At 46.4% G+C, this 239,423-nt stretch overlaps 1 protein-coding gene across 1 annotated transcript; it reads left to right on the plus strand.

Moving 5' to 3' along the window:
- Window positions 1-9,891: 9,891 nt before the first annotated feature.
- On the plus strand, window positions 9,892-223,078 carry NOP14 (NOP14 nucleolar protein). Its single transcript, XM_085642502.1, has 18 exons — window positions 9,892-10,242; window positions 62,149-62,283; window positions 62,955-63,096; window positions 84,622-84,764; window positions 97,790-97,927; window positions 101,105-101,227; window positions 103,103-103,234; window positions 104,194-104,521; window positions 136,755-136,885; window positions 142,779-142,864; window positions 154,216-154,351; window positions 181,454-181,555; window positions 189,353-189,506; window positions 192,166-192,325; window positions 195,292-195,439; window positions 202,253-202,371; window positions 207,670-207,825; window positions 220,097-223,078. The coding sequence occupies exons 1-18, from the start codon at window positions 10,045-10,047 to the stop codon at window positions 220,203-220,205; spliced, it is 2,640 nt and encodes an 879-aa protein (XP_085498628.1). The 5' UTR covers window positions 9,892-10,044; the 3' UTR covers window positions 220,206-223,078.
- The last annotated feature ends 16,345 nt before the right edge of the window (window positions 223,079-239,423 follow it).

Raw genomic sequence — 239,423 nt, forward strand, 5'->3', positions numbered from 1 at the left:
TCATAACATCAGTGGCATGCACGGGGGTATGGGTGCCCAAGCGGTGTGAGAGGGGAGGGGAGGGAAAGTGGGGAAAAGAGGAGGAATATATTACAACACATCTCCTTCCTAAAGGCGAGGAAGAAAAGGGGGGTAAAACCAACACAGATGCAAAGCGGTTTAGCAAAAACACAACAGTAGTGCAAAGAAACATGTTCTATTAAATTTGGTAACCAAGCACGGAGTGGTACCTAGTGACAATTTGTTAATAACACTCGAAGTCCTTAAACCAACATGGTTTGGCTATTGCACATCCAGTCCTGGTCGTGCTGATTTCTCTATTGGTCTAGTTTACCCCAGAAGTGTCACGAGCACCGGGAGGACTCGCTGTGGTATGACTCTGGGCCTCCTTCACAACTGCAACACTGTTCGCATCACTCTCGACTGGGGTTGGTAGAGCAGGTGCCACATCCACACCTTGGGTCTGGTCATCCCCACCGTGGGTGTCTACATCCGAATCATAATCATACACATTACCCATACTCATTTTTCTGTGCACACCATCCTCCTCATGTCTTGGGTCAGCGTCTGCATAGCTTTGGTCCAATCGTACACTCTCCCTCTTACTCCTAGAGAGTGCCAAAAAAGTGCCAGACTTTACCGTCACTCAGCAAGGCTGAATTGCACAATATTTTCTTTACCTCTAAGGGGTGGGTGTAGCGACTCTACCCTTTCTCTATGAACCCTGTGCGTCTTACTCTGACCATGTCACCTACCTCCAGGGACACTGGTTTGCATTTGTGTTTAGAATCATGATGTTCCTTGCAACTTTATTGTGAACGTAACAAGTTCTCTTTCACAGTGTCCGGGTACCATTCAGCACTCTTGGCCATTTCCAGCCTTCCAACATTGTCTTTGCACATGGGTGTTCTACCTCTTAAGAAGAAGGGACTCAAGCCTGTGCATTCATTTGGAGTCACTCTGTACACCCACACCATTTTGAACAATTCATTTTTCCAGGTCATTATTGTTTGCCAGCTGCACTATGCCCTTGATGACACGGTTGAACGTTCCACTGCACCACTACCGGCAGGGTGGTACACCGAGGTGGTTTTGTGAGTTATGCCATTCCTAGCCATATACCTTTTGAAGTTGTCAGCCATGAACTGGGGCCCGTTGTCACTCCTCACCCACATCTTCAACACATTCATTCATGGTGAGGGGCAGGCGGCTGAGGAAATCCGCAACCACGTTCTTGGTGCCTGGGACATACTGCACATCGTAATTGAAATCCAACAATCTCACCGACATGCGAGCCAATCCGGGCGAGGCTGCATACAACCCTTTGGTGGTTAACACTTTGGTAAGCAGCTTGTGGTCACTTCTCAACAACACTTTCTTGCCCCAGATGAATTGGGGGAAGTGCTCCAGACCCCACAGCCATGTGAGAGCCTCACGCTCGATCACCGAGCATCTCTCCTCCGTGGGTGTCAACGAGCGTGAAACAAATGCAATTGTGTCCTCATTGCCATGCATGTTGCTCTGGGTGAGTTCCGCCCCAATGCCCCTCCCGCTAGCATCTGTGGTGACTATGCTTGGCAGGTTGGGATCGATGCTTCTCTCCACCTATTCTCGCCACTGTTGCAGGTTCCTCTTGCTTGGATTTGCTCTTGGACATTACGGCTTTGGCACACCTGTTAATTCAGCTCTCTTAACTATATCAATGACTTCCTGTAGGGGTTTTTCTCCGTTAGCCCACAATGAGTCTTGGATGGCAGGATTTGTTGGAAAACCACTCCCACACTAGAAGGGGTGGTGGTGGACTCCCCGAACACACTGTGGTAGCTTGGCTCGAGTGGTCAGGAATCAGGCTCCGTGCTAAGCATACAACATACCCAAACAATAACCATGCGTGCATCCGTTCCAAAAACGACTCTACACCGTAAAAATTATGAAAATATCTTTCTTTATCTTTTTCTCTTAGTTGCTGATTGGGAAAATAAATAAGTCAATCACAATATACAAATTTTAAATAGTGCAGGTCAAATAAATACTGTCTGGAGATTCAATAAATAGGGGTGATCATAAATATAAAGGACGTAAATAACAGTGCAGGTAATACAGGCAATTAAATATTCTGAGGCAATAAATACTGTCACCAATAAATATTGTACACCAACAAGTCCTGTGGACCAATAAATATAGTGAAGCAATAAATAGGTTAACCACAATAAATACAGGGCCCCCCAATAAATAATTAAGAGTATACAGCAACACTCATGTAATCAGATCACTTTTCAATTCCTAAGGGCTGATTTGGCCCAGGCACAGCTTGTAGGGTTGTGGAAGGCTTGAGGGGTTCTACTCCCTGGCTGGGACAAGGCTGAGGCCTAAACTGAGGTAGATCAAGGGGGGAATACCAGTGCCCTGGCTTTCTCTCTCCACACAACCTCTCTAGGTTAGTCCCAATTCACCCCTGGCACAGTCAGGTTGGTTCCAGCACCTCCCTAGCCCCTTAGAGCAGTCTCTCAGGTCTCCACAGGGCCTTAGGCGCCCTCTACTCCACTTACTGCCCTTTTTCTGATGTTCCGACGCCGCTGGAGTCGTGTCGATGCCGTGAGGCGGTTCCGGTTCGGTCTCGGCGGCCTCGGCACAATGTCAGTTCTAGACGACGCCGGTAGGCGGTTCCGGTCCGATGTCGGCGGCCTCGGTTCGATCTCGACCTCCGATTCGACGGCGTCGGGCAGTCTCTACTCGATGTCGACTTCGGGCGGCTCCGGTCCGATGGCGCTCTCGGCTCCGATGACGTCGGCCGGCCTGGCCTCGATGTCGACTTCCGGCGACTCCGGGGTGCGATCCTCACCCCCGACCTCCGGTGCTCCTCCTCTCAGGTTCCGGGCGACTCCGGAGTGCGATCCTCACTCCCGACCTCCGGTTCACTTCACCTCGGTCTCCGACGACTCCGGAGGGCGGACTTCACTCCTCCGATGACGCCGCTCACTCGACCTCGGTTAACTTCCTCCTCGACCTTTGGTATTCCTCACGACCTCCGTCGGCGCCCTCTCACGACCTCAGGCGGCTCCGGGTACGACGTCTGCTTCTTCAGTCAGCGCCGCTTCTCCACCTCGGGCTCCAGGTCTTAGGCTACTCGACGCCGGACTCCAGGGAAACCAATTTCCAGGTCAGGATCTTGCTGCTTTCTGCTTCCAAGGCCTGTTCCTGCTGTCCAGGTCCTTAGGATGAGTTCTTCTGGCTTCTTCCCACACAGGGCTACAGGCTGGGATCCATCAGTAGGGACTAGTATCAAGGGTGGGTTTATGGACCCCACTCCAGGCACAAGTTTCCACCCCTGCTGCTTCACTCCTTCCTCCTTCACTGTTGTGCTGCTCTCTCTTCACCAGTCAGGTGCCAACTGCCAGCTCCAACTGCCAACTCTCTCTCTTAGCTTCCCAACATTCTAAACCGCCTCCAACTGTCACAGGGTTCTGGAATGTTCTGGAAGGTGCTAGCAGGTTCCAGTGGATGCTGGTGATGTCACAGGTGGCCACCATTTTGTGCTCCAGGCCCTCAGACAGAAGTTTCAGGGGTAGCTAAAATGGCTCCCTGAATCTGCAGCAACACGAAAAAGTCTGGTGGTTCCCAAAAAGGAAAAATTCAAATAGGGTTTGAGGCAAAAGTGGGACAAAATAAATAATGATGAGGAGGGACCACCCAAAGGGCTGACAGGTCTAACAGACTTCCTGTAGGGGTTTTTCTCCGTTAGCCCACAATGAGTCTTGGATGGCAGGATTTGCCGAGCACATGGCAATCTGATCCCTTATGAGATCGTCATGCAGTTCTCTCCAATGACAAGTTAGAGCCAGATTCTTGAGAACAGCAACGTAATCCTCTATAGACTCATCCTTGCCTTGTTTCCTGTGGTAGAACCTGTGCCAATCTACGGCAACACAAACAGTTGGCTTGTAGTAATTGTCTAAATCTGCCAATGCGTTCAAATATACAACCCTCTGATCACCTGAGCGTGGTTTCTTATTTATGTGATTATAAACTTTGAGCCCCCCAGCTCCCAAACAGTGCAACAATATTTTCATTTTCTTCTCAGGAGTTGCATCGTCTTCCTCGTCATCAAATGTAGATAAATAATTGGTGAAATATTCTCGCCACACCACCCATTTCAATGCAGGTTTCCCAGCAGCGGGTACAAACGCTTGCGGTGGAGACAAATTAAACACACTGCCTGAAGACTGTAAAGATCGTCAGTTATGTTCCACAGGAGCGTCAGGAACCTGGAGAAAATCCTCAGTCGTCCTCTACGGTCTTCCGACTCTATCAGACTCTAGAGTAACGGAAGACACGATAGGGGAAAACAGGGAGACAAAACAAGGATAGGCGGGGGAAGAAGGCTGGCTGTGCAAGTAGACCACCTCAGGTTAATGGCAGGAAATCTCGGCTGTAAAACAAATTATATATTAATGGTCTCACAATCAAGTGACATTAGGGTATTAACACTATGTTATGAAAGCCTACCAAAGTTATTTGTCACCACTTGATATACGTGGACTCCCAACTGGTTGTAGTTATTCAAAACGCTAGAAATCCCTATGACAGGAAATGGTGTTAATAACTCGTAATATGCTGTGAAATGATGCTTACTAATCAAACGGTTAGGCTCACCCCTTGGCTCTCCAAAGAAATGAGGGAGATATCAATAAACGTCTTCTTCAAATACTCCACTAAGGTTAGAGATCTACTAAGGGGCCGATGAGAAATGACATGGATCAGTGACTCATGGAGGACTTTCATATGTAACCCCACCTAGATAAGTAATAAGCGTATTTACCAGGACTCTTTATCTGCAGCCTCCTAACTGTAGCGCAATGGTCCACGCTAGTCAACCCCACCTTAGACGTTAAAGGGAAATAAAACGCTGGAACAAGAACACCTCACTCCTTTCAATAGGAGGGATCCTGGCTACGGAGCGAGGATTGTACAATGGTCACAGGGCGTGCTAACACACCGGCATATAAACAACACAGGAATGCTTTAAACATCAGCTGGAACTAAAGAACCTAAATACCGGTCTCTACAATAGTCTTAAAACAAAGAAATAGCTCGCATAGAGAGGAACGCCCACAACTCTATCGAGCTCGAGCAAGAATTCGAAGCCTTACTTGGTAACAGGCGCTCACACGGGCAAAATAACACCAACCACCTGGAGTGCGCATACAATGTTACCGCAACACAGAAACCCGGCAGCTTCACGCCATACAATACAGCAGGATTCCGACGGCTCTCGAACTACGAAACGCCGTCAGGACCGCAAACAGGAAGTACGAAGGAACGGAAGTCAGGCAAATCACTGAGGGGACGGAAATGAGCTAAGGGCTAGAATGCTAAGCAGCGTTTACACGCGCCTACGCTCCTTATATACTACCCGTCTCTCTGGATCAGGACCGCGGGGCATGACAAAGACATGGTGGGTGGGACGGTGTACTGGAGGTTAATGCCCCGGGTGAGGAATCTAGTGCCACCAGGAGACAGGTAACCCCGGGGGAAACGCTGGCAAACTCTGTCCAAAATACCCTGGTGCACAGGGAGTTAATGCCCCGTGTGAAGAATCTAGTGCAACTGGGAGACAGGTAACACCGGGGGAGATGCTGGCAAAGTATGCTGGCAGAAGGGAGGCAGAGGCCGTAAGTGGACGAGCAAAATGGGGTGCAAACTGTAGGTGTGAAGCCAATAATATGAGGCGAAGACGTTGTGTCAGCACGGCAATGATTCTCTGGGCCACTAGATGTCGTCTGGATTCTGAGGTTGCTGAGTATGACACAGCAGACGCGGAGAAGTGAACGCGCCTGAAACAGCTGAGGCAAATTCCTGTCAGGCGCGCCGCTGAATTCTTGTGAGGCGCGCAGCCGCCCCAGGAAGTCCGCAGGCCCAGCAGTGTTCAAATGCGCTTTAGTCAGCTGAGGCGAAATTGTGTCAAGCAGGTGCTGAATTTCTTGCCAGATGCGCAGCTGCCCCAGGAATCCACAGGTCAAGCAGCGTTGGGCACTCCAGACAGCATAGGTGGAATTCCTGTCAGGCGCGCCGAGGCGTGTGGCGGCGTCAGATGGGAGGCAATGATGGTACAACTGACACAGCAGTAGGGAGGTGGCAGCCTGAGTAGACGGGCGTTAAACGGTGCTCTCAACGGGGTGTGAGCCACCCAAGCAGGCAGCCGGGAGCACGCAGGATGTGCCAATGCCATACTTACCCCCCAGAGGTGGAAGAAGAGTGGCGAAGTGCCGGCGTGGACACTTTATTCTTCAGGTAGTAACAGCATATCAGGTACGAGGCGAACAACGTAATAACCACAGCGTGTCGAGGCCCACTCAATTCTCAACTGACAGGCTTTCAGCTGGCGTTCTAGAACGCCAGCTGATACGTCATAACATCAGTGGCACACACGGGGTACGGGTGCCCAAGTGGTCGCAGCGGGGAGGGAAAGGGGGGGGGGGGAGAGGAGGAATACATTACAACAGTCGTTAGGGCAAGTTTTGTCAAAAGATGAATAGTTATTGGCTAGTTCCACTGATGATACGCTGAAAGAGCTTAAGGAGTATGTTGTTAAGGCATGGCCTTTGTAAAAACACTTATCCAAAGAACTTCAAGTGTTTTGGAAGGTCAGAGAGGACTTATTCTTGGAAAACAATGCCATTGTTAAAGGGTAATTTTTTGCTCCACCTGCAGGAATTAGAAACAAATTGATTCCCATTGCTCATTTAGGTCATATGGGTCAAACTAGTACCACTAAAAAAGTTAGGGATTTGTTCTAGTGGTCTTACATGGATGGTGATATCATTACATTTGTGGAAACGTGTCCTTAATGCTTAAAATCTGACAAGGTTGTGAAGACACAACAATCTTCTCAGGTACAAACGGCGTTCCCGGAGATACCTTGGTCTGAACTGGCTTTGATTTGCTGGGACCTTATGAAGGGATTGAACCAGGGAAAACTTATATTTTAGTATTAATTGACAATTTATTAAAGTGGGTGGAATGGAAACGGATTTCACAACCCAATACTGAAACAGTTATTGCTTTTCTTCAAGACACCTTCAGGAGAGGGGGTTTACCGGATACTATTGTTTCACATAATGGAACACAATTTTCATCTAGCAAAATGAATGATTATTTTAAAAGTGCAGGAATTTGACATATTAAAACTGGAAAAGGATAGTTAAGAGTGTCCGAATGGAGATTCCTCTCAAGGCAATATATGCCTCTTTATGGGATGTCTTCTCAGTTGTTGAGGGAAGTTGAGAGTTGGGGAAGCAATCAGTTCATGACGTTAAAGTTGTTTTCTTGGAAATTGCCATTTTTCTTTGCCTGGTGTCTTTTATGCGAGTTACTGATATTAGAGTTTTGGAGGTGACCGTTAGGAGTTTCCAGCCTGAGGGTGTGTGTTTTGAATTATGGAAGTGGACAAAGACAATGTGTAGGATAATTTTTTTATCCTAAAATGGAGGGGCATGACAATTTGTGTGTAGTGTGTTGTCTGAAAGAGTATGAGAGAAGAACAGCGGGATTGAGAGAGCAGGGATGTTCTCAATTGCTGATTTCTTTTAGGCAGCCTTTTAAATCTGTACCGGCACCTACTCTATCAAGGTGGGTAAAGGAAGTGATGAAAATAGCAGGTATTGATGTAAGTGTTTTTGGGACACACTCGACCAGAGGGGTGATGGCTAGTAAGACTCTTTTGGCAGGTACCAGTCTAAGTAGGATCATGAAGGCCGCAGACTGGTCTAGTGATTCAAAGTTTTTATTTTAAACCTGTGGAAAATGCTGTTCAAAGGGTAGAGGATGAGCTTTGAACATGTATAATATTGGCCTCCTGACCGTGACATTAAATGCAGATTTTCCACAGTTTTGATGGGAAGACAATCATGATCTCCTTATACTGTGCCCGACCCTGCTGATGTATTTGTTTGTATTCCAGGACAAAGTTAAGAAGACGTTCTTGGAGAAGATTTTGGAAATTTTCAAGGAAATGTGCAATTTTACTTCTGATGGGCTTTCAATTTCATTTGAGGCTGGACATTCGGTTACTTCACAGCAAAAAAGAAGGAAGATTGATGCGCGTTCAGTGATTGATTATGTGCATGTTGTAAGAGTTCTGGAGTGTTCTAATTCTACGTTCTTGTTTCTGCTGGGTATGAGGGAATAAAATAGATGATGCATAATATTAGCCTCCATGCCTTTACTAAAATCATGCTTTTCATCCTATTAAAACTGTGAAAAATCTGCATTTTACTAGTGAATCTATTAAAATTAAATATAATAACCATTATATAAATGTAAGAATTTCACCAGAAAGTATTGATGCATCAGATATGGACAAGGGGAAAAGAAACACTATGTTGCCAAACAGATTTAGGGATCTTGTTATGTACTGATTCTTTGTAGTTTTTGCTTTAATTTTCTATTTTTTAATTTTAAAAGGAAGGGAGGTATGTGGCTAGCTATAGCATGGGCTGTTTGTACATTCTGTATTTGGTAACATCCATGCTTACCTGTATGAACCTATCTAACAGTAATGTAATTATCATGTGTCCTATTACTTGAGCTTTGTTGTTTTTCATAGAACATTTCAAGTTCTGGAGTCTAGAGTTGTCAGATGGATCTTGCCGTTAAGGCACTTGGATGCTCCAATAAACAGCTTTTTCTTATTTATACAATTTACCAATGTATATGATACCTTGTCCCTATTGTAAATCAGCACATTTCAAATGAGTTTCTTTTTCTGCATTATGTTTTATATTTATCATTGCACATTAAACTACTAGATTATTTTCCTTGTTAATTAATGAACTCTTTCAAAGCAAATACACAAAGAAATAACATGAAGTATTTTACAACTGTCTAATAATGCTCAAATGGTCATTAAAGCAAAGGCAGACAATTGTTTCGGTTTAAATGAAAATTAATGATTTTAACAATGTCTTAATTGGGTTCTAGTGCCTTCCATTTCCAGAACAGGAAAAATTGCCTTTATTTTTTCATAAAAGGGACACATTTACGGAGTTGCCAGGTTAAATGCCCTGAAACGGATCTATTTAGTAATAGTGCTCTGTTGTTTTCGACTTCCAAGAGCAGAAATCTCAGAGCAATATATAGTGTAAAGAACGATTTCCCCTGTCAGTAAACACAAAAGAAAGACTATGGACATCTTCCTAAAAGTGACCAAAGTGGTCGCCATCTTTGTGAAGTGTTTCTACTGTTGGTATAATCGCTAAATACGAAGGAATGCAATATATTGTTTTAATATGAATAAACTTAAATAAAACAAAAAACTATGAACATTTGTAATCAAATCGCTCGTTTTGGAACACTGCTTCAAACGTAAAGACTGGAGAACGAATGATACGTTTTATTTCACGATAAAACAGAAGAGGACGTAATACGACGGTCAGAGCTGCCGACTTTAGAACTGCGAAAGCGGGTGGAATCACGGCGTCGTAAATCACTCTAATCTCCTTGTGCTTACAAATAAAATGAATATGTTCTTGTGTAATATACCTTCGGGTAGAGTTCGCGCTATATAAAACGGCAAACAAAATGATATGATGCTCTATACTATTGTTTTATTGCAATGAACAAAAGCTGTCTATCGTAAACACTATTACTCTACCCTTCTTTGTCAGCAACCCCACAGTAACAACACCTGGAAGACGTTAAACCGCTTTTGCAAACGATGTTTCACTTTCATGCTCTTTTCGTTTGCAGAATCCATGATATTTGCTTCACTTCGAATGTTTTACTGACTGCTGCTCATCTAACGACTAAACGGAAGCGCCGTTCTATTATGTCCGACGTGTCTGCAGGAGACACTCGAGTCTTTCTTATATGTCTAGTCAAATTGCCCCACGTGTGTAGAAGCATGCACTGTTCAGCTGGACATAGACGAAGGACTGGGTCAAGTCTGAAACATCTTTGCAGTGAAGCTGAGCACATAGTTTTCACCCACAGGTTGATATTTCCTTCTGCCCAGGTGCCCGTCCGGTAGAAATCTCTGTCACGACCATGGGAAAGGCTCCCAAGAAAAGAAAGCCGCTCCCGGCAGGCAGTAAAATGCCCAAAGGAATTAGTCAACAGCAGCCGGGCATAAGAAACAACCCTTTCGAGGTTAAAATCAACAAGCAAAAGTTCAACATCCTGGGCAGAAAGACCAAGCACGACGTAGGGCTACCAGGAGTGTCCAGATCCAAAGCCATCAAAAAGGTGAGAATATTTGGCAATGCGAGCTACTGATTGATTAAAGAAGTCCCATGGAATTCTCATTTCCGCTTATGATGTAAAATAACTTGTCAGTGGGGCTTCTGGTGGGAGGGTCGTAATGGAGACTAGAGCTACCTACTTGTTAACATTTGGGAACAGGGAAGAGGGAGATTTACAAAAAAAAATGGTGGGAATTATTTTCTACATTGACTTGAATTGACCTGGAAGAATTCCTAAGATGGGGAATAAATAGAGATCTCACCTTTTTGGGTCTCGCCTGACCCAGCGCACGCGCTGGTCTGGCGAGACTTTTTGTAAGGGCTACAGCTTGCAGTGCATGAACGCGCTTGAGTAGAGGCGCCATATGGCATTCCTCATGCTCATTAAGCGCATCGCTCGCCGCGCTTACTTTATCGCGATCACGTTCGCCGCGCGACGGCTGCGCGCGCGCACCACTCCCTTTATACCCTCCTTTGTTTTTTAGGTATCGCTGAGTCAGCACGCATGCGCTGCTCGGAGAGACTTTAGTAGGCGAGTTTTCAAAGTGCTGCTGGCTGGCGACAAGCTTGCGTTCACGCGAGCGTGAACCGCCAGCCTTCAGCAGCACTTTGAAAACTCACCTACTAAAGTCTCTCCGAGCAGCGCATGTGCGCTGACTCAGCGGGACCTAAAAATAGCAGGTCTTGTTTTTAGAACGGACACTCGTTTTTTGTACCCTGGGTTTTGTTTATTATGGCTTGAAAAGGTAATGTTTCAGGTTTTTTTTTTTTAAGGTGGCGTTTCAATAAATATGGGGCTGGATTTCGTTCTGAATGAAATTTCATACATACTTCAAAAGGCATTCCCGCTCCGATGGAGCACGCACACTGCAGTCACCCCTCCGTGTTTCCTGATCAATGCGTACTTAATAGTTCCCCCGGGGCCCAAGCAGGCATTCACTTCTGTGTTGCCTTTGTGAGAAACTCTCTCTCAAGCTGCACACCACCTTCACAACCAAAACAGAGAAACTATCTATCGTTGGGGTTACAGAGACCAACAACAGTTCACGCAGCTGAGCGATCTCTCGAGCTGCACAGCACCTTCACAGCTTTCCTACAGTCCCACAGCTCAGCCATGTCAAATGCAGCAGAGCTATTCCTCAGGTCACATATATATTTCTTTCAGAGTCAGCAATCCTACCCATATCTTTTAGAATCCATCCAAGATGTATTATCTTTGTCAACCTGTATGCTAATCTGGGAAACAGATACTAAATGCGGCAGTAATGTTTCACTATCACAACCTTATTGATTCGTCCTTTCTTTGCCCACTGGTGTTGCAGGATTAAAACACCCACAATAATAAATATCTCATCAGAGTAGTATTTGTCAGACATCAGCATGTTGCACCAAAACCACTATTACCAAGACATCCATTTACCAGAAGCACATGGGGTGCTAGCTAAACTTTCAATCTAGGTGCACAAGAATTTAAAAGGCATTAAAATGACTACTTTTAAACAATGTTGCAGTATAACACAAGGCATAAAAAAATAAGTGGTCGGTTCAAAATCAGTGCTATTTTAATGTCATTTACACCAACGACCTTTGTAAATCTACATAGCCAAGAGAAAATATAAACAAACAAAAAAAAATACTCCATACAAAAGAAAAATTTCAAACTGCCCCAATAGTAGCACTTCATACTGTCCCAAAGGACCAGACTGGACCGTGTGTGTCACAAATATTGGACCCCAGAACCCCATGGCTATTATCTAGGCTAGCTCAGTGGGCGTATGTGCCTACTGCCAAAATACTGTGTGCTGCTTGTGGGCCATAGGCCCGAACCCTTGTGAGGCAAATCAGCCTTTCATTATTCCGAAATTGATAACTTGACCGCACTATTTAGTTTGGAAATGGCGACATGTGTTGCAAGTACCTAGAAGTCTTACTGCATTATCAGTATACAGCATATCTAATTATAGGTGGGTAACAGTGAGGAACGGGGGAGTTTCTCACCGAAGATTTTAAGTGTCACTCACAACCTTGCGGTAAAAAGCATTCACTCATTTACAGTTCTCCATCTACAATTGTACGTTGTATATGGGTCCAAAGAGTACCACTGTTCAATAGTGGTATTTCAAGCAACAAGATAAACGTTTAGTACAGGGAGCAGGCACCATCTCTGGGGTTGAGAAGTGCTACTGGAGAGCAGTGGAAAGCAAGCGTTGTTTCTCATTCTTGTAACATAATTGCAGCAGTTTGCAAGCCTGTTCGAACAGCTAAGGGACCCAAACATGAGACATCAGTTTATTATAAGCAATTGTTATTTTAAGCTCTGGAATTGATATCAAAGACAATTGATGTAAAGTGTAAGTGAACTTCACAGGAAATGTAAACAGACATATCTCCCTACAGTTAAATATTGCAGCCGTCCCCACCCTGTGGTGTTTCCTTTTTTCCTATAAAATGTTAGCACTTTTTTTTTTTTTTACGTGCCAGCACTACAAACATCCCGCCCTTATAATTGCACTACACTCTGAGCTTGGAAGGGTTCTATTGATGTCATTCTTTCAATACTCTCATGCTCTTTCTAGGCACAGGCATTGTTTCTAAAGTGACTCTATTTAGGGTAGTTTTCTTATATAACCACGATTTCTCGTGTAAAAAGTCTTCCTTTCTATTGGCTAATATGTCTTTCAGTCCCTCCCTTTTCTTATTTCTTACCGCCCACAGAGCAGCGCCTAACTTCTGTTAACTTTCGCCCAGTGCGTTGAAGTGTTTGGTCTTAGAACCATTTTCTTCTATATTGCTTTTGTTTGTTGAACAGTCGATTTGTGGCAGCGCCTTTGGGACCTTATAAGTGTTTAGTTATCCAGGACAATATCCTTGGTGCAACATCATCAACTGTTGCATGGCTAAACCCTTATAAGTTCCCAAAGGCGAGACCTATTGACTATGCCAATGCTTGTTTTTCTTTTTCAACCAGCACTTGTACAAGTGCCAGCATGCTCGGTGTTGATGTTAGAAAAGCCAAGAGCTTGTGCTTGGGGTGACCCTGTTGCTTAACGCGCATTTGTGCAGTTTTTATCAATTTTTTTCCAGACATTTCCCTCAATAAGGCGTTTTCTGTTTTTAATATGCACGTTGTATTCCCGCATATGCACGTTGTATTCCCGCATTACTGCTAGGTTTCTGTTTGCTACGGGTGTGTTTGGGCATTTGCAATGCAAACACAAACTTGTTCTGAAGGTTCTTCCCCAGAATATTAATTTCAGACGACATTGAAGAGCCGCACATAAACACCGTCTCTCTCCTACTGTCTCTCGACTGGTCCATGCCGGGCTACGAACGGTCTATTTTAAGGCCCAACGCCGCAAACAACCTTAACTCTAGCCTCGTCCATCATGAATTAGTAATGGGGCTATTAAACTCCTCTCGCGCCTTCCCGTGGCCGACGTGTGTGCCCGGCGGCTTCCCTCGTCCCCCTGCAGTCACCTGTCTTCAATGCTCTGAAGACCTCCGATTTAAAACACTTCTATTGTTGATTTCTTTCCCAGTGACAGACTAGTCTTCCAATCTAGCATTTACCTCGTTGACTAACACATTCCTGAGTTATCAGTGCTTTGCACAAGGAAGTGCTTCTCTAAAATAGATTATTGTGGCCCTGTGGCACTTGTCTTTACCAATTTTATTGCACCTATTTATTTCTCTGAGGCACTTTGACCCTTCTTGCACATTCAGCTGCTGTGATCTCAAAGTCCTTCTGACAAACCTATATCAAGCAGCTGGTGACAAAACCCGTGCCATCACCTCAGCTTGTAAAATATGGTGACGTGCCCTTTTACATGAAGATGTATTTGGAATCAAACTGCAGCTGGTGGGAGTTTCATGCCACGTTCACCTGCTGTGCTTAGTGGGTAGATTATTTTTGGTTGGAGGGAGTTTTTCTAGAGATCAGATAGTTGGCACTTCAGCACAACACAGGGAACACAAGCATTGGCATAGCCAATAGGTCTCGCCTTTGGGGCCTTATAAGTGTTTAGCCATGCAACAGTTGTTGTTGCACCAAGGCTATTGTGCTGCATAACTAAATACTTAAAAACTCTCAAAAGCGAGACCTATTGGCTATGCCAATGCTTGTTTGTTTTGGTCTCACCTATTAGACCGCCCATACGCTATCTGTTGTGAGAGGTTTATTTAGCTTTCAGCGGTCTTAGAGCCCGCTACATATTCACTCTCATTTTGCTTGTTTCTTATTCTTTATTTATCGTGTGTAGACCTTCCCACCTCTTCTTGTACTTGTCCTTCCCTTGGAGCATAGACACATTGGAGTGTCCTTACAATGCTTGCTGTTTTAGGTGCTATTTTTCCTTTTTAGGTCTTGCCTGACCCAGCGCAAGCGCTCGCTTGGTGAGACTTTTAGTCTGTCTTTGATCGCGATCACTTTCGTGGGCCGCGCGGCCGTGTCACTTTCGCGGCTGCGCGGCCAATGCTTGTTGGTTCTAGAAATCTGGTCACCCTAGACTTGAGAATTCGCACAACTTCGGTTCTCTGGTTTTACGATGTTGCAGAGCATTGCATCGGCATTACAAATGTGGGACACTCCCAATTGCTCCGGCTGCCCTCCAGGTGCCGCCATTTCAGGCTCATGTAGCAAAAAAACATATTTATTAGGCTAACGTGTCACATTAACCTGAAAAGAGGCAATTCGTGAAAAAAAGAATGCAGCATGGCCCGTTGCTGCAGAGGGTCACATACAGCACGTATGCTTGCGGAAACATGGTGGCTTGCCTGCTTATCTTCTCTACTGTCAGGAGGAGAGGCAGAAAGCGGTGGCTCTCAGTCTGTGTGAGCTGAGGCAGAGGTGACTCACGCGAGCTGCCTTTTATCTCAGCCGCATAGTCCCAACAATCTGCTGTTCAGTCAGCGTCTGAATAAAATTATTACTGCTGCCTGAAAGCCACCGGAAAAAAATACCTCTTTACTACCCAGGCACACGGCAATGCTATTTAGGTGGGTATGGAGAACAATAAACTAATTATGTGGGGATCAATTTATTTTTTAGGGGTCTTCAATTTTACAGCATGTTGGCCAGTGTTTGAAATAAAAATATAGAAGTGCAGGCACTCAATATCCTTGAGTACCTGTTTGCCACTGAGAACTGCAGGTACTCTCCATTATGCGGCAGAATGCTGCACATTTTGTGTTAGTATGGCCTCATAACTTTGGCATTTTCACGCAGGTTAACACTTTCTGGGCAGCGCCGGACTGGCCTATAGGGCAATCAGGTGGTACCCCACGGGTTTGTCTGATAGGTCAGTGTGTCGGCCGATTTTCCGGCTGTTTGTGGGCTTATTTTATGGTCTTTTGGGACGGTTTTTATTGTTAATTTCCCTGATATAAACATTGCCTGCCCACGCTCAAATTGATGCTGACTTCCATACCCCAAACAACAATTATAAAGCTTGTCTTTACAAGTTCAAACTTGCCACAAAGTTGGAATTTTTTTTTTTTATAACTATCTGATTCACTACTGAGGGACACTTTTATTTTATTACACGTCCTAGTCCGATACTGTTTCTGTACAAAGGTTTCTCCTCATTAGTACCACTTTGAGACCAAATAGAGAAATAAGCAACAGAAATGTGACAAATCAAACTTTGCAAAGGGCCCTCTCCTGCGTGGCAACACGTGTTACCACGTTTTTAGTAACTTTTGACCTATTTGAGCTAGAAACAGGTTTTTTTTGCTGAAATTCGAAGATTATGCATCAGATTATGAATTATCTGGCAAATGTGGCAGACCTATAATTGTGTGGAAAAATGATGCAGCCAGAAATCACATAATTCTAGTCCCCTGATTATGAGCCTTGCCTCCTGAAGTAATTTGTATGTTTTCTGGATGTAAATAGTGATGCATTCACACGGGCGGGCGCACACCCAGGCGAGGGGTGAGGCGCGCATTGTGGGAGTGACTCAGTCACTCATTCACTGCGCTCATCGTTTCCAAGCTGTGCTGACCCTCAACCTGAGCCTAGATTTGTTAACCAGGGGTGTATGGGACGGATCGGCCCCGTTTCCAGACTCTGACAGGCCCCTTGTCAGCGTAGGGCTGCGGCACCCTTGGAAGGCACATTTACTATTCGAACTACAGTCCTTGAATATTAAGGGAAGTGCAACTTTGCACAAAATAGTTTAGGAGGCTTCTTTACTATTCTAACTCCTGTCCTAGAATATCTCGAGGTGAAGTTAGAAGTACTCAGAGTCTCTTAGAGAAAAGGTTGAAAACGAGTTATTTACATCAGCAAAGCAGGGCCCTACGTTCTGGTAGCATGTGTGCCGGAACCTCAATTCCTGTACAGCACCCCTCTGTATTTAGAAAGTTTATTGTTTGATAAAATATGTTTATTATACCAATGTTACTTAAAGGATTTTAGGTGCCCGGGCCTTACATACTAATCGGAGCCCCTCTTTGAACTACCTTTCAATTTTAATATCAATTTTCTGATAATTAAACTCTCATGATGCCAAGCAGTATTAAATATGGTGATGGCTGGAATAGTGAAATAGACATAGTTGAGGCAGAGAGAAAGTTCAATTTCCCAGGATCCTTTGGAAGGTGGGGGCCCTGGCAATTGCCCACTTTGCCCAGGCCTTAAAACGCCTCTTTCATATACAATAAAATCATATACAATTGAATATAAAAAACAATAATAAAATACCATTCAGAGCCTTTTCTGATCGTTCAGTAGTTGAAACTAAGCCTAAACATCATGGTGAATAATTAATAATGCAACTGCCACTCACCATCACTTAACATTTTTCAGACACATACTCTTATTAAAACAAGCATTGGCATAGCCAATAGGTCTCGCCTTTGGGACCTTATAAGTATTTAGTTATGCAGCACAATATCCTTCCTGCAACAACATTAACTGTTGCATGGCTAAACACTTATAAGGTACCAAAGGCGAGACCTATTGGCTATGCCAATGCTTGTTGTTTAAGTATCCTAGAGAGTGCTTGTGTTTCCCTGTGTGCGTCTCTTCCCCCTTACTGTTCTGCTCTCTCACCCATGTACTTCTCCCCGCCCCCGTGATGCGCTTGCCCTTGTGTGCGTCCACCTCCTGTATTGCTTTCTCACCAGTGTGCATACTATTTCCCCCAAGCGTCAAATGGTCTCTCATCCGTTTGCTTTTCTTCTGCTTTTCTCCCGTACCCTTCGTACTCCTTTGCTTGCCATTTTTAGGTCTCGCCTGATCCAGCGCATGCGCTGGTCTGGCGAGACATTTAGTGAGTTTAGTGAGTGTGGGCTTTAGAAATGCGACCACAAGCTTTTGCTTGTGGCCTAAAGCTTGCTGTTACGCGTGTGTGCATGCGCACAGCCGCCATCTGGCATCCTACCTCTTCCTCATTAAGCGCATTGCGGGCACCCTTAAATGCGTGTTTTTATTGCCTTTGTTTATGTGACGGAGATGCATCCTCTTGCACACTGCCCCAAACGGCCCCTTTATGCAATCCTGCTTCAGAGACAGGGAGACACCACAAATACTCAATACTGTTTCGGATGCACTGCCCTGTACAGGTTTTTTTTTCCTCATTCTCTCTCGTGACACTTATCACATTATACCAATATATTTTAATGTAGCATTGAGGCTGCATTAATGCACAAGCAGGTAATACCACTCTAGATGCACGGTATCGGCTCTGCACAGTCGTTTACAAAACCATAATCCAAGTGTAGAGACAGACTACTACTCCGGAGACTTCCTCTAAACGCAAAAATGCAGATTATCATTTCTGGGACACTGAACCCCGCTGCTCATTCACTTCAGTTCTGCTGCACCTCTCTCCACATGTCCCTGCTTTGCGTATCTGTGTCCCTCTGCACGGTTTCAGAATCTTGCACATTGATACAGTGTGCCAGCTGATATTTCAGATTAACGCACTAAGACCCAGAGGCGCCTTCATGACCGGGTGAGACATTTGTACGTTGGTGGTAAAGAGAGTTTTCCCGCCTTTGGTAGCGCGACCCTAGGGTGGTTTAAAATGTATAGCTTTAGGCTCTGAAAACTTTATACCGACTGAGCACCTCCAACACACATTCACACGCATCCAAGCATGCACACACGCATTCTAATGAGTCTGTGTGGACTGCATACGTGGGACCTCGGCGCCGCCGTCCCCATAATGATGTCTGCTTGGCTCAGTCAATAAATAGTTACTTACTCTATTAGTACCGGTTAGGCACCGTCAAACTTTATTATTGCTTGATGTGATACACACATCAAGCAATAGTAAAGTTTGAAGTTCGTACAAACTTATATTCTGTGAAATTAATGGTGCAATCGCGTATAACCCCGACTTTTGTGGAAAATATATTTAATGTGTGTTCGCCCACACACCTCACTCACTTTATGTGGTTTCCGGTTTCCTCTTTCAGGTTGCTTTTTTCTTTTTCGCCTCTTCCTTTCACTCCCACATTATTTTTCATTCTCAATTTTCTTTCTATTTCTCCCCGTTTCTTTTTGTCGGAACCCTGCTTGAAGAATTCACAGTTCACAAAATCTTTCAATCTAGCGCTCCGAAACCGCAGCTGGGTGCCTCTTCGGGTCAGAATGCCCTACGTAACGCCAGGCAAGTGTGCAGACCTCTCCCCTCAAGAATCCACTTCAGCTTGCATACTATCCCCCCAGTTCAAAATGACCCTGCTCACTCATCCCCCCTCTCCCTCTCTCCAGTTCACAGAGTGGGAGATTTTGGAAAAATAAGCATTGGCATAGCCAATAGGTCTCGCCTTTGGGAGCTTATATGTGTTTAGCCATGCAACAGTTGGTGTTACACCAAGGATATTGTGCTGCATAGCTAAATACTTATAAGGTCCCAAAAGCGAGACCTATTGGCTATGCCAATGCTTGTTCCTGTTTACTTCCCGTGCCCTCCGTTTTACCTCCAGACCCCTGTCTTTCTTCAGCCCCACCTGCCCCCACACCTCCTGGGTTGCTTCCAAACCCTCTGCCTATGTTGCTTCCCCCCTCCCCCCAAATTTCATGTATAGTTTTCCTTTTATTTGCCAATCCGAGTTAGTTCAGCAAATAAGAAGTGAAAGAAAAAAGCACCTGTCATTTGGCTGGGTTGCACTCGCCTATAAAATGAAGCAGTAGACTTTATTTTTTTTATTTTGTTTACTTAGCCATGCTGCACAGTATTGGAGATGCTGTAGAGCAGAGCTAAAATACATTGTAAAAGCCAATATGGCCCAAAGGGAAGATTTATTGGCTTTGTCAATGCTTATTTTAATCGAGGCCCTCACATCTTATTCAGGAATGTTGCTGGTGCGGGAAGGGATCCATTGCGAGCAGAATTGTGGCTGGTACTTACGGAAAAGGGTCCACAATTGGGGTTGGTACTTTGAGAAGCAATCCCTAGTTTGAGTGAGTATCAAGAGAGCTGTTGCTGGGTGGAAACTGCACCAAGGAGGTAGTGATCAAAGCTGGCGTTAATTTGAAGCTTGCAGGGCAAGAAATCTAAAAGGTGATCAGCTTTTGCTGGATAATAGAGGCATGAGGGAACAGTGCATTCCCTTGGCCTTTAGTGTTGCTCCAGGGTGCACTTTATTGAACAATTCTATTAGGTCTCTCATTAGCTATCTGTGGTTGAAGGCATATTGTCCACTGTACATATACAATGAGCTTTGGTGCTGTCCCTTGCTCATTAGTGGATGTCTTTGTTTTCTGTTTCAGTTCGATTCTTCTGATTTGATGGCTTTCCCCCATTATTGTGTTGGTCCACCTCTGGGGCATAGGGTATTTTCCATAATTTTAATTGGATGACTTGCACCCTTCCACTGCTGACATTGTGGGATTGGTTTTTCATTTGTTTTTTAACACTCCATTAGACGCAATTTGATTAAAATAGCTTCAGAGAGGCATGGCAAGCTGCTGGGAATATTTATCGCTAATGGCTTTGTCCATAGTTTACGATTATTTGCTTAGTCAAAGTGGCTTGATAGAAAGGGGGATGCTGTTTTTTCTTGACATACTTGTCAGCTAGGTTTTTGAAGGGTCAGGTAGTTGAGGAGGCTGTCAAAATCTGGCCTGCTGAACCAGAATTTAGTTCTTGCCAATTAACCAAGTTGGTAGATGTTCCAAGAGAGGCTTTACGATGAGCTTCCCTGTACAAACAGGTGATGCAATCGTATAGTACCTCCAAGGATCAATCAATCAATTTTGTTTTGTTTATTGGATTTTCAATACAAAAAATTAATATCCATTACATCCAGCTGAAAAAGCAACAATACATAGAGAAAACAAACAACAAAACATCTAACAAACCGGGCAGGTGGGTGCTAGTATGACAACAGTAGAATATATATATGCACCCTATCATAGCGGGTATCCGAGAGCAGGCAACATCAATCAAATCAAATCAGCTTTATTCGATTAAAAGTAATTAATCATAAAAGCAAGAGTGCACAATACATAAAACAATACACAAATTACATTAAAATTGATTCCTAAGTTTGTAAATAGACTTTAAAAATGCACTAACAGAGGCCATGATGTGGACTGACTCTAACATTTGCAGGGCTATAAACGCCCTATCAATCTATCAAAACAATTGTAATGTAGGGTTGAATCGTTAAGTGGGTGAGTATCAGCTGATGTGCCTGTACAGAGGTCTTCTTCAATTCTGTTACCAATCTACGGTCATTTAAATGGCCCATGCACAATTTTTTCAAGTCCCTTCTTGCAATTAAACATAAAGTGGTAGGATCATTAAAAAACTCCTGATGGTCTAGGTTCTGAAAAAAGGATTTAATGTATACTAGCCATCTGATCCTCAACAACCCTTCTAGCTTCATGAGGTCTAAAATAATAGAACGATTCAGAGACAAAATTTCCGAAGTCCAGATCCTATGCCATTCTAGTATCGGTTGTATTTTTATAGTATCCTCCAAGTAAACGATACCCAATTCTGCGTGGCATATATATGTTGATGTGGAGTCTGGTACGGCCAATAAAACTTTAGGAATTTGTTTTCCATGACCTGTAAAGAAGTAACATCAACAATCCCCCAGACACCAGCTCCATAAGTGGCAACAGACACATTTGGCATTGTAAAATTTTAGCAACTCAAACGGGGGCCTCCTACCCAGTTTCTTGCTAAAATTAGAAAGGGCAATCACAGTTCTAGCAAACAGGATCCTCCTAGCTTTCACTGCTTGTTGCCAACTAGAATTGTGTTCAAATAGTATGCCCAGATAAGAGAACGTTTTAGTGTATTCAATGGACTTATTGTATACAAACATATTCTTTGGCCTCTTGTTCTTACTATTACCACTAATCATAGCAAAAGTTTTGGAAACATTTATAGACAGACCTAGGTTTGACATGAAATTCGCAAAAGAAGACATTAGTCTTTGTAAAGCCAGAGGCGTGCGAGCCATTAACACGGCGTCATCGGCATATAACAATGCCGGAATAGATCTCGTTTCTATCTGAGGTAGGTCTCTACAATTTTGTACTAAATGTTTTTCCAGGCCATTAATGTATAAGGTAAAAAGGAAAGGAGCGAGAACACAGCCCTGTCTCACTCCTTTTCCTAACTTAAAATCAGTAGTACATTGGCCCCCTACCCCATAGCGTACCCTTGCCTTGGCCCCTGCATAAAGCTGTTTAAGGAAAGAAACTATTAAAGTGTCCACACCTAAATCTTCTAAACTTTTCCACAACTTAGTGTGGACAACACAGTCGAACGCTGATGATAAATCAACAAAAATTAAATATAAATTACCCCTTTTTGCCTCCGTGTACTTGTTGATTAAAAGATTTAAATTAAGACCCTGATCCACTGTCCCCATACACTTGCGAAATCCATATTGTGTATCACAAATTATTCCCAAATACTCTGCCCATTCTTGTAGCCTATTAAGTATGACTCTTCCAACAATTTTCACGGATGAGTCTAACAGGGAAATAGGGCGGTAACGGGCCGGGTTAGCTCTATCTCCTTTTTTAAAAATGGGGACTAAAATAGAAATTAACCAAGTTGGTGGGAAACCATACAAACTACATGCGTTAAAAAATAATGTTAAAAGCGGTCCCCACAACTCCATGTTATATTTAAAAAGATCTGCTGGAATACCGTCCGGCCCTGGCGCCTTACCCCCTTGACTAACTAATATAGCATCAGTTACTTCCTGAACTTCAAAAACTAAATACTCCTTTGATTCTAACCCCTGAAATGGCGGCTCGATTGCAGGTAGCCCTAATACTTCCGAGGCGACAGTTGGACAGTTATAGAGATTTGTATAAAGACTGATCCAGTCTTGTTCAGGGATTGCTATCTCTATACTGGCCCTGTCTATATCGACCAAGTACGGAGCGTTCACAGCCTTCCAAAAAGCTGAGGAGTCACGCAACACGGATGCATCATGCAATGCTGACCACATCTCCCTTTTTAACTCATTTTTCAGCACCAATTTGTACTCCCTCCTTGCTTTACTAATATCAATTTGATTTTTGTTTATGGCATGGAGCGCATATTTCAACTTTGAATATGCTTGGGTGCCCTGGTGATCGAACCATCCTGACTTCGTAGGTTTGCTTCTGTTAGTTTCAACAAAAAGGGCCTTCTTAATAGATGCTGCGATTACTACAAAGTTCTCCACGATATCTCTTTGATCGCCCTGGTCGTTTAGGCAATATACAATGTTAGCATAGCAATCTCTGACGATTTTACCCATAACTTCTTCTTGGTTCACACTCACCCAACTTAGTGCATATCCATTCTGCCTACTGAGTTTAATATTATCAACATTATTAATATTTCTATCCTTCTTTCTAATGCGTTGGCGTTGCACCATCAAACTTATGCTTAATGGGAAATGGTCACTTAAGACTAAATTGTGTGTGTGAAAATTCATCACCCTATAAGAATGTCTATTAGACAGCAAAATAAAATCTATTGTGGAGAAGACACCACGACCGTTAAAAGTTGGGCAGAAGGGTCTCATAGGAGTAGTTAGCATGTTACCGAAGCCCATGTCCTGTGTTAGTAGCATATCGTTAAAGAGATCCCCTTGTATTGTGTGAGCAAAATGCGGAAAGCCTTCTTCATCATTAACGTCCTGCATTAGGCCACAAATCCCTTTTCCTGTATATTGACATAGTGAACAATTAAAATCTCGTCCTCTCCCCCCCCCCCCCCCCCCCCAAATAACTACATCCTTGTCCATTGAGTCCTGAAGCCATACTAGTCTACCCATCAAAGACTTCAGGATACTTGCAAACTGTGACTGTGGGACATTATTATAAAAATTAACTATAATCAACATTAAAAGTGAATCACGGGTTAAGCACATAACTTGATAATAAGGACCATCAAAGAAATTACATTTATCATAATTCAACAAGTTTGAAATGTATATACAAAGACCCCCCTTCGCTCTACAACAGGGAGATGGAACTGCTGGGGTGTGAAAAGTTCTATATCCTTCCAGGTGAATAGCCTCTACTGCCCATGTTTCCTGAAAGCAAAGGATTTCGAAATTCCTTACGAAATCCAGCCATATATCATTTAACAACTTCGATTTCAAACCCACAATGTTCCAGTAAACAATTTGAAGTCCCTCAGACCTAGTTCTGGAATTATCACCCCCGCATATGGCTTCTAAAGTTATTGAGGGTATCAGTGGAGAAAAATTATTATGTGGGATGAGTATAGACCCCGAACTAGAAATCGGCGCAATATTAACACTGGCAGGTAAAAACTTCTGTAACTCATGAGGATTGTTGTTATTCGTAATTATCTCAGGAGGCATTATAGGGGTCGTGAATTCAAAACCCAAACTGCCAGTTGTGTTAGACGAACAAGGCATGATAACAGCCTTACTGGTTCTTTTACCCCCGGCCTCATTATGGGTACGATTTAGGGTAGAATTTTTCGTAGGGTCCGCCAAGTGGGTTACTTTATTGTTATCATGTGACATCACCCCAGTGTGTCTTGGATCAAGTTACCCCCTATTCTATCCATTCTACTAAGTCAATCTACTTCCTCTAGAGAAGGTAGGAGCTCATAGCGGTTGTGTGTTTGTACAGAATACCTACAACCATGTTCCTTAATTAGGGCCCTTGTTTCCAACACACTAGGTTTCTAAAAGAAGCCCAAAGGAACCACACTGATGTTACCCGAAGCCATGGGGTGATGTTCCATTTAACTCAATATCCAGTGTACTAATTGCGGGATTTTAAAGTTCAAGATCACGCAATCACCTGGTATTTCTTTTATGTCTCTCCCCACCCAGCTTACCCTTCTTGCCATTTTAAACTCCGCAAACAGTCTGTCCGTTTCACCTACCCTAGTCCCCAGCCAGGCTAATGACTTATTTCTCAGCACATACCACAGTTCATAAACATCATTTCTCAGTCTTGGAACATTAGTTAAAATCACTGTGTATGGGGTAGCGGCAGGTGGTAAGTCCAATGGAGGGGCGGTTAGTTCATACTCTGAGTTTACGGCCGGATCTACACTACATCGATTAATACCTTCTATATGGTTACTCGTCACGGTTTGCCTACAGTGTAATCGATTTATGTTACTATCCTGAGGGGCTGGAGCGTGACCACCGGTATGCCCAAGGTTCACCTGTGTACTCCCTAGGTTTGATATGGGCTTTGACTGGTCCTTATTAGTCCTGGGTTTAATGGCACCGGGATTTAATGTTGGTGCTTCAATGATTTTTAAAGATTTGGAATGGTTAGATAGTGACTCTTCAATCGCTCCAAGTCTGGTTATAATATTACTTAAAGAGTCTCTGAAAAATGTATCCATAGCCTCGATTTTACATTTTATTGCCGCACGTTGTTCTGTGTAAGTACTTGTAGGGGAGTTGACTCAGTTCCCCGAGTTGCTTTTTTAGATTTTGGGGGAGGCTTATTAGTGCCCTTTTTTACTACCTTCTGCGGGGCCACCTTAGTCCTTACAGTGGTTTCTGCTGCTATATCTAGGTCAGAAGTCGGATTTTTCGTGCGTTTAGTAGGTGGTTGAAACTCTACATCCTGATCGGTAAAGGAGACATGATCTGAAATATTCAAAACACACCCATTACTTTCTACATTTAAATCATATAATATTTGTTTATTCGTATTCGGGAGTAAGTCCCCAGAACCGGCTGTACCAGCCGTGTTATCACGGGAGATGGCTTCTTCCACTGACACAATTTGCTCCTCCAAGGCTCCAATTGCTCCCGTTAAATAATTTAAAATAGAGGCACATGGTCCCTCCCCCGATTTGGGCTGCTTCTTAGGCTGTGAGCTTGAGGCTTTTCTTTTCACCCTTTTTCATATAACAGCACGATGACCTAGAGGCAGCAGATCTGCAATGCAAAACAATACCACTTGGGGGGGACTCAGTGCCTAGATGTTAACTTTTCGTTTTAAAAATAAGGTAGTAAAACCAGTGTCACAGACAGTAGGCAATAGTCATTAGACGGACCAGTATAAATACAGAAACTATTCACGTCCGATATAATGTCTGATACGTTGGCGTGATAAATGACACTACTTTGTCTAGCGAAGTCCGAACATGTGGAACCAAAGTGCCAAAGTCTGTGGCCCAGCCCAGTCTACTCCTGGCTATGACAGGTTAAGACGGGCCCGTCTTGGCCCGGGCCGAGCCCGCGCGCGTCCCGCACTGCGGGACCTCCTCTCTGCTGGTAAGGGCTACGCCAGGGGCCGTAGTAAGAGTGCAAGGTGCAATTCAAAGTGCCCAGGGGCTGTGCAAATGACGCTGTATTCCTCGGACTCACCAGAGGGCAACATCAATCAGTTGTCCAGCGCCAAAAATGATCCACCAATATCATCTGGGGACAGGGATCCGTAGCCACCCCCCATATGCCATAGGCATGTGGCCACCATCACCCCTCCACCAATTATCTCATTCAAAAGCAAGACTCGTACATTTCACTCGTAGACTGACCCTACGCCCCATAACGATGTTACTTGAGGGCTGGTGATCTGATCTCAGCATAAACAGAAGGGTGTCGTGCTGGAGAGGAAGGGAAAGCAGATGTTGACAGCACCGCGTCTTTCATCCTCCTGTCACTGTCCAAACCGGGGCAAGCAGCTAGTATTGCATCCCACGCAGATAGTTAGGGAACTATCCGCAGCCCGCTAGCCCCCACCCTTCTCAATGCCTTTCTCTTGTATGCCGCTCACCTACTCAGTTCTCTACCCCAGCAACCCAGCTCGGGGCCAGAGCTCGACTTCCAACTCAACGTCAGTTGCCTCCTGGCCACTAGGAACCACCATAGGTATGTACCCAGGAACCCCACACAGGTGTGTGCAGAGTGGAAACACAGTCCACATGCTCAATAGAAGTCAACGGGAAAGTTGCAGTTTTGGAGAAGAAGGACCCTTCCCAGTGGACCCAGAAGAAACCCAGTGGAAGACAGAAGGTTGGAGAGTCAGCCCACCCATGGATACCCCAGGAACCAGGATACCTACACCAGGGAAGCTGGATGCATAGGTGCAAAGTGACATCAGAAACCACCGTAGACCACAATGAAGGACTTCAGGAAAGATGCAGCTGGAGAAGACTGTACGAGAGTCTAGTGGAATCCAAGGGTGGATTATTGAAGTGAAGAACCTGTAAGCAGAGGGGACAGAGTCTGTGCCACTCCAAGGTGACCAGAAGGCACGGAAGAGCAATGCCCACCAATGTCGGATGGTTCAGAAGTGTTAACAGTGACCTTGTTGATGCACCTGTGAGGACCAGGTGATGCTGAGGAAGACCACGAGCTGTGCACAAGCTATCACAAGTCAGAAGTCAAGAACCAGGGGTCGGTGTTCCGCGAGAGCACCAACAAGCCATGGCAGCTGCAACAGGCGTGGAAAGAAAAGACGGAGCAACATTTGCAAGGGACAAGGGACTCGTCACAAGCAGGGGAGTCAGTGCAGGCCCGAGCAAGCAGGGGAGCCCACTGGAGCAGAAGAAGACCCTCGAGGACCTACAGACCAAAGCCACAGGAATCTCAAGAGATCCATGAGCAGCTCATCAAGAAGGAAGGCCCATGGTGCAGAGAACGCTGTACTTGGCAGCAAGAGATGCTTGGAGGCTGGAGCTTCTTGTAGCCTGAAGATCTCTTGAGTACAGAGCTAACAAGCCTTCACAACGACAAGTCAACGCGATGCACAGGGATTCGGTCCCAGTGGTTCCAATGTGGGATACTGGCCTCAAAATTGCAGAGAGGACAGGACAGATCTCAAGGGAGTTGCAAAACTACCACCTGTGTTGCTGAGTCTTTCAAAGTCCATGGAACGTCAGGAGCAGCAGACTGGTCAGCTTTGTTGCAGTGCTTGCAGATGCAGGGTAGTGACTCCTTCACTCCAAGGGAGATTACTTTGGGTGTTCTTGATACCCACAGGTCTGTTGAAGATCTTAGAAGAAGCACAGAAACAGACGATGAAGAAGACTTGCAGAGCAGCGAGACCAGGAGCAGCAGGAGTCTTCCTTGATGCAGTCTTGGTTGCTGGCCGAAGAGTGACGTGGTTTCAGGCTTGAGTCGTATCCTCGATGAATCTGAGGACCCACACACAGGTACGCCCTTTTATACCCTAAGAGATGGGTTAGGACGACTCAGGTCCCTCCCAGAGGAGGGCTGGACAGAGGGGAGGATACTCCCATGTCCTTTGTCCAGTTTCGCGCCAGAGCGGGAGGCAAGGGATCCCTGAACTGATTCTAACTAGAGTATGCAAGAAGGGCACCAAATGTGCCCTTCAAAACAGTCAGGTGGCGCGAGCATGCACCCCAACCCCATACACTAAGTCCTGTCTGGGAGGTGGTCACACCTCCCTGTGACAGGAAACCTATTGTTCTATCTTCCCCTGCTCAAGATCAGCTCAGCAGCAGGAGGGCAGAATTGTGTCTAGTGTCTGCAGCAGCACTAATTTGCTGTCAGACCCTGGAAGGCTGTTGCCGGGAGTACTGGGGACGTCCTGGTGGAGCCCTCCAGTGCATGGAAGCATACCTCCAACACTGGTAACGGTGTTGGGATATGATTCCAATATGTTTGATACCAAGGTTCGGCACAGTCACTATATAGTACATCTCTTATTGACTGATGTCCACTACATGCATTAAAATGGATTATGGCACTTAGAAAGCCTGGAGAATCGACTGCGGGGTTTGGAGGGGTGGCCTGCTCATGCAGGGCCACCCTCACACTTATAACCCACCACCCTGCCTTCAGGATTGAAATGCCTTCATTAGGGGAGACTGATTTTAAGTGTAGTGACCTCCGATATAAGGAAACCTTTATCTGTTTTAAGTGGTGCAAGCACCAGCATACACAGGCTGCAACGGGATGCCCATAGGCACAGTTTGAGTGCTCTCTCATGGGTGACATAATACATGCTGCAGCCCATGGGAGACCACTGGTGTACCTATGCCTTGGGTACCTTAGTACCATATACTATTGACTTACAAGGGTATGCCAGTAGCCAATCGTGGAGGTACCAAAGTACTCACAGTGTCAAATTTAGAAAGGAAATAATAATAAAAAAGGAAGAGGTGTGGCGCCGTGGCCAGGGCGACTGACTCCGGAATCTGGGGATAACGGTTCGATCCCCGGCGCCGGCGGCAGATTAGCCCAGCACCATGTGACTCTGGGCAATACCTTGTTTAATCTCCCGGACGGCCCCCAGCGCCTAGAGACCCTTACGGGTGATTGTTCGCGCTTTACAAATGTGGATTATTATTATTATTATTATTATTCCCCCTCCCCTTTGACTCTTCCCCCTCCCCTTTGACTCTTCCCCCTCCCCTTTACTCATCCTAATCCCCCTCCTACTGCTATGAACTAAAAAAACACTTTTTAAAGCCTTCCCTCTTCTATACCTTCACTATTCCATTCACTCCAAATAACAGACGACCATGTCCACCACTCAAATTAATTTCATATTTCCCTAGACTAATTTACCAATAATCCTCTTTTGGGTCCAGAGTAGGGTGATATTCTCTGAAAAGCGCTTCAAACACCTCATCAGGGGTAGCAAGCGCTCTTTGAAAGCAAACCTTTCCCTCTTCTATCCCTCCACTATCCTTTTCAATCCAAATAACAGACTAACATATCGACCTCTCAAATTAATTTCACTTTACTAATTCACCACTAATCCTTTTGGGATCCAGAGTAGCATGCCACTCGCCGAAAAGCACTTTGATGCCTTGTCAGGAGTTGTAAGTGCTATGGTGCATATAAATGCAATTACAATAAAATACAATATATTCATAATATTTTAGCTCCTATTTTTATTAAATCGAAATCAGCGTAATCAAAAGCAACCTGGAGTTTTGAGAATGGTAAAATTGTGTAATTGGCCATTGCCACCTGTTTTAAGTTTAAATTTAATGAATGACCTATCCGAGCCTATTGCATTTGCCAACTAAATAGAAGCATCTCTAGATACGTTTGGTGTGGAGAAGTATTGTGTTGCTTTATATCGATTACTCAGATTAATCAAATGGTACTCAATATGTAGTTTTCTTTGGCAATTCAGAGGAATTAAGAGGCTTGACCTATTTTATTGGTTGGACAGGAGGATCGCTAGCTGCCTAAAGGCGGTAGGGCTGGATCTACACTTCGGAGTGCACTTCCCACTCTGACAGCAGTTTCCCTCCGCTCGTTGAAAGTGAAGTGTGTTGTGTATAGAAGCATGTTAACGGGGGACAGCAGACACAAAACGCAACATTTCACAGTATCGCATATACCAGTACATTTGTGCAGGTGAGTTTGTGAAAGTTGGGAGTAAAACAGGCGACTCTCTGCAGTGGCACTACATTTGTTCGTCAGATTGCACTTTCCACTGGAGCAGCCTTTTCCCCTAACTCGGTCAAGGTTCAATGTCTAGTATACAGAAGCAGGAGGCAACAGCAGCATAAAACTGTCTTATAAATTAAGTGGGATCCCACTAGGAGGTGCTTTTTTGGGAGAAAATGTCAATTGCCAGGCCTTAACGGCAGAAAAGAAAGCGTGTAATATTCAGTAACTTGGTAAGTGTTCACTGCTTGCAATAAAACCACTTTTCAGTAGTGGTGGCACGCAAAGGTATACAATTGTCATGAACCTGGAAGATGTTTAAGAAATCTAAGGTAAAGCCTAGAATATATGGTTCTGATGGCAACTTGCTGCTGGCACATTTTTTTAAAACTTCTTTTCATTTTCTGTCAGCCAGGTTTCGCTCACACTGCCTCACTTTTTTGTCTTTCGAGTATTGTTTCAACATTAGCCTGTAGTATCTTTACTGTGTAGTTTGTTTACTTCAGAAAATGTTATTATACCTAGTATTAAACTTTTAGTTCCCCATGCCACTTCCAGTGGTTGTGACGAGCACCATAATGATATATTTTTGTTTTTTAATCTCATACCTCTGTTTGCTAACATTACCTTGATTGGTACACCTCGTACAGTATTTTAGTGTGTTTTTAATCGATGTTCGCAAAACTTTATACCTGGTGTCGAGGTTCCATATATTGGGCTTGCATATGTGGTAGGTTGTTACCCTAATAATTTGTGGTTTAGGGCAGTCTGCTGGGGCTGAGAGGGCATGTGATTTGCCTATAGCAGCTTTATTGAGGCGCCACCCTAAATTTTGCAGGTTGTTTCCCTCAAGTTTATTTTAAATTGGTCATTGCAGGTCAATGCAATTAAGAGTGCAACAATTGAATTCTTTATGGATTGAGGTGTCAACCATAACTTCTGGTCCTTGTTAATATGAATGTGTATTATATATTAAGAGATCAATTGTGACGCCATCTGTCATATTTTTAAAATGACAAACCATTTAAATAGCATTTCCACATCAAATCAATTTTGTCCCTCCTCCACCACCAATATCCATACCCAAGATGTGAATTTTTACACATTACTGCAGAATCCATGACTGGAGCCCACTGTTTTACCAGAGATTAAATAGCAGTGTATCCTTTTGAAGTAAAGAACTATCATCCTTACTGCAGTCTTTCAGGGGTGACTGCATTAAAAGCGGCGCGAAAAATGTTTTAATGAAGGCCCAAATTGCACTGAGCGGGGGAGCTTGGCCCTGTGCAGGGTCTTTGGGGGAATTTCACCTCTCCATAGTGAGAATCGAACTATACACTTTATTTATCACCCCCCGCCCCCATCTCTTCACCAGAGACCAGCCATATTGGTTTCTTGTGATGCACGCCACTGAAAGAAAACAAACGCTGACAAAGCCAATTGCTTCATAACTCACAGAACAGGTGAACATGTGCAGCAGCAGTAGTGCAAGCTACTCACACACTCAAACACGTTCACCTTGCCTCCCCTTTACCTCCCAAACAGCAATGCAAGCTTCCCTAAAAATGCATAAGGTACTGCAGGAGCAATGCAAGCGTCTCTTGCAAAAATTGAAACGGGTAGGCAAAGTCAATGCAGATTCAATCAGACCAACAAGACTAATAGCTAAATAGCAATAGAGATATAAGGCAATAAGATGAGCAGGCCCTGCGCTAGCTGCCACAACAAATGCCATTTGCCCTATCTGGTTTATAAATGTAGACAATAGTAACAATATTTGTTGGGTGCATAGAATAATCCAAAGTACATCAGTAAGGTTCACTCCTTTTATTTGAAATATAGACCTCGTATGTAGAAACTATATATTCTTGTCATTAAATTATACCTCTACATCATTTATTCATGTTAACAGTGAAAAACATTTTTTGAAGGCAATGAAATATATTACAGCCACTTTGCCCAAAACACTTTCAGACAAAATATAAATCACAGTTATCTTGGCCATTTCTTGAGGTTAATTAAAGTCCTAATAAAAATGAACATTGGAATGGTGGAAACGCAATAGGCATGCCTCTCTTCTGGAAATCACTGAATATAATCTATTGGTGGTTCAACTCACCTAGTTACGTTTGTCTAATCAGTATAGAGGCGGAACTAGGTACTGTCTTCTCAAATAATATCAGATATTGTCACACGAGCAGGCATCAGTCAAATAGCTAAATAGGGTGCTGGAGAAAGATTAAAACTAACATTGGTTTAGAAATAGCGCGCTTAAAACAGTGGGTATGGGCCGAAGTCTGGGATTGAGGACCTATGGCATGTTTTGCTGATTGGTATATTTGAGGCCAGTGGTGCTACAAGAGCGAGCCATTATCTTTTATTTTTTACTTATTCTTTGTAATGAAACTTTTTAAATGTATTTTTTGCACATAACCAAAAGGGAACGGAAATGAATTACCATACCCCTCAGGACTGGTGTATGGCTTACATATGTGTAGGTAAAGTACAAACTATATTACTTCAGTATCCTGTCCATCAATTAATGGGGAGCCATTTGATATCTAGGTAGCACCAGCACTGGTGGCAATGTGTTAACAATTCTCTGCCAGTAGGTTACTATTATGGGGCATAACTATATCACATTGAACAAATCCCCTCTTTCTTTGCAACATCTTGTACAGGTTGGAGACTGTGCTGTTCCCATTTTCCAGAGTCGACTGGGGGTTAAGTACACCTTGTGTATGTCCTTAAGTTGAACAATTCTATGCTTTGCTGATCTTGCCAGTTCATGTGCAAGCAACACACATACAGTCTGCCTCCCACTGGGCTTTCATGGTTGACAAGTTGATTGGTGAATTGGAAATAAGAGACAGTATGTTTTGCAGCCAACAGCCATATTGATTATTTCCATGGTCATATATGCCTCCTGGGGGCTGTCCTGCAACAGTGGGAATTGCTGCGAATGATGTGCTTCAAGGGCATGCCATAGTAGGAGGTGGGTATAAAACTGACTTATGAATCTCCAGTTCCATTTGTAGAGTGGTAAAGTGCTTTATACCACATTTCTCTCGCACATTGCCCAATTGGTTGATTCCATTGAGGTCCCAAGATCAAAAACCCCCTCAAGTCGCATAGTGTGAGTCAGGCAAGTCCAGTGCCAAAGTAGTGTTTGTTATGTAGGTTTATCCTCCCATCTTATTTATCGCAGGGCCTTCTGTTAGTACTCCAACACTATTTTAATATTTTGGAGGAGTGTCTTTGTTTCTTCTTTATGGTTCCTGGATCCCAGTGTGCTCGTCCAAGAAAGGTTGCTTTGCATTGAATGCTGTTTCTCCCCTAACTCCCTAAAGTCTCTTGTGTAGCACAACTAGTTTGGGTGCTCAATAATACAGCCCACCTCTAAAATACAGAATAAGTACAATTGTCAGCCTAAGGGGTGTGTTTGCCTACAGAAAGCTGATCACGTTGGGTCTCCGTTGATTAAAAAATCGTGTGTATAATTAGGAACGCCATGATTGCATGTCCTCAGCATAGGCCTGCTGCATTTTTTCCTGTCAAATGCAAATCCCCTTTAATATTCCTGGACTGAGAAACTTGGATTTGGAGATGGGTTTGAATGTCAGTTTGTTTATTAATATAACTGATGTGTAGGTCGCAGTGGAGCGACAATTCTATCAATTCGATGCAAGAAATTCTTCAAGTAAACCTCTGTGAAACACTGGTTTCCTTCACAAATCTTTTGAAATGTCGGCCATTGGAGAATATAACAAAGACACTTGTTTTTATTACAGGTTTGTAAAGAATTGTTGACTGTAGTGGCACTGTTCAGAGTAGTCGGCACAGGTGGTGGTGTAGGATATACGTGATCTAGGTGATATAGAGTTTAGGTTGTAGTTGGTGCAAGTGTAGATTCTAGATGTTGTAGCTAGTGGCTTGAGGGGATTTACAGAACATCAGGGAAGACCCACTGCTACCTAAGTCTTACTGGGGACACAAGCAATCTACATCTGTCTGGGTGTCAATGGTGGTGGTGGTGGTAATGTACTGTAGGGTATAAGCTCTAGGGTCTAATGCAGGGTGTTGGAGTTGTATAAAGTTTCAGTGTTGGTTTAGGTGGTAGTTTGAGATGTTGACCTAGGTGTCGGCTCTAGTTGGGTGTATAGTTGAAGTTGATAGTGTGAATTTTAAAGGTGGATGTGGCTACGTGGCAGAGTCGTGGCTGTTCATTGTACATGATATATGGTATATAATGTGGTATGTTTAGGTAAAAGCGAGGAAGTGTAGGTACTGTGAGCGGAGTGCTGTTGGTAGTGTGTGGAATGTAGCAGGTGGTGGTATAGGAAATAGACCGTGCTGTGGTTTAGTGACCTCTAGTTCAGGATGCAGTAGCATACTGTAAAAGGGCAAATTATTATTTGGGTACGGATGGTGGTGAGTTTTAGGCAGTATGGTGTAGATAGTGGTGTGTTTGGCATTGGCAATGTTGCCACCTGGTCCAATAAGGTGGTGATGAAGGACTTGGTGTAAAAATGAGGCAGCGGGGTAGTGTGCGCGATCACTCAGCCTTGCCCTAAGACTTCCCAAACATCAGGTAATCGCATGTGGCCAGCTTCTTTTTTCCTAAAGAAGCATCAGTGTGCCATCCTTAAGCCCGTATTTGCTGATCATGATGCAGAGGAAAGTCGGGCTTTTTTTTTTAATAGAAAATGTCTGACTGTCTTCAGTTATGGAAAAAGGAAAACAGATTGCTAATGATTAGTAAAACGTTGTGTTGTCCATCCTATGTTTTACCTATGTATAGGTATGGACGATAACTCAATGAAAAAATATCAGCTAAATGTTCTATTCCTCAAGCCACTCTGGCAAAGATGAACCCACGTTGAAAGACGGGTCAGTTCTTCTGCTGAAGAAAACAAAAAAGTGAATGATGGGATGCTTGAATTAATGGTACTTTTCTCGGGCCGCCTTCCATTCCATTGTGTTATTATTTTTCTTTTTTGCCCAACAGGCCATCACAGATTGGAGGCAGCTACATGCAACCGCCATAACAGATAGGAGGCAGCTATATGCAACCGTCCAAACCGTCAGGCCTTTTCCCCTTCGAACTTCAACATAAGCAACCCCAACCTGGTTTGGGTACAGTTAATCCTTGCCAGTGAGGAACAGCTTGATCCCTGTGGCACAGTGAGCATGGGACACCTTCTGGGCACACCCTTCCAATTTAGGACATCACAATGATGAAAACAAAAAAGTGATTGATGGAATTCTTGATTTAATCTCAGCCTCTGTTAATTAATCGGGCCAGTGTTTACCTTATTTTTTTCTTAAACATTGTCCTACAGGTCAATTCCTCGTAAAAGCTCGTCAAGAAACTAATTTAATCTAGATCATGTCACTCCAGTGTACAGACAGTGATAAGTGGGTTAGACGTCACTGTTAGCTGCTATTTATGCTAAGAGTCACATAACATTAAATCTGAATGGAACCCCTCTTTGAGCCCACTGCCCTATTTATTTGCATTATCTCAAATTCTCCGAAATACAAATTGGTTGCTGACTGGCTTTATTATTTATCACTTGTTCTGTACATCTTTTTCTTTCACATAAGGCAGAATGGTAGAAAAGGGTATGGATTCCATGAACATTGCAGGAACAGTGGAAGCCTGAATGTAATTGTTTTGCCTCAAAAGTGATGCATTCTTTTCCACTTGTAATTTGGTTTTCCACCAGGCTTTCAAAATCTTTCTGATTCATTCACATACATCACTCTGACTTCTCAGTACTGACTGTTGTTTTTCTGGAGGAGATGGAGTTTGCGTTTTTTGTGTGTTACAGTTGGAATATACATTTTTGCCCAAAAGGTAGGCAGCTAACTGTGGCATTGCTGCTGTCCTCTTGGTCCTTTGGATACCGCACCTTCATTCTTACCAGTGTAGTTATTCAGTCTTTGAGCTCCTCCAACCTTGCCTTCTTTGCTATGAAGCTGTGTTGCAACCACTTGTTACCTTGTGTTCTTACCCTTTGCACCAATTGTGGAAATTCCCACCCCCTGCAATCTTTCTTCCATTCCTGTGTTATATTCAGAAGGGCAAGTCTTTTCTGCTCAGTCTATAAGGCACCTAAATATGTCCTTAGAAATACCTATTGGCCTGTAGCAGCGCCCAGTCTTTTATATAGTTACATGTAGCCGCTAAGAACAGAAGCGCCCTGGAGGTAATTTGACTGTGACTGTTAGGTACTGCATAGAAGGTTGTTTAACATAGAACACAAAATAGTGTGTCTGCCAGTGGAAAACAGTGCAATATAGTCGCAACACCGACTCCTCAACCTATGTCCGAGCCCAGCTTAATGCCTATACCCATATTCTGCAAGCCCTGCTATCAACTTCGAGACAAATTAAAGCAGTCCTCCCATCATAGGCATCAGATACTGAATTAGGCTCCCCTGTAGACTCCAAATAAGTAACTAGACCTCATGCTGAAGGTAACTGCATTTGGGTGTCTAACTAGGAGAACCAAGGTGGCCCGTCTGCCACTGGACGTTTCCTGCATTGCAAACCTTTATTACCTGAAATGGCATGTATGTTTATTGAATGTTTACTGGTAGCAATGTGTCATTTTGAGAGTCTACATGGAACTCACAAAATCTAGTTTGGAGATTTGCAAATGCAAAGCAGCTTAGAAGTTTGATCCTATAGTATCTTATCGAACTCTGAAATAACTCTTTAATAAAGATGTTGTTTAGATTAATAATTTTCCTGCAAAGTATCTGACCACCTAATGCCTGACCGTTGGCCACCAGGCGTTTCCTATGTCCATCGTGTTGGGTCTTTTGAAATGAAAATATCAGCTGAAAGTATCTTGAAGAACATAATTGTAGTTCTGTGTTCGAGGCTCGTGTGCTGTAGATACACATGCTTTGCATACTCAGAAATGGCAAGGGAGAAAGAAGAGGCCTTCTCCCTCGAGGACTCCGATTCTGAATTGGAGATCGAACTCTAGTCCCAAGACGTTTTTGCTGGACAGGGTACCATGAGTACCAAAGCCCCTTTGCCCACCAAACCCACTTCAACAAAACAAAAGGCTTTTGGGTCACCACTGCCAACAGGCCATGGTCAGCACCAAGACTCTGATTCAAACGCCCCGCCTTCCGGCTCGGCACCGAAACAGCAAGTCAAGCCTTCTGGCTCGGGCCCAAGCAGAGATGATACTCCTCTGGTTCCGAAACATCTTGGATCGAAAGAGAATAAGCGAACAATTTGGCACCAAAACAAAAAGACACTCCCTTACAGTCACCGGAGCAGATTTTGGAGAAAATGAAGGAAAAGCTGGATCCTAAACAAAAGAAGATTCACATAATTCCTGATACTGGACACATAACAGCTAAACTAGTGATACCTTTAAAAAGAAAGGCAGACACTGAATACAGAATCCCTCTCAAAATGAACAAGCATTGGCAAAGCCAATAGGTCTCTCCTTTGTGAGTTATTGGCTTTGCCAAAGGTTTTTAGCCCAGGTGCACAACATCCGCAATGCTGTGCAGTGTGTTTAAAGTTTTTTTAAAAACACATTTTGTTGCTGTGTCAACAACGCATGCCCTTTCCTACAAAATGAGACTGGATTTTTTTTAATTTAGTTACAGAACCAAATTGGATCAGTAACTAAGATGAAAATAAAATGTGCAAACACAATTTTTTATATAAACCGGGCGAGGGCTGAAGCAACACAGATGAAGGTATGGGGCGACCGGTGGTTCAACAAATTACTGCCAAAGCAATACGGGGTCCTGAAAACAACAGGGGGCAGGGCTGGAAGGGACACAACAGCAACACAGGTAGTCTAATCAAGAAGGTACGAGTGCTTTCAGATTTTACAGGGGTATCCTAAACAGCTGGTTTTTTTTTTTTATATATAAATCTTTTTATTAAACAGACTCGACAACATGGCATAGCATCCGACAGTCAAAATAGGGGGCATCGCAAGGTTCCATACACATAGTAATACAGTAATCATACATTATGGAAATCACGGGGATAGGGAGACATCATCTTCATGTGTGTGAGGAGGGGTGCAGATGTTTCTACGATATATGTTCCAAGGGGACCATATCTTAGACCATTTACAGGGACAGCCTCGAGCCACGTACACAAACTTTTCTCTTTGCATGCACCAATCAAGATCCTTTTTCCAGTTCGTAATGGTAGGTGTGCGTGAGGCCCCCCAGAGCTGCGCAATGTTTCTTTTGGCTATCATACAGCCGAGTGTGACCCATTGTGTGGCATAGGGAGAGAGGTCTGTAGGTTCCCATATGTTTAGGAGGCATCTGGGTGCCTCTTGCTGGATCTCCGCCCCCAGCACCTCGCTCATAACTACGTGTGTTTCACGCCAGAATTCTTGGATTGGCCCGCAGTGCCATATAGTGTGCATGAAGGTGCTCTGGTGGGTACACCCCCTTTTACAGGATCCGTCCGTCTGACCCCCCATGTGTACCATTTGGGGACCCGTTATGTATGCTCTATGGAGGATTTTCAGCTGCACCAACCGGAGTCGCGCCGATATAGCGACCTCCCTGGGGGAGGAGACTGCAGTCCGCCAGCTTTCGTCATCTAGTTCAATACCATCTCCCATCCATTTCTCCCGGAGCAGCACTGAGGGGTCGCTCATGTTGTTGATAAGTTTTCTATAGGTTAAAGAGATAGCCCTGTCAGGGAGATACCCATCCAGCAGTCTATCCGCCAATGGCGAGCTAGCCGGTGGGGAGCCATCTCGAGGCAACACAGAGTGCAATGCATGGCGGACCTGGAAATATCTAAAAAGCTCAGAATCCGCCAATGCGTATTGTTTTTGGAGAGTGCTGAAAGGTTTACCTCGCCCCCCCGCCTCCCATAGGTCCCCAATAGTAGAGAGCCCGATCAGGTCCCATTTGTCGAAACCCTTGGAAGCACCCAGGTCCCCCAGTCGCTGGGAGTCCCACAGTGGGGTGGCAAGAGTTAATCTGTTATTCCAGCCCAGGGATTGGTTTGCGACATGCCATAGCTTTACTGTGTGGTTTGTGGGCCCAGTCAATGGATGCCTGCCAGGTTTGGAATAGAGCGCTCGGGTGTAGGCCCTGCCAGGCAGGATCCAACGGTCCATACGGAATCCTGGATCGTCAGGGCGACCGTAGGTGCTGTGATTTATAGCCGTGAGATGTGCAGCCCAATAGTATTTTTGTATGTCTGGCAGTCCAATGCCACCATCATACCAGCTGAGTGTAAGTTTTGGTAAGGCTATGCGTGGTCTCCCACCCCAAAGCAGGTCCCTCTGGAGCCCTTCTATCTCCCTAAAGTAGGAGCTGGGAACGGGATCGGCCGAGTTTTGCAATGCATAAAGGAAACTGGGTAGGGACATCATTTTAAAAAGGGCTGCCTTGCCCAGCAGGGAGATCGGGAGCAGTTTCCAGGTTGCGATATCGCTTCTGAGCCTCTGCAGGGGAGGAACCAGGTTGCGTGCATATCTGGTCGCAGGGTCAAGGGAAACAGCTGTATTTTTTTATTGGCCTAACAAGCTGGGCTAGAATTGTTGGGGATGACTCCCCGCCATCCTGAAGACTAAAATCTACACGACGGTAAGGTAAAACTATTTTAATCTTTTTTTCAAGTAGCAGAGTCCCAATTGTTTAGTGCAGGATTTTTTTTTATCACCACCACCACACTGAAAAAGTCAAAAGCATATATGTTTTTAGCATGTGTTTTTGATGAGGCACGCACAGCTCATTGCAAGGATTTTTTTTAAACAATGGACTGAAAGTGACAGCTTAATTTTACTGTGCGTCCTGCATTCATTTATGTTATATCTGACTCTGGGGCTGATCCTATCTTCTTACCTCTTGCCAGCGACTAGCCATATTTTTTGTAATTTAAGGCCCCTGAAACCATCCTCGTAGTGCTCCACATTACATGTTGAGGCCCTGGAGCGGTAACCTCTTGACCTCGGGAGGTTATGGGTCTAGTGTTTTTTTTATTCCTCTGATTCTGTAGTATCTGCCTACTTTTTTTGCAAAATTGGGTGGGCGGGGGGTGGGGAGGGAGAAGGCACGGACAACGGAAGGGGGTAAACAAGGCACGACAATGGGAGGGAGGGGTAAGCAAGGCACCAAAGCACGTCCTTCCTGCAGTAAGAGAAACTGAAGAAAGAAAATAGTGCTTACAGTCTAAATAACACGTACCGTGTAACAACCGAAGTAAAGAGGCCAGTCGCCATGGGAGGTGACAAATGAAGAGGAGGCGATACTATGGAGGGACTAACAAGCCTATTTACGAATCAGAAGCCAGCCTTTAGGACAGACAATGACACAAGCCGATGGCAAATATGGACGGAGAGTCGGCGGGGCTTCTATTCGCTGCTCCACCACAACAAATCTCGCAGCGCATGCTCGCTGGCTGTAGACTCGCCCTAAAAAGGACATAGCTACTAGCCCTATTCATATTCCCCAGACCCCACCCCCTTCTTCACGAAGACCCATTATATCAGATACAGATCCTTTACACATTGCATCATCCGGTTCTCCTAACACAAATCCCGATATAGAGGAGGATGATGACAATTATAATCAGCTACCACCAGATCCATGGGATGACTATAATATAGATCCACCGCAAGATACAGACGCTGATCTATATCCTGCAAAACCTTCCCCTCCTGATGATAATACATATCAGGAATTAATTGCTAGAGCAGCTAATTACAATGGAGTGCCTTTACATAAGGAGGCACTGGAAGGCGAGTTCCTATTTGAAACAAGACCCAGTTAGAGCACGTATACTAACACCTACAGTGGACAGAAAATATAAACCCCTCCCTCTAACCCAGTTTTCGTTAGAGGTCAGTTGCCTTTGGATTCCTCAGTGGTGTCGAATGCACATTCACAAACATCAGGGGAGGCTCCACCTCCGGATAAAGAATCCAAACTCATAGATGCACCAGGGAAAAGAGTAACTGCCCAGTCAGCCACCCATTGGTGTATAGCTAATACACAAGGAATAGAGATATGATGGGGCTCACTGGGATGAAATGGAAGAATTATTAAAATATCTCCCAGAAGAACACAAAAAGAGGGGGCAGGAAATAGTACAAGAAGGGAAAATTACTTCTAATTCCTCAATCAGGTTTGCATTAGATGTCGCAGATACTTCAGCTAGAGGAATGAACACTAGCATTATGCTTAGGAGACATGCATGGCTCAGAATTTCTAGTTTCAAACCTGAGGTGCAACAAAACAATTTTATTTTTTTTATATATCTTTTTATTAATTTTGCTCAAGTGACCATACAGTAATCACATGCGTTTGTACATGGGTAAAATTCTTAGCATTACAACAACTATTTGTAAGAGAGGTATGAGATTGTGTACCATCCATGTCTCCGAAGGCTTAAACTTGCAACAGGACATACATACAAAAAGCAACAGGACATATAGACAAAAAGTCCCAATTTATCGTTCACTCTCAAACAACCCGCACCCCCCACCCCCTCCCCCCAACATGGCTTAACTGATGCTTATCACTCCTCACCCAACATCACTCTATGCTGACACCATGGCGACCATATTTTCTCCCACATTTTGACACATCCCCTACTTTTATAGACTGTTTCTTCAGCATGTTGCAGCAAAACAATCCTAATGCGCCCTTTGATAAGGAACACCTCTGCGCCTTTTGATAAGGAACACCTCTTTGGGCCTTAAATAGACCCAGATAGATACAGAAGTAGCAAAGTCCATGGGAGCACTTCAATCTCCTTCTAACAGAGGTTCCTTTCATCGCTCCTTTTACAGAGGAGGGTCCAAAACTAACTTAACACCCCAGATGCAGCCGCATCTTTATACAAGACACAAACACTATCATCCCCCTCTAGAGGGTTATACAAGGGTGGATATAGAGGAAACAATTTTAAAGGCATAGCCAGAGGTACACCAACACGTACCTCTCAGTCTTCTAACAAACAGTGACTTGCTACCACTTCCCCCCGACAACTTGTCACTTGTCAGGGGAAGATTACAACAGTTTCTTCCCATTTGGCAATCGATAACAGACAGATGGGATTTGGATATTATCCAACATGGTTATTGCCTGGAGCTTACCAGCAATCCTCCCAATATTCCACCTCTTGTTCACAAACTCTCGCTACAACACCATCAGCTTCTCAAACAAGAAGTACAAGCTCTTTTAACAGAAGGGGCTATAGAACCATTTCCATTACAACATCAAGATTCAGGAGTTTACTCACTTTACTTCCTAATCCCCAAAAAGGAAGGGTCTCTACGACCAATATTAGATCTCAGACCGTTAAACCTATACATACTATCAGAACACTTCCATATGGTCACTCTTCAACAAGTGCTTCCACTTCTACAAAAAGGAGACTTTATGTCCACACTAGACCTAAAGGGGCGCATTCTTCCATAGTCCTATCCACTCAACACATGGCAAATATCTCAGATTTGTGATAGCGGGAAAGCACAATCAATTCAAAGTACTTCCATTCAGAGTAACCACTGCACCCGGAGTATTTACAAAATGTCTAGCAGTAGTAGCAGCTCGTCTCAGAAGACAACAAATTCATGTCTTCCCATATTTGGATGAATGGCTTATCGAAGCCAACACACAGAGAAAGTGTCTACAACACACTCAAGATACCTTAAACCTTCTCCATCAATTGGGATTTACAGTCAATGCACAAAAATCCCATCTTCAACCCTCACAAGAGCAAACATATCTGGGAGCAATGCGGAACACTCCCACAGCTCTAGCCTCGCCCAATCCAACTCGAATTCACAACTTTCAAACTTTGTTGCTACATTTTCAAAACAACCAATACCTAACAGTGAGGACTTTCATGCAACTATTGGGAATGATAGCATCATGCATTGCAATAGTGCATCACGCAAGATTACGTATGCATCCTCTACAGGAATGCATAGCCCGCCAGCGGAATCAATCACAGGGTCAATTAACAGATCTAGTGTTGGTAGTCAGCCGCACTCATCGCTTTCTGCAGTGGTGGAACACACAAAAGGGCGGCCTTTCATGACCTCATTCCACAAGTCATACTAACAGCAGACGCCTCGCTCACAGTTTGGGGTGCCCATCTCCATCATCTAATAATCTAAGGTTTATGGCACACCAAAATCAGAAGCCTCCACGTCAGATACTTGTAGCTTCTAGTAGGTCAGCTAGCTGTAAAAGCTTTTCAGCCTCATCTAGTAGCAAAAGTTGTCCTTGTCCGGATGGACAATATGACATCCATGTACTATATACAAAGACAGGGGGGGGGGGGACACTCTACAGTTGTCACGCCTCTCTCAGAACATTTGGCTTTGGGCAATACATCACAAAATTCATATTCTAGCAGAACACCTTCCAGGCATGCTCAACCAATTTGCCAACCTCCTCAGCAGGATGCAGCAACAAGTACACAAATAGGAAATTCATCCCCAGGTTCTCCTTCCATATTTCCAACAAGCATTTACAATGCAACGGTCTCGGCATTGTTAAAGTTAGAGCTATTGTCATTGCTCATGACATTATTTTTGTTAATGTTTTTGTTTTTAAAACATTTAAATAAACGGCATTGTTATGTACAATGTCAATAGCTTAATCTCTCTCAAATGCGAGACCTATTGCATTTGCACCCACATACAGAGCCACCTACACACACACTGATTAAGCTATTGACATTGTAAATAACAATGCCGTTTCTCTACATGTTTTAAAAACAAATACATAAACAAAAATAATGTCATGAGCAATGCCAACAGCTCTAACTTTAACAATACCGAGACCGTTGCATTGTAAATGCTTGTTTCTTAAAGCAGTAACTGTCCCTGAAATGGATATGGATTTCTTTAAAAAAATGTTTACCATCTGCAATGCAAATGCAAAGAGGGAGGTCTGCTGTCCCTTGCAGGCCACTATGCCCACATTTGCAGCCAATCACCGAGAGTCACGCATTACGACCTGTCTAATTAATAATATTCATTAGGCAAGTCCTTTTGAGTCTCTCTGCAAATATATAATTTGCAGTGCAGTCTATTAGTACATGGGTCAGATTGCAAATTACATTCCCATTTGGAAGGCAGTCCCATTGCAAACCGCACATCCCTCATTTGTGGCCGAGAACTGTGCATCAGGCCCAATAATGTTGCTACATTTATAACAAGCCATACATAGAGAGCACAAATAGGCCATATACAAAGGGCACGTGACAACTGACTCATGCATGGATGTGCCATATTTATAAAAATACACAGCACCCCTATGTTTTCCCCTAGCGCTAAAAAAGTTGCCTAGCACCAGCGCAGGCCCCATTGTACCATGGTGCAAGGGTGCTTTGTTTATGTGCAGGAAGGAACATCTTCCTGCACATAAACAATCTGTAACTGTGCTTTGCTTCTGTGGGTGCTGCATAATGCAGCATACGTAGAAAGATCAACAAAAAAAACGAGTTTCTCCTTGTTGCGCCATTCTAATGCCACCCTGTCTCTGATTTACCATTCGTTGTAAATCTGGGGCAGCGTCCAATAGCAATGGATGTAATCCATGCAGAAGCAACCCCCATTGCACGACCCTTTGGTTTAGAAAACTGCATGAAAGGCTACGATATTGACAAGGTATGGTTTAGCCACGTAAAGTGGCTAGCACCTTGCAAATATGGAGAAGGGCATTGCGCCATCGGAGCGCCCGAATAAGTTACTGTGGCGCCGTGGCGCAACCGCTTGTGAATATGCCACTTAATGCAGCTCTAGAAAAGGGAGTTAGTGGCATGCTTTCCAACCAGTCTGTAGTAACTTTAGTCCTAATACTGCTTGCCTTGAGCCCCATTGAGGAAACGCTCGTATTTCTTGCTATCATGCGCTGCAGTGTCAGTGGTGAAACGTGAGCGCCAGGCGGCAGCGTGCAGGAGCGCGCCCTAGGGGGATGGCATTCACTCGTGGGCTGGGGGGGGTGTGCCGGCTGGCACAAGGCCAGCCTCCCACGGCGTGCTGTGCAGGGAGGGCACTCTGCGCGTGAGGCTGAAGCACCGCTCCAGCCCCACCTCTGCCCGCCTGAGGTGGAAACGTCCGCTCCCTTCCCTCACTGCCGGGACTGCAGCAGAGCAGTGGGCACGAACGCGGGGCAGCCGGGAAGATGAGCCGTGCGCAGGTACGAGGGTTCCCTTCTAGCACCCCCGAAATCTTCTTACGTTACCGGCTTTAGTTCATAGTGTGGCTGCTGAAATTATCTGCCCCGTCAAAATGTTTGATTCTTAATTAGCCACGCACTCATCTACATGGGTTTTGTGCTAGTCGGCTTCTAGGTGCATTTCCATGTCCATTCCGAGGGGGTGTCAGGTTTCCATGTCACCTTTGTGAGGCTTAACAGTGACGTCATTCAGAATGAAAAGCGCAATTATTCCAGACGGTAGACGGGAGGGATATGTCGATTAGATGGGCACATGCCAAAGGCATTTCTTTAGAGGCCAAAATATGGTTGTTAAGAATAAAATAAAATAGAAAATTGACCCGGTGGGGAAGGAGGACACGGAGAGTTGCATTAAAAAGCTAACAACATAAAAAAAAGAATGTTATTTTCTCTTCCTGCAGAATATATGGTCGGAATTATTTTTCTTTTCCATACACAGAGCAGACATAAGTTTTGCACACAGACGAGCTGATCCTGTGCCCTGCTGTGTTGAAGCCTGGCACTTTGCACTCTAACAGCGTTTTGTATTTACATTTCCCGAATTCGTAAGAGTGTCAGGATGGCATGGCTGACACCGACCCCAGGACCCCGCTGACTTTGTAACCATGTTTCTCCGAGGTGAGGCAGAAATGCCTCGGAGAAACGGAGCGGCGGCTTCGGATTCGGGGGCGTGTTTTTCTTTTCTCTTCTCTTGCCATTGGCTGGAGGAGATAATCAGTAAAGTAGCAAAAAACACGCCCCCGAATCCAAAATGGACGGGACCTGTTCGGAGAGACAATCCTCTTCTCCAATGGCTGGCCAGCATTCAAGAGGCCAGCCAATGGAGAAGAGGAGAGAAGAGGGGCGGGTTCAAGCCCCTCTTCTCCAAAACATTAAATCTCCGGACTTCCGGTTCTGCCTTCGGCAGACTGGATGGTCCCGAGACCTAAAAATGGGGATTCCCACAAATAGACCTCTTTGCCACAGCAGAGAAATGGAAATGCCCACACTTATCCTCCAGATTCCCATACCATCTACCCAAATGCAATGCCCTATGGATGAACTGGTCATGAATATTTGCTCACGTTTTTCTGCTTCTCCCTCTCCTTCCGTTTCTAGTTCAGAAACTCGGACAGACCTCACTCACACTAATTCTAGTGGCTCCCACATTGGCTTGTCCACCATGGTTATCCACACTACTAGAACTGTTGGTAGTTCCACACCAAAAATTGCACCTAACTTCCAACCTTCTCACACAGAACCATGGAGAAATCCGACATCCAAACCCCAAGGAGCTCAACCTAGCGATCTAACTCCTGAAGTCAAAGCGGTTGGATACCTAAATCTACCACCAGATTGTATGACAATTCTTAAGGAAGCAAGAAAACCTACCACTAGAGCATGCTATGCAGAAAGTAGAAAAGATGTGTTATATATTGTAATAACAACATTGATCCACTAGATGCATTTATACAAAATATTATTTGTTACCTTCTGCATCTACAGCGAGTTGGATTAGCCTACACATCCATTTGACTACACCTTGCAGCAGTAGCTGCATAGCTACAAAACAGACAACATTTATCCTTATTTAAAGTCCCCGTAATTTAGGCTTTTATGGAAGGCCTTAAAAGAATAATACCACCCAGGGTACCACCTGCACCTGTCTGGAACCTGAACATTGTTCTCACAAGGCTTATGGGCCCTTCTTTTGAGCCATTACACAATTGTGCACTACAATTTCTTTCATGGGTTGCATTTCTAATTGCTATTAGTTCATTAAGACAGGTTGGTGAGCTACAGGCATTAACCATAGAAGAACCCTTCTTTCAACTGCATAAAGATAGAGTAGTTCTTCGTACAAATCCAAAATTCCTTCCAAAAGTAGTTTCTGCATTTCAGATTACCAATCACTTGAGTTACCTGTGTTTTTTCCTCAACCTGATTCAGTAGAAGAAAGGGCTCTACAACCACTTGATGTCGAAAGAGCTCTATTAGACTATATTAATCTAACAAAAGACTTTCGTAAAACAAAACAACTTTTTGTTGCATTTACTTCACCTCATCAAGGTAATCCTAGCTCTTAATCCGGTATTTCTAGATGGATTATTTAATGTATCCAAACGTGCTATATTAAAGCTAAAAAACTTTAACTATACATCCTAGAGCACATTCTACATGCAAAATAAGAGCATCTATAGTCCTTTCTAGGTAACATTCCTATAGCTGATATATGTAAAGCAGCTACATGGTCTACACCACGCTAATTTACAAAACATTATGGTGTGGATGTATTAGCACGTCAACAAGCTAATGTAGCACAAGCAGTGTTAAAAACACTTTTTCAAACAGCTGCAACACCCACTGGTTAGCCACTGCTTTTGGAGGGTACTGCTATACAGTCTATGCAAAGCATGTGTATCTACAGCACACATGCCTCGAATGGATTAGGTTACTTACCCTGTAAGCATCTGTTCTTGGCATGTAGACTTGTAGATTCACATACGCCCTCCCTATTCCCCGGACACCTATGGTTGTTGCAATTCTTATTATTCACATTACATACGCATGGACATCTTTATAACTTCACTTACTTACTCCAGTCTCACCCTCTTGTGGGAAAAAAATCTAACAATGGAGCTGATCCACTATCACCGAACGGAGGAGTCACCTTACCTTGTAACTGGAAAAGTCTTCTTCGAAAATAAACAACTTGCAAACATCTGGACCCAACACTAGATGGCAGGAGTATGCAAAGCATGTGAATCTACAGCTCTACATGCCAAGAACAGATGCTTAAAGAGTAAGTAACATAATCCTTTCTTCAACATAAATGGGTATTGTACTTTTATTTAGTCCCGTTTAAAACTAAGGTAAAATCCTTTAGTTCACAGTGAATACATGCAAGAACGGAAAGTAGATGTCCACAGATGATGCATTATGTCTACGTTTCAGGCCCGGACAAGACTTCCTCACCACTGACCATGCAGAAAGGAATTTCCAGCATGGGTTAACCACAGAATGTCCACCGATGTCAGCCATAGAATTAGCAGGGTTGGGAACAAACCGCTGCAAATGACGAAATGCCATTTACAGGCGTAAACTAGTGGCTGCTGAAAAGATAATTATACACTGCGGAACAAGGTCAAAACAATAGATTTGACAGTTAAAGGAAATACACACACCAGTGCTTGGTATTATATTTATATATATATATATATATATATATATATATATATATATATATATATATATATATATATATATGCTTAATATATATATATATATATATATATATATATATATATATATATATGCTTAATATATATATATATATATATATATTTTTTTTTTTATTTGCATTTTCAAAAGTAAACAACCTCCGCAACAAACAGCCAGTAGTTACGCATTGTAAAATCATCAAAGCTAAATCTGCATCTCCAATACCGTACAAGTTACATTTTGCCCACACCGCCCCCCAAAATGTTATAGAAATCACTTAGTTTGAATGCAGCTCACTGATGAAATCATAGTTAAAAGTTTGAGCTCCCATTGGCGAATCCAAACAGGAGTGGGACATATGATGTCCAACTAATGAAGTCCAGGACAATAACTAATGCAGTAGGCCCAACAAGCAAATTGTTAGAGAAAGGACAACCCTGTCCCACCCCTCAATCCACCCCGCCACCCCCTAAGCAACCGGTGTGTCCTCCTCTGTCGCCTGTCTCTTTCGGGCCCAGGTGAGAAATGGTTCCCATATGTCTCGAGGTCTTTATGTGGGAGGCATTAGTTCCCAAAAGGTGGTTAACTGGGAGTGTCCATACGTAATGTCCCTGATCCATTCCTTATTGGAAGGCAACCTCTTCCTACCCCAGTGTACAGCAACTAGGCGTTTAGCAAAAAGGAGTAAAGCATGTAGTTTACGAACTTTAACGGGGGTATCTTTTACATAGCTCAACAGACCCAGTAGGGGAGTTGCATTCGCAGGTGCATCAGTCATCTGTTGTATCAATGTGAACACCGTGGACCAGAATGCCGACAGATTCGTACAGTCCTATGCCATATGGAGGAAGTTGGCCGGACTAAATCCGCAATGCCAGCAGCCCTCATCATCCGGTAGTCCCATGCGGTGCAGACCTATGGGGGTTATGTAATAGCGATGGAGGAACTTCAAGTGTATGAGGCGGAGTTTGTAGTTCGGGGACAACTCGGTGAGCTGGCGACAACAGTACGACCACTGGTCTTCGGTGAGCGTGCCCTGGAGTTCGTTATTCCACGCCTGAAGTGCCCTTGGCTGTGTTAGAGGCGCGTGTTTTACATATGTGTGTATAAGCGTGTGACATGTTTACGGGGCGAAGGCGACTTCAACAAGTTTTCCAAAGCTGCCATGGGCGTCGGGGAGCACGAGAAGCTTTCATGTAAAGACCGGCAGGCAGTCCTGAGCTTATAATATAAAAATAATTCAGCAAAGGGTACTGATTGTCCCTCGTCTGCAGCTGGTGGAGGGCGGAAAGAACCGCTGGGGTAGAGGTCGGCGAAGGTACGGATATGTACTTTTTGTGCCACAGTCCCACCAATGCTATCCCCGATATGGGGCAGTAAAAGGTTATGTGCTAGTGGTATAGATGGGGCATATAAAACGGGAACACCCGCCCTCTTCCGCAATTCATTCCATGCCCAACTTAGAGCTTCCACGGTGTCTATGCCGTCCCTAGAGCGATGGTAGAGTTGGTACAGGGCCACCCGCAGTGGGACAGTTGCTGCGGCGTTGGTCTCAACGTCCACATGGGGCTGTAAAGGGGTCAGATGTACCCAATAGTGAAGGAATTGGGCCTGTGCACACCAGGCATATAGTTGCATATCCGGGGCACCCAGTCCGCCCTGACACAGCGGGAGCGTCAGGAGATCCCAGGACACTCGAGCCTGCCCACCTGTCCATACCAGCGAGATCAGTAGCGTCTTGAGAGTATGGAAGAAGGCATTCGTGTGGGGAATCGGGATATTGGCAAATAAATAAAGAAATTTAGGCAAGACTATCATTTTAGCGAGGGCTATTTTTTCCGCCAGCGAGACGGGGAGTCTGGCCCATAGTGCGACCTTCTCCTCTAGCCAAGTGATGGCACGCCCATAGTTTAAGTTTCACACATCCTGTAGATTTCTACTAAGCCAAATGCTTAAGAGGGAATACGGAAACGACTGGGACAGTGTTATCCGTCAATGGAAAAATTACTGACTTAGCTCAATTGATAGAGATACCAGAAAGGCCGCCACACCTGATAAGTTCCCGGAGGAGGGGGGTCGAGGTTGACCGCGGGGTCAGGCACGTACAATGTGACATCATCTGCATATAGCGTTATAATGAGACTTCTGGTACTGAACCCAATCCCCCTGGCCGTGTGGTGTTGTCTTATGCCCCACCGCCAGCGGCTGCATCGCAATCGTGAAAAGCAGGAGGGACAGAGGGCCACCCTGCCGGGTGCCACGCGATATAGGGAAAGGCGCAGACTCAAGGCTATTCATACGGATCCGAGCTGTCAGTTGGGTGTAAAGTAGGCAGATTATATTGATAAATTGCGGGCTGAGACCCATGCGGCCAAGGATGGCATAGAGGTATGTCCATTCGAGCGTGTCTAACGCTTTAATAGCGTCGAGGAAAAACCGCAGCCGCCTGCACATCCGGGTTTAAGTAGGGCTTTTCATCATTAACCTGTATGCTGTCCAAGGCGGGATTAAGGTGTTATATAGGGTGCTTATAATATATTCAACCTAGGCATCTTGAAACTGACTCTGTAGATTTAATTCTAGAAACTTTTCACAACAATTAAAAACAAACATAGAAATTAACCTGAATGTAGAGTGTTTGTATCTGCAGGTAACTACTTTGATAACAAACCAACAATCATGCTTTGCTTTGATGTGCGTTATCAACACAGTTTAATTTCAAAGCAAGAGAGACTGCTGATAGAAAACATGTAAGCTCTGTAGCACTGTCGATCATTTTTTCCATGTAAACACTTGATTTTTTTAGAAGAAACATTTTGTTTTCTTTTGATCAAACTTTATAATTTTTTCCTTCATGATCCCTTTAGAGATCACACAAATACAGAATAAGTATTGGCAAAGCAATAAATCTCGCCTTGTAGTGTAAATGCTAAGCAATTGGCTTTGCCACTGCTTGTTTGGAAAGTATTGTTTTAAACAGTAAAAGAAAACAATGAAAATACTAGAGGAAAATAAAACCCATATGTTAAGCAATCTCAAAACTGAACATTAAATTGAATATTTTCAATCTTTATAAATGGTACAGTTTTTTTCTAATTTCATGCAGGAAATTCTGATCAGAATTTAACCAGCAATGGCAAAGCCAGCAGATCTGGCTTTGGCCTGCAGCCTTTTGCATTTGTCAACAATTGTTTTGTCATGATTTCTGTAAAATGTAATTGTTGAGGGAAGCTGCTGGCCCCTCACCAATATAAGAAAAAAACATTGTATATATATATAGGTTTGGTCTCAAAAGGCACAAGTTGCCATAGTAGTTCTTGGCACTGAAGGGGATTGCTTTGGGTGTTGAAGAGCTTCTAGTAAAAAAGCAGAATCCCGCCATTCACTGCGGTTAACTAATGATTGAGGTAAGTTGGCTCGTGCTTTATTTTGTAGTGTGCTTACGAAAAATGTGACTCTTATAACAACAATCCCGTGGCTGAAGAGGGCTCGCTGAAGCGCAGAGCAAATGTAATGTTCTCGATATGGAAAATGAAAACACTACTTTAATTCTCAGCAAAGTACAGAGTTCATTAACTCATGCACAAGTGGAAGTACAGACCGCTCTGCCGAACTGAAAACTGAACTTAAAATTGTACAGAAACGGACAGTAGTTTATACACCTTTTCAAAGATGAATACGTCACATGCATAATTACTGACAAAGTTGTAGCGTCGCAACAAAAGGCAATACTATTCTCCAAAAATAACTGTTCCCATGATTATGGAATTCTACACCTGTGGTTTAATACATTTCTACGCTAGCTTGGTGTCCTTGGCATGTCTGGCTGAAGCCTAAAGCTCTACTGCCACAAGTCTGCTGTTCTGTGAAGCCTTTATCCTGTCTGCCCTGCACGTCTATTCTACTTATCAACATATTTTCTTAAACACGTGTTTCCCTTGAAAGCGGGTCTGTGGCCTTCACTGCTACAGTGGCTGTCTAACTATATTTCCCTACTTTACAAAAAGATGAATCTGCTTTCTTCCCTCCGAGTCTTAACCCTATATGTGCTGCTTTTTTATTCTGCTATAGTTGTAAGGCTGGGCCGGTATCTCTTCTTTACTATGAACATCTTTACACGTTTTCCTGCTGATGTTTTCGTTGACATGTACACGCGTTCTTCATTTTCTACAGTAATATATTTATACTTTTAGTAAAATGAATAGGTTTTGACTAACCAGACTTAAAAAAGGCACATTGTCCAGGATACAGCTTAAACGTAACACATTACTTAAAAGAGTATATCGGCTGCTTGAGAAATGTTGGAATGTAAAGATACATGCTTGCTATGTCCTTTCCACAAGACTCTGAACTTAAAAAATGCTCCGACCATTTGATCTCTGCAGCAGTTATGGACCTCCAGGAGACAAAACCACTCCTATCCATTCTCTCTAAACTTTCTGCCTCGGATGCAGGCAAAGTGAGTGCAACGGTGGTCCTCCCCCTCACCATAAATGCTGCATTTGTGTGCCAAAGCCTGGGCTTTCGTGCAACATGCAGAAGGCATGAGCTAAAAGAAAACCATTCTGATAAAGTCTGCTCTTTATTCAAACCTGTGCAAGTATACATGTTGCTGTGATTTTGCGGATGTCATGGTAGGGATGGTAAGCAACACTAAGAGCACTGGCAGTGGGGATATGAGGGAGGAACACAGCTCCTGGGGGAAAGAGCAAGAAAACACATTCACTCTCTTGGAATGCTTAAAGAAAAAGAAAAAAGTAGATCCGTGTTGTGAGCTTTGGAAGGATACAAGTCATTCAGTCAAAAGGACGATTAAGGAGCTTAGCTGCCTGAATTTTATAAGCTGTGTCTTCTATTATCCCACATGCTTGTCCACGTACCTGACTTTTGTAGCATGTTCATATTATTGGGAGCAGAACACCCATCTAATGAACATTTGACACAATTTATCTATTTATGTAGGAGTCTGGAATTAGCAAGTACAATTATCTAGAGTATGGACTAAAAAGAAGCCCTTGCTAATGTATTGCTACTTTTAGCATCCGATTCAACAAAAGAATCTTATTGTTCATGAATAGAGGGTATTTTGTGGCATGAAGAGGAACCTTCTAGAGAATATTAAAAGCAATGTTCCTGCTTACTTTGGGGTGGTGGAGGAGGGTTCATGGTACACCCTTTGTCGTTAAAGTGTTTGCTAATTCCAGTTTAAAACTGGTAGCGATATCTCAGCTTTCGAGTTACAATGCCACCTTTCACGGCTTACATCTGAAACTGCTTTCCAAATTACTTTTGGGTAGCCAACTTGTATTGGAGTGGAGGGGGGATCTATTCACCACATGGATGCTGCAATGCAGCCCATGTAGTACTTATGGATTTGTACGGTTTAATCAGTTGACTATCCAGTTCACTTTAGCACGGTTTAGGATTGATTTTCATGCTTGTCAGTGGTTCCTTTTTGAATCCTTGAGCCTGACCATGTTGCCACACAGGAAAATACTTCTATAACATCATGAAAATATCCACATTTTGTATGCCGTTTTCTAGAAAAATGTCAGTGGCTACTTTATCACCCTTTTTTACGTCGGCTTTATGTGGTAGTTCTGATAAAAGAGAAGGATTATGTTGGGTTCTGCTTGAAGCATATGTCTCGAGCTCGTGTTGCTAGTGGGGTTCCACTCGAGAATGGAGGGTTCTACGGCAGTTGAGTTGCTGCTGGGACCTGGAGGATGTTAGACGGAATAAACCAGATTCTTACCGTCAACGTTCCTGGAGTTTGCTGAAATTCTGGCAAGTTTTGGCAGATCTTCTGCCCGGCGCCCGGGCGCCCGCTCATATGCCAGTTGGTACAGACTGCAGGAGTTTCGCTATCGGCTTGAGTATGTAGCTGGAGCCAAAAACCATGTGGCTGATTGCTTATCCAGGTTACCTCTCTCATGTGAAAATGATGTTTTGGGGTGTGATGATTTAGAGATGGTTTGTGCTGTGTGTTCATTAGACGATACTACTGAGGGTGCTCTTTTGGAACATGAATGGTTGGAGAGTACTACTGAAGATGCTGATGTTATGAAGGTCATTGATCTCTTAGCTGGTGTATGGCCTAGCGACAAGGATTGCCCTTCCAAGTTAGTGCCGTACAAAAGGGTTAAGGATGAGTTATCTGTGGTTGATGGGGTATTAAGTCGAGGTGGTTTGTTGGTAGTTCCTGTGTCCATATGCAAGAGGATTTTGAATTTGGCTCATGACGCCATCCAGGGATTCGAACCATGAAACGTAGGGTAAGACAGGATTTTTGATGGCCTACCCTGGATAAGGATGTTGAGCATTTTGTTCGCGACTGCTGTGTATGTGTTACGGGTGACAAATTCCAGGTGACCCATCCTTCGCCGGTTGAACCTGTTGTGGTGAAGAACATCCCTGGACCAAATTGGCCTTCGACATTGCGGGTTCATTGTCTTTTTGATAGCAATGTCACCTCATGAACGAAATAACAAATAACATTTGCACAATGTGTGTCATGGCCTTGTACGCAATGTTCAAGGTGTCAAAATAGTGTTCTTGTGAAGTTGTTTTGTAAGCAAAGTGGTTATGGAGAAACTAACCCTGCACTGCCATGCAAGCAAATGTGTGTCAAAAGTCAATGTGTGAAAGAGAAGGCAACTTAAACGTGTGCATGTTAAAATGGCAGTGTTTGTTACAGGGCCTAATTGAGCTGCTAACGAAAGAACCAGAAGATCTGTTTTCAGTTTTTTATTATCTGACTTCCAGACCAGGATGTTGGATTGAATATGGGATTGATTGACACGTGATCTGTGTGTTTGACATGTTAGAATATCTCAAAACCTGACTGAATTGTAGCTGTGATAGTTGGGATTGAATCCATAATAGATTGAATCGAGTGAGTGTCGAAGTATACTAGTTGTGACAATTGGCGGGCTGAGTAATTGTATTTACTGTGCTCTAGTCTAAGGCTGTCCGGATGAGCCACAATGTATAATTTCCTAGCCTTAATACATGGTTTTGTTGATCCCCAGAAACAAGAAATGTCTCTGCTAATGTTAGGATAAAACTTTTTGGAATCCGAAGTGGGAGCATACCAAAAAGTAACTGAACCGAGAAGTCATTTTGAAGTTGAAGGCAGAACTATCATATAAAATCGATAATAGTCTTAGAAATCAGGGGGTTTAGGTTATCTTTCACCATATTTTTCCAAGATCTATTTATGAGATACCCAAGTAGTTAGGTTTTTCACATTTCTCCCATTTTATCTTAGAAACAGAGAAGGTTGTTATCAGTGATAGTAAATTCTGGATGTAGATCCTGTGATCTGTGAACCGTGTGCCTTAGATTCTCCTGCTCAAGTGGCTATTTTAAAAACATTTTTGTTCTGATATATGGCTAATGGGAAATTACTCAAAGTAAGAAACTGCCAGTGCTCACCTCTGCTCTTGTATTTATATAAAGCCACCTAACCTTTAATATGAAGTGCAGACACAGACAGTCCTCCTTCAGAGTTCTTAATAGGTAATCCTACTCTATGGGGTTAAAAGTCTTTTTTGTGTTGAAAGAGTTTGATTACTTCTTCTGTAGAGGCTAGCCAGAAGTGATATGAGAGAAATGTGATGATTCATCTGGGATCTCCCTTGTACCAAACCCACTTGTGACTCTTACATAGGACTAGGCATCATTTGGCACCATCTACTTGCTAGTAGTATCTTGGCTAATGGCCATATTCATCAGAGAGATTTGTCGATAACTGGCATAATTCAGCAGATCCTACCCAGACCAGCATATGAGCGAAATCCGTGCATTATTAGAAATTGATGTCAGTCCCTCAGCAAGCACAGTTGATTCTAGAGTGGATTTGCCTGGGAAAATCCAGGGAATTCATCTTCTATAAAAGATGTGTTATAGGGTAAGTCACATATCACCACAGATGTTTCATCAATAGTGATTTTCCCCTCTAAAGACTCCTGTCCTCGTCGGATAATCATAGGAGGTTGAAGAAGGCCATGAAAAAGTCCTCCGCCTCCATGTTGTCGGTGGTCTTTGTGAATATTTATAGAATCAATTGTAGAAGGGGGTGATACCACATACTTTGTCCAGGGGAGGCATGCAGAGTTCACCTTGATTATTGTAGACAGCCGAAATGGCGGTCTGTGATTCCTTTTGAGGTAATTGTACCCAGATAAGGAGTTGTCAAGCTTTTCTTCCTAACCATGGATCCACCACGTTAGTCTGCTTAATGCATATACAGCCATGGAGGGTAAGAGAGAAATGAGTGCATATTTCTCCTGTTTAAGAGAGGAAACGGACGGAACAACGCGGGATCAGCAACGCGTGTCCGATCAACTCAAGCGTAACCACACTTGCCTTAACCACACATATGCGTGATTAAGGCAATGTGCAGTCTAGTTGCCGAGCAGATGGGCATGGTAGAGGAAGAAGGGACGAGGAAGGACGATTAGGAATCGGGAGAGGAGGTGGTGAGGTAAGTGGGGTTAGAGCTGGGTCTTGGAGGGGACTAGTTTTTCAGGATATGGGTAGGTTTATTACCCAGGAGGGGGTTGGGTTGTTTGTAGTGTAGGGAGCAGTTTTAGGGCTCAGGGCCGGGGGGGAGGAGTCTGGGTAGTTGGCAGCTGTAGGGGACAGTTTTTAGGACTCAGGGCGGGAGGCTGGAGTTGGGGTAGTTTTTAGGATGGGGCAGTTATTAGGGATAAGCAGGGCGGGGGAAAAGGGACAGTTTACAGGGCAGGGGGCAGTTTTAGTCCTCAGGGCGGGAGGGGCTGGGTTGGGGTAGTTCAGGGATGTTGGGGAAGTATTTGGGGCGGAGGGCTGGGGTCAGGGTCATTTTTTGGGTGGGTGGGCAGTTTGTAGGGCAACGGTTGGGGGAAAGGGACAGTTTAGAGGGCAGGGGGCATTTTTAGACCTCAGAGTGGGGAGGGAAGAGTCTGGGTACTCTAGGCATGTAGGGGACAATTTTAGGGCTCAGGTCAGGGCGCCTGGTTCGGGGTCGTTTTTGGGGCATGAGTTTAATTTTTAGGGCTCAGGCCACAGGGAAAATAGACACTTTACAGGGCAGGGTTATGTTCTTTAGCATGCATGTCCCTTTATCCATCATGTCTTTACCATGAAGTTGCATGGGAAAGGCATGCGTGGTAAAGACGTGGTCGTGGTAGAGACCGCATGGTACAGGCATGCGTTATTCAGGCATGAGTTGTACCATCATACAACCGTTCAAGATGTAGTAGTGTTTGCACTGTGTGCGTTTGTCACATGCTTTGTCAGGTTTCTGATTGACTTCTCTAATTGCTTGTTACCCTTTGTGTTTGTTGTAGCAAGAGTTGAATTCATCATCATGTCTCTCCAAGAGGCCTTTCAGATTTATCTTTTGTATTAATGAGTGTGCTCTGGGTAGTCCTTTCCTCAAAGTATTTTTTTTTAAATACATTTATAATATTTCAAGAAAATACGTAAATATTGCAGTCAGTTACTGAGGCATCTCTTGGGAATCCCACTTACTGCAGCAATCCAAACGGCAGCATCTATTAATTAATCCTATTCCATGACGTCCTCGAACTCCTACATATAGATCCAATCTTGTGTGTAACGTGGTTAACTAAAGGTAATACGCAGATAATAAGGAGGGGTACATCATCTGGGTTAAGCATCATAGAGTGGATCAAATCTCTCTATTGGGAATGTCCCTCTCAGCTTTTAGCTCAGTCTTTGCTCTAAGCAAGTGTAGCGCTTTTACAACAGCCCATTTAAGGACGTTTTTTTGTGCCATCTCTCTGTGGGTGGTTTTAAATCCTTTAACCAAAGTATAGCAGTTGTATACATTGCTAACATAGTGACAAAAATATGTGTTCTCATTTTTCTCTTTGTTTTTTTACACAATGCCAGCAGACAATGATCAGTTTGTTACTCTACCAACTACTCCTTCTTTCCAGTTATTCTTAATTATTTGTTGCAACCGTAATATATTTGTGAAATCTGCATCCTTCTTGTGACAACTGAGACAGGCTGCTTTCAGCAATCATTTAGTGGCCTCTGTTTACTCTATGCAGGGTATTAAATTGTATCAGGCTTAATCTAACATTGCTTGATGCTTTGTTGACTTGCTCCAATGCTTCCACAGTTGTGCTCCCACTTGCCCTGACCCCACACTGATTTACAGCATCCTCTCCTAGTGAAGTGATACTACCATCAGACCTCTTAAAACCAGAATCCTTGAACACTACCAGAACATCAACAAACCGGAAGTAGGACCGCCACTAACAGAACACTTTCAGGAATACCATCCCCATCACAAAACATTCAAGTTCTTTGGACTGGAACATGTCGAACCGCAATCCAGAGGGGGCAATCGCGAACTACGCTTCAGACAGAAAGAGAGTGAATTCATCCTACGCATAGATACTGTAAACAAGGGACTCAATAAAGATGCAGAGTTGCACTATTGGTTGTACGAATGATCTGACTTACACCTTTGCACTGCCACAGCGTACATGAGATTAACCTGCCTGCAACCCCATTATTTCATATCTGCAGTATCTCCCGTACTCGCTTTCTGGATTTCTTTGCATAACAAAATAGTTTACCTCCCAAAACACACTTCTCTCTCACCATCTTCCCTCCAACTATCTCACTTTACCGGACGGGTTTCTGGCTCTTTGGTACACCCCACACAACTCCTTTTTATCTTTTCGTTACAGACTAGGTTCCATCGTCCCATGTGAAAGCTTTGGATATTCTTCCATCATTAGCTAGTTAAGAATGCGCACTGCGACCTACACTACGTGTCACCCGACGTCATCCCGTTTCACTTTGCTCCTACACATTCAGCTTTCCTAGGCTATACATATTAGATATCATCCTATATCCACTTGCAATCCCTACTTGATTTTAGATTTTGTACGACTATTCCAGACCTGAGGAACCCCTCGACCCTACCCCCCCCCCCCTCAGGCCCTAGTTCCTTTCTTCGATCCTTGATGGAATAACCTGTTTTTTTACATCCGTTTTCAATAGCTTTCCATCAATATTCTATTCCCTCTATCATCTTGTCACTTTAGCTCACCCTAATTCTATCTCCTTTTTACCACCTTGATTTTTGTCCACACCCCGGTTTACTTTTCCTTTGTCCTCTCCACTTAAAGATGGTCCTTTCCTTTGTTTTGGCCACAATCATTACATGACATTACGCCAAAGAATGCAGGCTATACGCTGCTCCCGGTCACATTTAGCATTAAGCTATGAGGCTTTCTGCCTTGAGAAAGCCCTTGGCCTGCCAGCCATATGGGCGAAACACGTATCGGATGTTTGTTTGGTCTATCTCTGGCAACTAACAAATACAGAATACTATATCTAAAACAACGTCAGATTTTTGGGTTTCTTACCCCAGGAACTGACGTATATGCATTAGGCACCAACCTATCATGTTTAAAATGATATTGCATTTCAGATTCACAAATGCAAAGGAAGTTTTTACCATGTATATCTGGCTGCACTAGCCTTACATGTATACCCCAGGATTAGTTCCTGCGGTATTGGTAGCAGTATTCATCTCTCAGCCAGCATGAACTGACTCCCTCAAACTAATGACTCATGTCATTGCACCCTTGCTGTTTCCAACTAGAGAGCACAACTTCTGATCAGAAGGCTTCCAAATAGAGTAGACACCGCATGTGGGCTTCTGGTGGTATGGTATGTGCTCCCACCAACTTATGGGTACACCTGTTCCACATGGGAACCATCAAAGAAATCTGGTGCAGATTTACTGGGTGCATTGTCCCCTTTTCAAGGTAGACATCTATTGATCCATAGATACTTGTCAGTAAAGACTTCTTCCCAGTGGGGCCATTTTCCCACCATGATGCTAACTATTGTTAACGTCACGCAAAATATTTCCATGTCTAGGAGTGCAAGTCCCTCTTGTTTATATTTCTGTTTTACAGTATCTAGTTTAATCCTATGGTCCGTTATGGCTCATACTATTATAGTGATACTGCTGTTTTGTTCGTGAAAAATGTGCTGTGCCACCAAATACCTGTGTAGCATCACCATCTTAAATAGGGCCACCCTTCCCATCTGCGAAAGTGGTAATTTGACCAACAGTTTCTCAGACCCGCTTAGGACGTCACTGTTCCTATATGTTACTTTTGAGGATGCCTTGGCCATTGTGCATCAGCCTCATGTCCACTTGTTCTGCCAGTTCTATGTTGGGCCATACTCCCCTCCCGTGCCAGCTCACCCATTGAAATAAACCTGTAATTTCACCAGTTTGTTATAAGCCTTGACACCAAAGCAGATTTTTGCAGTAGTCGTTATAGCAACAGAGGCGACCACTGTGGGTCCCTGAAGTAAATCATTGTTTGGTTCGCATACATAGATATCCCATAGGTGTGGTGTCAGGTGCCGTAAGCAACTCTATTGCAATGGCAAAAAGCAGTGGCGACAACGGACTCTTGTGGCGAGTGCAACTTCTGTCTTTCCCATATTCGAGACCTTGTGTTTACTCTGGCCCTCGGTAGAGTTTATATCTTCTAGTATTTTAAGTGGTTCTTCAGAGCCAAGAAACATTTGTGGTTTCAATAGCACCCTCAAAGAATCTAAATAAGAATGAATCTCCTTACATCCATCAAAGTGTTTCCCCAGTTGGAGTTGAATCCTTTTCTGTTGTCTGTCAGACATTGTGTGTAAGCGGAGACAAAAGACCTGTGACTTTATTAACACAGAGGATCAGTTAATGTCACTCTTAACGTTTGGGAATCCCTCAATTTGGTTTGCTTTTATATTCTTGGCAGTCTGTTTAGAAATGGGTTTCACACTCACCATAACACATATCTTTGGAGTCCTAACTTTCTCACGTTAGCTTAAATATTTGTTTACTTTGCAAAGTGGCTTTTAGTTTTGGATCCTGAACGGTTCACTAGAAGCACCTGGCCATCGAGTAGAACTATTACTAGTTTTTTGAAGCTTGAAAATCACCTGTTGATTGGAATTGCCAGAGAGCCCGAAGGGCTGAACTCCACTTGCAACCCCATAGTTCTGCAAAATACCCTCTTGGGGGGGGTAGTTAAATCTGTTCCAGAAAGTTCTTTATTTGGGGAATTGCAACCGCATTCAGCTTTGCACATAGCTCTGTGATATTGGGTCCTGACATGGCTGTGGTATTTGACTCATGCCCGTGACTAAGATCTCAATAATAATGCACCCCAAATAGTTCACATAGGATACTTAGCTAAGTAAAGATATGGAAACAGGTCTCTGGGGTGGTGAAACTCTAGATGTCCGCTTTCTACAGTCCCTTTTTCATTATTTACATTCTTTTCTTGTGTATGTGTCTATCTTTTACTCTGACTGTTGATAATTTTCTAGGGTGTCTGGTGAGTGGTGATAGTGTTGAGTTCTAGGCATATACAGCATTCCGCAATTGCCCCTACATTAGTGATTGAGGGGTTTCTCATTGACCATATTGTTTTTGGAAATCCTTATGCTTGTCAAAGAAGATGAGTTCATTCTGTTTGTAGTACTGTATAGTGAAGGAGAGTACAAGAGTAATAGGAGTGTGCTGTTTGACTCATACCATGAAGTTGAACGGTTGCCTTTTACCTGGCCTGATATTTACTACTGAATAAATCATGTGCTTTGGTTATTGATTGTGATGTATTTTCCAACTTATTTTCCAGCGCACTGCCACCCTTCTTAAAGAACACAAGCAAAGAGGGCGATCTAGTGTATTCCGTGATAAACGTTTTGGCGAGTATGATACCAAATTAACACCGGAGGAGAAGATGATGAAGAGGTTTGCCTTAGAAAGACAGGTAACTTGATGAATGTGATAGTGGATGTGTACAATAGTGTTTTTCTTATCCTGACTGGTTTGTGTATGTTTAGAGTTATGAAATATGAAGAACTGCCTGGGCGGAGGCAGTGAAATTGTGTTCTAAATGTGAATACTTGGTTTCAGACAAACGGGCAAGGTCTGTCACAAAGTAATGTGCCTTTTTTTTTACCACCGACTCTTTAATATTCTTTTCGGTCCAAAATTAATTGGGTGCCACATTTGATGTGTAGTCACCTGAAAGTCAGGCAGAAACATGGGGATTTCTGATATTTGCACCAGTCTCTGTACAACTGATGTTCTACCGTACTTATCATCCTGTGACCTTTTTCATAAACTAGGTGACCAAAGTAACTAAAGTTTTACATGAGCTGCACTCTTCATTATATGTAGAGTAATCAAATGTCAATTAAGAAAAATGGCATTCAGTTATTTTGTGATGCACATTTCCCAAAGGGCAAAAAATTACCTTAATTAGTATTAACATAAATGAGATAGAATTATTTTTCCAGAGCTTAATAGAATCTGTAAAAGGACGTAACCTTTGAAGTGCTAAGCGATTTAGATAAAACCTTTTAAGTGATCTACATACACTGTTTTTTTACATATAAAATTTTGTTTAAACTGTACCAAAATAATTTGTTTTCTTAGCGTAACCATGAAAAGAAGAACCTGTTTAATCTCAACGAAGATGAAGAATTGACTCATTTTGGGCAATCGCTGGCAGACATTGAAAAGCTTAATGACATAGTTGATAGCGATAGTGAAAATGAAGAGCAAGGAGCATTGTCAGGTAAGGTTTGAGTGTCATTGTTTGTAGTGCATGTTCTTCATGACATACTTAAGTTCTATGTGGATAGCATATTTGTTAAGCTCTTTTTTTTCTTTTTTTAATAACACTTTATTTTCCAAATAAAGGAGACAATTCACATTGCATTGCATATGGTTTTTGCACAACCAAAAACAAATCGTACCTGACAGTTTGTGATGTAATTGTGGACAAAATATTGACCCATTGTAACGCTGACCAGTCCTCCGGATCGGTTTGATGAATGAGAGGTCCACCTCTTGATCTAACCAATCCTTCAAGCCGTGATGGCACAGGTCATCGGAAGGATCAAGTGGGGGAAGGAAAGGAAGGGAACAGCGGGGAAGGAGATCTGAAATGAGAAGAAATAGAACAGACAATGGTAAACATCACCTTCATAAACACATGTTATACGAAAGCCAGGTCTCTAAGCCAAGCCAGGTACGGAACCCCTGTACCTGCAAAGAACATCCATGTAGTGCTTGCGATAGAAACAAAAGTAGAGGGGGTGGCTTCTGTGAGGGCGACTTGTTTTGGGTATTTCTGCAGGAACGAGAGAAAGAACAATCAACATTCACGCACAATCCCACTCTTTATTTTCGTATCTCCCTTTATACTCAGGCATGGAGTTCTGGCCAAGCACCTACCCTTCTCTAGACTCCACCGTTCCTCACAGGGATAGAGCGTAGACCTCTACCACTCATGCCAACCCCTGTTAAAGATAGAGCCAGAGATAATACCATTAACAATACTGTGGATATGTTACGTCACATAACACAGCAAGCCACATGCATTCAGTCACTTAGCTCATCCCCTCAATCACTACTTTGCTTTGTAGCGTAACCGTCTATGATCCAGACAACCTTGGCAGTGTTTGTATCCAGTGTAATGACTCTTACACGGACTTCGGCTGGACCATAGTACCTAGAAAAACTCTTTGTAGGGAAGACGCCCCCAGGACTTATAGTGGCAGCGCACCTCCACCGGCCGACAATGCAGGCCGATCACATCCGGAGCGCCAGTAGCGCTGACCCCCAGTGAAGGTCTCTCACCCCCGAAAATGCAGGCCGATCAAATCCAGAATGCAAGTAGAGCGGTAAACCAAGGAACGCCAGCCTCCGCACGAGCAGCCGCTCACCAACGGAGGTTGGCACAAGGACAAGAACAAGCAGTGGTGCAAGCACCCTTACCGGACCAGGATTTCTAGAACTGGAACTGTAGCGGACGAAAGTACCTCGAAGCTGAGAATTTCCGACAGCGTTCCGGGACTCAACTTCCTGCTTTATGCGTCTTCTCGCGACGTCGAGCGTGACGCGCTGGGCATCCTGGGTAGTGTAGTTCGTGGCAGCGCGGTGGACAGCCGGTGACGTTTCTTTGTTTCTCCTGACGTGCGCTCGCCGGGATGTAGTCATGACACCCATACAGTGACAACACCCAATGGACACCGGATCCTGACCCCACCCACTCACCGCCCCATTCCGAACTATAAAACTTTAAGCAGTCGATTTCCTGTGAACACTCTGAGCCGCAGCCTCACAACGAGTTTCTGCCACGTCGTGCCGTGCGACAGTGTGCAGTACCCGCCTCTCAGCCCACACCCTCCGGCACTATGCCATTGTCTGCCTGTGAGGTGGAAGCTTGCTTGACCGTGGCCAGGTGTGCTCTCAGCGGTCCCCATGTGTCTTTAGGATGGGATGTCGGTGGCATCAAACTGGCATATAACTCTGCATTAGTGTTGCAGTACACTAAGCTACGCAGCCAGTCTTGTAGCTTGGGGGTCGTTTTCTTGCCCCAGTGGATGGCCACATCCCTCTTCATCAGCGACAGCCCCAGGGACGCCAACCTCCTAACTTTCTTGGGAATATGAACTGTATAACCCAGGAGGGCAATTTCAGGAAGGGGGACAAGTGGGATCCCAATGATTTTCCCCAGTGTCTCATGTACCTCTGCCCAGTAGGTCTGTAAACGAGGACAGGACCAAGCCAGATGAAGAAAGCCAGCATGTGGGAGGTGCATTTCAAGCAATTGTGAGGTTTAGTAGCATCAATCTTGTGGGCCACGGCTGGTGTGAAATAAGCACGGCGGAGAAATGTAAAATGTCGTAACTTATGGTGGCTGTTAAGCGAGATGTCCCTGGTGACCATACAACACTTCTTCCATTGGTCGTCTGTGATCGCCCCACCCACATCCACCTCCCATTCCTGTCCGATCTTGGTGTCCTCTACAGGAAGGAGCTGGGCGCAGGACTTGTACATTTTAGAAATTAGGTGTGCACCATTTATGCTCTCCAGGACCAAGCTAAGCTGGGGGAATGAGTCCGGCTCAACCGGGAATGAGGGTAACTCCGCTCGCAAAGCAGCTTTCATTCTGCACATTATGAAGCGGGTCATAAAACTGCAATCCAGGAATCTGTCGTCTTCGTCTATTGTGAAAACATGCCCCCCGGGGAACATAGATCACCTAGCTTAGCTATGTCTGCTGTTGCTAATGTGCGCTGTACTATTCGCTCTCCAGTGATTGGGAACCATCCGGTATTGGGCAAAGGCAGGGCGGAGGAGTATAAAGATGTGGCACCCGCGCGCCTTTGCAGTTTATCCCAGGCCCAAGCAGTCGTTGACACTGTCTGGATATCCCGCTTGTCCCGTGGGAAACCACTCTGCAGCACCTTGCTCAGTTTGTCCGGAAGAACTAGGTCCGCCTCTGGTCTCAGAAACGGGATACGTGCGTCGAGGTGAATCCAGGCGTGCGCGTGCAGTTGGAAGTCTGGGACATTAAAACCTCCTCTGTCATAAGGCAGGGTCAGTATGGACCAGCGAACTCGAGGACGTCTGCCACCCCATACCAGTCGGATCGTAAGCGACTTTAGAGTGCGAAAGAAATCGTCCGACAGGGGCACAGGGATATTATTAAATAGATGTAACAATTTGGGGAGAACCACCATTTTTAATATGGCTACCCTACCAGCTAGTGACAAGGGTAGTCTCAGCCATCTTTCCACCTGCTCTTCTATCTTTTGGAAGGTCTGCCCATAGTTCAAGCGTATGATCAGAGTGGTTTCCAGGTGAATGTGGATGCCAAGATATTTCACCGAGTCTTGGCACCATTCAAGGGGGAATTCGCAGTGCCATCTGACTGTGCTCTCTGTTAGCGGGAATATAATAGATTGGTACCAATTGATGTCCAGCCCCGAGAATCTGCCAAATCGGATAATTTCACGAATTAGAGGAGCCAGGTTTAGGTGGGGCTCCCGGACATACAGGATGGTATCATCTGCATATAGGGAAGCTATGAGCGGGCCCGTTTTGAATTGTAGCCCTCTATGCAGATGGCGTTCTTGGAAATGTCTGACTAGTGGGTCCATTGCTAAAATGATTAGTAGGGAGCAACCCGTTCTAGTCCCGCGGTATAAACGAAACGACTTGGACAGTGTGCCATTCAAGCGGAGTTGTGCCAAGGGGCTGCTGTATAGTAAGGAAACAATTGTGATGAAACTGTAGGGTAGGCCCATGCGCTGCATTACTTCCACTAGGAATGGCCATTCCAAAGAGTCAAACGCTTTCTCAGCATCAAGCAACACCGCTGCGCTGCTGCAGGAACCTCCGGTTGGATTCTGTGCAGCACAGTGAACAGTGTTCGGAGGTTCAAGGATGTGGAGCGTTTGGGTACAAAGCCAGACTGCATTGGGGAGATGATGTACTCCATCAGCTTGTTGGCGAGTACTTTCGCCAGTATTTTGTTGTCCCAGTTCAGTAGGGACAGCGGTCGGTAAGAACCGCACTGTTTAGGACCTTTACCCGGCTTCGGAAGAAGAATAATCACAGCTTCACGCATCGTGAGGGGGAGGCTTTGTTTTTCCAAGGCCTCTGCATACACCTCAATTAACTGGGGGGCTAAAATATCCTTGAACTCTTTCTAGAAGTCCCCGGTGAATCCATCTAATCCCGGGGCAGTAGAGCCCCGCATGGAGTTTATGGCAAGTAGAACATCAGCAACGGAGATTGGCGCTGCCATGAAGTCAAGCATGTGTTTCTCCAAAAACACCAGTGCGATTTCTTCTAGATACTTGGTCTGTGCCGTACCGTCAGGGTTGGCTCTAGACGTGTATAGCGTAGTATAGTAATCTAGGAACTCATCCCGGATAGTCACTGTGGAAGTGAGAGTGGTGCCATTTGCAGAGTGTAATTCAGTAATATAGTTTTTGCTGTAAGGTGGTCTCAGCATTTGCGCAAGGACTCTGCCGGGCCGCTCACCCTCCCCATATCTTCTGGCCGTGTGATATTTCCCCATGTATAAAATCTCGCGATCCGCTGTTTCCCTGTATTCAGCAAATAGGGCAAGTCTCGCAGCCTGAGCAGCTGTGTCCGGGAGTGTCGCAAGTTGGGAGTCTATTGCAGCTATTTCTTGCTCGATGCGAGTCATCGTCTGTCGAAGATCTCTAAGTACCCCCGCCTGCTTGGAAATGCGCACTCCCCTGATAACTGCTTTAAAACCTTCCCACAGAACCGCCGCGGTGTCCACCGAGCCGGTGTTAAGCTCAAAATAGTCCTCTATCGCTTCCCTGACCACAGCCTTGAACAGGTAGTCTTGGATGGCTCTACCAGGGAAGCGCCACTGTTTCTCGTACCCCTCTGGACATGGGAGCCTTAAATGTAAAACTATCGGGGAGTGGTCAGAGTACGTGCAAGGAAGCGTAGTATGGGAGTCAAACCAGTCTGCAACCGCGGGATAGATCAGCCAGTAATCTATCCTTGACCAGGTGCCGTGTGGGCCAGAGTAATGGGTGGAGGCGGTAAGGGCGGGGTTACGCTGCCACCAAATGTCAATTAAAGTGTGTTGTTCACAGAGGTCCCTCAATGCTCGCCGTGCGCGTGGCTGGCGTCCGGCACCTTGGAGGTGCTGTCCAGGACGGGGTGCATTAATAAGTTGAGCTCTTCTCCCAGGAGTAGTGCATGGGGGCCTAGTTTTGTGACCCGTGTGTTCAGATCATGGAAAAAATCAGGGGCATCTACATTGGGAGCATAAACATTAACCAAGGTGTCTGTGTGGCCATGTAGGATACCCGTGACTATCACGTATCTGCCCCCTGGTTCTCGGGTCACATCTGTAAGTGTAAAAGGTACTCTACGGTAGACCAATATAGCTGTGCCCCTAGCGTAGTTGCTGTAATTGGAAAAAAACCTGTACGGGCCCCAGCTAGTGCCAAAATGGGCTGAATTAGTAATGGGGAGAAGTGTCTCTTGTAAGTATGCTATGTCGACCTTGTGTCGCATGAGATAGTGGATCACCTGCCGCCTATTGCAGGTATTATTGAGCCCCCTGACATTCCAGGACATGAAGGTGACGGCCGAGGGCCCCTGTATGTTACCTAACCGTGGCATTTGACCAGTGTGTGAACTCTTGTCTGTCAGGACGTGTACTCAACGTCAATGTGACAAGCAATGCTACTATAAAGTGTGCACAATAACCAAAACAATGTGCGCATCTGACCCCTACCCCCATCCCCCCCACCCAGCCGCCCTCCATCCCGAAGGTGGCCATCCCTTTCAAAATACACCCGCCCGTCGGTCATAGGGACCGTAAGGCTAACAACCAAGGACCAATAGGTGGACCCCATGAATGCACTAAGCCAGACACACAGGATACACCCGGGGGGGTGGCAGCCCGCAATCAGACCAGCCAAGTGAAATGTCTGATAGTAACGTTAAACAATATGAAATCCCCATAGCAGAGTAATAAAGCAAGTAGATACAATCAAACCATCATCCAGTTCCAGAGTTTGAAAAAAGTTCAGCGCTAGCATCCGATCCACTGTGTGGCAGTGAGGCATGCACGCCCTCCGTCGAATTCCGTGTGCTCCGCACCCTATATGTGCGACAAAATTTCTGGGCCTCCGTAGGAGTGTCAAATATTTTGGACCTGCCGTCAAAATCTACTTTCAGCCTCGCTGGATATAGCATTCCATATTTAAGCTCAAGGTTACGAAGCGTGGCCTTCACGAGTGACACATCTATATAAATATATCAAAATAAACAAAGCAATATCCCTCGTGAACAATGTGATTCACATAAGATAGTACAATGCGCCCTCATTCAGCACCAGTGTTCCATAACAATTCTGCACTTGCGTTGGAGCCGCTGTGATGTGGGGAAGCAAGTGCACCTTCCACCGAGTTCTGTGAGTTCCGAGTCTTGTACGTGAAGCAGAATTCCTGGGCCGCTGTAGGGGAGTAAAATTTCCGCGATCTGCCACCCATGTTCACCTTCAGCCTCGCAGGGTATAGCATGCCATATTTGAGTTCGAGATTGCGCAACGTAGCCTTAACACCCAGAAATCTGCGCCGTGCCTCCTGAACCATTGGAGTGAAGTCAGGATAGAATGATAATTTGGACCTCTGCCATTCAACAGTGCCGCGTTCTCTTACTTGTCGGAGCGTGGTGTCCCGGTCCCTAAAATTCAGAAGGCGCACTATGATGGATCTAGGGGGGAGGCCTGGATTCGGCCTGGATTCAGCCTAGGTCCGAGTGACCTATGTTCCACGACATAACCAGGAGTAAAGGCCTCACTCCCAAACAGATCAGTCAGTAACTTCTCAACAAAAAGGTCCATTCGGCCCATGGGTGTCGTCTCCGGAACCCCCATTATACGGACGTTGTTGCAGCGTTCGCGCGCCTCCATGTCCTAGTTTTTTTATGACCACTTCTTTAAGTAGTCGTTCCGCCCTCTCCAGCCGCTTCAGAGATTGTGCTGTCCCGTCCTCCAGGTCTGAGACCCGAGCCTTGGCGATGTCAAGGCGTCCGTCGTGACCCTGCACCTTGGCGCCCAATGATGCGATCGTCTGGTCCAGGGAATCAAAGCGTGAGTCCAGCGCCTTGAATCCCGCCTTCATTTCCAGCAGCAATGAGGCGACGGAGGCATCTGAAGTCTCAGGAGGTGCTACGGCAGGGCTTTTTTCAGCCATAGTCGTGCTGTGCGAAGTTGTGCACTCGTTCACTTTCCCAAAAGGCAAGGTTCTCTGCCTGGGATCCCTGCGTCCCATTCCGCGACTGCAGAGCGGTAGGAGGGAACCGGGGGGACAGAATAGAGTCAGTGCGGGTGGCTGGCGGGAGCCTTGACTTGCTGGTGAAGACTGGACAAGATGGCGGCACCTTCCCCCAGGAGATGTGAAAGCAATGATGCCAAGCGTAGGTGTCACAGAGCAGGCAGGGCGCAAATGGTCAGTGTGCAGAGGGTACTGGTGGTGCCCATTAGTGTGCCTTAGGCCGGATGCAGTGATCTGGAGGTGCAGACTAATTTGTGGCATATGTGGCCTAGCGCTGTCTTGTCGTACTTCGTGGCACCTCAGCCCCGCACCCGCCGTCTTCCACACGACAATGCAGGCGCTCGGCACTCAGCTGATCCTGTGCCGCATTGCTTCCGCCGCTTTATGTGCCGGATTTAGGATCTCGACGTGGGCTATGTTCGAGAGGAAATCGCTCATGAGGCTGGCTGAAAGCTGGAGCTTCACTAGCTGGCGGCCATCTTCGCCGCCGGCTCGGCCACGCCCCCATTTGTTAAGCTCTTAGCTGGATTACAGCTACAGCAAGCTTATTGTGATCTTTCATCAAGTTCATGCATCAAGTTCACGTATAACTTTTCTAAAAATAATTTACAGCTGAAGCCTTCCGATTCCCTGATCAAACCTCCAGAATTTCCATTCTTTTGTTTTAAATCTGTTTTTCTTATATCATAATCAAACCATCACATTACATCAACAACATTTGACAGTAAAGCAATAAGACGCTATGAGGAGGGTTGCAACTGAACCTTTCCCTTGCAGAGCTCCAGGGATGCTATGGAATAGCCAGCAAATTTGAATGTTGCGTATTAAATAAAAAATGGGGGGGGGGGGTGAGAGAAAGATTGGCTTTTACAGTAAACAGCTGGTGTAGATTACAAATCAACCATCTCCAATCAAGAATAACTATTCTGTCAATTTATAGAAACGGAAGAGAAAGCGAAAAAGGTAGAAAGAGGGAAAGCAGAAGATAAGAGAGAAGGGGGGTGAGAAGTGTCACATATGGTGGGGTGGATTAGGGCAGAGGGGGCCTCGCACAAGATGCGTCCGGTGTGTGTGTCCCTGTCATGCCCTCCCCGCTGATGGCCTCTGAATGAGGGAGGGGCGGGGAGAAGGGAGGGCATCCGGCATCTCCCACCAAATCCTAATAAGTCTCCCCTCGAGGGAGTATAGCATCCTCGAATAGCTGGAGAGCCCTCACGTGGGGGGGTACAGATAAGAATCGCGCATGCTCCAGTTTAGAGAGGTGCAGCACTAATGGTTGCCAGACCCATGTGAATTTAGTGTTAGTGTGTGCTTGAAGGCTGGAGTGAAGCTCCATTGCCATTACATGCCAGAGACGGGTGAACTACACCGAGGACGGGGGAGTCGGGGCATTTATCCAGTGCAATGCAATGACCTGTTTTGCTGCGCCTAGCATATGAAGAGTCAAGCACCAGGCTGAGTGTATCAGTGCTGTAAGAGATCGGGGTCGAAGTCCAAGAACCGCTGTCCCTGGTGTATTTAGAATAGGGAATCCCAATACCTCCCTGATGTCCCTCAGTACTTCTTTCCAGAAAAATGTCAGGAGTCGGCATGACCACCAGATATGAATGAACGAGCCTATGTCTGCCTTACAGCGCCAACATATAGCCGTGGAGGTGGGAAACATATTCTGGAGTTTAAGGGGGGTCATAACCTTGTAAGCTGTTTCCTGTTGCGCAACACTTTTGAAAGTGCTGGGGATGTCTTTCCATAATTGTTCCTAGTGTTCAGGGGGGTTTCCTTCTGAGATATCTGCGTGCCATCTCCGTTGGTATGTGTAGAGGGGTAGCACTTTCGAGTGTTGGAGGACCTTGCAGGTCCGAGAGATCAGGACCCTGGAGCCATCAAAGGAGAGAACTAGGGTCTCTAATGGGGTGAGCTGACGTGTAGCTCCATCCTTGTGCGAGGGGTTATGCAGCCAATGCCGGACCTGAAAGTATTGCATGCGTGCCGTTAATTGGAGTTGAAATTCCTGCCTACAGAGATCAAAAGATTTGAAAGTGCCTCCCTCAAAACAATAGGCGATCGTGCGACACTCTCCGGCTGCCCAAGCCTGAAAGGAGGTGGCTGCAAGGCTGGGGGGTTTGGATTGCGGGGGGAGGTGTGTTAGGGGAGGAGAAAGAGGTGAGGCCGCGGGCAATCTCGTCCCATATCTTCATAACAGTCCGAGTTGGAGTAGCGATGTAGGCGCTGTGCGTTCCTCTGCAGCCAGGCAAGTTCCCAGAGTGAGCGGCAGGCCACTGCCCTGCCCATATGAAACCAGTGCTTCTCGCTTTCGCGAGCCACCCACTCTGAGACGAATTGCAGGTGTGACGCCCAATAATAGACTAAAAAAATCGGGACACGCCAAGCCCCCGGTCATTCTGCAATATTAAGAGTTTAGTGGAGGATCTCTGCTTCCCCTTGCCACAGATAAAAGCAGTAACCTCCCTCTGGAGGCTTAAGATGTCTCGCTGGGGGATAGGGGTTGGAAGGGCTTGAAAAAGGTATAATAGTTTAGGGAGGATCGACATCTTAACCGCATTGAGGCGGCCTAGCCATGATATGGGACGTTACCTCCATTTCCTGAGGTCCTAACTAACCTGAATTCCTGCAATTAGGTCAATTCGCCTGAGTCCAAGATTCTAATGTGGCTGTGATGTTGAGGCCCAGGTAGCGAATCGTTCGGGAGGCCCATTGAAAGGGGGTGCAATCACTAAGTTCAGTGATCATCTGATGGGGGAGCGAGAGGTTCAACGCCTGAGATTTGGTGAAATCCATTTTAAGCCCGGAGAGCTGCTCAAATTGAGACAGTAGGGGAAGCAGTGCTGGGAGGGAGCTCTCTGGATCGGTAAGAGTCAGAAGTAGATCATCTGCGAAAACCGCGATCTTGTGCTCGTCCCTCCTGAAAGGTATGCCCTTGATTGCTACTGATTGGCGCACTGCTATCGCTAAGGGCTCTATTGCCAGAGCGAAAACCAGAGGTGACTGGGCATCCCTGGCGCGTTGCCCTGCGAATCAAGAAAGGGGGTTAGGAGGCCATTAACTGATCTGCGCAGACGAGGCTGCATAGGGAGCCATAATGCGGGCTATCATGACCGGGCCTAAACTGATCTTCCGCAATACCGCTTTGAGAAAGGTCTAATCAACCCATGCAAAAGCCTTCTCGGCTTCTAATGAGATTAAAAATGCAGGAATGTTGCGACACTGGGCTTTTTCCACCAGGTGGGACACTTGCCTAATGTTATCCGCCCCCTGCCGTTGAGGTATGAAGCCTGCCTGTTCAGGTTCAGTCAGACCAGGCAGAAACGGCGCTAACCATTGAGCTAGTATTTTGGTGTAAAGTTTAACATCAACATTTAGTAAAGAAATGGGGCGGTAAGAAGCACACAAGGTCGGGTCCTTACCCGGCTTGGGGATAAGAACAATTTCTGCCTCCGCCATGCTAGGAGTCACACTAAAAGTGTCAGCAAAAGAGTTGAAAAGCTGAAGTAATGGGGCCTGAAGTTCAGAGAGGAAGAGACGGTAGAACGGAATAGTTAGGCCATCGGGGTCAGGAGACTTGCCTAAGGGGAGGCTTTTCAAAGCTTGATGGGGTCTTCTAGTTGCCGGACATGAGAGGAATCTGGCAGCGTCCAGGTACAGGAGGCTAGAAACGGGTCTATTTTATCTTGGTGAATTGTGCCCTAATCATAGAGAGCGGAGAAAAAAGCGCGAAACGCATGCTGCTTGCCCGTCAGGTTGCCCATTCCACCCCTCAGTCCCTGCCCTGGAGATATGGTTACAAGAGATGCGCACACGGAGTCGCCGTGCCAATAAAGAGCCCACCTTATTGTCCCCTTCATAGAATTTCTGCTTCCGGGCGAGAAGAGAGTCTTCCGCCTTATTTACCTGAATCACCCGTAGCTGACCCCGGAGTGAAGCTAGCCTCCTCTGACCCTGCCTATAGAGTGTTGCATGTTCCTGTTTCTCGAACGCCTTGATATCTCGGGTAAGGCCCGTCTCAACCGGGCAGGATTCTCGCTTTCGGGTAATAGATATTGAGGTGATGACACCCCGGATAGTGAATGGAGGGAAAAGGCCCCCCTACAATACTTTTAGGTCGGGGGGGGGGTGAACAATCCAAAAAGGAGAAAGAACTGCTATGCCGACCTATTTAATTTAACAGACCTGTAAGGTTCTAAAATGCCACAACACCCACGCTGTGTTTAGCCACCTTGACACATTTCATAACATTTTATTGTATACATCAGACTTTTTGTAAATGTAAAAACTTTTTATTATGCATTTGATTTTTATATATATTTTTGTATGAACACATCTCTAAAAGTTATTACAAAGATACATACGTTTGTAACAAGTGTTATTACTAAGTTTTCATAAATTATTCCTTTTAAGTATCACACAATAATATGTAAAGTTAGACATCCCAAAACAGAAAAATAAAACAAAATCTCGTCATTCATTACCAGTATTCACGCTCATTCAGACCTCATTCTTACAGTTCCACACTACACATACAGCATACAAGGGAAGAGAGTTTCGACCCTGTGGAGGGTCCCAAGATAGTTGTGGGAGAACAGGTTGAGTTGTTTCCAAAACACCCAGCTCGATGGATTAGGCTCCCAGGGACCACTTCTCAAAAACAGTTATGGTCTACGCATGGTTCATTGGTAAGTCCACCTTCCTCAGGACCATGAATATTGGTAATGAATACCGAGATTGTTTTATTTTTCTGTTTTGGGAGGGTGGGGAGGCGCAGCAGGGGCCCAGAGGGGCAAGTCTAGCCTCTTTGCCCCACCCCCCCCACCCCCCACCCGTCAGGCGGGTCAGTTTCTATCAGGAATCAGATGCAGGGGGTAGGCGATCAGAGGCAAGTACCGCCAGCGATGTGCTTCTCCAGGCGTAGCTGCTCAGGCCCGTGGCCGGGGCCAGTAACCGCCTTCCTCACCGCGGCGTCAGACATGACCCTCCGGGGAAGGGATGCAGAAGGAGGGGGCCACCGATATGTCTTCCCTCCTCAGGTTGCTGCCCTCACTGTAGGAATAGGGGGCTAGAGAATGGTGGCCAAATTGGTGTGTTTCAGGCTCCAGGTGGTCGTGGTTCCCACAAGCAGCATCGAAAATACTATGGGTCTTACCCCAGCTAGGGCCCCCGCCGCTCCCAACGATCTCTGAGGGTCTCTCTCGCCGGTTCAATGGCACACAGGAGGTCTTGTAGGGTCCCGCAAATATGCGCCCCAGGGCAACTGAAGTAGACTTACCGCAGGGCCGGGGCCGCTGCAAGGGCCACTCCTGCTCAGTTGCTCAGGCACGCCTCCCCGGCAGTTGTTTCTATGTGTCCTGGGGTCGCTATGGCCAGTGGAGCTCCTCTCCTCCGGTCGGCCCCCTCGCCTCAGGCCCAGTCCGGGACCGGAGGCAGAGCAGGCCGCAGACAGTCGGCGGGGGAACAAGCGAACACAGGGAGTGCCCTGATGCTGCTCTCCAGAGTCCAATGTCCCACAATTGTTTTGGTCCGTAGATGGCGGCCTCGTGACTGCGACATAGGCCGCAGTCTGGCACAAGTTCACCAGGTGAGGTCCAGGCCATGTGAGGGCTTACCCCTGTCTGAACCCCAGCCGCACCGCCAGCTGCTGCGGGGATCTCGCCGGGCCCGCTGTCTGGGGACACCAGAGTCGGAATCAGGGTCCCGCTGTGGGGCCAGCTCCGTCGTGCCACCTCCCGGCTGTCTCTGCCTCTCGATGTTGACACTCGCTGCGGGGCTCGGAAGCGCCCCAGAGACCAGAGCCTCCACGTTGTCTAGAGGCAAGATGGCGGGCGACTGCTCTCTCCTCAGTCGCTCGCCACATGCCCAGCCCAAAACCAGGAAGCGGAGGGGGCTGCCAGCGGCTGGTGGGGGTGGGGGGGATCAGCTAGGTGCAGGGAGGGGGCCCCGGTCACGCCCCCCACGCTCCGTCACTGCTAGATAGGCTTGGCCGTCCCCTGAAGGGCAGAGAAAGCACAACACGCTAGGGTAGATCAAGCAATAGGGTACCACTGAGAATGCTATACACATTCTTGGCCTTTGCATGCATAAGGTTCACCTGGCTACAAAAACATACTGTCATTCAGCTATTTCATATAATTTGTTAATGCCTTTGCCTTGAATGAGGTACAAGGTATACTGCAAGCTAAACGCCTAATAGTGGCAACTGATTTTTTTTATGTTTAGATCCTAAACATAGTTGTTTTACTTGAAATCCACAAATTTTTCATTGTCTTCATTTTAGATATAACACATTTCCAGTTAACTATGTTTACAGTTAGAACTAAATTTAATAAAATATGTACTTGAATACATTTGGGTGGAAGCTCATTTGCTTATACCAGCGTACCTGGGAGAAACCTGCCAGCGGTGGCAGATCAGAATAGAAGAGGGGGACGAAGGGTTATTGAGGCAAATACTGCTGTGGAAGAGTCTTTAAAGTCAAGTGAGGGTCCATCCAAAAACCTGGGCCTCTTGGAAAAGGCCTGAAGGCTTGACACACACACATGAAATACCTTTTCTAGTTTTGGAAGGCATGCTGTAGCTACATTACATTTTTATGTTTTATGTGGGTGAGAGGCCTTTTCAATTTAGAAAGCATCTAGCCATAACCAGTTCCATAATTCTCCAGCACATATGGAGTGCAGGTGACCAATTCCCACACAACTTTACTAGTGTAGTAAAAGAGGCATGCTCTTGATGGGGAATTATTTTACCAATAACTACCTTTTAAGAGATTTGATGTTGTACACATTAAATACTCTTCAAGCCTTGATACATAAAATGCACTTGATTACCCTTTTTGTGAGGCATGAAACATCAGAATCTTCTGCAAACTGCACCTTTATTCTTCTGTTAGAGAAGACTAGTATGATGATTCTAGTCTGTCAATCTCCGTAATTGATCTCCATGGATATTGATAATTTAAGGTACTCTCCCACTTACACATTTTAAGGTTGGTGCTGTTGCGAAGAGAAACAGTAAGTGTTCTGAAAATGGTTTTGGAAGTGCATCACCTGTACATTACACATAATCTCAGGTGATCTTAGTATGCAGCATGTTCTTGAAGGTGCCTCATGGACTGTTGTATGAAAGGTATATTCCCTCAGCTCAATAAAGTTGATACAGGCATCTCTTAAGTTAAACAGATTTTGAAAATGCAATAATATTAGAGTGGCTTATAATAATTACCTCACTCTTCTCCTTGACGGACCTCTCTAGATCTCCAATGGTGTTGAGTTGCCTTTGCAGATAAACACACACAGCCTAATTATGATGCGGTTCGGACCACAACCGATGGTTTGTCGATGGCGTTCCGAAATGCATCTACTGCTGAGGTCCGACCGATGCATTACGATGTGTGCGGTCGGAGGCAGCAGTCGAAGGGACCTACCAATGCTTCTGACATGGAGTCCATTGGTCGGTCGTAAAACCAGCATAATGCCTTGAGGGATGGCGTTTCAGCCGTCCGGATTATGTCGGTTTCCGACAGCCTTTCCAAGTCGGCCTTTCCGACATGCGAAGGCTGTCAATAAGCGACATTGGGGGCCCCTAGCAGGTCCCCCTTCCCCTCTGGCCCTCTGCATCTGGGCTTGTGCCCCCTGAACATCCTGCACCATGTGCCACATAGTTCAGGGATATTCACAAACTCCCACTTCTCAATGGGAGATTATGCTGCGGGCGGTTTCTGCCCCCGCACAAGCTCCCATTGAGAATTGGGAGTTTCCAACCGCACTTTGTGCGGTCGGATCGTAATTCGGTGTGCAGAACCGCCAACCTATGGTCGGGTGGTTCTTCCACCGAAACGGTGTTGGTCATAGGCAACTCTGACATCGTAATCAAGCCCATGACATTTCCTGGGTGTTTCTTTATAGGTATTGGCTCATCAGCATTTGGGCTATATAAATGGATTAGTATTAACAAGCAACCTGTCATACTAGCATGTATTTTATTTTGGTCCACAATGTTTGCACCAATTTTAAATCCTAGAAAGTGCTTTATTAATGTTGTGGCTTCTCTTGCGTGAGTAATGTAAGACCAGGTCATGCGATCAAAAGTTGGTATGACCTTGATGTAAATAATGCCTCTCTTGTAGCATGGTGCTTCTCGTATCGTTAATCTACGTCACTGTTTCCATTACTATGTCACCGCTAGACTTTTCACCTTCTGTGGATTTTTTTCCTATATTCTCCCTGTCCTTTGGTTAAAGCTTTGGTAATCAAGTTTTACTTTATTAACTCTCTGGCCTTATGTGAAGCAGAAAAAAAGTATGCCATTTCCCAATTTAAATGTGCAACTTTACTGAGAAAATCAAGTTTTTCGATCTCCTGAAAACATTTACTCAATGATTATATGTATATGAAGAAAACTGGGAATATCAACATGGTGCCTTCATATCTCATGCTTCCCTTGCATACGCCGTGGATGCAAACCTGTTTTGGTTGTGGTTGCTTCCCTGGCAGTGGGACTGGTGCCAGAGTTTTCAATGCTTTGGGTTATTGCAACATAAGGATATTGCCGTCCTAGCCTTTTGAAAATTGTCAGTTAACAATATGTGCGCTGAGATTATCCTTGTAGTAAATGTCTGATTAGGATGCTTATGTTATTGTAATGAATTATTAGCTCAGTGACCGCTTCGGAGGGGTGGAAGAGGGAATGGATCTATAAATAAATAAAAACTAAAATTGATGATTTGCAGATAGCTTGAATTAGGCCTTTCTCATTCTGGGACTCTTGGTCCTCCAGGGCTGATGGAGCTTCTGGTTTCCTTGGTCCTCCAGGGCTGATGGAGCTTCTGGTTTCCCTGGTTGATTGACCTTACTTGCGTATGCTATTAGACCTCCTGAGTCACTGCAATTAAGATGAGAGTGGAAACTTCCTGACTTCTTGAGTTTCAGTATTATTGTAAGTCCTCCTGTTGTCGTCTCTCGTTGTGATCACTCTACTAAAGTAGTACAATTCTACTTTTCATGAATGGATCCAGATAGTCCCTTCTTCTTGGTGAAGCATTTGGCTCATTTTAAGTCTGTGGTTTCCTCCTGATCTTTATATAACTTTCTTTTGAATTCTAGATTTTCTACATCATACCTGTCCTTTTTACGATATATCACCTATTAGGCCAAGCTCTCCTTGTGGTGGATGCGCTTATGGTAACAGGCCTGTGTATATAGTCTTCCTCTTTGTGACTCTTCTGCTACTGTGCTTCAGCTTCTTTTCCCCTTATTGATTATTTGTTTGTGGACAAGCCTATTTTTCTTCTCCTTTTTTATTTTTTATAGATCACACTACTTTACATTTCCAGAACCCATCCCTCAATACGTTTTAGGAGCAGGACCTAGCAGTGTGTATTTTTTCTTTTCTTCTTGTTCCATGACCTTGGCTCCCTATGTTTGGGTTACCTGATCATTCAGAACCATGTATACATCTCCTCTGAGTACACTTTAGTCTGTTTTTTGCATTGGGTCTTTTGTTGGGTTTGGAATGTCCCCTGCATGGTCTACAGCCATGTTCCCCAGCACTGACTGCCTGTATCTAAAATCCTGTTTTTTTATTGTAGCCATGTGTCATTCTAATCTAACATGTGTGCAGAGGCCTGAGCCTATCCGTTGACATCATGGAGGTTCTTGGCCTATCTTTTGATATGGAGTGGTGCACCTAGCGCACCTTCATTGAATAACAGTGAGTTACTGTCCCCGTCATGGGTTAAGCACATTGAGCAGTGGTGGTGGCATACTGTTTTGTGAACTTATAATTGTGGCCAGGCATTTTTATTAGTACACAAGTGGGCAAGTTGGTCTCCATTTTGTACTGACAAAGTTACATTTCCATGCACTTAAATAACTCTTGACACTAACATCCGAAGTGCTTGTTTTGCGTGTTTGTGTGTGTAGCCTTCATTGTATGTTCCAAGTGTGTGTAAGTGAACCAGAGTAATGGGGGCCAGTGGAATTCCCTTTGGATGCCCCAACCTCGGTTTTGCACAGTGGAAATGTATTGTGGAAATGTATTGCTGACATTTCTAAAGCTGCAAGTGAGGGAATAGGAGATAAGGCCCTTGTAGAAATTCAGTAAGGCCTTTTGCTAAGCCAGATTTGTTGATTAGTCTTTCTGAAGCGCTGCTATTTGGTGGATTATAGGAGCAAAAGGGTACGACTACAGATTCTATTGTGCAAGGTGAGAGGGTCCAGTTAAGTGAGGCCAAGCCTTTTGTTTTTCTTGTTTACTCTTTGGCTGATTAGTCAGTTGCATGTTAACTGTGATGTGAACAGCATCGCTATTTGCTAAGGCTTTGTCTGAAGAGCAGCCTGGAGAGGAATTTTGAAAGGAGCACCACTCCTAACTGGTTTAGAAAGTACAGACAGCGGATACAAATCTCCTATTTGTTTCTGCTATAAAAGTGGGGCCCCACTACCCCACTTATTGTTACATTTACATGTTCTCTAAGCCCAAGGTAGGGAGTCCTCCACAGAGTACTCGATGGGCTGGTGTGCAATCAGTGCTGGTGTCTGCCTGACAGTTTCCCTCTGTTATGGGGACATCACTCTTTGCTGGATGAGATATATAACTGGTTTGTAGTGCAGAACGCCAGTCTCCCTGCTGAGAGAGGGAAGGAGCGTGCCAGTGTACCAGGAACAGTGACACTGCCCAGGAGGATTGAAGTGCAACGCGACCCCGGAGCTGGTGAAACTTTCAGAAGACGAGCATTGCGAAGAGCGAGCTGTGTACCCCTGTGTCTGCAGGTTACAGTTTCTCCAGCAGCTATTCATGGCCGGAACCATGACGACTCAACCCAAAGGTCTCCGAAGCCCAGTTGGGGCTGTGGTCAGAGTCCATTGTGGACTGTATTAAGCTATAGTGCCCAAAAGAAGTGCAGCCTGAACTAAGCTGCATTCCAAGGGGTGTGGCCTTTTATAAAATATCTAATTGTTATTGGGACAATTTACTTCATAAATCTACTTGTCCTGTAAAAAGAATCTTCCTGTCCCTTTGGTGCCATGTAGAGCGGTGGCAAATTATGGCAGCAATCTCATATCAGAGCTCTGATAATAGCCTCTGATTAGTTGGGTTTGAATGCTAGCAATTTTATTTTGCCACCTTTCTGCAGATCTACATAATGGTGCTGGAGAAAGAAGCAATCAAGAGTTTCAGTGTTGGGATGTCCTTGCGAGTTTGTGCAAACCTACTAACTTGCATGTTTTAAAGGTTTTCAAAAGCACGTCTGTAATCTTTTCTCATACTGAGAAAGGTTGGAAATTTGCTCCTGACAAGGACATAAATAAAACTTCTTCCAGGGTTGGGGAAAAAGATGTTGGAGGGAAAGTGGACTTGTAAATGCTTAAAAGATTTTTACATGAGTAGATCTACATATGCATATTTTCTCGTGCTAAAATACAGTTCACAAATATTTTCTCGGAGTATGATTTCATGGTCCTTCTGTAAATTCTCATCAATTCATGAAATACATACATCTGCACTAATGCAAGGACATTTGCCATGGGTGCACTTTTGTGAGTTTCTTTAAGAATTGGGTCTCTGGTGTTAACCTTTTGTTTTCAATACAGTTCTATCACTCGATCAGCTGGCTTCCATGTGAGTGACAGCATTCTGCTCTTTCATGAGGAGCATATTGGTTCTCATTGCCAGGGACTACTGTGGCAATGTGTACTTTGAGACAGAAAAATATTTTAGCTTTTTACCAATGTTTGTTATAATGGTGAAACACCGAAAGCTCCCACAACCGTAAAGTTTTACAAAAGCCATGTCAAAACAAGACATGCTTGGACAAAACCATAAGACTGACCACCAATGTCAAACAATCATAGGCAAAGCCAATAAATAGGTCTGTTTTCATGTTTCTCATAATCTTGTTGAAACTGCTTAGATTGGTTTTCCATTTTGAATATGTTTGGTAATACTAACTTGCATCATCACATTTTTCTACATGACGCTTCAAAGAAATGGTACCTAAAATTCCGAAGTAATTTAGCAAAACGTTTTTTCCTAGTTAATTGTTTTGTGAACATTTTATTTTGAAAGCGAAGATTCATCAATCTTGCTTGTAATCTTCTGCAAATATTTGCATCTAATCGGAGAGCCTTCTGGTTGCATTATATGTAGCCTTGTGTAGTTAAACTTTGTAAACGTGTAAAATAAAATTTAATGGAACCACTGTCAGTTGAGCAGTCCGAGTTTACACCATTTATTTAGAGCACAAACCCTAATAATAAAGGCTGTGCATTAATGAACCATAAATAAGTTCGAACCCAAATATTACCATAACTGCAGACAATGCCCTTCCCTGATCCATAATGTGGTACTGTAAACTGACAAACAAAGGGTTTGTGCTGACGGTGGTTGGGCTTACTTGTCCCAAGGACGAAATAAATATGAAAATAAGTTGTCCTTGACCCCAAACAATATGTTCTGGGCATCGGGCTACATGAATTCCACACCCCTGAAATTCCATAGAAGTTAGGCCTTCATGCAGACTTGCTTCCCTGAGGAGATCATTGGTCAGTGATCACTCAGCAGTCAGAGATTGCCCTCTGCACGGCCGAACTGCTAGATAGAAATTGGCCTTTATGTGGCTGCACTGATCCCGGAGCACATTTCCCACGTGTTCCCTGTGAGAATCAACGTGGACTGCCATCCCTGCGAGTGACTTTGCCACCTACGGTCATTGAGATGTGCATCTGCAGGTTTGCCATGGACATGTCTACACCTGCAGTGAATGAGTAGACCTCAGTAAATCAAGACAGAGCTTCTGGTTTGCATGCTTTCCCTCCCAGAAGTGGGAAGGGTTGGGTGTGTAGATACTAACCCGGACAGTTACCCAAATGGACTTATCAGCAAGAGTGGTAAGAACTGAATAACTGAACTAAAAAAAAAAATGGACTGAGCAACAGACCTGTCAGAGACTGAGCGTATCATACAATAGAGGGGGGCTCTGCAACTGGACCTTAATCATGATAGCCCATGGAAAAACCGACTAGACCAGAGAAAGGGTGGAGCTGGGAAGAGATAGTGGATAGAGGTGCAGCATGTACTCAGCGCCCAGGACACTAATTTGTAGATTGCATACATGGTGTCTAGTCTTCATGTCTAGTTACTGCGCTTAGAGATTGTGCCATTGTGTGATTTTTGAGTCCTTAGTTTGAGCATCTATACACTACCTCCCTGAGAAGTCTGTGCTGGGCTTGTACTTGGCCCAGTTTAAAGAGACTTAGTAGGCGGAACTTGTCATTAGAGGCAAACAACCTCTACCATTGGGAGTTTATTCTGTGTGTAACCAGGGGGTTTTTACCAACAGCTTTGAAGACACTTTTTTATATATGCATTTTTCCAGTTATTTGTTTTCCAGCTAGTGCCATTTGGGACTCAAGATTTTAATACCTTGGCCAGCTTTTAATAATGTCTTTTACGAAATAGCCTCTGGAGGCTTGTTTTATATGTTCACCTCCTTTACAGGTGGGGATCAGATAATGCTTCCTTTTTTGACTCTGAACCATCATTACTTTAAGTTGTGCATTAAAGACCCATCATCTAGTAATGTTTTACAAAAGTTTATATATAAAGCTATCTCCTCTCCAATTTCAGCTCAGGTTTTGAGATAAAGCTGTAGATAACGGACAGCCTAACGATCGGTCCAATTCTGTAGTTTTAGTTAAGCCCAGTGCCTAAAAAGAAGTCACAAAATGAGACTTCAAACAGATTCCGTGACATAGTATAAACATACAACACTAAATCAATAGGGAAAAACTGAACAAAAAAAGTTTCAGGTTTTTAAAAATGTGAGTTTAATTTTTATTTTCCTAGATAAGAACATCACCAGTTTTGTAATTTTCAGGTAAAATTTAAGGTGGTTTGCAAGGGAATATGGTTAATAATTTAGAAGTAGACTACAGCAAGATATTCGCTAGGTATCACTAGATTCATTGGACATGAATCGTTTTTTTGTCAACAACTTTATTTAGCACTTTGGTAAACGAAAGAGAACTTGATGCACGTTTCAGCATCCTCCTTAGCGTCAAAGGAGACAAGAAGATAGGATGACCCAGCCCCCACCACCTCCCTGGATTACTTATGTTTGGCGAACAGTAAAAGTCTGACAGTGCTCCAACATACTCAACTGCCCCCCCCCTGCCAGATTGTTCAGTCAAATCAAGAAAACCTAATTATACACTTATATTAATGAGAAACGTTTCACAATAAATTAGGGTTGATCTGTATTGAAGATAGGTCAGAGGACCGGAGTGAACAAGATGGGTTGTCCTCTGAGCCTGAGGGGAGAAGACCCATATGTCGTTTTGGACATAGTGAGATGCATCTCCCCCAAGTCAGTTTTGTCGTCTAGACCAGAATGGGAACTCTGTTATACTGATCAGGCATGTTTTATATCAAATTCACTAGTGCCATACTTTTGTTCTTAGCTGAGCTGACTGCTGCACATTTTGGTGGAGGCGGATTGTTACGTAAAAAAGACCCCTCGGGCGAGAAAGAGGATATATATGGAAAACCAAAGTCACGAAAAGAGCTCATTGAAGAGTTGATTGCAAAATCCAAGCAAGATAAGGTGAGTATGCATATTTGGGCAAATCAACACCAATGTTAAAGCAAATAAGTATCACACTGTACTGCAAATTAAATCTTCTGCTCTCATTTTCTGAACCATAGACCTAATTAAAGATCAGAGATTTGCGTATCTAGACTTTCCTGAATCCAGCCTACGGTTTTGTCCTAGCTCGTTTGTTGGAGAAACGTTCAGCGGAAGTGCAAGCTTTCCTTTCATCCAAATAAAAGGATAGGTGTATCTCTCTGTCTCGGGCTATACCTCAGTCTCTTTATCTCTCACATACACACTCTTGTACATTTAGAACAAGCGACCGCATAGGTTTTATTTGCATATACAGAGAATAGGTGGTTCAGTGCTTCAACTGATTCATTCGAGAATTGTGCAGCTGTACACTATTCCCATAACAGGACAGATGCAGTTGATGCATCTATTGTTCTCAAGACTCCCCTTCAAACACTCAGTTGCCTTATAAGACTGTTTAATGAAAACAACCGATATTTGGCATGTTGATTTTATAAAAAGAAGCTTCAAAACCTAGAACACTTTACCTGAAGACCAAGTCATACTTCCTAAACTTACTGTGGTAATATCAATTTTATTCAAGACCGGGGTCTCCAGCCTTTTCGGGAGTGGGATACTTCTGATCAGTGAAAATCATTGTGAGCTACTGAAGGCCAAACCACGCCCGCATCGTTACCAGAGCCTCCCTGTTAGAAATTTACTCCACTCCCACGCCTGAAGAGGTTGGGGGTAACGGAGTAATTTCCAGACATACTGTGGTAGCTTGGCTCGAGTGGTCAGGAATCAGGCACCGTGCTAAGCATACGACATACCCATACAATAACCATGCGTGCATCCGTTCCAAAAACGACTCTACACCGTAAAAATTATGAAAATATCTCTGTTTATCTTCTTTTTCTCTTAGTTGCTGATTAGATAAATAATAACACAATCACAATATACAAGGCTTTTTAAATAGTGCAGGTCAAATAAATACTGTCTTAATGATTCAATAAATAGGGGTGATCATAAATAAGGAAGGCATAAATATAAGTGCAATACATACAGGCAATTAAATATTCTGAGGCAATAAATACTGCAAACCAATAAATATTGTGCGACGATAAATACTGTGGAACAATAAATACAGTGAAGCAATAAATAGGTTAAATACAATAAATACAGTGCCCTCAGTAAATAATTAAAAGCTGACAGTGACACTCATAGAATCAGATCACATTTGAGATTACTATGGGCTAATTTGGCCCAGGCACAGCTTGTGGGGATGTGGAAGGCTTGAGGGTGTCTACTCCCTGGCTTGGACAAGGCTGAGGCCTAAACTGAGGTAGATCAAGGGGGGAATACCAGAGACCTGGCTCTCTCACTCCACACAACCTCTCTAGATTAGTCCCAGCTCACCCCTGGCACAGTCCAGCTGGTTCCAGCACCTCTCTAACCCCTAGAGTAGTCTCTTAGGATTCCACAGGGCCTTTGGCGCCCTCTATTCCACTTACTGCCCTTTTTCTGATGTTCCGACGCCGCTGGAGTCGTGTCGACGCCGTGAGGCGGATCCGGTTCTACGTCGGCGGCCTCGGCACAATGTCAGTTCCTGACGACGCCGGTAGGCGGCTCCGGTTCGATGTCGGCGGCCTCGGCTCGATCTCGACCTCCGATTCGATGGCGTCGGGCAGTCTTTACTCGATGTCTACTTCGGGCGGCTCCGGTCCGATGGCGACCTCAACTTCGATGACGTCGGCCGGCCTTGACTCGATGTCGACTTCCGGCGGCTCCGGAGTGCGATCCTCACTCCCGACCTCCGGTGCTCCTCTCCTTAGGTTTCCGGCGACTCCGGAGTGCGACCTCCACTCCCGACCTCCGGTACACTTCTCTCAGGTTCCGGCGACTCCGGAGTGCGATCTCCACTCCCGACCTCCGGCACACTTCACCTCGGTCTCCGGCGACTCCGGAGGGCGGACTTCACTCCCCCGTTGACACCGCTCACTCGACCTTGGTTAACTTCCTCCTCGACCTCTGGTACACCTCACGTCCTCCGTCGGCGCCCTCTCACGATCTCTGGCGGCTCTGGGCACGACGTCTGCTTTTCCAGTCAGCGCCGCTTCTCCACCTCAGGCTCCAGGTCTCCAGGCTACTCAACGTCCGGCTCCAGGGAAACCAGTATCCAGGTCAGGATCTTACTGTTCTTGGTTTCTAAGGCCTGTTCCTGCTGTCCAGGTCCTTAAGATGGTTTTTCTTCCTTCTTCCCACACAGGGCTCCAGGCTGGGCTCAGTCAGTAGGGACTAGTATCACGGGTGGGTTTATGGACCCCACTCCAGGCACAAGTTTCCACCCCTGCTGCCTCACTCCTTCCTCCTTCAGGTTTCTGCTGCTCACTCTTCACCAGTCAGGTGCCAACTGCCAGCTCCAACTGCCAACTCTCTGTCTTAGCTTCCCAACATTCTAAACCGCCTCCAACTGTCACAGGGTTCTGGAATGTTCTGGAAGGTGCTAGCAGGTTCCAGTGGATGCTGGTGATGTCACAGGTGGCCACCATTTTGTGCTCCAAGCCCTCAGACAGAAGTTTCAGGGGTAGATAAAATGGCTCCCTGAATCTGCAGCAACACGAAAAAGTCTGGTGGTTCCCAAAAAGGAAAAATTCAAACAGGGTTTGAGGCAAAAGTGGGACAAAATAAATAATGATGAGGAGGGACCACCCAAAGGGCTGACAGGTCTAACACGCGTCCCCCCCAGCTGAAAGTGGGGAGAGCTACCCAACCCCTTGGGAGTTCTCATCACTAAGGCGGAAATACCTTGAGAGACCGTCTGCATTGGCGTGGTCCACTCCAGGCCGATGTTCCACCTGAAAGTCCATTCCCTGTAGGGAAATAGACCACCTCAACAACTTGGGATTCTCCCCCTTCATTTGCATCAGCCAACGAAGGGGTCTGTGGTCGGTCTGAACCAGGAAGTGCGAGCCAAACAGGTATGGCCGCAACTTCTTCAGAGCCCATACCACTGCAAAGGCTTCACGCTCTATTGCACTCCACTTCTGTTCCCTGGGAAGTAGTCTCCGGGATAGGAAGACTACGGGTTGATCCAGACCCTCTTCATTGAGTTGCGATAACACTGCCCCAATGCCATGTTCTGATGCATCTGTCTGGACAATGAACTCCTTGGAAAAGTCTGGGGCCCTTAAGACCGGGGCCTCGCACATGGCTTTCTTCAATCTCACAAAGGCTTGCTGACAAGCCTCCGTCCAGACTACCCATCGAGGTTGTTTCTTGGACGTGAGCTCCGTGAGGGGGGCTACGATGGTACCGTACCCCTTCACGAAGCGGCGGTAGTATCCCGTGAGGCCCAAAAATGCTCGGACCTCAGTCTGAGTCTTGGGGGGTTCCCAGGCCATGATGGCCTCGATCTTCGCCTGGAGGGGTTGCACCGCTCCCCTACCCACCAAGTGTCCAAGGTACACTACCGACCCCTGCCCGATCTGGCACTTGCTGGCCTTGATCGTCAATCCAGCTTGTCTCAGGGCCTGGAGAACAGCTTGCAGGTGACGCAAGTGATCCTCCCAGCTGTTACTGAAGACGGCTATGTCATCCAGATAAGCAGCAGAGAAACTCTCCATTCCGGTGAGGATCTGGTTTACCAGGCGCTGAAACGTGGCAGGTGCGTTCTTGAGCCCAAAGGGCATCACACAGAACTGGTAGTGGCCATTGGGCGTGGAGAAGGCTGACCTTTCCCTTGCTCCATCAGTCAAAGAGATCTGCCAGTACCCAGAAGTAAGGTCAAAGGTACTTAGATATTGGGCAGCTCCCAGCCGGTCAATCAATTCATCCGCCCTAGGGATCGGATGAGCATCAGTTTTGGTCACTGAATTCAGTCCCCGGTAGTCCACACAGAACCTCAGTTCCGGTTGGGCACCCGGTGGTGCAGCTTTTGGTACTAACACCACCGGACTGGACCAGGGGCTGCTAGAAGGTTCGATCACTCCTAGCTCCAGCATCTTAGTGACTTCACTGTTAATGCTGGCCTTCACCTTGTCTGACATCCGGTAGATCTTGGACTTCACAGGTGGGCTGTCTCCTGTGTCCACGTCATGGACGCACAGGTGAGTCCTACCCGGAACAAGGGAGAACAACGAAGAGTACTGCCCCAGGACCTGGCGACAGTCCTCCTGCTGTTCAGGAGTTAGAGATGGGGAGAGAATCACTCCCTCCACCGACCCATCCTTCTCTTGAGACGCAAACAAATCTGGGAGAGGCTCGCTTTCCGCGTCCTCTGCTCCGTCAGTCACCATCATCAAGATGACTTCGGGCCTCTCGTGGTGGGGTTTGAGGCGGTTGGCGTGCAGCACCCGTAGGGGCTGACGCGGGGTTTTCAGGTCCACCAAGTAGGTAGCCTTACCCTTCTTCTCCAACACCTCAAAGGGTCCTGACCAGCGATCCTGGAGGGCGCTAAGCTCTCCTGGTTCGATCACCCACACCTTCTGGCCAGGCTCCAACTCCACCGGGTGAGCATTGTGGTCATACCACGCCTTCATCACTGCTTGGCTGGCTTCCAAGTTGTCAGAAGCTTGCTTCCACAACTTAGCCATTTGGCTCCGGAAGGCCAGCATGTAGCTCACCACGTCCTGGGGAAGCTTTCTGGGAGTTCTTTCCCATCCGTCTCTCACCAGGTTGAGAGGTCCACGTACAGGGTGCCCATACAGAAGCTCGAAGGGGCTGAAGCCCACTCCCTTCTGTGGCACTTCCCTGTAAGAAAAGAGTAGACAGGGTAGGAGGACGTCCCATTTCCTCCGCAGGCTTTCAGGCAGACTTCTGATCATGCCCTTCAAGGTTTTGTTAAACCTCTCCACCAGACCATTGGTCTGGGGGTGGTAAGGAGTCGTGAACCGGTAGGTCACTCCACACTCCTTCCACATCGCCCGCATGTACGCTGACATGAAGTTGGTCCCCCTGTCGGACACAACTTCCTTGGGAAAACCCACTCGGGTAAAGATTCCCATCAGGGCCCTAGCCACAACAGGTGCTGTTATGGTCCTCAGAGGTATTGCCTCTGGGTACCGTGTGGCATGATCCACCAGGACCAGGATAAACCTGTGACCAGCTGACGTTGGCGGATCTAACGGACCCACAATGTCGATGCCCACCCTTTCAAAGGGGGTGCTAACGACAGGAAGTGGTTCCAGGGGAGCTTTCAGCTTCACCCCTGTTTTCCCACTGGCTTGGCAAGACACACATGTCCGGCAGTAGGTATCGGACGACACTTTCATCTGAGGCCAATAAAAGTGTGGGACAAGACGGGCGAAGGTCTTGTCTTGCCCCAGGTGTCCTGCCAATGGGATCTCGTGAGCCAACTCCAGAAGGAAGGCTCGACAACGTTGAGGGACTACCAAGGCTCGTGACGATCCATGTAGGGGTGCCTTGGGTTCACTGTAGAGGAGGCCATCCTCCCAGTAAACACTGTAGTTCCCTTCAACGTTCCCTGCTGCCTGGGCTTCGGCCTGTCGCCTCAGCCCCTCAAGGGTAGGGCACTCCCTCTGGCCCTGGCAGAATTCCTCCCTGGACGGGCCTCCCTCCACGTGCCACTCGGCCGGGATGGGTAGGTCCTCCAGTTTGGTAACGTCCCCCACCGCAGACTCCTGGTCCACCACCTCCGGTGGCCTATCCATCCTACGGGGTGTGGACGCCGAGGCAGGCTCCTCCTGTCCTCGGTTCTTCCCTTGACTGGCAGCTGGCTGGGCCTTTTTCCAGGCTCCAGCCGAAACGAACTCCCTCTCCGGGTAGTCGCGGACCTTGTGCTAACACAGGCCCAGTCAGGTGTTCCCAGCATCTCAGTGTGAGTCCGGTATTCCACCTCCTTCCAAGCGTTGTGCTCCATGTCATTCCCCAGCAGACAATCGACTGGCACGGCAGGGCTTACGGCAACTCGAAGTGAACCTGCAACCCCCCCCCCTTCAAAGGGAACCTCGGCCACTGGATAGTGGCCTGTTCTGCCGTCAGCCATCGCGGCTGGGTGGAGTACATCGGGAATTGCCTGCTCTGGCGACACCAGTTGGCTACGTACCATAGTCATACTGGCTCCTGTGTCTCTCAGAGCCTCCCCTCTTTGGCCGTTGATGGTGACCCACTGCCCATACTTTACGGTATTTGCGGGCACCTGGATCTTAGGAACCATCTCCCGTTCTCCCAGGGACACTAAAGTGACACCCGCCCACTCCCTTCCCTTAGTTAAGGGCATCTCCTCCCCGAGCACTACACTAGCTACTCCGGGGGTCTTTCCTCCAATGGGAGGGGGTGGTCGTTTCAGGCACTTCGGATCTCCTTTATAGTGTCCAACGCCACCGCACTCGTAGCAATGGACAACCCTTGGCTGCTGACTCTGGCCAGGATTAGGGTTTCTGGGTGGGTTAGCCCTAGGGGTGAATCCTGTTCCCTTCCCTTGGAAGTTATTTTGGGGGCCTTTGGAGAACTCCTTTTTCTTTTCCCCTCCCTCTTTCTTCTGGGGGGCGCCCTGTCCGGCCTTTTGAGTATCCCCTCCAGTCCCCCTTGTGGACACCCGGGTACTAGCCCAAATGTCCGCCTCCTCAGCAAGCTTCCGGGGACTGGTCAGCTTGCTATCCACCAGGTGTTGACGCAGTTCAGGGAAACATTTCTCGAGCAGGTGTTCCTTCAGTACTAGATCAAACAACCCCTCGTAGTTCCTCACTTCACTGCCCTGAATCCAACCCTCTAGTGCCTTCTTTGCATAGTCCAGGAAGTCCACCCAATTCTGTGTGCCCAGTTTGTGACTACCCCTGAACTTCTGTCTGTACTTTTCGGGTGTTAGTCCAAACTTCCTTATGAGCGCCAGTTTCATGGTGGGGTAGTGGGTCTGCTCATCCTCCTCGAGGGCCAATAAAGCATCCCTACCAGCTGGAGGCATGTACTTGTACAATCCCCCTCCCCAGTACTTCTCTGGAACCCCATGGGCCCTTAACGAGACCTCATAGGCCGCTAGCCACTTGGCGATATCGTCACCCACCCCATAGCTAGCTACTATGTCCTTTGGCAGGTAGGGTTTGGGTTCCCTGGTGAACTCTCTTTCTTGGTCTTTGCTGCCACCGTTAGGTACAGGGTGTGCCCCGATTCTCAGGATCTGAAGATCTATCTCTTTCAGCCTTATCTCATGAGCCATCCTCTGTTCCTCCTTCTCCTTCTCCAGCCTTGCTAAGTCCCATGTGAGCTGTCTTTTCTCCCTCCGGTCTGTTAACTCCACTTCAGACAAGCCACCGCTAGAGGCACTGCTGCCCTTCCTGGAAAGTGTCCTGGGCCCCGCTGACAGGTTCCCCACCTCAGGTTGGTACAAACCAGCTCCCTCACTGTCGGGCTCTCTATCCCTGTCCTCCTCCTCAGCCTTGCTTTCTCGGCGTGCCTCCCCCCAAGCCCTTAAGCTGGTTTGGAGTGCACCCTTCTTTGCTCCTGGGGGACAATACACCCCCTCCCGCTGGCAAAACTCCCTGAGTTGGGCCACAGTGTACGTTTCTAAATTCTCCAGTACAAACTCCATCTTGCCCACTCAGGTCAGAGGACAGTTATTTGCAGTAACAATGCAGGGGGGTACCTTTAATAATACCTCCTCCCACCACCAGAGTAAATTTGGAAAAAACAAAAACCCACAATTAGGAAGGCCGCTTTGAGAAAATTCCCGGTGTAGGCCTATGGACTACCCACAGTTATTGTTGAGTATACGTAGGCACAGCTCTATCCCACCACTGAACACCAATTATGTTAGAAATTTACTCCACTCCCACGCCTGAAGAGGTTGGGGGTAACGGAGTAATTTCCAGACATACTGTGGTAGCTTGGCTCGAGTGGTCAGGAATCAGGCACCGTGCTAAGCATACGACATACCCATACAATAACCATGCGTGCATCCGTTCCAAAAACGACTCTACACCGTAAAAATTATGAAAATATCTCTGTTTATCTTCTTTTTCTCTTAGTTGCTGATTAGATAAATAATAACACAATCACAATATACAAGGCTTTTTAAATAGTGCAGGTCAAATAAATACTGTCTTAATGATTCAATAAATAGGGGTGATCATAAATAAGGAAGGCATAAATATAAGTGCAATACATACAGGCAATTAAATATTCTGAGGCAATAAATACTGCAAACCAATAAATATTGTGCGACGATAAATACTGTGGAACAATAAATACAGTGAAGCAATAAATAGGTTAAATACAATAAATACAGTGCCCTCAGTAAATAATTAAAAGCTGACAGTGACACTCATAGAATCAGATCACATTTGAGATTACTATGGGCTAATTTGGCCCAGGCACAGCTTGTGGGGATGTGGAAGGCTTGAGGGGGTCTACTCCCTGGCTTGGACAAGGCTGAGGCCTAAACTGAGGTAGATCAAGGGGGGAATACCAGAGACCTGGCTCTCTCACTCCACACAACCTCTCTAGATTAGTCCCAGCTCACCCCTGGCACAGTCCAGCTGGTTCCAGCACCTCTCTAACCCCTAGAGTAGTCTCTTAGGATTCCACAGGGCCTTTGGCGCCCTCTATTCCACTTACTGCCCTTTTTCTGATGTTCCGACGCCGCTGGAGTCGTGTCGACGCCGTGAGGCGGATCCGGTTCTACGTCGGCGGCCTCGGCACAATGTCAGTTCCTGACGACGCCGGTAGGCGGCTCCGGTTCGATGTCGGCGGCGTCGGCTCGATCTCGACCTCCGATTCGATGGCGTCGGGCAGTCTTTACTCGATGTCGACTTCGGGCGGCTCCGGTCCGATGGCGACCTCAACTTCGATGACGTCGGCCGGCCTTGACTCGATGTCGACTTCCGGCGGCTCCGGAGTGCGATCCTCACTCCCGACCTCCAGTGCTCCTCTCCTTAGGTTTCCGGCGACTCCGGAGTGCGACCTCCACTCCCGACCTCCGGTACACTTCTCTCAGGTTCCGGCGACTCCGGAGTGCGATCTCCACTCCCGACCTCCGGCACACTTCACCTCGGTCTCCGGCGACTCCGGAGGGCGGACTTCACTCCCCCGTTGACACCGCTCACTCGACCTTGGTTATCTTCCTCCTCGACCTCTGGTACACCTCACGTCCTCCGTCGGCGCCCTCTCACGATCTCTGGCGGCTCTGGGCACGACGTCTGCTTTTCCAGTCAGCGCCGCTTCTCCACCTCAGGCTCCAGGTCTCCAGGCTACTCAACGTCCGGCTCCAGGGAAACCAGTATCCAGGTCAGGATCTTACTGTTCTTGGTTTCTAAGGCCTGTTCCTGCTGTCCAGGTCCTTAAGATGGTTTTTCTTCCTTCTTCCCACACAGGGCTCCAGGCTGGGCTCAGTCAGTAGGGACTAGTATCACGGGTGGGTTTATGGACCCCACTCCAGGCACAAGTTTCCACCCCTGCTGCCTCACTCCTTCCTCCTTCAGGTTTCTGCTGCTCACTCTTCACCAGTCAGGTGCCAACTGCCAGCTCCAACTGCCAACTCTCTGTCTTAGCTTCCCAACATTCTAAACCGCCTCCAACTGTCACAGGGTTCTGGAATGTTCTGGAAGGTGCTAGCAGGTTCCAGTGGATGCTGGTGATGTCACAGGTGGCCACCATTTTGTGCTCCAAGCACTCAGACAGAAGTTTCAGGGGTAGATAAAATGGCTCCCTGAATCTGCAGCAACACGAAAAAGTCTGGTGGTTCCCAAAAAGGAAAAATTCAAACAGGGTTTGAGGCAAAAGTGGGACAAAATAAATAATGATGAGGAGGGACCACCCAAAGGGCTGACAGGTCTAACACTCCCCATGCCCAGCTTCATTGACTTTAAGCCTAATGTCCATAGAGCCAGATACTATGGTTTCAACAAAATACTTTGACTAGGGGGACTATGACAGGGCTGATATGTGTGCCATTGAGAATTTGGTCCCATATGTTTGTATGGGACATGTTACAAGTGAGATACCTTTTGCCATATGTGGCACCATTCTAGAGAAGGCTCTTGTTCTCCCTAGTCTCTCTCCTTTGTGATATTACCATTCTATATATAACACAAACACACAACCCTTTTTTTTATGTGAGCGGTTTAAAGTGCAGAATTTTTTTCTGTAAACATTATCATAATATGGAACATTTTGCTGCACTTTAAATTTCGCCCGGTAAAAAAAGAAAAAATGGCTGTATTTTTCAGTAATAAATATGACACTGTGTCTAGACACCAGCCACTGCGAACAACGACACTTTGAAATGGGAGAACATTCAAATGAAGAGTCAACTTTGTTTAAATGGATTCAATAAAACTTTTTTTTTTTTTTTTTAATATCTTTCTTTGCATTTTGTCAAACAGAGTACAGTGGACATACATGGGAGGGGAGAGGAAAAGGAAGGGGGAAAGAGGGAGACAGGTAATTGATTTTGTGCAGATAAGAGAATAGGCAGTTGACTAGTACAGGCACAGGAGAGGGCCAGCAGTCATTACTGGTGCAGATGCTAACTGCAATATACATTAAGTCCACGTGGTCAACTACTGATCACAGAGTGCATTTTTGACGTAGCAGCTAACGGGGGGGGGGGGGGGGGACTACTTTTTAGTGCCCATGCAGATCAGAGAAAACTAACCATCCTATTTCAGCTTTACCCATCCATAACTGTACCTGACTTCATAACTCCATGTTAAATTGTGGCAAGATCAGATACAGTTTGTTATTCATATAATTCTTGCAATTCAACATTTAAACAAACAAAACATCGTCACACCCTGATTAGTGTGCATAGAGTAAATATGTCTTCTAAGTAGCCATACTGAAGGATATGGGTCTCCCCATCCTCCTGATGACTAAAAGAATTAGCAATTTTATCATCGCTAACTTGGCTCATGGAGAGTTCAGACGTGCCTGTGTCTACCTCACCATCCTCATCGTTTCTCACAACCTCCTGGGAGGAGCCACACCCCTCCTCCCCGCCGGTACGCATCAGGTCCATAAGTATAGCGTCCCATAGATAGGCAATAGGGTATTTACGCAGTCCCGCCATCTCCTCCCTGTGTAATGACGTGCTTTCCGCCTGCGCCCATACTAAAAGACTAAAAGAGAATTCCTCCATCCGACCATTGCAGGGGAGTCTGCATGTTTCGGACGTTTAGTGATTAAGCTCTTAGCTACAAGGATAAGGAGGTGGGTCAATGAACCTGGGTGTAACTCTGTGCTTCTTGGGTATGGATTCCATAAAACTCATCATTTCAATTTTTTTCCCCAATTTCAAATCATCGCATTTACAAACAGTAGACATCTTGCACCAAGTGGCTTAGAGACACTTTGCCATATTTATAACACACAAATACAGCCATTTATTTAAATAGGAGAATTTAAAGTAAAGAAAAATGCTTCATAAAATATTAAGACTCAATTGTCTCAATTGTCTTAATTGAAAGTGGAGAAAAACCGTGACATAATGTTTCATAGAAATATTTTTCTTCACTTAAAATTTCTCTCATTTGAAAAAAATAGAAAATATTTTTGAGTTAGAAATATGGCTCAGAGTCAATAGACCGGTTGGAAACACCTGGCTAAGAGATAGAAATAGGTTTTTCTAGACTCTGTCCATAATATCCTAACAAAATCATGCCTAAATATTGCAGTAAAGCACATACACACAAAAAAGAAAACAAGCAATTTGTAAAATCGTTGGATATTTTGTGTGTTTCTAGGATGCTTTTATGAACATCATTGAAGACTTTCCTTCACTAGCGCATCGTTGGAATAATTCAGTTTTTCTTTCAGCCATTGTCATTTGTGACTCCAGATATTAACATCTTCACCAGTTTTAACAGTGTCTGTTTTTTAAATAGCCTTCACGAAATAGCTTTTGGAGGCTGGTCTTATATTTTTGCCTCATTTTAGGTTGGGTCCAGATGCGGTTTCCCTTTTGACTCTAAATCATGGTTACCCTAGCTTCTACTGCCGGATCTGCTGGCAATTCGTCCACTATAGGGGCCTGTGTTTGACCTCATGGTCACAGGTTCAAATCCCAGCGGGTCCACTCATCCTTTCATACTTCTGAGGATGATAAAATGAGTACCATTGAGTTGGGTAGCAATAAACATCTGTTGTTCAACGCCAATAGGCCTTTCATGGTGAACCTCCGCTTTTCAAATACACGTTATGTTATGTTTGTTAGTGCTGCACACAAATAACAGGGCATGTGGCAGCAACCCAAGTTCCTCCCCCTTTTTCTTTCTTTCTCTGTCAGTCTTTCTTGTTCACAAGCACACACACTCACATATGTACAAATACAGGCAGTAGGACGGACTTTCTTTGCGCATATGTAGAAGAGGAACAACTTGAACAACAGCAGTGCAACATCTCTTTCTCTACCTCTCTCACCCTCTCTCTCTGTCCCCCTACCCTCCTCCTTATCCTTGTAGAATGGCCTCCTATTGAGCAAGCAATATGACAAGGCCACAAGAAGGAGGAACATTGGAAGTGCAACGAGAGAGATTATTACGTTAAAGGAGTCCATAACTCACATCAGATTTTTGCTTGGACAGGGATAGGAGCTTAATATATGGATTTAAATTCATTCATGTATTAGCTTGCTAAGTATTATACTATTACTTCTGCAACTGTGAAGAATAAATTGAAATGACATTGTGAATGAAGCCTATGTTCACAAGACATGCTATATATTTGAAAAAGACACTAATAAAAAAGTGTTTGCAAAAGATATGGCCTAACGGCTAGAGCCGTTGACCTTGAAGCTGGGGAACCGGGTTCGAGGCTCGGCAGAGACACTCAATATCCTGTGATTCTGGGCGAATCACTTGATTTCCCCCCCCCCCCCCCCGTGCCTAACAAAAATGAATGTGTCCGACTTTAACCCCTGTGGTGCTCATGTAAAGCGCTCTGATACTTTCGGGTCAAGTTTGCGATATATAAAACTACAATAAAAAAAATCCTTGCCCACGGTGTACACTAATTGGCTACCTGATTTTCCGCATTCATCAGTGCTGTTTTTATTTACTTCCGTTTCATAGAGAGAAAGACAAAACCAAAAAGAAAACACCTTGGAGATGACCGAGAAGCTCGATAAAGACTGGAAAGCCATTCAGGGTCTCCTAGGGCATAAAGTTCCAAAATCGGAGCGAAAGTGTGAAGCAGAAGAAAAGCCAAAGGTAAGCATCTTATTGTTTTAAACTTGTATTGTTATATCCCTTCATATTTCACAGTGGTGTTAAAAGCCCTCTGCTCATGACTGGTCAGTTCAGTGGTCTCAATGCTGCTTCAGCAGAGCAGCTATAAGACCGGGTTCATGGTGGCGGGACCAGCTGGGCTTTGAAGTTCCCACCTTCTTGACAAATGTAGTACAAGGCCCGCAGCTGGACCTGTGCCATGATATGCAGCCTAGTCTTGTTGGATGCTGCAAAGATGTGATGGCCCATAAAAGGTGTCAAAACTCTGGTCAGAAAGTTCCACATGAATAAGATGGTAGCCAAGGCTGACTTTATTGTGTGTGTGTTGAGAAGGGAGTGATCACTGAAGGGAAGGGACACAGAAACGTGAGCAGAAGTGTCCTGCCCCCGCAGAGCACTGAAGGGTTGGCAGTGGTTTGACACTCCGGGGCTTCTTGAGAGGGCTGTGGTAGAGGGTACAGCGGCCATCGTGCCAGAGAATGGAGGCTTGACAAGGAGAAACACACTAGGATGCCGCAAAGGTTTGTTTGAGGAAGCGAAGGTTCATTTCTAGGGGCAAAGGTCCTTCCCCTTCAGTGGAAGCTTGCTGCATTATAAACTCTAAGCATAACCTCAATTGAATGGGAGCGCTGACAGTTCGGATGGTGTGAAGGAAAGGCTACAAAAAGAGTGACAATCAAGACGAATAAAGGAGCTCTGTTTCCCTGTTAGTCATGCAGTTTTGGCAAGAGGTCATGCTGTGAAATTAGTGAAGATGCCGGTTTGCAGCATGTGCTGATTAGGGATGGCAGGGAGTGAACAGACAAATGTCATCTGTTCTGAGACACTGCTTTAGTCTTGATGAATTTTGTTTTAGCCGGTCAGGGGAATTTAGGAATCAGCGGCCCTAAGGCAAAAGACCGACTGGACTGTCGGAGTTTCTAGCCTCTCAAAAGTGTGACTGACCGGCAAGAGCATTTCAAAATTGGTTGCTGAAAAATGAGAGCATTTTCACTGTTCTGCTTACGTCTCACCATTTCACAGTAGCACATGTTCACTGTTTGAATATTCAATTACAGGGGTATTGCAAAATCTCTAGCAGAGGTAGGAGCTGATGGTCATTGCTGTGTTTCTAAGCAGATCTTTACCAGCTGCAAACTTTGCTTCATTAAAAGCCTGAGCCCTTCTCAACAAGTGCACAGCTCAGTGTTTGTATTCCATTCTGATGACTATAGCCCTTGATGCCACAGTCCCCTGCCTCTGCAGTGCTCAACAACTGTCAAGCTAAATGCATCACCAAACGTATGTTATTTTGATTGACAGGTTTTAGAACTTTAATCGTCACACAGAATGTTGGCTCTGTCCAGCTGTTGCAGTTTTCTGCTGCCTTTTTTACTTCAACCCAAGATATTCTTTTATGGCTAAATATGGTCGGTAATTACAATGGAACACTTCAAGTGTCCTGAAGAAGAACCCCACCAAAGTCATTCCATATAGCTATCCAGTTCAGCATTTTTTTAGTCTGTATTTTACTTGATTAATTTATTCTAACAATATTCACAAGCGACCTAACACCAAAATGAATCCATAGAGTCAGGCAATTATTATGTAAAGTAAATAGACAGAGATGCATCTAAATGTTAACTACTATGGCAATATCAGAAAATGTCATGAAACATAAGCCGATTAAAGAAGACATTTCTCAACATACCAAGATAAGCACCCAAAGGTGATTGTTGACTAAGCAGTGATCGGTCCTTATGCTGCTAGATGCGGTGTTGTAAATGGTTAGCCTACAAATGCTGGATGTAATCTGGAGATTGTTTTCTAGTTCATTTGTGTTATTTTTGTTATTCTTTTAGTTACTCTGGCATTATGCCATTTATGGATTGCTCCTTGAGCATGCGAAAAGACGTTCAGAAATTAAGAAGTTTGTCGCATGCATGGCGAATGGAATGAATGTCACCAAGGGAAAGGCATTATTCTTTTCTGGGTTTGTTTCCAAGGAGTATATTGAACTCAAATAAATGGTGTTATAACCACATCAATGTATTAATATTTGGCTAGTTTTAGAGCTGGTTCATCTTGTGTTGTCCTCCAAGAGCCTCCGTTTATGAGCTTTGGGGAACCATGCTTGCCTCAAGCTTTGAGGTTTCCTCTGATTCTCTTACTGGGTGTAGGGACTAGGAGAATCAACTGTCTGCAATTCAAACCGCCAGCAAAGAAAGAAAATACACTTTTATTAGGCCCTGCCGCTTAACCTTTTGCCATAATATTGTTTTGACACTGTTCCCCCAAGCCGCCATGATTCGTCATCCAGTGACCATTGCGTGGCTGATTTATTGCTTGTTCTTCATGTCCCAGCTGCTGTAAAACACATTCCAGCTTAACAAGCTGAAAGGAAATTTACCGCATTCGAAAAAGGCTTCATTTGCTGTCTACTTGCCTCTCTTGTTGATATCTGCCAGAATGCCATTTGGTTAACCTGTTTAGGAGAAGACACCACCTCCATGATGCCTATTGCAGATTAAGCACCCAGTAAGCTTCGGGTGCTACAAATGTTGCCCAATCTAGAGCCCGGGTATACTTGTTGAGTTCTCACAATTTTCCTCTGCTCGACTATCCTAATTTAAAACTCTCCATCGAAAGAGACGAGCACTAAGCAGAAATGCTAGCTCTTCGTCCCTCCCGACTCGTATTCCGACTTGCTGTGTTGTGTGATTTTGATTTCATTACTCGCTCATTCAACATTTCCAGGATGTTCATAATTTTGGGTGAGAACAATCATGTCTGCATACTTTGGTGTTTATAACATAAACTGTCTATAAATGGATTTAATTCTCTTTTTGGGCAGTATACTATTGAAAATTGTATAGAAGTGTTAATCACTTGTGTGAATTTTAAATGAAAGGTGATCGTGTCCCATGACCATATTCTCATTTGAAGTTTGATCATACTGTGCACATTTGTACACTCCAGGGTCGGGGCTTGTGTAAATAAAAGAAACAGATATGCATCTGGGGAATGTATGAACTATTCGGTAAACTATTTCTGTTGGAATCTACTTTTGTTTATAAACTAGTAATGTATACTTTTACTTAGACAATGTGTCCTGTTGTGGTCATCCCTTTGTGGGGCACCTGTGTATTAATTTTCAGATGCCTTTTCCCACTCTGATAGGTTGATGAATATGACATCCTTGTGCGAGAGCTTGGATTCGAGATGAAAGCTCAGCCGTCTGATAGGTTGAAGACACAAGAGGAGCTGGCGAAGGAGGAGGAGGAACGACTTAAGCAGCTAGAGGTACAGCACTGGCTCTGCAGTTGGTACTAATGGAACCTCTTTGCACGGCTCTCAGAGCTGGCCGAAAATAAGGAAACAATGTTTTTTAAAATTTTATTTCTAGTGTTCTGCATATCATTGGAGTGCTTCTCGTTATGCAGCACAATAAACACATTCTTATGATCCAGAGGAGAACTTGAAAATCAGTTCCATATTTGCCTTACAGATAAGCAGTTAATAATAAACATTTTATGGCCGTGCTGATCAGCAGGATGAGAGATGGCCTCCTAATAGTGCCCAGCTAAGCTTCCCAGAACTCCTCTTTTGGGCTCTGCTTGTGAGCATTGACCCCAACCCTTGGGTTTTGATCTATAATGGATGTATAGATGTACATGCACTCTTTTATTGAGTAAATGTTTGCAATTCAGGAAACTAGAATGGGGGCATACTAGAATGATTTGTAGGAGCTATCGCCTTACAGCAGGGCATCATGACTTGTACTTGTTGGGCCTATCATTTGCAAAATCAATTATCGAAGAGAAAATGACTGTGTCTGGGTCTCAGCTGGCAGCAGAACACACAGGGATACAAACACCGAAGTATTTCATATAGCGTGTCTCTCTCATTATAAAAGTGATCAGTGAAGAGAAACTGAAAAAAAAAGAAATTTACACTTACATTTTGGTGAAAGGATACAAAAGATCCTCGACCCTCTCCCAATAGGCGGGGTTATCACCGAAAACAGTAATTTACACTTACATTGGTGTAATGATGGTTGTCTGGATCCATTTGCTTACCATTTATTAAGTAGAAATGTAAATGGCAAATGCTACTTTATGTACTCCACCTTTTAGCAGTTAATAAAATCCATATTATACACAAACATTTTGTCACTTTTTTTATATATATATATATATATATATATATATATATATATATATATATAGTCTACATTTTGACATGAATTTAACTACAAACATCCACTTTAATGCTAATGCTATCCTGCTTTCTGCACCCTGTGTTTTTGACAGTTCTTGTGTAAAGAGCTTTAAGCTTCACTACAGCAATTTTCGTTCTTCTGTTATTATTTATCATTTACATGTGAATTGTCAAATAGCTGCTGTAACAATATAATAAACAGATATCAGACTCTGTAAACGTGAAAGACCGGGTATAAGACACCAGTGCTGTCCTAGGTTTCTGGTGCAACCTATTAAGTTTTCTTTGGGAATTCATTAATACAAAAAGACTACTTTGGAAACGTAAGTTTTGCGCTAGATTGTTTGTAACAGTGTTTAAATTGCAGCACGAAAGGCTACGTCAAATGCATGGGGAAGATGAAGACTTGACTCTCAAAAAGCCAAAGCATGTTTCTGCTGATCAATCAATCAATAAATCAATCATTTGTAAAGCGCACTACATACCCGTGAGGGTCTCAAGGCGCTGTTGAGAGGTGGGGCCGTTACTGATCGAACAGCCAGGTCTTGAGTATCCTCCTGAAAGTCAGCAGGTCTTGGGTCTGTCGTAGGCTCAGTGGGAGGGTGTTCCATGTCTTGGCGGCGAGGTGGGAGAAGGATCCTGTAACAGTGTTTAAATTGCAGGAAGAAAGGCTACGTCGAATGCATGGGGAAGATGAAGACTTGACTCTCAAAAAGCCAAAGCATGTTTCTGCTGATCAATCAATCAATAAATCAATCATTTGTAAAGCGCACTACATACCCGTGAGGGTCTCAAGGCGCTGTTGAGAGGTGGGGCCGTTACTGATCGAACAGCCAGGTCTTGAGTATCCTCCTGAAAGTCAGCAGGTCTTGGGTCTGTCGTAGGCTCAGTGGGAGGGTGTTCCATGTCTTGGCGGCGAGGTGGGAGAAGGATCCTGTAACAGTGTTTAAATTGCAGGAAGAAAGGCTACGTCGAATGCATGGGGAAGATGAAGACTTGACTCTCAAAAAGCCAAAGCATGTTTCTGCTGATGATCTCATGGACGGATTCATACTGGATAAGGACGACCGGCGCTTATTGTCATACAAGGTGAGGTTTCCTTAGGCTTTTCCAGTTGTTCCAGCATTTACAAACGAGTTGACAGTTGTCTTCTGTACAGGTTGTGTGTGAAACATCGAGCCCCCTCTGGGAACCAATTTTGTTTTCGCAATCATTTTTCTGCTTTATCACTTTGGACTTTAATTGGTGGGTTTTATTGCTAGAATACTAACTCCTGTGAGGCTACGCTAACTCTTCCATGGTGTATTTTAATAATATGCAGTGAAGAGAATAAGTAGCTCTTTCTAGAGTCCTGCATGGAGACTAAGGACTAAGGCCAACAGCCCATATCCACAAATTTCCCAAAGGGAAGATGTGATTTTCCCCTGGACTGGCTCTATCATAACATCCGGAAACATCCTAGTATCCCTAAGGAACTTGCTTCATGCATCCCAAAATGTTAGTATGGTGCAAGTTATTTAGGGAATCCCCATTCTCCAACTCTGCGTTAGTAAATTTTTGGAAGAATCGAGCTGAGCCACAGATGGGTGGAAAGTTAAAATACATAAGGTGGTGTATTGGCATGCTAAGCTCTCTGATGTAGGACCGTTGTATTTAAAATTGGCAGAAGTTCATGATTTAAAAAAATATGGGGAAATAACTCTTACAAAATATGATGAAATTATTGTTTTTGACCACATAAATCTTGCACAGATTGAACAAAACACCTGCTTTTTGACTTTGCTCAGTTTGTCATATTTAGTGAATTATTCTCTTTTATAGGAACTGCTTTGTTAGAGCCGGTTAGTTTACGGTTAAGAAATGCGTGTCACTGTAAGCTGTTTGTTCAGTCCCAGCAGTAATCTGGGGGATGGAGGCTATCCAGAATACCTTGGTGGTTTAGCTTTGATGCTAATGATACAACTACTGCCTCATGGGATTCTACCATAAACACATTATCACAGTACCAGTTGTTCTTGTCTTATACCTACTTTTAAATATGTTTGCAGGATGGCAAGTTGGAGAATGAACTCCAGGAGCAAGATGAGAATACTATAGAGCAGGGCAGTGACAATGATGATGAGAAGGAAACAAAAACCGAGGAAGAAAAATCTGATGATGATGATGATGATGATGATGATGGCGACGATGATGATGATAGCAATGCTTCAGACCAACACTCGGACATTGAATCAGATATGTATAGTGATGAAGACGCTGAAGTGACAAAGCCAAACAAGGATGCTCCCAGAGCAAAACCAAAGAAAGTACTGAGTGATGCAGAAAAAAAGGCAGAGATGGAAGCTGCAAAGGCCGAGCTTCCTTACACCTTTGCAGGTAAGTGAATCATTGAGTGTCCTCTCTCTCCTCTTCATATAAAGAAAAAGACAGAACCTTTCTAACCATACGTGTTAGATGAGCAGTAATTATGAAAATTAGACAAGGAGTGTGTTAGATAATACATCAGTAGTTTTAGAGAGAACACTAGACTTCTTCTCTCAGTAGTTATTTTCTCAGTTTGTACATTGTACTCCTATGTCAAATATTTTGGATGGTTAATTATATAGTCATCATAATGTGTGCTTGTGTGTAACTGAAAAATGCACTACTTGTTTTATGCAAAGCGACCAGATAAAAGTTGCCACTCGCAAGAAACAGACCTGAAAGTTATGACTAAAACACCTCAATAGAAATCTTGATTTAGAACCTCTTTATTTCTAATGTGTTCAGCTAAAGTCAACGAAATACTGTGGTTGGCTGTGATGAAGGGGTGTGGTTAACAAATCATGTTCCTCCTGTCTCTGATCAATATTTTTAAATAAATACACACGCGCACTAGTAGCACTGGAAAGGGGCAATGGAAGCTGTCACATTCTAAGAAAGTTGCTTGACCAAATGTATTGTTGCCTTTCCTCTTTTCAAATGATATTAATTAATGCTTTCAACTTTGTCACGTGCTTTCATCTTCAAATTCATGGCAGGTTTATCATGTTGCCTTTGCATAAAGAGGAAAGGCATGCATGCATGCAGGCATTGTACTGATCACTGCAGTTTACATTTATTTCTATAGTTAATTTTCCACATTTAGTCTATGCAACCGTCTCTTTCTGTGCCACTCTCCATTATTAGTAAGCATTCATTTTATAATTTGTGAAATATTAGTTTCCAGCACGATTGTTAAGGCATCTTGGATATGCTTGACATTTGATACTTCGTATGATACAATTTGGGGACAGGGCCGATGGATTTCTCCTATGGTATTGAGTAATTACCAATGTCCAAGCATTCCAAGAGGTTATGTTAACCGCATTTATTAAAGTGTGAAATGAATCATCCCCAAAGGGTTATCTCCGCACTCTGCTAATACAGGCAAACAACACCCAAAGGAACTAGACCAGTCAGCTAAAATAGCCATGTTCTTATACGTTTTTTGAACTTTCCAAATTCCGAGCATAGTCGAATATGCAAAGGTAGTTTGTTCCTGTAGAAGGGAGCGAGATAGGATAAAGATCCCCCGCCAAATCTGAGAATGCAAATTTGTGGAATTTGCAATTAGGCTTTATCCTTAACAGTTGGTCGGGTTATGTTGTCTGAGCTTATTTTGCAGGTAAGATGGAGCATTCCCATTTAGTGACATATGAGTAAGATATATTGAAGATGAGGCTTTCCCTAATGGGTAGCCAGTGCAAAAAGTTCAGAATCAGGGCAGAGGAGGATCTAGGGAGAAGACTGAAACAAATCTGGCTGCTGTGTTTTGTTCCACTTAAAGCATTGTCATAGGCCCAACGCCTTGTGATTAAGGCTTGCACAAGAGTTTTTCTGGAAGATGGAGGGAGCAAAGGAAAATTGTTTTTCAGTAGTTGCATGGTGGCAAAGCAAGTTCTATAAATAGCAGAAACGTGCTCTTGCATAGAGAGAGTGAGATCCAATTTTACCCCCAAGTTTTTTACTACTTGCTTTGGGGACGGGCTGGCCCCAACTCAGGAGGCCACCAATCTGACTTCCATAAATCCTGAGCTTTACCAAATAGGAGTAACCTCGTTTTTTTCTCCACTCAATTGAAGACAGTTACTAGACATCCAGAGAGCTGTCTTCCTCATACAGTCAGAAAAGCGTGTTTTGACCCCTTATAAGTCCTGACTAAAGAAGATGACCACTTGTGTGTCATCGGCATATGAGATTGCCAGAGGGGCAACGTAAACGTTAAATAATGTAAGGCTAAGTGTGGATTCCTGTGGTACCCCTTTATCAACCTGCATAGTGTGAGATTTAAAGGGGTTCAGAGAAATGGATTGGGAGCAATCTTTCAGAAAGTCGATGAACCATTTGAGCACCTTGCCATAAACCCCAATATCGTGCAGCCTGCGAATGAGAATCCCATGGGAGATCGTATCGAAAGCCGCTGTGAGGTCTAAAAGTACAGTCATCGCCGGGGTGCCCGTATACAGGGACAGTCTAATGGTGTCAGTGACAGTGACCAGTACTGTCTCTGTGCTGTGGCACGCTTAAAGCTGAACTCAGAGACATCGATGAGCCTGTGTTTTTTTCCAGAAAGGCAGAGAGTTGTCCAATGGGAATCCTGATTTGGCTGAGTCAAGCAGCCCCAGGGTCTGCTCTAGGGTGCATGGTAAGAAGCTCTCCAGGTGGAAAGTAGCCTTGGAAGAGGGAAGGTTGAAATCAAGAGTGCTTTCAGACTGGCTTCAGGTAGCAGGAAAGTTTGCTTGGATTTGATAAAAAAATGTCTTCAAAGAAATCACCTAATGTGCTGCACATTTCTCAAAATAGAGATGTCACGCGCATCAGCATGCGGTTTAATAAAATTGATAAGTGTTTCACAGAGCGCTTTTGTAGAGTTTCCTTCTTACTTGATTTTTCATTGTATTGACATCTCTCCGGGCAGTTTTAATATTATTATGATGGATCTAAGTGGCGGTTTTTGTGTTTCTTTATCTGAGAGGGATTTCGTTTTACGTCGTAACGTTTCAAGATTTTTTACCCCTAGTTTTTTCTAGTTTCAAAACAGTCGAGAACCAAGGTGCATTGTTTCTTCTGGGGGTAGCTGATGACTTTTTAAGAGGAGCGACAAAGTCAAAGCCCTGAGTGAAAGAGTCATGAAAAATGTCCATGTTTGAAACGCGAAAAGGCACAAGGAGAATAAATGCCGTAGCTAAAGAGGCTAGTGAGGCAGGTTTCCATTGCCTCTTAGCCTGCCTGGTCTCTTTCTTCACACCTACACTCCAGAATTGGTAAAGATGAGGTTTAGGGTATGACCTTCCCAATGGGTGGGACCCACCACGATCTGAGTTAAGTCTTACGTCTCCATGTCAGCTAGAATCTGTGCTGCCTCACCATTTTCAGTGTTTTCAACATAGTAATTAAAATCTACCAAGAGTAGAAAGTGCTTGGAAGCCAGAATATGAGGAAGTATTTGTTAGAATCTGCTAGGAGATGACTGCAGTCTCTCTTTGCTCCCGCCAGACAGTAAATTAAAGCACCCTTCCAGAAATAATCCGAGAGTTCAATTCTAAAGACAGTCCTTTTTTTTAATGTTTTTTATTAGTTTTGTTATAAAACATAAAGACAATCCTTTCTATCCTCTCACTTAGCAGGGTCTCAATTACTACTATATTGACTGCAATCTATAGATTCAGATTACAACGTTATAGCACACATTGTTTAATCAGAAACATTAAAACGAATGCAAAAGCAGTCCCTTTAAGGTGAAACTTCACTTACTTTGAAATGTATTACAATTTTTAAACTTGAGATGCACAATTGGATAGATGACTCAAGTAAAACTTCAGCTGTATGTGAAATCAACAACTTAGAAAATCTGTTGACTTCTTCAGCATTTGCCTTGCATGTATACTTATGGTATTTCTATAGCACAAACCTAATCAAGAGGCAGTTGAGCGCTATAGATGGTCAAAGGCAAGCTTAAAGTCATAGAGTAATAGGAGAGGAAGCTAGGTTGTGGTTACTGCATTGATACTGTGTTCTTTAAAGAGAACAGTCTTCAACTTTTCTCTAAATTGGTGCAGCGTTGAGGCAGTCCTGGTTGATATGGCGGTGTTGTTCCAGATCCTGAGTGCATAGATGGAAAAGGTCTCTTGCCTTGTTTTTCCTATCTTACACTGTCTGCATTCTCGTGGCATCCTGGGAGTGGGTGTGCCGAGTACCCACAGAGATAGTGAACCTCTCTGCAAGATAATCGGGGTGCTGGTTGAGATGGCCTAGCAAATGAGGCAACTGGTTTTGAAGATGGTGTGGCAGTGGCGGCTGGTAACATTTGAAAGTGGTGAGGTGTAAACGTTGGGCATAACTTTTATGTAGCGAGTGATGTGAAAAAGTTCAATGGACAAACCTGGGGTCCAGGGTGAGTCTCTCTCCCAAGACATAAATAAAAATAAGATTGGCAAATGGTGCATTTTAAAGCAAATGAATGTAGCAATAAGGCAACACTTATAAAGCAGTGGTAACGTATAGTCTTGAAATATTAAACACATTAAAAACTGCCCCATATCTTCCCGCATTAATGTTCAACAGTTACTGTAATGTGTCAATTGTACAGCATGACAACTTTAGCCCTTTAAAATGTATGCTTGCCCAGTGGCCTGCACTGCATGCAGCAGTAACTTTGGAAAAATATACTTAACCAGACTTCGAGAAGCACCCACAGATGCTGGCTGCAACCAGTCATATAGAAATATGTGCAGACGGGTCTTTAAGGGGGATGAAAAAAGTGGGGCTCTCTAAAATAGAACATGTCAAATACATTTCTGTGATTCCCTTAGTGTGCCACCTGACTGGTATTTTGGTTTGTCTCTGAGTAGTAATTGGATCCAGATAACAACTGACATACACCTAAAGCCGTCAGTATGATTGGCTTTGTCAATGGGTGAACGCTGTTTAAGATAAATGAGTAACAATAATGATTTGTTATAAATAATTAACATAAGAAATCTTTCAGTTCTGAAACTGTGAGTCTGTGAATTAAATTGCATTGATGCCTGTGGAAGGAGGTATGGCCTTCAGTTATGAGCTCTTTATGTTAGATATGTATCCTCTTTTTTTCTGCATATGTTGTCCATCTGCACATCTTCAATCACTTCTCTTTCCTCTTCAGCATCCTATTTTCAGTCTTCCCCGAATGCACTTCCTCGCCTCTGTAACTTCACCGCCCCCAAACATGCACTGCACTCCCTCAAATGTAAGCACTTCAATTTCTCTTCTGCCTTGCAAATATTTTGACATCTGTGTACCCCCTTCACATACATATCCACAAAATTTCTGTTGCAAATGGAATAAATAAACATTGTTCGTGTGCTCTGCAGAGAGGCCAACCCACTGACACACACGTTGTTTGGCTTCAGCCTTTGCGCCTGCCCACTCAATCAAATCCCCTCATAAACACCTGGCATGGCTCAAGCCTTAAAGTATGCACAGAAAAAAATACAGATAAAAAACAAAATTATAAAATAGCCAGCTCTTGGGGAATGCAAGGTTAAAAGTAAACTATATATGAAATAAGAGAGAAACTAAATCCCTGAAATGCTTTTCCTTAACCTTTTTAACATTCATTGTTTGCAGGTCAATCTATGTTTTTGGCATCAGTGTTAACTTGGGGGCATGAAGACACTGCCAGTTTTAGTGTCATACATTAGAGAACTGTCCACTGTAAGCACATATTTCTCACATTGCTTGACTGATATTTGGATCAACTTTGCAAGGTAACAATAACCCTGCTTGTTATTTGGATCCATTTCGTGGGTGAACAGATACAGCAGCTCCACTTCTTTTTTTTTTCTAAATTTCTTTTTATTTGCATTTCAGCAACAGTACAAACATAATACACTGCAGAATGTATAGGATCCAGTATAGACGAAACAGTTACCTCCATATACAATGATGTCCATATTGCCGATAGGTATCCACACAATGGTGCCAGAGCAAGAATCAAGAGCAGAGTCTCCCCTCGTCCCAGCCCCCAATACACCCCCAACATCGCCCACATCTTCAGTGTCAGCCACTGCAACCCACCATCAATCTCGACATCTGTCTCCCCCCAGCCATCCGGCATGAGGGTCAGTGCACTACAACGGATTGAGCGGTGTGTGAGTTAACCACTGTGAGAAAGGGGCCCATATGTCCCGCGGGCGCGTGCGTGGTGGCAGGAGCTCCCAGAATAGGGTGAGCTGCGTCTGACAGTATACTACACTCTTAAGCCACTCCCTAATAGTAGGCGTTGTGGTAGCCCCCCAGTGTATCGCAACCTGGCGCTTAGCAAGTAGGAGGAGCATGGCCGGCAGTCGGCGATGTTTAGGCTTGACCATATGCAGGATCCCCAGCAGCGCAGCCTGAGGGGTACATGGGATCGGAAGCTCCGTAATGATGCACACTAGACGCAGCACCTCTGCCCAAAAGGAGGCGATCATGGGACACTCCCACGCCATATGCAAGAAGTCAGCGCCACGCGCAGTGCATTTCCAACAATTGTCCGTGTCTCTTAAGCCTATACGATGAAGTCTGCGTGGGGTGCGATATATCATATGTATATACTTGAAATGGATCAGCCGGAGTCTGTAGTTAGGGGATAGTGTCTCAAGCATTCTGCAGCATAGGTCCCAGTGGGCGTCGATAATGTCAATTCCCAATGCAGCGCTCCACAAATCGCGCGCCACCGGGGTCACCACTGGATGATCGCTTTGCATGCGCCCATATAGACGGGAAATTAGCTTGCGCCCCGATTCCACCTTCAGGACATTCTCCAGAGCCATCAGACTCGGCGGCGGCTCCGGGAACGTAGGAAACAGCGCCCGACTCGTGTGGCGAAGCTGGAGATGAAGCAGGGTGTCAAGCGCCGACGGGGTCTCCGCAGCGCACATCTGTTGCAACGTGATGAAGACACCATCAGGAAAGACGTCTCCCGCCGTATGGAGACCCCGTGACGCTGCACGTTCTCCCGTTTTCATGCTCTGTATCTGGGGCCACATTGGGTTCCCGCGCAGAGGGATTGCCGACGTATAAAGGAGATCCAGCTTGGCCCGGCGGCGCAGTCCGTCCCAGGCCCACTGAAGCGCACGCACCGTATCGATTTCATTCCGCCTGCTCTTATGTGGCGCATATAGGGCAGTGTGGAGCGGTAGCGGGCTGACCATGTCCGCCTCTATCGCCACATGCGGCTGATAAGGCGTGGGGTGTACCCAGTAGTGCAGGAACTGCGCCTGCGCACAATACGCATATAGCGCAAAGTCTGGTGCCGCCATACCTCCCTGTCTCTGTGGGAGCGTGAGCGTCTCCCAGGCTACCCTCGGCTGTCTACCCCCCCACGCCAGTTCGATCATGAGCGAGCGTATCTTATTCAAGAAGTGTTTAGTCAAGGGGAGAGGGATATTAACAAAGAGGTAGAGGAGCTTGGGCAGTATGATCATTTTGATCACAGCTATCCTGCCCGCCAGGGACAGGGGCAGGTGTTTCCACCGGCCTACCCTTTCCTCTATCCACTGCACGGCCCTCCCGTAATTCTCCGTCCACAATGCCTGCATGTCTGTGCTAACCCAGACCCCCAGGTATCGCACCGGCCCGGTCGCCCACTTCAGCGGGCAATCAGGCGTGAAGCGGGGTGTCGCCTCCGTTAAAGGCAGGAGGACCGACTTCTCCCAATTAATAGTCACTCCTGAAAGCAGACCATACCGTATCAGTTCACCCGTCATAGGGGAGAGGTTATCTTGTGGGTCAGTCACATAGAGGGTAATATCATCCGCGTACAGTGAGATGGTCAACGCACGGGATGAAAATCCAATGCCCCTGTTCGCATGATGTTGCCTGATCTGGGCTGCCAAGGGTTCGGTGGCAATCGCGAATAGTAGGGGTGACAGGGGGCAACCTTGTCTCGTGCCTCTTCCGATATCAAAGGGCTCGGAGACAAGCCCGTTCACCCTCACCCGGGCAGTTATGTTGGTATAGAGCAGGCGAATATATCGGATAAACGCTTCGCTTACTCCCATTCGCTGCAGCAGTGGGAACAGAAAAGTCCATTCCAGGGAATCGAACGCTTTCGTGGCGTCCAATAGCACCACTGCGGCCTTGATGTGAGGGGCCAAGTAGTGTAGCACTCCAAACAGGGTCCGTAAGTTGTGGGTCGTGGAGCGGCCCGGCACGAACCCCGATTGATCTGGGCGCATCATTAGTGGCAACACCGGTTGTAACCGCAAAGCGAGCATTTTCGCGAATATCTTTGCGTCTGTATTTATTAGGGATAGCGGTCGATACGAGTCACAGCTCTGGGCAGCCTTCTCAGGTTTTAAGAGAGCAATAATGAGGGCCTCTCTCATCGACGCGGGGAGTACCCCAGATTCAACCGCCTCAGCGTATACAGTCAGCAGCTGGGGGGCGAGGATATCAGCGTATTCCTTGTAGAACTGCGCCGGGAGACCGTCCGGCCCAGGCGCCTTGCCAGGGGCCAAGGACCCCAACGCCTCCTTCACATCGTCAATTTCAAAGGGGCGATCGAAATAACCTTTTTGGTGCGCATTAAACCAGATTAACTGAACCGTGTCTAGGTAACCAGAAACGTCTGCCACGGCAGGCCCACCCCGGGAGCGGTACAGCTCTTTATAGAAGGACCTAAACGTATCCAGTATCTCTGGAGGGGAGTACACGGTGTCGCCCTGCGCCGTTTCTATAGAAGGAATGTAAGAGGAGCCCCTCTGTGAGCGCAGCAGCCGGGCCAGTGTTCTGCCCGGGCGATCCCCCTCGCCGTATCTGCGCGCCGTTGCGTGTTTATGTAAAAATTTAAGCTCCCTGTCTGCCTCAGCTTGGTATTCCGTTAGGGTGGCGCGTGCTTCCGCTAGAGTGGTCGTTGAGGGGTCTGAGCTATATTGTACCTCTAGATTATGTAAGCGGTCCTCCAGTCTCTGGAGTGTAGTTCTAATGGCCTTCAGCACTCTAGCCTGTCCCGCAATGCAATGGCCCCGGATGACCACCTTGAATGCATCCCAGAGGGTGCCCACCGACGCCACTGAGTTTGTGTTGAGTTCAAAGTAATCGAGTATATGTTGGTGTACCTCCTCACGGAACACCGGATCCAGCAGGGCCTGCGCAGGCAGCTGCCACGTGAATGGGGCGATGTATGGTTTGGGGACCCTTAGCACCAGTTCAACCGGACAGTGGTCCGATAGAGTGCGCGCTCTGTGCTGCACTTCAGACGTCCAGGCTTGGATATGTGGGGTTATGAGCCAAAAATCTAATCTAGACCACGCCTTTCTGTGTGGGGTGAAGCATGTGCCCTCTCGCTCGCCGGGGTGCAGGATGCTCCACGAGTCCAACAGGTTATATTCTTCCATTAGACCTCGAAGAAGGTCCGCTGTGTGCGGATGATGCATGCGCGCTGCTCCCTCCCTGTCGTTTTCCAGCGAGAGTACAGCATTGAAATCCCCTCCCCATATGTACTCCCCCGCGCCAAGGGATTGCGCCTTTAGCCAGACTGTCCGGAAGAAACCCGGGTCATCTGTGTTGGGACCGTAAGTGTTAATTAGGATTATCTGTTTATGGAAAAGTTTCCCCAGTATTATTAAATATCTGCCCTCCGAGTCGGCATTTACTTTAATCGTTTGCCAGGGTAATCCTTTGCGTATTAAGATGGCCACCCCCCGAGAATAGCTGGAGCATCCAGACGTGTGTACCTCACCCCACCTAGCATTTCGCAATCGTTCTCCCGCTTTCTGTAACAGGTGGGTCTCCTGTAGAAGACATATGTCGATGTGGTGTCTGGCCAAGTGCGCGTGCGTCAACCTAATCTTGCGATGGTCATTAAGACCTCGTATGTTCCAAGTCAGACAGCGTAACTCGGTCAATGAAGCAGTGGGTGATATGCCCTACGCAGCAGTGTGCCAATCCGCGGGGTTAGGGGCAGGGCGAGCAGCAAGATATCCAGTGTAATAGCCCCAGCACCTAGCAGGAAAGTGTGGATGTGTAGAGGCAATACCGTGTCGTCTTTCAAAAGTGTATGACATTTCTGCAGGTCAATAACATCAAACAAAACAGTCCCCCCCTCCCAACCTCCCACTCCAACCCCCCAATTAGGTTGAGATGCTGTACCCCTCCCAGTTTTAACCCAAAAATAAATCGGTTGCACGGGAATCATCCCTTCGAGGGCGTGGGGTTACCTGCACACTCCCCCATCAGTGAACAATAGGGTGGCCGAACATTCTGCCTACCAAAGCCCCCGGCAGACCATACACAACAGGCAACGACTTATGCATCACCCTCAGCATTAACGGTGTCACCCGTAGAGACCATGTACAATAGGAGTCTGTGGGATCCCAGATGCAGTGAGCTTGTGCTACATCTCCCACCCACCACAGGTATCAAGACATAGCCATTCAAGAAAGTTATGGGTACTCATCCGCAGAGTGACAGGACGCCATGCTGCACAAAAGTATAACAGGGGTCACAGAAACGTCCGTCAGATCATTCCACATCGCTCAGCTTGTCCACCGGGGAGGCCGCACGGCTTGCGCGCTGCTCCCCAGTCGTGCGCTCTGCTTTCCTGGCAAATTTCAGCGCCTCCTTCGCCTCCGTGAATATCAGCGGCTTCCCTTTGTGGTGAATTTTTAACTTTGCGGGGTACAACATGGCATATCTGGTCCCCACTTTTTGAAAGATTTTTTTGGCAGGTATGAATTCGCGCCGCGCCGATTGCACAGCCTGTGTGAAGTCTGGATATAGGGAAATGGCCATGTTCTGAAAAGTGAGGTCACCCTTTTCCCGGGATAACCGTAGTATGGTGTCCCGGTCACGGTAATTGAGAACGCGAGCCAGGATCGGTCTCGGTCTCGGTGGTGCCCCTGGCACCGGGCGAGGTCCAAGCGTTCGATGTGCACGCTCTATCAAGAACATTGCCGACAGTTCTGTCCCAAATAAATCGCGGAACATGCCTTCCACAAATTGCTCCATGTTGCCGATATTTGTGGACTCCGCAATTCCGATGATGCGCACGTTGTTTCTGCGAGAGCGGGCTTCCAAATCCTCATTGCGCCCTCGTATTACATCCAAGACTTTGTCCATGCGCAGCAATCGTTCCCGGGTGTCCCCTAGGCCTTCCTCGCAGTCCGCAATTCGCGCCTCAGCCGCCGCAAGCCTTTTCCCATGTTGATCTACTGTGCGCGACAGGCCCTCCATGCGCTGTGCCATTGAGTCAAGTTTGGAGTCAATCTCCTTCAGGCAACCCTTTAGTTCACGAAACATACCCTTTATGTCTTCGTCTTGTGAGGGTTCCATCTGCGTCTCAGGGACCACCGTCTGCGAAGCCGGCCCCACTTCCACATTACGGGCGGATTTCCGTTCGAACTGGAGCCGCGGCTGTTTATTGTCCGGCTTGCCCATGATCATGCAGGGGAGGCCTGCCAGTGGGATCGAGGTGGGGGGCGATCACCGCAAAGCACTCCTCGCAATCAGGCACCGCTCCCTCGGGAGGTCCCACGGGCGCCCTAGGCACTTCGCCACCAGTCTCTCCACGCAGTTCCAGCACAGCTGCCGCGTCGACCAGCCCACCGCGCTGACAGAGAAGAGCTATGTCAGCCTCTCCACTCGGATACCGCGGCTCCAGGCCGCTACGTGGACATGCAGATGCGGCGACTCAAGGCATGAGATGGAGGGTCGGCCCATCACCCTCGCCCAACGTCTTCGGCCGAATATACAAGGTTCCCTGCCCAGTAGTGTCAGCAAGTTCCAATCGGGCGTGAGGTGCAAGGAATCGCTGCCCTCGGTGTTGCACTGATCTCCGACTGCGGCGCCACCAGGCCCGTCCCGGTAGTCTCTCCGGCAGCAGCAGCCAACAGCCTCAATCTCACTCAGGGCCGGTAGAGCGAAGGGCAGGTACCATCTCCCAGCAGCCAGGCCAGCGCTGACCTCTCAGGCACCCTCTATCGCGGTCCACACCGCGGCCGCAGCACCAGCCGCGGCAGCACTATCAGGCAGCTCCGCAGCGCTCAGGCCTCACCGGAGTCTCCGTAGTATCATCGAGCCGCGAAATTCTCCCAGGAGTAGTCCGCACGTTATCGCCACAGGTCCACGATGCATCGTTCCGGCCCCACGGGCCCCGGTCCCAGTAGCGCCGCAGGTCCTCTCCGCCGGGCCGCCCCACGTGTCTGAGCAAGGGCCCCAGCCGGGGACTCGCGTTGCGGCGACAGCCGACTCGCGGCTCGCGGGTTATCCGGCAGCACAGCGCAGGGCCAGCGCGCCTGCAATACTCCACCGATTTTCTCCGCGAAAAACTGCCCCCAGGTCACCGGGTCTTCGACACCACTTTCCACCTCTCTGTCTGCCCGGACAATGAGGCAAACTCGGATGGGCCGACGGATAGTGTGTTCGGCCGGCAGAGCCCCGTTAAACGGCGGCCATCTTGCGGCTCGGCTCGGCCACGCCCCCCCCAGCAGCTCCACTTCTAACAGAGCTAGCAATCTGCAGCCAGGGCCTGGGATGTCAAAGTGGGGGAGATTAGTGTAATGAGGGGTCTCGGCGCAATATACATAACACAACATTAGCTTGCAAACACTTACCATTACCCAGAACAAGGCACCATATTAGATGTGCTTGCATCCACTCTCACATATGACGAAAGGGTGGGATCTATGCCTTTGAATGATGGACGTCTGAAGTCACGCAGGGATGAAGTCTCCGATGCCCGAAACTGTGACAGTGATTGCGTCACTGGCCCACAGAGTGCATGCTACCATAGTCCCTGTGAGAAGTTGGCCTGATGTATGATGTCACTAGTTCTAGTGTACACCTTGTATCAGTCCGAATACCCTTATGGTGATTGGTTGTAAAGTCAACCTTATAGACCAGCTATCCTAGTGGTAGCATGGACAAGAGCAGTCTTAGGCTAAACTCTGAATGGCATGTGAAGCCAGCTGTGATACCATATATAATCCCTTGAATACCAAATGAAAGGACACCACAACAGATATATATATATAAAATAAAGTGTATTTATTCTAGTCAAACCCTCAGCACTCTTTATGAGATTAGAGGTAAGTACAAGACAGTCTTATTTAAGCATACATTAAGTCACACAGGTAAGTAATACAGTTAGGCCCTAGGGGCCACGCAAACCATATACTAAGTAAGTGGTATAAGGACCACTGTCACGGAAATAGGTTAGGCCTAGGCCTAGGGAATCGCTGGGGCTACACTACACTAGCAACAGTTAGGAAGTGGGAGGCCCACGGGATTCAGGTGCAGAGTGGAAACACTCACGCGTAATGCGTATAGTCGATAGAAATAGTACAGTTTGGATATAAACAGTTTAAGGACACTTCTGAAGCAGCTAGAGAGTCGAGACTCGGAAACTAGACCTTAGGATAGTCACTACCCTTGTGAGCACCGAAGTACCCAAGTTACCTAGCCCACAGGCTGCGGGTGCATAGGTGTGAACTTGCGTCGGGTTTCGTCGTGGACTTCTATGGATGCCTGAAGGAAAGTTGCTGACAGGCAGTCAGTGAAGAGTGTCCGGTGGATCCCAAGGCTGGGATCAAGAAGAGTGGAGACCTGCAAGCAGAAGGGACAGAGTCAAGGTCACTAGCCAGTGACCACGTGGAACCAGGAAGGAACCAGGCGATGTCGTGAAGATTGCAGGTGAAGGTGAAGCTTGTCGCTGCAGCCACGAGGACCAGGGAACGTCGAGGACGACCAGGACCAGGAGGCGAGCTGTCCCACGAAGGCTCTTGCTGTCGGCGGCGTCGAAGTTGGACTAGGACTCACCAAGCCTTGGCAAGCGGAACCCACGAAGAACGGAGGACTTGCTTCTGGTGCAGACCAGGAAGGTCTGGGGTGCTTCTCTTTTTCAAAGAAGCAGGAGCCAGTCTGGAGGAGCCAAACCAGCGGTGAAGATTTCAGGATGCGTCGTCACAAAGGCCACTAGCCAGCGGGCAAGCAACCGGACATGCGCGGCAAGCAGGAAAATGCAGAAGGGCCCCACGCAGGACTCGTGGAGTGTGGGGGGCTGATCTTCGGTGCAGATGGTGCTTGGGGTTGCGGCTTCTCAATCCCCGGTGCACAACTTCGAGGGTGCCTCAGAAGCTGCGCTTGAAGATACTAGCCACTTTTCCCAGGTAGCCGGTCCCACGTCTCTCGTCGCCTCCACGGATCTCAGCTCGGCTGTGGATGTGGATCAGGGTCGGAGAAGTCTGGAAGTCAAGGCTCTGGTCAGGCTCTGCAGTCGGTCCCTCGTAGAACGTAGCAAAGCAAAGGGTAGTCTCTTGATGGTGCCTGTTTGCACAGGGTAGCCACTCCTTGGCCACAAGGGAGATTCTTCAGTCTTCTTCTTTCGTCGAATGTCGAAGGTCCAGAGTTTCTGTTCAAGTTGCAGGTTCAGGATAATCTAATCTCCTGGGGCCCAGCTACCACTCTTATCCAAATCTGGGGGGCTGGGTTACCTGCTAGGTCACGCCTTATGGGTGGGTCCTGGGAGGGGGTGGTTAGACCCCCTTCCCTTTGTCCAGTTTCGCGCCAGGACTGGGGCTGGAGTGCCCCAGCACCGGTTTGAACTGGACTATGCTTGGGACACCTTGTGTGCCCCAGGCATGTCTCATTCCTTTCAGCCCTCCCTGCCCCAATACACTAAAGTCTGTCTGTCTGCTAGCACCTCCCCAAGCAGGAAACCTATTGTCCAAGCCTCCCTTGCCGGGATCACTCCCAGCAGCAGGAGGTCAGACTTGTGTCCGTGGCAGCAGCATCCATTTTGTGATGCTGAGGCTTTGGTTAGAGTTAAACAGCAAAGTAGGATTTTAACATGTCTCTCCCTCTAGAAGGGAGGAATAATATCCTCATCACCAGAAATGGTATGGGGGTATTATTCCAAAGTGTTAGACACCTTACACGACATGTTTTGATAAAGCCAAACCATAGTTACCATAACCGTTTAAGATTATAAGGCACTTTAAAAGTATATGGTAGGCTATATCATAGAACAGCTATAAGGACATGATTCCGAAAGCTGCAGACAGGCTCAGCTCATGCTAGAGCACCATCTCACATGTTACCAAGCACTCTGCCTCCAGGATTGTGAAGGCCTGCCATAGGAGTGGCTGATAGGTACACATGTGTCTATATTAAGGGTAGATATAGGTATACTATATCTAAGCAAGGGGTGATTACACGACCTTGCCCCAGCTGAGTGATCAGCCAGTTGTGTCTGATTGGAAGGCCAGACCAGGGGTGGCATAATACATGCTGCAGCCCCTGGGAGGCCTAGGGTACACCTATGCCCTGGGTACCTAGGGTACAATAAGGTGATCCTTACCAATTGGTTATGTACCTAGGGTACATGGAGTCCATTTTAAAGAGAGAGCAGACAGCCTGAGACCCTGAATGGCAGGATCTCAGGCCAACTAAGTCGAAAAACCAGCTAGACCCTAGGCAAAGAGTTGGGGGTAACCATAGTCAGATATCCACCTTCCTACAGTCCCAATGGCAATGAAGGGCTTTAAAACAGAAAGCCCTGCATCGTGCATCACAATTCGGAAAGTTGATTTACTGCTTGGCTTCCGTCTTCTGCTTCAGAGCGAGGCAGAGCAGGCAGCCTGAAACAGACAGCCCAGACTTAAATACATTGATATAGTTAGAGATACAATCGTATCTCTAAATAAATCTATCTCTTTAATCTTTTTTTTTCTTTTTAATTTGTTTATTAAGTTTTCATAATAGCAAGCAGAATAATCACAATTATTGTTAACAAAAGTGCATATACCAGCATGTTATCGATATTACAAAGCTCTGTACAGGCGCATCTATGAGTATAGAATTTAGTTCTTTTTTTCTTCTTCTCTCTTGTCTTATGGCCACTGACAGTTTCAAAGACATAACACAATTGCTTCATTTGTGTATTACAACCATACCCCAAAAGCACAAACACAGTGTAGATCAACTCCTCTGAGTGGGATAAAAGACCAGATATAACATTTTTGGGTGGGAGAGCACAATTGGGGCACATGATCAAACTGTGCAGAGTGTTCAAGGAGATACGATTTAAGTGGATCCCAGATATCCCGGGGACGGGACGATAGTGGGAGCAGTTCAGCATATGTGCAAGTTTGGTCCTGCCAGAGCGTCATATCCCCAATCCAGTCCTTGAAATTGGGTGCCCGCCCGCGGCCCCACCTGCAGGCCCCATGGCGCCTGTCTAATAGGAGAGTGAATGAAACAAATTTGCGGTGCGTTGCAGGTATCTCTGCCATGTATCCAAGTTGTGCGGTTAGGGGGATAAGTGATTCGTAGGGATGTCATTGTTTCCAGTGTAGTGAATACCTGCTGCCAGTAAGCAAAGACTGAGTTACAGCCCCCAGCGAGGTGAAGAAACTCGGCAGCTTCCTCCCTACATCTGTCGCAATGGTTTGTTTTGCGTAGTTTGTATGTGTGTAGTGTAACAGGAGTATAGTATAGGCGGTGTAGGAACTTGTAGTGAGTAATACACAAGCGACTACTGGGAGAGACTTGTTCAGTTTGCTGGCAGCAATACACCCAGTGTTTGTCTGTTACCTCGTGTCTGATGTCCACCGCCCATTTTTCCCGGGAAGCGCAGGGGGGTTAAACCATCTCTGTGTGTACGCTATGAGAGTGTCGATAGCAGATGGGACGCGTTGGTGATGCGTAGTACCTGATGTAATGGGGCAACATTCTGGTATGAGGGAGTGTATTTCCTAATCCCCTGTCATAGGCCGACGTACAGGAAATTGTCCATGGGCGGTGTATCCTTAAATAGTTGTGGGATTGTGCGGAACGTGCCATTAAGAAAGAGGATGCCCCAGCACTGAAGGTTATGTTTAGTTTTGGTTTTGTGGAAAACTCCTTCTTGCAGGACTGTCATCCCTGGGAGATATGTGAGCGGGAGCAGCGGGGAGTATAAGATGGGGCCTTGAAGGCTAGGGGCTATGCGGCGCCATGCTGCAACCGTGCAATCTACAGAAGTCGGACAAGACGTGCGGGGTATGGGTGTAGTCCATATAACCCCATCCAACGAGATGGGGTCCGACAGCCAATGTTCGGTTGCAACGTGTGGTGTATAACGAGGAAGTTGGAACCAATACTGAGCATAATGTGCTTGGGCACATTTGTAGTACAGCTCTAAATCAGGGACATTGAATCCCCCCTGGGAGAATGGTCGTGTAAGTATATCCCATTGCAAGCGTGGGTGTTTACCACCCCAAACTAAGCGGACGAGTTCTGAGCAGAGTTGAGAGAAGAAATGTCTGCCCGGGTCATAAGGGATGTTTAAAAACAAATATAGTAGCTTGGGGAGGATGACCATTTTAATAAGCGAGACACGACCCGCCATGGTGAGGGGTAGAGCATTCCAGCAAGTGACCTTGCTAGTTATACGTGCCAGTGTGCGACCATAATTGAGCCTCATTAATTCCTCGCAATCAGTGGTGATGCATATCCCCAAGTACTTCACCTCGGCATCACACCACTGTATGGGACAGTCAGTGGGGAAACGCCTCACAGATGTGAGTGGAAAAAGTTGAGATTTGGCCTCCGAATCGAACGACTTCGTGGAGGAGCGGGTTGAGGTTTTGTTGTGGGTCTTTGACATAGAGGGTGACATCGTCCGCATACAGGGATATGAGGATCGGACAAAGGAAGCATCGAAGGGCCTTATCTTGATGATGCTGCCAGATTTGGCTGCCAACGGCTCTATAGCAAGGGCAAAGAGGAGGGGAGATAGCGGACAGCCCTGCCGGGTGCGTGGGATGGGAGGTGTGGCCATTAATCAGAACTCGTGCAGTGGGAGAGGCATAAAGCAGATGTATCCATGCTAGGAAACCTACAGGTAGCCCCATGCACTGAAGAATGGGGAAAAGGTAATCCCATTCTACAGAATCAAAGTCCTTTGTGCCAGTTGGGGATCAACCATCTGCAGAATGGAGAATAGAGCGTGAAGATTGTGAAAGGTCGCTCTACCTGGGATAAAGCCTGCCTGATCAGGCAGCACAAGTTTCTCCATCAACAAGTTGAGGCGATTACCTAAAAGTTTTGCAAGGATTTTGGTGTCAGTATCAATGAGGGAAAGGGGCCAGTAAGAGTCGCAGTGATCTGCAGACTTCCCAGGCTTCAGGAGAGAGATAATTAATGCCTCACGCATTGTGTCAGAAAGGACCAGTGCCTCTAGGGCTTCAAGATGTACCTCTCGCAACACAGGAAGTAATTGATTCAGGTACATTTTGTAAAAGTCTATGGGAAGGCTGTCAGATCCAGGGGCTTTGCCCGATTTCATCTGCATAATAGCCGCTCGAAACTCGTCATCCTCAAAGGGGGCCGCCAAGAATTGCCACTGGTTATCACCCAACCATCCCAACGTGATCTCTTATGTAGGGAGCGAAATCCAGGTGTACGGACCGGCGAGATCGATAGAGGGTTTTATAAAAATCTGTGAATGTGTGTAAGATGTCGATGCTATCCCGGTGGCGTGTTCCCGCACCATCAATTATGTCCACAATGTAATTGGAGAAACTGGGTAGACAGATTTCCGTCGCCAGTACCCTACCAGGTCGCTCGCCCTCCCCAAACCAGCGTGCAGTGAAGTATTTGCCGCAAAATTGAATTTCCCGGTCAGCTATGGCGGTGTAGTCTGAAAGATTGTCCCTGAGTATAGCCCTCTGAGCCCCAGCTACATCTTGCCCCATGTCTTTTTCTATTTGTTTTAGCTCTCCTTCAAGGCGACGCAAGCTGCGGCGAATATCCCTTAAGAACCCGAAGCTTTTGGATATGCAGATCCCACGTATCGTAACTTTAAAAGCCTCCCAGAGTGTGCCCATGTGAGTGACTGTGCCTCTATTCCTCTCGAAGAAATCGGAAATCTCCTCCCCAAGTTCCGCTTCGAAGACAGTATCCAATAAAGCTTCCGGTATTAGTCGCCAAGTGCGTGGGGAGGCAATTGAGTTATGGGGCGCGACTGTCATGCACACCGGGACGTAATCGGAGAGGGTCCTGGCCATGTGTTCCACCGAGAGTATCCAAGGGGCCACTCCTCGGGAGACCATCCAATAGTCAAGCCGTGACCATGAAGCATGTTCCATAGTGTAATAGGTGCCTTCCTTGCAAGTGGGGTGAATGTGACGCCAGGTGTCAATAAGGCCATGATCAGGAAGCAGGCGTGTCAATGGGCCAGTGTATCGGGCCTATTGAAAATTCTGCATTGGCTCCCGATCCGGAAACGGATCGTGTTCAAGGCTCTGACTCTAGCCTACAAAGCTCTCCACGCGGTGGGAGCAAAGTATCTGCAAAAGAGACTGGTCTTCTATCAGCCGACCAGGTCTTTGAGGTCGGAATCCCTGTTTCTGGCGGTTGTTCCGCGTGTAAAGAGAGCTCGCCTGGGAGGCCGCTCTTTTGGACTTCTGGCGCCTCAGTTGTGGAACTCTCTACCACTCACTCTGCGGGGAGCTACCAGCCTACTGGCCTTCAGAAAAGGCCTTAAAACCTGGCTGTTTACCCAGTAGCCTGTTTTTTCTTGGATGTATTTGTCTGGCTTTTGGTCCTTTTGTCTTTTTAACGTCGTTATGTTATTGTGTTGCAGTCCTCCTTCTCCAAAAGCGCCGGGACACTCTTTTTGAGTAGCCGTGCGCTATACAAAAGAATAAATAACATAACATAACATAACAATGTGTCATAAGGTTTGGTGTAGTGATGTGGAAGTGGATTGGACCTGTCCAGTGAAGGGCATAGGGCAGTGTTAACCTGCCCCCTCCCCACCAATGATATGAGTGGAACTCACCTGAAGGATGCATCCCCATAATGTAGTAAAGTAATCTGGATCGTCAATGTTTGGCCCATAGCAACAAATAAGTGTAACGGACTGTGTACCTAGAGTGCCCCAGAGCATGCAGCTTCTGCCAGAAGGGTCATTAAAAGTGCTGCCTAGGATGAAGGGCGTATTCTTTTTAACTAAAATCCGGGTGCCACGGGAGTACGTAGAGTAAGAGGAGAACACTTGCTCAGCTGCCCATATTCTCCCGAAATGTGGCGGGCGGCGTGGCTCTTCGTGGGTCTCCTGTAACATGGCAATTTGTATCTGGTGTCTATCGAGATAGGCAAGAATTTGCCAGCATTTACGAGGGTCGCAGAGGCCTCTGACGTTCCACGTTGGCAATTTTATAGTGAGAGTGTTGGAAGATGGAGACATTACTCGGGGAGGGGTAAATGGCAAATGCAAATATCAAGATGGCCTGTATCATACTTGGCTAAAGCAATGCATACTGGTATGATTATCTGCTGCTTCATAACCGAAAAAACATTCAATAACATCAATTCCCTACCTACCCCCACCCACAGCGGCACCTCAAACGTGCCAGAATGACAAAGCCCACCCATTGCCCAAGAAGAACACAACATTGTAGTCTAGTTCTAGAGAGTCCAACAAATAGAAAGGCAATTAACCAAGGGGGATCGCCCTTGTGGGGGGATTGCTGGTGGAGCACGAGTCCCTCCCTGGTACTACAAGCAGTCGTCCAATGGAATGGGGATATAATGAGAGAGATAGAGGGTGGGAGACTTGGCATAGTTCAGTTCTGCTTATCAAATCATGTATTTGAACAACTGTCCCAGCATGCAAAGTACTTGTGTTAGAGCGTAACACTTATCTGAGCAACATGCGCTGGAAACCATCAGGAGATCTGGAGACCGGGAATGTTCTTTACTGCAGCCCCAGACATCAGGAGTCTGCCTGGGTTAAATTTCTTGGACTTCGCAGACGAAGGAGTATGCAAAAGATGTTAAGGTATCACCCAGTCGTGGAGCCGGTACAGGGGTCAGTTTGCAGCGGGGGATAGAGACCTGAATTCATGGAGGTTGGAGGCCCCCCTCAGGGAGCGCCGGGAGATGGATTTGAGGAAATCATCCACTTGCTGCTGGTTGGTGACGATGGAGGTCTTCCCTTGGTAGAAGACCCGTAGACGTGCTGGATATAGGAGGGCATATTCAATCTGTGCTTTCCGTAGCTTCTATTTGACCACCAGGAATTTACGCCTCGCCTCCTGCACTGCCACGGTGAAATTGGGGAAAATTGGAAATTCCAAGCCCTCATAGTGTAGTGGTTTATTCTCACGAACCAATTTGAGCGCCGTGTCCCGATCTCTGTAATTTAGGAGGCGGGCCACAATGGGGCAAGGCGCACTGCCCGGTGGAGGAAGGGGGCCCAAGGATCGATGCACCCTCTCCACGGTGAGCTGCGAGTAGAGAGCGTCAGCACCACATGCACCTTTCAGTAAGCGTTCAACAAAGTTCTCCATATGGCCTGTGTTGGAACTTTCCGGAATGCCAATTATGCGGGTATTGTTCCAGCGACTGCGGGCTTCCAGGTCCTCGTTTTTGGCAGCAATGACTTTTAGTAGTTAATCCATCTGCGATACCTGGTGCTGTAACTGTGCTGTGGTGCGTCCAGTGTCCGAAATGCAGCACTCCGCCTCCTTGATCTGCCCATCATAGTTGTCCACCTTTTGAACTAAAAAATGTAGGCGGGTGTTTATGGTGTCCATTTTGCCGGAGAGGTCTGTGAGGCTGTGTTGCATTGCCAGAAGTAGCGTTTTTACCTCATCAGCAGGGGTGGAAGATTGCAGTTGTGGCTGCTCCTGGCTTGGGTCGATGGAGTCTACTGAATTGGAGCGTGTGGCCGTCTTCCTAGCGTCGAAGACAAACTTAGCTTGTCGCCCATCTGGTTTCCCCATCGGGGCCTCAAGAAAGGGCGTTTAACGAGAAGGTGACCGCCGGAGTAACGCACTGTACGGGTCTCTACAGAGCAACGTTATCCGCACAGAGTTGATGAAAGAGCACCTAAGCGCAGTATCCCGTCTTCGCAGCTGATCAGCACACCCGACGACCACCACCACAGCAACAAAGGTGAGCGACCAAGGCCTGTCCGCGTAGCAGTCAGCAGGAGTAAGTGAGTGGTATTTGAGCTGCCGGCGGTAAAGTCTAGTGTGAAGCAAAAAGGCAGTCAATTTAAATGTATGTACCACGCATATGGCAGACCCATAGCATCCACAGAGGTTTCCCTTGTGGATTGGGCAAGAGGGCGCAGAGGAGCAGGTCTGTCCAAAGCAGGTTTCGAGCAGAAGGCAGGTCTCAGTGAACCCCCAGCACAATGAGAGCACGGCAGTCTGGGGAGATGTAGAAGAGGGCGCCCACTGTGGCCAGGAAAGATGGGGGCCCAAGCCAAGGATCCAGCAAGCGCCGCACCGTGAGGCACATATGAGGGCTCCAATGATCGTCGGGGCCGTGCGGCATCTCTGGTTCAGGGCAGCAGACACAATGAGGATAGCACCTATCCATGAGCAGCGGTATTTAGGCTGAAGTGTAGCGTGAGCACAGTCATAGCTCAGCTGAGTCCTATCGCAATTACAGGCGTGCGATCCTCTGAGGGAGCGGATGATTGGAGAGCAGTGTGTAAATGGATGAGGCCAACCTCGGATATCAGCTGGCGGTATCCATTGGCGGGAGCCTGCAGCCGAGTGCGGAGTGCGGGCGGCAGAGCTCACGTCTCATAATGTATGCCCTCGTAGTACACGGCTGGTCAGTGATGGAGCTTAAGGGCCCAGGCGAGCTGATGGGGCAGCAGGCGGCACAGGAGCGCAGCGCAGCCGGGCGGCCCAATGCTGCGTGGAGTCCCCGGGGCTCGCGTAGCCGCGGCGGCCGCAAAGGGCTTTAGGCACGGCACCTCTCTCACCTTGCGGTCCGCAGCGTCTGGAGAGAAACACCACCTGGCAAGGGTCAAGGACACTGATTCTTTCACCGGTGCTCTTGGGTAACTGGAAGAGCAAGCGGCTTGGTGCAGATGAAGGATTAGCAGAGTTTGAAGGTGGATAATTGAAGGATGAGGCCGCCAAGCAGCCAGAGCCTCACGGGTGTGCGGCCATCTTGGTTGCGCGCCCCCTATTTAATATGTTTTTATGTAACTGTGTAGGAATTTCAGAGGGCGCAGCCCCTGAGCCCTAATGGAGAAACCGCCCCTGTGGTGCGGACTGGCAAGGGGAGCCAATAGAGTTCGATTAGGATGTTGGTAATGTGATCATATTTCTTCAGACCCTAATTGAGATGTGTTGCAATGTGCAGCATGCCCCTAGCGGTGCTATTGTGGAGTCTGGGAAGGGCTATAACCACCATCCAAGGACTTTGTGGAAGCTTTGGTTTCCAGTAAAACCATGTCTAGTGCTATGCATAGTTTCCGATTCTGTCACTATGTGTCCGATTTGACTTGGTTCCAAAAGAAACCAGTAATACTGGATTTTGGCATTCTATCCAAATAAACATACACAAACTGCTGCTAAAACCTCTTTTGTTACTCCCCAAAAATACTGGCATTTTCTTTCTTTGTTCCTTATTTATGAAGACTATTAGCAATTTGTTTCTACTGAAAACATCATAACCTTTCAACTTTAATTTAAAAACAAGCATTTGCAATGCAATAGGTCTCGCAGTTAAGAGAGATTCAGCTATTGGCATTGTAAATAACAATGCCTTTTATTTATGTTTTTAAAAAAAACATAAATAAAAGGCAATATTTGCAATTTCAATAGCTCAAACTCGCGTAAATGCGATACCTATTGCATTACAAATGCTTGTTCCAGTTCTTGTGCTGCTTTTTTCATTCATTCTGCTTTGAAACTCATATTTTCACCAGTTGTCATGTAATGCTGTGCCCTACGGTTTCATCAGTGGTCAGGTAATGCTGTGCCCCATGGTTTTGGCAGGGGTCAAGCAATGCTGTGTCCTGCAGTTTCGCCAGGGGTCAAGTAAAGCTGTGTCCAGCGGTTTCGCTAGGGGTCATGTGATGTTGCGTCCAGAGGTTTTGCCAGGGGTCATGTGATGCCGTGTCCAGCGGTTTTGCCAGGGGTCATGTAATGCTGTGTCCAGCGGTTTCGCCAGGGGTCAAGTAATGCGGTGTCCCCAGGTGCCTTGACAAGTGTACTCTTCTGTGGCTCTAGACGTTAGGACTGCTTTCCATACAGTTGCATATGAATATAAAATTGCGTGTGTCTTAGTTATTGTTTATATTGATATTATTGTGTTTCCTGAATACATCACATACCAAACTCTCTGCTTTCGTAGGATCAGGTGCGTGGCTTCGATTGGTGCAGCAGGTGCAGTGACACCGGACCCCAGAGGTCCGAGCGGCCCACTCAACCCGGATTATTGCTGTAGTTTGCAATTCAAGTAGCAGTTATGAGACCCATTGCACACGCGCCCATATTGCACTAACTACGCAAGTGCTCTGGCTACTTCATAGTCAATTTTGCGTTGCTCTACTGTGCAACGGGACATAAAACGTGCTTGTTACAACTGAAGTAAATTCAACAAAATATTTCAAATAATCCCATTCAGGCAGCAACCGCCCTCCTGGTTGGAGAGCGAACAACTGCGCAGGAGAGATGCGTGTGTCGTACAATTACAGAACCGTTTAGTCCTTCGGAGTCAGGGAGACGTGAGCGACCGAACCTTTGACCCGGAACAACTTGAGGTGCCTATATTTTGGAGCAGAAGTCTTTATAGCTCATCTGAAGCAGTACAGAGAGTCTTCAGAGCGCATGCCTGGAATAAGCATGTGATTTGTGCAGTCATTTTTTCTGCCCTGCGAGGGCGCGCTTATGGCCAGAGGCCAAAGCAAATTACAGGGGAAACTTTTTAAATTGTACGTGGAGCACGTTTCTCCTTTGTTGACTCCTCTGCCCTTTTTAGCGGTCAATCAATGTCACCGCGCACGATATCTACCGCCATGTCAACAAGTGCCGACTGTGCAATTGACTTCACACATGTTTACAGCGCCTGTTGGCAAGTGCCGCCCTTAAGGCGCCGTGAAGAACAACAACAAGCCAGACTTTATCAAAGGAACATACTGGAACACAAAAATAAATCATATGTCATCAAGTAAACAAACGCTCTGTCACCCCATACACATAGAGATGATACCTATGAAAAGGACAGCGGTAAAGAAAATCTGAGATTAAGCACTACTAAACACATAAACACATGAGAACTCAAGAGCACAAACTTACTGCAAGTAATCCACAAGCAAAACAGAAAGCAGCTCCACATCCGGGCCGGGAAGGAGACCTGGAAGGGCGAGGGCTGCCCGCGCATGCGCGGTACCTGGAACTTTCGCGTGTTGTGCGGCTCATGCCCAGTGGCGGCGCGTGCAGACTTCAAAAGCCGCCGTACTTTAATGAGTGCTGCGCGGCTCGTGCCGCCTAGGGAGGGGGCCGCCAAAGCGCCCAAGAGAAAAAAAAACAGTAGAGGAAGTCCGGCGGGAGCCCACCCCGCCTTTGTGAATGCCGCATGGTGCGGCCAAAGCAGGATTTCAGGCGGGGCTACTGTGAGCAAGATGGAGCCCCGCATGTTGCTGCAGTGACCAGCTGAAGACGTGAGACCAGCCGAGGAGAAGCGCAGAGTCCCCACAAGAGCCGGTAAGTGGGGCATGCTGTACGTGTAAAGTGCGCAGCGCTTGAAGCGCGCGTGCGCATGAAAAACAAAGAAATTGCATGAGACTGCTGAGGACGAAAGGGGAACAGGAGATGTGCACATCACATGTACGTGCGTGTTCACGGGCGCGTTCACAACCTCCAGTCGCCCCTGCACATGTCCTGTCTCCCTTCCGAAGCAAGTCAGTAACAATAGATCTCGCTGGCGAGACCTCTTTGCCACAAATGATATTAGGAGGAATTGATGATCAAATGATTGGTTTTATTTTCTCTATAATGTATGTACCCTCATGAAGAACCTATTTAGTGTAGGCTTGCCAATTCTATACTTATTTTCCTCTTAAGTCTGAATTAGAGATAGGTATGGCATATATGATCATGATGATGTTTTGGGGTTATCTGAAATCTTTGTCTGAAATAATTCTCAAGCTTATGCATTACAGATTTTCAATTTGTAATACATTTAGCAAGTAAATGTAGTTTAAAGGTAAGTTAATTAGCTCGCCTACTTAAAAAGCTGCACGCTATGTCACATGTGGCTGAGTTACTGGATGTGGAAGGTCATAGTGCACTTCCCCCACTGACCTCCTGCAAACAATTCCGGCATTCTTTGCTCACCTTTACTCCACCACCCCCGTAGCGGGCACTGTGGCCCTACAAACATACTTTGATGACGTACAGCTTGTGTGGAACGAATGCCCAGCGGGAATTCTTAAATTCCCCCATTGCAATTGAAGAGGTGCACCAGGCAATCTCCAGCCTCCCTCCTGAAAAAGCCCTGGGAGTGGATGGACTACCTGCTGCCTTCTTCAAAGAATACTCCCAGATCCTTGCTCCCAAACTCCTAGAGATGCATGAGGATGCTCTGGAGAGGGGGCGCCTTCCCCAGTCTCTGCGGGAAGCTGTGATAGTCATTATCCTGAAGCCTGATAACCCGCCGAATCAATGTGACTCTTACCGTCCCCTATCTTTGATAAATACAGACAGTCAAACATATGCCAAAATATTACCCAACCAACTACAACTGCTCTTACCTGTCATGTTGCGGCCCGATCAATCTGGCTTTATACAGGGCAGATCGACATCCCAAAATCTGCGAACCCTCTATGCGCTATTGCATTACCTGCACTCACAGTTCCTGGGTGCAACAGAAGCATTTGATATGCTTGAATGGGAATATCTCTTTCCTCTGTTGGGGAGGATGGGTTTGGGTGACTGATTTCTCGCACAAATTAGTCTTTTGTACACTCTGCCTACTGCGCGCGTACGCCTCAATTTGCACATTTCCAGTCCATTCCCAGTTATGTGGGGTATGAGGCAGGGCTGCCCACTGCCACCCTTATTATTTGCCATCTAGTCTAGTCAAATTAATTCAAAAAATGGGCTAACCTAGAACTAATTGCAATACAATTTCTGTGAGTGGATTGTTATTGAAATTTTTCCGTAGAAAATGATGGTGAAAGTCTACCACTCTATCATGACGTGTTAATCCAATATGGTGGATTTTTCAAAATGGCTGCCCATTATTTGAGATATAGGGTATAACTGTTTATATGCCCATGTGTGGTATCATTTTATATGTTTTTATGGACGGGAAAGTAAAAAATAACATCAAAAATTGTTTCTGATGACCATAATATCAAATTGGGATTAATACAATAAACAACGATAATTATATGTTAATATGCCAAACATAGTTTTGACATTATTTAATTTTTTTTAACATCATTTGAAAAGGATAAACAAATTTCAACTAGATAATATAGCACTTCTCAATATGACACTGACAAATGAAAATTGTTAAAGAGATTAATTCAAACAGCACTCCTCAGTATAAGAATAGTATGATTTCAATCATCGTCCATGGAATTGCAACAGCTTATTCCTCGACAATCCGTGCACGCATCTGTGCACACTATTCCCTGTCTTTTGCATATACATTGCAGAGTCGCACATTGACTCTTGCTACAGCCACATTTCACAAATTTGAATAAATTATCTGGTGCTGGTGCTTGACTCATTCTAATGGGAGCCAATCTTCCATCTTTCACTTCAAATCCCCACTGTAATGGATCCATATGAATACCCATCCACTGCTGCACCTGATGATATACTCTGAGTGAATGAAATTTGCAGGCATCCTCTGTAGGAGGCAAGACTTCCGGTTTCACATGTATTGTTGATTTTGTTGCCTTTGAAGTGAAAGTTTGAAGTCTCATATCATGTAGTGTGCTGTCTCCTGTTATTCCTCCATACAACTCTACAATAGCATTAAGATCAGCATTTTCAATTTCTTCTGTTGATTTTTGTGAAGTTTGGAATACGGCAGCACTTTATTTGAAGCTGCCTGATTTTCTTAGCAACTTTATGGAGTCACGTTTTCCTAATCCAAATGGTTTGGAGGTGGTATCACATCCTAATACGGCGTGAGCAAATAAGATGTGAGAGCAGACGTCATTACCTAAAGCTTTTGCTAATTTCCTAATATCATACAGTTACGTCTTTGGAAGATTTCTTAGGTTCTGGGCAAAGGAAAATATCAAATTGGTTTTCTTGAAAATGATGGAGTAGTATGAGAAGATCGGTGTCCTCGCCAACAATGGCTGTAGGATGAGTTTTGGCCGACTCAATAGCCTCCAAAACGACCATGAAGTCTGCATCACTATGAGCTTGCTTTGTTTTACACCCAGCTTCTTGTAACTTTTGCGATAATTGATCAATGAAGGCTTGTTTATTTTCATTATTACTCAGAAATAATTGTTTCTGGATGGCGATGGAGGTAGAAGTTATGAAATTTACTTTAGGTCCTACAATACCTGTGTTTCTTTTTAGATGGGCTTCTGATTTTGTAGAAAGCGTATCTCCAAATCCGTCGAATACTATTATTGCCTGGCCATACTTTGTTAGCACATATTCCTCATAGGCACAAAGCAGCTCATGGAATGTCTGATTCGGACTCCAAGGAAGGCGATGTAGTAACCACCCTCCATCAATGACGAACTGCATATTTTCGGGCATGTTAGCAACGGCTGGGACTTGCTTTTTAATATAATTGGCAAGCTACGACTTCCCAGATTCCCTCATAAGTCCATGCTTATTGAATAAACTAGCTGGGTATGAGCAAAGCTCATAACGAAATACCTCCTGCAAATCCACGCCACTAGTCTGAGCACAAAGCAACAAGCGCTGAAACAATAGTTCAGGATCCATAACAAAGGTTTCTTCTTTCAATTTAACAGATTGAACTGATTTCATTACCTTCACCTGGTTCCTTTTTGAAAGAACTCAGAGACTCTTTTGTCCGTCATCTCATTAAGAATTATATTTCCAATTTTCTTCTGCAATTTCAGGATTAACATCACTGCCATAAGTAACACCCTTGACAATGTTACGAGGTTGCTGTCTCGCTCAAAAACACTGAGCTGTTCTACATATACCAGTACTTTCTGTGTATCTACTTTATCGCGTTCAATTCTTGAACTGGTCATAGTAACATGTTGCTCACTTGCTGCATGCTTCACTGAAGCAAAGTCCTGCATGCATTCATTGAAATGGGCGCAAATAGGGCATGACATAACCCAGACAAGCTGCTGCTGTTCTGTCATACCTTTTCCAATGGAACCACTCTCCACACACCTGCGACAACACCACGGGAAGAGGGGCTTGGGGTTTACGTCTCGGGCTTAGTAGTATCCTTATATGCAGATGATATCACTCTCTACATGAGGGACCCAGAGATTAACCTGTCTCCTCTAATCCGCGAAGTGGTAAGATTCGGCGCTCACTCCGGGGTTCAGATAAATTGGAGTAAGTCCGTTTCCTTCGCCCTGACTGAGACTACTCTGAGTATTCATTGCTGTGGGCGAGTAGTCCAATAAAATATTTGGGTGTGTGGATTTGCAAAGACCTCCAGGAACTTTGGCGTGCCAACTATGGCAGGGCTATAGAGTGGCTAGAAAATAATATCCCACTGAGGTCCAAACTAACCCAGTCACTGGCGGGACGCATCGCAATTGCGAAAATAATCATCCTGCCCAAATTCCTTTATTTATTTGTGAACATCTCAATTCCACTCACGGTCAGCTTCTTCAGGCGCCTATGATCCTGTGTGGGCGGGTTGGCAGACCCGAGTTACATATGAGTTGCTCACGCTACCTCAATCACAAGGTGGAATGGGCGCTCCAGATTTTCATCTATATGCACTCTGCGCTCAGGCCCAGTTCCTCCTTTATTGGATACACCCTATGCCTTCTCAACCCCATGTTGCTATTGAATTAGATAGGGTCACTCTCTGACCACTAACTACGGCCTTGTCCCTCCCTTACAAGCCACCTCAGGTGGAAATTGATACAACGCCGTGTTTGCGGTAAGCGTGGACCGGACTCCTGAGACATTCTGGATGCACACTCAATCCGTTCCTGTGGCCTATCACCCCCTTCTGTCACCACTCCAGGACAGAGGCACAGCTGGTCGAGCTGAGAGGTTAGGCATTCGGACCTTCGCTGATCTCTATCCTTAGGATCACTTTCTCGAGCCTCCGAGCTCTACTGACACCATTGCTGTCACACTACTGGATACCTTCTTGTACTTTCAGGTGCGGGCTGTGTGCCGCGTGCTTCACGACCCCTTTCCGGCTCCCCCACAGTCACACTCTGCACTAAAGCACATACAGGCAACTCCTTCACAGCAGAAGCTGATCATGCGCCTCTACTGCGTCATGCAGCACTCTGCCCCAGTGCTCGCCCCAAGGGTGCAACTGTATTAGAACACAGATCTCTCTAGTCCTCTGACAGATGCGCAGTGGACCTACTGCTGTGCTCAGCTCGAAATGTTGTCCCCTAACTATAGGCTTCGTCTTATACATTTCAAATTCTTGCACCGACTCTATCGTACGTCAACACAACTATTTTGGATGGGGCTTTCCCCTGACTCTCACTGCCACCGTTGTCATGTGCCCCGCTTGGATTTCCTGCACATAGCTTGGCATTGCCCAGCGGTTGCCACTTGAGGTCTTCAGTACGACTGCGGAGATTATTAACGTCAATCCCTCTCTCCCTACTCATTGGCCTGCTTGGATATGTTAAAGATGTGCCCCGAAAATACCTTAAATTGATGGCCTTGATGCTCCTACTTGCGGAGCGCAGAATTGCACTCCACTCAAGCGGAATGAGGGCTCCTAAGCCGTGAGGTTGGATTATAGATGTCGCCCACTGTCATGAACAGCTGTCTGTATACTGGGACTTGTCGTCCCCAAGAGCCGGTCCCTGAGACACATGGGGACCCTTTACCTCCTTTCTCTTTAGCAGAGATGCGATCCCAGATGTGGAGCCTAAACATACACTGCACACGCAAGGTGACGCTTGAAATATATCTTCCATTGCTGCTCGCCATCTAGTTTGCTCTGTTAAGGGTGCCCACTTACTTGTATGTGAGTTGGGCTACTAGTCTGATGTAGAGTTGTTATCGGCTGAGTGCCCTATGCACTGTGGGTGGAACTGTAGCCTGGGGAGTTTTATTGTTTGCGGTGTACCTCTCTGTCAACACTGTCATTCTGTATACCATGCAATGCCAGATATTGTCTTATGTCATTTGACTGTGTACTGTATAGCCAGCTGGTTATAAATAAAATATTAATAATAAAAAAGTTAAGTTAATTATTTTTCACTTACATTTCCACATCTGAATGAAATCTATTGCATACGGTAGCTTCCTTGTCCGTTGTTGAGATCGATGATAACAATTTTCTACCGTTCAGTTATTTAATTCATAATTGTACATGGATTTGTAATTCTGTGTTCACTTATAGGGTGGTGTTAAATAGAATTAGTTTCCCTTTTCAAGTTAAATAGTCGTATCCATGAGAGATCATTACTATGTTGTGTTGTACAATATAGCTGTCTCCATATTGATAGTACCCTAATATGAATTAATTGGTATGTGTAGTCATGGTTGATTGTACTGTGTCCGCTTGCACTCTGGATACAAGTATTAACTTGTGCCTATTCCATGTCATCACACTTCTTGGCATCTTAGTCTTGGTATCTAACGTTTTTTGCAGAATTTATCTTGCGTGTAAACAGACTGAGCATAACTGAAGAAGCTGATCGTCACCTGCACCGTTAAGGGTCTCGTTTTGACAGGGCTAGAAACAGGAGTAAAAGTCACACAGTGCCTATAGAATCTGTGAGTGGAGGAGCTAGTACTAAAAGAAAAAAAGAGGCGGGAACGTAGAAAGGTGTTGCACTTGCGTGAGACTGACTCAAGTTGCAGAGTATCTGAGCTTTGAGGAATTCAGCTAATTCTTTCTACCAAGTCAGCTTTGTGACCAGAATAAGAGTATAAAGAAGTCTATGCTAGAATTGCTGTACTGTTAATGTAATACTAAGTAAAGTTATTCGTCAAAATGAGCCTCCTATAAAACTTGATAGCTTTGTGTTTCAGTTGTTTTTATGTGTCCTTTCAGAAATAGGTAGTCTATCAAAACAAATCAAGCCAGTTGGAATGAAATGATTTCTGTGGATAAAAGGATTTTGTCACCCATTATATCCTGCTGCACTTGGTAAATGTCTAGGTGTGGTAGGTTATTCTTACTGTTAAAGCTTCCATTTGACCGTTTTACAGTTTTATATCGCACAGACATAGCCCAGGGCACCAAATCACTTTTCATTGCAACCAGATGCTACACATTGTTTTTTGGGCACAGGAAAGTTGAGTGATTTATCCATAATTACATGACGTGGAGTTGAGGCCGGGATACAAACCTACTTTCCCAGTTCCAAAGTCGGCAGCTCTTCCTGTTAGGTCCCTTAGGGCATTGAAACACCACCAAATATTCGAGGAAAAGATGACTTACTATTTTAAGTCCTCGAGTATGTTGAAGTGTATTTTCTCATGCCTTTGCATGGTCTTGGGGCACGTGCTTGCCATGCCTTTGCATGCGCAGAAGAAGAGAGAATGTAGGAGATTGATCAATTGAGAACTCCAACAGATGCTACATCAGCCTGGTCTCTCCTGTTAGTGCAAGTTGCTAAGATAGTCGCTGCATATATTTTTTTTATCTTGGATTCAATTTTCTTTGGTTTTTGTGCTTTGTTTCACTTCAGCTCCTGAGTCTTCTGAAGATTTAAAAGGTTTACTGGCAGGAAAATCAGTGCAGCAGCAAATGGTTGTTCTTGAGCGGATCAAGAAGTGCAACCACCCAAGCCTGGCAGTAGGAAACAAAGCCAAGCTGCAAGTATGGCCTTTTTACTTCTCTTTATATTTCTATAAGTGAGAAAACATTTAGTTGTACCCGCTTACTCTCATTTGTGTTGATAATATTTTGAGCCTGTAATTGTCCTCAACACCATGCAGGGTAGCCAGCCCTGTCTGTTCCGAATATGGGAGCGTAGGCCCGTCGAGTGGAGGAGCTGATACTTGAACCATACTCACTCCTGTAAGGACACGCTGTTTATGGCCTTCCTCAGTTGCAGGTTTTACTTCACTTGGATCAGCTCAAATAGTTACTTTGTACTATTCTTCTTGCCAGGACTGTATAGAGCATCCTTTTTATAACAGTTTTACCTGATGGGTTCTACATGTTACATTTTTGCAATTACTTCTGCACCTGGTTGAGAAAAGTGTGTAAGAAAAAATAACAAATGTGTATCTTGGAGTCTGTTCTTGGTGTCTGGTCCTCAGTGCCAGTGTTCATTGACTTGTATATTCATACACACCACAGTTAAAAGTGCAGTTATCGTTGCAAGTTAAAACTGGAAAACCACTGAAATGTGCAAGTTATGGTTAGGACCACAACCCATAACTGGCACAACAGCCATGCAAACTATGTAATCTTACAGGTGAAAAAGCCTATCACATCACCCCTACTATTTCGAAATGAACACCTATGATCGAAGGATTATTTATTAGTTTGAATATGTGGTGTTAGGTAAGAACATTTTCTTTTACTTGTTTATTGCTGTAAATATTATGGGGTCTCTGTTGTAACACAGATGAAGAATTTGAAAAAATTCAATTAAGATTAAACAAAAGATTCTGGGGTCCTATGCATTGGATTTGTGTGCGAGTTATGCTTTATGGCCGAGATTTGTGGATTGTGATCCTAACCATCCCTCCAGTGTTTTTGTTTTGTGCCCATAACTTCAAATTTGTTAGCTTGGGTCATATCTTATTATCAGTTTAAAACAATCTATTTAACCTTAGGATTGTTCAGGGAAGTTCTGGTTTGTGTTTTTCGATATACCACATCATGCTGTTTCCTGTGCCCACCACACCACAAATGGCCAAACCTAGCTGTGCAGGAAAAGGCCAAGCGCAGCGGAGGTTGGTCAAGTGCAGCTGTAGTGCACCAAATTATTATTATAATTATTTTTCTCAAAGTCCCAAATCCTGTGCCATGATCTGCAAATCCAGCACAAGATTTGTGGATTATGCAATAAAACATTTTTTTTATATTAACTCCAGGGACATTTTTTGATCGACCTCTCCCCAACAATTACCGTATCTAGGCTCATTCTGCCTCCCATGTGCCCCTTTTGTTTAGATCTCGCCGGAGCCAGCGCGCATGCGCTGCGAGGCTTTTAGTAAGGACTTTAAACTCTAAATTCACGCTCGTGCGTGTGCTTTTTTTTTTCATGACCCGCTATTGGCCTTTTCATGCTTCTTTCTAAGAAAGACAGTACCCAATTGGCCAAAGACGGGTGCATGTCCCGCCTTCTCTTCCCCTGGCCTAGGGAGCTCGGGAGCGAGCTGCAGCGCCATCTGTTTCCAATTATCGCGCCCGTTAATTGGAAACAGATGGCGGTCGCGCTGGCCCTGGTGCACTTTAAACGTGGCGCTTTCACTTTCGCCGCCGACCTGGTTCCATTTGTGTTCGTGCAGCCCACCATGACGCCTACCACGGCGTCCTGTTTCATGTTTATGCTTATGGGCTACATTGCCTTTCCCTGGCTGCAGCCTCCAGAGTCCTTGAATTCTCAGCACACACGCTGCTGCAGGTTATGCACGGGCACCCCACCTTGTGACCACAGCTCCTCGCAGCCTCCCTCAGTTACCTCAGCAGTCACACAGCACCTCTGAATAACCACACATAGCACAGCCAAGGACTGACGCATGACCCCATGAGCCCAGCACATCACGAGAACACCCCACCCCCTTGGGGAGCCCAGAGCAGTTTCACAGTCACACCTTGTGACCTCAGCGCCTAGCAGCCTCCCTCAGTGAGCTCAGCAGTCACACAACACTTTTCTGTAAGCCCATGTGCCCAGCCCATTATGAGAACACCCCAGAGAAGCTCCACACCTTGTGACCCCAACAACGCCTAGCAGCCACACAGTCTCCCCACCCAGGGCAGGAGAATGCCCGCAGCCAGCCCAGAGATGCTTAACACCTATTGATGTATTGTATTAAATTGCAACATTTGTATAGTGCTCAGCCTGCCACCTCCCCCCAATACACACACAGGCTCCCTCAGCCAGCTCTCCACAGCTCTCCTTACTGTGGAGAGCACAGATTCTCTCAGTCAGATCACAGGTAATTCGTGGAACCCCCCTCCCCCCAGACACACACATACTACCTCAGCCGGCTCACCACAGCTCCCCACAGTCCGGTGAGCACAGCGCCCCCTCCCCAGCTCACCACACCTCTCCTCCCTGTGGAGAGCACAGCCTCCCCTCGGTGAGATCACAGCGGCCCCTCCCCTCAGACACACTCAGGTTCTCCTCTGCCTCCTCACCACTCAATGCAGTGAGCACAGCTCCACAGCGCCCCCTCCATTCTCAGACACACAGGCTCCTTCAGCCGGCTCACCACAGCTCACCTCAGTCCAATGAGCACAGCCCAATAGCTCCCCTCAGTGAGATCACAGCGCACCCTCCCCTCTCAGGCTCACCACAGCTCTCCTCCCTGTGGAGAGCACAGCCCAACAGCCTTCCCTCGGTGAGATCACGGCGCCCCCTCGCCTTGGAGGTAACAAAAATGCTTAACACTTTTTATTATAACTTTTCAACATGATACACAGCAGCCACAATGCTCTACAACATAGCCAAAAGTTCTGGATAAACACATAAGGTCCCAAAGGCGAGACCTATTGGCTATGCCAGTGCTTGTTTTATTTTTCTTAACATGTTGCTCACAGCACCTGGTTGGAGAATGGTGGCCACAATAGGAATTTTATATATTGACCACCCAGTTTCAGTACAACAGATTTGCAAATCCAAAGCCAGATTCTCAAATCAGCAAAGCATGATGGGAGAAAAAGATCCCTAGTCTATTGAGGACGGAAATGCCCCATGCATGTGTACCATTTTGTCTCCTACCCCCAGTAGCCCAACTGCTACTCTGTTATCTTTAGCAACAGCCACATGCTAATGTAGCTTGTGCTTGAAGTCCTAAGTTTGTCCATTGAAGTGGGCACATCCCTGGATCTGTCATTGACTGGGAGGGGTGCACCAAGTGCACTTTTCATAGTGGCAGTGGATTATTGTACCAGTCATTGGTTCTAATGTAAAGAGCAGTGGTGGCAGTATAGCGTACTTTAGCAACCCTGCATTGTGACCAGACCGTTTTACCTGGGTCTTAGAAGTTGTGGTCTGCTGGCCCAGTAGAGTGAAGTTCTGCTGCCATAAGCTAACTTGGATCCCTGAAAATGACATAGCAGCACGTATGTGGTTGATGTGCTGCGTGTAACATACATGGTGATTGCCTAAGGGAGCAAGAGTAATGTAGGAAGCCCCTGGCCAGTTAATGTGCACAAGCTGGTGAGGTTATTTTCTCATACATTGGAAGTGTTATGCTGACATTCCTGAGACTGGAGGGAGTGGCGCTAGACACTGAAGTGGGGAAAGAAGAGACAGTCTTTCTCTTTGTAAATTCAATAAGATGTTTTTGCTACAAACTGCTGCTGATCAGTATTCATGCATGCTACAATTCAATGGGTGTTGGGGATAGAGGGAGGGCATGCATCCCTGTTGTTGAGCATCTGAAGGGTCCTTTAGAGAGGCATAACTCTTCCTGATCACTGTCCATGTGGCTCTTTATGCCTCTAGTGCCTCTGTTGTGGGTGCTCCAAACTGGAGAAGACCCTGCTTTATGGAGCATCACTCTAGATAAAGGCTTGGACTGGAAGACATCCTGAGAAGAACATATGGAAGGGCAACCATTCCAAACCAATTCTGAATGTGCAGAAAGAAAATAAATTTCCCCTGTCCCCTTTATGCTTATAAGAGTGTGAGCTGTTGGGCCATGTGCTATTCCAGTTCCAAGTTCTCTCTGTCCAAGCAGGGGGTGCTCCACAGAGTAGCAAAAGGACTGCTTCACAATCGAATTGAGCCAAACCTTCACGAGGAGGTGACTTCCAGTGTAGGAAAGCGCATTTGACCCTGGTGCTGTCTCTCTCTCTAACAAATGCTCAAGAGCGCATCACGGGCGTGCTCCTGGCTCGAAACCAGTACCCTTCCTGAAGGAGAGGATCTGTGGCACTGCCAGAGTGTTCCTGAGAGGGTAGCCCTGTCGAAATCTGCCTCCGCAGTCCTGGCACTTGGCCCTAGAGTGCACAAGCAATTAGACGAGAAACATAATTTATCTTGTTTGCCCTATCACATGCTTCCGTTACAAAAGTAGGGAGGTAGTGACTCTGGGCCTCTTTCCTTCTCCCTCCAACCCTCCCAACTTATGGAGTCATGTATTCATGCATTGTAAACCCATGGAATGAAGACACAGGGTGGGAATCAAGTATATATTTAGAAAAGCAAATACATTTCCTGCAAAAACGTTGTTTCAAAGGCATATGGGCACCATTTGAGAGTGTAAGCTAATATTCTCACCAAATTATATGCAGAGAGATTCTGCTGCTACACTGGTGATTAATATAGGTCCTCACAGTTTGTCCCTGCACAGGGAACGTCTTCTGTAGTAAGGCATACAATACAGACTGACTACCTCCGCCTGATTATATATCACGGCCCTTTGTGTATCCCATACTGTTCAGTTGCTATTGAGCGTCATGGTCCAACCTGTTATCTGTCGTCCTACATTCACTATTTCCAACTAAGAGACAACTGTCTACGCTAGGAGACATAACCTTAAAAGTGTTCTAAAGAAAGAACATTATCACTTTAAGGGAAGTTTGGAATCCTCTAAAAAGGGCATCCATCAGTAACTAAACCGCTCAAATGTTCCTATTGACTTCTTGTGTCTCGTGGCAGAATTCATCCATCTACTGTCGCTGTACGAGAAGGAACCGGTACTGCAGGAGTTGGTTGCCGTAGATGTGGTCACATAGGCAACATCAGCTACTGTGACTGATAAAAGATTTGCCGCATCTGGGCCCTTAAGTGCCTGCTGTGGAGTGGAAACCTCCCATCACACAAACTTGATAGAACGTCATGGAGGGGGTAAATGGTAAAAAAGTATAAGGCATGGGATTCACGTGATTTCAAATTATGCTTTTTAAAAACTTTACACCAAGAAAAACAAAATAGTACTCTTGCCTCAAAACTTCACTGAACATACTTGGAGCATCCTGGGGTTGATCAGGCTCCCAAAATCTCTCATGTCGAGCTCTAAGCTAGACTCCTGCGGGGATCTTGAAGTTAGTAGATTTATAACTAGGACCAGTGCTTTGCTATCTGTAATCCTGAAAACATTTTGGCATTCTCATGAATTGCTAAAAGAGATTTTTAAAGGGATAGAAAATAATACTTCCTTAACTAAATCTTTGTAGCTGCTGCTTACTCAGCCGTTTTCATGAGGACTGCGGCAGTCAATAGTCAATGTGTCTTCATGTAACTGGTGCTATGTAAAGCGCTCTGATACCCGATTCGGGTCAAGTTAGCGCTATATAAAACTCTGGGGGGAAAAAAAATAGTATCTGTGGGCGCCGTCATTTACCACTGCTGTCCCATGATCTGAAATCGATGACCAAGTGTGTCACTTCCAGAACTCAACTACAGCATATCAAAGTTGAGTGATCAAAGCTTACTCTACGTGTCCAGTCAATGCTATAGCTTCAAAAAAATGATACCTCCATTGTTTACAGTTAAGTTAAAAGTGCAATTAAAATTGTGATATTCAACCAGAAGATAACAAGTAACCTACACAACATCTTGCATTTTTTTTTGTTCTTGCAGAAATTGTTTGGATTTCTCCTGGAGTACGTTGGAGAACTCGCAGTCAGTGACTCGCAACAGCTAGGAGCAATTGATAAGATGACTGCGTAAGTAGAAACATATTTAGAATTAAGTCTGAATAAAGTTCACCTTTCTTACTAAGACTGAATCATTTAGGTTTCAGATTGTGTTGATCAGCCTCCGTGCTGGATGTAAGGATATACATTAAGTAAACATTTCAGACCTTGCTAGATATCCCCATTGTAAATTGTTAACTGTCTGTTTATGGATGAGTCTAGTTGTAGAGCGTAATTGTGGAGCCAAATGTTAGATGTCGTGGCGTATTCAGTTTATGTTGGTAGTACTGCCCTGTTCATGACAGATCTAGTTGTCAGGCTGGGGCGTTGTTGTACACAGTGTGGCAATATCCAGAGACACTACATGGCGAATATGTGTAGAATGAATGACGTTTGTAAAGCACATATAACCTCATGGGGTCTCTTCCTGTGCCAGTTGCCACTCATTCCTGCTGGATCTACAGTCCTTTTCTGGACAACATAACATGCAGTTGTGTTTCTGTGGACTTCTAAAATTGAGACCATTCACAGATCCTCTCAGACTGGGTGCCATAGTTTTCTGCAGGTGTCTGTAGACCCCAGGAAAGACATTATTCTACAGTCGAGCTAAAGTGCACTGCTTACCAGTTCCTCAACTTCTATATTAATTTTTCTCAAGTAGTATTTCTGAGCCTCATTTGTCAATCTTTGTTTTTTTTTTTTTAGCCTAGCTGTGAGAACCCACAATTGGGGGCATTTGCTCTATTTTAAAATTTGGCATATAACAGACTGGCGGAGGATGTCTCCGCCCGGCTACCATTAGAGTTCAACTGTTTTCTACAATTCAGGTTCACTGGTGATAATGTTGCTGTAAAAGAGTATCTTTTAAAATGAGTATCCGATTGTACTTTTTTTTCTTGCATAAATGAACAAAAGTCACTATTGCTCATATTTGTTTCAGAATTTTTTATTGGTTTTATCTAAATACACATGCCTACCCCTACATCTAATGGCAGGCGAAGTGCGTTGTCATCTTTTTTTTCTAATAAACTGTAATGCTTCCTTCACAGTGGCGTGATTTTATGGGTGCAGGCAAGAGGCCACAGATAAAATTGGTGGGGCCGCCTACAATTGACTACCATGAAGATTGTGCACGTGTGCATTAATACAAAATCAATTTATATATGTATACACACACACATGCAAAGTCATGTAAAGATTTTGAGCATACTATTACAAAAGTCTGAGCAAAGAGTAGGGGTCTTTGGAGTGTCCTAATCATTCACATTCTTTTTCACACCACTTTCTTCTGAAGTCTCACGGTTAAACACTCATGTCCTTTAGTACCTGATCTCTTTATGAAACCCTCCAGCTGCATATCTCACACCTCATCTCTTTCCTCTTCAGTGCCCTCATTTCACTCTCTTTTGCACCTACTTTCTTGCATCTCCTTCACTTCACTCCTCCACACACATTCTGCTAACCCACTCACCTGTGTGCACTTTCGCATTGTCAGTGCTTTATCAGGTGTGTACCTCCTTCGCAGACTTATACATAAAATCTTTGACTTTTGGCACACCTAACCATTGCTCTGTGCACTCTGCAGAGAGACCTAGGATTGGATGAGTATGCATTCTCAACCTCGTTATGATCCCACCGACGGCCACTGTCAGAAATTTGCACTGCTTGAACTTCAAATTTCTCAATTGTGGCTGGTTATGAACACCCATTCACATCTTGAACGCGCACAAATTCATTGAGATGACTCTTTTAATTGTAGGCACTATTAATCATGACAAAAAGAAGGTTATGAGGATACATCCAAAGAAGGAAACCTCTAAATACTCTTGGTATATGGCAGATTCACTAATCGAAGTAGTTGACCGATAGAAGTATCTAGGTGTGATCATGGATAACAAGGGGTCTTTCAATTTACAAAAAGAAGCAATTAAAAGAAGAGGCATTACGATAGCAGTAGCCATAAAATTAATCAAACAGAAAACGGCCGGCCCTAGCCTTATTCCACTGCTACAAGTCTGGCAAGCAAAACTCATCCCGGCAATCGCGTATGGGAATGAGTTTCGGAGGGGAAGAGATGCACTCACTTTGGAAAGAACTGTCTCAAGAGCTGCCAGGATAATATTTAATTTACCAAAATACGTCTCGCCAGCCCAAATAAGGCTAGAATTCGGCATGCAAAGTCAAGAAATAGCTCGCAAAGGAGCATACGTTAAGACCTGGTATAGGATAAAAAAATCTGAAAAAGGGACACCAAACTCATATCTATGGAATGAAATACATCTAAAGAAGGAGTGTGCAGTAAGGATCTATTTGATAGCATCAATAGAACGTCTGGGTCTCAAGGAACTTTGGGCCGCCTCAGGGTCTTATCATTGTTTTTAACAAATTGTTAACAAGACAGCGAAAAAGCAATCATTAGTAGAAGACAAGGCAGCATTTACAGAAAGAGCCCACGGATGGTTTGTGGTTCACAGCTATGACAAACTCTCTCCACAACTATACTTAAGCACCAGATTCAATAGATAGAAGAAAGAAAAATCTCTCTATCTCCGATTGGGTATTTTGCCATCTTTACCGCATCTTCCCCCGTGGATGCGTCTCCAGGGTCAGTCAATATGCCGCCTATGTGAGGATGCTAATGAAATTATATTACACCTACTATGTGTATGCAGAAAACTACAGGCCGAACGGCGACCGCTATTAAAGCCGCTCTTTGTTAGAAAGCGGATAAGATCCTGCAGACAGGAGGTGGTTCACAAAGGGGGGGGGGTAGGACAGTTACAGTTGGGGAACTGCCACTCCCACCCACCAATTTCTCTATCACCTAAACTTCCCACTCTCGTGCCCTGCCTACTCCCCAGACAACTCTTGCTATCATTTTTCATGATCTAAGCTACTAAGCATTATTGGTTGCCGGTGAGAGAACAATCTAATTTGGTTTGCTTATTAACTCTGTCACTTTCTTTTTTTTTTTTTTTTTTGAAAACCTTTATTGACAGTCCAATAAGAACAAGTATGGGCCTACAACCCCCCAGGGCCGGCCGCTAAGCAATCAGCACAATAACGACAAGTACAAACACAGGCAGCACTTTGGGGAGCAAAATCGAACTCTGTCACTTTCTTAAGTTGATAGTTAGGACCCACTTTCATGTATAAGATGGAGGGATGCAAGATATTTTGGCTGATGGAACTGTTAGAAGTGGTGGGATAGCATTGATTTTAACCTCTTCAGTGCCCCGCCCTGTGCCGGGCGTTGCATTAGCGGGCGGGGTTCATGACGAGATAGTCCCGTCATGGGCACAGCGCAACCGCGCTCCATGACGAGACTTTCTGATGGATACATCTGCCAGTGGATTCCTCACCTTGTGAATATCCCCTGCGCCAGCAACATTCGGAAACTTTTGTAGCAGTCCACGCCGATGTGGTCGAAAGCGACGTCACAGAGACACGGCTCCGCTCGCGACTCCGCTGACGTCACCGGCTCCATAAGAAGACCCCATCGGCGTGATGACGTCTGTTCCCTTTTTTCCGCGCCGACGACGCCAACGGATTTCGGGAATCGTTACTGGTAGCTGTTCTGGTTACTTTGTATGTTTTCTGGATTTCTCTGTCTATCTTCTAAAAATGTCGACAAGGAAGTCTGGGTTTAAGCCTTGCCGAGAATGTGGCAAGCACATGTCCATCACCGACCCACACGACGATTGCGTTTGGTGTTTGTCCTCGGACCATGATGTGGGAGGTTGTTCGAGTTGCAGGAAAATGAGCTCGAAGGCTCTTAAGGAGAGAGAAGCAAAGCTCTTTATCGCCCGGATGAAGAAAAAGGAGAAAAGAAGAAGATCCAGGTCGAGGTCGGCTTCCAAGTCGACTTCGGGACATGATTCAAAGAGCAAGAAGCATAAGAAAAAGAGGAGGCATTCATCGCATCATAAGGCTTCGAAGTCGAAATCGCCTGCTCGACGTCGGAGAGAGTCAGTGTCTCCTTCTCCTGTTCCGACTTAGCCTCCGGTTCCATCTTCTCCGGTGCATTCGCCGGCTCCGGCTGAATCCCCGGTGCCGGTGTCATCTCCGACGCCGGTTCCATCTCCAGATCCTGCAAGTCCTCCGGCTCCGTCTCCGACTCCAGCCCAGGATGAGGATCGTCAGGCTCCGACTGAGTCTGTGACGCCGCTTGCTCCACTGTCGGCGCCGCCAGGCCCGAGTCCGGTGCTGCCTGACCAGTATCCTGCTTTCCCTACTCCAGGTCAGGACCCCTCGCATTATCTCAATGCGATGTATGGGGTGTTCTCACGGGCCATGTATACCTCTGGTGCACCTATGGGTCCGATGGCTTTCAATCTGGGAGTGCCGCAGGTTTACCCTCAGGCACCGTTTATGCCGTTCTTCCCGGCGACGCCGTCTTGGCAGCTGCCGGCGCCGAGAACTTCGACGCCGCTTCCCTCTTCGCCGGCGCCGACTCGACTTCGTTCGACGCCGGCTGCTCCAGCTGATCCGCGTTCGACGCCGCTGCCGGCGCCGTCGGATTCGAACACGGCGCCGCCGACGCCGCAGGTGCGGATCCGTTCAAGAAGGGAGGCGCAGAGAGTGCTAGAGGAGAGACGCTTTCTGATGGAAGATGCTGAAGAGGGGGAATTGGTCGAATCCGATGAGGTGTTCGACGAATTGAAGGAGGCGAGTGGTCTGGATTTGTCTCCGGAGTGGGAGATCTCTCCGCCATCAGACGAACCCTCTAAAGACGCGGCACCCTATCATTCAGTAATTAGAAAGGCTGCGGAGTTGTTGGACCTTCAATTGCCATCCACCGAATTTAAGTCCAATATTTTAACTGAGGTGTTGCATTCTCCAACTGCGGTCTCAGAGCCTCTGTTGCCTTTTAACGAAGCAATTTTGGAACCTGTGCTGGATGTATGGCGCAAGCCTTTCTCAGCTCCTGCAGTCTCCAAGGTAGTCGCAAGAAGGTATAGGGTGGCGCCAGGGGATCCTGAATTTTTATCATCGCACCCTTCACCTGAAAGCCTAGTAGTTCAGGCGGCTTGTTCTGGACTGTCTAAAGGGGCTTTTCCTCAAGTCCCAGGGGACAGGGAGGCAAAAAAGGTGGACCAATCAGCTAAGAAAGTCTTTTCATCAGCCAGTATGGCTTTAAAATCTTCAAATGCGACTTGTCTGTTGGGGCGCTATATCCATGCGCTTATGGATTCGGCTAAAAAGTTGGCGCCAAAACTGTCAGAGGAGGATAGAGGAGGCTTCAATGAAGTTCTATCGGATGCCCAGGCGGCTGCTCGCCAGGTTATTCAGAGTGGCCTGGATACAGCGGACTCAGTTGCCAGGGTCATGGGGTCTTCAGTTGCCACCAGGAGGGGTGCATGGCTTAAGTCCTCCGAATTCTCATCTGATGTCCAGTCAACTTTATTGGACTTACCTTTTGATGGGTCTGGTCTGTTCGGGAAGAAGGCTGATGCTGCTCTCGAGCGCTTCAAAGAAAGTAAGGCTATGGCTAGGTCGTTGGGCCTTCAATCCCAGCCGAGAGATACTTTCAAGAGGTACAGAGGATTTGGAAGGGCGAGTTTTCGTTCATATAGACCAACCCAGCAGCAGCAGCAGCAGCAGCAACAGCAGCAAGGCTCCAAGGGATATAGAGGAAGACTTAGGGGTCGCTCACGTGGCCGGCAACTCTCCTCCTCCTCTTCCTCTTCCTCAGCCCCTCCCACCACCGCAAAGCAGCCCTAGATTCGACATTCCGGATCATGTTGGTCCTGTGGGGGGCCGGCTTACCCATTTTCTACAAGATTGGGAATCTGTAACTACAGATCTCTGGGTTCTGGATCTTGTAGAAAATGGGTACGCCCTTCCCTTTCGGGAATTCCCTCCAAATTACCCTCCTTGCCAAGGGGCTTGCTCGGAGGACCACCGTCTCCTCTTGCAGGAGGAAGTCTTGAAGTTGTTTCAGAAAGGTGCAATAGAGGTGGTTCCAGAGCAGGAGAGGGGTCGGGGATGCTACTCCCGGTATTTTCTGATTCCGAAAAAGGACGGCAGACTGCGTCCGATATTGGACTTCAGAATCCTGAACTTCTACCTGAAACAGGAGAAGTTCAAGATGCTCACCCCTGCGCAGGTTCTTCAGGCGCTGAATCAGGAGGACTGGATGGTGTCGCTCGACTTGCAGGATGCGTATTTTCACATCCCCATTCTGAGGTCGCACAGGAAGTATCTCCGGTTTACGGTAGGGTCGCAACATTATCAGTTTGCGGTCCTCCCGTTTGGTCTTACTTCGGCACCTCGAGTCTTCACAAAGGTGATGGCGGTGGTGGCAGCCCATCTCAGAAGGTCAGGGATTTCAGTTTTCCCTTATTTAGACGACTGGCTGATCAAGGCGGAGTCGGCGGAGAAGGACCTGGAGGTCAAGGTTCTTTGGTCTCCAGAGGAAAGTTTGCTTCACATCAACCTTTTGGAATTGCGGGCGATACGTTTGGCACTTAAGGCCTTCCTCCCTTCCCTTCACGGTCAGTCAGTTCAAGTCCTGACGGACAACATTACCGCGATGTGGTAGGTCAACAAGCAGGGAGGAGTGGGGTCGCATTGCCTCTGCATTGCCTCTGCAGAGTGGCTCTGCGTCTCTGGTCCTGGGTTCAGGATCATCAGATTTGTCTGATGGTAAATCATCTGGTCGGAGTTCTGAACGTGCGTACAGACAGTCTGTCGGCAGTTCTCGGCTGACCGCGAGTGGAGGCTCCATCCGGAGGTGGTTCGTCACGTCTTTCGAACGTGGGGTTCTCCTCGGGTGGACCTGTTTGCCACTCATGAGAACGCTCACTGCCCGTCCTTCTGCAGTCTCCAGTATCCGATACAGGGATCTTTGAGGGACGCGTTTCAGTTGAGTTGAGACTCTCGTCTCCTTTACGCGTTTCCTCCCATACCCTTGATTCCTCGGGTTCTGAGGAAGATTCGCCAAGACCGGGCCCAAGTCATATTGATCGCCCCGGATTGGCCAAGAAGGGTGTGGTACACAGATCTTCTCCACCTCTCCTCGTGCCCTCCGCTCCGTCTCCCTCTGAGGGCAGACCTCCTCTCACAGTCAGAGGGGCAGGTTCTACACCCCCACCTCCAGAGCTTACACCTTCATGCCTGGAGATTGAACGGGGCAACCTGAATTCTTTCTCTCTCCCTCCAGATGTGGTGGACGTTATTTTATCGGCCAGGCGACACTCCACCAAATCCATATACTCCTATAGATGGTCTAAATTCGTTCTCTGGTGCAGAGAGAGGTCAATTGATCCCTTGAAGGCTCGTTTGTCTAATATTTTACAGTTTGCCCTTTCTCTTGCTCAGCAAGGCTTTGCTGTGGCTACTGTGAAAGGATATTTATCGGCTTTGTCGGCTTTCCTATGCCTGCCGGATCAGCCGTCCTTATTTAAATCACCTATTGTGCTTAGGTTTCTCAAGGGCCTTACGAATAAATTTCCTCCTACTCCCTTTATTGTACCTCAGTGGGACTTAAACCTTGTACTGACTTATCTTATGGGTTCTCCCTTCGAGCCCTTGCATAAGTGTCCCTTGAGACTGTTGTCTTTTAAGACAGTATTCCTCATTGCAATCACCTCGGCAAGGAGGGTAAGTGAGCTTCAAGCTCTTAGTTCAAAACCCCCATTCTTGACTGTGCATGCTGAACGAATGGTGCTCCGGACCAGGGCTGCGTTTTTGCCTAAAGTGGTAACTCCCTTCCATCTGGGGCAATCCATTACCCTTCCTTCCTTTTATCCTCCCCCACACCCTTCCAAGGAGGAGGAGAGACTTCACCGTTTGGACCCTAAGAGGGCGGTGAGCTTTTACCTGGACAGGACAAAAGACTGCAGGGTTGATGACCAGCTCTTTGTGGGCTTTGCTGGCTGCAGAAAGGGTCGTGCGGTGCACAAGCGCACCCTGTCCAGTTGGATTGTTCTATGCATCAAGATCTGCTACTCCCTAGCTGGTAAGGAGCCTCCGGAGGGTTTGAGGGCTCATTCTACCAGGGCAAAGTCTTCTACGTCTGCTTTATCTAGGGGTGTTCCTGTGGAGGACATTTGTAGGGCGGCAACTTGGGCCTCCCTTCACACCTTTGCAAAACATTTTTGCTTAGATACTGAGGTGAGGAGGGACGGGCATTTTGCTCGTTCTGTTCTTCAGGATTTTCTGGTGTAGAAGGTTGGACACCCTCCTCCGGGAGTGGGGACTGCTGTGGAATCTATTCACAAGGTGAGGAATCCACTGGCAGATGTATCCATCAGAAGAACAAGTTACTTACCTTCGGTAACGCTTTTTCTGGTGGATACAGTATCTGCCTGTGGATTCCTCACTGACCCACCCGCCTCCCCGTTGTCCATCCTTCTATACCAGTTATTCTATGGCTGTAATTCTATTGATGGTTTCAAATGTGTTTCTTACTGTCAAGGGCATTATGTTATTCTAGTGCTTTGATGTTTATTCTCCACACTGTGTGTGTTGATAGGCATATTGTGTACTGTGTATACTGTTTATGTACATATTGCTGTCAGTCCGTCCGTGTGCCTCGAAGGCACGGAAAAAAGGGGCGGAACTGACGTCATCACGCCGATGGGGTCTTCTTATGGAGCCGGTGACGTCAGCGGAGTCGCTAGCGGAGCCGTGTCTCTGTGACGTCGCTTTCGACCACATCGGCGTGGACTGCTACAAAAGTTTCCGAATGTTGCTGGCGCAGGGGATATTCACAAGGTGAGGAATCCACAGGCAGATACTGTATCCACCAGAAAAAGCGTTACCGAAGGTAAGTAACTTGTTCATCTCGTCATGGGCACTGAAGGGGTTAATAGGGACTGATCAGACTAATATTTTATGACGTTGCTCAATATATTGCATTTTGCTTTCCATAGCAAGGTTCTCTCGCATCCTGCTAATCAAGTTAGAGCGGGTTGGTGATGTTTGTTTGTCCCATATTGTTACTATGGCCTAGATGGCTACTATCAATGCTTCTGCTTGCTATTCATATCCTATTTACTCTTTGTGATCATTACTGATAATTTTACCCTAGAAGAAAACACACAGTATGCCAAAAGAATGTGGCATTCAAGGATAGCACAGCTGAGAGATGTCGGCCGTATTCTTCTAATGCCTGAGGGGCACAGCGGGTATATAGCAGAGTTAGCTTTTCTTCCTCTGTTATGAAAAACCTGCCTGGGCAACTGTAGGGTCTGCCAGGTGTTTAACCAGTGGTTTACCTTTTGCAACTGCCAACTTTGTCACACACTTTTCCCTGGGATCTAAGTGCTGTCTTTGTATATTTTTGCACTATGGTTTGTTTATAAAACCTATAAGCAGATGTACTGCTTCCGCTCGTGCTCATGCTCTTCCCCTGGACTTGATATTGCCTGAGTTAGTAAAGGCCCCTCAAGTCTTGTCAAACTGGTGATGCTTGGCAGAATCTGTCATCAGTCACCCTGTCAACTGAGCTCTTGCTCTGTTCGACACGGATATCGTTCTTAATATAGCACAGACCAAGGGCCTGATTATAGTTTGGTGGAGGCGGGACGTCGTCCCCAAAAAAGCAGCTGATATCTCTGTCCGTCCATTTGAAGTGCATAGATGTTAATAGTTTTTAGCAGATTTACTGCATCTACCAAATTTTAGTTCAGGACCTCATTTTTTATTGTGCTGTAGTGCTTGTTCAGAATGGTAGTATAACAGTTTATGCAAGCAATTGTTCATATGTTCACATTCTCCCTGGCATCTCATATTCAGTAGAATGCCACATCTATTGGAATTGAGACTTTTTGTCTATGAATCAGTAGCTGTAAACCCTGTGTGACTGCTCTGAAGCCTAGGTCATAGGAAGAAAACTTTGCAGGTCGCATGTAACATAAGTGAAATCAACAGTATTTAATACTGGTGCAATAAAAATATGGGTCTAAAAGAAACTCCCCTAATTGATGAAGAACATGCTGACCACACTCGACCGAGACCTCAAGCAATCTGCTCACTTTCTGAAAAGAGCATATTTTTAGTGCCCTTGTCGTAAGCTTGGAGGTCAAAGAAGAAAGAAGTATGGAGATGACAGCTCAGAATGATTGGTATTGATTGGCTTCTATAATGAAATGATGATGCACAAGAGAATGCCTGATATAGGATCTACTATACTTAAATAATGGACACTAATGTTTTCCAATATCATTGGGTGCTGGCTGAATTGTTTAAGAAACATTCAAAATTTATGGCATACTGTGGTAGTAAAAGTACTGATGAGAGCCCTATTTGCCGATAAAACCCCTGCTTGGCCCGTTAAACTATTTCAAGCCATGGCAAAAGATATGTCCTTTTGCTGTTTGCGTGAAGAAGGATGTGAACAAGCTGCAGATGTGTATTTTAGTAATTGATTTCTCACATTCACACAGGCACAAGAACAATTTTGGATGGGATCAAGGCAGTTTCTGCACTGCCCCAAGATTGTCTACACAGTGCAGACCATTTAGAACTGTTTTCCAGAGACCCCCACAGAACTTGTAGTTAATCAAAGGATTCTGGATTTTGCTGGAAGTAGAAGATTGATAACAATACTGCATGCAGCGCTGGTGTAGAACTGAGGGGAGCTATACAGAGAGGAAGCCCAGGAGAGATGGCCATTTGACTATCCAGAGAACCTGTCAGCCTTGGATTGAAAGAGTTTGTCGGCAAATTACAACATCATCTCCCAATGCCCGGTTCACACTAAATCATTTATATTATGTACACATAACAGATCTTACACCAAGCGGGTTGTCCTTGGTATATCCAGGCATGTAGTCATCTCGTGGCAGGTGTGGTGTTCAGGAAGCTGATTTACTCCATATGACATGGGGTGCCTGGAAACATAAGGCTTTTGGAATGAAGTAATACAAGTAGTAAGTGAAATATCTGCAGCGACTGTTACGAAATCTATAAAAATATGTCTGCTTGGTGTATTGCCAAAATGTAAATAATATCCAATAAACTGCTGATGTGGGCATTGGGCACAGTTTTGGCAAAGAGACGACTAGTCAGACTTTAGTTCTTCCTGGATCTTCTAGGAGTGGCGCAATTGAAGAAGGACTTACCCGAGTGGGCTCTGGCAGACTAGCATCATATGAATAAATCCTAGAGGGATGAGAAACTTGTGGACGACTTAGCTGAATGGGAAGAAATGCTAACTGAGCTAACATGTTTTCCAGATAACAAAACAATAATTAAAAAGAGAAACATTCAGAAATACTGAAAGGTCAGGCAACAGCATCTTAACGGTTCATCTATAGACTATTCTAATTCTAGGAGCAAATGCTAACATGCACTCGTGTAAAAGTCAAAGTGGAAAATATTGCTATTCTGTCAAAAACATTTTGCTGTGAATTCTGTTTGTTCATCCATAGGCATTTGTATGATCTCTGCCAGCTGTTTCCTGAAGCTGCTAGTGAAAGTCTCCGTTCTGTCTTCCGCGATGCAGCACATGAGATGGAAGAAATCTTAGAGGTCCGAGGTCATGCAAAATTTCCTACATTGGATATGGTGAGTGGGGTGACACTGTAGTCTGAAATATGCATCCAGTGTTTTTAGTTTGTTTTGTTAATTACATACACTTCCAAGACAATCATGGTAAATAACTGAGGCAATAGGGATTGTTAGCTGTTTGTCGAGCTTCAGAGACCTGATGTGTACATACTTTGTGGGCTTTGTTAGAAAACATGTTATAGGCCGCATTTAGTTGAGCATTTGCTTCTTCATTTTGTATGCCATTTCTGTGCTGCATATCTGTTTCTTCAGTTTCGTTAGTCACTGAGCTGCTGTTCTTGGTTAAACAAAAGTCATGTCTTAACCTTTCTTGTAAATCATGTGAGGCAACCCAGCTGCGCCTTAGTTAGAGAGCGCTCTGGCCTTTTTTTAAGGCTGCAGTGCCTGATACTGATAAGAACATGTTTTGCCGCATCTGCAGATTTCTGTAATACAAGTCTTAGCTTGAGCTAACTGGAGCAAACTGGTTCTAACCGGTTTGTTATAACCTTCTTGTTTGTTCACTACTGTAAATGTAGCCCTCACATACCTTACGCCAGCTCACTCCTGTACACCCTCCCTGGAGGCTGAACAGACCTGTGCCCGCCCAAGTGTATAATAAACATTGCTTCTTATACTTCCCCTCCGCCTACCTGGTTATTTGTCAACGAGGGGACAGAGTGGTTTTGGAACCAGACGAGAGAGTTGGTCTGTTACTAATAATTTCTCGCCTCTACAGCTTCAAGTCTGCCCATTCCTGTCAGACATCGACGCTGAATCCCGCACTCACCGCGACTCTGCCGCCCAACGCGTCGCTCGGGAGGTGGTGGGTATGAAACTACAATACCCATCACCCCTAGCGAACGCGCGGAGGCACTTCCTGCGGCGGGTTCAAAAACCTCATTCGCGGACGGCCAGGGGCTTGTCAATCAAGTCCTGCCTGGCGTTCGGCGAGGTAACTGACCTCGCGCGTTCCTTACCCGGCAAATCTTTTTTTATGAGCCGCCTTCAGGCTCAGTGACGCGCACTACCGTAGCGACGGAACTTGCGCCCGTAGGCGCCCCTGTAAGGACCCTAGAACCCGAGGGCATTTTCCCCTGGACCGAGATTCGCCTGGAAACATTGCCAACGCCCCAGCCCTACCCCGTGGAGAGAAGCACCTCTTCTCCCCGTTCCTCCTCCTTCGAGCTTGGAGCCGACTGAAAGGCTCGGAGAGCGTCCGGAGGAAGAAGGAGGCTGCCAGCTTCTTCTGGTTTCCTGTCCCGGCGCTTGGAGCGGCTTGAAAGGCTCGGAGAGCGACTCCGCCTACGAAGTACTGACCTCAGCTAAGGAAGAACACCCAACGCCTCCTCTCCTGCGACGGCTGGTTCGTGAGTACTTACCTGCGTGCACAACAGTATTGAGTGAGGCTACTTTGAGAGAGACAGATGCAGCATTAGAGTGAGTGTACTGGAGATACCCCCTATGTTCCTGTATCTTCCCCCTATGTATGGTTAAAGGGCTCCTAAGGCTCAGAGTGTTTTTTCTCTCTCTACAGGAATAGGCGCCCTGAGTGAAGGTGTCGTGCAGTCGTCCCTCCCATCCCCCCTCCTTGTTTCCTTTCTTCCCTCGTTTTCCCCAGGGGTGGTGTTGCTTAAGAAAGGGTACTAAAATCCTCTTGAGTAATACCGTTTTTGGGGAGAGGGTAACTAGCGTTGAGGATCGCTCCTGCTGTATCCGGCTTTGAAGGTTAGTGAGCTACCTGTCTGCATTCTGACAGATTGACAAGCCCACGGAAAAGTACAGCCTGAGCGATGGATACCGCTTCAGTCCTTGCCACTATGTTGGATACCCTGAATGCACTTAGAGCTGAGGTAGATGCCTTTCGGGTGGAGAATATGGAGCTTAAGAATGAAATGGGCACCATGAGAAGAGAGGTAGCCTTTCAAAACCCGGCAGGGACAAAGGGGGGCTCCTATATTAAGGACTGGACCCTGCCTCCTCCCGCGAAATCCCAAACGCTCTTAGCAGAAGGGGGATCCCAGGCTTCTGGAGGGGGTCCACCAAGCACCGGGGTCTTCCCGCATCATTCATCATCGGTGCCCCATCACTCCAGTTCTCCCCCGGTCCAGATCATTCAGCCCATGCAGTTACCCCTTGCCCCTCCTGAACGTTTCTTTGGGGACCCAAAGAAGTATGGCATCTTTATGGGCCAATGTAGACTCCATTTCTTATGCAAACCGACTGTCTTCCCGAACGACCAGGCCAAAACGGCCTTTGTGATGTCATATTTGGGAGGTAATGCTGCCAGCTGGTCCTTCCCTCTGATCGAACGGGACGACCCTGTTCTGTATAACTTCCCAGCCTTCTGTGTGGAGATGCTCCGGCTGTTCGATCGCAAGGCGCATCAAATGTCGCTGGATAAAGAACTCCTGACTCTGAAACAAGGGTCACAAGACCTACTTACCTACATCACCTCCTTTAACAGACTCCTGGTAGAAACGGACTGGCCAATGGAAAAGAGAACATCTTTGTTCTATCAGGGGTTACGAAGCGAACTTAAGGATTTTTTTTTTTTTAAACTTTTTTTATTGTTTTCATAGCATCAACTCAATACAAGCCCCGCTACCCCCCCCTTCAAAAGGAATACTTTACATACATCGTTGCCATCCAATATCCAGGAGAATAGTCATCCATCACATGCGGCCCCCCCCCCTCCCTCCCCACCCCATGTCAGTGTGCCCCCCTCTGCCTTCCACCCTCCTGATGTGCCCCTCCCCTACAATAAATCATGCACGGGTGCTCAACCTCCTCTAGGGAACCAAGGCTTTCCCTCATGCCTAGCCACGTTCTTGCTTCCAGTGCTCGCCACTGCTCCCCTCCTACTCCCCGTTCAACGCCTCCTCCTGCCTGTCAGAGGTGTCCCCCTCTCTCCCGGTGTCAGACATCAGCCCCTGAAGTTCCACCACCAGCGCCTCCCACGCTCGGGCCGTCGCCAGCGCCTTCTCGTCATCCCTCCGAAGGGCTAATTGCAACCGGAGCGTACCCTCTGCCCCCGCCCATCGCGCAAACGCCGCCCTCCACCGCAAGAAGCTAGGCCCCGCTCGGGACTTCCAGTGCATAGTCGGTTCCCTCTTGGCCATAATCAACCCTAAGTCGTAAAACTTGCTAGTAACCTTCGTCCGGCGGGTGTGGGGAAACCAAAGTAGCAAGCAGGCCCCCAGTTCCGGGGCAATAATGCGGTCCGTCACCTGATTCAGGCAATCCATAACCTCTGCCCAATAGTCGAAGCGAACTTAAGGATGTCCTAGCCCAGGTGGTGCAAATGCCGGCCACCTGTGAGGAATTAATTGATTTAACAGTGCAATTGGACCATCGGCTTCAAGAGCGAAGAGGGGACAAGAATCGAAGCGATCCCAGGTTCCTTCCTATATGGCCCCGACCGGTTCAAGAGGAAAGGCCTTCCCCCTTGGATGGGACCGAGCCCATTCAAATCGGTGGCATCAGAGGGGTCCTCTGCCAAGCAGAGAGAGAAAAACGGAGAACTCAGAAACTCTGCATGTATTGCGGGAAACCGGGCCATTTCATCAAAGACTGCCGAAGCAGACCGAAGAACGCAAATCCTGGAAGCCCTGGGCTCAAGACCTTGTCCGTAGTGGACCATGCGACCGAGGACCAGGGAAACTGACGTGCCCAAATAAGAAGAGGACCGCTTGTTTGAGGCCTAGAAGTAATGAGGTCTTCCCAGATGCAGCCAACACTATCCAGCCCTCAGTAGCCCATATAAACGTGTGCGTCTTATTGAACTTGCCTCATGATATATCTGTGGTGGTCCACGCACTACTGGATTCCGGAGCCACAGGTAATTTTATAGATCAGCAATATGCCAAGGAGCTTGGCATTCCTTGTGATCAAAAGGATACCCCCGAGGAGGTGAAGGCAGTGGACGGCTCAGCTCTGACCTCGGGCCCGGTATGTTACCACACTAGACCCATATTGATGCAAGTGGGGATTAACCACTTCGAACAGATACGGTTTGATCTGATTGATGCCCCCCATTTCAAGCTCATACTAGGAATGCCTTGGCTAACTCTCCACGATCCCTTGGTGAGGTGGGCAGCACGCACAGTGTCTATGAATTCGTCCTTTTGCCAAGAGCACTGTACCGCTGAGAAAGTCAGGACTTCATCGCCTAGGGAGAGTTCGGCCTGACTCCTCGCTAGTACTTGCAGCCCACAGTTTGTATGTTCTGTTGCCGAGTTACCGATCATGTATGAACAATTCAGAGCTGTCTTCGACACTCGAGGCAAAAAGATTACCCCCACACAGGAACTATGACTGCGTAATCGATCTAGAAGCAGGAGCCAGCATACCCTGCAGTAGGATTTACGCCCTTACAGAAGCCGAAACCACATACTTCCAGAGTTACCTAGAAGACATGCTTTCCTCCGGGTTCATACGTCCCTCCTCTTCACCTGCCTCCTCTCCGATCTTCTTCATTCCGAAGAAAGAGGGCGGATTGAGAGCCTGCATTGACTACAGAGCGATCAATAAAGTTACAATAAAGAACAGATACCCCCTGCCTTTGATCCCTGTTCTTTTAGACCAACTGAAAACCGCGAAAGTATTCACCAAACTGGACCTCAGGGGAGCCTATCACCTGGTGCGGGTACGACGCGGAGACGAGTGGAAGACTGCTTTCCGAACCAAATTCGGATTGTTCGAATATAGGGTCATGCCCTTTGGCCTATGCAACGCCCCGGCCGCATTCCAGTACTTCATGGATGAAGTACTGAGGGGTCTCTTGGACGTATCATGTATCGTGTACATTGATGATATACTGGTGTACTCCACATCCATGGACGAACATGTGAAGCACGTGACGGCGGTGCTGGAGCGCCTACAAAAGTATGCTCTATACGCCAAACTTGAGAAGTGTTTGTTCCACGTTTCGGAGGTGGAATTTTTGGGATACATCATAGGGCCAGGCGGATAGTGCATGGATGATAAGAAGACGAGGGCTATTACTCAGTGGGAATCGCCTACTAGTGTGAAATCCCTACAAAGCTTCCTGGGCTTCGCAAACTTTTATCGCCGCTTCATAAAGAACTTTTCTGGCATTATACAGCCTCTAATGCTCCTCCTGCGGAAAGGAGCATCCTTTCATTGGACCACCTCAGCGGAAAAGGCCTTTCAGACATTAAAATCCTGCTTCACCACAGCCCCCGTACTTCGACATCCTGACGCCACACGTCCATTTGTGGTAGAAACTGACGCTTCTCATTATGCAATAGGGGGAATCCTATCACAGCGACACCCAGAAACAGGACAGCTGCACCCCGTTGCATTCTTTTCCAAGAAATTGTCTCCCTGTGAGGTGAACTACAGCATAATGGATAAGGAGCTTCTGGCCATAAAAAGAGGGTGTGAAGAGTGGCGACATCATTTACTAGGAGCGAGACACACTGTGGAGATCTATACTGATCATCGGAATCTCTTGTTCCTGAAGACCGCCAGAGCTTTGACCCCTAGACAACTACGCTGGTCGTTGTTTTTCTCTGATTACGACTTCGTGATCAAGTATCGCCCTGGGCCACAAAACGGAAAGGCCGACGCTCTGTCACGGCCCCAGCAGCCCTTCATTACGAGTCCTGCGCCCGTCGCAGACAACCCCCTTATCCTGGAGTCTGCCTCGTTCCCTGAGGAGCTGACGGCGGCGGCCACAACATCCGACTTCTTGGAAGAGGTAAGAAACCAGACCTCGGTAACCGAAGAGGCAGCTTGGGTTGCCAAAGACCCACTACACCGATCCTCCCTGCAGCGTCTATTGTATCAGGATAAACGTTTATATCTGCCCACCACTTCCCTACAACAACAAGCCTTGAGGTGGATACACGACTCCACCTTGGGAGGTCATTTGGGAATACGCAAAACCACAATGGCTATGAAGCGCCATTTTTGGTGGACAACGTTACCTGCCGACACCGCGGCCTACGTAGCGGGCTGCGCCATATGCACTCAAGGGAAGGCTCAACATAATCGACCATGCGGATTGCTCCAACCTATTCCAATCCCTCCAGCTCCGTGGCACACCCTGTCTATGGATTTTATAGTAGATATGCCCCCCAGTTCGGGAATGACTACCATTCTAGTTGTCATAGACCACTTGACAAAGATGGGCCATTTCATCGCCTTGGAGAAACTCCCTTCGGCTGCAGGTCTAGCCCAAACGTTCCTACAACATGTGGTATGTAGTCATGGAATCCCAGCGGTTCTCATTACAGACAGGGGAACGCAATTTAAGTCACGTTTCTGGAAAGCCTTGTGTAACGTAATAAAGGTGGAAGCCCGTCTCTCCACTAGCTACCATCCCCAAACGGATGGCAAGACTGAGAGGTTGAACCAGACGTTGGAGCAATATCTCAGGTGTTTCACGTTGCTCCACGAGATAGAATGGAGTACGCTTCTATGGATGGCCGAATTCGCCTACAATAATGCCGAACACTCCTCGCTGGGATGTTCCCCTTTTGTTTGACAGGATACCATCCAAACATGTTACCCTTTGAGTGGCCTGTGAAAACCAACCACCCTTCTATCCAAGAACATCACTCACACTTGAGGAGAGTATTACAGACCGCAAAACGACAACTGGAAACAGCTCAAGAAAGAGACAAACACTACGCGGATAAAAGAAGATCCCCTGAGCCGGCCTACAAAGTAGGAGGCAAGGTGTGGTTAGATACAAAACACTTACGAATAAAGGGAAACACGCGCCTGAAACCAAAATGCGTGGGTCCCTATCCTATTGTACAAGTGGTGAACCCAGTAGCCATGAAACTCTCTCTCCCATCCACATGGCACATCCACCCTGTATTCCACGTCTCTCTGCTACGACCGTGTCTCCCTCTTACTAGAGTCCCCCCCCAAAACCTCAGCCCCTGATTCTAGATGGCGGGGAGGAGTACGAAGTTAAAGGGGTACTTGATTCAAGATACATTAGAGGTAGACTACATTACTTGATAGATTGGAAAGGGTATGGACCCGAAGAGAGCTCCTGGGAGCCTCTGACCAATTTGCATTGTCCTCTATTGCTCTGCCGCTTCAATGCGGCTCATCCGACTAAACCCGGAGGCCCGTCGGGACGCCGGCACTTACCGGGGGGTTCTGTCAGACATCGACGCTAAATCCCGCACTCACCGTGACTCTGCCGCCCCACGCGTCGCTCGGGAGGTGGTGGGTATGAAACTACAATACCCATCACCCCGAGCGAACGCGCGGAGGCACTTCCTGCGGCGGGTTCAAAAACCTCATTCGCGGACGGCCAGGGGCTTGTCAATCAAGTCCTGCCTGGCGTTCGGCGAGGAAACGGACCTCCCCCGTTCCTTACCCGGCATTTCTCTGTTTATGAGCCGCCTTCAGGCTCAGTGACGCGCACTACCGTAGCGACGGAACTTGCGCCCGTAGGCGCCCCTGCAAGGACCCTAGAACCCGAGGGCATTTTCCCCTGGACCGAGATTCGCCTGGAAACATTGCCAGCGCCCCAGCCCTACCCCGTGGAGAGAAGCACCTCTTCTCCCCGTTCCTCCTCCTTCGAGCTTGGAGCCGACTGAAAGGCTCGGAGAGCGTCCGGAGGAAGAAGGAGGCTGCCAGCTTCTTCTGGTTTCCTGTCCCGGCGCTTGGAGCCGCTTGAAAGGCTCGGAGAGCGACTCCGCCTACGAAGTACTGACCTCAGCTAAGGAAGAACACCCAACGCCTCCTCTCCTGCGACGGCTGGTTCTTGAGTACTTACCTGCATGCACAACAGTATTGAGTGAGGCTACTTTGAGAGAGACAGAGGCAGCATTAGAGTGAGTGTACTGGAGATACCCCCTATGTTCCTGTATGTTCCCCCTATGTATGGTTAAAGGGCTCCTAAGGCTCAGAGTGTTCTTTCTCTCTCTACAGGAGTAGGCGCCCTGAGTGAAGGTGTCGTGCAGTCGTCTCTCCCATCCCCCCTCCTTGTTTCCTTTCTTCCCTTGTTTTCCCCAGGGGTGGTGTTGGTTAAGAAAGGGTACTAAAATCCTCTTGAGTAATACCGTTTTTGGGGAGAGTGTAACTAGCGTCGAGGATCGCTCCTGCTTTGAAGGTTAGTGAGCTACCTGTCTGCATTCTGACAATTCCTTTTCATTTGTTTCAGTGTTCTCTTAAAATCACTTCTTCTAAGTGGTTAATCCTTTTCTATTTTTCTCTCCTTTTTACGTGGGTTGTTCACTCCCACGGAGCAGTGCTGCTTACTTGTACCCTTTACTTGTACCCTTCCACCTGTCCCAATATTAGCATCTGTTTAGGGACTACTTTTCCCTTTCTCTAAGAGCATTTCACACGAGCGTTCGATGTATTCAGTGGCTACGAGTTCTGTAAACAGGACTGTTATGTCCCACAACCCCCTCACTGCTTCAGCCATCCTCCCACCCCCTCCCTTCCCATGTGCAGTAAATGAGGGCTTGGTTAATGGTGTAAATAGGCCTGTAAATGTGTTTCTTTTCTCGTCACATTTGCACGCTGTTTCTCCGATGGTGCCCGATGTCAGTCCAGACTTGCCTCTGCAGCACTGACTTTCCAAACGTGCTCAGCAGGCGACTGTAAATCATGTCCTCATCTTGTTTATTTACCGCTCCAATATTAGTCTCCACATGTAGGAAAAGCAAATGTAATGCCACACGTGTCATCAGCCAGTACCCGATGGGGCCAAGCAGTATCGATAGTCCTAAAACGAGTCCACTATTCTATCCATAATTTCAGGCAGACGTTGCCTGAAAATGAAAAGAAATCACGTGTCTCTGGAAAGCAGCATTGGCTGTGCTACATTCGGAGTGTGCTGATGCAGCCGCTTCTGGTCCACTGGCTCAGTCACTGCAGCAGGAGGGCACTGCCATGGAGCGGTTTGAAGGGGCCTGGCAGGAGCCCATGCTGTCGGGAGGCGGCTTTACAATATTGTGACTCTATGATGAGGTACAGCTACTGTGCTTTATTTGTACTTCTTGGGAAACACAGTTCTGCTCCCTCATTAGCAAAATCATTAGACTACATGTGCTCATTAAACGAGGAGAAGGAAGATGCAATCAACCTTAAACGGTCGAGCTTGCTGTATATAAAATTTCAATCATGAGAAAGTGGGCTCCAGTCTTTCACATCCTGAGCAAAATTTCCTGTACCTTTGCGTCTACACATAATGAATGGCCTGTGCCACTTGGAAGGAGGTATTTTATTATTGTATTCATATACTACCCTTATGAGGCATTGAAGCCGTTTAAAAATGTTTTGCTTGAAAGTTTGCAATGGGTGTTTATGTAATGGAACTGGTGCTCATGTAAAGTGCTCCCATAACCTTCCAGTAGAGTGTGCGCTATATTTTGAAAAGTGCACCAAGATAAAAACTAACCTCAGTGTAAGGAAAGACACATTGATACCAATGTATTGGCTGTTTTGTACAAAGTGAAACCAGAGAACCTGGATGCATTGAGGCTTCCTCGCTTACATTGTGTTATCAAGCAAATTATTTATTTCACTGAAACTCTATTTTTTTCTTCATTATCGTGTATGAAAGCACTTTCAGATATGTGAGTTCAGACTGCCAGTTGCACAAAACTAACACTTTAAGTACTTCTCAATGCAGCGATATAATGTGCCTATTAGTGTCAAATCTTCCACGTTAAAGAACAGTAGATGTGGGGGCGTGGCCTGCTGCGCAGCGAAATGGCCGCTCTCTGAGTGAGCTCCGCCGGCCGGACATCGATCCTTCAACAATCCTGCACCCCAGGCCGTCGCAAACTGCTGCTATAGTGGTGGGGCATCGGCGGAGATCCTTCATACCCGCCTCGCCTCGGGCGGACCGGAGTGGAGCCTGCTGACGGTTACAGCGGAGGGCGCCGGCGGCTGCTGTGGAGCTGACATCGGGAGGCGGGGTGAATTGAGGCCGAGGCTGTCCCGAAGCGCGTGGCCTGCATCTGGAGGAGGAGAGGTTCAACTGCAGCGTCTGGAGACTGCCTGTCCCCGGCACCGGATACCCCCCTCGCCCCCCGGAAAGTGCACGACTGCGACGCGTGCTGCTCCTTTTGCCTGTGAAGGTGAGCGGTGGCGCGGCGGCCTGCGGATGGCTGCGCAACTGTGAGGAGCACCGGCTGGCGTCCACGAAGGCGAGGCGGTGATCGGGAGGCCCAGTGAGCGCCGCATGCCCATAGGGGGCGTAGGAGGATTCCTGGTTCTGGAGCCGGATTGCGGAGGTGACAGGCGGAGTGGCGGGCAGACACGGTCAGTGACTGGGGTGTGGTGCGGCCGCCGCATTGGGAGCGTGGTGGACTTGGTGCCTGGTTGCCAGGAGAGGCGTCGTGGGACACCGGGGGCGGCGGTGGTGAACTCTGCTTACCTTACGGCGCTTGGGGGCCGCGCCTGCCGCGGGGGCTGTTGGAGGCTGCGGTGGCCGGGCGGCGGCCCCTGGTACATCTGGGATCATACACAGGCGCGGCGCCCCTCCCCTGGTTGGATCTCTGCCGCTGCAGACCGGGGTCGATTGTGGCGCGGTCGAGAGGCTGCGTCGTGGGTGATCGGCGACCCAGAGTCTTGGTTTGGGGTCGGCTGCAGTCGTGAGTATTGGCGTTTTTGACGCCGGAGACATTACCTGCCTACTTACGATACTGTGCCCGTAGCTGGCTAATTGTTCACTCCTCGCCCTGCTTGAGTCGACGCTGCGGGGCTGTCCCCACTTCGTAATAGGGGCTCTGAAAAGGCAACGCTGGAGGGCCCCCCTTCCCCCCCCCCCGAGGTGTTGTGGAGTGTGGGAACGGGGAGACCTCGCCACGTGGTGGAGTTAAGACTACTGTTGGGGGTGGCCGGCCTTGGGGACGGCTCCGTAGGTGGTGACGGCTGGTCCTCCTGCCGCCGCCGCCTCCCCCCCCCCCCTATCCACTACTGCGTCTCGACAGGAGGTGCACTGCTCGAGGGGCGGCGCGTCGGTGAGGCTCAGCACTTCCCGGTACCGGCGCCCCTGCCGCGTTTCTCTGTGTGACATTGCTGTGGCTCCCTGGCAATGGGCAAGCACGACTCTAAACAGCCTAAGCTGACTTTTGAAAACAAGCGCGCCACGCGGCAGGTGGAACCGGAGCAAGATGCCCCGGTGGAAGATCAGCGAGAGCCCGCGACTGAGGATGGGGGTGAGGATTTGAGAACGCTGATGCTGGAGATGAGATCGAGCCTCCGAAATATTGACACTAAATTGGATACTCTAACCTCTCAATTGGACTCTGTGAAATCGCAAGTGGCCACCCACGAATCGAGGCTGGACACGCTGGAGGAGCGCCAGACGGGGTTCCATGACTTCCAAGTTGAAACAAAGGACCAGTTGCTACATATGGACAAACTGCTCGGCGTCATCAGAGCTAAAAACGAGGACTTGGAAGCGGGATCGAGGCGTAATAACCTTCGCGTTACCGGTATTCCGGAGACCACGGCAATTTCAAAAATGGACACCGACATCACTGACCTGTTGCACGAGTTGTTTGATCCGCACTTATCTGCGGTATTTGTGGTTGAAAGGGCTCACAGGTCATTGGGACAGAGGCCTCCTGTCGGGGCGCCGCCTCGGCCTATTATTGCGAAGCTTCTGAACTACCAGGACCGTGACCTCATCTTGCGCCTGGCCAGAGAAAGGGGCAACATTACGCACAAAGGCAATAACATCTCCTTCTACCCTGACTTCACCCCGGCTGTCCAGGCGGCGAGGAGAGAATTTCTTCCGGCAAAGAGGGTTCTCCTACAGGCGCAGATCCCTTACTCACTATTGTACCCTGCCAAATTGAAAGTGTCATTTGAGGGGACTGCCCACATCTTCACTGACGCTAAGGCTGCTCTGAAGTTCGCCAAGCATGTGGGTGGCGGGAAGCCTAAGGGACCTCGGGTGGAGCGGCGGCCTCTGGGAGCCAACTAAGTGATAATGATTGACAAGTACAGTGTGCTGTTGGTGTTTGGTGACTGATAACGTGGGCGGCAAGGCAATGGGGCTGGGGCCCACTGTAGCGGGTAGCTACCTTTTTCCGGTCTCCGAACCCAAATGTCCACTATAATATCTCTCTGTTTTCAGGTATATAGGTCCTGGGCGGTACACATCCCCCGCAGATCTTCTGGCCACCCTGTTCGATGCAGGGTAGTAGCCGGCATAACCAGACCCCCTTGGGAATGTTCCCATACTTGTTTCATGATGTTTGGGGATTATTTGTAGGGAGGGGTATTCTACAACCCGGTTGGGGGGGTTGGAGTGGGTGGGGGGTGGAGGGAGGGGTTTGCTGTTTTTTGTTCATTGCCAGTACTGATATTGTATGATGAGTGTCCGGGGTCAGCTGCATGTGGAATGGGTCTTGTCAAACTGCTGGTCTTCCCTCTTACTGTATAGCGGAATATGCAAAATGCAGGGAAAACTTTGAACTGTCTGACCTGGAATGTTCGGGGGTTGAATGATTGTAGGAAGTCACGATTGGTGCATGCTTACTTGGTCCGTCACAATGTGGATATTTGCCTGTTACAGGAGACACACTTAAATGCCACGCCATCCCAGCGATTGCGCCATGCTAGATGGGGGCACGCTTATTCGGCTATCTACTCCAACTATGCTCGTGGGGTTGCTGTATTGATAAGACGTGGGTTGGATTGGAGGGAGGTGCTGTTCCAGGGTGACCCGGAGGGAGGATATGTCCTGTGCAGGGCCTGCTCTGTGGTATCTTGGTGGCTATTGTGGCAGTTTATGGTCCTAACATTGACTCTCCCGCCTTTTTCCACAAGGTTTGGGGACAGGTTCGGGCTACTGGCTGCAGTACAATCCTCTGGGGAGGGGATTTCAGTGCGGTCCTAGATGACACAAAGGATAGAAAAGGAGCCGCCCGAGCACTTAACCCGATGGCGAGCACAGCTCTCCAGGAAATAATAGCAGATGGCGACCTCATTGACATCTGGCGCAGCAGGCATGTGGAGCGGAGGGAGGGTACATGTGTTTCGGCTCACCGAAGCGCTTGGTCCCGCTTAGATTATTGGCTGGTGTCGCGGGACATTGCCCTGTGGACTGTGGCTGTGGAACACATGCCCCGTACACTCTCTGACCACGCCCCTTGCCTGTTGAAAATGGTGATGCCGGGTGGTCCACGCCCAGCATTTGCATGGCGCCTCCCGCCCCACGCTCTATTAGATGATGCGTTCAAGGAGGAGATTCAAAAGGATATTACCGACTACTTCGAACTCAATGCTGGATCGGTAGATACTGAGGCATCCCTATGGGAGGCGTTTAAAGTTGTTATTAGAGGCCAATGCATCGCCAGACAGGCTGGAGTGCTAAAAGCTATTAGGAACACCCTTGCATCACTGGAGGCAGATATAAAAGAACTTGAACAAAAATTCATGGTCACTGGAGCACAGGATGAGGCGGGCTTGCTGAAAACTAAGTTATTAGATTACGCGGAAGAAGCGCAGCGCGAGGTCAAATTCCTGGGCAAATATGCGGAGGCTAGGCGATATGGCGAAGGTGGAAGGCCGGGCAGGGTATTGGCAGACATGTTAAGGGCACCGAGATCTGCGGCATACATCCATGAACTGTGCACAAAATCTGACGACCAGGTTAGAGGGCAAGGGGAGATCCTGGGGGCCTTTTCTGATTTTTATTCTAAACTATACACTACTACCCAAGCAACGTGTCCAGACGGGCTGGAATCCTTTTTGGATTAAATTGCATTGGTATGGTTGAATAACAAGCATCGAGAATACATGGACCTCCTGATCGATGCCGGAGATGTAGCGCAGGTCATAAAGAGCTTGCCACCCGATAAAGCGCCAGGACGGATGGCTTAACCACGGCCTTTTATAAGGCATACACTGAGGAGCTGGCTCCTCGACTGTTAGCAGTATATGAAGAAGCTCTGGAGACAGGCATATTGCCCGCGTCTATGCGTGAGGCTCTGATCATTACGTTACTAAAACCGGATAAACCAGCTGATGACTTGGACTCCTATAGGCCCCTTTCCTTGATAAACGTGGGCGTGAAGATCCTTGCCAAGTTGATTGCGAACCGGGTGCAACTCATGCTGCCTATCATAGCGCTTCCTGATCAATCGGGTTTTATACCCGGGAGGTCAACCTCACACAATCTTCGCACGGTCTTCTCAGTCTTGCATTATTTACACCCTGATGTTAGAGCGGCGGCGGTGTTTTTGGACGCCACGAAGGCCTTCGATACCCTTGAATGGCCCTACTTATTCACTATATTGGGAAGGATGGGCTTTAGCCCGCTCCTTATCAAAAAAATTTGCTTACTATACACAATGCCCAAAGCCCGGGTGAGGGTGAATGGGCTGGTCTCTGAGCCTTTCTCCATTTCGCGGGGTACGAGGCAGGGTTGCCCCCTCTCCCCGCTGCTGTTTGCCATAGCTATGGAACCTCTGGCTGCCAGAGTAAGGCAACATCACATGGCAAGAGGCATAGGATTCAGCTCTAGAAACCGCCTAATATCGCTCTACGCGGACGAAAATTTGAATCCTGTATTACGCGAGTTTGTTCGCTTTGAGGGCTCAGTCAACTGGTCCAAGTCGGTGATCTTTCCCCTAATTGAGAACACCGCAAAGGTATCCTCTGAATACCCCCTACGGTGGGAAGCAGAGGAGACAAAATATCTAGGGATATGGATCAGTCGAGATTTTCAGGCGATCTGGAACCTTAACTATGGGAGAGCGATCACATGGCTGAAGGAAAAGGTGAAGATATGGGCGAAGCTGCCCTTGTCCCTCACGGGGCGGATAGCGGTGGCTAAAATGATCATATTGCCTAAGTTCCTTTACCTCTTTGCAAACATACTGATTCCACTCACGTCTCATTTTTTTAGCACCCTGAGATCCCATCTGGTCGGGCTGGCTTGGGCGGGAGGACAGGCAAGAGTATCTTGGGACATGCTGACACTGCCTTTAAAACAGGGGGGTCTGGGCGCCCCAGATATGAAGCTATACGCTCTTTGTGCTCAGGCCCAATATCTACATTTTTGGATCCACTTGACTCCCTTTCAGCCACACGTGGCGGTGGAACGTGACGCTGTTGCACCACTTCCGCTGAGAGTAGCAATCTGTGCCACAGCGAAACGACCTAGAGGGGAGGTGGATACGGCTGGGACCCTACAATGGGCATGGGAGGAGCTGCGCAAGAGGGCTGGAGTCCCGTTGCTTTATGCCCCCTCACTTTCCCTGATGCATAACCCGCTGCTGCCGTGCATTGCGGATGGAGTTGCTAGACACCCAGGAGGGCACATGCACCTTCGCACATTTGCAGACCTCTTCCCCGACAACCGGTTCATGTCCCCCCCCGGTAGCAGAGGAGGGTAACGCTGTGCCCTTCGCTGAGCTATTTTTGTATCACAGGTTGCGGGCGGCGTGCCGCGCTCTTAGCCAGAGCTTCCCGGAGGCCCCCCCGACGTTTACTGCCTTGGAGGGTGTAGTGGGCTCCCCTTCTCCACGCAAGTTAGTCACCCGTATCTACCGGCAAATGCAAAACTCGGCACCGGTGATCACGCCGCGGTCCCTCCAGTGTTGGGACGAAGACCTCCCTTCTCCACTGTCTGAGGAACAGTGGAACTTTTGTTGTGGGCATCTCACTGAGCTCTCTCCCAACTACAAGTTACGATTGATACATTTCAAATACTTGCATAGAGTCTATAGAACCCCTATCAGCTTACACAGAATGGGACTTCGGGAGACAGATGAGTGCTGGAGGTGCAGGGGCTCCCCTGCCTCTTTTTTACACGTTGCATGGTCTTGCCCAATGTTGGAGCGGTATTGGTCTCAGATTTTCACTTTCGTCAACCAGATTGTTGGGCGCTCTGATGTCCCATCTCCTGTGCTTGGCGTATTGGGATATGTTAAGGACACTCCACCTCAGTCGCGCAAATTGCATGCGCTGCTCTTACTATTCGCTAAAGGACAGATTGCGCTGTACTGGGGTAGGCGGAGGGTGCCTACGATTAAGGGCTGGTTGGCTGATGTAACGTATGGGCATACCCAGTTGACCACGTTCTGGGAGTTGATGCCGACAGCGTCGCGTCCTCGCGATATCTGGGAGCCGTTTGTGTGCTGGACCCAGGAGCGTCAGGACTTGGAGGTGGAGGGTGCCACCCTGGTTGGATAGCCTCCGTGATGGGTGGAGGGGTGGCTAGGGGCGGTTTTCATGCATAGATGTGGTACTTAGACTCCCCTATGTTCAGTACTGGAACACAATCCATGGTCCACTGTACGGATGATCGTGTGTGTATCTCACTGTTATGCCAAAGTGCCTGTGGCTCCGAAAGCGTTATGTCTACATGAAAATGTGTAAATATGTGCAACCCCGATAACTCCTGGACTTATCCTAGCAATACGTTGTGACCTATGTGTAATCGACATGACACGTTTGATAACCTGTATACCCCTGTATGACGCCTGTGTACACCATGCATCCTCTCATGCTACCACTAAGACTGGCTGGTTATGTTGGTTATATTGTATATTGTGTTGAGATAATCAATAAATAAAATAATTTTTTTTAAAAAGGACAGTAGATGTTGTAGCACCCAGGATAATGTGCTGCATGGCTAAATACTTAATAAAGTTCCTTAAGGAGAGACGTATTGGCTATGCCAATGCTTGTTTTAAATAAAGCAGTACCTTTAAATGAAAGGCATTTTGTGAACAGCCTCAGACAAGTTGACCAACCCATTTCAGAGTAGGCATCTTTTACCTTAAAATCTCCCTTAAGGAACTCTACTTTATGAGAGCAGAAAAGATAGTTTACCAAAGCAGGGGCATCTTGAAGAAGTGGGAGAAGATCTGGGGAGCATGGCAGGCATAATGGTGATTCTGACCGGGTCTGTTCAGGTGGGGGAAGGCCCGACTTCGTCGATGGGGAGTGTGGGTAAAGGGTTTAGATTTTATTGATTAGCCGTAAAAGTGCCCTTGTAGTCCCGATTGTTCTACTGCTTTGTAATACTGTCCTCTATCATCAGTGGTTGGTATTATGCTATTCGACACGCCCTGATGTAAGTCATTCTGTGCTGAGCATGTTTGCAATAAAAAGAAAGAAAGAAAAAAAAGGAACTCGACTTTTACATAATCATTGACTTCTACATTTCTGCTCATATAGCACTGTAACCCAGCCTTCCAGCTACCATCTTAGATTATTTAAAAAGACAAAATATCATATTTACCTGTAACTTGGATTTTCAGAGCACCAGCTGGGTTTGCTCTAAACAAAACAAGCATGGGCATAGCCAATAGGTCTTGCCTTTGGGACCTTATAAGTATTTAATTATGCAGCACGATATTCTTGGTGCAACATTAACTGTTGGGTGGTTAAATATTTATTGTGATTTTGTAAGTGTTTAGCTAAAGATATTGAGTTTGCATATGTTTTTAAGCTGTGCTGCAGAGGAGTGTGCAGCATGCTGAAAAATTACAATATAGAAGTATTAGAAGCATTTGTGTAATTGTATATATGAGTAAAATAGTATTTTGTATAATTGAATGAGTATTTTAAAAATGTTTTTAAAATAAATAGTTTGGGAAATAGGATTTGTGTAATAGTTAGCGAGAGAGTAAGTTAGTTATTTAATTAGTTAGTGAGAGTGAGATGGTTATTGAGTGAGTTAGTGAGAGTTAGTGAAAGATGTAGTTAGATATATAGTGAAAGTTAGAGAGAGAGTTAGTAAGAGGGAGTGAGATGGAGCAAGAGAGTGAGTTAGTGAGAGAGTTAGTGTGTGAGAGAAAGTTAGAGAGTTAGAGAGCGATGGAGTTAGTGATAGAGGGAGAGAGTTAATGATTGAGAGAGAGTGAGAGTTAATTATAGAGAGAGAGATTGGGGGAAATAATGAGAGAGTATGTTAGTGAGAGAGAGAGTGAGATAGTTTGTTAGTTACTGAGAGAATGCGTTAGTTAGTGAATGAGAGTTGTTTAGTAAGAGAGAGAAAGTAAGAGTTTGTTATTGAGAGTTAGAGTAAGAGACTTAGTTATTTAGTTAGGTAGTTAGTGAGGGAGTGATTGAGGTAGTTAGTTAGTGAGAGAGTGAGTTAATGAGTTAGGTTGTTACTAAGAGTTTAGTTAGTGATAGAGTTAGTGATACAGAGAGAGAGTGAGGGAGTTAGTAAGTGATAGTTGGGTAGTAGGTTAATGTGGGAGTGAGTTTTTTAGGTTAGTGAGATAGCAATTGATAGTGTGAGGTAGTTAGGTAGTTAGAGAGAGAAAGAGTGAGAGAGTGAGTTTGTGAGTTAGTAATTGAGTGAGATAGTGAGTTAGTAAGTGAGAGAGCGTGAGAAAGTTAGTTATTTAGAGAGAGAGAGAGTTAGTGTGAGAGAGTCAGTGAGAGTGAGTTAGTTAGTTACTAACTCCAACAAGAGTTAGTGACTCCAACAACATGTTGGCACGTGGGCATAACTAAGGAACCTGCAAGGGGGATTAGGAAACAGCCTCCGCCTTCCAGTTAGGCAACCGGTCAAACGTGTCTTTTATTTTGACGATAGTGCCTGTATTTTGGGCCAGCACAACTGTAACAACACAGTGCGTAAGAGAAACCAGTAGAGGGTAGGGCTGGGGCAGTAAATAACTTCAGCGCTCCCCGGCATGAACCGAAACAGCCCATGTGCATTATAATCGCACCCCAGGAAATGCAGCTTTGGTTACAGCCACCTTGTCTTATGGCCCAGAAGTAACAGAATGCGGGTTGTTTGCCCAGTGATGCTAATTATGTTACGTGCAGCTGCAAGAACGCTTATAAAGTAACTCCAACAACACGTCAGCTCGTTGGCATAGTAGAGGGGAGGGCTGGGGCAGAGTCAATAACTTCAGTGCTCCCTGGCATGAACTGAAACAGCCCATGTGCATTATAATCGCACCACAGGAAATGCAGCTTTGGTTACAACCACCTTGTCTTACGGCTCAGAGGTGACAGAATGCGGGTTGTATTTGCCCACTGATGCTAATTATGTTACGTGCAGCTGCAAGAAAGCTTACTTTCAGTGTGAGTCCAAAAAAGGTGAATCCAAAAAAGGTAACTCCAACAACACGTCGGCATAACAGCTAAGGAACCTGCAAGGGGGAATAAGAAAGACTCTCCGCCTTCCAGTGAGGCAATCGGGCAAACGTATATTTTATTTATCATAAGAGACCACATTGCCCTTTGTGAGCATTTGGAAACAGAAAACGCTCTACAGTACAATATTTCTGTTGAAGCTTGCAAGACTGCCTCAGAAAATACCCAAGGTGCAAAACCTTCAGAGCCTGTAAATCTGCATGGCACGAAAGTAAAAGGACCGCGAGACAGGCAAGGTAATGAGAATTATAGAATAATCAGTAAACGTGTGGCCGCAAAAGTGAACGCGACCGTGAGTCAGGAAAATACAAACAAGCACATGCGTGATAATTTGAAACAGATGGCGCCGCTGCTCCCTCCCGCAAGGTGGATGGCGTACATGCACGAGTGCTCATTGAAAACAATGCAGTACATGCACAAGTTTTAAAAAAAAGTAAAGACCAATTCCAAGAGGTCATCTCCTAAGCAGCGCTGCGCTAGGCTCGACCAAAAAAACAACACAAAAGCATTGCTTTGAGACTCGGCTCTAGTAGTAACAAAATGCATTAAATTAGCCCACTAGCTACAGATCCATTAAAGTATTGACTTCAAAATATGCTGCCTGTCTGCTAGTGAACCTGTCTGTCTCTGTTGAACCCTCTCCCTCCACCCACTCAGTTTTTAGGTCTCGCCTGACCCAGCGCATGCGCTGGTCTGGCGAGACTTATTGAGAGGGCTCTAAAATGTGCTACCAGGCCAGCCTAGAGCTACAGTGCATGAGCGCGGGGGCGCGCGCGCCGCTTTTACCGATTACTTTCACTTTAGCAGCCGACGGCCGCTTTGATGTTTGATCGCGATCACTTTCACTTTTGCGGCCGCAGGGCCGCTTGGCATAGTCAATAGGTCTCGCTTTTGGGACCTTATAAGTGTTTAGTTATGCAACTGTTGGATGGCTAAACACTTATAAGGTCCCAAAGGCGAGACCTATTGGCTATGCCAATGCTTGTTTATTATCTGGTATAGATTGGAACTCATGCACGAAAATTATTTATTTACATGCTGGAAGCTGGATCCAAGCTATATTGATTAGCATAAATTAAATATGAAAGTAAACGGTCCTTTTGAACTCTGGTATTTTTCCAATATGGTTTGAGGCTAGATTGCTTCCTGCTTAGAACAAATGGAACAGTCCAACAATTGTTTATTCTTCAGGATTTCATGCAGCTTGTAAACCATTTCTCAGATGCCTTATCATGAGCGTTTCATGCTTGATGTTCTTTACATAAAAAGTGTCCACGACCCTTCATGCATCTGTTCTTTCTGAAGTGAATGGGTTGTCCCATGGAAGGTACTTTCACTGGTGAGCTACCTTGAACCATGGCACTCCATTCTGTCACCTCTTTCTGTGTTCCATCAGACTTAGGCCGGACTGGTAATAACGGGCACTCCTCGGTGACCTGAAGGGGGTGGGGGCCGTTTTTTTTTTTTTTTTGTGCAAAATCGGCCCCCAGTACCAAAATCAGAAGACCACCGTGACAGTCTCTGCACTCTGACCTCTGTTAGGGGAAAAAAGCACCACTGGAGGTTGCGAGGTCACTGTCGGATTAAGTAGTGCGCGTATGTATTATACTTTCGGCGCTGCGTCCGCTGTATGAAGGCAGTTAACGCAGTTCCAGAATCCGTCCAGGAGTGCCAATCACAGTGTGAGTTTAGGGCGTGAGTCAGGCCAATGATTTACGTCCCCTCCCCAAGTTCGCCCGTCGGCGCCGCAGCATAGTGGACAGCGCACCCTCTAGTCAGCCAGAGACTGACACAAGAGAAACAAGCAGCATTATTAGTCTGTTTTGGCCTCTATTTAGTATTAAGTAAGTGTACCTTACTGTTTTCAAAAGTATTTTAAAATCATGTGAAAAATTCTCGTACATTCAATGGGTACATTTATTTCGATGTACAATCCAGTGCCCTCAAGACACGGAGCCTGTCACTGGGCGCGCTATAAACTGAATAGGCACGCAAGGACACGCAGGTAGCGAGGGTACATGTAAACTGTGTGTCCTTGTGGTTTCAAGTACAAATACATATCTGTTTAATCAGGGGCGGCTGGTGACATTTGAAAGTGGTGAGGCATAAAATGTGTGGTGGAGCGCACCGCAGCAAGCGAACGAGCCTGATCGGCATAAGGAGAGTTCGGGGGGGGGGGGGTTTCCCCCCAAGAAAATTTTGAAAAAGAGTGGGCAAATGGTGCATTTTCAAGCACATTTTGAGAAAGCAAGAAGGTTAAAAAAGCAGTTGTGAAAGTACAGTTATTACATTAATAAAGAGAAGTCCATGTCATATAATAACATAGGTAGTTGCTTATTCACTATAATCACAGAACTTCATAACAGACTTCGAGATAACAATGCTGAGTACCATTCATACATAGCACATTTGACATCAAAATGATTTTTTTTTGTTTTTTTAAAGCATTCACCTTATCTGTTTGAGCTCTTAAAATAAGTAAAGCAGTGGCAGGTGGTGATTTATCAAAGTGTAAAAAAGTTAGCCCCAAGTGAGCCCAACCGATTTAAGTCAAGGTCAGGGGGAGGGGGTTCTTGAAACTAACACTCAACACAGCAGAGGAGCTAGTCTATACATATGGGTGCCACCCTGGAGACAGAATCACTCTCTGCCAGAGCAAAACATGCTCTGTCATACAGAGCACACGGAGAGAACTCCTGACATACACACAACACAGTTCAAGCGTGCCATTAGATCACTCGCTACCGCCATTTGCCCAGACAAACGGCGTGTGCCATCGTATAAGAACCATAAGTGATTCTGTACAGCCATCCATACTAAACCTTCAAACAGCAAAAGCACTCGCACACAACTCAGAGGTTCAGATTCACCAACAGAGGAACACACCCTTCACACACACCTTGACTAACAGCAAGACTTCACAAGCTGAATCATCAATTCAGCACCTTTTTGCAAAACCACCCCCTGACTACCAAAAGTGCTACATACATTCACCAGCACAAATCAAGCAGTGCCTGCAATGTCTTGCAAAAATTAGATTTTGCGCTATAGAAAGTGCAATAATATAAAACAAAAAAATCAACACCCCTTACTTTGCCCATTGAGTTCTCTGCGTCATTTTGTAGCACCTGCAAGCGCCTGTCCCAATTAAAATCAATAAATACGGTTTGGGTTTATAGGGCACTGTCTGATGATTAAACAGCTTTTTTGGCATGGCACGGCTGGGGTTTATGGACAGTATTTTGTTATTTAAAGTGGTCTCTGGTATGCACTTTCTTACCATTAAACGTGTGTTTAGGGCCCTTCATAATCAATTAAGATCATTCGCTCGGGCGCTTGGTGCACATACAACACGTGTGTGCCGGGCTCTGCTTATCAATAAACTGGTGCGCACTGGGCACTCTCCGCCCGGCAGAAAGCTGTGTAATGGCTTCATTTCATTTCCCAAAAACACGTGAAGTAAACTCGTTTTTTTTTTTTATCAGACAGCTGGGCATCAGACGGTATTCTTGACGATGCTCGTGCATACCAGCACTGATAGCGATGCTCGTCTACACCTCATTCATACCGAAATTCATGACGATGCTTATTTATACCTCATTCAAACCAGCATTGATGCCGATGCTCGTTTGTAACTCATTCATACCACATTAATGTCGATGCTTCATATGTGTGTGTGTACACAATCACACAGCGATTTACATGGATGGAGCCTGGGGGCCTGTGTGTGTGGTCACGGATTAAGGGGTTGGTTCACCGAAGACTCACACGCCCCACACTCGCTCACCCTACTTTTTGTCTACCAAAATATGTCCTTGTGTGCTGTACCTGGTGCTGATGTAATGCGCCCCAATAGCTTTAGGTAGGGATTCGCGCTATATATAAGTGCAAAAAAACTGAGAAAGGTAAACAATTCATTTCATTCCTTTCCGTTTATGAAAAAAACGGAGAATCACACAACGGCTTGAGTGTCGAGCGAGACTAGGCTGTCAAAGAGCCAGGTGACAGTTCGAACACCTGCGCGAGACTTCAAAGTCTGTGAGGGGGAGGGGTGGCTTCAAACACGCACCTTCTGTCACCGATGGGAGCATTTATCTAAAAGTGGCCGGACCACTCCGGCACCCGCGCTACTGCGCACCAGAAGTCACCCTTTCCGGCCGGCTTCGTGGCCACCCATCCAGAATTACAAGAGCGCGCGTATCATCCGTGAATAACGCGGTACGGGACGTGAGCTCTGCACTGGTCACGAGGGCTGGCTCTTTAAACACTGAGATGAATGGGGGTCACATGTCGATGCTCTGAGGACAGGCCGCAGAGCCACACGTCATCATACAATAAATGCCAGAGTGTTCACAATCAACGCTACAACGCATTCTAGGCAGCAGTTTATGAAGCACCAGCAGGGACCGCGAACTTAGAGCCAGGGTGGTGTGTGTCTGTATTGGGGGGGGGGGGCTAATTATTACTTTGTGATGGTATCGAAAATAAACGTGCAGCCCATTCAGGACAGTTAATAGGTGCTTACTATTGGAGAACTTGACATGGCTAAAAACTTTGTTACATAAGATTTCAATGTCTAGCTAGCAGCATAGTAATGCATGGACATTTTAATAAGTGTAATTAATTAAAATCATTGCACTAAAGGAAACACATTTCCAATAAAATACAGCCCTTAAAAACAGAACTCGCATTTAGAAATCAAAAGAAAGTGCAACAATTTAAAGGGCAGGGCAGTTATCGGTAGACTATCTGAATATGTAGAACGACTGCGCTAAAACATGTGGCCATTGGCAGGCCAAAAGTTCGATTCCCAACAACATCGGCTCCTTTTTTTTTTTTGTTGCAGTTTTATATCGTGCTAACACGCGTGCGGGGCAGGATGTCGCGGGAGTGGGATGGGATGTCGCGCGGGGGGGATGTCGCGCGGGGGCTGGGGGATGTCGGGCGGGGGGGAGGGGGGGGATGTCGGGCGGGGGGGGGGGGAGGATGTCGCGCGCGGGGGGGATGTCGCGCGCGCGGGGGGGGTGTCGCGCGGGGGGAGGGGTGGGATGTTGCGCGGGGGGTGGGGGGGGGGGTGGTGGGATGTCGCGCGGGGGGGGAGGATGTCGCGCGCGGGGGGGTGGGAATGGGAATGTCGCGCGCGTGGGGGAGAAATGTCACGCGGGGGATGTCACGCGCGGGGGGGAGGGAGGGATGTCGCGCGGGGGGGTGGTTAAAATAAATTTAAGAACAATCCTACCTGAGGTCCTCAGCACGTCCGCGCCGCCTCTGGTCCGTCCGTTGGCCAGCAGCGCCAGGATTGGCTTAGGGCACGGTTACTGCTCACCCGCCTGCCCCATTAGGAGACCGAGGTTTGAGCCTTTGCTCAACCCTCGCTCTCCTAATGGGCATGCGCCAGCCAGAGCAGACATTAGTGCGCATGACTGGGCACGGAGCGAAAATTCACTCACCTTCGCCAATAATGCACACTTGTGCTGCTGCCTGTTGCCCCTGCCTGTTGTCCCTGCCTGGTCCGTCTGACAATCCTGTCAGTCAACATGACGCCGGACCGCCCACCCACCCCCTTCAGACTCTGAAGGGGGTGGGCGGTCTGACGTCATGCTGACTGACATGATTGTCAGTTCTCCCTCTGCTTCTTTGAACTTAAGTAAACTGATTGTTTACTTAAGTTCAAAGACGCCAACGCTGCGGGCGGGGGGGCTATGCCCCAACGCCCTAATGGACGCACTGCTCCTGTGTTTAATACGTACATCCTTCAATGGCAGAGCGTTTAGGGCAGCGCATGCATGTGATACATGTGATTGTAAAAGAATCCCCTGTCTGGTAACAAGTGGAGTTCGAACAAATTGGTGGAATACACCTTGCATGTGATTTTCTCCTGTTCTGTGTTTGGGAGTGAGTGGTACGTATTTATCTTTGCTTGCATCGAACAAGTCTCTTTACATGTCCTGGAACACAACAATGTTCCTTACTATCATGTTGTTCTTCCAGTCACAGGTCTGTTAGGAAACCCAGTAAATTTGCGCCATGACAGACCAGCACTGAGCAGGTGCTGAAATGAAAGGATCCTTGGGATGTATGTATGAATTGCGTTTTTTGCAATGCAAATCCAGCTATAAAACAACAGAGGGTTAAAAATAGTAGGGAGTAAAATGATCATTACAATACAGGGAGGTTGTATCTAGTTCAGGTACAAGCAAAGATTCGTAGTTATGATGCTTGTCAGGTCTTCGAAAGGGTGCTGTTTTAAACTAAAATGCAAGATGCGGAAGGCCTGTCTTCTGGTTCTCTTTCTTGCAGTGTCTGGTCCTTAGTCTGACAATGCTAAGACTGCATGTGCTGTGCCTGCTATATGAAGTCTTAGATTTGTCTGGGAGGTAGAGTGGCATGCTGGATGTAAATGTCCAGTCTATATATATAGATGCAACAGATATTGAAGGTAATGTGGGTGGTCATCGGGTGCCAATGGAGGTCTTGTAGTATGGGAGTGACCCAGCTGAGCTTCCTAAGTCATTTGATAAATCCTGTAATCTGGCTTTTAGTGGTATTGTATGTAATGCTCAGACCTGCTAAAGAAGGGTCTTCAGCTTCCATGACACCTGCACAGATGGTGAATGTAGACTTCTCAATCTATCACAGTATCTGATCTGTTCAGAAGGGATGTCATGTGCTGAGATAAAATTTAGACCTTATCCACTCTGAGTCACACCCTCACCAACTCCGCCGTAGTAGGCTAGGCTCGTTTGCTACCCTTGTTCTTTGTGTGATTCTTGAATTTTTCACAATCCCAGGACTTCAGGGATGGCAGTACCCACACTCTGAAAAGTGTTCCAGCACCTCTGGCCTGGGGGCCTTTGTGTGACATTTTCATGCTTTCTGGCCTGGGTGCTTATGTGTGACATTTCCATGCTTTCTGGCCTGGGTGCTTGTGTGGCATTACCATGCTTTCTGGCCTGGGTGCTTAATTGTGACATTTCCATGCTTTCTTGCCTGTGTGTTTGTGTGGCATTACCATGCTTTCTGGCCTGGGTGCTTGATTGTGACATTTCCATGCTTTCTTGGCTGGGTGCTTGTGTGGTCTGGGTGCTTATGCGTGACATTTCCATGCTTTCTGGCTCGTGTGCATATGCGGGACATTTCCATGCTTTCTGGCTTGTGTGCATATGCGGGACATTTCCATGCTTTCTGGCCTGAGTGCCTTTGTGTGACATGTTCATGCTTACCTGCCTGGGTGCTTATGTGACATTTCAATGCTTTCTGGCCTGGATACTTGTGTGACATTTCCACAGTTTCTGGCCTTAGTGGCCTGGATGCTTATGTGTAACATTCCCATGCGTTCTGGCTTGCGTGCTTATGTGTGACATTTCCATGCTTTCTGGTCTGGCTGCTTATGTATGCATGCTGGCTGCTTATGTATGTATGTATGTATGTCGGTATGTATGTTTGTTGAAAAATGCATTGTTTTGGCCTTTCAACATTTTCTTGGGGGAGAACCCACCCCCCCCCCCAAAACCTTTCCTAGTAGTGGTCAGGCTTTCTCACTGCGCTTGCTCGCTACACACCATGCTGGTCTGACTTATACTTTGTGTTCTGTGATTCACTACTCTGGTGTCTTTTTTTGGTGTTCTCCGTAAGAATGTCTGCGGGTACACACGACTAGATAACCTGGTGAACTTTAAAGTCAATATTTACTGTGCTTTGAAAGTTATTCCAATTAAATATGTAATGAAAAATGTGTTGTAAAATGAATCATTTTGGTCTTTCTTTTTCCAAAATTTTCTTGAGGGGAGAAACCCCCTCCAAAACCCCCATAGCAGAGGTCAGACTCACTCGCTGCACTCACTCGCTACGCACCGTACGGGGGCTGGTCTGACAATTTGACAGGGCTGCTTTCAGTTCCCAGTCCAGCCTGCATCAGACCAATGACGATTTCTTAATTCTAGCTTTCTGATGCTGAGTACCTGCTTAAAGAACATTGTTTGCTCAGTCTCTAAATGTGCTTGCTTTCTTTCTCTCAACTGTTTCTAGTTCGTGTATTTGAAAATTACTGCAATCCTGTTTCCTACTTCTGACTTTTGGCATCCAGTCGTAACTCCTACAATGACATACTTGAGTCAGTTACTCATTAAGGTATGTAAATCGGATTTTAGCAACGTATCTTATTCTCATTCTGTGTTGTGACCTTTGAATGTCCTGCCTGCCTTACATTAAATGTAGTTCTAGTGGTAAAACAAGCAGCAATATTGGCAGAGTACAGCTCAGATTTAATCTTTGTCTGGTAACTGCCTATATCCTATTTTGTTAATCACATTATTACTGTGTCATTTAGAGAGTGGTTGCATTTCATTTTTTGTCTTTTTTGTCGTGGATTTAAAGCTAAGTACTTTTGCACCATCCTGGAAATGATTCTGTGTTTGTCATGATACTGTATAGCTTTACCATGAAGATGCCGAAAGTAAGTGTAAAGCTCATTACACGGAGAGCACAGAGCAAACTAGCATCTCAAGACACCATTGCTCTTTTTGAATTATAAGAGCAGGATAGAGAAGGTATTTAAAAAAAAAATACCTTCCATTGTACTGATAAATATAAATTGTAGTTTGTAATACCTAATGCTATTTGTACAACACCGAGACAACTCAATTTTTTTAATAGACTAAATCAAAACATATATTTATTTAATAATTATATGATTTATTTATTTGTGTTATGCACAAAACCCCCTGGACCAAATCTAGGTGCCACCAACAACCATGACTATGAGAGCAAAGATGACACCGAAGCATAGGGTAGTTAACAGACAAGCCAGACTTTTCATCGATTTTGAAACAACAGCGATGATTCTTCTTGGCAATGGAAGTGCATTCCAGAGTATGTCTCATCACAGCGAATCTCCTGATTTCTCAAGATTTGTAGGGATTGTCAAAAAGAAGGAACAGTTGAGTGCAAAGATCTGGCAGGGTGTACTTTACAGTTCTGTTTCCCTCATCCAATGCAGCTTTAAGAACTTTTGCCTGACAACATTTAATCATTAGGATCGTGAAGTTGACCCTGGCATTTACGAGTAACCAATCAATGGGCTTCTCCACCTTCAATCCTGTGTCCATTTTGCAAAGGCCAAAAACGTCGCGCATTTCTGCATTTACTTTCTTCAGAAGTCTAAATTAATTTAAAGTTTACCATACAGGGCATTCTAATAACCCAATTAGAGATATTTAAAGCACCCATTACAATCATGTGGGAAGCATATAGTAAGTAGCACAACACCAACTGAATATGCTGAGGTTTAATTAAGCGTTCCTCACTAGCACAATGCTCAACAAAGCAAACTAAATAACAAACCAGGCAACCAACAGCAATGAGGAAAACATATGCCTTTCCCTAGCAGAAAACAATAATAAGGGCAATGGAAGAATAGAACATTTAAGAAATGCTGTCTTTAGGGAATTATCATAGGTCTGACTCTGGACTCTACTAAGTATACCACTGATTCTGGCCCAGCCTCCTTGCCTTTGAGTCTGCCTCTACAAAATCTATTTTTTTATTTAACGCAATACTACATTTGTGAAAAATGAACCAGCTGGTAATCCCTTCTTTTTTCATTGATACAAACTTCAGAATAAGCACAATACGAACTGGTTGAAAAGTATTGGCTAGTCACATGTAATCATGCAATACATTGTTATTAAAGACTGGTAAAATATTACGGAGAGTCAATTTTAATGCCTCCCCTAACTGCAAAGAAAAGCTCTGCTGGGTTTCCAATGGCTTTGCTGTTTCCACTGGGCTCTTGAACATTGTTGTAACCTTTTCAGGCCTCTTTAGATGATACTGTAACATTTGTAACTCATGATGCAAATTTAGAAGACCTTAAAGACGACTGTAAAAACCAGTGGCGGCTGGCAAGTATTCAGAGTGTGAGGCAAGTGGTACTAAAATTAAAAAAAATTACACTTACCTTCCTGGTTTGCTGCACGACTTCTTCCTCGTCTGACTCAAAGCCGCGGGACCCAGGAAACTGCACTACCCAATCCTGGGTCTGCTTTCACAGCATGAGAGAAGCCTCCGGATTAGAGGAAACAGCGTCTCTCAGCACTCTTGAAGGCGCAAGAGGGCTGTGCTTTCTCTAACCCAGCTATCCAAGACATCTAGGTTCGAGAAGTTTAAAATGCACGTCAGGCTGGCCGTTTCAAGACGGCCGGCCAAAGGGTCATGCACACTTTAAGCATAAGTGCACAGCTCCCTGCTGCCACTCTGCATCAATTGCCCTGCCTCATTCTCACACTCAGTTTAGGACAGGTTGCTGAAAAATAAAATGGTAATAAATGAACCCTATTGCAATTTTATTTTTCAGCTCTGGGGTCATTTTTGTAGCAGGGCAACGCTCCTGCTGTAAACACCTCCTAGCTACTGCCTGTATTTATAGGCCTGAAGATCTTTTCTCCCTGCCCATTGAGGCATTTGGGAGCCAATTTGATAGTCTTCTTCTTGTACATCCCCTTAAAATAGCCTCTGCTCCCCTGCGGGATTTCAATGTAGTCTTTGCGTGCTCGATGTACAAACCAGTTGAGCCTGTAGAACCTTGTATGCTACTTATATTAATGCAAATGTTTAACCATGGGTCATGCTTGCTGCTTTGGAAGCCTAAATGCAGCTGTGCATAGCAAATTCTCATATTTTTTCACTTATTGTTAACCAGCGCTGTCAGATTAGTAGCAGGAATTTGAGAGGGCATGCATTAGTGCCGCACAGACTAAACAATTAGGAGTCTGTGTTTTTACAAGGATTTTTTTTCTCCAAAAATGGCAAACTGGAGCCATGCTTGAGTAGGCGGTTTAAACGCTAATGCTCTTGAAAGCCATTATTTTGGTTCTGGATGAAGAGAAGGGCCTCAGTTTTAACCCCTGTACTTCACTGACCACAAAGAAAGTCTCTGAGCATCTGGCATATAACAGACCTTTACGACTTAGACCAGTTTGCCAGAGCATGTTGTCCATCGATATTGGTCAAGATTATTGTGCTGGGCGTTGCATGTTCATTCACTGTTGTGTACAGACATTTCTAGATGCAATTCTCGGAGCCGGAGCACGTCTCCCGGTTCCATTGTGTGGGTGTGCGCTGTCCGTCCGTGCGAGCGGGCCCGCCCCCATTACCCCGGAAGAGGTCATTGGTCTAGTGCTAACCTTCCGGTCCCCATTTAAAGAACGCTGGCGCGAACGCGCAGCGGGCGCGCCGGCGGCGTGCCGAAGGCGCGCCAAAGGCAAGCCCGTCTGCGCCCGTCCGCGCCAGGACCGTGCCAGTGACAGCACTCCCCCCCCTTCCCTACCCCCTATCCCATACAATATACTCGTTCCAGCCTGTTAGCGTTACGGGTGAAGAATAAGGTAGACTGTACCTCTGCTTTAAACCAAAATTACCTAAACAGTTACCTCTGCCCCGGATGCGGTTTTACCGCTGTTAGAGAGATTAAGAGCCATGAAGCTGGAGTTACCCATCCCCCATGTACGTTGCCTGGGATGGGTTTCTCTGTTGAGCCAAGTGACACTCAGAGGCGACCTCTCAATCCTGAATTGGGGGTAAGTCTAAATAATCATTTGGTCTGTATCCTTGTGAATGCTCGCTCTGTGGTCAAACACAAACACGAACTTGAACTGTTCTTGACCGAACATTCTCCGGATATGACCTTCATTACGGAAACATGGACCAACGCAGCTTCCTGCCCAGACTGGAACATAGCTCTACCATCTGGTTATGCATTTCTCTGTCTTGATAGAAAGGCGGGCAGAGGAGGGGGCTTAGCGATCATTCATAAGGACCAATTAAAAGTCCAGGTCAGGGCGATTGAAAATATGCATGCTGAAGCATTACAATTCAGCATATCCTTAAAAAATTCTAACATTACCCACGGGTTACTGGTGTATAGACCCCCTGGGCCTAGAGCCAGTTTTCTTGAGGCCCTCCAGGTGCATCTAGAGTCTTGTACAGAATTCACGGCCTATACGATCCTTGGAGACTTCAACCTCCATTTGGAGGATGAGAGTAACTCAGATTCTGCAAAACTACTGGACACTATGGAGGCATATGGACTATCTCAACTGGTGACAGCCCCAACTCATGTTGCGGGGCACACCCTGGATGGTCTCTTTTCCAGCCACCCAGATTTGGTATTTCATGGGGTTGAATCTCTCCCATGGACCGATCACAGGGCAGTGTTCTTTAAGATTGGCCTAAATTTAAGAGTAAGAAGTGATCCTCAAAAACCCACCAAGATCTTTTTCAGGAGATGGGGTAAGGTCACTAAAGTGTCTCTGATGGAGGCACTGGGATACCCCTCCCCTATCCTGGAGGAAAACAATGATACTGCGGTCACCCAATTTACCAAATGGTTTGGGGACGCCATCAATCAGGTTGCCCCTCTTCAGTCAGCTACCCAGAAAAGGCGCCCGCCGGGCTCCCCCTGGTATGGCCCGGAGCTGAAAGTACTGAAGGTAGAGTGTAGGCGGCAGGAACGGTTATGGAGGACGGACTACACCAGGAGCCATAAGTCAGCCTACAACCAGGCCCTGCACAATTATAAGCTGGCCATCAGGAAATCCAAGCAAGATTATTTCTCCCGCAAAATCTCCGAGGCCGGAAACTCCTCTAAAGAACTTTTTAAAATGGTGGCCTTCCTGTCTAGTCCGCAGCAGAACAGCCAGTTTAGCCCGGATCAGTTTTTTTGTGACCAGCTTGCCTCTTTTTTTCACACTAAGGTTACTGCTATCTATGAGGATCTATCAAATACTCTGGGATCCCCTACCCTGGATTATCAGCAGGAGCCGCCTATTTGCAGGCTGACCACTTTCGATCCCTTAACTAATAAGGAGGTTCTGACACTATTAGGCTCCAGAAAATCAGGTGCCGCCTCTGACCCATGCCCTCCGCACATTTTTCATCTGGTGGCGGATAGGATAGTGCCATGTCTTACAATCCTAATTAATCAGGTACTAGCATCAGGTACCTTTCCAGCTGCCTGGAAGGCTGCCTGTGTTAAACCCCTCCTCAAAAAGGCCTCCTTGGACCCCTCAGAACCTAAGAACTATCGCCCCATCTCGGGCCTTCCACTGATGGCTAAAGTTGCTGAGAAGGCTATCAATCAACAACTGATGGGGTACCTGGACGGAAACACCCTGCTGGATAGGTCCCAGCACGGTTTTCGGCCTAGGCATTCCACAGAGTCTGCCCTCTTAACTGCAGCTGAAGGGATTCGGGCGACAGTAGACAAAGGGGGGCGAGCTATTCTCGTCCTTCTTGATTTGTCTGCTGCGTTCGATACTGTGAACCATAGGGTGCTGATTCAGCGCCTCCAGGAGATGGGGATTGTAGGCCGAGCCCTGACTCTGCTCTCTTCCTTTCTGGAAAACAGAACCCAACGCTTAAATTGGGCTGGTCTACATTCGGACAGCTTCTCTCTACCTTGTGGTGTTCCCCAGGGTTCAGCCCTTTCCCCCTCCTTATTTAACATTTATGTTAAACCCCTGGCCAGCTTGGTTAGGAAGCATGGTTTCACGTTGGTGTCCTATGCCGATGACTCACAGCTAGTGATATCGGCTGTTGAGCATCCTGAACAAATAGTGGCCAAATTCCATGCCTGTCTCTCCGATGTGATGTCATGGATGCATCGGAGTTTTTTGAAAATAAACACCGAAAAAACAGAAGTGATGGAGTTTGGGAAGGGGCCATCGGTTTGGAACTCCTTCTGGTGGCCTGTGGCAGCCGGGCAATGCCCCCTTCCAGTCACTAAGGTGAGGAATCTCGGGGTGGTTTTTGATCAAAAGCTGAATATGTCAGCCCAGGTCAACAGCCTTGCGTCCTCCTGTTTCTTTCTGCTCAAGACTCTGCGGAAGATTCTTCCTTATATACCTCTGGCATTACAGAAGACTGTGATGGCTGCTCTTTTTATGTCCAGACTGGACTACTGTAATGCCCTGTTTCTCGGCACCGACAAATTTCAGGTCAGAAAGCTTCAATCTTTGCAGAACGCCGCAGTTCGGGTTATTCTTAATCTACCCAGGGGTTGCTCTACCTCTGCAGGAAGGAATTCCCTCCACTGGCTCCCGGTTCAACAGAGAATCGAGTTCAAGGCACTTTGTTTGGTGCATCGGGCTCGTTTTGGCGGGGGCGCAAATGATGGGACTGACCGGTTCATTCCCTATACTCCGCTCCGTGCTCTGCGATCGGCCAACCTTGGTCTTATGTGTATCTCCAGATTCAATCTTGCCAGATGGGGCGGGCGCTCCTTCGCCATCTGTGCAGCAAGACTATGGAACCAATTGCCTGTCGAGTTGCGACTACAACCTAGCTATGTCCTTTTCAGAAAATTTCTCAAGCATCACCTATTCCAGGCTCAGCTGTAATCTACTCCCCTGTAAGTCATTCACACCACAGCGCCAAGACACCACATGGTATTCGAGCGCTTTATAAACCTTTTTATACTTATACTTATACTTAATTATTCACTGCAGTTGTGTCACAGCATTGGCAGAATATTTGCCACTGTCTATTCACATGCATTGGAGCGGAACCTCATTGTCTTTTTATAGTCAGGGCAGGTTTTAGTTTCTGATGTTATTTGGTTCTCAACAGTTTCTTGGGTCCTCAACAAGTTGCAGATCTACTTCAGGAGATTGATTCACCATTTCTTCTTCCCATTGTTGACTTTGACTTCCTGGTACCAGATAAACTATCATATGAACAGCTAGACTTCAGCCAGTCAAGCTATTCTGTTATGTATGCTGCAAAGAAAGGCTTCAACCCACAAGGTGTTAGTACAAGAACATGGCCTTAACCTTTGCAGGCCCATTTAAATGATAATGTAACATTAATAACATGTTTAGATTCAAGAATACGTGTAGTCCTTCATTTACATTTTCCAACCTCAGACTTTACCTCACTGTAGTATCTCAATTTAGTCCTTAACTCATCCATACACAATCCAATGGAGTTATGGAAACTTGTGACATATACCTCTTGAGATAGAAATCAGCTTCATGGCTATTACCTTCGCAAAAATAAATTGTTAATCTTATGCTCTCAATACAACAGTTAAACATTTTTACTTTTTCTTAAAGACAATGTGGCACTGAGTCGTGTCCTCTTTTTTCATATTAAGTTTTTTGGCACAGTTTTAGCATCTTAACCAGGAAATTAATGTTTTGGGAAATTTACCACAACCTAAATGTTTTTATATTTTCCTTGGAACGAAACCCTGCCTTTCTGAAGTCTGTATTCATCACTTCGTGAGCTCACTGTAAGCATCAAAGTGGCAATTGCTATTGTTTCAAAGTGGATGGACTTCTGCTTCCACAAAGCCTACAACAGAAGAGAGTGCCTCTCCTCCGAAACTCCATACTCTTTTCTTCCAAAGCTTAAGCAGCTTCGGCTTCTTTGAGCTCATTGAAGATATTTTGTGGACACTAGTTACATTTCATTAGCATTGCAGACTGAATGCATCTTCACGCAGAAATGCTGCCTTAGTCTAGGAAGTTCTCTATACCAATTTATTTGAAGCCTCATCATTTACTTTTTGTACATTTCGATTTTTGCACTTTCTCCTTCACAGCATTCACCTTGCCTTCCTCTTATTATGCATTTGCTGTGCTCCAAGCATATGTGTTGAAAATGGAATCTGGGCTTGGATGGTTAGTGGCACATAGGTATAGAGCTAAGGGACTTGATGCGAAGAGGTAACACTGACACATTGTACCCTTAGAAAAAGGACCTCCGGGGCAAATTTGGGAGAGGCTGTTTTTCAGACTTGCAGTAATGAAAGATTAAAGGAATCACCATTAAGGCAATTCTTCTCGTTAAAAACATTTATTTTAAACTTTAACTTCATTTAGATCATCCTCAAACTCATGATGTTTTTCTCTCTCCATTTCTTTTTAGTGTCCAGTTCTGTCTCTTAAAGATGTTGCAGCTGGTTTGTTTCTGTGTTGCATTTTTATTGAGTATGTGTCTCTTTCAAAGAGGTTTGCTCCTGAACTCATTAATTTCCTCTTGGGAATCCTACATCTTGCAGTACCTACGAAGGGTGAACTGGGTATGTATATTATACAAAAATCATGCTTGAGACAAATATGTTTTTCTCATAATACTTTATCTGATATTGGGTGCTGTGATTGATATTTGCTTGAGATATACTGGGTGGGGCATGCATCGAGCTCGATTGGGTCATGATGTCTCTCCTTCAACAATGGCAGTACATAGTAGTACACCCTGAACAACAGCATTGTATATTTTTATGTGTACCTGATAAAATAAAAAAGATTTAACAGTTCTAAATGGTTTTAGAGGTCCTATGCACTATGTTATAATTATCTTCGAGCCTATGCCCAATACTATCCAAATGTGCTGCCCTTGGTCGACTTTGGTAGCTTTGAATTTCACTGGACCTGCAGACGTTCATGGGGAATTTCTCCTGCAAAGGATATAGACTAACCCAAATGATACAGCTAAACCAATTCTGGAACCACTTCTGGTACTGGTCCAATGGTTGGTGCCAAAATGTACAACTAATAGGGCTGAAGCCTCAACTGCGGTTTTTCCGGGACCCGAGAAAAATAAAAAGGTGTCCCACAAAGATTTCTTATGCTCAAAAACTCAAAACCCAACATCGACCATAACTCAAGTAAAGTCACTGGTGTTGTCCCGAGGACCTGGTTCTTTCAGTCAATGGTAATAAGGAGTTTGGCTCTTCATTTAGGCAGGTGCGTTCTCCTTTTCACCTCAGTTCATAGAAATAATCATTCGTACTGGGTACATAGGTCCAGCATAGGAGGAGAGCAGCAACCCAAAATAGACGCCACTCCTAGCCAGATGTCCTTTCCGAGACGTGTATAGGCATCCAGTGCGTCCAGATGATTTACCAAGTACGGATCGATTGGGTCAGTAATCACTCTTCTCTCTTGTGACCAAACAAAGAGGCTAGAGTTAACCTGTAAGTCAATTTTATTAAAAATATAAAATACTCCTCCAATACCGAAGTGGTTTCCTGCTGTTGGTGGTATTTGCTGGGCTCTACAGCCAGGAGTTACAGGTCAGTCCAAGTGGTCTGGAAGAAACAAATGGAGAATTTTCAGGAGTGAATGCAAGACTAGATGGCATGTGGAGCTGAGCTTTGAGATCCGAGGCTTAAAGGTTACCTGGTCATCAAAAGTTATGCCTACATTTCTAACCTGTGAATCCAGAACCAGAGATTTGATTTCTAGTTTTAAAATCTGTAATGGTGGCGAAGTGATATTGGGGACAAGGCCATTACATCATAAGTCTGGTTTGAAAAAAGAGATCAAGATCAGTCCTGGGAACCGAGAATGTACGCTCCAAACAACCAGTTCATCCATTGCGCACACGTTCGCTAACTATTATGCGGATCTTTACAGGTCCACCACATCCAGGTCTGCTGCTGAGTGTGTGGATCTCTTGGGGGACCTGGCTCTAGATACGCTCACTAGAGAGGAGAGGGAGGTGTGCTGGAAGCTGACCTGCCCAAGAAGGTGCTCGCAGCAGCACTGCGGGACTTGCAGTTGGGGAAGGCAGTGGGGCCTAACGGCCTCCCAGTAGAATTAAACAAAGGTATGGTGGCCCCACATATACTACCCATATTTTGTGGGGTGCGAGGTGGGATGTCTGCCGAAAGACCAGCGGACTGCCACAATAGTAGTCCTACATAGAAATGCTCGCCTAAATATCAGAAAATCTGGCTGTTGCTGGCTGCGGGATGGCCAAACGGAACTTAGCGAGAGCATGGGTAAGTGCGGATCCGTCCAGATTACCGGATTGGAAGTCTGACCCATATTGGTGCCATAGGACGGGAAAGGGGGTCTATCAAAGCAGGGGCTGCCCCCGGAATTGGGAAAAGGTGTGGCGAGCCTGCAAGCCTACAGGGGGTATGGCTGTGCAGGGATCACAATCCAGGGGGACTGACGACTCTGTGCGTTGGATGGGAGACGCGCAACCACCATTTAACGTGTAATGGGCCGTCAAAGTGCCCTTAATGATTGTGATTAATACTTTGGGATATTACAATTTCTTGACTGCCGTATATGTAGCTTGATAGTCGCCATATCTTGACTGTAAATCTTGTATGATGAGTATGTTTTCAATAAAAAGTTTTTAAAAGAATTATAAAACCCATACAAGCACATATGGAAATCAGAAGTAAGAGTTGGCATAAGCATGGACTGTCTTGGTGATGATCTGGTTGTCCAAGTCTATTAACACATTTCAGTTCTTCAGTACCCGGCTGTCAAGAAGAAACCTACAAAAAGATCAGAAAGCCTCATGGCATGGATTTCAGGGCCTTTATTGGAAGTCCAGGTTAGAAAGTCTTTGCTCCTACCCTTCATGCACACTGATCTATTCTTATCAAAAGGGAAATGCTGAATTTAAAGACCCTATGAACCGTCTGAAACATGTTTGTAGATTTTCGTTGGTATATGCAGGTTTGCCCTTAATTTTTACCATGTCTTTTCCAAAGCTATATGTTTTTTAATGTTTGTTTTATAATTATTACATTTGTTTTTAGAGTGTCTATAGTAAAGTTTGAGCTTGTATTGTTTAGTTGTTGTGTAACTAAGGAACAAATAACATATCATATGAAAAGAAATGAAATGGTTAGTGTTCTCCGAATTAAACCCATTTTAAAGGTATGAATGTGGGCATATACTATTGATTGCTAAAACATATCTTTTTTTTTTTAGGATATACCCTGGTTCATCCGTTTAGACCACAGGGAAAAAATGCAGAAATGCTTCTAGTATCCAATAAGAAAGATATTGAAACATGGGAAAAAAAGAAGTTACCCCTCCATGCAGTAACTGAAGTAATGGAAAGTAGTGAAACAGAGCGGAACCATTTCAGGTATCTAAAAATCTTGTGTAATTAAAATAATGTGAAGTACTTTGAATATGATTACTTTTGAAATCACATCCATCTTCCTAAATAAACATGTATTCTAAAGTTTAACTTTCAAGACAATTCTGACTACTGAGTGGAAAGTACTGTATCTGCTTTTGCCTGAAACTTTGTTGGAATTCCCACTAAAGGAAACCTTTTTCTCTGTTCACATCAGTAAGGTACACTGCACCGACCCAGAGTTCTAGCTGCAAAATGGTACCAAAAAGGTCATGAAAAAGTGTTGTACTGCTAGGTCCTTAGGTGGAGCAGTGTAATGACACAGCAGTTGTCACAGAAGCTCAAAGTTTTCAGAGATATTATCACTGTGGTTGCTTGCTTGTAGACGGTGCGAGTGAGATCTGTGATTGATGTTGGCTTCCACAACAATGATGTGAATGGGCACATATTGCATTGCAACCACCATTTTGAGAATCTGGCACTGACTATTGTTTCCCAAGAAGTGTTTGAAGATGTTGAGCACAATTTCAGAGGTACTTTCCTAGGTGTTAACTCTATTGAATGCATACGTTTTTGTGGAGTGGCTATTCTACACAGTGGTAAGTAAATCCAAGCCGCTCATGGCATGGACTGTAAGGGAGCCTGTGATTGGCCATTGCTTCATCTGTGGTGTTGGTGGATTAAGTCACCAATATCGGAGAGAACCTGGGCACGGTAACAGTGCTACCACCAGATTGTTCTATATTGTCTCACTGGTATTCCACATCTTACTGTTGTATCGCATCTTTGGTTCAACAGAAAATAATGGCTAGGTTCATACGGTTTAACTTCATGTTCTTGTGGGATAGATGGCCTACCTTGATAGTGGGGCTTTAATTATACATGGGAGTGATGTAATCCAAACAAGGTACAAAGAGATTGTAGGACTCACACTGTCCTTAGATGCATATTCCAGCTGTGTTGGAGACTAAGAAGAGAATTGGTGTCCATCAAGTATTGTGGATACCTCTTAGAAGGCTGACAAATAAGCTGAACACTGGCAGACTAAAATAGAGTCTTAAAACGGTGATTTTCAAACTGCATCTATAAAAAAAAATCATGATGGACTAGCTCAAGTGATGCTGGCTTCTAATATTTTCTTATACTCCAATATTGCAAAAAGGCTAAAGCATTTAAGGAGTTTGAATAGGTCATCTTTCAAGAAATGGCAATGAAGAATGGGGTTCTGTGCAATATCAATTTACTCGCCACTCACCCCAGTGAAACAGACACATTACTAAATGTGACAGGGCAAGATACTCCCACATGCAAAGAGGCACAGCCTAGTCCGAAGCAGTGCATGTTTCACTCAAACTACCCCCAGGTACACCTAAGGGTAGTAGAAATGTAGAGGAGTTATACATACTGCTCCAGCATTGACCGCTGCAAGACACATTTTCTCTATAGGGTTCAGTAGAGGTCATTACTGAGTGTCTCAGATGTCTGAAGCGTGGTGTTGTTGGAGGGTGGGGTTAGACGCCATGTTTGGAGGCTGTCTGACCACAGTTGTACTGGCAATAGGCAGGAGTTGGTACTGTGCCATCTAGCCCTGATCGGGCATGTTCAGTGGTGGGGAGTGCCTGCCTATGGTCCCCCTGCCCCAAACCATAATGTGACTGGGAGTTTGAGCAGGGGCCAAACTTCATTGTGAGCACTGGTGGGACTTAGGTTGTACCTGGGTTCTATGATTTGTACCATTAGTGCGTGTGCCAGCTATAACGGTATGGACTGTGGATGAGTGTCTTGTTGCCCGTAGGTCAGTGTGCTGGGAGTAGGCCCAGGGCCATGTCTGAGGTCCGATTGCTGCTGCTCACCTCCTGCACCAAACCTTAGTGGTGGCAGGGGCCCTGCATTGACATGCCCCCACATATTAGTTCCATTATGATGAAAACCGACCCATTGCATGCTTTCAGAAGGCTGAAGTGGGGATGCAGTGGTTAATAAGAACCTGGGGAGGAGACAAGGCATTAACATAAACTGTGTCTTCCCCGTCACTTGTCCATACCACAATATAGCATTCTTCCAAGTTGCTCAACGTGGATTGTAGCTTTTCACATCATGAAAGTGCAGTCCACTTTAAAAAATGTTAATCCTCTTCAAGGGTAATATCCTCTCCTCTTAGATTATTTTCCACTATGCCTGTGGGAATCATACTGCTGTCTTCTCAGTCTGACTCTTGGGATTCTACAAAACCTCCATATACATCTAGAACAAGGGTGTGTGTCTAGACCTAGTAAGTAACTCACCATAGTGACTTTTTGTGTCGTTATTCCCACTTGCTCCACAAGTCCCTGTCGACATTTTGTGAAGAGTAAGCAAAGGTAAAAGGATTTGAAGTCAGTGGGTAAAGGTTGTGTTTATACATCTGTATTAGCCATTTAAGGAAGGGCCTGGCTTGGCAGTACGGGGCAGGGTCAAGACTGATTTGCATATGGCTGGATCTAAACTGGAGTGGCATGGTGAGCCCAAACATTATGGATTTAGGCCCAGATATCTGTACCGGGGTGCATGCATGACATTGTTCAGCATTCTGTCCATCAATTGTTCTTTTTGCATTAGCCATTTATCCTCATCAAAAATGTGCTTTGGTCCTCTGGTGTGACAGTATTGGATATTACGTTAACGTGGCTTCATGGAGATTAGAGATACGAAATAGCGTTACTGCAATGAATAATTTTCTTATTGCAGGAGAAATCATGTGGAAATGAGTGGTGGTACTTGTTAATGTGCTAGATAGAAGTCTCCTGTATTAGGAGCCCTACAAAAGGTCGGTCAAAAAAACTTCCTTGTGTATACAATGCAGTGTTAGCTAAATGTTTATATTGAGCAGGATATAGTAAATGTATGTAGCGGCGTTTGTGTTTTAAGATCTTTATGTATACTGTCTTCATGTTATTATTAGCATAATATAATTAACATTATTATCTTTATAGATTGTCATGCATAGCAATGTGCTTGGATCTGGTGCAGAGGTGTGTTAGTCTGTATGGAGAGTTGCCAGCCTTCAAGGAGATATTTCAGCCCATTAACTCCCTCCTCACTAACAAACTACAGTCTGCTGAGTTACCGAACCAGTTGCAGGTAAAAATTTATAAATTGTTTGTGCGGCGGTTTAGTAGGGGGGTGTGGGGCAGGGGTTGGGGAGAGTCGACAGATGACGGAATTGGTTTTATTTATTTAATTTTACCTATTCCGTCGTCTGTCGACCTTCCCCCCCCCACCTCCCAACCCGCCCCATCTCACTTACCTGAGCCGGCCGCCTCTGTTTAGAGGTGTACCCTCTGTAATCGCTCTTTACAGAATACAATAAGGCACTCCATGCAAATGATTGACATTGTACAATGCAGCCTTTCTACAGAGTTACAAATTAGACCGACTGTGGAAGGTGAATGTGTGAAATATATAATTATAACGAGAACTGTGATAGACTTACAATACTATTGGAGGTAAAAGGGATGGAAATTAATCATAAATGTAAGTGTGAAGAGATTCCAAGCATGTCAAGCCGAGAAATGCTGCATGATTTCTTCCTGACTTTCCTTGGTGAGGAACTCCAGAAGTGTAAACCCACAGTTGTAGTGTCTTTTCAAATATAGTAAACCATGATAAGGATACATTACATTACATGTGCTCCGCACCCGTCCATTGTCTTTGTTTCTGGAAGCAATCTTTTTAATTATTTAGTTTCTGTGAAACGGATGCAGCGTTTCAGGAACTAATCATTTTTATCATCTGGACCCAAATCAACACCTAGGCTTTCCTGTTTTCAGTTTCTATTTTTGGTAAATTCATGTTTTCAGTGTTTTCAAGTGATTTCAATACCTTAAAAAAACTGTTATCAGTGGTTACACATTTTCGCGCCACTAAAAACAACAGAAAAAGTGTTTTTCAGGTGTTTATGGAACGTTTTGCTTTTAATATTGCTTGCTTTCTGCACTTATGGAACATGGCATATAGACAGTGGACGTATAGTGTATATGAGGTCCAAATAGATTTTTGCAAATTAAACTTATTGTAGTACACCATACAATACTTCTTCAGCGAGTCTTTGGTCATGTGCGCTCGCTCTTTCCTTCCCATGTAAACTTCTGTGAAAAGGTCCTCTCAACATTGGCACTTGAGAAGGGCAATGCCAAAACAGCCAGTACACAATTTGTTAACTCTGGCGACTGACATAGCTTTCCATGCCAATACTGGTGAACTTGAAGATTACGATTCTCAGGGCAGGTTCTGCAACATTTGCATTGAGCTGGGCACTTATGCACTCAGAGTTATTGAAGAAGTCAAAAATGAAGCAGCCCTTTTGAAACTACGGAGGAAATTCCCCTTTACTGAAGGGATCTAGAACTTGTACAGAATACCACAGTGAGGTTTCATTGACTATAAATGCCATTGGTGGGGAAGGGACATTTCTATGCATCATTGCAAGCCATTTCTCATACATTGTAAAATAAAAGTTCCTGAATTGCTCTTCACCATTGCTTTGCTTACCACGTGGCAAGCACTCTAACATGGAACATGTTGCAGTGCCAAAGTCACTAAAGGTGTCGCCCAGTCTACTCTCAAGGAGATGTTTCACATCTACACCAATTATGTTGAACGCTTGTCAGACAAGGGGTTTTTCAGACTTTAGTTTTTATTATGTCCACTACAGCAGTTATGTTTTCCTGTAAAAATCTAATAAAACAACTTGTTTCACATCACTATTAATATGCCACCAAAGATCCTCACATTTCTAGCCTTTGGCATCATCACTCACCAAAAATTCTGCAAACGTTTGCCACGTGGATATTATAGCATTCCTAACCCCTTGGACTGAGAACCATCAGCTAAAGGACACAGTTGGGGTGACTCTTTCTTTGATGCCACGCAAACCTGAAATTATCAATATTTGCGTTTTAGTTCCTGCGCATAAGAAAACAGTGCACCAGAATAGATTAAAAAGTCAATAGCATCCCTCATGAACTCTGAAGATTGTAAAGATGCGTTCAGCATACCATCTAGCAAGTAGCAAGGAGATCCTACAGGCAATCACTTCAGCTCGGGTATCATTTTTGACAGGTCATCACACAACTTTTTCATATACGTAGCTGAATCACTGCAAATACAAACAATATCACTCCAATCTTTGTTAAACTCGGAAAGAACCTTTTTTTGCAGAGCATTCCAAGTGAAACTGCTTTCCATGTTTTCCAAAAGTCTGGTGTCATGTTTTCACCACTATCCCAGATGCTTGGTGATAGCGCTCTTTATACATATACTTGTCACTATACCTTGCATTGAATGTTTAAAGCCTGAGGTGTTGGCAATACACCTACTATCAATACTGACCCACTAGAAACTGTGGGTTGATGTATTAAGGGGTTTTACCCATTCTCTGTGGGTAAATGTGATGACAAATATTCGGAAAGATTCTTATGAAACCAGCCATTTTATCAGTGAAAGATTCAAACGCAGCCAAAATATCAAATATGATTTTGATATTTCTTGATTCTCTACAGTTTATAAAATAATTAAACGAGACCTAAACAGGCTTCTAAACCCTGCATTTTTAGATCAAACACCACAAAACTTAAAGAAGCAAAAGGAAGAAGAAACAATATTTCAGTGGCATCCCTAAACAACAAAACTCAAGCAGAATGATGTTAGCCTAGTCTTATTTACTGCTAGCTTGTATAACAAAGTTACATTGTATTGGCCCCTTCTGGAAGAAAAAGATAAAAATTACTCTTTCACTCTCTTTTTCCTTTCTTTGAATGGCATTTAGTTTGGGGTTGTGCAGGTGTTTTTTCAGTGTTTATATGTTTTTACTGGTGAGGGCTTTTTCTCTTTCAGTGGGGTTTCATCAGTTATAGGTTTAAACCTAAAACCCCACAGCCTATCAATACCCTACAGTCCCATTCACGCTGGGTGAGTTTAAACCAAACTTACCAATTGGTTCATCATAGTTTATCCTTTTTCTTTCAGTTATTCAGGGTTTGGCAAAATAATATCCGAATCTCCAAAATAACGCTAAAGAATGCTCTCTTCATATAACCAAATCAATAACACTAATAAAGACATACTCATATATGAGTTAATAATGCTTTATCTAAAATAATGTGATTGCTCATCAAGTACAATACAGCATGAATCATAGATCACCACACAAGAGAAACATCAGTGAAATATTAGCAATTGTACATCTCAAATGTCAGCCCAATGAGTGAGTGGATAGGTGTAGAGACAAAAGGATAAAGACATTTGCAAATTCAGAATATCATACTAACTGATCATACAAGGTTTCTAGGAAACTGAAAAGCTACCCTCTGGCCATGAGAGTAAGCAAGACGCCTCAAGAAGAGTTGAGGAGCATAGTTAAAGAGTAACGATCAGCAGAACAGCAGCCAGTCCATAGGATTTAGGAAACAGCAACACAGCTCTGTCCTCACGCAAAGTAAGAAAAACGCCTAACCAACCCCACAGTACTGTTCATTGTACCCCAAATTCACTAAATGTCCAACCCTCATTGTGTCATCTCACATAAATTCGTACTTTGTGATTAGTCCAAAATAAGGGGTGTTCAATCACACTACTCTCGATTTGCCTAACTTCATAATGTTCTATTGTTCTATCTTCGCACACTGTAATCACTCCCAGCATAGGAAACTCTAGTATCGAGCTTCCGTATTTGTACATCTCTCCATCTCACTCATGTAACTTTTTATTATAACAAATGTCCTCATGCTCCTCTCAGCAAGGAAGTTCCAGTTCTTGTTTTTATCGCTTCCTTCTCTGCGAAACCTTGGCCATCATCAGGAACTTTCGAAGGACAGATCACAACGTTCATTTTCTCCTCTCTACATTTCTAATATCCTATGCTAACTCTAAAATTGTTCATGGGCCTTTTCTGCAGAGCAGCAAACTACACTTCTAGGAAAGACAAATACATGCATTATTTATCATTTTATAAAACTCCACTATTAAACGCGCTTTGAATGCATTTACTTGTTTTCTTTTCTTACGTGCTGCACATTTATTTTCTAACTATTAGTGAAGAATAAACTCTCGACTTTTGACTTATTTTTTAGATTAGTCGTGTGGATTTGCTGCGGCCTATTCTAACACACCCAGCACGCGCTTGCACAGTTTTAATCTTTCCCCTTTAGTCTTGCTCAGTTAGTTTTACATGTCTTTTGATCCGTAGTTTACCACAGAGGAGTTCAATCCGAGCAGGCTTTATTTCGCGAACACCCTGCTCCTTCAATATGCACCACCAAGAGCAGCTTTGAAGGATAGTGGAGACTGGACATGGGGTACTGGTTAAGAAAATGGTCAAAATGGCTTTCCCTCTGTGAGTCCCACTGGGCCAGGAAGGATCAGCCTTCAGGGACAGGGAGCCGGGCAATATGGGCTGGTGGAAGACCTCGCCCAAGCTGAATGTTTGAGAGTTTTTGGATAACATTGCCTCTTCGTCAAGATGACGGCGTGGCACAGGAGACAACGGCCACTCTATCCCAGGGCACAGGATGCTGGTGTTAAGCTCATGAGAGAGCAGTGTCTTCAGCCTTGTGTCTTAAAATATTTTGCACTGGTTGAGAATGTGACCGATTTAGTAGTGGGGGAGGCAGGTTTAAGTGGTCCAGTTGAACTTCTGATCCACCCTCTCAACTGAGGATGGCATCTTTGGCTCTGCACCTGTGCTTACTTCCCAAAATGGTGGCAAGACGTGGGAACCTTGGCGAATAACCATTCTATTCTTGATCACAGAATAGTATATTGAAGCCCAAGGGAGGAGGCTGTATTATTCCTGCAGTTAAAAGATGATTTGTGTGTTTGCCCAAGACTTTAAACCTTTGCAGAGATTTTTGGAAAACTCAGTGCATTCATTGATTCTGCTGACCGTTATCGCAAGTGTCTACGACCCAAGAATTCTGGATGCATCCGATAGATTATTAGCAATGAAGTGTAGCTGATATTACCGTCACATACCCCTCCCCCACCCTCCCCCTCCCCCCTCGAGTTGCAAACTTGGTTAATATTTATAAGAGAAAAATGTCAGGTATGCGGATTCCTAGGTTTTTATTGTTTTCCAGAGCATCAACAAAATTCTCCTTGACCTGCATCACACTACAGAACACCAGCAGGTGTCAGTTACCAAACACATGTTCTGTTGAAAGTTTAGGAATGCAGGAAAGATGCATTTAACACTGAGGCTTGTGAATAGTACCCTCAAGCTGAAAGTGGTGCAATTTCAACGTTACTCGGTATTACTGTGGTCTGATGAGATGCCTCTTCCTCTGACTGCTTTGGGTCACTTTTCGACTTTTTAATGGTATTCCCAAAACGAAGCAATTTCTTTTGTCATTTGTTTAGTGTTAAAGGTCTTCCTTGTGCAAGATATCTTTGATTATGTGCCACTCGTACCTTTTTGGTATTAAAATCATGATAATAGTGATACATTCAGGGCTAATTCCCACTCTTCTTGTCTGTACGTTTACTTAGCTTAATTTCTGCAGAAGCTGATTAAACTGTAGAATTATGCAGAGAATTAAGGAGTAAAGGTGGTTGTATTTAAGTCTTGCCTTATCAAGAAGGTTCTTAATCTGTTCCAGATGTCACATCTCGAGGGGGTCAAGATATTCATGCAAACAATGATGGTTAAGGTGGTAGGCACATGTGCAGAGATATCTATCTTCCTCGCTCCACTCAAGCATAGGTGCAGCTGCACATTCATAGTAGTATTTGAGCAGTCAAAGCAGTCCCATTGCCACTAAAATAGTTCCCCATTGGCCATATCCGCATTCACATATCCTTCGATCAGGCGTTTTTTTTTCCGCTCGACTACACGCCACAATAAGAGCACAGTTTTGCGCATCACGCAAAACTGAAACACATCCCAAAGAGGCCACAACACGAAGCCACATCTGTCCAGCCAAGCACAATCTACGGAATAGCACGCTGTCTGTCCACCAAAGCACCTCAGTGACTCAGAGGGGTATGTAGCGCTATGTAAAATGCTACTACAATACAAAATGGAAATAATATAAGCCTCTGTGCCACGATTCTGGATTTGCATCCGACTGTTGGAAGTATACCCACATTTGTACTGGAGTACTTGCAGACAAGCAAGTTATGCTCAGGCTTCCTAGAACGCATAGTGACTACACTTCTGTTGCATCAAAAGCTTGAGACAAACAAAGTGAGCTGTTGTAGTGAAATATCGATCAGAAATCAGTGATGCTGAATAGACAGGTTGCAGCCAATAAGAAGCATCTTGACACAGCAGATGTTTATCCTTACGTCTTTATGACCCTGAACATATTTTTATTTAGAATCTATAGTTGGAAAGTTTGGGGTCAAGTGGTCAGCTAACTTAACCAGTGAGATTCAGTGTCTCTGACTACCACGTTAACTCTCACTTGCTGTTGGTTAATCCCCTCGAAACACAAAGCTCTTTTTCACCTGCTAGCCTTACCTACATTGGAACTGAATTTATTGTTCCTCCGAGGGGAATAGTTTATTAGGCACTTTACTAAACCCCCAGGTAAATGATTATTCTGAGACCTTGTAGGTTTTGGGACTTGTGTAGTGTGACCCTAGATGGGAAGCAATGGCGCGCTGGAAGTTACTTCAGTCAGTACAATTCTTGAGGAAATGAACCAAGAGAGAGCAGTCTAATAATGCCAGTATATACCTACTTTTCCTTTCGGGGGAAATTAACTGTTAAAATTAAATGCAAGTTTTATTTGTGAAGAAATGTAAAATCCCCCTTCGGTCCCCATCTAGAACAACTACTACTACAATCATCATTCCAGTCAAAGAGCTGGTGGTTGAATCATTTCTTCAGCGTTTTTATGTAAATCTTTTTCTTTTTTTTTTATCGTTTGTTTATGTACTTGTTTACCTTTTCAGAATGCCATACAGGATGTGCTGCAAGAGATACTAAGCAAATACAAATGTAATGATGCATTAGTATTTGAAAAGAAGAAACCGGTTCCTCTGAAACTGTATACACCGAAAATAATGGAAGTGTAAGTGTTATGTTATGTTATATATACTTCTATAGCGCTCGAATCACCCGGGGGCATCTCGGCGCTTAACTAGAAATATTCCTGAGACTGAAAAAGGACAAGATATATTAGAATAAAAAGGCTTTTAGCTGTTTCCTAAATGTGCTATAAATAGCAATTTTGCGGAGGGGGGTCTGGTAACTCATTCCAGTATCTTGGTGCTAAATACGAAATGGATTTTCCTCCAGAACGACACAGCCTTATACGCGGCACTTGTAGGAGACCCCGCGCACCGGACCTAAGGTTTCTATTAGGTACGTGCTTAGTAAGTCTCTTTTGGAGGTATTTGGGGCCTCTACCATTCAGTGCTGTGTAAGTGAGACAACAGATCTCTTTCTCACTGATAGCCAGTGGAGTACTCGCAATAAGGGCGCCCATGCGGAGCCCACTGGACGATTCATTACCATCCTAGCTGCAGTATTTTGAATCACCTGTAGTTTGCTCAGCAAGGTCTCTCCTACCCCTGCCATCAGGGCGTTACCATAGTCCAGGCGACTGATGACCATAGCCTGGACCAAGGTTTTGCGATGGATTGTAGGCATGAAGGGAAGATTTTACGCAGCAGACGCAGGCTATAGTAGCATGAGCTGGTCGTCCCGGCTATATGGTCTCTCATAGATAGAGACTGATCTAGTTTTAGCCCGACATTTTTGACACATTGAGTAGGAACGGGGGCAACTCGCAATTGGGCGGGCCACCAGTCATCAGACCAGCTGGCTGTGGCTTTGCCTATTAGCATTAACTCGGTTTTGCCGGGATTCAGCTGGAGACAGTTCTGCGTCATCCAACTGGAGATTTCAAGCATTCCTCTGGCAAACCGTGCTATCTCTGCTACTATGTCAGTGCCAACCGAGAAAATAAGCTGAGTATCATCAGCATAATGGAGCCATATAAATATTAAATAGGGTCAGGCTTAGGCAGGAGCCCTGAGGTACGCCTGTGTCTAAGCTGATTGAATCTGACAAATGTGGACCGAGCATGATTGTTTGTGTTCTCCCTGTCACAAAATTTCGCAACCATTTTAAGGCTGTTCCCTGGATACCACAAGAGTCCAGTCTCTCCGCTAGCATTTCGTGTGAGATGGTATCAAATGCTGCGGAGAGATCTAGTAGTATCAGTATTGCCGAACCCCCTTTATCTATTTGTAGCCTGAGCGAGTCCGTGACTGCTAAAATAGCAGTCTCGGTGCTAATACCCTGTCGGAATCCCGATTGTGATGGATCCAGAATTTCGTTTAGCTCTAGATATTGGCTTAGTTGTTTATTGATCATGCCTTCCAACACCTTTCCCAATAAAGGTAAAAGGGAAATCGGACGGTATGTTTCCAAGTTCTCGTGGGTCTGCCGTTGGTTTCTTCAAGATAGGACGCACAAATGCTTCCTTCCATGTTCCCGGAATATTCCCAGATTGTATAGATGAATTATACAGTTGGAGAATAACTGGCGCACAACTGGTGGCTAAAAGAGCCATCGTCTTAGGTGGACAAAGATCAGTTGGTGAGCCCGATTTAACTGAGGCAAGTGCTTTAGAGACTTCCTCAAGAGTGATTGGGGCGAAACAGTCCAGAGTACTTCCTGTCCTTTTTTCCAAATCCCGGTATCAAGAACTTGCGCAGTTTTAGATGGGAAGTTCGCATAGATTCTAATGATCCTATCTTGAAAATGACTAGCTAGCTGATTACAAAAATCTTGCGTTTCCAAGGGGGATTGCCTGCAAGCATGAGGAGATAAAAATTCTTTTAATATGCTGAAAAGGGCTTTAGGGGCATTAGCAGCACCTTCAATTTGGTTAAAAATAAATTGACGTCTTGCCAATTTTAAATTGAGATGATAGGTGGTCAGGGATTGTTTATACTGCATTCTATCTTGCGTTGCTTTACTGGCACGCCAGACTCTCTCCAATCTTTTGCATTTGGACTTTTCCGCCCTAAGCTCGCTGGTATACCAGGGGGCTGACGGGCGGTTTTGCAACTGAACCATGTTTTTTTTAGGGATGACTACATCCAAGGCAGTGATGAACGCCTTGTTGAAACCCTCCAGCGTTAACTCATTTCCCATCTCCATTTTCCCCTTCTCTTATTGAAAAGCCTCCTCAAAGAGTTCGACTGAAAGATTGCACCAAGGCCTAAGCATAGTTTGTTTCTTAACCGAGCTTAGGGTTGGAGTCTTAAGGCAGGACAGCTTCATGGCAAAACTGACCATAGCATGGTCTGACCATGTAAGAGGCTCTGAGGGGCTACAGGTTAGATGATCGATGTTAGAAAAGATACGATCTAACATGTGCCTGGCGATATGGGTAGGACCAGTCACTCTTTGGGTCAGGCCAAGCATATCGAGAGTGAACATGAGTTTGTTCACCTCCATGCTCATTGGGTCTTCCCCATGGAAGTTAAAATCCCCCAATAGGAGGAACTTATTTGCAGCAAGCACGTGTATGGCAATTAATTTGGTCAGTTTATCCGCGAAATCAGTTTATGAGCCCGGGGGGGTGATATAATAAGGCTCCATTCCAGCTATTTGTGGGTGAGGTTGTTATCTTGAAAATTCCTAATTCCATACTATCATTTCTTAGTGTGGATATCCAGTTTATTGAAAGATGCTTTTTAAATGCTATCGCTATCCCGCCACCTGTCTTTCCCTCTCTGTCCAGATGCAAAAAGGTATACATCTCAGGAATGGCCGCTTCAATCAGTGGATAGTTAGTGGGGTTTAACCATGTTTCCGTAAAAAAACATATGTCTGGAGTGTGCACTTTAACCCACTGGCCTTTTGCTCCAATAGGTTGTTCCTAGTCTCAGGGCCCGCTAATATCTGGACACCTTGAAATTGACAGTAGGTACAAGCCACTGGGCCCTCCAGTATGCTAGGGAATTTCTGCTGACAGCACAAGTGGTTCTGGTGATTGTCTGGCTCCCTCCTACTGAGCCTCCGTAGGAAACTACCAGAGTAGGAAATACGAGAGGCAAGGGGAATATTTGCCTTAATTCGGGCAGGGTATGTGGCCTCTGGGTTCGGTCGGGTGCGGAAGGCGCGCCAGCAGCACGCCCGCTGCGTGCGCGCACTGACAAGCTCATTTATGCCCGCAGAAATGTTCCCACAACTAGCCCGCCACCCTGCTTTACCCGCAAGATGGCCGCTCGCTCCACCGGCTGCTTCTGGGGTAGTTGGGTATCTTCACCGCCCAGCGCCTCGATCGGCTGAATACGGTGATTGGGGGGGAGGTGTGGAACAGCCTGACAGTTGTGCAAAAAGTATTAAAAGAAGACGATTTTAAAATAGAACAACAGTGCAAGTTTAGGCAGTGCAAGGGTTTCAAATACACTTCTCCCGGCTTTCCGCTTCAGGAGAATCTAGTCCTGCGCGTGTGCACTGACACGCTCATTTATGCCCTCAGAAATGTTCCCACAACTAGCCCGCTACCCTTCTTTACCCGCAAGATGGCCGCTCGCTCCACCGGCTGCCTCTGGGGTAGTCGCGCCAGCAGCACGCCCGCTGCGTGCGCGCACTGACAAGCTCATTTATGCCCGCAGAAATGTTCCCACAACTAGCCCGCCACCCTGCTTTACCCGCAAGATGGCCGCTCGCTCCACCGGCTGCCTCTGGGGTAGTCGGGTATCTTCACCGCCCAGCGCCTCGATTGGCTGAATACGGTGAGTGGGGGGAGGTGTGGAACAGCCCGACAGTTGTGCAAAAAGTATTAAAAGAAGACGATTTTAAAATAGAACAACAGTGCAAGTTTAGGCAATGCAAGGGTTTCAAATACACTTCTCCCGGCTTTCCGCCTCAGGAGAATCTAGTCCTCACCGTAAAACCTGCCAACCTTTGCTTGGTGTTTCGACACAATTGTGTTTAGATTGAAATAACTAGTGCAAATGCCTCCACATGGACTGAAGTGCACAAAAAAGTGATGGATGGATGCTTGAATTAATGTCAGCCACTGCTAATTACTCCGGCCTCCTCCCAGCCCATCACTATTTTGCACACCAGGACATCTCATTTTGGACCCACTGATATGCAAATCAGTCTTGACCCTGCTCCAATGGTAATAGTCCAGCCTGAATTGCCAGACCAGGGCCTCCTTGAACAAGAATGCAAACAACCAGCGCGACGGGTATGCCCTGACCTAGATCCTGTGCCCACTGTGCCACTGGAACCAAGCTACACCCGACTGGTCTTGTGAGGGTTGTGTTGCTGGTCAGGGAGGGCCTGGCCTAGCAGTTCGGGCTGGACTGTTCCCACTAGAGCTGGGTGAAGACTGATTTGCTTTGACTGAAGTCAACTTGAGGTGGTATGGTGTGCAAAATTACGATGTACTGGGTTGCGGCCCAAGTATTTACCAATGACTGATATTAATTCAAACATTCCATCCATCACCGCTTTGTATTCTTCAGTCCGCATGGAGGCATTGCAACCTACAGCTATTGAAACTGATAAAACGTGCACACTCACTTGTCCTTTTGAGGGGTCTGAGAAGCACTGCAAACTGATCAAGGTCAAATCAGCTCGTCCGTTTCAACACTTCTGTGCCACTCCTCTAGCCAAATAAGAAGAGGTTCTCCATCTCAGGTGATAGGAGCCCTCTTGGGGATTGCTTTCAGACCTAAGGAATATTACACACAACACAAAACCGTGTGAGCAATAAGGTGCTGAGGGATACTGTGGGTATATCCCATGTAATACTTGTCTTATAGCGGAGTTAGGGCTCCCCTGTCTCATATTGTGGAGAATCGGAGCTAGGAATAAAGTAAATGCTCACCATTTCCCTCTGTTGCACATTGCCCCTATTTCATCTGTTGAAATACGGAGCACTAACTATTGTACAGTTTTCTCCACTGTACAGTTGGCCCCTAATTGCAACCTGTAACAGGGTAGTGCAATATTAGTTTGACTTTTTCTTAGTTAAAGTAAAGATTTTGGGTGCTAAGGACAGAAGTCATGAGATATGAACCCCTTCTTGGCCTTTATGCCTATGGTGGTGTAATTGTTTAATGTGGCCATTGCATTCCTAAGTATTCAACATTCTCTTCTAATCTGTATTTAGTGAGTATCCTTGCTATAGTTGGTTCCACATTACCCATCAGAAATATTTCTAATGTACAAAAAATGGCTACTGTGATGTTAAAGCTGCAGCTAAAATGTTCTACTGTGACCACCTGGCCAGGTCAGACTATTCCTCAGGTTGACGCAAGTTGACATCTGGTTCTGCTTTGCCATTGTTTAATCTTCTAGTTGTGTATTTACTCTGTTGCTGTCATTTCAGCCTAGACTTCACTAAAAAACAAGGAAGCAGCCGAGAAGAGCGTGAAAGGAAGAGATTGATTCACAAACACAAACGTGAATTTAAAGGAGCCGTGCGAGAAATCCGGAAAGACAGTCAGTTCCTAGCCAGACAGCAAATTTCAGAAGTTATGGAAAGGTAATGGGATTTCTGTTCATTGATATTGATACTGAGCAAGTTTGTAAAGCGCAACATATACCTGGAGGCATTGTGGCGGTATCTGTGATCAATGGAAAAAGAGAGACCTAGTTAGAGAACAGACAAGTTTTTAAGAACTTTCTGAAAGCTAAGAGAGCGGTTTAGGAGTTCAAAGTTTGGGAAAGACGGCTCCATTCAAGGGCAGTACAGCTAATAAAGCTCCTGCCTCCCCAGGACATCCGCTTATAGGAAGGAACCATCAGATTTTACTATTTACTATTAATTTAAGACAAATGTATTTGAAAATTGGGGTGTGGTTGCTGAAAACCCATGTAATTTTGAGTATTTTTGGAAAGGCTATTCTTCATGTATTTAAGCTTGTTATCTGTTTGCATATCATACTATGACGTAGCCTAAAGGCCTGCAGTCATGGGTTAGTAATTAAGTACTCCAATAAATGTGTTTATTACATTTTTTTATAAGTGACTGTGCTTAATCTATTGTCAAAGTTAGGTTTGAGGCATGTGAGCTGTAGATCACATGCTTTGCATAGCCTGTCATCTAGTTTTGGGTCCGGATGTTTGCACTTTGTTTTTGTTCAAAGAAGTCTTTTCCAGTCACGAGGTAGGCGGCGACTCCTTTTGGTGATCGTGCACATGGGCATCAACTCCATTGTTAGATTGTTTTTTTCTGCAATCTGGTTCGGATGTGAATTTCTGCGCTCCCGTTCGGCACCGTTTCTCGGGTTCCCTTCGACGCGCAGGCCACTACCCTCAAAGGTATTGTGTCTCGATTGCGTTTCCCATTTTCAGCGTATCGTCCAGACTCAAAGACCTTCGATCGGTAAACTCGTGGAGGGCTGTTGGGCCTACCCGCGCTGGGCTCGCTAGCAGTCGATGGAACGGACTCCATTCAAGCTTTGTCCAGGGTGTCGCGCCAAGTTTCCGCACATCGACCTGCACGAAGTGTGCAGCCTCTGTTTATTCCCGGAACATGACGAGCGAGACTGCAACGCGTGCCAATCGTTTCGATTGAAGAAGACGCTTCATGACCGTTGGGCTCGTCGTCACGAGATGCAAAATCAGGGTGGCTCCGTACCGGACATCTTAGGCGAAGAATCCAATACAGAAGAACTACATGCTCAAGGAGCCGAGGAAGCACAACACATCTCCGAGGTCGAATCTGACATAAAAAAAGAGGAGCGAGTTACACCGGGTCAGCGTACCGTGAGTACAGAATCCCCCTTGCCCCAGCAATACAAGACCAAAAAGGATCCGGTCCTTCCTCTGCCTATGGGCCAAGGTCGGCACCGAGAAAAAGTTTTGGGTGCCCGCTATCGGGCCTGGTGCCGAAACACAAAGAAAAGCCTTCCGGCTCGGACTCAAGTCGGTCCCATGCCGGTGACGAGCCGAAATCTTCGGCGTCGAAACCAAAGCATGTCATGGTCACTATTCCACCGTTATCGAGGAGCAAATCTTCGGAGCCGAAACGTTTGACACCGAAAACGGCGGACAAAGACAAAAAGACTCCACCAAAAGATCCTCGGTCTGACGTTCCACCTTTGGATCCAAAATAAAAAGAGCTTGTTATACACCCAGAAACTGGACATATCCATGCCAAATTGCCTGAAAAACGGTAAATGGGCCTACAGGAGGATTACCACATTGCTCTGAAGAGAGAAAATGTGGGTACTAACCCTGCACCACCTTACATTCCACCTCATTCGCCCACTGATCCCAACTTACTCATCACACCCATAAGTTCACCACCACCACTATCACCTGACCCACAGGATGAAGGGGAAGGGGATGAGAATAGGCCACAGTATACTGACCCATGGGATGACTATGACACTGACCCAAACACGGATAATGACCCTGATTTATATACGTCCAGACCCTCACCACCCGACCACAATATAGGATACATTGAGTTTTGCAGCGTGAATCTTTCTGGATTCACTATGCTGTGCATTATTCCGCGATCTTGTGGTTGGGTCCGGATTCGTAGTCTTTTCTTTGTTTTTTTTTTTTTTTTTTTTGTAGCCCAGGTGGGCGTCGACGTCCACCATTTGGTGCACCTCCCGTGACGTCGTCGTGCTTCCTGCGGAAGTCCCACCTTTGGGGCGCCATCTTCAGATTCTTTTTTCCGCCGTTGGGTCTGGATCGTCATCGGGAAGCTCCAGAAATTCACTCGGAGGAAGAAGGAAGAAAAGCGAGTTTCATCGATAGAATCAAGAGAAGACATCAGGAATAGAACAGATTTCATCAGGAGCGCGAAGAAAGAGGACCAGCGAGCCTTTTCTTCGACAGCCTTGGAGAATGCACGCTCAGAGACCCTGAGCGAAATGGACAAGACGCCATTCAAGTTCTGCCCAAACTGCCACCACAAGTTCGCGCAGAAAGACCAGCATCCGGTCTGCAACCTCTGCCTACCGGTGGATCACCAGAGTATCGACTGCAGCGCCTGCTCAGCCTTCGCGCCGAAGACACTCAGGGTGAGAGAGAGGCAGAGAAGAGCCAACGCCAACATGGATGGCAAAGGGAAACCCCCGACACTCTATGAGCTGGGCCTCGACACGGACGACGAGGACAACGTCGCCGAGACAGCCGAAAACTTCACGGTCGTAGAGACCGACAAGAAAAAAGAAGACGAGGTAAGAGAATCGTCGAGCGCAAATCAAAAAACACCTCGAAAACACGAGGGTGACTCGAGGAAAACTGAGTCAAGGTCCACGAAGGGAGCCCCGGCGCCGAAAACTTCGACGTCCAAAGGGGGGACTTCGGACAAAAGGCCCAGCGGATCCTTGCAAAAGGACTCCCTGGTGCAGAAAGACGCCGAAAGGCAAGGGTCGTCGAAATCATCCCATGAAACGGGCCGATCGACGCAGAAAGAACGTTCGACGTCGACGCAAGTTTCATCGAAAAGACCCGCGGTCGACGCCGAAAGTATCTCCGAAATGGAGAAAAAGAAGAGGCGGCTCGAGGCCGAAATGGAGAACATCCTTCAAAGGAAGAAGGAGTTCGACGCCAGGATGAAGGAATTCAAGATTCCAACGGTTTCATCGGCGGACGTCGTCGAGGTCGAAGACGAGTTCGACGCCGAAGGGCTGACAAGGGATCTCGAAGAAGAAGAGGAGCCCTATTATGAGGAAGAAGCCGAGGAAGAAGACCAATAGTCGTTCTTCGAATCGGCGGCATCTACCAGCAACGACGTCGAATGGCACGATCTCGACACCGAAAACCCGGAGGAGCCGTGGACACGTACCCCTCGAGGCCTTCGCCACCCGACGACATCGGGGTATACAATATGGTGGTGAAGAGCGCAGCACTGGCCTTCGGCGTCAAACTCGACGAGGAGAGGCCGAAAGCCGATTTTCTCGTCGAAACACTGCTCCCCATCCAGACTAGGAGTCAGTTCCTCCCCATGCTACAAAGCGTGATGAACCAGGGGAGAGAAGCCTTCAAGGAGCCTGCCACCTGCCGGTCGATCACGCCCAGGACAGAGAAGAAATATAAGCACTCCTCCCTGGACCCACCTTACATCAAGGGTAGCGTCACCGCAGACTCCATCATAGCCTTCACGGCCAGGAGAAGGGCCAACGTTCCAGCAACTTCGGGACCGCCTCCGGATAAAGAGAGCAGGAGGATCGACCTCACAGGCAGAAAGGTCGAGAGGAACGCCGCAATGCACTGGCGCATGGCGAATTCGAATGCACTCCTCAATAGACACCAATACCAACACTGGGATGAGATGGGGGAGCTAGTAAAGCACCTCCCCGAAGAATACCGCCAGAGAGCCTCTCACCTGGTAGATGAAGGCAAGAACATCGCCAACTCCTGTATAAAAACGGCGTTGGATGGGGCAGAGACTTCAGCAAGACTCATGGCCATAGGGGTCACAGAGAGGAGGCATGCATGGCTAAGAATCTCGGGATTCAAACCGGAAGTGCAGAACAACATCCTTGGCACCCCCTTCAACGGAGAGACACTGTTCGGAGCAACGGTGGACGAAAAGCTCACCCAGCTCAAGAAGGAAAACGAGACAGCGAGGTCCATGGGAGCCCTACAGCTGAGGGGGATGAGACGAGGTAATCCCTCGAGGAGACCCTACGGTAGGGGTGCAAGCCAGCAAGGGACATCGCACCAGGCGTTCCAACAAGGTCAGCAGGGCGAAGGTCACGGACAAAGTCAGCAGAAGCAAAGCTGGCAATATCAACCTCGGGGCCAGTCCTTTCGCGGGAGAGGGAACGGACGTGGCCAAAGGAGGAGAGGGGGCGATCAGCCCTCCTCGAAGTGACTCAGCACGCAAGAAGACGCCTACCCTCGTCAGGTCCCCAAGGGTGAGGCGCAAAAAAGTGGCATCAGGGGGAAGAGAAGATTCAGGAGCCTACGAGCATACGTCACCAGTAGGCGGAAGGCTGAGGTTCTACCTTCAGGAGTGGCGGCGTATAACCACAGACAAGTGGATACGGAACATCGTGCAGTACGGATACTGCGTAGACTTGGAGAAAAGACCTCCAAACAGGAAACCGAAGGGAAGACAGAGATCGGCCCAAGAACGGGCAATACTCAGAGTAGAAACGCGGAAACTCCTACAAAAGGGAGCCATAGAGGCAGTGCCGTTCGGGGAACGCAACAAAGGGGTCTACTCAAACTACTTCGTGGTTCCGAAGGTAGACGGAGACCTCAGACCCATACTGGACCTCCGTTACCTAAACAAGTTCATAAGAACGCAAAGGTTCAAAATGACTTCACTGCAGGAGGTACTGCCACAGATAAGAGAAGGGGACTTCATGGTCACCGTGGACCTCAAGGATGCCTACCTTCACATCCCAATAAACAGAAGGCACAAGGGCCTTCTAAGATTCAACATCGAACAGGAACACTACCAGTTCACAACCCTGGCCTTCGGATTAAAATCAGCGCCAAGGGTCTTTACAAAATGCCTGTCGGCGGTAGCGGCACACCTACGAAAGCAGGGCATACACGTATACCCATACTTGGACGACTGGCTGGTCAAGGCAAACTCACGCGAGAAGTGCGAGAGGCACGCAAAACGCGTAACAGACACCCTCACAAATCTGGGATTTTCCATCCACTGGGGAAAATCATCGCTGGAACCGGAACAGGTAAAGATTTTCCTGGGGGCAAAGATCAACTCCCTCAACAGTACAGTAGTGCCCAGCGACAGGAGGACAGATGCCCTACTGAAGGAGACGCAGCTCTACCAGAAGGGGCGAGCTCTGACAGTGAGGGCGGTGAGCAAGATGATGGGGATGATGGCGTCCTGTATCCAGCTGGTGCCGAATGTACGCCTGCACATGAGACCATTCCAGGAATGGCTGCAACAGCAATGGTCACAAGCAAACGGAAGTTGGGAGGATCTAGTGGTTGTTACGCACGCAGTGCAGGAGGAGATAACTTGGTGGAACAGAGACAACATAACGGGGAGAAGCCTGACACCACCAAGCCCAACAGTGACCATTACCACGGACGCATCGCAGAAGGGATGGGGAGCGCACATGGACAACCTCAGAGTGAGGGGTCTATGGGCTCCAGCAGACGCGGTCCGCCACATCAACTACCTCGAGTTGAAAACGATACTGCTAGCCCTGAAGGCATTCCAGAGACACCTGTGCGGCCAGAGGGTGTTGGTACAGACAGACAACACCACGGCGATGTTCTACATCAACAAACAAGGGGGGACACAGTCGTTTCCCCTCTCATCCCTAGCTCAGGAGATTTGGAGATGGGCCATACCTCTCAAGATAGATCTACTGGCAATTCACCTACCAGGGAAGGACAATGTGGAGGCAGACTGGCTGAGCAGGCAGACGTCAGCATCGCACGAGTGGGAGCTCAATGGCCAGGAAACGGAGAAAATCTTCCGGAGATGGGGGACTCCCACAATAGACCTATTTGCAACACGCCACAATGCAAAATGCCAAAGCTTCGCGTCCAGGCAACCAGATCAGCAATCCAAGGGAAATGCCCTATGGATAAGCTGGTGGAGGACATTTGCCTACGCCTTTCCACCGATACCCCTGTTGCACAGAGTGCTCGACAAGTGCAGAACCAGCAACATGACTCTGATCCTGGTGGCCCCACAGTGGGCGAGGCAGACATGGTTCTCACAGATTCAAGAAATGGCGCAAGGCAATCCGTACAGGTTCGAGAGGAGAAAAGACCTGCTCTCAATGCAAAACGGGGAGGTCCTGCACCCAGAGCCAGAGACCCTCAACCTAGCAGCATGGCTCCTGAAGACCTAGAGTTCGCACACCTAAGGTTACCTCAGAGCACTATGCGAGTGCTACGGGAGGCAAGGAAACCTACTACAAGAAAGTGCTACAGCGCAAAGTGGAAGAGATTCACGGTGTGGTGCAGGAAAAAGGGCCTGCAAAACAGAATGACAAGAGACTCAACTGTGCTGAGGTACCTCACACACCTTCTAAAGAGTAACCTCTGCTCGAGCTCCCTAAGGGTGCACCTAGCAGCGATCGTTGCCTACACCAGAGGTGAGAAGGGTGGAAGTTTCTTCAGCTCGCAGGTGGTGAAGAGATTCATGGAGGGAGCCAAAAGATTGGCACCCCCGAAAAGGTTGCCGCCGCCGGCATGGAATTTAAACGTGGTTCTGACGGAGCTCATGAAGGCGCCGTTTGAACCCATTCACAAGGCCAATCTACAAATGTTGACGATGAAAACTGCCTTTCTAGTGGCCATAACCTCACTACGCAGGGTGAGCGAGCTTCAAGCACTAACGCTACAGGAGCCCTACATTCAAATTCACAAGGACAGGGTAGTCCTGAGGACGGACCCACACTTCATGCCCAAGGTAGTGTCGGCGTTCCACATGAATCAGAGTATCCAGATACCGAGTTTCTTCCAAAACCCGACTACAAACGCAGAAAAGGCCCTGCACACCCTCGATGCCAGAAGAGCGGTGATGCACTACATTGAAAGAACCAAGGAACTCAGGAAGTCGAAGCAGCTGTTTGTGTCCTTTGCTACTAGCTTCATGGGTAGACCAGTGACCAAGGGCACCATCGCTAGGTGGATTGCCCTCACTATTCAATTCTGCCACAAACAGGCTGGACAGGAGCTAACGGAGGGGCCCCAAGCTCACTCCACAAGGAAGAAGGGGGCCACAGTTGCCTTCCTGGCAAACACGCCCATCCAAGACATTTGTCTCGCAGCAACTTGGGCATCTGTGCACACGTTCACAAAGCACTACTGCGTGGACATTCAAATGAATAAGGAAGCACAGGTCGGACAGAAGGTGCTACAACACATTTTCAACGACCAGCGATCATCTTCCACCCAGCCACCACAAAAATAGGAAAACCGCTACAAAGTCTATGCACAGCATAGTGAATCCAGAAAGATTCACGCTGCAAAACGAAAAGTTTCTTACCTGTCGGTGTAGTTTTGCAGCTTGAAGATCTTTCTGGATTCACTAGCGAACCCACCCACCTCCGCCAGGAAGATGAGGCTGGAGGAAGAGGGGGTGAAATGGATAGGATCAAATAAGTGGATACGTACAGAAATATGGACAAAAGGATTAATCAATCGCCTAGGGTTAAAGAACAAAAAAAAAAAAAAAAAGGGAAAAAAGAACCCGAAGATGGCGCCCCAAAGGTGGGACTTCCGCAGGAAGCACGACGACGTCACGGGAGGTGCACCAAATGGTGGACGTCGACGCCCACCTGGGCTACAAAAAAAAAAAAAAAAAAAACAAAGAAAAGACTACGAATCCGGACCCAACCACAAGATCGCGGAATAATGCACAGCATAGTGAATCCAGAAAGATCTTCAAGCTGCAAAACTACACCGACAGGTAAGAAACTTTTCGTTACTTAACAGGGTTGCTCAGTGTCATGGGGTGAAGCTGCATATGGAGGCTTTAGAAGAGGATTTCCTATTCGAGACCCTAAGTTCCTCTCAGAGAGCAACTCGTACATGGCCAATGCTTAAAGAGATGTTGAAGCACACAGATGAGGTCTTTAAAGATCCTGTGAGGGCAGGAATCATCACACCTAGGGGGGAGAAAAAATATAAATCTGCACCTACTGACCCCGCCTACATCAAGGGTCAGCTGCCGTTAGACTCTCTTGTGGTTTCCAACGCTCGCAAGAGAGCTAACTCACAGACCACAGGTGAGGCCCCTCCTGCTGATAAGGAGTCCAAGTTAATAGATGCCTCCGGCAAAAGAGTAGTGTCGCAAGCAGCCACTCATTGGTGCATTGCTAATGCTCAAGCTTTGATAGCTCGATATGATAGGAAAAGCTCTGATGAGCATAAATCTAAGGCTAATGATCTTATCCGGTAGGGCAATACCGCCATCAGATGCTCCCTAGTCGCAGCCGACACAGCAGCCCGTGCAGTAAACACCAGCGTACTGCTACGCAGGCATGCTTGGTTGAGAATCTCAGGATTCAAACCTGAGGTGCAAGCCTCTATTCTCAACCAACCATTTGACAAAGAACACCTCTTTGTCCCAGCAGTTGACACCTCGCTGGAAAAAAATGAAAAAAAGACACTGAGGACGCAAAGTCCACGAGGGATTTGCAGCTACCTTCAAATAGGGGTTCCTTTCGTCGCTCCTTTTACAGGGTGGCTCCAAGAATATATCCACAGAGAAACCCTCCTCCTGTTACAAGGGCATCAACCAATTGCCCTCATCAAGAGGCTATTTTAGACGACGTTTTAGAGGAAACAACGGTAAGAGAAGAGGCAGAGACAAATACACACACATTTCCCCCGCAAATAACAAGCAGTGACTTCCTTCTGCTAAACCCCCCCCCCCCCCCCCCAATATTTCAATCTCTCCCAATTTCTCCCTGTCTGGAATACAATCACCTCAGACAAATGGGTTCTAAAAATGATCCAATATGGTTACTGACTGGAACTTACAGACACTCCCCCAAACGTTCTCCCAAGATCACACGCAATGTCACAAGAACATCTCACCCTTCTGAAGCAAGAAGTTCTCTCTCTGTTAGAAAAAGGTGCTATAGAAACAGTCCCATTACAATATCAAGGGGCCGGGGTATACTCCCTGTACTTCTTAATTCCCAAGAAGGATGGCTCTCTCAGGCCTATACTAGACCTCAGAGAACAAAATCTATATATTCAGTCGGACCACTTTCACATGGTGACACTCCAACAAGTGCTTCTGCTTCCTCAACAAGGCGACTTTCTGTCCACTCTGGACTTAAAGGACGCCTATTTTCATATCCCAATACACCCTGCTCACTGCAAATAACTCAGGTTCGTAGTAGCAGGCCAGTATTTTAGTTCAGGGTGCTCCCATTCGGAGTAACTATCGCACCCAGGGTTTTCACCAAATGCCTGGATGTAGTCGCAGCTCATCTACGAAGACAACACATTCACGTCTTTCCATACTTTGGCGACTAGCTCATAAAAGCCAGCTCGCAACAAAGCTGTCTATGTCACACTCACAAAACAGTGCAGTTGCTCCACGATCTTTGATTCACAGTAAATCTGTCCAAGCCCCATCTCCAACCATCCAACACACAGGCGTATCTGGGAGCCACGATAGATACACATAAAGCTCTGGCCTGCCAGAATCCGCAACATGCAGATTATACACTGTCAGTTTCAGCCTCAACACTCATTGCCATCTCGAGTGTTCATGCAGTTCCTAGGGATGATGGCGTCTTGCATCTTAATAGTCCCTTACACAAGACTTCAAATTCGTCCCCTCCAGGAGTGCTTAGCACGTCAGTGGAACCAGGCTCAGGGTCTGTTATCAGATCTAGTGTTAGTAGGCGCCGCACCCATCGCTCCCTTCAGTGGTGGAATACACACAACCTTTCAAAAGGACAGCCCCTCATCGACCCGGTCCCATAGATAGTGCTAACAGCAGACGCATTGCTCACTGGTTGTGGAGCTCCTCTCCAGACGCATACAATTCAGGGCATGTGGAGCCTGCAGCAAAAGCAGCTTCACATAAATCATCTAGAGCTGCTAGCGATTTTTTTTCTAGTGCTCAAAGCTTTTCAAGTTCATCTAGTAGGCAAAGCTGTCCTCATTCGTACAGACAACATGACAGCAATGTGTAAAACATACAAAAACACGGGGGTGGCGCACTCTCCAGCTGTCACAACTAGCACAGATCATCTGGAAATGGGCTATACATCACAAAATGTATCTCTTAGCAGAAAACCTTCCAGGAGTAAACAATTAGATTGCAGATCTGCTCAGTCAAAGACAACAGATCCATGAATGGGAACTCCACCCTCATGTTCTCCTCCCATGCTTTCAAAAGTGGGATTCTCCAGACATAGATCTGTTCGCCACAAAACTAAACGCAAAATGCCCAATTATCGCATCCAGGTATCCACACCCATTATCCAGAGGCAATGCACTGTGGATGAATTGGTCAAGAATATTTACCTACGCTTTTCCGCCTCTCCCACTCATTCCATCAATGGTTCGGAAGCTCAGACAGGCGTCCACGACACTAATCCTAGTTGCTCCCACAGGGGCCCGTCAACCCTGGTTCACAACCCTGTTGGAGCTCTCAGTGGTTCCTCACCAAAAACGACATCTCACTCCCAATCTCCTCACTCGGAGCCATGGAGAGATAAGACATCCAGATCCCAGTCATCTCAACCTTGCGATCTGGCACCTGAAATCTTAGAGATGGGCTACCTTAATCTCCCGCCAGACTGCATGAACATTATCAAAGAGGCTAGACGTCCTACCACAAGAACATGCTATGCAGCAAAGTGGAAGCGGTTTGTGATATACTGTAATGCTAATAAAATCAACCCGCTTGATGCTTCAGTTCAAAACATAATTTGCTACCTGTTACATCTGCAGCTTTTCAATTTAGCGTTCACATCCATACGCTTACATCTTGCTGCAATGGCTGCATACCTACAGAACCGACAACATATGTCTCTCTTCAGAGTGCCTGTCATGAAAGCATTTATGGAGGGACTTAAAAGAATCCTTCCCCCAAGACTTCCACCTGCTCCAGTGTGTAATCTCAACATTGTCCTCACCAGACTAATGGGTCCACCTTTTGAGCCATTGCATGGATGTGAACTGCAATTTCTCACTTGAAAGGTATCTTTCCTCATAGCTATCACATCACTGAGGAGAGTAGGTGAGAATCAGGCACTAACCATAGAAGAACCATTTTTACAAATGCACCAAAACAAAGTGGTTCTTCGGACCAACCCTAAATTCCTACCTAAGGTCATTTCTGCCTTTCATATCAACCACTCTGATGAGTTGCCTGTGTTATTCCCTCAACCAGATTCTGTGGCAGAACGTTCTTTACACACCTTAGATGTGAAAAGAGCACTACTTTACAATATAGAAAGGACAAAACCTTTCAGTAAAACAAAACAGCTATTTGTGGCTTTTGCTTCACCACATAAAGGCAATCCTGTATCAAAATCAGGTATTGCAAGGTGCATAGTCAAATGCATTCAGACATACTATAAAAAAGCAAAACGAACATTGACAATTCCCCCTAGAGCGCATTCCACACGCAAACTAGGGGCTTCTATGGCATTCTTAGGAAATATACCTATAGATGACATCTGCATAGCTACAACATGGTCTACACCTCACACATTCACAAAAAACGATTGTGTAGATGTGTTAGCAAGCTAGTGTGGGCCAAGCAGTTTTACGTTCACTATTTCAGACAACTGCAACAGTTACAGGTTAGCCACCGCTTTGAGAGATACCTGCTGTATAGTCTATGCAAAGCATGTGATTTACAGCTCACATGCCTCAAACAAAAATGCTACTTACCCAGTATGCATCCGTTCTTGGCATGTAGAGCTGTAGATTCACATGCGCCCACCCCCGGATACCTATACCTGTTGCAGTAACATCTTACTTAGATACATAGATACATGGACAGCTCTTACTGCTCTTACCAACTCCATTATCACCCTCTGCGGCAAACAATCTAACAATGGAGTTGATGCCCATGTGCACTATCACCGACTGGAGGAGTCCCCTACCTCGTGACTGGAAAAGACTTCTTCAAACAAAAACAAAGTGCAAACATCCAGACCCAAAACTAGATGGCAGGCAATGCAAAGCATGTGAATCCTCAGCTCTACATGCCAAGAACAGATGCATACTGGGTAAATAGCATTTTCCTTATCACTGCATCACCGTTTGCATTAATATGTTTATTCCTATAAAAAAGGATGATGTCTTAAAATGGTTTGCGTGTTTGTCCATGCATAGGAATTAAAATAAAATGATTGCCTTTGCAGGGATGCTGAGAGGAAGAGGAAGGTGAAGGAGCTATTCAACAGCCTTTCTACCCAGGAAGGGGAATGGAAAGCCATGAAGAGGAAAAAGATGAAGGGAAGAGCTCGTTGATGAATGCAGAAGCGAGCGTTAAGAGACTGCGCTATTTTGGGCCAGACTGGCCCTAGCGGGCATCGGGCGTTTCCCGGGAGGCGGGAAGGGTGGGGGCCGATTCTGCACTGCTTTGGCTTCCCAGCTCGGCCCTGGCGCTGATCACTGTTTGAAAGTGCATATTCCACCTAAGGACCTTTCTGTGTACCACGTTTTTAAGAATAAGCCTATTTATCAGGAAAACATTAAACCGGAGATCTTTTCTGTATAAAGGGGAGTGACTGTGGTTTGTATTTCGTAAGCATTTCACTTACGGAGGTAATGAAATAAGGAGGTTGATGTATTATTCATAACCAATGCGTTTGCAAAAGCCCCAGATAATTGGAATAAGCAATCAGCGAAGGTGCAATATGGGACAAGTCTATTAATGCTGGTAACTCCCAGTTTGCAAATAATTCTTGGAAAAGCCCCCTAATGGTGTGAGCAGTGCCACAAAGTGGTGGAAAATGATGTCCGTGATGGCCAAGATTCTGAATTATTGACCACATTCTAATACAGAGTAATCGTAATGCCATTTTTTTTTCATAATCCGCATCATTTAATTGGTTTGACTAAACATTCATTAGCCCCCTCATTTAAAAAAAAAATTGTTTTTTGCAGTTGAACTGTTTCATCAAGTGAGATTCGTGTAATGTAGTCCAAATGGCTGCCAATGTTTTTTTCTATTTAAGATTTAATGTGTTAAAATACATAATGTTCTAATAGTGTGTGTGTTTTTGTGTTGTTGGTCACTACATACTTCGGGTGCAACCTCTTTGCAGGCCTATGTCTTAAGTCACTTACAAATGGCAAATGTGTACTCATCCTCTCTGAATGTCAAGGTGGGCGAGCCACTGAAAGCTCGAGCCAGGCTGAGCCTGAAGCCTGGCTCTGGCTCAGCTTGAGGTCCTGTTGGAACCTCGACTCCAAAGCGAGCTGAACTTTCATGATTATTATATCTGCCACCCTCAGGGTTTGGCTGGGACAGAAAATATTCCCCGGCACTAAATGAAAGTTCTGCCATTTGCGAATCTGATAGCTAAAAAAAAGCCCACGTGCAAATCAGGGCAGTTTTAAACTTGTAAAGACAAGCTTTATAAGTGTTTTGCAAGTTATGGGAGACTGCATGCATTTGTACTTGAAGCAGGCAATGTTTGGAACAATTTCAGAAAAACCAGCAGTCAAAATCGGCTCAACAGACAATAAAAAGAGCCACAAACAGCCCTAAAAAAATCCCACGCACTGATCTGTGGAACCAGCCCTCTGGGCACTGCCTAATTGCCCCTTAGGCCAGTCCTACCCTGGTCACCCTCACTCTGCCCAGGATGTGGCATTATGGCCATAGCTGCCGACAAACTAGGGAACCAAGTTTGAGTCTTGGCGTTGGCTCAACATCCAGTAATTCTGAGCAAGTCACTTAATCTCAGCGTTTTATAAAAATGAAAGTGTCCTTGTGTATTATGACTAATGCTCATTTAAAGTGCTCCAATATCTTCAGTCGAGTTCACGCTATTAAAAAACTGTAGTAAAATGCACAAAAAATTAAAAACAAAGTGTTAACATAAATAAAGACCTATAGATACTCATTTATGGGCTGATTTGTACAAAATAAACCAGGAAAACTGGCTAAACACTGCTTCGCCGCTCAAACTGTGTGATCTTAAAGAAATATTTTATTTTACCTAAATTCCTTTTTCTTTTTTTTAAATCACTAATGAAGGAAGTTTCAAATATGTTGTGTTTGATTGCTCTACAGTTAGTTCACTGATGGTTCATGTTTAAAAACTATCAATTTTAATAAGTACTTCTCTGGGCTATAATGGGACATGTCAATGTCAAAGTTTCCGCATATTACAGAAATACAGTTTTTTTTAATTTTGAAGAGACTATCATTTTTTAGATGTTGTATGATTTACATAGCAAACATTTTCAGGGCTCGGATCGTGTATGGGCTGTAAGAACCGAGCCAGACCCCAGGCTCGGCTCTGGGTCGACCTGTTAAATTATTGGCTCGCCCACCTCCGTCTGCATGTCCCTCTGTACATTGCAGCTTCGGTTTAGCCTTGAGAAAAAGCATGTTTCGACCTTTCAAACGGAGTATTTGCCTTACCGTATAAAGCAAGGTTGTGCTAAGCTGGGACAAACTTCAGAGAGGTCATATCAGGCAGATGCGTGTTTTGCTCAAATGCTGTCGTTTTTTAAATCTTTTTTTTTAGAAAACCTTAAAGAGCACATTTCTAAACATGCAAGATTGGATTTGTTGAGTCCAAACATAGAGAGGTAGAGGTAGATTTGAGGCCTACCGCCATTGAGAGGTACATAGAACATAGACATTTACTGGAGATCTATACAGAAGTGATAAATGAGGATCATTTTATGGATACTGTGGACATGTCAGAAACAGTACTTGGTGGTACCCTACACTTGTCTATATTCATTACATTATTTTTATCTGCATTACCATCCGCTTTGTATAGGCTTTTAATTATGTGTGACCAGGTTTGCTTTGTTAAATGCTGATATGCACTGTACGCAGCATGTGTCACTTGGCATTCTTTACACTAGAGAGACGATGCACAATTGTATAATGCACCCCTCTCATCCTACCTTCATCTGTTGTACCATTTGGGACCATAAGCTTATGTGAACTTGTCAGCCAGATAGGTGCGAACTACTGTTTTATACCATTCACCTTATGCTGATATCCGCTATGCGGCACGAGCTTCCAGTGTGAGAGGTAGCTCTTCAAGTCAATATAAACTTTATTTGGTAATCCTAACCATAAAATGCATTTCATAAATATTAATATACATTTTTCGCTGAATAAAATTTCTGTTTCTAAAAGTACAAAAAAACAGGTTGGTGATTCTTAAAATTCAATTCATTTTGTTAAACTATGCATTTTTAACCACGTGATGAAACCTTAAATACTGAGCTTCCAAAATAAGCTAAGACCTATGATTAAAATTATACAGTTCTCTTGTTCAATTAATTGTTTGATGTTGTGCATGCCGCGCCTCACAGCTTTGCAATAGCCTCCTACTCCACAGTGTATCCCTGAGCTACTTCTGACTGTGTACATGGGACCCTTTCTGAGATCAAACCAATTCCCTTGAGTGTGCTGGGCAACTCGTGTCAGAATATTGATCTAAAGACTGCAGTTGTCAGAGTACATTCACTGGACTGTGTCCTCTCTTCAGTGCCACCTGGCTCCTGCCTCCCGCCTCCATTCTCCTCCGCAGCCTGGGTAAGGAGTATAGAAAGGCAACACTGAAGGACTGTCTAGTAAGGTGCAGTGCTCTGCCATCAAAAATGACTGCATGTGTGCAGCTATTACAGCACAATTTAACTTTCCTCCATACTGGGATAAATATTTGCTATTAGGGTTATTTGTCAGCAGCAGGACCAATTACCTTACAGGGTTTTAACTTTGAACTCCCACATGTGCATTGGATTATTAGTATTAATTGCGTTCGTGTAATTTATTTTATATATACATTATGGCTACTGCTAGCATATCTCAACCTCTTCTGTTATTGGATGAGACGGGTGAACCAATTTTACGGGTGGTGGGGTCAGGCCAAACTGAGTCATACTATAATGCTGTGGGGAGGTAGGAATTCAACATACATGTGTTTCTGCGCAGACTAGGTAGAAGGTAGAAAGGTGTACAAAAGCCTGGCAGAACCACAAGATGAAGGGGCGAAGGTTATCGAGAAGAATCTGAAAGAAACACTTTAGTTATAGATTTCTTACCTTAGAATTACCCCAGCCGTCGGACTGGATCCAGAAAGTTTTTTCGTCAGCAGTTCCTCTGCGTGTCGGAAGGTGGCGTCGGTCGGCTCCGCGTCCATCGTGGTCACCTGGATGACGTCGCGGCAGCTACTTAGATGCCGCCCTCACGCGCTGACGTCAGTTCTTTTTTTTTTTTTTCGGGCCAGCCAGCGCAGATCTGGGAAGAGCGGTACCTCAGTCATTTTTTGACAACGTTTTTCTCGACTTTTGGCGATGTCGTGTTTCGAGTCTTTGACTCTTAAAAGGTGCATGAGGGATGCCCGGTTTTAAGGCCTGCGGTTGCTGTAACCTGCTGATGTCGGTGACGGATCCGCACCGCGTGTGCCTCTTTTGCCTGGAGCGCGACCACGACCCCAAGTCGTGCTCCGACTGTCAGTTGTTGATGCCAAAGGCTTTGCGGGAGCGGTCCTGAAAGCTGATTGAATGACGAGAGTCGCCTCCGCGCAGTTGAAGGTCCCAGTCAAGAGGGAGGTTAAGGGACCGGTCACGGAGCCATCGCCATTGCGACAAATCCTCAAAGTCTTCGCACTCGGGGTCAGGTAAGTCGAAGCATCATCGCTCTTCGACTTCTCCTCGTCGGCCGACCCGACGAGGCCCGCAGGTGGTGCGGCTCCGCGCGTGGAGCCGACTCCAGGTTTCCCTCACTTTCCAGGGCCCGGAGCGACTCCTGCCCAGCTTCGTACGTTCTATGAGGCGATGCATGCCATCTTTTAGCGTACTGACACCGTTAGCGCGCCTTCGGGCCCCGCGTACTTGGTTAGGGGGCCTAGGTGTTTCCTGCCGGCGGCTATGGCCCAACGCCGCCGGCCCCCCTTGGATCCAGGCCTGGATCCGGATCGGCGCCGGTTGACCCCGGTTGTGCATGCCACGCCTCACAGCTTTACAATAGCCTCCTACTCCACAGTGTGTCCCTGAGCTACTTCTGACTGTGTACATGTGACCCTTTCTGAGATCAAACCAATTCCCTTGAGTGTGCTGGGCAATTCGTGTCAGAATATTGATCTAAAGACTGCAGTTGTCAGAGTACATTCACTGGACTGTGTCCTCTCTTCAGTGCCACCTGGCTCCTTCCTCCCGCCTCCATTCTCCTCCGCAGCCTGGGTAAGGAATATAGAATGGCAACACTAAAGGACTGTCTAGTAAGGTGCAGTGCAGTGCGGCGCCGCTTCCTTCGGCACCACTACCGCGTTCGGCGCCGGTCCACTCCCTGGCCGGCATCAACCCCGGCCCCCATCCCGATGTGGACAAGGAGCCGGACCGGCGTCGGTCGACGCCGGATCTGATGCTGATGGGTACTTTTGTCCTTGTGTTCCACCCTGGCCAATTGCGGCCTGACCAGCTAGAGACTGAGCAGGACTGGAGAGAGGACCTGGGGGATGCCAGTGGTCTTGACACTCCACCTAACCTTGGCATGTTGTCTCCTCCTACCGTGGCTACGGAGGAGGGAGCATCATACACTGTGGTGTTGCGTAGGGCGGCCGAGGCTCTCCACCTCGAGCTTCCTACGTTGGCGGTCAGGACTAACTTCCTGACTGAGGTGCTTCAAACAGCAGCGAGCTCATCGGAGACCCTAATGAGGCCCTCACCGAAGTCCTTTTGGGCACATGGTCCAGGCCCAACACGGGGGCTCCCGTGGACAGGATGATCGCCCAACGCCACCACCCGGCTCTGAGCGACCCCACTTTCCTCTCCCAACACCCCACCCCGGAGAGCTTGGTGGTCCAAGCCTGCACCTCCAAAAGCGCCTTCTCTACTGCTCTACCGGAAAGGGAATCCAAGAAGCTGGACCACCTTGGCAAGAAAACTTTCTCTTCCGCCAGCATAGGACTGCGGTCTGTAAACACCGCATGTCTCTTGGGCCGCTTTTCACACTCGGTGTGGGAAACGGTGGCGCAAGTGCTGCCTCAGTGTCCGGAGGAGGCCCTGGCTGTGCTCTCCCAGGCTGTTGCCGTGGCAAGCGATGCAACGAAGTTTACGATCCGTTGTGAGCTGGACACCGCCGACTCTCTGGGCAGGACCATTTCAACGGCCGTAGCGCTTCGCCGCTACGCCTGGATGAAGTCCACTGTCTTTTCAGGGGATGTCCAGAACTCTGATAGACATGCCCTTCGATGGCCGTCGCCTTTTTGGTGACAAAGCAAACAACGCCCTAGAGCGCTTCAAGGACTCATGGGCTACGGCCACATCCTTGGGCATCTCATCCCGTCCGGCGCAGTCTGCTTTTCGCCCCTTTCGTGGCTACGGAAGGGGTGCCCCTCCACGTCCCACCAAGGGCCACAGGCCGCAGCAAGTTACCCAATCTTCGCGTGGCCGGGGACGATGAAACAACATACGAGGTACTGGGGGCCAGCCGGTCGGGCCAATCCACCTACCCCCCCTCTGCAGCAGCCTCCAAACCCTCCTAGTCTGTCCTTCCAGGCCCATTAAACGCCAGTGGGCAGCAGGATTCGCCATCACTGGCGCACCATCACTTTGGACAGGTGGGTTTTGCAGATAGTCCGAAGGGGCTACTCCCTCCCCTTCGAGACTACCCCTCCAGCCATGCCACCTCATTACCACCACATGTCGGAGGATCATCTGGCACTTCTCCAACAGGAAGTTACGGCTCTCTTGGCCAAGGGAGCCATCGAGCGTGTTCCTGTCCCAGAAGTAAGTCGTGGTTGCTACTCCCACTACTTTCTGGTTCCCAAGAAGGACAAGGGCCTGCGTCCTATCTTGGACCTCAGTGACGTCAATCGCTTCCTCCGGAAGGAGAAGTTCAAAATGTTGACGCTTGCTCAGGTCTGGTCTACCCCCTACCCGCAAGGCTGGATGGTGGCGTTGGACTTGCAGGATGCTTATTTTCACATCCTCTTCTTGCTGGCCCACCGGCGTTACCTGCGGTTCACGGTAGGCCACAAGCATTTCTAGTTTACCGTGCTCCCTTTTGGCCTTACCAGCGCCCCTCGGGTGTTCACAAAGGTGATGGCGGTGGTCGCAGCTCACCTGCGCAGATCAGGGGTCCCAGTCTTCCCCCTATCTCAACGACTGGTTGTTGAAGGCGGGATCGCCACAGGCAGTCATTTCCCACCTCCAGACTACGACCGGCCTCCTGCATTTGCTGGGGTTCTCCATCAATGTGCCAAAATCGCACCCGATTCCCTCTCAGAAGCTCCTCTTAATCTGAGTGGTTCTGGACACGATGCAGTTTCGGGTCTATCCTCCCGAACACCGAGTCCGGGACATTCGGGATATGATTCCGATCTTTCAGCCCTTGTCCTGGGTTTCGGTCAGAATGACCCTGAGGCTGCTGGGCCTCATGGCCTCCTGTATCCTGCTGATGAATCATGCCAGGTGGCATATGCGGGCTCTGCAGTGGGACCTGAAGTTCCAGTGGGCGCAGCATCCGGGGAATCTGTCCCATTACGTCCAGATCGCGGAGGGCACTGCTCAACAACTGCAGTGGTGGCTCACAAACCAGGATTGGGTCAGTGGCAGATCCCTTTCCCTTCCCCAACCAGAATTCACAGTGGTGATGGATGCCTCCCTTCTGGGATAGGGCGGCCACATGGGAGAGGCGGAGATCAGAGGCCTCTGGTCTCCAGCGGAGTCCGGGCTCCACATCAACCTTCTGGAGCTCCGGGCGATTCGTCTTGCACTGAAGGCATTCCTTCCCTCTTTCCGGGGAAGAGTAGTGCAGGTGTTCACGGACAGCACCACCGCCATGTGGTATTGCAACAAACAGGGTGGGGTGGGGTCGTGGACCCTATGTCAAGAGGCCCTTCGCCTCTGGACATGGCTGGAACTTCAAGGCATTTCCTTGGTGGTTCAACACCTTGCAGGTTTTCTGAACGCCAGGGTAGACGAACTGAGCCGCAGGTGCATGATGGATCACGAATGGCGTCTTCACTCGGAGGTGGTGCAAGGTCTCTTTCAACAGTGGGGAGAGCCTTGGTTAGATCTATACCACCGAAGAGAATGTGCTATGTCAGCAAATCTGCGCGTTGGAATTTCCAAGGCGGCACTCGCTCGGCGATGCTTTTCGACACAAGTGTAGTTGCGGGCTGTTGTACGCCTTTCTGCCTATACCACTTCTGCCCAGAGTGCTGAAGAAGATCAGGCGCGACCGGGCCCAAGTCATTCTTGTGGCTCAGGATTGGGCATGAAGAGTCTGGTAACCCGAGCTGCTCAACATGGCCATCAATCCTCCGATCAGGCTGCCTGTTTGGGAGGATCTTCTGTCGCAGCAGCAGTGGACGGTCCTCCACCCGAAACTGCCCAGTCTCCACCTCCTTGCGTGGAGATTGAGCGGTGGCAGTTGCCGTCTTTCGACCTCCCTCCTGAAGTTTGTGACGTAATCTTGGCAGCCAGGTGTCCCTCCACTAAGATTGTAAACGCCTGCCGATGGAACAAATTTGTGGCATGGTGCACAGCAAAGGCTGTGGATCCCTTTTCTTCCCCTCTTTCTGAAGTGCTCTTGTTCCTTCTCTCTTTAGCCCAGCAGGGCTCTGCTCTGGGTACTATCAAAGGCTACCTTTCTGCCATCTCTGCTTTCTTTTGGCTGCCAGATCAGCCTTCTCTTTTGGCTGCCAGATCAGCCTTCTCTTTTCAAGTCCCCGTGGTTAACCGTTTCTTGAAAGGCTTAACGCATCTTTTTCCTCCAATTCCGTTTGTTATGCCTCAGTGGGACTTGAATCTCGTACTTACTTATTTAATGTGTGCTCCCTTTGAGCCACTTCATAATTATCCTTTACGTCTTCTAACTCTTAAGACTGCTTTCCTGGTTCCCATCACTTCTGCTAGAAGAGTGAGTGAGCTCCAGGCTCTTTCTTCAAACCTCCTTTCTTGTCTGTCCATCCGGAGAAGGTGGTTCTCAGGACCCGTCCATCCTTTCTTCCTGATGTGGTTACTGCCTTCCACATCGGGCAGACCATTACTTTGCCCACCTTCTTCCCGCATCCTTCAAAGGAAGAAGAGAGGCTCCACCGGCTGGACCTAAAACGTGCGCGCTCCTATCTGGATCACACAACTGTTTCGGGTGGATGATGAACTGTTTGTTGGCTACGTGGGTGCAAAGAAGGGTCGGAATGTACACAAATGCACCATTTCTCAGTGGGTTATGTTGTGTATTAAGGCTTGTTACTCTCTAGCTAAAAAGGAACTCCCAGTGAGACTGTGTGCTCACTCCACCAGGGGACGGCAGCCACTACTGTGCCTCTAAATAACATATGGCAGGCAGCCACACGGGCATCACTGCACACGTTCACCAAACACTACTGCCTGGACAGCCAAGTCCGGAGAGACGGCTTCATTGGCCGTTCTGTTCTCCAGGACTTTCTGGTGTGATCTTGGTTCGCAGACCCACCACTAGGGTTGGTATTGCTAGGGTATCTTTTCTAAGGTAAGGAATCTATAACTAACGTGTTTCTTTCAGATGCACAAATTACTTACCTTCGGTAATGCTATATCGGTAAGAAACATTAGTTAGTTATAGATTCCTTATCTCCCCGTTCTGCAAGCTGATTTCTAGGGTTAAGGATATCCTTTCAGGACCCTAGTTTTGTGCACCAATGACCAGTGTCTTGCATGGCTCTGCGTATCTGGCGCTGAAAGTCGTGTACAGAACTGACCGCACGAGAGTGGCGTCTAAGTAGCTGTCGCGACGTCATCCTGGCGACCACTACGACTACGGATGCGGAGCCGACCGACGCCACCTTCCGACACACAGAGGTACTGCTGACGAAAAAACTTTCCGGATCCCGTCTGACGCCTGGGGGTAATTCTAAGGTAAGGAATCTGTAACAAACTAATGTTTCTTACAGATATATCGTTACCGAATGTAAGTAACTTGTGCTGTAAGCCAGGTAACCATTAGAAAAGTGGTGGAAACGTTTGTAGGGAAAACCATTCTACTTTTTGACCGCTTGCAATGAAAACAAGCATTGGCATAGCCAATAGGTCTCGCCTTTAGGACTTTGTAAGTGTTTAGCCAAGCAGCACATTCTGTGTTACAGTACTAAATTGATGTAATGAACTCCCAGTATTAGAAGTTGCACCACAATTCATACTAACAAGTCTGCTTTCACTCACGTTTGCCTTCGAAATTTACTTTGTTTTGTTTAGAAGAACTTTATTAGGTTGCGCTCTTCTCAACAGTGCTGCCAGGATGCAATGTGTAGTCCCAACCCTTTACAACAGGGCTAATGCAGTCACATGACAACCATACTGGGAGATAGTATAGTTTGAGTGCTTGGTCTGAAGAAGCACAAACTAAGAATTTAAAATGGAACAGCATAATTGAGGGTTCTCTTTAATAATAAAAATCAATTTCTATCTAATTGATCCTTAGTTGCAACATTAATCAATGCTGTAATGTATACTTTGCAGTGCGCGTGTAGTTCTTTGATGACAGTTAATTATGCACTGTTCTTTATCGGTATTTTTATTTATAAACTGCAAGTAACAAACGGATCTCTCTGACAAAAGCAGTAACCCACTGACCTATTTATATTATAAGCACTTTGTGATCTGCTTGGTACACGTTCTTTTCAGCAGGCACATTAACCCTCTGAGCTAGGAGTCAATTGCTCCACTAGACAAAACTCCGATCTGTCACTAGGAAGAACATTAATCACCAGAGATATCTTGACATTTTTATTGTTGCCTCAAAATTGCTGGAGTAAAGGAAGGCGGCAGCAGGTGCTTTTTAAAACCAAAATAAATTTGCAAACTCAGCACCCCTTAAGTCAGCACTGGGTGCGGTGGCACCGCCCTAGAGCAGGCCCTGCACTGGCCAGCCACTAGGCAGGGCAGGTTACTTCAACTGGTCACTGGCTGCAACGGCTACCAACTTCATATTCCGACTGGGCACTGATGATCATCCCAGGTGATGCCATCCTGAGGCAGGTCACTGTGCAGGGCAGGGACCTCCCTAACTTCTCATTGAGTGACCCAGGGGCTCCTGCTAAAGACGGGGGGTCCGGAGAGGTGTGTGATTGAGTGGGTGGGTTGGAGCGCTTCAAAGAGAAGGTTCCTATGGGCGGCAGGTCTGTGAGTAAAGGAGCCCATGCAACTGAGCAATGAGTTCACCGGGGCCCTCAGTCCTCGGGAGCCCACTGAGCCGTAGCGGTTACTCTATTGCTCTCTCCAGACACCAAGTTGGAGCCCACCCCACCTAGCTTCCCCTAGGGCCCAGAGCACCCCTGCAATGCACCGAGCGAGGCAACCCTGCAGGACTGTGAGGGGATGCTGGTAAGAATCTTTGTCAGTACTTTTACCCATTGGTCTGTTAATATGCAGTTCACGTTTTGCCTCCATCTGCCACAGCATACAAGGGTCTACCCACTTCACCTATTGGCTCCCTTAATTTTGAGTGACTGCACAAAGTCTCTGCACACTGTTCACATCCACCTGAAATAGTTCGTTTCTCTTTCCTTGCAAGGATGGTTCAAACTGTGTATTTGTACTATTTTTTTTAAATACCAGAGTGTTTGGGTGACATTGTAATATTTCAGCTGCCTGTGACCCGGCCGCTTGGTTAGGTGGGGGCTTATTCTTGTCTCCTTCACAAATAATAATCAAATACACGGAACAGAAACTACTTATGTTTATAAGACATCACTGGTAAAGAAGGCCCAATGGGGATTTTTTTAAATTGTTATTGCTCGCCAAGGGCACGGACGTTTATCTGATGACATTTTCTTTTTTTTCTCATTTATGAGCAATATGCTTGCAATAAGAAAATGTATCCATCGCCCAAGACTGCTTAGTCCAGACCTATTGTCTATGCCAATGCTTGTTTTCAGTTGGGGTGGAGGGTAGTGAAGACTAGGACAGTAAGTGCTGGAGGAACGGGCGCATAGAAGCCCCGGGGGAGACTAGAGTCATCACTCTGAATTCTCTGGAGCCTGGAAGGATTGGGGGATGCGAAGGGTCCCTGAAAATGGCGCTTCCATAACCCAGTGAGGAGAGGGGGGCTGAGGAGAAGCCGTGTGCACTCAGGAGGAGGAATAGGGGAGCCTGAGGTGGTACCCAGAGGCCGAAGCTGTCTGTGGACATGACGACCACAGGATCAAGACACGTCAAGGAGGACAGCCAAGGCCATGACCCTGTGCCCAGGTGGATCCCAGCGCGTGAGGCCAGCTACCGAGGAGCCAGCCACATGCCCGTGTGCACGGAGTCCTACGGTCTGCAGGAAGTGGGAGCCCTGGGCACGATGACCTGTGTTACCACGACGGTGGGAGGCGAGTCCCCCGTGAGTGTGGGCTTCTCTGGTGGTGGTGGTGGGGCCCTGCCCATGGGGTCTTTTGATCTGAAAGGGGTGGGAGGGCACGTAGGTCCTCTTGTTGAGGGGAGGGAGTCTTGATACAGGGCTACGACTTGGTGTAAAAGAACGCAGCCGTTATTCTTCTCTAGAGCACCCCCACCCCGAAGGACACAGCTCTTGGCTGTGAGCTCATTCTTTCAGTGGCCTCAGAGCTGAGATAATGTAGCTACCTGTGGCCTTGATTTCGGGCAGTGGCTGTGAGCACGGGAAGCCAGCAGGGAATGTTGCTAACAGGGCTGCAGCCTGGTGGGTTCCAGCAGCTGTGCAGCGGCGGCAGCGTGCACCGATGCATCAAGCGCTTTACCTGCCCCCCCCCCCTTCTCGAACTGAGATCTCTGCACTGACAGGGCGGCTCTGGGACCCTTGAGATTACAAACAAAAGGAAGAGGAGCGGAGATGTGCTGAGTGGGCGATCAGGGAGCACGGGGCTTCACTTGAGAGGTACATTCGCCTCCTCCACCTTTCCTCAGTACGCTCATGTCCATCATAGCGCCTAGAATCCTGAAGCGCCGTAGAGGAGTGATCCCGGCACATCCTTGTACAGAACCGGGATCTCCTTCGCTGCAGCGCACACTGTAAGGAATGCAGCTGCCATTGTGCCCGCGAAAGTGAAAGCCAATTGGAAACCTGATCCAGAAATGATGGCACCCTGCGCGCTGCTGCTCGCTCCCGAGACCCCTAGGCCATGGGAGTGAAAGTTTTGAGAAACGGCGGGACATGCACCAGTCTTTGGCCATTTGCGTGCTTTCATTATTGAAAGCCACACACAAAGGCCAATGGGATGTGTGGGAGGAGGCACACCCACACGGAGAAGTCTATTGGAAGTCTGAAGTGATTCCAAGAGGCCTTCTCCTAGTGCAGCGCATGCACGCTGTGCTAGGCGAGACCTAAAAATTAGGTGTTGAGCTACACAGCTGTACTTGGATGCCCATCTAATATATGCGAATGGGGGACACCGGGTTTAATTATCAAACTATTGAGAAATGCAAAACACCCATTGGGCTAGCAGTCTATGCAGTGAGAGACAGCCAGAGAATGATGAGAATATAGCAGTTAAGTACATGCAACGAACATATAGTTACTATTCAGTATATGAAATTGAAATATTCATTTTCACTATGGGAATATTAGTCCGTTAGATCACTTTCACATGCTTTGCAGGAAATTTCCTTTGTAGGAAATGTGATAAGAGGGCACTGCGGTTGAGTCTCAAAGAAGGGAGCAGTAATACATATGAATTGCTTGGTGGGAGGAATTAGTGGATTGATTGAGTTGAGACACATTCCTTCTTGCCTTAGACACTGATTCATTGTGGTGCCTTCAAGAAAACATATGGTCAATCGGGGTACATTCTGGTGGAATTTTATATTGGTCCTGAGGGGTACGTCAGAGGCACTCAACCCCTTTTTGTTTTGTAGAAAAGGGGATATATGTGCAGAATTTCCTGATATATTCACTGATAAACTAAAAGGATACATTTGAAAAGGGAGCTCTCTCATTAGCACTGAAAGCACATTATGTCCCACACCTTATTAAGAAACCAATGAAAGAGTTGAACAGCCTCATGGACCCAGGTATGACTGAAGCTGTTGAATCCGCAGAATAGTTGGCCTCCATAGATTCTGCCACCAGAGCAGGTGATGGGCCCTCCGCATGTATGTGGGCCCTAGAGAAGAGATCTGAGCATCAATATTTGAATGAATCAACAAAATGCTAAGCCTAGTTAGGTGATGCCAGCTATTTTAACTGCATACATCTATCTTATGACTACCCCCAGACAGGCTTTTATTCTGAGTGGAAAACTTTTACTTCTTATTATACCTCCTAAGAGCATTTAAGTTTCACAAAATACTATTTGAGTTGGCCTCCACCGCTGTGGTTAGCCAGCGCTTCAGGCAACCTATTTTGGAAGGCCTTTGAATGTGCTGAATCCTGAGATGGCTAGTCAGGATGCCACGCTGAGGATAGTATTTGAGAGTTCAAAGAATGCTGGTTTGACAAAGATAAGCAAAGATAAAATGCGTGAAGATGGCCCTGTTGAGGGGCAGTTTTGGTTATGCCGTAGCAAATGAAGAAGTAAGCAAAAACAAAACGTGCAGCAGAAACATCCTTACGTTTAATGGAATAAAGAAACCGATGTGGCACAGAGCCATGGTTAATTGGATCCAGTCAACAAAAGTTAATCTCTGAAGTTTGAACAACAATTGTAGAGCTACACTTTAGAGGGTAGTTGTGAGAAAGTGCCCTCTTTCTTCATGGTTGCCCCCACTTTTTGCTGAATTGCTGATGCACTTTAACGGAGTGTGCCCTGGGCTCCTGCTAATCAGGTACCCAGGGCCTATGTTCTTTCCCTAAAACGGCATTGAAGCCTAAACCCAATTGGCATCTCTGGCCACAGGTCAGCCCATGGTAAATGGTACCACATGTACCCAGAGCACTGTGACCAGAGAATGCCTCTAAGGGCTGCAGCACTTATTGTGCCACCCTTAGAGGTCCTGTACCACTACACTCACACACTGCCTTTGCAGGCTGCGTGTTTTGGTGCAGAACAAAGTGAAGAGTCGACATGGCACACATCTGTGTGCCATGCCTACAACCCACTGCCCTGGCATAGGTCAGCCACCCCTCTAGTTGGGCGCACTATACTAGTGGTGAGGGTACAGGTGCATGAGCACTGTACCCCTACAGTGTCTAAGTCCATTCTTAGACATTGTAAGTGCAGTGCTGCCATTAAGAGTATATGGTGCTGGGAGTTTGTCATTACGAACTCCACAGCACCATAATGGCTACACTGAAAACTGAGAAGTTTGGTATCAAACTTCTCAGCAGATTAAACCCACACTGATGCCAGTGTGGGATTTAATGGAAAATGCACACAGAGTGCATCTTAGAGATGCCCCCTGGAAACTAACCTACCCCTAGTGTCCAGGCTGAGTGGCTGCTTTCAGGTGCCTCCACTAGACCTGTTTCTGGACCCCTGGGTTGAGAGCCTGCTGCTCTCTGGGGCGTGAAATAATGCACATCCTTGGACAAGGTGCCAAGCCTTCTCCCCCAGGATGGGCAGGGTTCGAAAAGGGGAAGCTTCAAAGGCTTGCTGCCTTTGTGAGCTTCCCCAGGCCACATGCTGCTCTCAGCAACTGTTCCCACTGGTTCTGACCCCCACTTGGGGCTGGAGAACCGACGGGAAAAACAAGTGAGGAAGAGAGGTGTGCCCACCTCTGCCAACTCCACCCTCCAGGTGGGGAGGCGAGGTGAAACACAACTCAGTTCACACCATCTTGCAGATGGAGGGCCTCAGCCAACCAGGGACAGGCTCATGCCCCCCTCCCACTAGAGGGTGGCATAATAGGGGGTGTACCCACCCAAGGGAAGGGACCCATTGGTCCCTACCTTTTACCTACCTGTAACACCCCTAAATCTAGTATTTAGGGGAACCCCTGAACCTTGCTTCCTCAGACAAGAAGAAACTACAAGAAGAACCGAACAGCCGTGCAGCATGTAACAAGAGGAAGACGCCCACTGACTTGGTCCCAGCCCTACCGGCCTGTCTCCACCTCGAACCTGCTCCTGCGAAATCCTGGTGTGTCCTGCAGCCAACCACCTCAAACTCCAGAGGACCTTCCTGCCTTCAACCCCAAAGACTTTTGTCTCCCATGAACACCAGATTTGTTCATCTGCAACCTCTGGCCTGGGCCGGAAACCGCAAATCCGCACCACTGCACCGCGGTCCATGGCCTGAGCTCAAGTGGGCAAAAACACCACGAGGCGGTCCCCCCCGGCGATCCTGACCCGAGATCCGACAACCCCCGACCTGCCTTCACCCAACACCAACTGCCTTCACCCAACGCCTGCAGCCTAGGTCCCCCCCAACCGCCAAGGAAGCTTGTTTCCGGTCCAGGGAAGACATGGCTTGGCAGTTCGGGCTGGACTGTTCCCATGAGGCACAGGGTCAGACTGATTTGCATATGGCCATGTCTGAACTGGGGTGGCAGAGTGGGCTAAAGAACGGTGATGGATTAAACCCAGATCAGTTGACTGGGGGTGAGTGCTTGCAATGTTCAACACTCCGTCCATCATTTCCTTTGGTTTTTGCTTTGTTCGCCATAAGTTGGCAGGGTATGCTCAGACGTGAGTCCCTTGCTCACTTTGCCACTGGATTCAAGCAAGCCTGGCTGAAGACGGCTGAAATGCCAGAAACCGGTCCTAGGAAGCTTGTTTCCGGTCCAGGGAAGACATGGCTTGGCAGTTCGGGCTGGACTGTTCCCATGAGGCACAGGGTCAGACTGATTTGCATATGGCCATGTCTGAACTGGGGTGGCAGAGTGGGCTAAAGAACGGTGATGGATTAAACCCAGATCAGTTGACTGGGGGTGAGTGCTTGCAATGTTCAACACTCCGTCCATCATTTCCTTTGGTTTTTGCTTCCCCCCCAACCGCCACCAGGAGCTGGTAAGAAGATCCGATCCCAAAAAGCACCCCTGCACCCGACGCCCCACTGCCTTGGGTGCCCAAACCGACGGTGCCTAACCAACCCCTAACTTCCCAACTTACCTCTCAAATTGGTGGTCGCACCCAGAAGACCTTCGTCCCCAACCCTGCAGTGCCTTTGCAAACCGGAGAATCCCTATTGAAAACAACAGGGTGCCCGACGTCAAAACAGCACCCAGCCGCCCTTGTGCCACTGAGGGTGCACCTTTGGTGCTACTTTGTTTACCCATTTGCCCTGATCTAAAGTCTAGGAGATTTGCTCCCACAAGCAAGTGGCCTGCTAGTCAGCAGCCACCAACCGGAGGCCCATTATCCCCCATTGGATAACATTGGGCCTCAGCACTCTGCACCTGGCTGCCCTCCTACTGCTGAGGGTGTAACAAGAGTGCATCCTTGACCCTGGGGGACCCCAGAGTCTACCCCAGAACCCCAACTCCCACTAACAAATACTTACCTTAAAACCGAAAACACTATTTTACTCCATAGGATAACATTGACTGTTTTTCTTGGAAACGTTTCTAAGTGTGGAGTTTGAAAACCTAAAGAAATTCTTTAAAATTGCACTAACTAACAAAAACGATCTTACTTACCTGTTTGCAGGCAATGTCCCAAAGTAGTATCCAGGTATACTACTCCTTGTACGAAAAATAATCTCAAAAGTAACTTACCTGTAATTTTACTGAAAAGCCCATTCACGTCTACGTACTGTATTTACAAAGTATTGCATTTCCTGAAACTATACTGCAAGTCCAAACAAAGTGCATTTACTATTACAAATCCAAACTGTATTACAACTGTATATTTACTGCAAAGTACTTATCACTTACCTATGCCAGGCTTCCATGGTTGTAGAAAATAAAATAACTAAAAGAATATTTTTATACAAAAACAATTGGTCTGAAGTTCAGTCTTTTAGTTTGTGAATTCATTTGCTGACTGAGTATGTACAACAAATGCTTAACACTGTCCTCTGAAACTGCCTTACTGCTCGACCACACTACCACAAATAGAGAGTGAGGTGCTATTTAACTTTACTTTTGCCTACCTTTGGGGTTCCACTGGACTCTGTGCACACTATACCTCACTTTGGTGATTACTTGTTTTACCCTGAGGCGGAAGCCGGGGGTATTTCTCTTTGCTAATTTTGCTAGAAACCTAACCTTTTGTGAGAGTGTGTGAATTGAAAGCCTATACTTTATGTGTGGTGATTTGACGACCTCGTACAGTCACGCTAACCGGCATTTTTAATAATTGTACATATTTTAAAAAGCTGTATTTTAATTATCGGACACTGACCGCCTGCATGTTTTGACGCGATCTAGTCGTCACAGGGGTCCCGATCTTCTTTCCTCTACCGGTGCAGCAGAGCACAGCGCTCTCGCCGGCTGGGTAAAACGGAACCGCCATCTTGGGGGGAGGCAGGGTAGCGCTCCAGCTCCTGGACGCCTCCCACCCCTACAGCAAGTTATGGATAAAAGGAAAGGGCTTTCCCGTCCGCGCAGCGGGCGCGCCGATGGCGCGTCGAAGGCGCGCCTAAGGCAAGCCCGTCTGCGCCCGTCCGCGCCGGTCTCGCGCCTAGCGCCAGCACCCCTGTTCCACTCGCCCCTAAAATCCGCTGGTCCTCAGATCAATTGCTACACCTCCGTCCTGCCACTTGCGCCCCCGTTAGCTGCTGTAATACGTTTAGCCTTGAATCTACTGCATATTCCTGCCCTCACTGCAACTTCTCTCTTCCTGTGGTATTTAAAGCTCCGCTACTATCCTCAATTGTCAATGATCAGCCACCCACCACCTTAAAGGCCGCATTAGTTAATTGCAGATCTCTTCCAGCCCACGCCCATGATATCTGGTTATCTCTTGACACCCACAATTGGGATTTATTGTTTCTTACTGAAACTTGGATAAAAGACTCTTCCAAACCGGATATCACTCTAGCTACTCCCCCTGGTTATTGTTTCACTGGCATTAATCGAGACAACTCCAAGACCGGAGGGGGTCTTGCGATTATTGCTAAATCCCATCTCAAATTAAACCTCACAAAAATTCCCAATCTAGGTCCCATTGAAGCCGCTTACTTTACAATTATGGACACTGCCAGGACCATCTGTGCTGGCATATTGGTCTATAACCCCCCTGCCGCTACCTCTTCCTCCCTTACTACTTTGATGCATTCTATCGCTGATTTTTCTCTTAAACACCCCCATTTCACTGTATTAGGAGATTTTAATTTACATATTGATAATCCTTCCTGTACTCTAGCCTCCTCTTTGTTAGAAACTTTACAAGGACTCACCCTGTCCCAATTTGTGACAGACCCGACTCATATAGCAGGCCATACACTTGACCTCATTTTTTCGAATCATCCTACCCTCTCCACCCTCCCCCCACTCCTTTGATGTGGACCGATCACTTTCTCATTCCTTTTTCGTTCACGGCCCCCACCCCTCCTCCCCCTATCCCCCTTAATCGAGTTAAAGGACGTAAATGGGCCAAAGTTACCTGTGACTCCTTGGAAGCTCATCTTCATTTTCATTTCAACCAGCAAAAAGACCTCAATTCTGAAACTTTGAGATTTAATTCGTCTCTCTCCGATGCGCTTGACTCTGTTTCCC

This window comes from Triturus cristatus, chromosome 2_2 (genome assembly GCF_964204655.1).
Source record: "Triturus cristatus chromosome 2_2, aTriCri1.1, whole genome shotgun sequence".
NCBI classification, from domain to species: Eukaryota; Metazoa; Chordata; class Amphibia; order Caudata; family Salamandridae; genus Triturus; species Triturus cristatus.

Bases quoted from the DNA above. Each gene is read 5' to 3' on its own strand.
- NOP14 (XM_085642502.1), top strand. From the start codon at position 10,045: ATGGGAAAGGCTCCCAAGAAAAGAAAGCCGCTCCCGGCAGGCAGTAAA. The intron at 84,765-97,789 runs GTGAGTATGCAT...TCCGTTTCATAG, and splicing joins CAAAATCCAAGCAAGATAAG to AGAGAAAGACAAAACCAAAA. The intron at 207,826-220,096 runs GTAATGGGATTT...TTGCCTTTGCAG, and splicing joins ATTTCAGAAGTTATGGAAAG to GGATGCTGAGAGGAAGAGGA.